Source organism: Bufo gargarizans, chromosome 2, assembly GCF_014858855.1.
Source record: "Bufo gargarizans isolate SCDJY-AF-19 chromosome 2, ASM1485885v1, whole genome shotgun sequence".
Lineage (NCBI taxonomy): Eukaryota > Metazoa > Chordata > Amphibia > Anura > Bufonidae > Bufo > Bufo gargarizans.
The window spans coordinates 369,224,586-369,468,378 of NC_058081.1; the positions used below are offsets into that span (position 1 = coordinate 369,224,586).

At 44.5% G+C, this 243,793-nt stretch overlaps 1 protein-coding gene and 1 long non-coding RNA gene across 3 annotated transcripts; one reads left to right on the top strand and one right to left on the bottom strand.

Annotated features, from left to right (window-relative positions):
• Positions 1 to 59,265: 59,265 nt before the first annotated feature.
• Positions 59,266 to 97,071, bottom strand: LOC122928172. Its single transcript, XR_006387855.1, has 3 exons — positions 96,795 to 97,071; positions 65,870 to 65,980; positions 59,266 to 60,241 (listed from the first exon to the last, which is right to left on the bottom strand). It is a non-coding gene; the product is annotated as an uncharacterized LOC122928172 (long non-coding RNA).
• Positions 79,527 to 219,514, top strand: DPYSL3 (dihydropyrimidinase like 3). 2 transcript variants are annotated; one of them, XM_044280738.1, is made up of 14 exons: positions 79,527 to 79,936; positions 176,282 to 176,370; positions 180,802 to 180,986; positions 181,720 to 181,884; positions 183,673 to 183,734; positions 184,017 to 184,097; positions 186,968 to 187,036; positions 191,523 to 191,643; positions 194,005 to 194,161; positions 196,511 to 196,652; positions 199,740 to 199,910; positions 202,972 to 203,151; positions 216,982 to 217,144; positions 219,006 to 219,514. In XM_044280738.1, the coding sequence occupies exons 1-14, from the start codon at positions 79,616 to 79,618 to the stop codon at positions 219,095 to 219,097; spliced, it is 1,998 nt and encodes a 665-aa protein (XP_044136673.1). In that variant the 5' UTR covers positions 79,527 to 79,615; the 3' UTR covers positions 219,098 to 219,514. The 2 variants fall into 2 exon arrangements, with proteins under 2 accessions (XP_044136673.1, XP_044136674.1); XM_044280739.1 differs by lacking the exon at positions 79,527 to 79,936 and adding an exon at positions 149,442 to 149,638.
• The last annotated feature ends 24,279 nt before the right edge of the window (positions 219,515 to 243,793 follow it).

The following is a 243,793-nucleotide window of genomic DNA, read 5'->3' on the forward strand; positions in this document are numbered from 1 at the left end:
AGTTAGGCCTCTTTCACACGACCGTTTTTTTTTTCCGTTTTGCGGGCCGTTTTTTGCGGTCCGTATACGGTCCGTATACGGAACCATTCATTTCAATGGTTCCGCAAAAAAAACGGAATGTACTCCGTGTGCATTCCGTTTCCGTATTTCCGTTTTTCCGTTCCGTTTAAAGATAGAACATGTCCTATATTTGGCCGCAAATCACGTTCCGTGGCTCCATTAAAGTCTATGGGTCCGCAAAAAAACGGAATGCATACGGAAATGCATCCGTATGTCTTCCATATCCGTTCCGTTTTTTGCGGAACCATCTATTGAAAATGTTATGCCCAGCCCAATTTTTAATATGAAATTACTGTATACTGTATTTGCCATACGGAAAAACGGAACGGAACAACGGAACGGAAACGGAACCACAACGGAAGCAAAAAACGGAACAACGGATCCGTGAAAAACGGACCGCAAAACACTGAAATGGACATACTGTCGTGTGAAAGAGGCCTTATGCTGCTCAATACCAGCAGGCTCACTGATAACAATCAATTATGTTTTACTCTGAATAACTGCAGCATTTCACACACACAAAAAAAAAAGTTTTAAAAGTGGTGGGCTTGGAGAGAATAGTCTGCTGGGGGCCTTCTCCGAGCATGGCTAAGCAGGATTGACAGGTTGTTCCTGTTTCTTTCCTCTTATAGCAATTTTTAATTCCCCTTTATCATGAGTCAGCCTTGCAGGAGGCTGTTTTGCTGTCATTTGCACCAAATTTATCAAATGGTAGGTTTCATATAAGGTGATTACATTTATTTAGAGGATAGGAAGTTGAACAATTTTCTAATATACATCTATAAAAAATTTGTCTTGTAGACTTTTATTATATCCATACAGTAGCCTCTCCCTAAGGCCTCTTTCACACGACCGTTTTTTTTTTCCGTTTTGCGGGCCGTTTTTTGCGGTCCGTATACGGAACCATTCATTTCAATGGTTCCGCAAAAAAAACGGAATGTACTCCGTGTGCATTCCGTTTCCGTATTTCCGTTTTTCCGTTCCGTTTAGGGAGCATTCACACGAACGTGTTTTTCTTCCGTGTCCGTTCCGCGTCCGTTCCGCAATTTTGACGGACAATGCACGGACCCATTCATTTCTATGGGTCCGTGAAAATTGCGGTATGCCTTTTATTCTCATCCGTGTGCTGTCCGTTCCGTGTGTCCGTTCCGTGTGTTTTAGAACATGTCCTATACTTGGCCGCAAATCGCGGTCCGTGGCCCCATAGAAAGTCATTGGGTCCGTGAAAAACGGATAGCACACGGAAATGCATCAGTGTGTCATCCGTTTTTAACAGACCCTTGGACTGAAAACATTCTAGGAAACCCCATTTCATTACCCATCCGTTTTTTTTGCGGACCGTGAATAACGGATGACACACGGAAGCACCACGTCCGTATTATACGGACTTGCGGAACGGAAAAGGAAAGATAACTGAAGACATACGGAACACACGGATCCGTGATTTACGGACCGCAAAACCAACACGGTCGTGTGAATGCTCCCTTAAAGATAGAACATGTCCTATATTTGGCCGCAAATCACGTTCCGTGGCTCCATTAAAGTCTATGGGTCCGCAAAAAAACGGAATGCATACGGAAATGCATCCGTATGTCTTCCGTATCCGTTCCGTTTTTTGCGGAACCATCTATTGAAAATGTTATGTCCAGCCCAATTTTTTATATGAAATTACTGTATACTGTATTTGCCATACGGAAAAACGGAACGGAACAACGGAACGGAAACGGAACCACAACGGAAGCAAAAAATGGAACAACGGATCCGTGAAAAACGGACCGCAAAACACTGAAATGGACATACTGTCGTGTGAAAGAGGCCTAAAGGAAATAAAAATTGCATGGCCCATTTTAGTCCTGTAAAATGTATCCATAGGAGAGGTTAATATGACTAAACATGGTGTCATGTGAGCCACCATGTGACCATCACAAGTATTATTTTACCTGGTTTAACTGTATCTAACAGGTGCATGGTAGTATTAAGGAACAGAACATACACAGTTAGAGATGAGCAAAGTTCTCTAAACTTTGATTTAGCTGCTTTGCAGAAACTCACAAAGAAAATGACAAATTATGAAGCACATTTCATTGTGAGTAGTGGGCTCAATGATGGGAATGGCAATTGCGCTGCGCCCCCCGTAATTGAACCCCTCAGATGCTGCGTTCATTGATGATCGCTGCATCTCAGATGACCATTGAGGTCAGGGGTTAATCTGTTACAAAAAAATAATATTTAAATACTCACCTTATCCATTTGATCGCAAAGCGCCCTCTGCGGCCATTTTGCTTGAAGATCAGGCTCAAAATCTTGCACTGTGAATGATGACGCTGGCTGTCATGGTCACGTGATCAGATTTTGCACGGGATCTTCTATCAAGAGCGCCGTGGAGGACTCTTTGCACGCAAATGGATGAAGTGAGTATAATTTTAGGGAAAATTGATTTGTTACCACAAAGCACAAGGAAATACGGATTTGCGGCAATTCTAATTTTCCCAAAAATTCCGATCCACTTTGCGAAATTTCGATTTGTTCAACACTATTTACAGTATATAAAGTATTACTACCTGTAGCAGCATCTTATCAAGTCTGTCAGTGTATTTGTAGAAGCAGATCAATGAGTTGTGTTTGTTTTTTTATAATAAACTTTATTAACGACACACTATCTATAGACAGGCAGCCATTTTACAATATCACCTAGAGACAGGCAGCCATTTCCAAATCACCTACATACAGGGAGCTATGTAAATACATGCCATAATGTAGTTACAGTAATAATCACAATAAAAAAAATCATGATTCTACCAAAAGTCCCATTTACTTATCACATAAATGTGTCCTGTGTGCTGACCCAGCCCATATGTAATGTAACACTGCTTCTTACTGAATTTCAAGGATTATATGATGTGAAAAGTGTCACATGACTGTCATGTTTCAGGATTGATACATGGGCTATACCATTCTAATGCACATAACGGTCAACCACCTAATATACGAAAGGTATGCATGTAGAAATTTTAAATACATGTATATTAGAAACTTGTATAATTTGAATTTCCAGTTATATAAGAGAATAAATAAAACTATATAAAAACTGGAAAACCTCTGTTTAACACTTCTTTCTTGAGATCTTACTCCACTTTGTACACCAGCTCTTCACTAGAGTAAGACTCCAACAATTTTGCCACTGATTTAAATCTAGCTTAAACCAGCTCAAAAAGTTTACCATGCCTACTTTCTTTGTAAAATGCAAAATGGTACAAACTTTTTAAGCGAGGTAATCCCATAAGTCGCAAAGCCTTATTTAATTTAATTTTTTTACTTTTTCAAGACCATGTTCAAGAGTGCAGGGCTTTGTAAATTCCTCCTATGTTTTCTCTGTTTAAGGTCCATTCACACGTCCATTTTTTCTTTCCTGATCTGTTCCGTTTTTTGCTGAACAGATCTGGACCAGATCTGGACCCATTCATTTTCAATGGGTCCTGAAAAAAAACGGACAGCACAATGTCAGATTTTTTTTCAGGACCCATTGAAAATGAATGGGTCCAGATCTGGTCCAGATCTGTTCAGCAAAAAAGGAACAGATCAGGAAAGAAACAACGGACGCGTGAATGGACCCTAAGGGTCCATTCACACGTCCTGTTTTTTTTATCCTGAAAAACTGTCCGTTTTTTGCGGATCCGTTGTTCCTGAAAATGTTTCCGTATGTCATCCGTTTTTTGCGGATCCGCAAAAAACGGAAACATGTATACATTTCAATAATCAAATAAAGTTGTTTGGATTTCTTTGAAAAAAAATTGAAAAAAAAAATAAAAAATAAATTTGTTATGTGTTTCCAGGAACGGAATCCGCAAAAAACGGATGACATACGGAATGACATCCGAATGTCATCCGTTTTTTGCGGATCCATTGACTTTGTATTGTACCAGGATCCGATTTTTCAGGACAAGAATAGGACATGTTTTATATTTAAACGGACATGCGGAACGGAACAACGGAAACGGACAGCACACATTGTGCTGTCCGATTTTTTCCAGGACCCATTGAAAATGAATGGGTCCAGATCTGGTCCTGATCTGTTCCTGAAAAAACGGAACAGATCAGGAAAGAAAAAACGGACGTGTGAATGGACCCTAAGAGTAAATTGTATTTCACTGTTATCTAGGAACCTGTAGCTATTTCCAGCTTCCCATGTTTAGGGCAGTATGAATCTGCTGAAAGAGTCCCATTAGATATACACCATATCCCATATGTAATAGTCGTAGTTTTTATAGTCCAAATATTATGTTCTAATGAAAGAAAGCACTGCATTTTTACTGCTTCAGTATAAGTACCATAGGCAATGTTTCAGGCTATAAGTTGTGAGGCTCTTTTTCAAAGGCCAAATGTAGAGATGAGCAAATTTCCTAAAATTCAATTTGGGTCCAATTCTAATAAATCAGTTAGCAAATATGATTCAGGTACGAATAAATCATACTTGAATCAAAAGTGTAAGCCCTCTGCTTCTGAGTGAAATGCATCTAACTGTGCAACTGAAAAAGGGAATAATATGGCTGGGAAAAACATTAAGGAAGCCCAAACATAACTGTTCTTTCATAGTTATGATTGTATAAAGAAACACAGCCATTATGTAAACTTTTTCTGAAAACTCAGGTATGTTTTAAGTGTCTTATATCTATATGTGCCAATTTAGGCTACTTTCACATCTGCGTTTTCCTTTTTGGCATATGACATCTGGCAGAGGATCTCAAAGCAGAGGAAAACGCTTCAGTTTTGTCCCTATTCATTGTCGATGGGAACAAAACTAAACAACCAGAACAGAGTGCACCAGAATGCATTCCGTTTTCTTGCATTCTCATGCCGGACACAAAACCACTACAAGCCGCATTTTTGTGTGCGGCATGGGAAGCTGGACATGACGGATCCAATATCAAAAATCATGTAAGTTAATAGTGCCGGATCCTTTTTTATGGACACGAAAAAAATAGCTCTGGTGCCCATTGATTTACAATGGTATTGACCCGGCATGTTAATTTTCACCATAATACAACCGGATCCATTCTGAACAGATGCAGCCGGTTGTATTATTCAAACGGATGTGTTTTCCTGCGGTTGTTTCTACCTGCAGCAGGCATATGCTCGGGAATATTAGCAGTAGGCTGATTGCTCAGCTGCTCTATTACTGTGTGCTAATGTTTCTGACAAATGGAACGCCAAGTCATGGGCCTACCAGGTTCTGATCGAGGGACTTGGCACTCTATTTAAACCCCTTCCTGGCCAGACACCAGTGCCAGTGATAGTCTCTGACTCACTAGCTGTGTTCCTGGTTCCTTGTTCCTGTGCTTACTGGATTGCTCATTCCTCTGACCCCAGCCTGTCTTCTGACCACTCTGTCTCTCGTTTGGTACTGCGTCGTCCATCTGGTTCTGATCTCAGGTTGACTTCTGACCATTCTTTGTCTCTTGTTTGGCTTGTCTGACCCATTTATTTACGACTCTGGTATTGTGTTTGTCTGTCTTTGTTGCTTGTCCGTCTCTGCACTTAATTAGTTTAGGGACCATCAACCAGTTGCGGTCTAGCCATCTAGGGCTTGTAAGCAAGTAAATAGGGAAACCGGGCTAGGTTCTTGTCTTAGGGCTCACTGTCTTTGTCCCTACCTACAGTCGTAACACTATCATAGGCTTGTATAGAGCTTCAATGCAAGTCTGTGGAAATTAATAAGCAGTTTTTCCAGACATAAACAAGTCTTCAGACATAAACAACAGAGCAAATCAGTCAGAAAGTCAGTGGGGGAGATCCATCCACCAGTCTTGAACTCCCTGCGCTGGTGTGAGATGGCCTGATTTGTTAAGAAGCAGAAGCCTCTTAACAAATCAAGTGTATCACTACCCTGCTGTGCATCAGAAACTGAAGTCTATGCCAGCTACAGATATAACTTCTGCCGTTTTCTGGCGAAAGTTATAGTAAATGCAGTGGTGGTGTGAAACCACACACCCTCTCGCAAAGCTATTGCCCCTTTTTTCGGCACTTTAGAAAAGTGCAGAGAAGCTCAAAAAGTCGCACATTGATGCCATGTGCCATAATAGTGATTGATAAATGTCCCCCAGAATGTCTGTTTTTTCCCCTACAAAACTGTAGGTATAAAGTCACATCAGTCTTAACTAGCTGTCTTAGCTGCAGTAAAGCTATAGTCTAATAACAGTGAAAATTAACATGATACATTACAATAAATGTATAAATGCAGTTCAACAGTATGAAGCAGTATAAGTGCACAGAACAGCATAAATCACAATGCAAGTTAACTCTCTAAAGTGCAATACAGTAGGGAGTGGATTACTTTCCATAATAGCAATAAGGAATTTGGCCTATCCACTGTAACAAAATATATTGATCACCATCTGGAACCATAGCCAGTAAATTCAGAAACTTCTGTTGGTGAGAAGCTAAGGCTACCCCTTCTTCACCAGAGCCTGCTGTAAAGCCAGATAGACTTGACTGATAGGGACCCAGTTTACATCTGCAGAGTAAGGTAGCAAAAAACCGGTGCAAGATCATTGAATCAGGTTCCAGCTTCACTGATCGACCAGCCGAGGCTTGACTGGTCAACATGGCAACCCTCCCAGGACAGCAGTGCACAAAATCTTGACTGGGTAAACTCCTGACATCCACATTGAAGTGAATGGGAGCAGCGCTACATTAACCAACACCATGCACTGTGTAGACACAGTTTACATGGAGAGCACCCGACTGGATAAGGAGGGTGATGAGGGACTGGTGGTCCCCTCTTCCCCTCTCCTTATGTTTCCCTTGTTAAGGGGGAGTATAGGCTTGGGTAGGGGTTAGGGAGGTTAGGAAAGGGTTAAGAGAAGTGGGAGGTGGAGTGAGGAATAGTGGGAGAGACGGTGGGAGGAGTAATAGGGGGTTATAAATAGGGGAGTTCAGGGAGGACGACTTCCTCTTGACAGGGTAAGCGAGTTGGTAAGTACTTACCGCTGCTTGACTCTTGAGATGTCCGCAGGTGACGATGCGCTGCGCGCTTCTCTCCTGCCGCGTTTTCAGGCGGAGGGGGAAGGATGGCTGCGTTCTTTTTTGCGCAGCTTCGATCCTTCCTCTGCCTCCGTTCCTCCTGTGTCTGCCCCGTTTCTTCTGCCGGAGACGCCGCTTGGTGAGTGCCCCTCTGATGTGCCCCGGGGGCTGCGGCGCTCTGCTCGGAGTCGCCGCCCCCCGGCTAGGTTGCGGCAGGTGTCTCCCTCCCCTGTAGTGGCGGCGGCTTCCCGCGGCCTCTGTGTTCCTCCGGCGGGGTTGGGACCGGAAGTCCGCCGTATCTTGGCTCCTCCCCTTCCGGTTTCTACCTCGGCGGGCGCGAGTGTCCCGGCGTGGCAGGCGAGTGGTGTGGCCATTATGGGCGCCCGGCAATCTAGTGATGGGGCTGCAGATGACTGCCCCATCACTCCTCCACCCTCACAAGCGGCCCCTTCTGCCCCTCTTTCCCTCCCTTTGGCGGCACTGGTGGCCTCACCCCCCCCCCCCCGGTTGCTGGTGACATGGCTGGAGGTAGGTCTCCTCCTATTGGGGTTTCTCCTTTGGTGAGGGGGTCTTCTGCTGTGGACCCGGCCCCCCCTCCCCCCCTTTCACATATCCCTTTCATTCCTTTCGCAGCGGCTCCTGCGGTGGGAAGAGGCAGACGCAGGGAGAGATCTTTGTCCCCCACTTCCTCCAGAGAGGGCAGGAGGCGGGGGAGGTGCAGCCGCCGGAGGCGGCGTTCCAGTCGGCATTCCAGGTCCTCCCGGTACAGCAGGCGGTCCAGATCTTCCAGGTGGCGTTCCCCGTCCTCCTCAGAGGGGTCCTCGGGCGTATCGGAAGAGTCTGTTCGTACACCGCGTTCCGGGCGTGGACGACTGGCGGATGGTGAGGTGTCCAGGGTTCCGAGCCTGGCTTCGGTGGCAGTACACAGGGAGGCTGTTCCTGTACCTGCGGTGGTTCCAGCGGCGATCCCGGTTCCTGGTGAGTACCAATATGTGGGGGCGTGGGGAGCGGGTGGGGGTGGGGCGTGTTTGGAATCTTTATTGAAGTCTTTGCTGGATAGGTTGCCTGTGGTTTCACCTGTTCCCCTGGCGGTTCCGGTGGATGGAGGGTCTGAGGCGCCAGTGGCGGCCCCGCAGCAGGTGGCGAAGGCCTCTGTGGTGTTAGCAGGGATCCATAAGGATTCGTGTTTTTGTGGGGTTAGCCCTTTGGGGGCTCATTTGGAGGAGTCGGTTAGGGAGCAGATCTGGTCTCACCAATATGTGGACATATGGTCTTTGGTGTCGGTCGATCAACATGGGGTGGATAAGGAGAGGCGTTTTGTGGATAAGCCCTATGATAAGCGGATGAAGGTTGCACGGACGATGAATAATTGGTTGCAGGCGTTTGCGGTATTGGGGTGTGTTATGGGGCAGAAGCATCCGGAGCGTTGTGCGGAATTGTTTATTTACATGGATACTATTTATAGTGCGTATAAGGCGCATGGGGGTAGTGCTTGGTGGAAGTACGATGAAGAATTTCGTAGGCGTTTGGCGCTTCAGCCTGAGCTGGGGTGGGGGGTGAAGGCCACGGATGTCTGGCTCCGCTTGATGACGGCGCCTCGGCCGCCTTCCTTTCCTGGGGCGGCCGCTGGCGCTGGGGCCTCGGCGGCCCAGGGTCCAGTGGCCGTTAGACGCCCGGGTGCATGTTGGTTGTACAATGAGGGGCACTGCAAATACGCTGGATTGTGTCGGTACAAACACGAATGTTCTGCCTGCGGGGGCTCCCATCCCGCGGGTAGGTGTCCCAGATCCCAGGGTCGAGGGGGTAAGCCAGCGGGGGCCTTTGATCAGAAGGACTCCGGTCAGCGTGGAAAGGATGTCCCCTTGGTTAGACCGGTACCCCAATAGGAGGGCGGCAGAAGTTTTGCGGACGGGGTTTTCGGAGGGTTTTTTCATACCTTTTGTCCTTAATAGATCTCCGGTTCTTTCGGACAATCTTAAATCAGCGAGGGAGTTTCCGGAGGCCCTTAGGGAGAAGCTGCAGAAGGAGGTGGCAGCGGGCAGGATTATGGGGCCCTTTGTTCGCCCCCCCTTTTCGAATTTGAGGGTTTCCCCGTGGGGGGTTGTTCCCAAAAAAGAACCGGGCAAATTTCGCCTGATACATCACTTGTCCCACCCGAAGGGCGCATCTGTGAATGATGCTATCCTTCAGGAGGAGGCTTCAGTGTCGTATGTATCTTTTGATCGGGCGGTGGCGCTGGTACGGGATGCGGGGAGGGGGGCCCTGTTAGCTAAGTCGGATGTGGAGTCTGCGTTTAGGCTTTTGCCTATCCATCCGGATTGCTTTCATTTGCTTGGGGGTTGTTTTGAAGGTTTGTTCTATTACGATACCTGTTTGCCCATGGGATGCTCCATTTCGTGCCACTATTTCGAGATGTTTAGTACATTCTTGGAGTGGGTGGTGCGTGTTGAGTCCGGTTTTTCGTCGGTGATTCATTATCTCGATGATTTCTTGTTTGTAGCACCGGGGGGGGATGGAGCTTGTCAGGCTCTCTTGTCTTCCTTTTTGTCCTTGATGGAGCGTTTTGGGGTTCCCATATCGGCTGAGAAGACGGAAGGTCCGGTGACGCGGTTGTCGTTTTTGGGTATCGAGATTGATTCCGTGGCGATGGTTTTTCGTTTGCCTCAGGACAAGTTAGTCGGGCTGAAGGCTTTGATTGATGGATTTCTGGTGGTCCGGAAGGTGACGCTTAGGCAGTTGCAGTCGCTACTGGGTTTGTTGTGTTTTGCGTGTCGGGTTATGCCTATGGGGCGGGTTTTCTCGCGGCGGTTGTCGTTGGCGTCAAGGGGGGTGGTTTCTCCTCGGCATCGCATACGGCTGACAGCGTCTCTCAAGGCGGATTTGAGGGTTTGGCGGGAGTTTTTGTGCTCTTACAACGGCCATACCTGTTATATTTCCCGTGAAGTATCTAGTTGCGAGTTGGAGCTGTGGTCCGATGCGTCTGGTTCCTGTGGATTTGGCACGGTGTTGGGTGCGGAATGGTGCGCTTCCCCGTGGCCGGAGGAGTGGAGAGTTAGGGGTTTGGTGAGTAACCTGACGTTGTTGGAATTGTTCCCCATTGTGGTGGCGGTGGAGATTTGGGGGGGCAAGTTGGAGAATCGTCATGTGTGCTTTTGGTCGGATAACCTGGGGACGGTTCAGTGTATTAACAGGTTGTCGTCCTCGTCGTTGCCGGTCTTAGCATTACTTCGGCAGTTGGTGCTACGATGCTTAGAACGTAACATTTACTTTAGGGCCCGCCACGTGCCAGGGGTGGATAACAGGATTGCTGATGCTCTCTCTCGGTTTCGTTGGCAGGTTTTTCGGGACCTTCATCCGGAGGCGGAGATGGATGGGCTGGCTTGCCCGGATTTCCTGTGGCGGCTGGTTCTCAACAGTTGATGACGCTGGTTAGCTCTTCGGTTACGCCGGCCACTTGGCAGGCGCATGGTAAGGCCTGGGCTGAGTGGTTGGTGGTGAGAGGTAGTAGGGACGTGGCATCCAGGGATGACGTGCGTTTGGAGGTTACGGTGGAGTGGTTGTTGGGGATGCGTGAACTGTGGGGTTTCGGCGCCGGTGGCGCGGCGTAAGTTGGCGGGGGTGGCTTTTTATTTTAAGCTATACGGGTGGCCGGATGTTACGAAGATGTTTTTGATCCGTCAGGCTATGAAGGGGTGGCAGAAGGAATATGTGGGGTACGATAGTAGGCGGCCGATTTCTTTCAGTTTACTGGGCAGGTTGGTGGATGTGTGTCGAGTGGTGTGTTTTTCGGATTTCGAGCGGGCGCTAGTCGCGGCGTGTTTTGGTGTTGCCTTTTTTGCGGCTTTGCGGGTGGGGGAGCTGGTTGCGCCTTCGGCCTCTCGTAAAGGGGGTTTGTTGGTGTCGGATGTGATTCTCAGCAATAATGCGCTGCGTGTGCGGGTTCGTTGTTCCAAGACCGATCAGCTTGGCAAAGGGGTGTGGTTGCCCATTCTTCCGGTGGCAAGTGGGGCGTGTCCGGTGAAGTTGGTGGGGGAGTATCTGTCACTGAGGGTTAGTGGGGGGAATTTTTTCGCGCATGCGGATGGGTCTCCCTTGACTAAATTCCAGTTCGCTTCTGTGTTGCGTAAATGTTTGGCGCAGCTGGGTTTCGATCCAGGCGAGTTCGGTACCCATTCCTTTAGGATAGGCGCGGCGACGGAGGCGGCTAGGGCGGGGTTGTCTGAGTCGGAGGTCATGCGTATTGGGCGTTGGAGGTCTGCCTGTTTTGCGCGGTATGTGCGGCCAGAGTTATTAGTGGATTGATAAATAAATAAGTTTAAAAATAAAAATAAAAATAATAATATATATATTTTTGGGAGGAAAGCGAGTTGGTTGTAGTTGCATGTGTGGTAGGATTGTGGTGTTTTACTAATGTTTTTCTTTTCAGGAATGGCTCGTCCGGTGGTCTGGTTGTTGGGGCATTCGTACATCTTCTGGGCGGCACAGAGGGCCGAATGCAGGCCGGGAGGTCGGAGCCTTGGATTCAGGGAAGTGGAGGTTCATTGGAGGGGGCTTCGGGGGTTAAGATGGTCTCAAGTGTTGCCAGAGGTGGTGGAGATTGGGCGTAGATCGGTGGGGCCGGTGATCCTGGTCCTGCATGCAGGTGGAAATGACCTGTGTTCCCAGAGGATGTTGGAGTTAATGGCCTTGATGAGGTCTGACCTGGAACGTTTCCCTGCCTTTTTTCCGGAGCTAGTTGTGGTATGGTCGGAGGTGGTGCCGAGAGTGGTTTGGCATGGCGCCAGAGATGGGGAGGCTATGGAGCGGTGTAGGAGAACGTTGAATGCCCGAATGTCTCGCTTTGTACGCTCCAAGGGCGGGGTGGTGGTTCGTCATTGGCAGTTGGAGGGCGATAATAGTTCCTTGATGAGACCGGACGGGGTGCACCTCACGGAGATTGGTCTGGATCTTTTTTGTCCGGTTTGCAGGATGGCATCGGACAGGCTTTTAGTTTGCTGGGTGGTGGTCGGAGCCCCGTTTGAGACGGTCCTCCTCCGTGGCGGCATTTGGAAAGCAAGTCGTGGTGAAGAGTGACTGGCGTACGTACGCCCTGGGGATCCAGGGTGGTACACCGCATAGGAGGAATGATCTGTGGAGGAGGTGGTGTTTTGTTACCATTTTGTTGAAAGAAAAATTTGCTGTGGCCGATCATCACCCAGTAAAGGATTGGTTAAAAGAGATAAGGTGTCAGAGTTTTTATTGGGGTGGGGTAAATGGGGGGGATCCGGTGGTCTCCTCTCCTCCCCCTTTCCCCTCAGTCATCTCCATGCCCTATCCTTAGGTTAGTACCAGCAGTCTCAATAGACTTATTAATTCTGGGCCATTGAGCACAATTTTATCAAGATGACCTATTTAATGTACACATCATGCCTGTTAAACATGTGCACAAGTATTTGCACAAATAATATCCAACTTGCCTATTATGAATTATGGGATGACAACTGCAAATTGTTTTGTTCTTTGAGGCATCCTTTTCAAATATGCAGAGCATATGAAAAACAAGGTTAACAAAGGCTTTCAAATAAAAGGAACAGAGAATGTTTTAGTACATTTAGCCACTGTTCTGTACGTTTTGGGTGATACATGTGCCCCATTGGGTCTACAACTAGTTTTATTGGCATTTATGCAGGATAATTCTTACAATTAGTTGTATATGAATGGTTTGCAGAGCTTCACAAGGTTACTAACATGCTGCCTCTGCTGACTCTTGCAAAGAATCTGCGGTTCTCCTTGTTTTGCTTAGCTGTACACATTCCTACAATATGCACATACGAAAAGGATTTGGCTTAATTCTCTTATATGATTATACAAGAAAAGAAATCAGCTGAATGTTACAGATCAGACTCTTCTTCCATTCAAGAAGAAACCACAGCCCTGCTCTGTCTGTACGCCATGAATGCTCATCGTAATCACATTACTCTGTATGCTTCACAGAAGTAATGAGATTGAAGGCTTCTCGAGAAATGAACATGCAAATACAACCATGCAAATAAATGACGGAACCAGTAAAGTAAGATTTATGACGTCTGTGACATTTCTTAATAAAACTATCATTTACATGCATGCTTTAATAATACAGTCTGCAAATGATACAATGCAGGCAGCATACCATATACACTGATGTCAACCACATTGACAAGTACACATGGTAGACTGAAATTGCCTTAATCTTTTTCTTTTCAGGTCATAACCTTCCATTGAACTTTAATCATTTCTGGCTCATTAGTCTGTTCCATTGCATGTGCACCTGCCTCCCAACTTAACATCCATTGTGCAAAAAATGTATGAGGGTTCTTAAGGGATTATATACTGCACAGGATGTATGTGGTAGCTACTAACCTGATATTTGTTTTATGAAGATGTGGATACAGGGGTGGCTGTGGATAAAGTGTTTTTGAAGTTTACAAGTGCATTTGCACTGTCCCTCATAAATGCCTAATGAGTTAATTAAGGTCTTTAGGCTTAGCAAGTATGGTTTGTATCTGGATTGAAAACTGGCTCATGAGCCATATCTAGTGAGTGGTGAACTTCTCCTAACAATGGTCACCAGTTAAATGTGGTGTGCCCCAAGGTTTCTATTGTTGCAGGTGACAACACGCTATGTAGTATAGTGCAGTCTATAAAAATAAATTTATAAATTTATTTTCATACTGGGAAACACTTAATGTTTAGGCATTTACCTGACAAATGAGGTTCCATGGGGATAAATGTTAACTTATGGGTCTGGGTACTAAAAATGTTCATGTACTATATGTCCTAATGGAAGCTGGAAGTGCAACTAAGCTGGTAATGGGCCAGGGGATCTTAGTTCTGAAAAAACATTAAGATAATTAGATTTATTTAGCATTGGGAAGAGCATGATTAATTATTAAAAAGTAAAAAGCTATTTCTATGTAAAATGCCCTCAAAAGACAAGCACTATCTCCATGTAGACAAAAAAAGTTTAATCTTCATAGGTGACAATGTTTCTTTACTGAAAGAGCTCTGAATCTGTGGAATAGTCTACCTCAATACATGGTCACAGAAGGTACAGTAGGGCTGATGGCTTCAAAAAAGGCTTAGATAATGTCTTACATGAAAATAAGAATAGAATTCTTGTTTTGTTGATCCAGTCTGATTGTCACTTGGGATCAGGAGGGAAACGTTTCTTTTTTTAGGACAGATTGGTTTATGCCTTATGGATTTTTTTTTGCCTTCCCCTAGATCGATAGTTACCCATACCTCTTTCCCTTATCCACCACCTCTTCCATCACTTAGTTGAGCTTCATCAACATACTGTACACTATATGGATAACAGCATTGAAACACATACACATTACACCTAAAGAAACTTTTATGACATCCAATTCTAAATCCATGGGAATTAAAATGAGGTTGCCCTTCCTTTTCAGCTTCTACTCCACTAGGAAGGCTTTCTACGAGATTTCAAGATTTTGCAGGGTATCTGTATCTTTTTGTCCATTTGCCCAGTAGAGAATTTGTTAGGTTAGGCATATACTGTGCAAATATTTTATACACCAATCAGCCAGTACAACAGCTGTGACAAATTCTTCCAACCTATATAATACCTTATACAAATGAGGATATGGAAAAACTTAAAACATAACTTTTATTCAAGAATAAAATAAAATAAGACAGCCCTTATTAACTGTACGGATAACATAAAAATGGTGAAACAATCAGTAAAGATAAATAAATGATTGGATCTTACCACCTCTAGTCGTGATGATTTGTTTGTTTATCAGCGAGGTTGGTACCACATACCACAAGGGGTTCTTTCTGTCAGATAAATCCTTATGAGGGGGTGCCTGTTTTTCTTGGCAGGGTCAATCGGGACCAAACTATCTCTCCCTGCGATTGCTCACACTGTAAAGTGTAAGGAGGGGGGCTATTATTCCCAACCTATCATACACAGAGCACCCGCCCCCAGACCCCGTCCAGAACCTAACCCTAACGCGGGCGTGTCCCTACTGAATAACCCTCACTCACGTCAGGCATAGGGTACTTTCACATGGGTTGTGAGGATCCGGCAGGCAGTTCCGTCACCAGAACTGCCTGCCGGATCCGGAAATCCGTATGCAAACGGATATCATTTGTAGACGGATCCAGATGTGGATCCGTCTGACAAATGCATTGAAATTCCGGATCTGTCTCTCCGGTTTCATCCGGAAAAGCTGATACGCGTGCAAAGAACGGGAAACCAGAGCATTCATAGCATTCATACATGTGTTCTGGAATTTTGGCCAGAGAAAATATCGCAGCATGCTGCAGTAATTTCTCCAGTCAAATACCGTAAAGGGACTGAACTGAAAACTTCCTGATGCATACTGAACAGAATGCTTTCTATTCAGAATGCATTAGGATACAACTGAAGCGTTTTTATTTCCGGTATTGAGCCCCTAGGACGGAACTTAATACCGGAAAAGAATAACGCTAGTGTGAAAGTACCCATATACTGTACATTATCCCCCGCCAGAGTAGCTATGCCTAAATCCTCATCAAATGCTGAATATGCAAATAGCCTTATACTGAAGTATGACTATCTACAATATATTTTTCCCTATGAGGTTCAATTATCAAAGTTTAGCACCCATGTATATATATTTTTATGCATTAGGGTGTAGGGAGCAAACTTTGATGTCTCATTATAACATTATGAAGGCGGTCACTTAATTTCGTCATGAGCCAACATCCCACAACTAGGGTTGAGCGAACCTGAACTGTAAATTTTTTGACCCCAGAAAAAAAATCAGTTAAAGGGCCTCTGTCACCCCCAAAACACAATTTTTTTGGGGGGGCTTGTTAAAATCCTTATTTAACGACTATTCCCTATATAGGGCTCTTACCTTTGTCTGTGGCTTTGTTTCCTTATAAATCGATCTTTTAAAATATGCAACTCACTTCACTACCAGCAAGTAGGGCGTCTACTTACTGGTAGCCGCTGCAAAAAACCGCCCCTCCTCCTGTTGATTGACAGGGTCAGCGAGCACTCTCCTCCTCCGGCTGGCCCTGTCAGCATTTCAAATCCCGCGCCTGTCTTCGTTCGGCGCTGGCGCTCTGAGAGAAGGAGGCTCGCCTCCTCAGCACTCCCTCAGTGCGCCTGCGCCGATGACGTCTTCTCTTTCAGTGACGTCATCGGCGCAGGCGCACTGAGGGAGTGCTAAGGAGGCGAGCCTCCTTCTCTCAGAGCGCCTGCGCCGAATGAAGACAGGCACGGGATTTGAAATGCTGACAGGGCCAGCCGGAGGAGGAGAGTGTTCACTGGCCCTGTCAATAAACAGGAGGAGGGGGTAGTTTTTTGCAGCGGCTACCAGCAAGTAGACGCCCTACTTGCTGGTAGTGAAGTGATTTGCATATTTTAAAATATTGATTTTAAAGGAAACAAAGCCACAAAGGTAAGAGCCCTATATAGGGAATAGTCGTTAAATAAGGATTTTAACAAGCCCCCCCAAAAAATTGTGTTTTGTGGGTGACAGAAGCCCTTTTCCATCTGTTTAATTGTGGGTGAAAAAATCATATATTTTTTTCCATAAACTACATTTGCGGCCTTTGCTGCATTTCTGACAGTCCAATACAACCGTTAAATACTGCTGTTATATTGTGGTTTTAAAAAAACACCCTTTTTGTGCTAGATACTACATATGCGGCCTTTGCTGAATTTCTGACTGTCCAATACAAGCGTTAAACACTCCGGCTAAATTTTTTTTGAAAAAAACACCCATTTTGTGCTAGATACTACATTTGCAGCCTTTGCTGCATTTCTGACAGTCCAATACAGCCGTTAAATACTGCTATTATATTGTGGTTTTAAAAAAAACACCCTTTTTGTGCTAGATACTACATATGCAGCCTTTGCTGAATTTGTGACAGCCAATACAAGCGCTAAATACTCCGGCTAAGTTATTTATTTTATTAAAACACCCATTTTGTGCTAGATACTACATTTGCAGCCTTTGCTGCATTTCTGACAGTCCAATACAACTGTTGTGTGACCTCAAGAAACTTTTTCTCTTTATGACACCGGCACAGCCTTACTGTCAGTGAACATAATTGTTGACTATTGGTGGTTACATTGTCGCCTGACATAAACCATCTGTTAATTTGGTGGGTGAACGCAAAGAATGAAGAAAGCGTCAAACAAGGGATGTGGCCCTGGTCGTGGTGCTGCTGCTGTTGTTGCAGGGAGAGGACGTGGTCGATCTGTGCCAGCTACACGCACAAGTGAAACCCCTTCCTCAGGTGCGAGTAGGCGACAGAACCTTCAGCATTATTTGGTAGGGCCCAATGCGGCTCTACAAATGGTGAGGCCAGAACAAGTACAGGCGACAGAAGATTGGGTGGCTGACAGTGCCTCCAGTTCCTTCACATTTTGTCACCACCAGATATCCGAGAAGCTCTGACAGACGTTCTACAGAACCTCCTGCTTGAGATTCCTTTTGTTTTGCTTTCGTTTTCTCATCTCGTTAGCCTCTCTCAGCTGTCATGTAGTTGCACTGATTGCATCCCTTTAAATCCCTTCCCATACTGCATCACTTTGCGGTTTATACAACTTCCTGGAGTGTATGCATGCTGGATGCTACTACTGAGTCTTCTACAGATAAGTTTTGTTCATTCATTTGTGTTTTCCTGTTTGCTGGATCCCAGGTGACCCTGACTCCCTCCGTATCAAGTGTAGGGAGCCGGTGGCCGTGTCCCCTCACTATTATAGGGTGTTCAGGTGTTATACAGTCGAGGTACGAGGATATGCGATCATCTACCATTGAGATTTTTGCATAGGCTGAGCAGTAAGGGAGAGAGCTAGGGCTCTTACAGAGCTTACCCTCCTGTTCCTTAGTTTTGGATCAAGTCAGTCAGATCTTCATTTGTGTCTAGTTTTCTGTAACACCATCCGTGACACATTTTCTCCCACCCAGTCCCTTGCTCAAAAGATCAGAGTTGGCACCTGCAGCCCCCCTTTCAAATCAGCCAAGCAGTCTGAGCCCCAAGTCATGCAGTAGTCTCTTCTGCTTTTTGATGACTCTGCTAGCAAGGTTTCCCAGGGCCATCCACCTAGCCCTGCCCCAGAAGTGGAATTTATTGAGTGTACTGATGCCCAACCACTCATGTTTCAGGATGAGTACATGGGACGATCACCGCAGCACATCTCGGATGATGACGAAACACAGGTGCCAACTGCTGCAACTTTCTGTAGTCTGCAGACCGACAAGGAGGGTAGGGGTAAAGGGTGGGTGGAAGATGATGTGGAGGATGATGAGATACTAGACCCCACATGGAATCAAGGTCATGCGAGTGACGTGTGCAGTTTGGAGGAAGAGGTGGTGGTCGCACAGAGGCACCAGCACAGCAAAAGAGGGATCAGGGTGCAAAAGCGTCTGTTACATTCTTGGGTGACTTTTTACCATTTTTGCCGTGAATAAACCCCTGCTCTGCATAGGTGACAAGGACATAAATTTCTAAAAATCGTCTGTTACATTCTCAGGTTACATTTTAACATTTTTGCCGTATACAAACCCCTGCTTTGCATAGGTGACAGGGACCTAATTTTTGTAAAATCGTCTGTTCAATTGGTGGGTGACATGAACCCAGTTTCGCCGTGAATAAACCCCTGCTCTGCATAGTTGACAAGAACCGAAATTTTTAAAAATCGTCTGTTCCATTGGTGGGTGACATTAACCCATTTTTGCAGTTGGAAAACCACTGCTCTGCATAGGTGACAGGGACTTAAATTTCTAAAATTTGTCTTTAATTGACGGTCGCCACCTCCTTTCTTTTGATTCTTCCGCTTCAATAACGTGTCCCACATTTCCACCCGATCACATTTCAGCTATTGACCTCGCTTGGATGTGGTATCTCTTTCTCACGCTCCCTCTCCGGCATGGAACCCTGATTTCCCGTTACCCGTAATCAGGGTAGGCGCATAAAAGAACAGGGAAGATAGGAATAGGGAAGATATCCAATTGGATCGTGGACATCACGGGGACGTGCGACATGGTTGAGTAGTATGTGTGCACACGCCTGTACGTACTGAATGATGCGTCTGCCCCCTTCAACTTCTGAGTCTCCAAATTGGGCACAAGGCCTCAGCTTGCCCTTTATGCCTTGAAGGTGCTGGCGTTCCATGCAGCCAGTGTATTGTCTGAATGTGTGTTTAGCATGGCAGGGGGAGTTATCACAGACAAGTGCAGCCGCCTGTCCACAGTCAATGTGGACAAGCTCACGTTCATTAAAATGAACCAGGCAGGGATCCCACAGGACTTGTCCGCACCTTGTGCAGAATAGACCTGTATACCAGCCTCACCCAGCCACTCCAGTGCACTTTCTCTTTGTTTTATTTTTTATATTTCCCAATGTTTTGGGGTCTACCCAAATTTAAACAAAAAATAATAATAATAAAATAAAGAACAAAATTAAAATGCAGTGTTGGCTACCTCCTCCACCGCCGCTTCCACTTACACCAGCACATCCACCGCCTCCTCAACCTCCTACTCCATATGGACCTCCTCCTCTTAGATCAAGATTATTATTTTTAATTTTTACATATTTTATGTTATTAGAAGTCATTTCCCTATCCACATTTGTTTGCAGAGCACTTGCCATGCTTTTAACCCCATTTTGCTGCCTTTTGCAGCCCTCTAGCCCTTTCCATGACTTTTATAGCTATTTTAGTGCTCCAAAGCAGGGTTCGGGGTCAAGTTCGGGTCCTGAACTCAAACTTTTTTGTGAAGTTCAGCCGGACCCGTTTAACCCGAACATCCAGGTGTCCGCTCAGCTCTACCCACAACCTTTGCAAAAGAACTGCATTTAGACACATTTCTCCCATTCTTTTTTGGATGAAAAACCTTACACAAATCACTCTTTTTTTTTCTTTTACTCTAAGGTTTTGTGTTCTATGTAGATTTCAATGGGAAATGGTATTGTTTGCTTGTCAATGTCATCATGGCCCTGTAGAGATATGTATATACTCTTCTGTCTCATGTTGTTTTTAATCCGCCATGTAGTTTAAACTTCCTGGCTTTTGAATACAGTTAAAATATCTGTGCAGTGGATGGGCCAATTGTTATGTTTAATTTCATATATAAAATTACTATATAATCCATGGAAATCAAAGAAAAAAATAGAGAATGAGCTTTAATTGAACTACACTAACCCTTCCACAGCACGGGTTCACACTCAGGGTACAACAAGACTAATGGCTGACATGCTCTCCTGTTCTTCCACGTAAAAAACAAAAGCACATTTTGTTTTTCACCTCCATGAAATATGCCTACTATATATACTATGCTATAAAGTACTAAAATAGCAGTTTTCTGAAACATTTTAGAAATTACGTCTATTTGGGAGGGAATCATTAGAATGCAGGAGGTCAAAAATGTACCATTTTCCTCCCACCCTTACTGCTAAGCCTGTTTTTATTTAGCTATTATTTCATGGCCACAGTTACAGGTTTTCCAACATAGTTGCCAGTAGAAGCTAACATCTTGTGTCATGTTTTGAAGACATTTTGCTGAGATGTTCTTCTTACCACTGCAGAATATCTCTTCTTTTGCTTTGAATCAATTTTATTATCTCTGCATTTTATTGGAAAACTGACAAGTGGAAGTGTAGCCATGTTGGTTATCACTTCTCTAAGGCTATTATCACACTAGCATTTGTGCTAGATCCTGCAGGCTTCAGCAAAAATGCTTCCGTTACTGATAATACAACCATCTGCATCCGTTATGAACGGATCCGGTTGTATTATCTGTAACATAGCCAAGACGGATCTGTTTTGACCACCATTGAAAGTCAATGGGGGACGGATACGCTTTCTATTGTGTCAGATTGTGTCCGCATCCCAGGACGGAAAGCAAACCGCAGCATGCTGCGGTTTGCTCTCCGGTATGAGAACGGAACGGAATGCATTTTGGAGCATTCCGTTCGGTTCAGTTACATTTTGTCCCCATTGACAATGAATGGGGACAAGACTGATTTCCCGATATTGAGACCCTATGACGGATCTCAATACTGGAAAATATTAAGGCTAGTGTGAAAGTAGTCTAAATTGATTTTTTACTGAATCATCACTTGTTTAAGAAAAAAAAAAAGCTAACAGTTTATGAAAAGCTAATTCAAAAGTGACAACTTCCTCTTGTCACTCTTGCAAAGGTTTACTGCCAATACTAAGGTGATTATTGTCCTTGCAAGGCAGATTGGATGGCTCTGCATTCTATATCCTGGGTAGATATTATATCCAGAATAAGAAAAAATGACTCTGAGACAAGATAAGTGAGCAATATTATCGGCTTGAAGAGGTGGTTACATCTTTAATGTGTAACTGTCATTTTTTTTTTTTCCTAATGTGTAGGGACAGGGATAAGGAACATTTCTCTAATATACTTTATTTAGGGAAAACATTTATGTATAGTAGAAAACTTGGACTGAAATGCCCCCCAGAAGCATTATTCAGAGCCACCGCTCAGGGACATCCTTCTTCACTGCTGCGCTGACTGGGAACATAAGGATATGGGCTGGGAGCTGCCAGTGAGCTCTTCTCCTGTACTCCCCGGGTGTCGTGTAGTGAACCAGCCGCTGGGAGCGATGCCTGTGTAAGTAGTAAACGCTCACTACAGGCAATGCAGGGGGGCAGGGGGGCAGGGGGAAGCTCCTCTACTGTATAGGGGACAGTTATATACTATAACTGTATAACAGCTTCCCCCTGCCTCCCTGCATGGCCTTTATTGAGCGCTTACCACTTAGACGGGCATCGCTCCCAGCGGCTGGTTCACTACACAACACCCCGGGAGTACAGGAGAAGTGCTCACTGGCAGCTCTGGCCATGCTGATCAGTGAGCAGGAACTAAGAGGATCATTCATCAAACTGGTGTAAAGTAGAACTGGCTTAGTTGCCCAGAGAAACCAATCAGATTCCACCTTTCATTTTGGACAGTTCCTTTGGAAAATGAAAGGAGATTAATGACCCCCTAAATGCATACATTTATTGACATATTAATATATATTTAATCTATTATAACTGTATTAGTCTCACTATATGAGAGAGCAGTGAGGGCAGGCGCCCACCAGCTCCCAGCCCATTTTCCTTGTCAGTGAAGCACTGCGCTGTTAGGGTTTGCACTAACGTTAGGGCATTCCGTAATAGGTTCAGTTTATAACGGAATATAACGAAAATCCCAGACGGAATGCAAAACGGAAGCCTTTAAGAGGCATTCCATTTTGCTCCATTCTAATAGAAGTCCATGGGCAATCATAACGGATCCATCGGGTTTCAGTTATGCAGGACAGAAAAACATGTTGGACCTGTGTGATGTTTCGAGGTTTCTAAGAAAACTATGTCCTATGCAGGCCATTAGATTGAGGAGAAACACATTGATTACATACAAATTTGAGTATTAGATAGAAATTCTGCAGTTCCGACTTGGGTATAGACACAGATCTTTAGGTGAGAGTATGGGTTGACAATAGGCCTATAAGATAGACTTGAGGAACATTCTATCTAACATTCTTCTGCTGCTCACTTTAAATTTAGGATCCAAAATATTTGAATTATACAATTTGGTAAATGCCCATCATGGTCATAGTAGCATATAGACATACACTATAAAACTGATATCATCAGCATCCTAATACACTGCAAAATCATCAAATACACTATAACTTTTTCTTTCATTGCCCAAAACCGCTTATCAAAATGTATTTTTTATCCAATATAGATAAATCACTTTTCATCTGAATGGGAATACTTTGGGAGAGTTTTGAGTATACTTTAACACACGTGGCATTCTTTAAGTTAATTTTAATTTCCCTGTTGTGATTGGGCAGTGATGGGTTTATGACCTCCTGCCCACAGACAAAACACTTTTACCTGATTTTGGGTCATTGTTTGTTATAACGAGAGGTAAACCACCCCCCTCCCCCCCAAAAAAAAAAAAAAAAAAAAAAAAAAAAATATATATATATATATATATATAAATGAGGCAGTATTGGAGGAGCTAGCAGTAGAGGGGGGCTTTCCAGTTAGCGTCAAATATGTGTTAGCTTGTGTAAAATAAGGTGTGTGGTTTTGCAAATATGGACTGTAGTAAGGTTTTGTATCATATTATACTACAATAACTATATAGTGGTAGATACCAGTTGAACACAGGCACTCTGCAAAACATAAAGGTGATTACAGTAGTTAAATACAGTGACTCAATGGTGAGTCTGATATTCTCTTTCCTTTTATTCTCCATTCGGCCCAGACAGCTATGGCAACTTTTACTGATGAATGAAAACTTTACTGCTAAGACATTTTTGGCCATTAACTTTTGCACCCATTTCTAGCCTCTGTAGCATCATATATAAATTCAGACCTCTTTGGTGATCTTGATAGTCACAACACCAGCCATAGACATGACATCCATAGACACCCCCCCCCCCCCCCCCCCATCATGATAACAGGATTAGATCCCCATAAGACTGACAACCATACTACCTTTAAAACAGTGACTTCTATAATTACTCTAATAACAGGCACTGCCATTGAACCCTCCTAACAGTGACAACCATAGACCTTTTATAACAGTAACAGCCATAGACCCTGCATAACAGTAACAGGTAAAGACCTCCCCATAACAGTGACAGCTAAAGACCTCTCATAATATCCTCAAAGTCTCCAATGACATCCACTGCATCTCTATAGAGAGCCTGAAATAGGACCCTGTACGGTATTGGTCACAGTATATTCAGCAGGGTCCCTATAATACAATTCAGCTCTTACTAGATCTGCTTCTCTAACACGTCTTGACAGAAAAGGAAGCAGCTTAGAGCAACAGCGACAATGCTAGAGTTGTGGTCTTGTGACCCTGAAGATTGCAGACTGCGGCCTTGGCACCTAATTGTAGGTGATCATGCACTTTTTCAGGCTACAGGATGGCCACATGTACTGTCATTTCAGAGAGACACTGGCTGCCAAAAATGTCAGTATCTTTCCTAATCCCAACCTGATTAATTTGATTGGTTTGTATTGGTAATTCTGATTTGTTACCATACAGACATGATGTGAAATCTGTAAGCTGAGTGAAACCACACACAGAGAAGATTTCGAGATGTAGCTTCGGCACTTTGGAAAGCTTCCATACTTTGGTCTAAGTAGTGATATCTTAACTCACATAGCTCACAGGAGCAGGGAGTGTTAGAATGAACCCTGCAAATAGCTTTTAGGTGACATAATAACTGGAGCATTATTAATTGGACTGACCTTCATATAGTTACATCAAGTACTGGGGAGGCAGGCAAATCCATCATCCTATCAAATCAATGGACTCTGCAGAGAAATCCTTACTTTCTTTAAAACACTAAATACCAGAACACAACAAATTATAATTGTATATTTCTCTATCCAATGTCACGTTTTATTTCAAAACTTCAAACTGTAGTATGTCCTATGAAACCACAATATCCAAACGTCAAGATAACCAGTAATGATAATAAGTAAATTAAAAAGCTTGTTTATCATACTTTAGGATGTCAATATATGTGCAATAATTACTGTTGATCGAGCACCAAAGTGCTTGGGTGCTCGAGTAGAACACCTCGGGATAAACACAATGGGAGAACCCAAGCATTAAACCAGAAATTGATGGAAACACCACTGAAATGGTTCGGGAACAGCATGGCGAGGATGTCTGGATGCATCTTGGATTCCCAGGTCAGTGCTGGGAACAATGTTGTCAGAGTAGTACGCCAATTTTACATACTGACAATAATACGCACAAAACCAAAGATAAAATAGATTGTAGAAGAGAAATTGTTAGAAAATATTCTTTCCTGTATATTTACTTGTACATAAAGTGCAATTGCTGTCAAAAAGTACAAGGAAGAGGCACTCCGATACAACCTGTATATCACATAAAGGAGGGCCTCATTCACATTGTGGTACAATTGTTCATGTAGTGGAACTCCTACACTCATAAAGCCTATGCACTAAGTGAAAGGGCTGCCAAAAATTACAAGGAATCGGTACTTTAGGGGCGAGGGCCTGCTGCTGATCTGACCATCTAAAACATTAGGGGTGAGTGCCTGCTGCTGATCTGACCATCTAAAACATTATGGGCGAGAGCCTGCTGCTGAGCTGAACATCTAAATCTTTAGGGGTGAGGGTCTATTGCTGAGCTGACCATCGAAAACATTAGGGGCGAGGACCTGCTGCTGATCTGACCATGGAAAAAATTATGGGCGAGGGCCTGCTGCTAAGCTGACCATCAAAAAAATTATGGTATAAGGTCTGCTGCTCAGCTGACCCTCTAAAACATTAGGACCAAGGGCAGCCTAATAAACATGTTGATATAATGGAGGAGGAGGATGAGAAAAGGAAGATTAAACTATATACCCTTTTATGTGGTGGAAGGGGTGCATGGGAATACAGTGTATTCAATACACCATAAAAGCCACATTTAAAGAGCCTTTATGTTCAGCCTTTCCTCTGGTGGAGTAGAGAAGTCAGGGGCAATCCAGGCCTTGTTCATTTTGATAAGAGTAAACCGGTCAGCATTTTCAATTGACAGGCGGATGCACTTATCAGTTATTATTCCCCCAGCAGCACTAAATACCCGCTCTGACAAAACGCTGGCGGCAGGGCAGGCCAGCACCTCCAAGGCGTAGAGCGCCAGTTCGTGCCACGTGTCCAGCTTGGACACCCAGTAGTTGTAAGGCACAGAGGGATCATTGAGGACGTAGACACGGTCTGCTACGTACTCCTTCACCTTCTTCCCAAAAAATTTCTTCCTTGTGACACTAGGCCGTACATCAGGGTGAGGGTGCTGGCGGGGTGTCATAAAACTGTCCCAGGCCTTGGAGAGTGTTGCCCTTCCTCTGTTTGAACTGCTGTGTGTTCCCCTCATCTCCCCTCCTCGGTTGGCCAAGGAACTACGTACTCTGCCGCCAGAATTGTCAGCTGAAAATTTTTGGGGCAATTTTTCCACAAGGACTTTCTGGTATTGCACCATTTTGCTAGTCCTCTCCACCACAGGAATGAGAGATGAGAAGTTGTCTTTGTAGCGGGGGTCGAAAAGGGTGAACAACCAGTTATTGGTGTTGGCCAAAATGCGTATAATGCGAGGGTCACGCGAAAGGCAGCATAACATAAAGTCAGCCATGTGTGCCAGAGTCCCAACAGACAAGACTTTGCTGTCCTCATCAGGAGGATGACTCTCAATCTCCTCATCCTTTTTCTCCTCTACGGCCCATCCATGCTGAACTGATGGAATAAACCTGTTATGAATACTCTCTGTAGCGGAAGCAACCATCTCCTGATCTTCCTCCTCCTCATCATCATCCAATTCGCTCGGAGAAGTCTGGCTATCACCCTGTGTACTGTTTTCCTCCATTTCCACCTCTTCCACATGCAAAGCGAGCGTTTCAGTAGACACAGAAGTGGGATAGTTACGCTGATAATAGCGGCATCGCTGCTCACCATCTGTGTTAATTCCTCAAAGTTGTGTAAAACCTCACAAAGGTCTGACATCAATGCCCACTCGTCGCTAGTGAAGAGTGGACGCTGACTGGAAAGGTGACGACCATGTTGCAGCTGGTATTCCACAACTGTCCTCTGCTGTTCACAAAGCTTGGCCAACATGTTGAATGTAGAGTTCCAGCACCTGCTCATGACGCACAACAGTCGGTGAGCTGGCAATTGCAAGCGCTGCTGCAGCGCTGCCAGACCGGCGGCAGCTGTAGATGACTTTTGGAAATAGGCACACACGTGGCGCACCTTTACCAGTAGCTCAGGCAAATTGGGGTAGGTTTTGAGAAACCGCTAAACCACTACGTTTAACACATGGCCAAGGCATGGTATGTGTGTGAGCTTGCCGAGCTACAAGGCCACCACCAAGTTATGGCCATTATCAGACACAACCATGTCTGGTTGTAGGTTGAGTGGCGAGAGCCACAGCTCAGTCTGGTCCGTTATACCCTGCCACAGCTCTGTGGCAGTGTGCTGTTTGTCACCTAAGCAAATGAGTTTTAGCACGGCCTGTTGCCGCTTCCCCACTGCAGTGCTAAACTGCTTCCAGCTACTGACTGATTGCTGACTGGTGCTGCAAGATAACAATTCAGAGGTGGAAGTGGAGGAGGAGAAGGGGGGATCGCAGCCACTAATGTAGGTGGTGGCAGAAATCCTGATGGAAGTAGGGCCCGCAATCCTTGGCGTCGGTAGCACCTGTGCCATCCCAGGGTACGAATCACTCCCAACCTCCACAACGTTCACCCAGTGTGCCATCAGGAAGATGTAGCGTCCCTGGCCACAAGCCCTTGTCCATGTGTCAGTCGTTAAGTGGAACTTCCCAATAACTGTGTTGGTCAGGGCACGGGTGATGTTACGGGACACATGCTGGTGTAAGGCGGTGACGGCACACAAGGCAAAATAGTGGTGGCTGGGGACTGAGTAACGAGGGACCTTCATCACCATCAGGCTGCGGAAAGCCTCAGTGTTTACAAGTATAAATGCCAACATTTCCAGGGCCAGCAATTTGTAAAGGTGTGCATTTAGTGCTATGGCCTGTGGGTGGGTGGCTGGGTATTTGAGCTTTCGTTCAAAGGTCTGGGGTATGGATATCTGTACGCTGCGATGGGACACAGATAGCTGATGGTGCTTGCGAAATTCCAGGTGCAGGGCGGGAGGCATCCGGGCCTGCGTCTTGTACAGGGCTTGATTGTGGACCCAGGCATTTGGCCCACCTATTAGGGTGCTTTGATGCCATGTGGCGGATCATGCTGGTGATGGTAAGGTTGCTAGTGTTCATGCCCCTGCTCATTTTGGTACGGCACAGGTTGCAAATGACAATTCTTTTATCGTCCGCACTTTCATCAAAAAAGCGCCAGACTGCGGAATACCTACCCCCTGGCAAGGGAGATTTCTGCAAGCGGGTGCTCCGGGGAACAGTTGTGGGCCTGTTAGGTGTGGCCCACCTTCTCCCTTTTGCCACCCCACTGCCTCTTCCAGCCTGTTGCGGTGCTGCGAATCCTTCCCCCTCTGTACTGCTGTCCTTACTCGGCTTGCCACCTTTCCAGGTTGGATCAGTGATTTCATTGTCCACCACCTCCTCTTCCACTTCCTCACTCTGGTCATCCTCCTGACTTGCTGACCTAACAAGAACCTCACTTATTGACAACTGTGTGTCATCCTCATCATCAACCTCTTGAGACACTAATTGCCATTCCCCACCGTCTTCTTCTTCTAACTGTGTATGCTCAAGAGTTTGAGAATTAGGGCACAAGATCTCCTCATGTTCCTTTTCAAGCAGGCTTGGCTTGAGGCCCAAATTAAGGAATGGCGCTGAAAAGAGCTCCTTGGAATATCCGAGTGTGGGATCACTTGTTTGCAAAGACTCTCCATGGTGGGAGGAGTGAGGATCAGTGCAAGGATTCTGTTGACCAGACTCTTGGCTACTGACACTGGACTTTGTGGAAGACAGGGTGGTGCTTAACCGACTGGAAGCATTATCTGCTGCAATCCAACCAACCACCTGCTTACACTGTTCTGACTTCGAGAGTGGTGTCCTACACCGCCCTGCAAACTGGGACATGAAGCTAGGTATTGTGGATGAGTGTGTATCTTGTGCTCTGCCAGCAGGCACAGCTTAAACGCGCCCAGGGCCTCCATCAGCAGCACGGGCACTTCCCCATCCCTTACTGCTCACCTTCATCATATTAAATGGTATATATGCTTGCAAGTATGTCACATGTACAGTAGCGCAGTTTTTAAAGTGTATGCACAAATAAATTACAGTCAATGTCACAGATATTTGGGATGCGGAAACATTATACAGGAGATGTACCACAGGTAATGGCATTGCTGTCACCAGCGGCTAAGAAAAAATTACAGTCAATGTCACAGATATTTGGGATGCGGAAACGTTATACAGGAGAGGTACCACAGGTGATGTCACTGTCCACAGCGCATTCGCCAAACATGCGAACAAATAGCGATGTCCGCTGAAGCCATATTCTTTTGCATTGCACTGAACTGTGACCCATGAGACTTCCATCAGGTGGGAAAGGACAGCCAATTGAGATTTTTAGCACATGGACACACCCCCACGCTACAAAAGAACCTTATCTGGCAGACATTTTACATTCTGTGTTTTGCCAGTGTAGGGAGAGGCTGCTTTGTGGAGCAGGGACAGGCTGTTAGGGACACCAAACGCTGGAAAATAGGGCCACAAAAGTTCTTTTATGGACTGGTATAAATGTGCTATCGATAGGTGTGATATACTGAGGGGTGTGATATACTTATAATATACTTTCTAACATAAAAAGTATATTATAGTGCATTTGTATTTTGCATCAGTTGTGTGCGGTTCTGCTGCGATACCGCATGTATATAGAGGGACAAACGCTATTGGAACAACTAATTGTAACAGGTGTGATATACCTGTTGCCCTCTAAAAAAACTGATTGAGGGGTGTGATATATCTTCTTCCACAAAATACTGATTGAGGTCTGCGATATACATGTTGCCCCAAGTAAATAGGGTGGTGTGATATAACTGTTGTGGCAAAAAATAATAATTGAGGGGTGTGATATACCTGCTTCCACGAAATACTTATTAAGGAGTTCAATATACCTGCTTCCACCAAATATTGGTTAAGGGGTTCGATATACCTGTTTCCACCAAATATTGATTGAGGCCTGCGATATACCTGCTTCCACCAAATACTGATTAAGGGGCTTGATATACCTGCTTTCACAAAATACTGATTGAGGGCTGTGATATACCTGCTTCCACAAAATACTGATTAAGGGGTTCGATATACCTGCTTCCACAAAATACTGATTGAGGGCTGCGATATACCTGCTTCCATAAAATACTGATTAAGGGTTTCGATATACCTGTTTCTACCAAATATTGATTGAGGCCTGCGATATACCTGCTTCTAGAAAATACTGATTAAGGGGTTTGATATAACTGCTTCCACAAAATACTGATTAAAAGTATCAATATACCTGTTTCTATTAAATATTGATTGAGGGCTGCGATATACCGGCTTCCACAAAATACTGATTATGGGGTTCGATATACCTGCTTCCACCAAATATTGATTGAGGGGTGCAATATACCTGCTTCCACAAAATACTGATTAAGGGGTTGGATATACCTGCTTCCACAAAATACTAATTAAGGGGTTCAATATACCTGTTACCACCAAATATTAATTGAGGCCTGCAATATACCTGCTTCCACAAATACTGCTCTTCTCTAGATACTTAGGCACAGGGTCATTTTTAAAATGACAGACAGAGGAAGAAGCATGCCATTCCGCAGGGGTTGTAGGGGTCAGGCAGGTGCACCAGGCCGGAGCCTAAGAGGGAAGTTGGAGTAGGCGCGTGCGATTACTTTAAAGGGCGCACCAGAGTTGGTTGAGTGGCTCACTCAGCCTTCTGCTTATGCACCCTCCTCATCATCTGTATCTGCATCCTCTTCACTCTCTGCTGTGTGCACCCCCAAATACACCACCACCATAGCCCCTCCACTCAAGGGGAATTATTTTCCCATCCATTCCCAGACCTTACCGATGCGCAGTTATTCTTGGCATCGGATGAGGAAGAGGAGGTAGCAACGGCCGCCACCCAGCGATCTGACAACAGTACCCAGATCAGCCCAAGGAGGGAGGTCCCCGCTGTTTCTCCCTACTCTGAGATCTTAAATGTCAGTGGTGGTGAAGATGACGATGATGACGTGTCGATGGACATCACGTGGGTGCCCACAAGAGAGGAAGAGGAGGGGAGTTCAGAGGGAGAGACGGAGCAGCAGAGGGGGAGGAGAAGGAGGAGAAGCAGGCAGAGCTCGCAGGGCACAGTAGGCAAAAAGCAGACTGCAAATGTATCAGGAGCGAGCCATCCACCATGTACGGTCACTTCTGGCGCTCCAAGGACGCCGGCACATGGCTCCGCAGTGTGGGCTTTTTGTAACGTGTCAGCTGCCGACAATAGTGTTGCCATCTGCAGCCTTTGCTTTCAACGCATAAGTCATAGTAAGCCCAACACTCACCTAGGGACGACCGCCTTAAGAAGGCACCTGGCTTCCCATTCCCAGCCCAGTGGGAGGAACGCCGTCAGAACCCACAAAGCCACACTCCCGTCTCTCCACTCCCTGCCTCTTCTCCTTCTCCTCTCTCCTCCCATTTGTCCTCCACTCCACCTTCCACCGTGCCGTTGTCGCGTTCATCTGGCAGAAGGCAGGCTTCCCTGGCCCAAATGTTCAAGCGTAAAAAAGTTGATGACACCAGATAACCCTCTTGCCCAACAGCTGACTTGTCAGAACTGCTGGCCCGCCAAACCGCTGGCTTGTCGGAACTGCTAGCCCGGTAACTACTGCCATATAAACTGGTGGACTCGGAGGCCTTTAGAAAATTTGTGGCCATTGGCACACCACAATGGAAGGAATATTTCTCCCAGAAGGGCATTCCAGAGCTATAAGGCCACTGTCAGTGGTAAGTGAATATATCTCTGGCACACAGTGTCGGTACCAAGATATATCTGACCACAGACACGTGGTCCAGCAAACATGGGCAGGGAAGGTAGATAACTTTTACTGCCCACTGGGTGAACCTTCTGACGGCCGTCAAGCATGTAACCTGTCGCTCTAGTGTGGATTTGGTGTTACCACCACTGATTGCATGCAGGCCTGACTCTTCTTCTCCTCCTCTACTCCATCCTCTGTCTCCTCCTCAGCTGACTCCTCCTTTTCCACTGCTACCGCCTCTTTCGCTGTGCCCCCCAAGCTCCCCAGAACCTATTCAACGTCCCAGGTGAGACATTGCCATGCTGTGCTGTGGCTGTTGTGCCTGGAAGCCAAGAGCCACACCGGACCTGCACTGCTTTCAGCTCTGCAGTCACAGGCCGATTAGTGGCTAACCCCGCTCAATTTGACAGTTGGTAAAGTGGTGTGTCGACAACGGTGCCAATCTGCTAATCGCGCTGGAACAGGGCAAAATGACACACGTGCCATACATGGCACACGTCCTGAACTTAGTCATGCAGCGATTAGTTGCCAAATACCCCGGGGTCCAGGACATCTTGTGGCAGGCCAGGAAAATCTCTGGCCATTTTAGAAGATCTTACACGGCCATGGCTCGCCTTGCTGACGTTCAGCAGCGACACCACTTGCCCTTCAAACGTCTGATTTGTGACAGCCCGACACTCTGTAACTCCACCTTGTATATGCTTGATAGGCTGCTCCAGCAGCATTGTGCCGTTAACGAGTACCTGTACGAACTGTGCGGCAGGACAGGTTCTGGGGAGCTTGGTTTCTTTTCACCGCGCCAGTGGCTGCTCATGCGCGATGCATGCAGACTTCTGTGGCCATTTGATGAGATCACCAAATTGGTCAGTCGCAGCCAGGGCACCATCAATGACATCGTACCTTACGCCTTCTTTCTGGAGCGTGCATTGCATCGTGTCATTGATCTAGCCGTCGAGGAGCAGGAGCTGGAAGATGAGGATAGTCGCAATGCTAAATGAATTCCCAGTGGAGCTACTCCATCTGAGACAAGTCAGCAGGAGTCTGAAGAGGAGTCAGAGGAGGATGGTGGCTTGGGGAAGGAGGAGGAGGAGCAAGAAGAGCGGGGTTTGAGGAGGACTTTTAACTTTTTGGGGATCCCTGGTGTTGTCCGTGGCTGGGGGGAGGAGACCGAGGACGACATTCTCCTGGGTGATGAACAGGAAACAGGGCGCTTCACTGCTTCCAATTTAGTACAAATTGGGGCCTACATGCTCCAGTGTTTAAAGGGCAATGACCAGTACTGGGTGGCAACGTACTTAGACCCCCGGTACAAGCACAAAATGGCACACATGTTACCATCCATGACATCCAGTGTAGTGATGGATGAACATCGGCGGACGGTTCACGAACACGCGTTTGTAAACCGCGCGTTTGCGGCGGTTCGCGACAGGCCCCATTGACTTTAATGGAAGGCGAACCTGAAAAATGTTTAGGTCATATTTGCACACCTTTCCTCTGCCAGCGCCCACAACAGCAAGGCCTGGAAATGCTGCATTCTGCCAGCCCGCTGTCATGCTGGTAACATGGAGACATGTTTTGTGCAAAAGGGGGAATGTGCAAAGAATTGCAAATTATTGGCACCACTATACTGGCTCAGGGGACTTGACAAATTTCCCCCTGTTTAGGCGGTGACATGTATAAATGTCCCCAACATCTAGATCACACTTGTTATGCTTTTCCAAGCCAAAGTCTTGTGTCTGCACTGCCTGTCATTGGATACCTGGCAAAAGTAACTAATTGTTTCTCATTCAAAAGAAAATTAAGCTCAATACTAAAATGTGACATCCACACAGCATGGAAAATACTACCATGGTATATTCAATTGCCAATATTCTGAGATGCAGTGCATATAAAAAGTATTGATCAGTAGCAAACCCACCACCACCGTAGAGGTAGACCATGTGACTGCTATGAGGCCTGGGGGCATGAGGCTGGTACTAAACTGCTTCACCTGTTTATAGATTTCCTGTAGATTACTTACAACCTCCACTGAAGGCAATGGTAATTATATAAAAACTTATAGACTGTGCTCCCCCTAGTGGTAGCTTTAGGCAGACAATTTAATAATAAACTGTGGGAAGAGAAGCAGAGTTATCAGCGTGTTAATGTTGTCTGGTATCAATACACAATGAGCACCATATTTATTAAGCACCTGTTTGACTTTTTCTGACATAGAAGTCGGATAAAATGGAAAGTGTAGGTGGAAAGCAATTTTTTATTACTTTTTTTTATTAAACGGTTCTTCCAAAAAAGTCATAAATTCTTTAAAAAATTTGAAGAGTTGAGCTTTGCATTCTCTGTTGTCAGTGAGTGTTTAACCTACGCTGACTGGGACAAGAAGCTCATATTAAGTTTTGCTATGGGGCCCTATGTTATCAGTTTATGCCCCTGGTATTAATCCTTCTTTTTCTCAGTCAAGAAAGAATGCAAGAGGACATCTTTTCATGGTTACCATTAGCCTTGATTGTATGGTTTGTAGCTTGCACTCAAACCTATAAAATGCTTAAATACACCAACTCAAATGTCTTACCTTGTACTCACTTAGCCCCATATCAGAGGCGTAGCTAGGGGGGGGCAGCCTCCCTGGCCCACTGATGAGGGGGGCCCACCAAGGGCAGATATCTGGCTTTAGGCCTGACTGTCCTTCCAAGTCCTCCATCTGACACTAGGGCTGGATGGATGCTTGGGAGTCCTCCTTTCAAACTCAGACAGCATTATTGCCAGCAAGGATTGTATACACTGCAAGAGCTAAGGGACCTGTGATGATATCACCATCATGTGAAATGTGCAGGAGGTGCAGAAGCTCAGCAGTGGAGGGGAAAGTTCGTGGGGAAGGACCTGTGAAGATGTCATGTGACATTAGGGAGCAGAGCTTTGTGTGCAAGAGAAGAAAGTGGAAAAGGATGGATATAGTATAAGAGTCAGGGAAATGCTGGGAATTGTAGTTCTCGACTGCGGTAATACCTCTTCCCTGTAATGTCCTCTGATATCACATAATATAAGCCTGTACTGTATATGCTGGGAGTTGAAGTTCAGTCCTCTTAATCTCCCTTCCTATAATGTCGAATATCAAACTCTTGAAGGCAGCGAGTTAAATATTGTAGGTGCCAAGTTTAGTGAGTAAAATAATAATTATGTGCAGATTTCTCGTGTAAATTGGCTGATGGAGTTGCATACATTATCGTTTTCCTTTCTGTGTGTTGTAGTATGGTGCCCCACTGTCCTGAGTATGATGTTCTCTTTTTGGGGATGTGAAGTCCTCTTTTTTGGGGTTATGAAGGTGGCCACTCTAAAGGGCACAGATGCTGACTGTGTATGGGGGTCCCGGAGGGGGTACACTTTTAAGAAATGAGCACTTCCATTGTAGAAGTGCTCATTACAGCCTTAGAGGAGGCCCAGGGAGTGGTGAGTATGCAATTTATTCACCACTCTTTGGTCTTCTTCTGCAGGCGCTAGCACTGCCTAGGTCCCAACAGCGTATTGCAGCACTGGTACCAGAACATAGTGCTATCAGTGGTGACCATGGCACCCGGTAAAGGAGAGGTGAGTATGTTTTTTGTCTGGTCTGAGGTCTGGATGTAGGTCTGGGACTGGCCCCGGTTTGTGTGAATTAGAGGTCTGTATAAATCTGGGGTCTGTATGAATTTGAGGGCTGATCAGGGGTCTGCTTAAATTTGGGGGTTGATCTGGGGTCAGTATGAATTTGGGATTCGATCTAAGTATGTATAAATTTGGGGACTGATTTGGAGTGTAATCTGCAGTCTATGAATCTGGGGTTTATAAATGTGTGGGATGATAAAGGGTCTGTATGAACTTAGGTGCTCATTTGGGGTCTGTATGAATTTGGGGTCTGTATGAATTAGGGGCTCATTTGGGGTCTGTATGAATTTGGGGGCTCATTTGGGACCTGTATGAATTTGGGGCTCATTTGGGACCTGTATGAATTTGGGGCTCATTTGGGACCTGTATGAATTTGGGGTCTAATCTGGGGTCTGCATGAATTTGTGGTCTAATCTGGGGTTTGATGCATGGTGGACTAGTTGCAGCAGGCTGCAGAACAGCCCATGCATTCAAAATAAAGATCAGCAGAAGTTAGAACACCCCATCCATTTACATCAGATCTGTATGTAACGTAGCAAGTTGCAGCAGAGGCCTGTGATGAGATACAGACCGTGTTATATACAGATGTAAATGGATGGTGACGTGTTCTGCTGATCTTCATTTTGTTGGATGCATGTTGTTCTACAAAATAGAGATCAGCAGCTGCAGAAGTTAAAATACACTGTCCATTTTCAATCGTATATAGCAGTCTGTATCTGATTGCAGGCCTCTGCCTCAAGTTGATGGACTGCCGTTATGGCCTCCAGGAGCCTATAGGAAGAATTTATCCACCTCAGCCCCCTAGCTTAAACCCCCTTAATGACCAGACCACTTTTTACAATTCTGCACTACACTACTTTCACGGTTTATTGCTCGGTCATACAACTTAACACCCAAATGAATTTTACCTCCTTTTCTTCTCACTAATAGAGCTTTCATTTGGTGGTATTTCATTGCTGCTGACATTTTTACTTTTTTTGATATTAATCAAAATTGACCGAAATATTTGCAAAAAAATTACATTTTCTGTTGTGAAATTTTTCAAATAAAACTCCATTTCTATATAAATTTTTCTCTAAATGTATTGTTCTACATGTCTTTGATGAAAAAAAATGCAATAAGTGCATATTTATTGGTTTGGGTAAAAGTTATAGCGTTTACAAACTATGGTGCAAAAAAATTTATTTACGCACGTTGACTTTCTGAGCACCTGTCATGTTTCCTGAGGTTGTACAATGCCCAGACAGTAGAAAACCCCCTCAAATGACCCCCATTTCGGAAGGTAGACACCCTAAGGTATTCGCTGATGGGCATAGTGAGTTCATGGAAGTTTTTATTTTTTGTCACAAGTTAGCGGAAAATTGTAATTTTTTTATTTTCTTTCTTACAAAGTCTCATATTCCACTAACTTGTGACAAAAAATAAAATTTTACATGAACTCACCATACCCCTCACAGAATACCTTGGGGTGTCTTCTTTCCAAAATGGGGTCACATGTGGGGTATTTATAGGGGGTATAAATCCCTTGGATTTTAGGGGCCCTAAAGCGTGAGAAGTAGTTTGGAATCCAAATGCGTAAAAATGCCCTGTGAAATCCTAAAAGTACTCATTGGAATTTGGGCCCCTTTGCGCACCTAGGCTGCAAAAAAGTGGCACACATGTGGTATCGCCGTACTCAGGAAAAGTAGGGCAATGTGTTTTGGGGTGTATTTTTACATATACCCATGCTGGGTGAGATAAATATCTCTGTAAAAGACAACTTTTCCCATTTTTTTATACAAAGTTGTCATTTTACAGAGATATTTATCTCACCTAGCATGGGTATATATAAAAATACATCCCAAACCACATTGCCCTACTTCTCCGATACCACATGTGTGACACTTTTTTGCAGCCAAGATGCGCAAAGGTGTATTCCGTGAGGGGTATGGTGAGTTCATGTAAGATTTTATTTTTTGTCACAAGTTAGTGGAATATGAGACTTTGTAAGAAAAAAAAAAATCAATTTCCGCTAACTTGTGCCCATGAAAAAAAATCTTCTATGAACTCGCCATGCCCCTCAAAAGTGATCTTTATAGCACCGCAGCGATTTTACTGTATTTTTGCAGTGATCAGAAAAAAATACAATTCTGTCACTGCGGTGGGGCGGACTGAACGCAATTGTACGCACAAGATCAGGCCTGATCGGGCGAACTCTGCGTTTTTTGTAGAGCCTATAGAACATGTCCTATTCTTGATCGCAATTACGGACAAGAAAAGGCATTTTCTATATAGTTCTGGCAATGTGCGGATCCACAAAATGCGGAAAGCACATTGCCGGTGTCCATGTTTTGCGGATCCGCAAAACACATACGGACGTCTGAATGGAGCCTTACAGGGGGGTGATCAATGACAGGGGGGTGATCAGGGAGTCTATATGGGGTGATCAGAGGTTAATAAGGGGTTAATAAGTGACAGGGGGGGTGTAGTGTAGTGTGGTGCTACTTACAGAGCTGTCTGTGTCCTCTGGTGGTCGATCCAAGCAAAAGGGACCACCAGAGGACCAGGTAGCAGGTGTATTAGACGCTGTTAACAAAACAGCGTCTAATATACCTTTTTGGGGTTAAAAAAATCGCATCTACAGCCTGGCAGTGAATGATCGCTGCTGGAAGGCTGTAGATCAACTTCTGAGCGTAGCGTCGCTGTGAATGGGCGCGAATGCGCGCGTCCACGCGAAATCTCGCCTCTCACAAGATGACGCGCCGATGCGTCAAAGAGGAATAACCCGGCCGTCCGCAGGACGCATCCCTGCGTTAGGCGGTCGGGAGATGGTTAAGGGACAGCATACCCAACAACCAGGAAGCATTATTTGATGTTGGGGGGAGCCCTTTTTGAGGTTCACCCTTTTTCTTGACTTTATGAAGCAAAAACCAGGAGTGCAAATGAATAGGAAGAGTAGTAGAACTGTCCCTCAGACAATATTTTCTCCCTGTTTATGATCCACACATGGTTTTGACTTAAAAAGTCAACAAAACACGTGAACAAGACCTGAGTGTGGATACCAGCCTTAGGAAGCGCCTCTGCAGTTGTAAACATACATTGGGGGCCCACTTAGATGTTCTGTGCCCCCCAACACAACTAGCGAACCACTAGCAAACCACCAGCTGCACCTTTGTCCCATCTTGACATTTATAAAGGATACTGGATGTAGCGGATCGATCTCCTGGCACCCCGACTGGGTACCTCCATTGATGGATGCTCCTAGTGCTTCCTGAGGGCTCCAAGCACTCCACTTGACACCGTAATCACTGCCGACCCCACAAACCGCCACAGCTTGGTTGAGGTCTCGCCGTCTTCCACCCACCCTGGGTCCAAGAGCAGGAGCCAACTTCAAGTGGGTAGTACCGTGTTGTAATCCCAGGGGAGTATAATACAGATAGCAATCCCCAGAGTAAATATAGCTGTTCCCCCACACATGAGATGACACTCTATGTTGAGGGTAAAACAGGAACTCCCTTTATTGAAGATCAACTTAGTATATATACAGTTCAAGAAGTCTAACAACATAACTCAATCAACCATGAACAACATGCAAACAGACATCTTCACCCCCTCCATAATAAATGAATAGGGAGAGAGCAGACACATGTGATGGGATTATCTCCTGAGTGTATCATAGGGTGATCTACTCATCTAGGAGTCGGCTGCTCCTAGATTCAGCTATCTTAATCCCATCACTAACACAATCAGTGGGAGTCTCAGTGCAGAGTTAACACTTTTTGTGTTGCTGAATCCACACCATGGTTTTTTAATGGACAATAGTAAATATGTGGCATATAAATTCCACACATAAATCAGGGTTCATAGTTCCTTGTAACCCCAAAAGGTCTGAGGTGTTCTCCATAGTTCTGGGCCCATAGTCTGTAGCAGGGAGGCTGGCCCTCAGGCTTCTCCAGCAGCCCCAGTGACGGTTCAGTCCGTCACACTGGATTATTGCATTGTACAAATTAATTCCAACCATCAGATTTGGGGCAAATTAGTGCTTATATGAATTGTATGTTTCCTTGACTACTGTATACAACTCTGAAATGACATTATTTTGAAAACATGATCATTTAGAACAAAATGAATGCAACTTATCTGCTGAAGGTCATTTCAAAATCACACTCATGATTAGCTGATGATCCTTGAACCAGTGAATGTTTCATTTTGTTGTGGTCATTTATGACATTACAGTGGCTTTGGGTGGTTCTGCAAAATGTTTAAACATTTCTTAATGTCATTTAATAAGACCATGACTGCACATGCACACCCTTATGGCACTAAATCATCCTTCCTCTGCTTCTTCCCATTTTGTTATAGCAAATAAAAAGTGTGACATCTGTTATTAATACACTTACAATACTATTATAAACAGGCCTACACTAGAAGTAAAAAGAATTATGTAACAAAGTATCCCTCATTACTGGAGACAAAGGCATTGATTCTCTACGAATAGAATTTGTTAAGAATTTCTCAAAAATTCAAGTTTTAATCGAATTTAAAAACTTTAGTTATTCATCCTGCATGAATCACTCAAAATGGAGGAGACCATTTTACAGATCAGAAGACAGAAAAGACAGAAGAAAATGGCATCTGCCACCAAAAAGGGATAATTTTTGGTCTTTTTTTAGTTAAAACAAATCAGACAGTGCAGTGTGTTTCCGAATACATTGTATGTCACTGTCACTTTAACATTATTATTGGTGTCCTGGCATTAAAGAGCTTTAAGGGGTTGAATACAGTCCTAGGAGACCTCACAGTTTCATACACAACTTTTTAAGGCAATCATGGAGCTTTCCATTCAGGTCAAATTTATTCAGACTAAGGGTGAATGCACACGGCCGTTGTTCACGGCCGTGAGCGGTCCGTGGAACTGCGGCCTGGATTCCGATTGGTTTCTATGACGCCGTGCGCTCCCTGCTGCCGCCGCAATACAGTAACACACTGGTATGATCTATACCGATTCAACTGATTTAACCCCTTCCAAAAATGCCTAATGAAGTGCCTGTCAGTATTCTTTTGACAGTCTAATACGCTGTACTGCATAAGAAGTACAGTGTATTATGGAAGCAATCAGAGGATTACAAGACAAATAGTTAAAGTGTTATAAAAAAAATCTCCATGTTGTAAAACACACACACATACAGACACACATGGTTTTCCATTGAAGAAATGTTTTTTAATGGAAAAAGTGAAGAAGAAAAAAAATCCCAAACCCAAACGATACAGCTATTATATAATTTATCCTGCACAGTGATGCTGTAAAAAGAAAACACAAAACATTGTCAAAAATGGCATTAAAAGTGCTGTAATCATACTGACCCACAGAGTAAAGTTATTATGTAATTCATGCTGCAAATTGAATGTCATAAAATGTACAATGTTAAAAAATAAATGGTGGTATTAATGTTTTATTTTCCATTCCCAGAAAGCATTAATAAAAGTTAATCAATGAATATATGTACCCCAAAATGGTGCCATTAAACACTATAACTTGTCCTGCAAAAAGCAAGCCCTCATATGACTACATTGACAGAAGAATAAAAAAAGTTCTTTGAATGCCATTATGAAAAAATTCTAAAATATTGCTTGGTCACTAAGGTTCAAAATGCATACAGGGGAAAGGGTTAATACTCCCTACTTTTGTATACTTCCATACAAGTCCAAACTCGTCTAAGTGATATCAAATGAAGACTATTATACTGATTACCAGACAGAGAAGCATTGATGCATAATGTCATCTTTATGACATACAAATGGCTTCTGTCTGTGTTTCTGCAGCACCCATCCCTCTAAATCTTATTTTGGTTCGTTATACATGGTGGCCATCTGGTAACAATGAGTTATTAGTAGAAAATGGTCTCAGAAGTCGTAATCTTGCAGGATATAAAACGTGAATTAAACTAACAGGATTAAATACAGGAAGTACACCAATGTTTCCAACAATACAGCTAATGTGATTTGTTGGGAGAGAAAGAGAACAGGATGAAGATGTGTAGTTTAACTAGGCACAAAGAAGCAGCAATGCCGGAAAACATGTCCATTGTAAATACATCAGAATGTGTGCAGTCTAATGACCACAGTGGAAGATGTAATGACTCCATCTTAGACAGTGATGAAAGAAATTCCAGCTACAGCCCTTCCTCCTTCGTGTAAAAAAAAGCAATAAAGCTTCAAGCCTAGAGAACCTTTCATGGTTGAGGAAGAGGCGTTTAGAGCTAACCTAGCCAAGGTGGAGAGTCAAAAGATCAGGTTCAGAAGACAACTCCTGTACATGTGCCCTATTTTAGAAATATGATGACTCCTCATCAGAGGCGTACATAGGAATCACTGGGCCCCATAGCAAAAATCTGAATTGGGCCCCTTAACCCCGCCCACTACCCACCACGGCCCCTCCCACTTCCTGACTTTGCTCCTCCCATGCCACACCCCCATTAAATAAATTTATACATGACCTACAGAAACTGTTAGGGGTTTCCTGGGGGTGACCTGTCACATGGGATATCTGCTGCAGCCTGCAGGTCTCCTTATTTGGGGTGCCATGTTAGGCTACTTTCACACTTGCGTTCGGGTCTCCGCTTGTGAGTTCTGTTTGAAGGCTCTCACAAGCGGCACCGAACGGATCCGTCCAGCCCTAATGCATTCTGAGTGGATGCGGATCCGCTCAGAATGCATCAGTATGGCTCCGTCTGTCCTCCGCTCAGCAGGCGGACACTTGAACGCTGCTTGCAGCCTGGCCGTGCGGAGGCAAACGGATCCGTCCAGACTTACAATGTAAGTCAATGGGGACGGATCCGTTTGAAGTTGACACAGTATGGCTCAATTTTCAAACGGATCCGTCCCCCATTGACTTTCAATGTAAAGTCAAAACGGATCCGTTTGCACTATCATGAACAAAAAAAAAAATGTTGTTTTTTTTTTTTGTTCATGTTAATGCAAACGGATCCATTCTGAACGGATCTAAGCGTTTGCATTATAGGTGCGGATCCGTCTGTGCAGACACCAGACGGATCCGCTCTGAACGCAAGTGTGAAAGTAGCCTTAAAGGGAATCTGTCACTAGCAATTTACCCCCAATTTTTTTTTCATGAATCCATGTTTAACAGAGTACCTGTTTTCCATCTGTCTTGTTCTTTTGATTGTGAGTCTTGTCATGTCTTCAAAAAATCGATTCTTATGATATGTAAATGAAGCTGTAAGGAGCCCAGAGGGGCGTTATTCTTTCTCCACGGTGCCCAGGAACGCCCCTCTGAAGTGCCGTGCCCGGCTAAGTTTGAAAACTAATAACGCCTCCAAGTTCATCTAAATCGCCTCCCAGAGGCGCGGCTAAGTGCTCAACACCCCCCCTCCTCAGTGCCGCGCTCTGCGGCAAACACCCCGATCCTCCTCTCGCCGGCATCCCAAATCCCGCGCAGGCGCAGTGCCGTCAGTCATCTTATCATAGCGCAGGCAATCGCCGGCACTGCGCCTGCGCGGGATTTGGGATGCCAGCGAGAGGAGGATCGGATTTGGGAGGCGATTTAGATGAACTTGGAGGCGTTATTAGTTTTCAAATTTAGCCGGGCACGGCACTTCAGAGGGGCGTTCCTGGGCACAGTGGAGAAAGAATAACGCCCCTCTGGGCTCCTTACAGCGTCATTTACATATCATAAGAATCGATTTTTTGAAGAAATGACAAGACTCACAATCCAAAGAACAAGACAGATGGAAAAAAGGTACTCATGGATCCATGTTTAATAAAGTACCTTTTTTCCATCTGTGTTCTTCTTTTCCATGTCAGTCTTGTCCTCTCTTCTAAAAATCGATTCTTGCTGTAAGCCGGACTGGAGCCCAGAGGGGCGTTTTTCTTTCTCCACGGTGCCCCTCTGATTAGTGCCGTGCCCGCCTAAATATGAAAACTCTAACGCCTCCATCATTTAGCTGAATCGCCTCCCAGAGGCGCGGCTAAGTCCTAGACACCCGCCCCCCTCCTCAGCGCTGCGCTCTGAAACACCCGATCCTCCTCTCGTCGGCGTCCCAAATCCCGCGCAGGCGCAGTGCCGGCGATTGCCTGCGCTATGATAAGATGACTGACGGCACTGCGCCTGCGCGGGATTTGGGATGCCGGCGAGAGGAGGATCGGGGTGTTTGCCGCAGAGCGCGGCACTGAGGAGGGGGGGTGTTGAGCACTTAGCCGCGCCTCTGGGAGGCGATTTAGATGAACTTGGAGGCGTTATTAGTTTTCAAACTTAGCCGGGCACGGCACTTCAGAGGGGCGTTCCTGGGCACCGTGGAGAAAGAATAACGCCCCTCTGGGCTCCTTACAGCTTCAATCGCCGGCACTGCGCCTGCGCGGGATTTGGGACGCCGACGAGAGGAGGATCGGGTGTTTCAGAGCGCAGCGCTGAGGAGGGGGGCGGGTGTCTAGGACTTAGCCGCGCCTCTGGGAGGCGATTCAGCTAAACATGGGGGGGCCCTGGGGAGAAAAGCAGCCGCATAGCCGGCTGCTGGTCATCAGTGGGCGGGGCCTTATCTGCGCTACGGGCCCCCCAGTGCCGCGGGCCCCATAGCAGTGGCGTGGTCTGCCTCTATGGGCGGTACGCCACTGCTCCTCATCGTATAAGGGTATGAAGATATGGCAAGATTGTAAGGTAAGGGAGTGGTAGAAAGCTTACCCCGCTGAGAATGAAGCAAGGGAAGCAGAAGGTACTTCAGAGAATGAAGGCCAACAAACTTTACTGCAGCTGAGGCCCAATTATTATTATTTATCATTAAGCGCCATTCATTCCATAGCGCTGTACATATGATAAGGGGTGTATAATACAGACAATTGCAAACAGCATGACAAGTTACAAACTGGTACAGAAGGAGAGAGGGGCCTGCCTGCTAGGGCTTGCATCTCCAATCATAAATAGTGAAGGTGGGCACGACGCTTGATGGTTTCAATGAAATCTGGCACTACTCTTGGCAGTTACAAATTTAACTGAGGAAATACTAGAACATGGTCAGTGGTCATTCTTCAAGCATTCAGTGTAGAGAATGTTTGCCCATGAGATAACACTGAATTGGCAACTGACCACTCAACAAACTAACATAGTCTCTTGCAATATATCTACAGTACTTTGTGCCATACCCAGTAATTCACTGCCGGCCTGCCACTCACATCCATCAGCTGCTGCCTGTCTGGCACATTGCCTAGCAATCCACCCTTTCTGAAGCAACTACTTTGCAAGGGCATGCTGCTTTCCTTCTAAGCAAGGTCCTCGTCCGGCTTCTCTTCTCACACACGTATGTCTCCACTGCTCACTAACTGTGTCTCTGCTCTGTGGTACCAAAATTCCTGAATTTATTCAAGAATGAACCCCAGTGCCCACACAGGTAAGAACAATGCAAACCTTAGAGTAACAGTCATCATTATCACTATTAGGGCTCATTCAGACGTCTTAAAGTATTTTGCAGTCCGCAAAGTAAGGATCCGCAAAACACAGATACTGGCCGTGTGCGTTCTGCATTTTGGAGACCGCACATGGCCGGTCCTATGATAGAAATGCCTATTCTTCTCTGCAAAAACAGACAAAAATAGGACATGTTCTATATTTTTTGCAGAGCCGCAGAATGGAACTATGTGCTGTCTGCATCTTTTAAGGCCCCATTGAAATTAAACAGATGCAGACCCATTCATAGTGTCGTCTGAATGAGCCCTTAAAGAGACAGCATTCTGCGAACATAAAGGTGCAACATACACAGAATGGTGAGAAACACAGTGCAGCATAACCAGCATGATACACACCTCCCAGCTCAACACAGAAAACCACAGGCTTTCCAACAATAAATCAGATTAGATGCCATTGCCACTGTCACCACAGGGGCTTGGCGCAGTCTTCTTATAAAGAACGGTAATAAATATGTATACATTGCTCTTAAAGAGACAGGATCATAAATATAGCAACATAAGCAATGGACGCATTCAATTGCACCCAGGCACTCTCTGCATGTGCAGTAGAGAGAATCAGGTATGCCGTTTCAGATTGCCCTTCTCCGAAGCTTTAGGGCTCATGCACATGACCGTATGTATTATGCGGTCTGCAAAACACGGATCTTCAAAAAATACGGATGACGTCTGTGTGCATTCTGTATTGTGCGGAACGGAATAGCTGGCCCCTAACAGAACAGTCCTATCCTTGTCCGTTATACGGACAATAATAGGACATGTAACTGTTCTATTATTTTGTGGAACGGACATGCAGACATACATATTGAAATGAATGGTTTTGCATATGGTCTGAAAAAAAAAAACAGAACAGACACAGAAAAAAAATACGTTTGTGTGCATGAGCCCTTAGTCTGATGGTCCACAAGGTTAAGGCCTCTTTCACACTTCGTTGTCCGGATCCGGCGTGTACTCCACTTGCCGGAATTACACGCCGGATCCGGAAAAACGCAAGTGTACTGAAAGCATTTGAAGACGGATCCGTCTTCAAAATGCTTTCAGTGTTACTATGGCACCCAGGACGCTATTAAAGTCCTGGTTGCCATAGTAGGAGCAGGGGAGCGGTATACTTACAGTCCGCGTCAGAGCACCCCATGCGCATGGATGAGGTGCCATGCGATCACGTCATCCATGTGCGTGGGGAGCCCTGACGTCACTCTGGAGCGCCCTGGGAGCCGCACGGACGGTAAGTATGCTGCTCCCTCGCTCCCCACTACATTTTACCATGGCTGCCAGGACTTTAGCGTCCCGGCAGCCATGGTAACCATTCAGAAAAACCTAAACGTCGGATCCGGCAATGCGCCGAAACGACGTTTAGCTTAAGGCCGGATCCGGATCAATGCCTTTCAATGGGCATTAATTCCGGATCCGGCCTTGCGGCAAGTCTTCAGGATTTTTGGCCGGAGCAAAAAGCGCAGCATGCTGCGGTATTTTCTCCGGCCAAAAAACGTTCCGTTCCGGAACTGAAGACATCCTGATGCATCCTGAACGGATTTCACTCCATTCAGAATGCATTAGGATAAAACTGATCTGGATTCTTCCGGCATAGAGCCCCGACGACGGAACTCTATGCCGGAAGAAAAGAACGCAGGTGTGAAAAAGCCCTAAGACCTATTGTATATGGCAAGAAATAGAAGTGTCACCCACAAAATTCTGTGTACCTGTCTCCTAATTTCAATACTGGTCTATAGATTTTTTATTTAGAATCCAATAATAGAAGAGACGGGTTAGGATTCCTCATTATGTTATAGTTTATATAAATGCCCAGAATAGGCAAGTCTTATCGTGTTGGTCCCATCTGTTGGAAGCCACCTTGTTGCTGGTAGATGGGACAACACAATTTTGATCAAAAATTTGTGCAAAGAGCTTCTAATTTTCATATAGTAAGTGTAGCATTGTTGCAGTTTACATTTATTCATGTTTCTAGTGTTTGCACATGGAGCATTGTGAAGTAGTCCATGTTTGCTTTTACATTGAAGCCATAGTAACGTGCACCTATGCCCTTTTTTAACGTTTTTTGGAGGTGTAGGTCTAATTTTGTGTTTTTGCTATATATTGTGAGGGGTAGCTTTCTTTCCGGGGATCATCCTCACAAATACCTCCGCAAACAACAGGTTTTAATGTCCCAACTCATGCTTTATAGCGACACAAGCACAAACAAACGATACAAAACAAAATGAAAGCCTCAGACTCACCTAAGTCACCGTTCACACACACATGAACCCATGCGGCTTTCCCAGCCTAATTTCCATCAGCCTCCTGACTGGTACCACACCAGTGTCTTTTGGGAGATTGTGGTCTAGTCGTACGCCCTACGCTGACCATGTGATTCTTATCCCTAGGCGTCGCGGGACCCCCCAAACCTCTCTCAGCGCTCCCAGCTCAGACCACACACAGAACCATTCCAGGATTCTGTACAACACAAGTCGCACCCCTCTCACTTCGAGGAAAGCTTTATGCTCCTTTGATTGTGGCACCTGTTGCTGCCTCAGGCCTGACCACTGATGGGAAAGAGATGGATAATCCTGCCATTCCTCTCTCCTAACAGCAATGAGGCCTGTCACTGTCTCACAATATATACATATATATATATATATACACATATATACACACAGTATAGTCTTTCTGTTTTTCTGTTCATGATAACGTAACATGGAATCAGCAAATGGAGATCCACAAGGTACAACTATTCAAAAAATGTTCTCCTTTCACTCATGTGCTCTATATAAGGAGAAGTGTCTTCTTAGAAATGGATATATTACAGCATTATTCATGTGTGCTTTTTACTTCTGGCTTATCTAAATCCCGGTACACAGTTTGCAGCCCTTCTCCCTCTGGCAGAATAAGTGTTGAGATAATAGCGACAGAGAAATATTCCAACAAAAACGAACTTTTGCTGATAGAAACGATTACATGGAATGAAGAACACAATACAGACGGTAATGTTTAGGATTCCTTGAGATATTAGAAGTAAATGTTCGAGGTCAAGTTGAAGAACATGTGGCTTTTCTTAAGAATAGAGTTATTTTTATTTTTCCCTGAGACTCACCTTTACCCCTAGGGGCTGCCAGACATTCCAGGGTAAAAGCGCAGACAAATACAAGAGCCAGTAATGGCATCACATGGGAGTTATGGTTATCTAAGACAGTTACTCAGCTGGACAAGATCCAGACAGCTTTACCTCATTGCTGTATTCCATCCATGGACATTTTATCCTGTCTGCCATAAAAATGAGGTTGTGTTTACAGGTTTGGGCAAATTGTTTGCATGCTACTATAGTTGCTGTGCTAGGGATAAACTTGAATGGCTTCAGTAGCTCCAGTTATTCTCAAAGTCCACACCATGATATTAATAAAACCCCACCATCTTAGGCCTCATGCACACGACCGTTTTTTTAAGGTCCGCAAAAACGGGGTCCGTAGGTCCGTGATCCGTGACCGTTTTTTTCGTTCGTGGGTCTTCCTTGATTTTTGGAGGATCCACGGACATGAAAAATGAAAAAAAAATCTAAGTCAAGTTTGCCATTGAAATTATAGGAAAAAACGGACACGGATCACGGACACGGATCACGGACGCGGATGACAATCTTGTGTGCATCCGTAATTTTTCACGGACCCATTGACTTGAATGGGTCCGTGAACCGTTGGCCGTGAAAAGATTTTTTTCACGGCCAGGAAACACGGATCACGGATGCGACTGCCAAACTGTGCATTTTTCGATTTTTCCACGGACCCATTGAAAGTCAATGGGTCCGTGGATAAAAACTGAAAACGGAACAACGGCTGCGGATGCACACAACGGTCGTGTGCATGAGGCCTTATTATTAAATTCTTCATTATGCTTTGTTGGTAGAAAGCCTTTCTGGTTTCTTTAAATGTGATGGAAATATCTGATGGTAGGGTTAAAATATAATACCTAGCATTGAAATGGGACCCCTAAATTTATATTCAGGCTTTACAAGAATCAACACCCTTGCTCTTTTCTGAGGTCTAACATCTGATGTGCTCTTCTGTATAGGCCTGACATTTCAGGGATGGTTTAAGTACCCTTTCATCTGCAAGTAATTTATAATCAATGCAAAACACATTTTCTTAATAAAACTGTGGCACAACAAGGATGTCATATGTCTATGAATCTACAATGCTGAAGTAGTGATGGTCCCCAAGATCCAAGCTTAAAGACATAAGTCAGTAGGAGTAACTCTATTTAACCAGGCCTGATCTGGTTGATCCTGCTGAGTGAAATGATCCTTGTCTAATGATCCTCCTTTGAGCCTTTCCTGAGAAAATTAATATTTTATTAATATGATAATTAGGTCTACAGAGCACCGAGTGGCACTCCCAACCCCTCAGAGCACCAGAGATCCTGCTTCCTCACTTAAAGATAACCCCCCAGCCCCTTGTTTGACAGAGTCAGGAATCTCGCTTGGCCCTGTACTCTCACACCTGCTTCATAATGTCCACAACTGGCACATCTGCAGTAGACATTTGCGCTGCTGGGGAAACAGAAGCAGAACCGCTGCCTATGCCCCAATCATGAAAACTACAGGACAGGTGCATGGTCAAGGGGACATTGGGAGTATCTGTAAGCTCTTCGGGCTTGGCCCACCCCTTGGTGCTCCAAAGACCTAATAAACATATTAATTGTCACCACCAGTTCTGTGAGAAGGTCTGTTAGACGTTCTTCTCTACCTCTTGCATGACGTTCTTTGTTTTGGTTTCACTTTGTGATCTCCTTTCCTTCTCCCAGCTGTCACCTATTTACACTAATTGTCTCCCTTTATATTCCCTCCCATACTGCCTCACTTTGCGGTTTATACTTCTTCCTGGATGAGTTGTTCACTGCTGGATGCTGCTTCTGCTGATTCCTTTATTTGTGTTTCCTTGCTGGCTTGATTCTAGGTGACCCTGACTCGTCCGTATTAAGTGCAGGGAGCCGGTGGTCGTGTCCCCTCACTATAGGGTTTTCAGGTGTCACATAGTATTAGGTACATGGGCATGCAATCGTCTACCATAAAGACCTTTGCATGGGCATAGCAGTCAGCAAGAGCTCTAGGGGTTTTATAGGGCTCACCCATATGCTCCTTAGTTTGGGATGTTTATTTATAAGTTCCAGGGTTGTCTGTGATTTTGAGGGTCTATCCTTAGGTTAGGTCATCAATATCAGAGTGGCTGGGATCTGACTCCCAGCATCAGCTGTTTGAAGAAGCCATGGTGCTTTGGTGAGTGCCCGGCTTCTTCCTAGGCCAGTGATGTCACATTTATCAGTCAAGTGGCCTAGGCACCGCTCCCTTACATTCAAATAAATAGAGACTGAGCTTCAATACCAGGCACAGCCCCTATCCAGTGGATGGCATTGTGCTTGGTAAGCTGTAAGGAGACTGCATCACTCACCAGAGAACCATGGCAGACAGCTGGGACCCCTGTCAATCTGATATTGATTGCCTTTCCTTGGGATAGGTCATCAATATCAGAATCTCTGAAAACGTCTTTAATTTTCTCAGGAATTATGCCAAGGAGGATAATAAGGCTAGTTTCAGACAAGTGAGTTGACTGCGGTAAGCATGTTCTGTGAAGGAGCATGATTTCCCATCCTGAAATCTGTTCTTTTAACAGGACCACATTATAATGATTTATTATGCTATGTGTCCCTGCCCAACCTCTGCTGTAATGATTTGTACTGATGGCATTATGTCATTATAAGGCCTCATGCATACGACGTGCCGTTTTTTGCGGTACGCAAACTGTGGATCTGCAAAAAACAGAAGTCGCCCGTGTGCCTTCCGCAATTTGCTGAACGGAACGGGCGGCCGTCAATATAATGCCTATTCTTGTCTGCACAGCGCAGACAACAATAGGACAAGTTATATTTTTTTAGCGTGGCCGCGGAACGGAGCCATGGATGCGGACAGCACACGGAGTGCTGTCCGCATCTTTTGCGGCCCCAATGAAGTGAATAGGTCCGCATCCAAGCCGCCAAAACGGCGGCTCGGATGCGGACCTAAACAACGGTCGTGTGCATGAGGCCTTAATCATTACTGTGGAGGTCAGGTAGGAACTAAAAGCATTATTGATACGTAGGTGTAATGCTGTGAGGTCCCGTTACATGAACAAAGTTCAGGACTGGAAACCATGCTCCCACATGGAGTGTGTTTACCTCAGTCAATTCACTCATCTGAGACTGGCCTAAGATAGGCATCATTTTACTCAGCAGGATCAACCCCACCAGGCATTCTGCCTGATTGATCCTGATGATCATCTGTTCTTTAAAGTGTAACTGTCATATATTTTTTTTATTTGCTAGTTTATTAGAGCTAGGCATGTATACCTGAGTTATAGTTATTGATCTAATGAACTCCTAAAAGTGCATTGCTTAATGAATCACTTTCCCATTTAAAAAATTTGACACAAAGTAAATATTTATTCAGGTCTTGAAAGACGGCCATGTTCTAATCTACGTAATATCTTTAATCATGCATTTTTATCCTGTTTCATAGGTTTACATATACAGTAGTTGTATGCCTTTTCTTCAAGGTCATGTAGAAAAATAATTTTTCTCTGTGAGAAAGAGAATCTCGGGCCAACAACGAAGGTTCATTTCAGGGACAATATGTCTGAACAGAGAAGAGAATTCAACTTGCAGCTATCAATATAAAAATAAAAAATAAATTCTGAATGGGTTAAAACTTTATGTATAACATACAATTTAAACACATTCCAGAATCACAGTAAACCATTTAACCCTTTCAGCCCCAAGGGATTTTCAGTTTTTGTGTGTTCATTTTTCCCTCTTCGCCTTCCCGGAGCCATAACTTTATTATTTTTCCGTTCAGGGATTGTTTATTGTGGAAAAATCACAGATATAAGGATAAGGCGGGTGTACACACAAGATAAATATCAAATCAGTGACTAAAGTGACGCAAAAAAAAAAAACTTTATTAGGTATTCAAATTTAAGAAAACGGAGAGGCACCTAATAGATAGGCAAACGCTATATATGATCTCTCCAAGTTATACCACAGCAGAGAACATGTAAGAGTCCACAACTGATGCTTAATAAAGTAGGTCACAGCCCTGTATATTGAGTGGTAATATCAGTGCATCAGTATGACTACTCATCCCCTCCAGCCAGCAGGGTATATACCTTGCACTAGTAAGGAGAGACCAAAGCGATAAAAACATAGAAGCTAGAAGCAGGGATAGGGTGTAGGGCAATACGGGTAGAGCAGCTCTAAAGCCAGCCCATCAGAGCCAGTGACGTCACCGAACACACTGCCGGGCGGAAGCCTCCACCCAGCAGTGTGTAATTGCAAATGAAAAAGCCCTTGCCCTGTGCAATCCTACGCAGGGGAAGGGAGAGCATCAGAGCATGAAATGCTCTGATGCTCTTGTCAGGGGGGCTGCCTGGGTGAAAATATGGATATGCCCGGGTCCAGCTCTGAACCCGGACACCCCTTTAATCTCAGGATAGGTCATCAATATGTGATAAGGGGTGATCCAACTCCCAGCACCCCATCTGTATGAAGGGGCAATGGGTGCTCGGTGAGCACTGTAGCCTCTTTATGGTATGCCAAGCAGAGTTCTGTACACTGTATAGCAGCTGTGCTTAGACCTGCAGCTCAGTCCCATTCACTTGAATGGGACTGAGCAGCACAAAGGCCATGTGACCAATGGATGTGACATTCCATGCCAAGGAAGAGGTCACGGCACCTGCCTAAGTGCCACAATGCATCTAACAACTGATGATAGGGGGATCAGGAGTAGGGCCACCACCAATATCATATTGATTACCTATCCTGAGGATACATTATCAATATTTAAAGGGGTTATCCCATGATTAATGTAAAAATGAAAATCAGACATCAGATAGTACATGACAATCTCTTTCTAACAAAGCTAGAACCAGCCCTGTACCTCACACGGATCCAGAAATCTCCACATTCACTGCTCCAATTGCTCTGCTAGATTTGTATCAGGCTGTCAGCTCAAGGGGAGTGTTGTTTTGGCTGCAGCTCAGGGGGCGTGTCCATTGTGCTACAGCTAATGGTGTGTGTCCTTGCTCTCCCTATCACAGCTCAGGGGGCGTGTCCATTCTGATGCAGCTCTTTCCATATCACAGCTCAGGAGGCAGTTGTAGGATGAACTGAGCATGTGCAGCCATCTTAGTGAGCCGGACAAAGAAATGACAAAAACCCAAAAACAAACAGCAGGTGGCACCATACAAATTTCAGTGAATAACTCGCTATGCTAAATGTTTTATTACATATAATTACAAATGTATTCAGATGCGGGTGCTGGTTTGACTGTAGAATATTTTTTGTGGGACAACCTCTTTAAGTCCTAGAAAACTCTTTTTCATGTGGTCAATTCTAAACTTAGTAAAAATCTAAAACAGACATCATTAAGGCATGGGGCACACATTACATTATACTTCAGTAATGTTACTAGTTTTAAGCCTTTTTGTTACTGTAACCAAGTTGCCATTTTTCATTACTCTTCACTGTGGATCATGTGTGTGTTGTCCTGAAGTGCATACAGAATTTCCATCTGAAGGGTGTATCCAGATGATGTCTTTGGAGCTCTCACTTCCACTAACAGATGATGACTATTAGCTACATAGCATAATTATTACACGAGAGAAAGTGTATAGCTGCAGTGTAACATTCAGCATCTTCCATCCATAAGAGTGATGTCAGCATGGGGGGTTTCCTGGCCGTGGGCCACATCCTATAAAACAATCTGGCTCCTACAGCGATTGTCTGGCTGTGTTTACACCATCAGAAATCTCCATGGCAACAGCAGGGAAGTGTTTCTAATGGATGTCTGAACAGAGCGTTTCATTTGTGACCACTAAAGATTTAATAGTCATGCCTCATCACGAGATACTCACACCGAAGGAGAGAAAGTTCTGCTTCATTTCCAGATTTATTTTAGCAGTGTAAGGCTAGTCGCCCCCAGGTGTAATTACATAATGCAACACATGGTCCTAGGAAATAGAGGACATTTTTATCTAAGTCCATGTCAATTTTCTTACACTGTAAAGCAGCCATGTCTCATGTTTATTAGGTGATATTCTGCATTAAAGGGCTTTTCTGAGACTAAAACATTGCTGATCCATTAATCTTGATGATCGACTGGGATCCCGGTCAATGTCTCACTCCCAGAAAATTATTTTAAGCATTAAAGGAGTTGTCCAACCCTTTTCAAGTGATGGCCTATTCTCAGGATGGGCCATAAATAGATATTCTTTAAAAAGAGGCAAGAAGCTCAAAAAGTTGCAAAGTATGGTACAAATATGGCACCTTTTTTTACTCCTCTATTGTGGCAAGTAGAGATTTTCCCAAGCAGAGAACCACTCAGGTGAGTCAGTCCGTACAAGCAGTAGGTCATCACTTGTAAAGGTTCGGACCACTCTTACTTTAAGGGTCTTTTCAAATCTGTATATTAGGCTTCTATTTCTAACAGAAATGTTTTAATGGGGATGGTCCAGTTTAGAAAATACATATACCCATATATTGAGGGCAGAGGAGATTTTTTTCAATTCCCTATTAGGGGGTTTTGAGTTAGCAGAAGGGGTTCAGAATCCTCATCTCTTGTTCAGAGTGGAGAGCAGTTGTATCTCTCGGCCTATTTGCTTCTCTCACTCTAGAGGTCTGACCTGTCCGGCATACTTACTACTGGGTCACCCCACAGATTACAGTTGATTGCTGGGGGTTCCAGCAGGGGGGACCCTTTGCGGGAGATTTACTAAGACTGGCATTTCCTGAAAAGTGCACTAGAGTAAGATGCAGCAAGTTTATTAAGAGGCACCAGCAAATATTCTGGCTGACATCTATGGTAGTTAAGAGTAGGGGAGCACCTAGCCTTTCTGCTGCCTGTGGAACAAATTGAAACTAATAGTCTCACAAACATAATGTCCACCAAAAATAATTGTGCTAAGCTGATACTGTGCCAGGGTGCCCCCTGCAGTAATAGTGTACCCAAATACCCCACCAATAGCAATACATTTTCTGCCAGAGCACACTTAGTAGTAATAGCACCCCTACAGTGCCAACAGTACTAATGTCCACACTGTGCCCCAGAAGTAATAATGCTCCTATAGTGCCCATACTAGTACTCGTGTTCCCTATAGTCCCCCAGTAGTAATTAAGCACACCCTAATGCCCCCAGTAGTAATAATTCTCCTTATAATGTGTGACAATAGAAAAATGCCCCTTATAATTTGAACCAGTACAAAAAATGCCCACTTATAATGTGCACTAGTACAAAAAATACCTCCGTATAATGTTATCCAGCTAAAAAATGCCCCCTTATAATGTGCGCCGGTACAAAAAATACCCCTTATCGTGTGAGCCAGTACAAAACAAATTCCCCCCTTATAATGTGTGCCAGTGTAAAAAATGCCCCCTTATAATGTGTGTCAGTGCATATAATGCCCCCTTTGTGTGCCAGTACAAAAAATACCTCCTCTTAGTGCCCCCAGTAGAACCAATGTACATTTAGTGCCTCCATAATGTGTGCCAATGCCCCCTACTGTGTGCCAGTACAAAAAAAATACCCCTTCTTAGTGCCCCCATAGAGCCAATGTCCCCATAGTGCCTCTATAATGTGTGCCAGTACAAAAACTGACCTCTTCTGAATGCCAGAACAATAAATACCCCCTCTTACTGCCGTCAGTTGAACTAATGTCCCCATAGTGCCCCATAATTTGTGCCAGTATAAAATATCCATAAATAGTACTCCCAGTAGATTCCCCCATAGAGCCCCCCTCCCCATAGTGCCCCCCATAATGTGTGCCAATATAAAATGCCCCTATATAGTGCCCCTAGTAAACGTCTCCATAGTGCTCCCCTCCTCCTTCCCCATAGTGTCCCCCATAATGTGTGCCAGTATATAGTGCCCCCAGTAAATGCCTCTTATAGTGCTCATGTCCCCCCTTCCCCATATTAGCCAAACAGCATGGTGTTAAATGAAAAAAAAAATATCAAATGCTTACCTCCAAATACTTACCTCCATATCAGCGATGTCCCGGCTTGTTTCCCACGCAGTGCGCTGCCTGGCTTAGGCAGTGCGATGATGATGACATCATTGCGCCTCCTGCGCCCACCTCTGATAGGATGCATTCAACTGTATTGCCATCCTGAGGCAGTTTAATAGAAAATACAAATGTCCAGCTTTTGAATTTTCAGCAGTTTCATTCATACATTTTTGTTGCAACAAATAAACAGGGGTTTCATATAAAATTTCCTTCATCCATTAAAGCAAAGCTATAGGCTAAGGAGTGTGAGTAATCAGACGATGGTGCAGGAATGCAAAACGACTATCTTCTGATCTTCTCACATTACTTAGCCTATTGCTTTGTTTTAAAGGGAACCTGTCACCATGAAAATGTGAAGTAAGCTGCAGGCAGCATATCATAGAGCAGGAGAAGCTGAACAGTTTTCTGGTAGTCAGTATAACTTATATTTCATTCATTGAAATTTCTGCTCATTCTGGGCTTCTGGGCAAGTCAAGGAGGAGGTCCTATCAGTATCTGTGTATACTGTACATACTCATTGAGGGAAGGCTGTCAATCATGGATAGGACCAACTCCTTGACTTCAAAGCCCAGAATGAACAGGTTCCCTTTTGTAGGAATAACCTAAATAAAGGATGTACTGTAAATATATTTGGAGTTGACCAGTACTTTATCTGTTGATTGCCTATACTCGAAGGGGGTGTGGGGTGTTGGACACCTGACAATCAGTTATTGATGGTCTATCCAATTTATGTACTTCCAAATGTAATCAATAGCCATTCATTGCTTTCCATGCAAGCCGAAGACTTTCTAGGTCTGAAAGATAGACTAGTCTTGGCGTTAAACTTTATCTAAGAATCTTAATTGGAAATTTCCCCTGTAATAGCTATGCATTATACAGAAAATATCAAGTAAGTGTCTACAGCAAGCAATACCATAAAACTCACCAAGGGTGAGGTACACGTCATAGTCTCCTGCTTTCTTGGAATTCGTTATATACAGATATAGTAAGATTGTTTATCATCAATAGAGCGGGGGTTCTCGCACTATTAGTACAGGGGGACCCCCTGGCAAAATGTTTCCATTCCGATGGAACCCCCTAATGTTATTCCTTCTTCCAAGAAGACGGGATTAGGGGCAGGTAATGCTTTCTATAATTATTGTCCAGTTCTATAACTTGGGTTACATACTTTTGGGGTCATTTATTAAGACTAGCGTTTTAGATGCCAGTCTTAATACCCCCGGTGCTGGCGCTTGATGTTCCTAAGTTATGTAGAGGTGGCGACCTCTACATAACTTAGGCGCAACCACCTCCGGCCTAAATCTACGCTAGCTTCCTTGATGGCATAGATTTAGATAATTTTCTACGCCTAAAACAGGCATAGAAAATGATAAATAAGACGGGCCAGCCAGCCCGCACCCTTCCCCACCCACACAACATCCCCTTTTTAGACCTGGCGTCCATGGCGTGGATTGGCGTATATCTATTGAGAAATTGCCCCCTTTATGTTTCCTGCTTTACAAAACATCTTCTAGCAGGCTGAACACTGTTTGCATGCTCTATTGTAAAAGTGACAGATCCTGTTGTTGCTGTGTTCTGGAGAACCCCTACCCCAGGTTGGGAGGGATGCACTGACTTACAGAATGAATACAGCTAAACCACTCTCAAGCACCAGAGTTTGTTAGCAGCTCAATCTCTTAATAGATTACTAACTTAACACTTAAATGTAGCTCAAGGAAACAGGAAATAAATGCAATGGAACAATCAAAGATCAAATGAAGCTTCTTCAAAAGCTGCACTGTTCCATAGCGAGAGCAATACAGTAGATCACACCACAAGTCATAGTTAGAATTCCCATTATGTGCTTAGACTAAACATTACAAATGATCAAGAGAAGCTAGAATACAATGGGCAATAGAATATAATACATAATGGAAAGAGTTTTCCTCCAAACCTCATTTGTCTTATGAATTTGGATAATACTTGGTTAGAATAGAAGGACATCAATTTCTTTTTCACAAAAGAAATTCCATAAGCTTTCCAGCAACCAATATGGCCACTATTGTAGATGTCACAGAGGTATTCCTCCAGCTTTCCTAGAGTCTGATTTAATAATTGTGTAATGTGTCACTGTAACAAGGCATAATTTCTGTTCAGCAGTTTAATCGAGATGAACAAGCCATAGTGTTGTCCATGTTTTTTTTATTATCCATCATTGCCAGAAAGAGGAGTAACACAGAAATATCAACTTACAGAAGACTTGAAGTGAAATAATCAGATGTACAGTATGCCCAATAATTTATATGGGTTCATCCAAGTTCAAAATTGATTTGTAAGGTATGTGAGGGTATTAAAATATTAAAAAAAAAGTTTATACTCACCATTCTAAACCGTCTCCATTCTAGAGCTGTAGAGCCGAGATTTTTTTTCATGACTACAGAGGTGGCATGTCCATATACCACACGTGACTTGTCTTATGCTGAGGCGGGTGGACTGCAGTGGTCATGCGCTGTATATGGGACATTAACATGATGTTGTGGTAGGGAGAAGGGGTTTGGAACAGTGATTATAACTTTTTATATTTTAATACCTTCTATCCCATGTTCGTGTAAAAAATGAAAATCATACATAATGAAGTATGTGACAACCTCTTTCTAACAATGCTGGAACCCTGTATCTCACTTGGATCCAAAGATCTCTCCATTCATTGCCCCAATTGTTCTTCTAGATTTATTTGAAGCTGGCAGCTCGGGCAGCATGCCCTCTATCAGAGGGTGTAACCTGTCTTCCTCAGCTGGTGACAGTTGAAGGATGGAACTGAGCATGTGCTTCCACCTCAGCGAGCAGAACAGAGAAGTTAGAAAAGCGGCAAACAGCAGGTGGCGCTATACATATAGAGTTCAGTCAATAACTCAGTAACTATAATATATTTCTAAATACACACAATTACAAAAGTATTCAGATCCCACTGCTGGTATGAAAACTGTCGAATATTTATGGGACAACCCCTTTAACTTGGACAACTCCTTTAATAAAATGAAAATGTTTAATATATTTTACAAAGGAAACATTTCAACTTCCAAGCTCGTTCTTAGACATGAACAGCTCTAGGATACAAATTCCTGGTAATCAATTACAAGATATCTTTTCTGGCCACATTATGCACTTAGGATTTTTGAATAATGGACTGGGTTACTTTATAGGAATAACACTGTGGGAATTATCATCTAGCAGAAAAGCCGCCGTTCATTAAGGCTTGGCGTCCAGATAATTCATTTACTTTGGCAGGAATGTCTGCAACTGTACATGCCTTCTTATATTTGGATTTTTTCTGCTGTCTTATGCACAATATGTTTCAATATTGAGTTCCCTGGAGTCAGGTTTTGGCATTGCATTAACTTCTTTGTATTTAAACGCAAAACGGTATCTGGTTCCAGGCACCGCTTGAACAGAGTATACGAAATAAAGGCAGATAGTCTACATACAGGTAACAGTCTGTTGTTCCAGACACCGGTCATTTGATATGCTCCAAATTAAATAATTAAACTGCTGGTCACTGTAGAAGCATATTTATTACAGTTCAGACGGACATGGCTCTCAAAACCATGCATGGTATACAAAGGTGCTGAAAGAACAGTTCCAAAGGTTGAGACTACCTGAGCTCATGGAAACTCTGGATGACAAGACACCACCTTCTGCATGTCAGGATTCCTTTCTAGAATGATCTTCTAAAAAGAAGAGAGCTTCATTATTACTGGAGCACTATACCAGTATACTATATACTGGCGTACTATAGCAGTATACTATACTGGTGGGGCAACAGTCTTCCCCTCAGCCATGGTTATCAACAGGGTGAAGATAATGTAGGGGTTTAAATGATACAAGGTTGGTCCTGTTAACAAAGTGGCCAGAAGGGCTTGATATAACTGTATTGAGCTACTGTACATCCACTTTTTATGACACAGTTGAATATGTCAGAAAAAGTGAACCAGAATCCCATATTTCAATGTACTGTAGTTACTTTTTGACTAAAAATGGTATAAAATGTGTAACAGTACAGGATTTTTGGCTCTGGGCATTGTCATTGTTCATGCATCCACCACAACTCTTGGCCAAATGACTTTCTTACAATATGTGTCCAGGCTTCAACTTCAGCTCTATTTTATTCATCATCTCCTATATCTTACAATCTACTGACAAAAGTACATAAATCATAACATCATATTAACGTGTGTTTTAAAGATATAGAAAATGTCAAATATCTGCTTCACATAGATGTTACTGACACCCAAGCTCTCAGCTGTGCCAAACACTATTACGCCGATTTCCCCTTGTCTCGCTGTGAGGTCATTATTTTCCCATGCTTCATCCACAGTTCCTGTTTTTGTGATTTCGGTTGTTGATGATCTGCTAGTGACCTTAGCTTGTCTACAATTGAAATTATGAACCCGAATCGTACATTTCATCTTTGGCATGAACTAAACTGGAAATGAAGCAAATGATATTTATATTAGTGCTACAAGAAATTATTTTAGAATGAGGAAGGCTAAACCTACAGCCACTTTACATACTTCCAAGTATAATGTTATTATCCTAATCAAACCACTTCCAACCATATCTGATATTAATCTTACTACAATATAATAAAAAATAAACATTTTCCTGCCTTTTGGCCCAGTGTCAGATGGCACTTTTTTTTCTGCCTACCAGCTATATTGAATATGTACATGTCCACCAGTATCAAACCGGGTAACAGTTAACTTATACTGAGAAAACATGGCCAGCATAAACTGCTTTCAACACTGCGCTCTCATCCCGCACATAGATGAAATCATGAATACATATTTTTTTACTTTTTATTAACATAGGAGAAATAACATCAACATCATACACTCCTGTTACATTTCTTGATACAAATTTAAAAAACAGTTCCATACAACTATTTCTTCAATTACCCACTGCACACAGCCTCTCATGTCATTGAGTGAAGTTAGGGCTCTTTCACACTTGCGTTCCGTCGTCGGGGCTCTATGCCGGAAGAATCCTGATCAGTTTTATCCTAATGCATTCTGAATGGAGTGAAATCCGTTCAGGATGCATCAGGATGTCTTCAGTTCCGGAACGGAACGTTTTTTGGCCGGAGAAAATACCGCAGCATGCTGCGCTTTTTGCTCCGGCCAAAAATCCTGAACACTTGCCGCAAGGCCGGATCCAGAATTAATGCCCATTGAAAGGCATTGATCCGGATCCGGCCTTAAGCTAAACGTCGTTTCGGCGCATTGCCGGATACGACGTTTAGCTTTTTCTGAATGGTTACCATGGCTGCCAAGACGCTAAAGTCCTGGCAGCCATGGTAAAGTGTAGTGGGGAGCGGGGGAGCAGTATACTTTACCGTCCGTGCGGCTCCCGGGGCGCTCCAGAGTGACGTCAGGGCGCCCCACGCGCATGGATGACGTGATCACATGGCACGTCATCCATGCGCATGGGGCGCTCTGACGTCATTCTGGAGCGCCCCGGAAGCCGCACGGACTGTAAGTATACCGCTCCCCTGCCCCCCGCTCCTACTATGGCAACCAGGACTTTAATGGCGTCCTGGGTGCCATAGTAACACTGAAAGCATTTTGAAGACGGATCCGTCTTCAAATGCTTTCAGTACATTTCCGGATCCGGCGTGTAATTCCGGCAAGTGGAGTACACGCCGGATCCGGACAACGCAAGTGTGAAAGAGGCCTTACCTAATGCATTACATTCAGATGATCCCACTAGTCCGTCTGAGCCATGGATCCTCGAGCCGCTGACAAAGCTTGTCACAGTATTAAAGTCGAATACAGAGTGTGTGGTGATTCGAACCACAGACCCCAGACTTTGTTGATTTTTTAGGTTTATTGCGGTGTTTAAACACTATCGCTATATATGGTAGTATTTGATTTATTTACAATTTCCACATGGATAAGTTCGGCGTATTGGGGTCGTACCATCGCAGAGCGATACATTTGCGTGCCATGAAAAGTGATTCCCTCAAGAATATTGTCGTATAATGATCCCATTGATCCTCCTTCATTATGACCAGCAGGCAAACCTCAGGGGTGCAGTCCACCTGAACTGGCAGCAGACCGGAAAGAAATGAAGTCACTTCTCCCCAAAATGCCTCCATATCATGTGCCAGAAATCCGCCTCCAATTCCCCACACCGTGGACATGTTGTGGATATTGCTCTACCCATTTTATATAACCCAGTTGGTGTGAGATATGTCTGATGAATAATGTACAATTGAATTATTGTCACGGCCTTTGGTTTGCGCTGTGAAACTGTTGCCACACTTGCGGTTGCCCGCGGCAACGTGTTGCTGTGAGAGCATGCGGCGGCAGTGTTTCGTCCTTCTGGGTGAATGCCGTGACATGGTTGCTACGCATGCTGTTGCCGGTGGTAACGTGTAGTTTGGTATGCTTGTGTGTGCACTTCCCCTTTAAGTGGCTTCCTTCCTCTGTCTGCTGTTGGAAGGGTTAACTCCCTTCCTAGTGTTTTGTGAACACTGGGTTTATGTGTGTGTGGCTGCTTGGGCTATTTAGCCTCTGCTGGATGCCTGAAGCTGAGGGTTCCTCCAGCCTTGGTGTATGCTGGTGGTTCACTGTTCCTGGCTTTTAACATCTGTCCTGTGAGGGCCACCCCTGTGGTCATTGATGTTATTATGGTGTCTTTTTACCTTCCTATCTTTTAGTTTGCGTGGGTTATGTTCAGGGTGTTGTATGTCTTGTGTGCTGTTACATGGCTGGTGATGTTTGGTGTCCAGCATGTTTGCTAGACATTCCCCTGTCTCATGTATATTGCAGCTATGGGTGTCCTGGGTTTCTGTGTGGTTGTGGTTTGTGTTGTGTCCTATAATGTTGGTGTGGACAGCAGCACTTTCGCACAGGTTCCAGTCTGTGTGTCTGTGGCAGGTAAGTGTGTTATTGGTTTCGCTTACCTGCCAACTCCATATGCTGTATGTGTTCCCCTCTCCTTGCAGCCTGGCCTCAGATAGAGACTCCTGTTCCTCCATGACTGGGATGAACAGGTTGTCTCCTCCCGGCGCCTTGGTGAGGGATTACCAGGGCGACTCAGGGTCTCTAGGAATCCAGAGTATGAGCCGTCCTACCATCGGGGTCCGCTCATACGGTGAGGAGTCAGGGAGAGGATTAGGGACTCTGTAGGAGGTGACCTGCTCCCATATTACTCCTTTTGGCCAGGCTGATCCCCTTTTACCTTTTGACACCTCACGGTGGGGAGTTTCCCCCACTCCCCACCGTGACAATTATGGATTCTTCTGTAAGCGTGGATATTAATCTTTTCCATTTATTAATTATTGTGAGGGGGTTAGTGTTAATCTTCGCTTACAGTAGGTGGGAGTAAATTATTGATACCGGTCCTCTGGGACCTTGGGTTTTGACGACTTCTATAATTGGGTATTAAGAGACCATGGTGCTAGTACTCGAAAATTTACTCTGGATGGCCAATCTAAGCTGTAAATATGAGAAGAAGTGGGTACGTGGGATATTGTATTTCTGTGATAGTGCCTCAAACGTTATTAGCACTCCTTGATTATAGATATTTCCAAGGGTTATAACTCCTGAAAGTTGCCATCTGTCTGCTCCCATAATCACGTGCATATGCGGCAACGATTGATTGCCCCACAGAAGTATATCAGAGACAGCTCATGTAAATTGTGACCGTGATTTAGCCTCTTTGAAGACCATTTTGAGAGACAGTTTGTGCAGCGGTAGTAGTGATTTTTGAAATTTGGGGGGGCATTTGCAGTAATGACCATAATGTGTGGCAGTTCAGGTACTGTTTCAAGAAATACTATGAGGTGGGTAGGTCATCAGTTGTATACCAGGTATAAATAAGCCACCGCTGACTTGCTAGATAATAAATAAAATAGTCTGGTAATGCCATACCTCCCTTTGTTTTGGGGCGTTTTAGTGTATCTAGACTAAGCTTGGCGTGGGATCCTCCCCAGATAAAAGCTCTCGTCTATTTCTTTAAACATTGATTTGGGTATATGTATCTCTGAGTGTTGGAAAGGATAAAGAGCTTTGGGTAGTATAATCATTTTGATTAGGTTAATACAACCTGCCACTGGTTTCGGCAGCGTCTTCCAGTTTAAGAGTTTATGCCGTAAGTGCTCCATTAAGGGGTAAATGTTAAGTGTCAGGGCCTGAGAGTATCTTTTAGTAATATGTACTCCTAGATATTTGAATAAGTCTACCACTTTCAGTTGTTTCACATGGGAGGGGCCAGTCCAATCTGTCCCGCCTAAAGGCATGTTGACAGTTTTTTCCCAATTAGTTCTCAGGCCTGAGAACTCCCTAAATTCATCTATTAACGCTACCACATTATAAAGAGATGTATCAGGTGATGATAGATATAGGATCATATCATCAGCATATAATCCTATACGAACCTCTCTCTCCCATTTTCACTTCGGTTATGTTGTTGCTATTTCTTACTCTAATTGCCAATGTCTCAATTGCCAAGGCAAACAAGAGCGGTGACAGGGGGCAGCCTTGTCTCCTTCCACTAAGAAGGGAGAAGCGCTCAGATAATTCCCCGTTTATGAGCAACCTGCTAACCGGGTTACTGTACAGGATAGTAATCCATCTAATGAAGTGGGGCCGAACCCAAAGCCCCGCGGGCAGCCATGCATCATGAATACATTCTAACTGGTTATTTATGAATCATCTGCATTGGAAGTTCCCCTTGCATCAAGTACTTGGTTACAAATCAGCTCCAAATGATGTCTTCTGCTGGATGTCTAGGGTACATTGCCACTGTCCTTGATTCTCACTTATAATTGTGATCTACAGTATTTATAGCTGGTTGTCTTTATTGTGTCAGAATCTGGCTTGACGAGGGAGGTCCACTGATGGGCCTCACTTTAGGTATTCTAAACAGAGTACAGGTTCCTGGTTACAGCAGTCTGTATGACTGAAGTGGTCCACTAGACTGTTGTGATGACTACCAACACAACCTCTGATTAGTGCATTCAAATTATGCAGTGAAACCTCTCCAAAAGACCACCTTTTTTGAGAAGACCATCCATTTATTCAGACCAGATTTCATGTGACAGATAAGTTGTTGTAAAGGGACAACCCCTCTAATGAACCACTCCTATGCTTTTCATACAGAGAATATTTATACAGTGTAAGGTTATTTTATCTGGATGAACCCTTTAAGTAAATGAAAAAAATATTGGCAGATTCACTAGAGCAAACTTAGACCAGACATTGTATTAATGAGCCAGATTTATTACAGAGGCCGATGCTGAATGATAAATCTGGCACACCGCTTATGTATAAGGGGGGATTTATCAAAACTGGTGAAAAGGAAAGCTGGCTTATTTGCCCGTAGAAGCTCAGATTCCAGCTTTCATTTTTCAGAGCTTCTTTGGAAAATGAAAGGTGGAATTTGATTTGTTTGCTACAAGCAAGTTTTCCTTTAGAACAGTTTTGACAAATCTCCCCCTAGGTTTATACACCTTTTAGTGCCAGAATTAAGCACCTGGCAATTAGAGCCTATCAAGCCATGTCCCCACCACTGATATGCCAAGACCCCTTCTCCTCCCTATGTCAGCTGAGGCAAAATGACTGTCCGCAACACATAAATGTGGCACAATACCTCTGTACCAGAATTCTGGAGCATTTCCAAAAGTAAGTCTACGCCACTGAGTACACTTTTGGAGGAAAAAGGTAACATCTAGTTGATGGCCCAAGGACAACACACTGTTCTTGTTTTTTGACAGTAACGTGTAGCGGAAATCTCTTCTTTTTGCACAGGACAGAAATTTGTACAAAATATATTCTATGGTACCAGCTTAATATAGACAGAGGTTTGATGTGTATGAAATAAATGTAGGGATATGTATAAATGGAGGATCTGAGGATAGCTACGTCAGAGTTATGTTGGTTGTTTGCCAGCTCAGTTTTACTGTTACATGCTCAAGGCCGCATTGCTAGGCATACAGAAGTAACACTGGATTGTGGACACACTGTAACACGTTAACACAATGGAATATCAAAATGTACCGATAACAAAATATAACTTACTGATTCAGACCTTCACAACAATTGCTTACCCCGCATCCATAAACAATATGGTGAAGGTGAATTTCATCCAAATGACATCAGAGCCATAGTGGGTCCAACCACGTGTCCGCTTCATTTTGTGCCCAAGCCTATGACAGTTTCTGTGCATGTAGAGAAGAGACTAGTAGTGAACTGAAGATAAGCAGATGGCATCTGGGGATTTCACCTACAGTCATCATTAAGGAACCAATTGATTTTATAAAGCAACCCTAAGAGGAGCATTAATATTGATAGATATTTGCAATAACTGTGAAATTAATATGTCACTTCCATGAGGCAGATATAAAAAATCCAAGAGGTGAAGTCATAACTGTCCTTTATACTTTCTCTCCTTTAAGGATCCATTTACCCTTAAAGGGGTTGTCTCACTTCAGAAAATGGTATTTATTATGTAGAGAAAGTTAATACAAGGCACTTACTAATGTATTGTGATGGTCCATACTGCCTCCTTTGCTGGCCTCATTCGTTTTCCCATCACATTATGCAGTGCTCATATCTAGGGTTTCCAACCATCCTGTAATCCATCAGTGGTGGTAGTTCTTGCACACTATAGTAAAAAGCGTCAGCCGGGACCACGGAAGTGTGCGAAGACTGGCACTTTTTCCTATAGTGTGCAAGCACGGCCACTGCTGCTGGATTGCAGGGTGGTCGTACCCATGGAAATGAGCATCGTATAATGTGATGGAAAAATGAATGAAGCCAGCAAAGGAGGCAGTATGGACATTCACCATATGGATAAACGCCATTTGCTGAGGTGAGACACTTCCCTAACCCTGGTTTCACACCTAAGCGTTTCTCAAACGCGCGTTTTACGCGCGTTTTTGTCGCACGTTTTTTGTAATAGTAAACGTGCGTTTGACGCGCGTTTGGGTGATTGACAGCAGTGTTGTCCAAAGAGTCTATGGCCCAAACGCGCGTCAAACACCCCAAAAAAAGCTCCTGAACTTGTTTATGCGTCGGGCGTTTTACAGCGCGTTCAAACGCGCTGTAAAACGCTCAAGTGTGAACCAGGGCCATAGGAAAGCATTGGTTTTCACGTGTTGAGCGTTTTACAGCGCGTTTGAACGCGCTGTAAAACGCTCAGGTGTGAACTTAGGGTTAAAGTAATTGTCAGGCTGGACATTAATTGAATGTATAACTTGCAGGACCAATTTAGGGGAAGCCTGTTACTCGGCCTGGCATCCTGCTAAAAAGGACAATATAAAGAAGGTGGCTTGTAATCTCAGCTGCTGATTGATGTGATGGTATGCCAACCACTCCGTCCTCTGCTATTGGCCCTGCTTCTGCTCCTAGCTGTGTCTCTGTAGTTACATGTACCAGTGCCTGTGTAAAGGTATGATTTTTTTTTTTTTGATAGTTTCATACTGCCTCAGACTGGTTTCAGACCGTATTTTCTGATAAGTTCCATGCCCTGACCCATTATTCTGTCCCTGTATTGTATGAATTCTGCCAGGCCTCGCCTTAGATAGGAGCATGCTTCTGCATCCCAATTATGTAGGGCACTTTAGAATACCATCTGCAAGCCATCAGCTGTCCCAATTGGAGACTTCTTTAGGGGCTGTGACATGGGGATTGCCTTTGCAAAGTTCATACCATTGTCAGGGGCATTTAAGGGTGAATACAGAATCATAGGTTTAGCCCCAAGCCAAAACCAATAGAGATACACTGTGTTCACTCACGGCTCAGGGGCCTATGACAGCCGAGAGCCGACACCATCTGACAATGACCTCTATACAGAACTCCACTATATGGGCAGAATAGAGCCCCAGGATTTTAGTTCTTACAGACTACCTGTCATGCTATAGTTATTGGCTGGCTGTACACATCTGGTTTTGTAGACTCCTTTGCTTAATTCAATCCTCCATCTCACATCTTGCTGCATTCATTTTCATTCTGGAATGCCTGTATTTGTATTATGTGTATTTTAGATCTTATCTAAGAGTTTCTGTAGCCCATCAGATTATTGGGAATATTGTATAATTTATTAAATATGGATAAATAAAGCAAAAATCCTACAGTTTGACAAGAAGTATAATTTGCAAAAAAGAACATGTAAATTTAAGGAGTAACTGACCTTTTGGGCAATTTTTCTTAATAATGTTCCAAATACCCTAAATTTTGTAATTTACTTTATAATGTATTTTACAGTTTTACTATAGAACTATTGTGCCTTAGAATCAGCATACTTGTACACCGCTGACATGTCAGCGTTGTATTGGAGCCAGGGGCGGAATGGGAACTTTAAGTGGCCCTGGAAAATAAACGAAAAGTTGCCCCGTGTTGTAGTGGGGTTCAAATTGACAGAAGGAAGGGCAACACAAGTAGACAGGGACAACACATGTAGGCAGGGCCACCAGAAGTAGAAGGGGCAGCAATACCATAATGTACAATAAAGCACAAGATACCGCCCCTGCAGAACCAAATACTATATCCCCAATGATACAGATACCTAATGCTGAGCGCATCAGATTGTTATGTACTTTGCTGGCAGCCGAGAGGAGGGCTCAGGCGGCCCCCTGGACATAGGCCCATCAGGAAATTTCCCTGAAGGGTCTATGGCCAGTCCGCCCCTGATTGGAGCACGGATTCCACTGGAACCGCAGTGCAGCTGTATGGGCAGGAGCACACATCACTGCTCCTGCCTGTGCCCCTCAGCTTAGATAAAACCTATGCAGTGCTTTTAGCTTAGCAGAGCGTGCATGTTCAGGAGCCCACTCAGCTAAATCCTGGCATAACACATCTGTACAGGGTCAGCAATGTACCAGTGTATAGTATATGAATTCTATTATTTACCAATTACTATATGACTAATTTGGTGCATCTTACATCAGTCTTAGTAAGGCTACTTTCACACTAGCGTTCGGGGCTCCGCTCGTGAGTTCCGTTTGAAGGCTCCCACAAGCGGCCCCGAACAGATCCGTCCAGCCCTAATGCATTCTAAATGGATGCGGATCCGCTCAGAATGCATCAGTCTGGCAGCGTCTGTTCTCCGCTCCGCTCAGCAGGCGGACACCCGAACGCTGCTTGCAGCGTTCAGGTGTCCGCCTGGCCGTGCGGAGGCAAACGGATCCGTCCAGACTTACAATGGAAGTAAATGGGGGCGGATCAGTTCGAAGGTGACACAATATGGTGCACTTTTCAAACGGATCCGCCCCCCGTTGACTTTCAATGTAAAGTCTGGACGGATCCGTCTGAATACAAATTGTACTTAGACTTTTTTAGTAAAATATAATGCAGACGGGTCCGTCTGAACGGATACCATCATTTGCATTTTTAGGAGCGGATCCGTCTGTACAAATACCAGACGGATCCGCTCCGAACGCAAGTGTGAAAGTAGCCTAAATCTGCCCATATGTGGATGCGATAAAAGTTATTTTAATACTTTTTTTTCCTGCCACTGCATAGGAAAGAATAGGTTACTGCACTTTCCTACACAATTGTACTGACCTATGGATGAAGTATTCATCCGTATAGTATGGACTGGTCAGGGTTTTATGTTCAGTGCATGCGTCAAAAGCTTTTCCGAATGTAAAGATCAATCAAAGTGTGTGAACACATAGAGATCCATTTTCTTCTCTATCGGTTAAGGTATATATATGTTCAAAATCTATACTGCCAGCACACTGTTCTGCCATGGCACTCTAAGCTATTTAATGTTTAAAATACATCAGTATTTTCCCCTTCTTCTAGGGGGGTATATCTGCATAACACAGCATGCCTGTGCCTCAGCAGTAAGGAGATGCAGGCAGCCCATGTGCCTTATCTCAGGATCATGCATACAGGTCTGCTTGGTCAATCAGGCCATAAAATGAACTTTTATGGACTTCTCAAGATCATACTTTACATAACCCTTCATGCCCAATGTTCTTGGAGAGTAGAAGACCAGATGGTGATTTACATCCATTATCACGCTTGTCAGACAGAATGCAACAATCAGTTCAAGATGATATTAGTGTTTTCTGGCCAAATAAACTGTATATTGTTTTCTTCTGCCAGAATAAAAAGAACAATGTGTAAGAAGGAACAAGGAGCCGTCCTTGACGGAAGATACGTGTGACCGAGGTTCCTGGCCTCGGTGAGGTAAGAACCAGATTTTTTCCTGAAGTGTCAGGTCTGTAGTGTAGTCTGACACTTCAACTGTTAGTATGGCTGTAAAGCCGATCCGGGCCGGTTCTTATTGGGAGCAGCCAAAGAGCAGGGTGGGTGGCTGTTCCCCACGGTTCCATGAAGCAGGCATTGGCTATTCGTTCAGTCCTATAAGCCCAACCATCCCATAACCTCCACCCCACACCCAGCCCCCATATAAATAAAACACACCACACCACTGCTTGGATTTAATCGGCCACAGCAGCCGTTTATTAAATAAATACAACATAAATATAACATGAGTTAACCCCTGACGAGGGAGGTCCTAGAAGCCCCAATAACTTTATAAGCACTGGAACACCTGCGTCTCCATCTTGCCCCCAGCCGTTGAACCAAGCTCGGAGGCAGCAACTGATGGACGCGTACTTAGTTCCTATCAGCTCCTCAATGAGAGTCCAGCCCCTCCCGCGGGGCCCTCCCATCCTCAAGTACCACCATATTTCACCACTTCAAGGACCTCCCCCGCCTCCACGACTGCCGCGACATATAACAACCCCCACCTCACAACCACCTCTTCCAATAGGGCCGGGCGGGTGGGCGATTCCGTCTCCTGGCCAGACTGCACTCACTTCCGCCTCTCTCGTTCTCCTCACCGCTGGCCACGCCCCCCGTCGCCCCAGCAACTCGCGCCTCACCACCGCTCCCGCCCCCACTCCCCACTAACCCTTTCCTTACCAGTCCTGCCCAGCCAAGCCTCTTCATGGACGTCCTCCCCCACCGCTGCGCTCCTCGTCCGGACTGACTTGAAGCAGGCATTGGCTATTCGTTCAGTCCTATAAGCCCAACCATCCCATAACCTCCACCCCACACCCAGCCCCCATATAAATAAAACACACCACACCACTGCTTGGATTTAATCGGCCACAGCAGCCGTTTATTAAATAAATACAACATAAATATAACATGAGTTAACCCCTGACGAGGGAGGTCCTAGAAGCCCCAATAACTTTATAAGCACTGGAACACCTGCGTCTCCATCTTGCCCCCAGCCGTTGAACCAAGCTCGGAGGCAGCAACTGATGGACGCGTACTTAGTTCCTATCAGCTCCTCAATGAGAGTCCAGCCCCTCCCGCGGGGCCCTCCCATCCTCAAGTACCACCATATTTCACCACTTCAAGGACCTCCCCCGCCTCCAAGAACGCGCAGCTTGACTACCTCAACCCTGCGCGTCCCTCCACATCCGCAAAGCTATCTCCACTCCACTCTGGAGCCCCAGAGCCCACAAATCCGTACCCACCGCATTCAGGTGCACCCCATCTGCCCTCCAAAACGCACCCTCACCCTTCTCCAATACCTCATGCCGCACCACCACACCACCATTCCTCGCCATAAAACGGCCCACCGCTCTGTTCACCTTAATCCGAGCCTTATTCAGGCTCTCTACCGACCTCGCCCCCCTCCACACCTTACGCGGCACAATATCAGACCAGACAACGATAACCCCCGGAAACAACGCCCAAATCCTGAGCAAGTCAAACTTGACATCCCGCACCAATTCCCTAAACGGACGCTTCCCTAAATCATTCCCCCCCACGTGCAACGCCAATACATCAGGAGGACGATCTAAACGAACGAAACGATGCACCTCCCTCAACACTCCGCCCCACAACATACCTCTGACGCCTAACCACCGGACCGTAGCCAACTCCGGACTCACCCCCAACTGCCGCCCACTCGGCCTCACATCCGCTCTAATCGCACCCCAGAACACATAGGAGTGCCCCAAAATCCACACCAACGCCGCCGCCATTCGACCTGTGAACACAAAAAAGGGGACAAAATCAACATCACCTCCCACCTCCTTACTCTACAACAATGCAGGCCGCACATACGATCTAAAGCGAACCGACTCCCAACGCCCAATCCGCCTAATCACCTCCTCACTGGCGCCCGCCCTGGCTGCCTCAGTTGCCGCACCAATTCTGAATGAATGCCCAGAATAATCCTTGACCGACACCCCCAAAACCGTCAAACATTTTCTAAAGACCGCCAGAAACTGAAACCGAGACAAAAAGGAACCATCCTCATGCCTCAGAAACGGGACCTCATCCCTCCCCAGCCTCGCGCCATACGATTCCGCACACCTCACCGGGCACATACTACACCCCGGCACCGCAAACAACGTAAAACGCAGCCCCCTGCCCTCCTGATCCGTTTTGGACCTGCGAATCCGAATATGCAACATATCCCCCACCCACTCAACATCCTCGCTCCTAAGGCCCCCCGCTCTCCTAACACTCCCACACACCAACTCCCCCAAGCGAAAAGCCCCAAAGAACGCCAAAGCAAACGCCGCCTTAAAGAGCCCTAGCTCCCACCCCGAACTACAAACACCACTCAACCTGTCCCCCATTCGCACCAACAACTCAAAAGACACCGGCCTCCGACAATCTGGCACCCTGCTCGCACCCCTACGCCAACCCTTCAACACCTGCCGCACCAAAAAACTCTTAGTCAAATCGGCCAGCCCCCGCCACTTAAAACCAAACGCTATACCGGAAACAAGATGATTCACCCTGGACACCGACCACCCCTCACTCTTCAACTGCCCCAACAACATCAACAACCGTACTTCGCCGTCCACTCCGCCAGCTCCCCACGTCCCATTCCACGCCTCCCAGGTCGTCCACGCCTTACCATACTCCCTCCAAGTACCCGGACTCAACGAATCCCTCAACAACCCCATCACTTCTCTTCCAGGATCGCCCACAGCCACGCCGGACACTGCAGGCCCTCCGCCTCCGCTTCTGGCGCAAGAAGCCGGAACCGCTCCCACTGCAAACGAGAAAGAGAATCCGCCACTGAATTAGCCACTCCAGCCACATGTTCCGCCACCAACCACATGTTAAGCGACAAACACCGCAATACCAAAAACTGTAACAGCCTAACCACCGGCGGGGAAGATGCGGACAAACTGTTAATAGCCTGAACCACCCCCAAATTGTCACAATGAAAGCGCACCTTCCTGTTTTTCAATTTCTCGCCCCACAACACCACCGCCATCACAATGGGAAAAAGTTCCAACAAGGCCATGTTTCTTACCCACCCCCGACTTACCCACGACTCTGGCCACGTACCCGCACACCATTGCCCCTGGCAATAGGCACCAAACCCCACCCCCCCGGACGCGTCGGTATATAACTCACAATCCACGCTATCACACAACTCCCCCATCACCAAAGACCTACCATTGTACTGACCCAAAAACTCCGCCCACACCCTCAGATCCCCTTTCAACTCTTTACGTAACCTGATAAAATGATACGGCACCGACACCCCTGCCGTAGCCGCGGCCAACCTTCTACAAAAAATTCTACCCATCGGCATAATTTGACAAGCAAAATTCAATTTACCTAACAATGACTGCAACTCCCGCAACCTAATCTTCTCCCTCCCAATGGCCCTATCAATCTCCTGACGCAAATCCACCAACTTATCCTGGGGAAGCCTACACTCCATACGTTCCGTATCTATCACAATCCCCAAAAAACACAATTCCGTCACTGGACCCACCGTCTTCTCCTGCGCCAACGGAACCCCAAATCGCGCAAAAACCGACTGCACTGTATGCAACAACAAAGAACAAACCCGGGAATTCGCCGGCCCTAAACATAAAAAATCGTCTAAATAATGGATAACGGAGGCACAACCGGAAACTTCCACCACTACCCATTCCAAAAAGGTGCTAAAGGTCTCAAAATATGCACACGAAAGAGAGCAGCCCATCGGCAAGCACCGATCCACAAAATATTCCCCCTCCCAAAAACAACCCAACAACCCCATGCTCTCCACGTGTACTGGAAGCAGGCGAAAAGCCGCCTCCACATCAACCTTAGCCATCAACGCCCCCTGCCCCAACCGCCTCACCCACTTCACAGCCGCATCAAATGAGGTGTAAACCACTGAACAAAGATCAGGATCTATACCATCATTGACCGACGCACCTTTCGGGTAAGACAAGTGATGAATGAGCCGAAACTTGTTCGGCTCTTTCTTCGGCACTACCCCCAGCGGAGACACCCTCAACCCCCCAATCGGCGGCTCTTTAAACGGACCCGCCATCCGCCCCAACTCCACTTCCTTCCCCAACTTCTCCGTCACCACCTCCGCATGAACAAGCGCAGACCTGAGATTCTTAAGAACCACCGGCCCCGCCGTGACAACCGATGGAATCCGAAAACCAAACCTAAAACCATCCCCCAACAACCCAGCCGCAACCTGATCCGGGTACCTATCTAGGAACCCCTGCATCTCTTCCACCCGCACCGGCGTCCGCCCCTTTTCCAGAACCATCCCCCCCCTTATTCCGTCCCCCTTTGAAACAACGGTTAGCGCCATGCGCTCCCCCACACCCTGTGCACTCGTGCTTAAACTTGCACTTGGCACCAAATCTGCAATTTCCTTTGTTGAAAAGGAAACACAACCCTTTAGCCGATGCCGCTGCCAACGCCCCCGGGGAAGATCCCCCGGACTCCCCCCGAAAGGACTGCCCAGCCCTAGGAGCCGCCGTCACCCTCAACCACAACCCAATATCCTTATGATCCCACCGGATATCAGGCCTAACCGCCTTACGCTGCCGGAACTGCTCATCGTACCTGAGCCAGCCCACACCCCCATAAACTCTATACGCCTCCCCAATAGCGTCCTGGTAGCAAAAAAGCGCCGAACAACATTCCGGAGCCCTTTCCCCAATGACACTTGCTAATATGGCAAACGCCTGAAGCCAATTAGCAAAAGTCCGTGGGATCAAACGGTGTCGCCGCTTCTCCTCCTCCTCTTTCTTCCCTTCGTCCTTCTTTCCTCTATCCAAATTAAACCGTTCTAACGGAAGCAGCGAGAATATCTCCACATACTCGCCCTTCCAAATCTTTTCCCTCACCTCCTGCTTCAAATGAGCCCCCAGCGGCCCCTCAAAGCACACATACACCTCACCGCGAGCCCTATCATCCAACCTCTGCCCCTCCCCTTCTCCACCCGCCTGCGTCTCAACCGACACCGACCCCAACCCAGCCGCAACCCCCCGCGCACCAACCCCCGACCCCGGCCCCACTCCCCACCCAGGCGCCGGAGACCCCCCACCAGCTCCCATCCCCGACAACCATCCCGCCAATCCCCCCAACAACTGCCCCAAACCCTTACCAAACTCTCCCATGGTCCCCCCCCCACCCGCCGGGAGACCCTGCCCTAACATGGATCCCCAAGCAATCTCACCAGGCACCACGGGCGCTGTGACTCCCGCTGCCGAAGGTCCTGACTCCTGCCGCACGGACACCGCTCCATCATAGCTCCCGGACGTCGACGGCTGCTCCTCCTGGACCACTTGCACGACCCTCTGCACCACACTGGCCGGACACCGAGCCTCCGCCACTGCAAGGGGACCTTCATCCACGCTGCTCAAATCTTCTCTGGACCTGCGCCGGTATTCGTCCTCCACCAACGCAGTCCGAGGGACCCGATCCTCCTCAAACAGCCGAGTGGACCGCCCGCTAAAGGAGGGACTGGGCCGGTCCACCGTTCCCGGTCCCGAATCCTGCTGCACAGCCGCAGGGAGTGGGGGAAGGAGCGTCCCACTCCTCACAGGGCCCCGCCGCGTATCGGGATTCCTCCCGCGGCGGGAGCGGCTCGCAGAAGCCCTAGCGGCCGCTCCCCGCCGCCAAAAGTCCACAGAGGGGCTCCCTACTCGGTGCCGGGTCCGGGGGGTGACCTCAGGGCTTAGGCGCGCCGGCGGAATACCACGCCGCGGCCGGGCAGCCCGAACATTAGGGGAAGCCACAGGAGCAGGTGAAACTAAGCAGGCACCAACCTGCTCCTGCAGCCAGCCAGGCCCCCTCACCTCCGCTTCCCTCCTCAGCCTCTCCAACATCTCCTCCACTGACAGACCAGGCGCCGACATGCTGCTCCGATTCCGTCTCCTGGCCAGACTGCACTCACTTCCGCCTCTCTCGTTCTCCTCACCGCTGGCCACGCCCCCCGTCGCCCCAGCAACTCGCGCCTCACCACCGCTCCCGCCCCCACTCCCCACTAACCCTTTCCTTACCAGTCCTGCCCAGCCAAGCCTCTTCATGGACGTCCTCCCCCACCGCTGCGCTCCTCGTCCGGACTGACTGGCTGGGTTTTGGGCTGGGAAATAAAAACCAAGCCAGCACTTTCAGCTGTGGTGGATTATCCTCCATGACAGAGGAGCTGAGGAGTCTGTGGTTTGAGACACTGAGGCATCTATTTGTGAGAGCCATAGGCTGGGGAAACAGGCCGCTAAAGCCTGCTGTGGACTGTGGGTGAAAATCATCTGCTGACCAGGTGAAGTCTTTTTGCACTGTGAACTTTGGGTGGTGAACAGGCACCAAAACTGAACACTTACTTTTGGCTTGTTTTCTGGCTATGTGTGAATAAGCACTGAACTTTGCTTTACAACCTTGTTTTTGCCTCTGTACTGCGTCCGCTTACCCTGTCTACCAGAGCGAATCCCCACAAATGTAATACATGTTTATATGTGCAGTTAATCAGACATGGGAAATATTTCTGTACTTTTATTTTTATGACCTGGTATTCTATTCATTTTCCCGGCACAAGATCTCAGCCCAAGTGGGCTCTTATGGTTTGGGCACAGTGGTACAAGCAGGTGTGAAGTGGGCACTGTACATAAAGGGATCAAACCTTTCACAGCGCAGTTGTGCTGAGGGCTCTACATAGTCTATATTCAGCAATTTATTCTGGTAGCCTACTTAATGATCTAACATGATGAAATGCCGATGGCCATCAGCATCTGTCTCATACCAGTTGTTGTGACCACAAAGTAAATAACAGAAGGACAGAAAGTTAAAACATACCATCTTTTATATATAAATTGTCCACCTTAAAACAGAAGCCAGAAGTGGACAAAATAAATGGGTATTCAGATCAGAAAAAGTGAATGTCGACATGTCTACCACTGAATCATCAAATGCAAGAACAAAATCCATGTGGTATATTCTCTGAGATATACTGTACTGTACGAGAGCAATAGTTATATACCAGGACCAGAGATGGTGAATCCAGGACAACCAGATGGATATCGAACACCCCACATTCCCACATACAAGAGAGAAACAAGGATACCTAGAGGCCTATTAGAACTTCCAGTGCACTCCTGACCAGCTCGTCGGCCCCATAGGCTGATTTTAAATAGTGTTAGTATATAGCTTGGCCTGCTCCCCCTCACTCACTGAAGCCACATGGCACCAGGAGAGAGATAGTGTGTGGACTCTCATTGCAGTCCTTGGTGACCATGTGGCGCCGGGGGTGGTGTGGAGTGGGCCCGGCATGCATGCTGGTAACTGCTTTCCGTGGATATAATGGAAGCCATTTTGGCACAAAAAATGACAGAAATTCAGTCGGATCCAGCATGTAAGTGGAACCTGCACTTTCTGAATTATATGATAGCCGTCATGGCACATAACAGGTAAAATTTAGTGTTAGGAACCCGTCTAACTAGAGATCGCCTTGACGTGCAGCAGACGGGCTCAAATAATTTTGTACAAAACGATTTGCCAAGCATCTCTAACTTATTAGTATAGTATTTGCAATTTTGTACTTTATTTGGTTTGCAGTGAGCTGTTGCATTGCACTTTATGTCTAACAGTCTTGTTCTCAGCCATAGCAACGTGCCCCTGCGCTTTGGGATGTGCTGACTGACCCCCTTTTTCTTTGCAGACTGTAACCCCTATAGTTACGCCATTTCCTCTCCTTTTACAGTATAGAACGGACTCAAATTCTGGACTCCATACACCCCATAGAAATTAGATGTATATCAGCCAAACCTGACGAGTGGGATTTGTCGACCATCAAATATCTATGGGGCTTCCACTCTCCTGATGGCAGATGGCAGTTTCTGGCTGTTGAATTCTTGGGATCTGGCTGTGACTAACTTGCCTCTCTCCATTCATAACACACGTATAGTATGCATGTGTATGTGGGGAGTGTGAGATAGCTGTCAGCTGACCATCAGTTATATAATTGTGTATAGGTGACCCTTAAAGGGGTTGTGCAATAATGTGGGGGTTTTGATAAACTCACCCACTTGACTTGACCTGTAAAGGGAAGATTGCTCCTTCTCTTCCAGGCCCGCAATTCTCAGCTGGACTCCCTCACTGTAAACATCCAGTTTTACATCGCCACAGCCAATCACCGGCCGCGGAGGAGATCGGATGCCCTTGTGTCATGTGACCCTTTGTCATGATGTAAGGGAGCTGGCCAGTGATTGGCTGCAGGCGATGACAAACCGTATGTTTACAGCAATGGAGCCCAGCGGAGCATCACAGGCCTGGAGGAGAAGGAGCAGAGAGCAGGCATCAAGAAGTTGATAAGTAATCTCCCGTGTTTACAGGTCTGACCAAGTGGGGAGGTTCCACTTGTGATGCTCCACACATTCATGGTGAATGAGTGAAGAAGGGGTGTATGTCCGGGTTCAGCTCTGAACCCGAAGAACCCCTTTAAATGCCCTCAAAGCTCTCGTATGACCTTATGGGGGTACAAATTGTAAAATGAGAATAAAAAAAGATTAAATTCTAAAAATCGGAAAAGATAATTTTTTTTAAAAAGCCACACTGCAGCTTTTAGCTCCGCTCCTGGCAACCATAACCTATAGATCACTATATAAAAATTACCTTATGGGAAGGAAATATATTCTTAAAAATATTTTCGTTGTACTTTGTATTATTAAAAAAACAGATCATTTCCTCCTCTTTTTATGTTTTTAATGTAAATTTTTTTTAATAAATACTAAAAAATACAAAAATAAAAATGACATAACAAATAAAGCATTGTGTATCACTGAAAAAGGCTCAATTATTATTACTCATGTACTTAAAAACCAGAAAATTACGCCTGGTCAGAAAGGAAGGTAAATGGTCGGTCTTGAACTGGTTAATGAAAAAGTATCTGCCCTTACACTTGGGAGTGAGTTATCAATGCTGTCATCTGTACAATTCACACGCTGGTAAATATTGTGCCAACTGCATCAACGTGGTAGGCATGGCATCGTATGCGTGGTGGCACAACTCACTAGTTATACATGTCTATACCGCAGGAAAGAAATGGCACATTATTTCATAACTCTGCTAATATCAATACTTTTCGAAATTGTTAAGGAAAGCAGTAAAGTGGCAAAACCTATATGGGGGTCATTTATCAAACTGGTGTAAAGAAGAACTGACTTGGTCGCTATGGGCAACTAAGTCAGTCGTACTTTACACCAGTTTGACAAATGACCCCGTGATATACTGGACTCCATGTTGGAATAGTGAAGGTGTGTAGTGGTTTCACCGTGCAGCATCCTGATAAACAAGTGTATTTCTATGAAAAATGAGGAAAAACAGTGGAGGCATGCAGCCGCCCAGCGTGACATGTGCAGCTATTCCTGTCATAGTGTCATGGTCACTCAGCACAGGACCGGCGACCTCCACATCCCGGGACTCTGCCTCCATGCATTCGTGTCACTGAGCGCACTGCAGGCTCACTGGCGCCACCTCTGGACGAGCTCCGCAGCTGTTCTGCTCCTGTCCCTGCCCGCAGCACGGTGCTCGCTCGGCTCCAGCTCCTCGCTCTCCCAGCCATGGCATCAGGCAACAGGGGATGGGACAAGGAAGACGACCTGCCAGCCTACCTAGCTCGCCCGGGCACGGCAGACCAGGTGCCCCGGGTGAAGTACGGGGGCATGTTCTGCAATGTGGAGGGCGCCTATGACAGTAAGACTATAGACTTTGACTCGCTCAGTGTGGGGCAGAGAGGGGGCAGAAAAAGCAGCGCTGCTCGCCCAGGGGCAAATGCCCAGGCTCCGGAGAAGACAACGGGCAGCAAAGAAGCGGAGAACCACGGGGTGGAGATCAAGACGTCTGCGGGGAAGGAGCTGCTGCAGAACCTCAGCGAGGACAAGGTAGGAAGTGCCAGAGAGCCCGCTGTACCATGCACTGTGTGTGAGGTGATAGGGTTCCTGCCAGCTCAGTCCATAGGCACCTGGTAAATGTGGGCATTGTGCCCCCTCTGTACAGTTCTATGGCTCGGGGATGAGAGCAAACTTTCTTCTCCTGAGTCTTCATTCTGTAAGATCTGTGCTAGTCTTTGTTAGTCTTAAAGGGGATCATCACCTAAAATGAAATCTTATGCCACCTGACACTATTATGTCTATTAGCTCAGATCAAGCAAGCCATGGCTCCAGTCTCCTGGAAATGCCAGATAATAGAGATGCCACCATTTACCAGGCACACTGGTCACTTTGAGATCACCATCCACTGCTCCAGATATGCTCTGGTCTTTTTAAAGAGCCCATACACCAAACACAACCATCTGATGGAATATTCCAGACTTAAACGGTCAGTGAAATTTCGGATGAGTGATTGGGGGTGTCTCCTGTCCACCCAGTGTATGAATGAATTGGCTTCTTTGTAACTATCATCTGCCGCCATGAAGTGTCGCTCAGCGCACCTGACGGAAAGGGGCATGCTATTCAAGTGAGCGCCAGATCCCCACTATTCTAGCAATCACTTATATTCAATGATGTCATAACTTGTGGGTTCACTTTAAGGCTAGGTTTACACAACAACATAAGTCGCGTGACAGATAGGGCACAACTACACTGCAACACGTGTCTTGCGACATTTTGTCGCACCAATGTCGCGCAACAATTTTTATGATAGTCTATGGTGTCGAAATGCGACATGCTGCGACTGCGACATGACAGTCGCAGAAAAATCCATCTCGATTTTTTTGTGACTGACGCAGTCGCAGCATGTCGCATGTTGCAGTGCGACACCCCAGACTATCATAAAAATTGGTGCGACAAAATGTCGTGTGACACATGTCTTCGTGTAGACCTAGCCTAAAACTGCCTTTTGTTCAGCATGTCTGTCAGAGGCTCAGTTTCAGGGCGTCCATCCTTGACAAAATGCGGCCAAAAAAGTCCATCATACGGTAAAGTGGCCACCTGACTGGACCCCATTATAATCAGTGGGGTCTGTTTGGTTCCCTTTGTCTCAGTCATGTTCCGAATCCAGCACTTCTGTTATTTTCATTGTCCTACTCCTCTAATGGAGCTGAATGACAGAAGTTTTTATCAACACATTTTACGATATTCTTTCATAGGCTTTGGGGATTTTTTCATCTGGGGCATCTTCCAGGGTTAGTAAAGCATAACTATCTTCTTCAGGATCCAGTGCTGCACCTGTCCATGGGTTGTATCTGGTGTGGTTGCTCAGCTCCTTTGGAGTAAATGGGACTGCAGTACCACACACAGCCATATACAACCTACGGACAGGTGTGACGCTGTTTTGGGGAAAAGATGGACATTTTTCTCTAGTCCCAGACAACCTTTGTATGGGTTCAGTGGCGTACATAGAGAAGTAAGGGCCCCATAGCAAGGATCAAACCAGGCCCCCCACACAGGACAGAAGGGTTTCCACCTAAACCTCTTTTCAATGACCCTGGTCTGCCGCTATGGTAGTTACGCCCCTGTATGGGTTGACAAATCAGTCTGACTTGTAGCCTGGACCACCCCTAACATCATTTTTTCGGTGGGAAGGTCCGCATAGGATGGAAAAATATGGCACAAACCTAACTGCAGATTCCACCTCAAAATCCACGTGTATAACATGCCGGTTTTGCCCCAGTGTAGACATACCCTGTGAGCTGTGAGGGGATGGTCCAGACTACAAAGCAACAGCAAACTGATTTCTTACTTTATCTCAGCAAGTTCAAAACTCATGAAAGAATATTAGACATTTGTCCTTTCTTATGTTATTTTATCTACTGATTAAAAGTTGGGTTAAGAGGGGACCTAGAATTTAAGGCCTCATTCCCATGGCATCGGATGAAATCCATCCCTCAGCACACAGTCATCTGCACTGCTGTACAGGAGTTCACAGAGACCTAGTGTAGAGCTCCACAACCTCCACGGCTCTGACCGTCAATATCAGATCAGTGGGGCTCCAACTTCTGGTAGTGATCAGCTGATTGAATGGAACTGAACAGAAGTGAGCTACAATTCCAGTCTGGTAAACAGTCAATGGAATGTGGTGCTTGCAGTTTGCTAATCGGTGGGTGTTTTGGGAGTCAAACCCTGATGGCCTTTCCTAAGGAAATCCTTTAGCTGATTCTCTGTATGACAAATCATTCATGGTCAATTTTCTCCCATGTTGACCACCTAGCACAGTGCTCTCCAACCTATGGCTCTCCTGGTACTGATACAATGAGCTTGGAAAGCCTCTCGTAGTGATTGCGTGCCTTTGTTCAATATGAAACCCATATGTCTCGATTATTATTATGGTCAGTGTGGTCTATTGATGGAATTATGGTGTTCTGGAGTAACTTCCACTAATGCTGATATTCTCCCTGACTCAAGGGGTTGTCTCAAGAAGATAACCCTATCCATATGCTCTATTAGGTCATATGGATATCATAGAGTAGGGTCCTAGGCTAGGAAGCCCCCTGTATGAGCCATAAAGGAGAATGATCTGTACAATTGGCTCTGGTTCTGGTGGTTTCAAGCCATACTTGTATTACATGAATGACCTTTCATCAACTTCAGATAAAGTCCTATTAAATATGCATATACTATGGAGTTTAACCATCCCTACAATCCATATACATTGTTATTTTATTCTGCGGATAGGAAAAATGAATTCTTAGGGACATGGTTTCTTCAGCCACAAACCTAAATTATAGAGGCAATAAGATTTCCTATACAAGAAGATACTACTGCATGGAAACACTTCAGGCCAGTGCGTAAAGTAGTCCACACGTAGGTACACTGAGATTACAGTGCCATGTGTTAGTTTTATTCAACTGAGAATCGAATTAGTAAAAGATGGTTCTCCATTGTGGTGAGTAGGGTCAATGGTCTAGTAGTCATCTTGTGTTTAAGGTTTGTTGGGTGTTAGGTTGGTGTCACACACTGCCTTTTGTTGCTGTTTTTGATGCAGTTTTTTGAGCCAAAAGTGAGTTGAGAAATATGACCTTAGGGTTAATACTTCTCCTTCCTGCTGGATCCTCTTTTAATTTTAGGTTCTACAGAACCCAACTTACATCACCATAGAAGCCTCAGTGTTTTTCCATACAATCAGGTGCTGTAGGTATGGAGCTACAAAATTGCACCAGGTATTACTTTATATTAATGTGGTTGTCCAGAGATAAAAATCTTTTAAACAAAAAAGGACAGAATGGTGTAACAATAAGCATTACCTCACTGTTCCCCCTGCCTGAGTGGGCATTTTTATCCCTTTCCTGCCGTTGGAGCTGGGGCCAGGAAGTGGAGCAGCATCGGAAAGGCAGCAAATCGCTGAAGTAATTGGAAGTAATGCGATTCCAAGTGAAAAACTAGAGGCAAACTCCGCCATGTGAACATGGCCTAATGGATAATATGCCAGCTCTGTGTTATCATTCTGCATCTGTATTTTCTATGATGAGTGACTGTGTACTATCAGAATCAGTTTATATATATTTGAATTCATTTGAATAATCCCAGAATTAGCTTGGTACGGTTTGCATATATTTGTTACAATCTCTAGATGCAATGTGCATTAACCGGGAAAAGTTATACTTGGTGACTTATTTTGACTACCTGTGGCTTAAAGGGGATGTCCATCTTTTACGTATTGAGGACTTATCCTCCAGATAGGTCATCAATATTGAATCAATGGGTGTCCAGTACCCAACACCTCCACCAACCAGCCACCAGTGCTGGAGACATAACAATGGACGGAACTGGAAGCTGAAGGCCTCATCTGCTGTTTAGCGAGCGTGCAGGGTTACTGCAGTATTCACATTAATGATAGGTAAATGGCAGTAAGCTGGCACTGCCAGTACACAGTAGAAGGAGCTTTTTGCTCTCAGCTCTTTCCACTGTTGGGTCTCCTGTGGTGGTGGCTGCAAACAGCTGATTGTAGAGGTGCAGGGTGTCTGACCCCCACCACTTTGATATTGACGGCGTGTGACGATTGGTCATCAGTATCTAATAGGTGTAAAAGCCCTTAAAAGTATAACTGTATCTTTATATTACCTATTCATATATTTTAATGTACTTTGTGTTTCCATTCTTCTCCATTTTTAATATCTCTACCTGTCATCATTGAATGGACACATCTCTGCAAACTCTGCGCCCCCTTCATTGTTTACCAGACACAGTGCCACACATTTGGTAATGGCTGTGCCTGGTACTGCAGCTCGTATAGGGACTGAGCTGCAGTACTAGATACAGGTGGTGTTTTCTATGACTGTAAGATTGATGGCCTGTCCTAAGGAAAGAACATCAATATATGCCCAGAAAACCTATTTAAGATATTTATTTGGATTTAGCACTAGGATTGAGTGGGCCAAATAAGAATTGGCATTAAAGGGATATTCCTATCTCAGACACTGGGGGCATATCGCTAGGATCGGATAGGTCCACCTCTGGGACCAGCACCTATACATAGAACAGAGAGACGGCAAAATACCGGATGGCGCACTGCGCATGTGTGGTCGTTCTCCATTTATTCCTATGGGAGCGCTGGCTCAGCTATTTCCGTCAGCCCAATATAAGTGAATGGAGCGGTGGCCATGCTTGTGCAGTGCACCTCCTATTGATTGCAATAGGACTTCCGAAAATACCTGAGCATGACGCTCAGCTATTTTCGGCACCTCATAGGAATAAGAAGAGGGCGGCAGCGAATACGCAATGCACCCTCTGAGACTTTGCCGACTCTGTTCTAAGTGTAGGTAAGGGTCCCAGAGTTGGGATCCTCACCTATCAGACATTGGGGGCATATCCTAGCAATATGCCCCCAATGTCTGAGATGGTACACCCCCTTTAATTGTTGACTCCTGTCAGTGAAGGTCAACCTTTTAGCTCACTATTCATGTATAAATTCATCATAGCCTATTAGAATATCATGGAACATTTCAATGGAGTTTGTAGGTCCTGAACTGGGCATATACTGTATAGTGAGGGTCTTATCTTCTCAGTATACTCTACGAGGGCATACGTCACTGATCAGCACATTTGTGTATGTGTATATATTGAACGCATATTTGGCTGAGGAGAATCCCAGTGGTTCTTTTGCCATTTTATTCATACAAGACACAACATGTCTGATATTATAAGATGCTATATGGAAGGTATACAGATTTTTACACTGTAGTATCTACCACACATACTGTGATAATCTGATCAGATGAAGGATTGTGATGTGTGTGATTTGGGGCAGTAGTGTAGTTTCAAGTGGTGTCGTCTAATCCAATGGCTCTGAATACAGAGCACGTGTAGAAGCACCGAAACAATGATGATGGTGATCCAAGATACCCTCTGTTCTTGAAGTAGGTACCAGTGTGTTTCCGTGCTGCCAGTTTTAACCAGCCTGATTTATTCTATCTTCCGTTTCCAAGCTAAGTGAGTAAAGAGTTTGTAATAAAGAGTTGCTTGGTTAGAGATTTGCGAGGAGGATCTAAGTGGCATTTGGCCAGTGTTACAGTAAAATCAGACGTTGTGTCAAATATTTCCTTATTAGGGTTTCCTTTCTCCACTATAAGACTGACGGGTGACACCAGTAATGATTCATGTTAGGCTACTTTCACACTAGCGCTTGATCGGATCCGTTCTGAACGGATCCGATCATATTAATGCAGACGGAGGCTCCGTTCAGTACGGATCCGTCTGCATTAATAACTTAGAAAATTTTCTAAGTGCGCAAGATGCCTGAGCGGATCCGTTCAGACTTTCAATGTAAAGTCAATGGGGGACGGATCCGCTTGAAGATTGAGCCATATGGTGACCTCTTCAAGCGGATCCGTTCCCATTGACTTACATTGCAAGTCTGAACGGATCCGCTCGCCTCCGCACGGCCAGGCGGACAGCTGAACGCTGCAAGCAGCGTTCAGCTGTCCGCCTGTCCGTGCGGAGGCGAGCGGAGCGGAGGCTGAACGCCGCCAGACTGATGCAGTCTGAGCGGATCCGCTCCATTCAGACTGCATCAGGGCTGGACGGAGGCGTTCTGCTCCGCTCGTGAGCCCCTTCAAACGGAGCTCACGAGCGGACCGACGAACGCTAGTGTGAAACTAGCCTTATTCTGTGCAATGAATGAAAGGGAATCTATGCTTTCTAGCCATTTTAAAATCTAATCACGAATTACATATATTTATTGTGTGAATTGGTCCCTTCAAAAGCAAACAGTTAAAGGGAACCTGTTATCAGCTTTATGGTGACCTCACTGAGGGAAGCATAAATTAGTGACAGAAATGCTGATTTCAGCGGTGTGTCACTCATGGGCTAAAAGTAAGTGGTTGCTGAGAACCAGCATCGTTATCATTGCAGCCCAGGCCTTGAAAAGAGTCAAATCTACCTGAGAAGAGTCATGGTTATTCATAATCTCCTGCTCTCCCCGTCTATCTGCTGATGATTGGCAGCTCTCTCCTAGAGAGAAAGGGAGAAAACTAGGTAGAAGACTGCCAGGGAGAGCAGGAGGTTATGAATAACCAGGACTCTTCTCAGGTGGCCGGGACTCTTTTCCAGGCCCAGTCTGCAATGATTGTGATGTTGGTTCTCGGCAACCACTTACTTTTATCTTATAAATGACAGACCGCTGAAATCAACTCACCTGTCTCTACTTTATTCTGCCGTTAGTATGGGCAACATAAAGTTCATGACAGGTTCCCTTTAAAGAGGTTGTCCAAAATTAGAAACCATGGCTGCATTCTTCCAAAAACACATACTGTCGTGTCTGGTATTGCAGGTCTGTTTCAATAAAGTGAATGGAGCTGAGCTACAATAGTGCACAAAACCTGTGTACAGTTGTGGTACTGTGTTTAGAAGAAGGGAGCCATGTATTTCTAACCCTTCACAACCCCTGCTAATAATTTAGGGCAGTCCCGGGGTATTTCGATTTCTTGGCTCATATTTACTAATGTGTTCGCAGATCTAGATCTCATAAAATGCACTAGAAGGTGTCATAATTTAACAGGAAGGGCTGTGGTCTAAGGTGCAATTTTTGTCAAACAAATTTAGTAGAATTCATTGCTTTGGTTGCACTTTTGATTTTATGGTTTGAATATATTTGCAGTGTATGTAGGCAACTGAGTGTGTGTGGGGTGTGTGGGGTGTGTGGGGTGTGTGGGGTGTGTGTGTGGGGGGGGGGGGGGGCTGGGTTAGACAGGGCTAACTGCATGGAACGCCTGGAAGATGCAGCTTTTGGATGGACACATGGGATAGGCTTGGGATGGAAAGATAGATAGCTAGATAGATAGATATAAGATAGATAGACATGAGATAGATAGATATGAGATAGATGTAAGATAGAGAGATAGATAATACAAGAAAGATAGATATGAGATATCTATCTATCTATCTCATATCTATTATCTATCTATCTCATATCTATTATCTATCTATCTCATATCTATTATCTATCTATCTATCTATCTATCTATCTCATATCTATTATCTATCTATCTCCTATCTATCTGTCTCATATCTATCTATCTATCTATCTCATATCTATCAATCTATCTCATATCTATTATCTATCTCATATCTATTATCTATCTATCTGTCTCATAGCTATCTATCTCATATATATCATCTCATATCTATCTATCTCATATATATCATCTCATATCTATCTATCTATCTATCTATCTATCTATCTATCTATCACATATCTATTATCTATCTATCTAAGATAGATAGATAGATAGATATGAGATGATATATATGAGATAGATAGATATGTGATAGATATGAGATAGATAGATAGATATGAGATTATATATATGAGATAGATAGATATGAGACAGATGGATAGATAGATAGATATGAGATAGATAATAGATATGAGATAGATTGATAGATATGAGATAGATAGATGGATAGATAGATAGATAGATAGATAGGAGATAGATAGATAGATAATAGATATGAGATAGCTAGATAGATAGATAATAGATATGAGATAGATAGATAGACTGATAGATAGATAGATATGAGATAGATAGATAATAGATATGAGATATGACATAGATAGATTTCTGAAATCTGAGACATGTTCCTTTAAGACAATATTTTTTGGAGATATTTTTGATTTGTACCTGTGCAGTCAATCCTTTATGATGCCTTACCCTATCTTTTGTGGATGACATGTAATCTGCCTTGGTGTTCTGAGTGGCCAAAAGGCTTCATGCCTAGGACATCTGTCAGAGGATTGTGGCCTTTATCTGGAGACCTGTTAATCTGACCTCTTTCCTACCCTCATACTTGATACCCCCATGCTCCGATCCATGAATTATATCCACCTTAGTATGAACCCTGTCTGCCCTGACCAGCAGCTTTGGTGAACTACAATTCTGCCTGATGATGTCATACTCTGGTTTTGATGCCTCATTGCTCCTCTGGTCAGTTACTAATGTTTTGGGGGAATTGGGGATAAGGATTCCCCCTCACAAAATACACTCCTTTCAAGGAGAAGAATAAATAATGCATGTAACTTGGAGCACTCAGCAAGATCTTGGTCCTGCATTTCAGAGATCTTAGTACGCCTTTCAGCATGTTTCCTTGGGAACAAAGCTACCTAAAGACATTATCAGGATCCAGGCTTGCACATCTTTCCTATGCCTTCTTTAGTAATGTCCAGCGCCAGTCTAAATGTAAGCCAGCTACATAGAAAATGATAAATGAGAGGGGCCTTCCGGCCCGTCCCCGCCCGTACCGCACCCCCTTTTTTACACCTGGCATGTGTGGGGAAAAGTCACAGATTGCAGCGCAAAGGTTATTTCTGCAATGGATATACACTCACCTAAATAATTATTAGGAACACCTGTTCTATTTCTCATTAATGCGATTATCTAGTCAACGAATCACATGGCAGTTGCTTCAATGCATGTAGGGTTGTGGTCCTGGTCAAGACAATCTCCTGAACTCCAAACTGAATGTCAGAATGGGAAAGAAAGGTGATTTAAGCAATTTTGAGCGTGGCATGGTTGTTAGTGCCAGACGGGCCGGTCTGAGTATTTCACAATCTGCTCAGTTACTGGGATTTTCACGCACAACCATTTCTAGGGTTTACAAAGAATGGTGTGAAAGGGGAAAAACATCCAGTATGCGGCAGTCATGTGGGCGAAAATGCCTTGTTGATGCTAGAGGTCAGAGGAGAATGGGCCGACTGATTCAAGCTGATAGAAGAGCAACGTTGACTGAAATAACCAATCGTTCCAACCAAGGTATGCAGCAAAGCATTTGTGAAGCCACAACATGCAGAACCTTGAGGCGGATGGGCTACAACAGCAGAAGACCCCACCGGGTACCACTCATCTCCACTACAAATAGGAAAAACATGCTACAATTTGCACAAGCTCACCAAAATTGGACTGTTGAAGACTGAAAAAATGTTGCCTGGTCTGATGAGTCTCGATTTCTGTTGAGACATTCAAATGGTAGAGTCCGAATTTGGCGTAAACAGAATGAGAACATGTATCCATCATGCCTTGTTACCACTGTGCAGGCTGGTGGTGGTGGTGTAATGGTGTGGGGGATGTTTTCTGGGCACACTTTAGGCCCCTTAGTGCCAATTGGCCATCGTTTAAATGCCACGGGCTACCTGAGCATTGTTTCTGACCATGTCCATCCCTTCATGACCACCATGTACCCATCCTCTGAAGGCTACTTCCAGCAGGATAATGCACCATGTCACAAAGCTCAAATCATTTCAAATTGGTTTCTTGAACATGACAATGAGTTCACTGTACTAAAATGGCCCCCACAGTCACCAGATCTCAACCCAATAGAGCATCTTTGGGATGTGGTGGAACGGGAGCTTTGTGCCCTGGATGTGCATCCCTCAATTCTCCATCAACTGCAAGATGCTATCCTATCAATATGGGCCAACATTTCTAAAGAATGCTATCAGCACCTTGTTGAATCAATGCCACGTAGAATTAAGGCAGTTCTGAAGGCAAAAGGGGGTCCAACACCGTATTAGTATGGTGTTCCTAATAATTATTTAGGTGAGTGTATCTGATGAATGAGTGAATGACCCCCTTTGTTTTTGTTTTTTTACCTCTGTACCGGTTTGGCTACAGAGTGTGGATAATACTGGGATTGATTTTTTCAATTGTTCTAGCTGTTTGTTTTATATTTTATTTTTATTTATTTTTTTTAATTTTCAATATATACATAAAAAATTATTTCTATCATCAGAAAGGTCACAATAATAGTCTCACCTGAGACATGTTTGCTTGACAGTTGAACATCATGGTCTTGGTCCTATCTTCCTAGGTGCCCGCAGTCTTGAGAAATGTGATGTTTTATGATATGCAAATGAGCCCCTAGGAGCAACTAGGGTGGTGCTGTTGCACCTTCTTGCTCCCAGAGGCTCCCCTCACTGCCCTTCATGCGCGCTCTGACTGACAATGTGTGCGCTAACTAAGCTCCTGCAAAACTGAAGAGTATGGCCTCTTTCACACGGGCATCAGTTTTTTTGCCCGGATAAGAGCCGGGTGCGTTGCGGGAAAATGCGCGATTTTCCCGCGCGAGTGCAAAACATTGTCATGCGTTGCACTCGCATGAGAAAAATCGCGCATGTTTGGTACCCAAACCCGAACTTCTTCATAGAAGTTCGGGCTTGGGATTGATGTTCTGAAGATTGTATTATTTTCCCTTATAACATGGTTATAAGGGAAAATAATAGCATTCTGAATACAGAATGCATAGTAAACCAGCGCTAGAGGGGTTAAAAAAAAATAAAAAAAAATTTAACTCACCTTAGTCCACTTGATCGCGAAGCTGGCATCTCCTTGTGTCTCTTCTGCGCTGAGCGGCTGAACAGGACCTGGGGTGAGCTGCTCCATTAAATACAGGTTAAGGACCTTCGATGACATCACTCCGGTCATCACATGGTCTTTTACCATGGTGAATCACCATGGTAAAAGATCATGTGACGTACCATGTGATGACCGGAGTGACGTCATCGAAGGTCCTTAACCTGTATTTAATGGAGCAGCTCACCCCAGGTCCTGTTCAGCCGCTCAGCGCAGAGGAGACACAAGGAGATGCCAGCTTCGCGATCAAGTGGACTAAGGTGAGTTAAATTTTTTTTTATTTTTTTTTAACCCCTCTAGCGCTGGTTTACTATGCATTCTGTATTCAGAATGCTATTATTTTCCCTTATAACCATGTTATAAGGGAAAATAATAATGATCGGGTCTCCATCCCGATCGTCTCCTAGCAACCGTGCGTGCAAATCGCACGGCATCCGTACTTGCTTGCGGATGCCATCCGATTTTCACACACCCCATTCATTTCTATGGGGCCTGCGTCACGTCAAAATTGGACAATATAGAGCATGCTGCGATTTCAACTGAACGCACAAGTGATGCGTTAAAAACAACGCTCATGTGCACAGCCCCATAGAAATGTATGGGTCAGGATTTAGTGCGGGTGCCATACGTTCGCCGCACGGATCGCACCCGCACGGAAAACTCGCCCGTGTGAAAGTGGCCTATGTCCTCACTGACTGACACTGTCAGTTAGAGGTGGGGGCATGGCATGAATGGCAGTGAGTGGAGCCTCTGGGAGCAACAAGGTGCAACAGCACTGCCCTCATTGCTCCTATGGGCTCATTTGCATATTATGCAACATCAATTTTCTCAAGAATGCTGGCACCTACAAAGATTGGACCAAGACCATGATGTTCAAGTGTACATGTCTCAGGTGAGGTTTTATTGCAACTTATCGGAAGACAGAATTTCATAGGTTTTTTGAATACCATTAATGAGCTACTAATTCTGTGATTCATAACGGAAGAACTGTCCAATCCCTTTTTCCCAGGTTTTACGAGACTTCGATATTGATGACCTATCCTCAATATCAAAGCTTGTCCCATGTTGCATAGCTATGTACTGTAACTGTTGCTTCACACACAGTTTAGTTCCTGGTGTTTTTATGGAGCTAAAAAGAGTATAAATCATGTTTTTTAACCTTTTTGAGTCAAGTTTAGGGTGTTTGCCCATATAGTATGTTTTGGCACCTGGCATTTTTCGCATGCCAGACTTTTGTTTTTTATTTTTGAATTAAAGTATGTGCACCTCTTTGATGTCACTGTAGACCTGTGTGGGGGGAAAAAGTTAAAGATAACGGCATTAAAAAACACCAACACATATTGCCCATCAGACAGAGCATGCTGCGATTTGAAAAAAACGCCATTACCAAATAACACCTGTTTGCCCTGCTTTTAAAATTTTCCATAGACTTCCATTAAACATCTGGAACTGTTGTTTTTGCCTTCAAAAAAGCACCAAAAAACGTTAAAAAACACCACAAAACACAAAAAAAAACTGTATGTGAACCCACCCTAAGCTGCCTTCACCACCATGTTGAGATATGTTAACAAACAGAATCGTTGACCTTTAAAGGCTATGGATTGATTTAGGAGAGACCCGGACAATTCCTTGTTATATTCTGCCTTTTCAGTAAAAAAATAAAAAGAATAATAATTTGGGGGGGAAAGCCATGATTTGGCAGCATAGTGGTATGTATGGATTATTTCAGGTCGCTTCTCACACAACCGTGCTTGAGCTTTCTTCCTCATATGGTTTACATTTCATGTATTATGAAATCCATGACTCCATTCGAACCAGTTGTCATCAACATGAAAGAAAATATGCAGTATATAATAATAAAGCAAGTTTCCCGTCTGGATTACATCAGTGTATTAAACCATGGAGCATTCAGATGCAAATGGTCCTCACTGCCATGTAAATGGCTATTTGCATATCCATTGGTTGTATGACCGTCCTGGACTAGAAAACGGTTGCAAATAAAGGTCCAGTCAGGGGATAGCCCTAAATTATTTCTATTCTCTGTGCATTTGGAAGCGGTTAATCTGAATCATGAGCGGAGCGGAGTATGGAAAGCGAAGCTTTGTCTGAGCAACCTCTCATGACCTGCAGTCATTCAGTATCCTTTCTTCATCCTTGACGTCTTACATGATACATTAGGCAATAATTGAGATGTGTAAAGATACCCTTGAAAGGGCAACAGATTGTACATTGTTCCTGCTCCAGATGCACCTTGTCAGTGAGTGACATAGTAGCTGCAGTGGAGCTATCATGATATATTATTATCTGGGTGTTTGGTACATTTACACATGTCGTGGTTTCATGTCAAAAGCTCTATCACCAGGATTTTGTGTCTAGAGCTGAGGACATGGGTTGCTAGATGGCCGCTAGCACATCCGCAATACCCAGTCCCCAGAGCTCTGTGTGCTTTTATTGTGTAAAAAACCCTGATTTGATACATATGCAAATTAACCTGAGAGGAGTCCTGTCCCTGAGAAGAGTCAGGGACAGGACTCATCTCAGGTTAATTTGCATGATCCTAAAGTTTAACAATAAAGGATGTCAAACTTAAATTCTGAAAGAAACCTTGCTTCTTATAACATCTACACATTCTGTGCCAGTCACCATGATCGTGCCAATAATCACAGCAAATTTCAAAAATGCACTTTTATGTACAATAGCAAGTTTGAGAAAGGCGACTGCCCAGGTGGAAATGTTGCACCAGTCTGCCGAGCTTGAAATACAACCCTCCTTACAAACCTAAAATACAAAATACTTCTACAGGATCATACTGACATAAAGCTGTCAGTATGATTTTGAAGCATTAAAGGGGTTGTCCCACTTTGCTGTTTCAATCTTACCAGCAGTAAATGTCCTGATAACTTCCTGCTTCTCAGGCAGTTGAGTGAAGGCCACGCCTCCTCATGACTCACCCTCAGAGCTCAGTCCGTGCTCGTTCATGTGGATGAGTCATCCACATGGAGCCTGCAGAGTATGTAAAGCCCCTCCCCCTGCTGGGGAATCACTCAGTGACCACTGACCAATGCTAGTGAACTAATGGAGTAACTTGTGGCTGTCCTGCATTCTAATACACTTACACATAAAACCTGTGTTACAAACCCATTCTGTGCAGCAAAAACAATAAATCACTACAGCCCAAATGCATGTTAGCTAGTAGCCATATGATCTGTGCTAGATATAGATAGATATATTCACTGACTTATTACCCAGCTTTCCCGATGTCTGATATTATAACTGACTTATTACCCAGCTTTCCCGGTATCAGATATTATCACTGACTTATTACCCAGCTTTCCCGGTATCAGATATTATCACTGACTTATTACCCAGCTTTCCCGGTATCAGATATTATCACTGACTTATTACCCAGCTTTCCCGGTGTACAATATTATCACTGACTTATTACCCAGCTTTCCCGGTGTACAATATTATCACTGACTTATTACCCAGCTTTCCTGGTGTACAATAATATTACAGACTTATTACCCAGCTTTCCCGGTATCAGATATTATCACTGACTTATTACCCAGCTTTCCCGGTGTACAATAATATTACAGACTTATTACCCAGCTTTCCCGGTGTACAATATTATCACTGACTTATTACCCAGCTTTCCCGGTATCAGATATTATCACTGACTTATTACCCAGCTTTCCCGGTGTACAATATTATCACTGACTTATTACCCAGCTTTCCCGGTGTACAATATTATCACTGACTTATTACCCAGCTTTCCCGGTGTACAATAATATTACAGACTTATTACCCAGCTTTCCCGGTATCAGATATTATCACTGACTTATTACCCAGCTTTCCCGGTGTACAATAATATTACAGACTTATTACCCAGCTTTCCCGGTGTACAATATTATCACTGACTTATTACCCAGCTTTCCCGGTGAACAATATTATCACTGACTTATTACCCAGCTTTCCCGGTATCAGATATTATCACTGACTTATTACCCAGCTTTCCCGGTGTACAATATTATCACTGACTTATTACCCAGCTTTCCCGGTGTACAATAATATTACAGACTTATTACCCAGCTTTCCCGGTGTACAATAATATTACAGACTTATTACCCAGCTTTCCCGGTATCAGATATTATCACTGACTTATTACCCAGCTCTCCCGGTATCAGATATTATCACTGACTTATTACCCAGCTTTCCCGGTGAACAATATTATCACTGACTTATTACCCAGCTTTCCCGGTGAACAATATTATCACTGACTTATTACCCAGCTTTCCCGGTGAACAATATTATCACTGACTTATTACCCACCTTTCCCGGTAAAGCTGGGTAATAAGTCAGTGATAATATCTGATACCGGGAAAGCTGGGTAATAAGTCAGTGATAATATCTGATACCGGGAAAGCTGGGTAATAAGTCAGTGATAATATTGTACACCGGGAAAGCTGGGTAATAAGTCAGTGATAATATCTGATACGGGGAAAGCTGGGTAATAAGTCAGTGATAATATCTGATACGGGGAAAGCTGGGTAATAAGTCAGTGATAATATCAGACATCGGGAAAGCTGGGTAATTAGTCAGTGATAATATTGTACACCGGGAAAGCTGGGTAATAAGTCAGTGATAATATCTGATACCGGGAAAGCTGGGTAATAAGTCAGTGATAATATCTGATACCGGGAAAGCTGGGTAATAAGTCAGTGATAATATTGTACACCGGGAAAGCTGGGTAATAAGTCAGTGATAATATCTGATACGGGGAAAGCTGGGTAATAAGTCAGTGATAATATCTGATACGGGGAAAGCTGGGTAATAAGTCAGTGATAATATCAGACATCGGGAAAGCTGGGTAATTAGTCAGTGATAATATTGTACACCGGGAAAGCTGGGTAATAAGTCAGTGATAATATCTGATACCGGGAAAGCTGGGTAATAAGTCAGTGATAATATCTGATACCGGGAAAGCTGGGTAATAAGTCAGTGATAATATTGTACACCGGGAAAGCTGGGTAATAAGTCAGTGATAATATCTGATACGGGGAAAGCTGGGTAATAAGTCAGTGATAATATCTGATACGGGGAAAGCTGGGTAATAAGTCAGTGATAATATCAGACATCGGGAAAGCTGGGTAATTAGTCAGTGATAATATTGTACACCGGGAAAGCTGGGTAATAAGTCAGTGATAATATCTGATACCGGGAAAGCTGGGTAATAAGTCAGTGATAATATCTGATACGGGGAAAGCTGGGTAATAAGTCAGTGATAATATCTGATACGGGGAAAGCTGGGTAATAAGTCAGTGATAATATCTGATACCGGGAAAGCTGGGTAATAAGTCTTATAGACTTATTACCCAGCTTTCCCGGTCTCTGATATTATCACTGACCTATTACCCAGCTTATATGGGGGGGGGGGGCATCTGTGGAGGGCACTTATGGGGTGGGGGCATCTGTGGAGGACACTTATGGGGTGGGGGGGCATCTGTGGAGTGCACTTATGGGGTGGGGGGGGCATCTGTGGAGGGCACTTATGGGGTGGGGGGGGCATCTGTGAAGGGCACTTATGGGGTGGGGGCATCTGTGGAGTGCACTTATGGGGTGGGGGCATCTGTGGAGTGCATTTATGGGGTGGGGGCATCTGTGGATGGCACTTATGGGGTGGGGGGGCATCTGTGGAGGGCACTTATGGGGTGGGGGGGGGGGCATCTGTGGATTACTGCCTGGACTCCTTCTGGGCGTCCTCGGTTGCTATGACGCCGTGCGCTCCCTCATGCTGCCGGAAAACAGTAATACACTGCTATGATCTGTAAGATGTATCACTGTATTCCGGTGGCATGAGGGAGCGCACGGCGTCATAGCAACCGAGGACGCCGTGTGCTCCGCCGCCCAGAAGGAGTCGGCCCGTGACTAATAGGGCCCAGGGGAGCATATCAATCACTAACCTCTGCCACCGTGATCTTCCAGGGCCCTCCTCCCTCCTCTAGAATCTGCAGGACAGCAGCGTAGCAGGCAGACAGTCTCTCTCCCCGGCACTATCTCCAGCATGCAGGACACGCCTCCCCAGCTTGTAAAACAGCCATGCGTGCGCGTTCTCGAGCGGCCGGCTGGGGAGAAGGTAGGACATTGTGCGCAGGCGCGGCACATACAAGCCCCGCAAGTATCCGGCCGTATCCATGGGATACAGGTAGACAACAGAGGCGCAGATGAAGGCATTTTTCAGGAGAACCGTGCAAGTTAGGAAATGGAAGTTATTTAGAAGATTATTCAAGGACACTTGGGGAAACTGATTAACAGCAATTAATGAAATGGGACAACCCCTTTAAGGCCGTGCAGACACATATGGCATTATAATCATTATAATGCCATGCACTCCTTCAAGACGAGCAGTGATCAAGACGGAGCGTGATTTTTGGACTGCACTTAAGGGTCCATTCACACGTCCGCAGTGTGTTGCACCCCATAGAACTTGTCCGCAATTGGGGACAAGAATAGAACATGTTCTATTTTTTTTTCCGGAGCAGCGGACCGAAAGATCGGGGCCGCGCTCCGGAAATGCAGATGCGGAGAGCACATAGTGTGCTCTCCGCATCCATTCCTGCCCCATTGAGAATTAATGGGTTCGCACCCATTCCGGATATTGCGGAATGGATGCGGACCCATTTCACGGACGTGTGAATGGACCCTAAGACTGGAATTAAACATGGCATTTTTTTTTAAACCAAAGCCAGGAGTGAATCCAACACAATGCAGTTTGGTTTGCTGCATTTTTTTCTGGTATTTTCTCCATAGGTTTCTCTTGAAAAACTGCAGCAAAAAATGCATGTACAACATGACAATAAATTAAAATGCACTTAAATGCTATAAAAAATGTGTATTAGGCTACTTTTACATTAGCGTTCTTTGCGGATCCGTCATGGATCTGTAAAAACGCTTCCATTACCATAACACAACCGCATGCATCTGTCATGAGCGGATCCGGTTGTATTATGTCTTCTATAGCCATTATGGATCCGCCATGAACACCATTGAAAATGGGGAACTGATCTGTTTTCTATTGTGCCAGTGAAAACGGATCCGTCCGCATTGGCTTACATTGTGTGTCAGGACGGCTCCGCTTTGTCAGGGGGACAGTAAAGCGCTGCAGGCAGCGTTTTGGTGTCCGCCTCTAGAACTGAATGGAGACTGATTGGAGGCAAACTGATGCATTCTGAGCAGATCCTTTTCCATTCAGAATGAATTAGGGCAAAACTGATCCGTTTTGGACTGCTTGTGAGAGCCCTGAACGGATCTCACAAACGGAAAGCCAAAACGCTAGTGCAAAAGTAGCCTTACATTACAAAAAACAACAGTTTTAAAATGTGCATTTTCATGTGTTAAAGAACACCGGCGCAGATTTAGTAATGTGTCCGCACCAAAACTCTGTTTAAAAAAGTGACTCAATTTAGCAATTCTAGGCTTCTACACTTTTTCAACATTTTCAACAAGGGGAAAGGCTTAGCGGAAATCTGGCAGAGTAACACTAAGGTCTCGTGCACACGACCGTATGTATTTTGCGGTCCGCAAAAAACAGATCCACAAAAAATACTTATAACGTCTGTGTGCATTCAGGATTTTGCGGAATGGTACAGCTGGCCCCTAATATAATAGTACTATCCTTGTCCGTAATGGGGACAATAATAGGACATCTTCTATAAATGCACATATGGAAACAGAATGTTTTTTTTGCGGACCCATTACAATGAATGGTTCCGCATACAGTCCCCCACAAAAAACTGAACGAACACTGAAAGAAAATACGTTCCTGTGCATGAGCTCCAAAGGTGCATTCACATGACTGTATGTATTTTTTGGTCTGCAAAATGCGGATCTGCAAATAAAATGTCATCCGTGTGACGTCCATGTTGCATCTGTTTTTTTTTGTAACAATGTAACAACATTGGAACAATGCCCAAGGGACAAGAATAGGACATGTTCTATCTTTTTTGCATTTTTTAAGGGATGGACATACGGATGTGGACAGCACAAGGTGTGCTGTCTGCATCTTTTGCAAACCCATTGAAATCAATGGGTCCGCATCCAGTCCAAATGAAATGCGGATCAGATGCGGACCAGGGGCAGTGCTAAAGACTGGCCATTTGTGCCGGTGATGTCACCGGGATCACTGCTATGCGGTAGTCTCACCCAGCATACCCAAATGAAGCCCTAGAGCAAGGGGGAGCATCAGGGCTAGAAATGCTCCGAGGCTCTACTCATACATGGTAAATGAGTGAATGGGAGCTTATGTCCGGGTTCAGTTCTGAACCCAGACAACCCCTTTAATTTAGGTCTTATTTGCTTCATGTAAAAATACCTGAGCTATTGAACACATAATATTAACCACTGAATATTAAAAAGACCACATTCTAGAAATGTAGTGATTGTGTAAGGAGAATGATTCATACATTATGCAGATGAAAGAGAATGATGTGGTCAGCTGGCATCTAAGTCTGTCAGATGGTGAATCACACCCTCCTAGACAGTGCTGTGGTTTGGGATAGCTGATTCTTCTCTCTCGGTAGGTTATACATAACTTCAATGGGTAGTACTAGCTATTCACAGGACAGTCATACATGGAAAAGCAAAGAACACAGCTGCTTTATTTTGTAAATGTGTATCAAGAAGTCCATTATGAATTCCTCACACTACAAGTGACTAGTGTTTGTTGCATGAAGTTAAAGGGCTTCTGTTACCCCTCTAAAGTCATTTTTCATTTTTGGGCGACTTAAAATCCTTATACTGTGATTTATCAATATATAGTGCTCTTACCCTTTTTCGTTCAGTAGTTTCGTAAAAAAAACAACTCGTTCAGTAAATTTCATCAAAAACATCCTCTGGCTGGCCCTGTCTGCGCTCTAAATCTTGCGCCTGCGCCGTACCGGTCTTCAGTCGGCGCAGGCGCACCGAGAGGAGGACGCTCGCTTGGCCTCTCCTTCCTCAGTGCGCCTGCCCCGGGTGTAGATGTGACGTCATCGGCGCAGGCGCATTGAGGAAGGAGCGGCCGAGCGAGCGTCCTCCTCCCAGTGCGACTGAAGACCGGTACGGCGCAGGCGTGAGATTTAGAACGCAGACAGGGCCAGCCAGGGGACGAGAGCGGTCGCTGGCCCTGTCAATCAACAGGAGGAGGGGGCGTTTATTTGAAAGGAGGATGCGGCTGCTACAAGCAAGTAGCCCCCCTACTTGCTGCTAGAGAGGTAATTTACATATTATAAAAGTGCGTTTTTTATATATATTGATAAATCGCAGTAAAAGGTTTTTAAGTCGCCCAAAAATGAAAAATGACGTTAGGGGGGTGACAGAAGCCCTTTAAACTCTGTTGTGCCCTACACTGCGTAGCCCTTCAGCATCAGAAGAACTCATATACACTGATCAGGTATAACACCACACGCCCACCCATGTATGGCATCCAATAGCAGAATTGAAGGTAATACGTCCTTAAAGATCCAGCCTGAAATCACAGAGAGAAGTGAGTAACATTAATTATCTCATTGCAGTGATACCAATGAAGAGGTGAGAGATATATTAGGCAGGAAATGCACAGTCAAATCTTGCGGTTCTTTCTTGAAAGCAGGAAAAATGGACAAGTGCAAGCATCTGAGTAAGGCTGAGTTCACACCAGCGTTCAGCCTTTCCGTTCTCCTGCTCAGTTATAGGAGCAGGAGAACGGAAAGGACGGATTGGGCACATAACTGAGGCGAGCGGAGCCTACGGACCCCATAGACTATAATGGGGTCCGTTAGGTTTGCGCTCAGAAAATGATTTTGGAGCGGAGACAAAAGTCCTGCATGCATCTTAAAATAGGCGCATCTTTTGGCAGCTCAGGAGATATCAAGACCAGCGCAGAAAGCACCGGTCTTAATAAATCTCCCCCAAAGTGTCTAGCCTTACACCAAATGTATTTTTCAGCCTGAGCCATTGTAATAAATGCAAGGTTAAATAGCCAGTCTAAGTTGACACCTATCTATTGGGTTAGTATATCTTCCCCATTGTGTGAAAAATTCGGATTCCGATGCCCCACATAGCCGTGATGTTACTTCTATAACTGAGAGTTGCTAAGCTATAAAAGTTTTGTGTTGCTGCAAGTTCTAGGAGTTTTTTTTTTAAATGGCCACTATGTGGCACCGTTCTCTTGCCGTCTAAAAACAAAGTTGAACTAGTAAATGTACGTCTTTACACGTTGTAGCTAATGCGTTTTATCGAGAAACTCATATTAATCAGCAGAAAAGAAACAAATATGAATAATATGATTTTATGGGCAGTGTACAGGACAATGGCACAGAAAGCTCTTTAAAATATAGAGGAATTATCAACCCAGAGGAAAGGGGCATAAAACAAGTTATCCCATGTACACTGGATACGGGTTATGCCTGGGCCCCTCATATACATTGTACTTACCCCACTCCCTGACACCCATTGCTTCCAAGTCTCCCCCAGCCCCCCCTAATCCTCGGATGTTTTGAGTGGCGCCCGTGCGGGGATCAGAAGCGACGCGAGTGTCGGGGAGCGGGATAAGAGTGGGGGGTCATAATAGGGATGGATAACTCCTTTTGGGTAACAGGCAAGCAGGCACAATAGGGACACAGCGTGCTGTATTATTTAATTATTGCTAGCTGATGTTTCATAATCATGTGACTCTTGCTTGTATTTCATTCAGTTAATTAATCCTTTCATACACCAAATAAGTACTAACTCAGAGCACAGGCCGTTGCAGGAATGGCACGGGCACAGCTTCTTAGATAGAAACAATGGCATCTAAGCATTTAGACAGAGGGAGGGGTCTCTCTCTCAGTCCATCAGCCCTTTGGGAGGCAATCACAGGGTTACTATGGCAGCCAGGGGTCTAACAATGTCCTCAGCGTCTGCCAAATACAGTGGTTTATTAGGCTCTGCCAGGGCAGGGTCTCTTAGGCTGCCTGTCAATAACATATTCCCAGGGTGACATAATACATAAAAATATCCATTAGAATGGGACTGTGATCCGTCCGCACCGTAAAAAGGTAGTGCATACACTACTATTTTCCAGTGCGGAGGCATGGACAGAAACCCCACGGACGCAATCCGTTCCGCACTGGACCTTCTGGATTGCGGACCCATTCAAGTGAATGGGTCCACATCCGTGATGCGGGGTGCACACGGCCGGTGCCTGCATATTGCAGACATGCTATTTGCGGGCTTCAATATGGGCACGGCCGTGTGCATGACCCCTAAGAGTGCAGATGGCACACTAATTACATTAGACTGGAATCTTATCATGAATATTGGCATATGTCATAAGCGGTAGGTGGATTGTAGCTTACAGTAGGTTAGGGTTTCCCAGTTTACGTGGTAACATGAATTTAGTATTTGCAGCTATGCTACACTTCACCAGTGACATGCCCCATAAAGAAGGCTTGGGATCTGTCCTTTGTGTCACTCTTTGGAGAAGATTAATGAAAATGACATCTGTCTGCTCTGTAGGGGATCAGTTTAATTCTTTTGTGTCCTATGTAAATGTTCCTAAGTAACTGCTTTTCAGCAGGTTTCTCCAAAGGAAATGCCCATGGCTGCCATTATAAATGTAAGAGTACATTCACTGGGAGGCACAAACTGAGGATAACACCCAAGTGTAGAAGCGTCCTGTTATTATGCACTACATAATTCATCTTCTATGGTGCGTCAGAGCTTACAATGCGCTTCTTGTCATCATAAGGAGATAACGTCACTTGCTTAAGGACACAAGATGTTGTCTGGCGCGCCTACATGAAGATAGGTCCAGTTTCTCCAAGACTTGGGCATTTCTTCCTAGGCCAGCTGTTCTTCTTACGTATTAATCTTTTAATCTGCTAATTCTCCTAAACAACATATGTGTTTGCTGACATCCAGAAGCAAGTGGTATTTGTGCTTTGCCTGGTGAAAAGTAGAAGAAACATTTTTCATGTTAAAGTTTTGCACATTTTATGGAAAACATCCACACTTTAGGTGCTGTTTTGGAGATTTAGAGGTGTTAATGTGGATTTCATCAGATCTGCGGGGTTCCCACTCCTGGCACTCCCACCAATCAGCTGTTTGAAGAGGCCGCAGCGCTCATCTGAGCTCCATTGAGCACTGCAGCCTCCACACAGCTTGACAGCGCTGTCCATTTGATAGTGGCTGTGCTTAGTATTGCAGATCAGGCCCATTCACTTGAATTGGTCTGAGATGCACCTTGGCCACGTCACTGATGTGTGGTGACGTCACTGGCCTAGGGAGAGGCCTAAATGTTCAGGGAGTGCTGAGGACTCTTCAAACAATTGATTATCAGGGGTCCTGGGTGTCGAACCCCCCACCCCCCATTATGATATTGTTGACCTAACCTGAGGATAGGCCATCAATATCAAATTCCTGGATAACCCCTTTAACTAAAGGTAGTCTGTTACCCGTATTTAGTATATATAACTATTGCTAAAGTACTACAATATTGTTAAAAGCATACCTTTCATAGTTTTACCTCCGTTTCTGAAGAACCTTTATGGATATGCAAATGATGCACCAAGTGCCCAGTTTGAAGTTTATAATCCCCCAGTTCCTGCTTGTTGGGCTGTCAAGTCTGTTCCCTCTGTCTGTGACATCACTGATTCCCTTTCCCTCTGCTTGAAACGTCACCAAGCAGCTGCATCCAAATCCCGTGTGAGAGCAGACTGGCAGTCAGCCCGCTTATTACAATACATACTTTGGGCATCACAAGATTTGGATGCAGAGGCTCAGTGTTATCAATGGAGGGTAAGGGGATCAGTGATTTTGTAAATAGAAGGGACAGACTTGGGAGCACAGCGGGGAGGAACTGAGACTGAGGGAGGAGGCAGGGTTGTGCTCTTTGAAAAATTATATAACACCTACAAATACACATTATATATATATATAATCTAATTCTTCTGTGAGGAATATGGATTATTATTTGTCAGCCATGTTCCTACACCGGCCATCAGCTGTCAGATAGCAGAGGTAGTGAACTCCACAGGAGGGCCCTGCTTAAAAAGCCCAGCCATCTGGCAGAGAACTTCTTGCAGGCCACTTTTGTTTACATTTCACACCCTATTCAGACAGCACGGATCCTGCAGGAAAACCTCCCTGCAGGGGGTCTAAGTCAGTCCTTGGAACAAAGGAAATTATCAGACATCATGGAATCGGCAGTTCATAAGGAATTATGAATCACCCGTCCATCACAGACATAAACCAGATACATATTTGTGTCCCTGTGGCCATGATGAACAGGCCCGTGGTCATAGCTTGGTGGTGGGATGCCAGGAAGAAGAGATATAAATATATCTCCAGAGAAATAAAAAAACGGTACCATGCTTGGACTCTACTGGTAGCCGGAACCCAGGCGGATCCGTTGCTCCCATAACCACCTCCCTGCGACATTCTGGTCTGGAGCCGTTAACCCCTATCGGTTTTGTGGCTCATGTGCTGCCAGCCCAGCAGTGGGGGGGTGGACCCTCCCAGAGGCCGGGAGGAGAAGGGCCAGCTACAGGTTAAAAGGCTTGTGCCAGCAAGCGGGCGTGGCTTTTCTCTGAAGGAGGGTCACATCGTGCCATGTGTTTAGAGGGACCTGGAACCTGCTGACATCACTGCCCTCTATGTGACTCATCACAACCCAAAAGGACTCATCTATCTGGTAAACTGACTTTTGCTCTGTTTAATCCAGTTTGTAATAAAAATTATTTAGTTATACCACCCCTACAAGTATGTGTACGTGGTATTTAATTACACCCAAATATGATGGATAAATTTTGTAAACTGGGATTCAATAAAACGTAACCTTTACTAGGTCATTTAAAATAATGTATCGCACTTGGTGAGAGACGACATAGACAACAAACAAATACCTCCACTGTATCAGTTCATATACCATTCACATGAAATGAAAAAAGGGTGGATCTCACCTCGTCTGGGTAGGGTCCACGACCATGGAGGAGGGTCCTGGCAGTGGTAATACCTTTGACCAATGTGACCAGGTGCTGATGTCGTGATTGGCACATTATTATATTATGGCTTTCCTGCCTTTCTAGAGGCCAAGGGGCTGTTCTTGTAGCCTGCCTACCACAATGGAGCACCCGCCCCGACAGGGGCGACCCCACACCGAACCTTTCCCTCAGTATGGGTCTAAAGTTCTATAAAGCCCTAACTACAACGCCCTACATGCCATGTTTCTGTCTTTTTCAGACATCATCAGGGGACTTCACACATGTATTCCAGGGCAACTACAAATAAAAATTACAGACAAACACTAAGTGTAGGTCACAAATATCTGAGTACCGCATGTATAGTAACTTATCAGCAGACTCAGTATACTTACTAGAGATTAAGGTGATTTTAGCCTCGTATCATCAGACAGGATAGTGGGTAACTCTTATCCTCACTGTTACAGGGGAAGTGTCCCATGTCAGTCAGTGTCTCACCACAGTGATTTGCGTGAGCACTGAATAGTTGTTAGCCGCCTCCTAATATACCTCTATTCGCGGTGAGTGTACGCCCCCCATGATTATTTGCCTCACCTGTCCGGATCTCTCAGGGTGCTTGTTATACCATGTGGAACGCACGCCGCTCGCGTGCGTTCCACCGGACCGGAAGCTACAATCACGTGATGCGGGCTGAACCGGAAGTGAGGTCAGGGCCTGAGTCAGAGCGTTGCTAGTTGCATAGCAACCTCTAGGCTCATGACGCATGGCCCGATTGTCAGGCAAATGATATCTTGCCTGCTCTTTATATATACGCACAATCGCATTGCGGATTTAACTTGGCAGGACAGCCGAACACACGCTGTACTCCTCAGAATGCCGGTTAATAATTGGGCCATGGGACCAGATATATATCAGCTGAAGTACATACTTTAGGACATTTCATCCGGTTAGAATTCCAAATGAGTCCACCACCGGATCCCATGCGATCACCATTTACATGAGACCACATGGGATCAAAGGGGGGACCTGGTCAGACTACCGCATATTTTATCTTATCAGGTAGCCCCTGTTACCAATCCAACCGAGTCCATCATCGCATCCCATGCGCCCATAGTACGAGCACATGAGATCCAAGGGGGACACAGTCAGATCTCACCCATCCTAATTCACCTTGCAACCTAGATCACAAAAAACAGCAATAGTTTTGTTGTTCATTTAAGCCGGATGGATGGACCGTTCTGAGATAGAAGATCCATTTAGCCTCGCATTGCAGGATCCTCTTGTCAAAGTCACCCCGTCTTGTGCCAGGCCTAATTTTTTCAATTCCCATGAAGGAAAGACAATCCAGTCTGCCATCATGTTCGGTGTTCACATGTCGTGCCACCGATGTATCTCTACCATTCCTTATGTCGCTCAGGTGCTCTCCTATTCTTCTCCTCTCTACCAGTCTTCCCGAAATATTCCTTTCCACAGTCACATGTGATTTTGTTATCCAATCCCATGCTTTTGCAGTTAACAAAGTCTGTAATTGAGTAGACTTTATCGGTGTTATTGCTCCTGAATGACTTTGCTTTGGCCATAAAGGGGCACGCCACACATCTGCCACCATTGTGGATACCCAGCAGGTGTACTTACACCAGCGTACCAGATGGCCCTGAAAAGGGAGATCCGTTTTATTAGCACATACAATGGCTGTTCTTCTGTAATCAGAGATATTATATCAAAACACTGGCATGTGCTTTTAATGGATCCCGACATCTGCAAGGCCATAAAAGGGCGCCCCAGCATCACATATAGGCGTGGTAGAAGTATCCGTGATATGTTGGTGCATAGCCACTATGCACCAGTGCCCCAGCAAAAGACATGGCTTGAGAGAGGCCTTAGTGGTAATTTCAAATATGGCAGATGTGTGGCGTGCCCCTTTATGGCCAAAGCAAAGTCATTTAGGAGCAATAACACCGATAAAGTCTACTCAATTACGGACTGTATTAACTGCAGAAGCATGGGATAGGTTTACAAAATCACATGTGAATGTGGAAAGGAATATTTCGGGAAGACTGGTAGGGAGGAGAAGAATAGGAGAGCACCTGAGCGACATAAGGAATGGTAGAGATACATCGGTGGCACGACATGTGAACACCGAACATGATGGCAGACTGGATTGTCTTTCCTTCATGGGAATTGAAAAAATTAGGCCTGGCACAAGACGGGGTGATTTTGACAAGAGGATCCTGCAATGCGAGGCTAAATGGATCTTCTATCTCAGAACGGTCCATCCATCCGGCTTAAATGAACAACAAAACTATTGCTGTTTTTTGTGATCTAGGTTGCAAGGTGAATTAGGATGGGTGAGATCTGACTGTGTCCCCCTTGGATCTCATGTGCTCGTACTATGGGCGCATGGGATGCGATATGATGGACTCGGTTGGATTGGTAACAGGGGCTACCTGATAAGATAAAATATGCGGTAGTCTGACCAGGTCCCCCCTTTGATCCCATGTGGTCTCATGTAAATGATCGCATGGGATCCGGTGGTGGACTCATTTGGAATTCTAACCGGATGAAATGTCCTAAAGTATGTACTTCAGCTGATACAGTGGCGGAAATAATTATTTGACCCCTCACTGATTTTGTAAGTTTGTCCAATGACAAAGAAATGAAAAGTCTCAGAACAGTATCATTTCAATGGTAGGTTTATTGTAACAGTGGCAGATAGCACATCAAAAGGAAAATCGAAAAAATAACTTTAAATAAAAGATAGCAACTGATTTGCATTTCATTGAGTGAAATAAGTATTTGAACCCCTACCAACCATTAAGAGTTCTGGCTCCCACAGAGTGGTTAGACACTTCTACTCAATTAGTCACCCTCATTAAGGACACCTGTCCTAACTAGTCACCTGTATAAAAGACACCTGTCCACAGAATCAATCAATCAAGCAGACTCCAAACTCTCCAACATGGGAAAGACCAAAGAGCTGTCCAAGGATGTCAGAGACAAAATTGTAGACCTGCACAAGGCTGGAATGGGCTACAAAACCATTAGCAAGAAGCTGGGAGAGAAGGTGACAACTGTTGGTGCGATTGTTCGAAAATGGAAGGAGCACAAAATGACCATCAATCGACCTCGCTCTGGGGCTCCACGCAAGATCTCACCTCGTGGGGTGTCAATGGTTCTGAGAAAGGTGAAAAAGCATCCTAGAACTACACGGGAGGAGTTAGTTAATGACCTCAAATTAGCAGGGACCACAGTCACCAAGAAAACCATTGGAAACACATTACACCGCAATGGATTAAAATCCTGCAGGGCTCGCAAGGTCCCCCTGCTCAGGAAGGCACATGTGCAGGCCCGTCTGAAGTTTGCCAATGAACACCTGAATGATTCAGAGAGTGACTGGGAGAAGGTGCTGTGGTCTGATGAGACCAAAATAGAGCTCTTTGGCATTAACTCAACTCGCTGTGTTTGGAGGAAGAAAAATGCTGCCTATGACCCCCAAAACACCGTCCCCACCGTCAAGCATGGGGGTGGAAACATTTTGCTTTGGGGGTGTTTTTCTGCTAAGGGCACAGGACAACTTATTCGCATAAACGGGAAAATGGACGGAGCCATGTATCGTGAAATCCTGAGCGACAACCTCCTTCCCTCTGCCAGGAAACTGAAAATGGGTCGTGGATGGGTGTTCCAGCACGACAATGACCCAAAACATACAGCAAAGGCAACAAAGGAGTGGCTCAAGAAGAAGCACATTAAGGTCATGGAGTGGCCTAGTCAGTCTCCGGACCTTAATCCAATCGAAAACCTATGGAGGGAGCTCAAGCTCAGAGTTGCACAGAGACAGCCTCGAAACCTTAGGGATTTAGAGATGATCTGCAAAGAGGAGTGGACCAACATTCCTCCTAAAATGTGCGCAAACTTGGTCATCAATTACAAGAAACGTTTGACCTCTGTGCTTGCAAACAAGGGTTTTTCCACCAAGTATTAAGTCTTTTTTTGTTACAGGGTTCAAATACTTATTTCACTCAATGAAATGCAAATCAGTTGCTATCTTTTATTTAAAGTTATTTTTTCGATTTTCCTTTTGATGTGCTATCTGCCACTGTTACAATAAACCTACCATTGAAATGATACTGTTCTGAGACTTTTCATTTCTTTGTCATTGGACAAACTTACAAAATCAGTGAGGGGTCAAATAATTATTTCCTCCACTGTATATATCTGGTCCCATGGCCCAATTAATTACCGGCATTCTGAGGAGTACAGCGTGCGTTCGGCTGTCCTGCCAAGTTAAATCCGCAATGCGATTGTGCGTATACATAAAGAGCAGGCAAGATATCATTTGCCGTGCGTCATGAGCCTAGAGGTTGCTATGCAACTAGCAACGCTCTGACTCAGGCCCTGACCTCACTTCCGGTTCAGCCCGCATCACGTGATTGTAGCTTCCGGTCCGGTGGAACGCACGCGAGCGGCGTGCGTTCCACATGGTATAACAATTACCCTGAGAGATCCGGACAGGTGAGGCAAATAATCATGGGGGGCGTACACTCACCGCGAGTAGAGGTATATTAGGAGGCGGCTAACAACTATTCAGTGCTCACCAAAATCACTGTGGTGAGACACTGACTGACATGGGACACTTCCCCTGTAACAGTGAGGATAAGAGTTACCCACTATCCTGTCTGATGATACGAGGCTAAAATCACCTTGATCTCTAGTAAGTATACTGAGTCTGCTGATAAGTTACTATACATGCGGTACTCAGATATTTGTGACCTACACTTAGTGTTTGTCTGTAATTTCTATTTGTAGTTGCCCTGGAATACATGTGTGAAGTCCCCTGATGATGTCTGAAAAAGACAGAAACATGGCATGTAGGGCGTTGTAGTTAGGGCTTTATAGAACTTTAGACCCATACTGAGGGAAAGGTTCAGTGTGGGCTCGCCCCTGTCGGGGCGGGTGCTCCATTGTGGTAGGCAGGCTACAAGAACAGCCCCTTGGCCTCTAGAAAGGCAGGAAAGCCATAATATAATAATGTGCCAATCACGACATCAGCACCTGGTCACATCGGTCAAAGGTATTACCACTGCCAGGACCCTCCTCCATGGTCGTGGACCCTACCCAGACGAGGTGAGATCCACCCTTTTTTCATTTCATGTGAATGGTATATGAACTGATACAGTGGAGGTATTTGTTTGTTGTCTATGTCGTCTCTCACCAAGTGTGATACATTATTTTAAATGACCTAGTAAAGGTTACGTTTTATTGAATCCCAGTTTACAAAATTTATCCGTTAATCCTGTTTGTACCATACCACCTGTATTTGTAACCTCAGACCACTGTATATATTGTGTGTATTGTCTAGTGAGCCCTTAAGGCGCTTAAATATATAATTTAATCTTGTGCTGTCTGGTATCTCGATCACGAATCCCCACGTCTGTGTTTCGGCCTAGTAATACGCTACCGCGGGTTGGTTTCTTACCCTATATAATCCCGTTAGCGGACCGAGGAACTGATAGCAGTCTTTCCGAGCTGAGAACGTGCTGTTTCACTGGGGCAGTGAAAAGTCTCTCTCAGTTTGTTGCCTCTCTGTGCCCGTGTGGACAGGAGGTGTCTGTGTAAACTGAACCAAGCTGCCCTTACAAGCTCCGCTAGGAGGGCGTAACGTCACGTCTTGGTAACCAGTGACCATACCGTATCTTTTGAGCTCAACATAGTCGACGTCTGACGTCATTTGGGGCACGAGGGGTGGTATCCCTCACAGCTTCATTAATAAAACAAGAATAAATGAATAAAGTAGAATTGGATACAAAATTATATACAAAAGTGGCACATTCCTAGATTAACAGGGACAGCAAGTAACAAGTATGATGCTGTGTGTAAACTTCATAACCCCAGAGATAATTGTTTACAAGATAGTTCAGCAATAGGAATATCCAACAACATGAAAAGTAACAGCACACAGTAACAAGTAATTAAATGTGTACTGACCACTCAGCTGCTCAAACCCAATGTATGTTTCACCTACAGTTGTGTTACTGTTTACCGTTACGACATCTCAATATTCTCACCAGACCTGGTCTTCCATCATAGACATGTTCGTACTGTACTTCAGCATGCAAGGGGGAATAGACTATATAGCAAATTTGAGAAATATGTTTTTGAAAATACTCTCTTCCTTTCCTGGATTACATAATATTGGATCTAGGCATACAAATGGATACAGAGAAATTGTTCCCATGTTATAGTGGCCATGACCCACTGGCCAATGTGCTATCCAACGTTCTCTGGGCCTTGCAAACTACTACAGGCAGTTCATTTCTCACTTCTCCACTTTAACTGCACTAATCTTAGCTCTAACCTGTAAAGGGGTGGATGCCATGAAATGGACATCTCCATTCTGCCCAACATCTCAACTCTCATCAAGCTTGGTGGTCCTTGTTTTTTGCTTATTTTTATTTCAGGTTGCACCTCCATTCTGCAGATAAGAATGCTAAAGCAGATGCCATGTCATGGTCCTTTGATCCTTGAAATAAAGAAGAAATGATGCAGCACGTTATTGATCCTGCAAATATTGTGATGGTGATGCCTCTCCAGTTAAAAGACATTGCACCTGGTAAAACTTTTATTCCTTTGGACAAGGGGAAGCAGTTTCTGTCTTGGGGACATCGCTCTAAAATTTCCGGGCATCCTAATCAGCGAAAAACAGCTGACCTGATGGCTAGACATTATTGGTGGCTGACTATTTCTCAAGTCATCCGGGATTTTGTTTCCACATGCCCTATCTGTGCCCAGAATAAAGTTCCTAAACAAAAAACAACTGGACCCCTTCTTCCATTGCCTGTACCTGAAGTTCCATGGCAACACATCACCCTCATTGTCATCATGGACCTGTCTTCCTCCTCAGGGTAGATTGGTTTTCAAAATAGGCCCACTTCATGTATCTGCCTGGACTGCCTTCTACTAACCTACTGGTTAAATTGCTTATTGACCATATTTTTCATCTACATGGATTGCGTGCTCATATGGTGTCTGACTGTGGGATACAATTTACCTCATAATTCTTGAGGGCTGTCTAAACTTTTGGATGTGGACCTGGACTTTTCCTCCTTGGCTAATCGGCAGCAAACCAATTGGCAGGCGAAGCGTGTCAACCAGATTCTAATCAAGTACCTGCATCATTTCACGTCAGCACACCATGATGATTGAGCCACTGTGCTTCCTAGGGCAGAATTTTTATACAATAATCATGTTAGTGAATCCTCCAGTAAGACTCCTTTTTTCTTTGTCTTGTCCAACTCTTCCAATACGTGTCTCCCCTGGAGTCGCAGCATCTGACTATGTCAGTAATTTTTCTTCAGATTTGGCAAGAGACTAAGACTGCTTTGCTACTGGTCTGTGCCTTTATGAAGAGAGCTGCAGATTATAGATACAGAGTGCCCCTCAATTTTCTCCTGGAGATGAGGTCTGCCTCTCGTCAAGCAACATCAGGCAGTTCATAAGGAATTATGAATTGCCCCCGTCCATCACATGCAGACATAAACCAGATACATATTTGTGTCCCTATGGCACAGGCCCGTGGTTATAGCTTGGTGGTGGGATGCCAGGGAGAGGAGATATACATATCTCCCCACAGAAACCAAATAACGATACCATGCTTGTCCTCTACTGGTAGCCAGAACCCAGGCAGATCCATTGGTCCCAGAACCACCTCCCTGCGACATTCTGGTCTGGAGCCATGAGCCCTAATCAGTTTTGTGGCCCATGTGCTGCCAGCCCAGGAGTGGGGAGGTGGACCCCTTCCAGAGGCCGGGAGAGGAAGGGCCAGCTACAGGTTAAAATGCTTGTGCCAGCAAGCGGGCGTGTCTTTTCTCTGAAGGAGGGTCACATCATGCCATGTGTTTAGAGGGACCTGCAACCTGCTGACATCACTGCCCTCCATGTGACTACAGCAAAGGACTCATCACAACCCAAAAGGACTCATCCATCTGGTAAACTGACTTTTGCTATGTTTAATCCTGTTTGTACCATACCACCTGTATTTGTAACCTCAGACCACTGTATACAGTCATGTGAAAAAATTAGGACACCCTTTGAAAGCATGTGGTTTTTTGTAACATTTTTAATAAAAGGTTATTTCATCTCCGTTTCAACAATACAGAGAGATTAAAGTAATCCAACTAAACAAAGAAAACTGAAGAAAAGTCTTTTCAAGATCTTCTGTAAATGTCATTCTACAAAAATGCCTATTCTAACTGAGGAAAAAGATAGGACACCCTCACATGTATTCCCTCTTAAATTGGCTCAGATCTCACACAGGTATATCACACCAGGTGCACATAATTAGTAGATCGTTACTCTGCATGTTGAATGAGGCTTGCCCTATTTAAACCTCAGACATTTAGTTTGGTGTGCTCCTGACTGTTGAAGTGAGAGTGAGCACCATGGTGAGAGCAAAAGAGCTGTCAGAGGACTTCAGAAAAAAGATTGTAGCAGCCTATGAGTCTGGGAAGGGATTTAAAAAGATCTCAAAAGATTTTGAAATCAGCCATTCCACTGTCCGGAAGATAGTCTACAAGTGGAGGGCTTTCAAAACAACTGCCAACATGCCCAGGACTGGTCGCCCCAGCAAGTTCACCCCAAGAGCAGACCGCAAGATGCTAAAAGAGGTCTCCAAAAACCCTAAAGTGTCATCTCGAGAACTACAGCAGGCTCTGGCTACTGTTGATGTAGAAGTACATGCCTCTACAATCAGAAAGAGACTGTACAAGTTTAACTTGCATGGGAGGTGTGCAAGGAGGAAACCTTTGCTTTCCAAGAGAAACATCGAGGCCAGACTGACATTTGCCAGAGATAAAGTTGACAAAGACCAGGACTTCTGGAATAATGTTCTTTGGACAGATGAGTCCAAAATTGAATTATTTGGACACAACAGCAGAGGACATGTTTGGCGTAAACCAAACACAGCATTCCAAGAAAAGAACCTCATACCAACTGTGAAGCATGGAGGTGGAAGTGTCATGGTTTGGGGCTGCTTTGCTGCAGCAGGACCTGGTCAGCTCACCATCATAGAATCCACGATGAATTCTACTGTGTATCAGAAGGTGCTTGAAGAACATGTGAGACCATCAGTTAGAAAATTAAAGCTGAAGCGGAACTGGACCATGCAACATGACAATGACCCAAAACATACTAGTAAATCAACCAAAGATTGGCTGAAAAAGAAGAAATGGAGAGTCCTGGAATGGCCAAGTCAAAGTCCAGATTTGAATCCCATTGAGATGCTGTGGGGTGACTTGAAAAGGGCTGTACGTGCAAGAAACCCCTCAAACATCTCACAGCTGAAAAAGTTCTGCATTGAGGAGTGGGGTAAAATTTCCTCAGACCGATGTCGAAGACTGGTAGATGGCTACAAGAACCGTCTCACTGCAGTTATTTCAGCCAAAGGAGGTAACACTCGCTATTAGGGGCAAGGGTGTCCTATCTTTTTCCTCAGTTAGAATAGGCATTTTTGTAGAATGACATTTACAGAAGATCTTGAAAAGACTTTTCTTCAGTTTTCTTTGTTTAGTCGGATTACTTTAATCTCTCTGTATTGTTGAAACGGAGATGAAATAACCTTTTATTAAAAATGTTACAAAAAACCACATGCTTTCAAAGGGTGTCCTAATTTTTTCACATGACTGTATATCCTTGTGTGTATAATGTAATGTCTAGTGAGCCCTTAAGGCGATTAAATATATAATGTAATCTTGTGCTGTCTGGTATCTCTATCATGAATCCCCACGTCCGTGTTTCGGCCTAGTAATACGATACCGCGGGTTGGTTTCTTACCCTATATAATCCCGTTAGCGGACCGGGCTTATATCAAACAAGGAACTGATAGCAGTCTTTCCGAGCTGAGAATGCGCTGTTAACCTGGAGCAGTGAAAAGTCTCTCTTAGCTTGTTGCCTCTCTGTGCCCGTGTCGTCAGATTTATCTAGGTTGCTCGTCCCTGCTTAAGGTGTACTGTCCCGTTTACCAATGCTCAGTCTCTGCTGCCTAACCTCACTACTGCCTGTTTACTGTATTGACCTTTGCTGCTTGCTGTGGCTTCAGACTAGTTTTTTTGAATTCACACATACTCTGCCTGCCCTGACCTCAGCCTGTTTCCTGACTTTGAGCATTGCCTGAACTCTAGGTATTTTTCATCAATGTCTCTGACACCTGTGGGTCAGCTGCCAATCACACTGGGACTATTCCAAGAGATAGAGGCCTGGTGTCTCCCCCTCCTGGTGAAACTCAAGAGACTGCCAGGATTACACCCTCAGGACTAGCCCAAAGACAGACCAGTTGGTTGGCACAGTGGATCCACATCCACTGTCCATAGTATTGTCTGATATCAGGGTGAGAACCTGGCCTAAGTTATGCTGCAGTAAGGTGGTTGTAAGATTTTGTCTACATCAAGTTATGCAGTCCATTTATACTACTATTAATACCTGACAGCATGCTTTTTATACATGGAGAGTGCTTTACCATTTATTTTCATCTGCTTTGCATTTGCTCAGAATGTCTGTGCAAACTTTTGTTCCTTTGGTTTCCTGTTATGTTTCTATTGCCCCTGTAGTTATGTTGCCTTTCAGTTTACATTAGGAAATTACAGTTACCGACTCCAATATCCATTAAAGAAACACTCCAGGTTAATTTTTCTTGCAGTGTTGGCTAGTCCTCTGAACCGTTACATTAGGTCCAATATTTACAAGACTGAAGGGAAAGTTGCCTGGAATCTGTCATGGAACGTTTCTCTGCAGAACCCAAAGATTTACAAAGACAGCATGTCCAATCAAAATCTACCATACACTACTCCATGACAAGATGGCTCCACTCACACCTTCCATCTGGATGAGTTTTTGATTACAGTAGTAGAGCCTAAGGGAGGGGAGCAATAATTCATAGCTTTTGCTTTTTAGAGATGCATTCCAAGTTTTGGATGTAAAAGCTGCATCAAAATGCAAAGTGTGTATGGAGTCTATACTATAATATAGAGAGCAGGAATATAAAGGGAGGACACAGAACTTACATGTTTAACCCACTGATAATAAAGCTATTGGCAGCACATAGGTGGAAAAGCAATAGTTTTCACATTCATCCTACGGGATGCCCTCATCAGAGGGGAGGTAGTCCTTCTAATCATGTAACATGTGCCGTTGTTGCTAGGGGTGCATGTGACAAAACAGAAGCAGAGGAAACAAACACATTACAAGCTGTTTTCCTGGAGACGGACAATATTCAAAATGTAATATGTAATGAAAATCCTGTTTCAGGCTGACAGGGCAAGGACTTCATATCCGGAGTCATTTTCCAGGGCTGATTGAATCCCTTGGGCTGCTAAAAGTGTTCACTCCAGAGAAAGCGCTGTGTTTGCAGTCTGTGGGTTTCATCTAATGCCTTACATCAGGCATGCTCAATCTGCGGCCCTCCAGCTGTTGCAAAACTACAACTCCCATCATTCCTGGACAGCCTACAGCTATCAGCCTACAGCAGGGCTGCAGGTTGAGCATCTCTGCCTTACATGCATAGCAGGCATGACATCCTTGTAACGTTTACGTACTGATAAGTGTAATGACCGGCGTCACGCACAGGGAGGAAAACAGGGAAAGCCCTGCCTAAGGGAGAGGGAAAGGTGGTGACCCCTAAGGCTACTTTCACACTAGCGTTCGATCGGATCCGTTCTGAACGGATCCGATCATATTAATGCAGACGGAGGCTCCGTTCAGTACGGATCCGTCTGCATTAATAACTTAGAAAAGATTCTAAGTGTGAAAGTAGCTTGAGCGGATCCGTTCAGACTTTCAATGTAAAGTCAATGGGGGACGGATCCGCTTGAAGATTGAGCCATATGGTGACATCTTCAAGCGGATCCGTTCCCATTGACTTACATTGTAAGTCTGAGCGGATCCGCTCCATTCAGACTGCATCAGGGCTGGATGGAGGCGTTCGGGTCCGCTCGTGAGCTCCTTCAAACGGAGCTCACGAGCGGACCGACGAACGCTAGTGTGAAAGGAGCCTAACTCACCTTGCGGCTGGCACCTGACTGCCCTGACGTCCCTAGACAGGTTCCTCACCCGTGCGGCGATCACGTGCCTAAATCCTGGCTTTCCCTGAAATTAGCCCTAGATAGTGAACGGGCCGGTGGGATCGCTAGTCCTCACCACTGCACTAAGAGGGAAACACCAGGGAAAGGACAGACAAACACAGACAAACACAAACACCCAGGTGGACGACAACTGTCCACAAAGGTCCAACAGGGATCCGGAGGGTAGCGTTCTGAATCAACAGTCAGAGAACGCAGCAACACAGCTCCAGTGGGTCAGGATAGATGTCCAGGCAGGAAGCTCTATCTCTGGCAACCAGAGAAGTGTGAGAGAGGAATATAAGGAGGTTTGGGAGTGCTGGACAAGGAACAGCTGAGGAGAAGGAGCTACGGATCCCTGAGTGAGCCAAAAGGGTTTGCAAAGCAAACCCAGAAAGCTACCATAAGGAAAACAGCCCCATCTTAAATAGAGCGTGCAGCCAACCGCTGCGACTTCCTGACCCCGGGTATAACGGAGTCAGGCGTGGTTCTCGATACCCTCGTGACAATAAGATGATTTAGTATGAACCCAGCAACAGGCATCTTGTGGCCCTATCAGGGGCCACCCCACTTCCTCTTACAAAAGGCAAAGCATTTTTTTTAAAGTGTTTTCAAATTAAAATTTTTAAAACTATTTATAGGACAAGATAATTGTTATGTGCAATGTCAGTGAAGCAACTGATTCACTAAAATATTCTCTGCCCTTCTTCTTTGCCTTTTGCAGTCACACCTATATTTCCCTACATGAATGCACAGTGTAAGAAAATAAACCCTGCACTACCTAGTGTCACACATTAGTTTAACTCTCATCTATCTGTATGGTCAAGGCCCAGTGCTAGAGGTCCGAATCTTTGCATATGAAAAAAGATTCTGGATACAGCCACACATAATGGGTTAATTCCATTGCGGAGCTGCTGTTATCCTGTTATTGGAAAACAGGAAAAGCATTCTTTGTGGGGTAAAATTGAAAAAAAAAATACAATTCCGTTTTTGGGGTTTTGACATCACGGCGTTCACTGTGCGCTTCGGATCATAGATTTGAAGTCGCTTCATTCAAAACTTCGTTTGAATGCTGTACAGAGATTCGTCTCTGTACAACATTCCAATGTATTGGCTTTGGCGAGGTGAAATTTGTTATTCCCGAAGTCTCTCGTAGAACTTCGGTAAATACCTTCAGGATTTGATTTTTAAACTTTAAAATCATTTTAAAACATGGTTCTGAAGCCATGTTTTTAAAATGTTTTTTAAGTTTAAAAATCAATGGTCGAGACTTCTGGAATAACTCATTTTGCCTTACCGAAGCCCATACATATTAGTGCTGTATGGAGACCCGCCTCTGTACAGCATTTAAAAGAAGTTTGGAGAGAATCGACTTTGGATCTAGGATCTAGGATTTTTTTCCGGGTCCAGTGATATGTTGAGTTTTTATTTTTTATATGTAACACTGGGGGAGGGGGGTGATTTAAACTTAATATTTTAGTGCTTTTTTTTACTTTTTATTTATTAAGCTTTATCCCCCTTAGGGGGCTAGAACCTGGGATCTTTTGATCCCTTGTCCTATTCACCCTAATAGAGACCTATCAGGATGAATAGGATTTTTAAACTGTCCCTGCTGCACTGTGCCTCGTGCACAGAGCAGCAGGGAACTTACCATGGCAGGCCTGAATGGCTTTAGCAGCGTCCAGGATGACATGGTAACCAATCGGAGCCCCGCAATTTCACTGCGGGGGCTCCGATCAGAAGGCAGAGGGAGCCGCATCCCTCTGCCTAACTCCACAGATGCCACAATCAGCGTTCATCACAGCATCTGAAGGGTTAAATGACGGGGTTTGGCAGGATCACTGTTCCCCCTTATTGTGGCCGATTGCCTGCTGCTTATGGAGTGGGCTCACCGGAGCAGCAGGATCAGACACAACCACAACTGTATGTATGTATTAGCAATAAAATGCAAACTTTCTGCTGAAAGGCAGTAGATCTGAGGGGTCACAGTCCCAGTCATTAAATATTTAACTTTAACCCCTTTGAAGGGGGTTATTCCATGATTAATGTAAAAAAAATGAAACTCAGCCATCAAATAGTATACAGCAATCAATCTCTTTCTAATAGAGCTAGATTTAGCTCTTTTCCTCCCATGGATCCAGAGATCTCCCCATTTATTGGTCTAATTGCTCTGGTACATTTATGGCTCTGGAGCGAAGTACACACATGGTGCCTGCTTGCGAGTAGCGGGCGTCATGGCTGGCGGGTCTCCTCTCTTTCAAACAGCTTGTGCTTCTAGTCTTATTACCAGCATCCTCTGTGGCCAATGAGAATGCCCTTAATTGCAGAGACCCAGGGCATTTAATTCTTAATTTTGGCCAGCAGGTGGCAGGCCAACATAATAAATGAGCAATTCTTGATCTAAAAAATCCATGATTGTTCAGAATAAAAAAAAAAAAATATAAGGATTTTGTAGGCTCAAATACGAGCTTCAAACTCGTAGAAAAGTAAAAAAAAAAAAAACTGTTAAAGGATATAGGCATGTATACCTGACTAAGTGTACTTTCACATTAGCGGCAGGGGAGTCCAGCAGGCTGTTCCAGCAGGTGAACAGCCTGTCGGATCCATCCTGCCGCTAGTTCACGTGTGCCCCCGGACTGCCGCTCCGTCCCCATTGACTATAATGGGGGCGGGGACGGAGTTCCAGCGGCAGCACAACATGAAGTACTTTTAGTCTGGCTGCCTCTCGCTGCGCTGCCATACTGCCGCCGGAACTCCGCCGCCGCCCCCATTATAGTCAATGGGGACGGAGCGGCAGTCCGGGGGCACACGTGAACTAGCGGCAGGACGGATCAGACAGGCTGTTCACCTGCCGGACTCCTCTGCCGCTAATGTGAAAGTACCCTTATTCTGTCAATGATTGCCAAAAGATCTCTAATTACTTTATAATAACAGTTTTCATTAATGTCTCCTGTCCCTTTCCACTGCTCCCTTAAAAGACCGTTGCTATGACTCATCTGTCTCCGGCTAGGAAGACAGAGGGGCGGTCCTTCACAGTGAGTGGCGTGTCTCTCAGTAATCCAATCTGATTGGCAGGCAGGAAGCTGCTGGCTACAGCAAGTTTGTATGTGACCTGAAGAAATGCAGTTTTGGCCTCAGAGAACTGGCAGGGGAGCCATCTTGAGAAGATCCTCATAATGTAGGATTCAAAACAGCCGTAACTAAGGGGAGAACTCAAGGAAAACAGTGATTAGTAAAGAAACTAAACAATGCTTTATGCATAATGCTGCTGCAGCAGTAACATATGCAAAAATTATTTTTTTAATGAAAAATGATCCTTTATAAAATATAAAAGTCTAAATCACCCCCCTTTCCATAGAATTAAAAAAAATTACAAAAAATCTAAACATCATGGGTATTGTAACCGAAAATGCCCGTACTATTAAAATTTTAAAATATTTTTTCCAACACGGCAAATGGCGTAACAGAAAAAAAGGTTCAAAATGGCCAATTTGCAATTTTTTCTTCGTTTCTCTTACCTAAATGTTTTTAGTAAAATGTGATCAAAAAGTCACACACACTCCAAAATGGTATCAGTAAAAACTACAGATTGTCCCGCAAAAAATGAGCACACAGCTCTGTAGATATAACTATAATTTTTTTTTATGGGGGTCAGAATATGGTGATGTAAAAAAATGTTTTTCTCAAAGTTTGAATTTATTGTTACACTATTTAGGCATAAAAACCTATACATATGTAGTATTGTTGTAATCCTACTGACTCAGAGAAAGAGGGAGGTGCTCATGCCGCTCTACAGAGCACTAGTGAGACCTCACTTGGAGTATTGTGCTCAGTACTGGAGACCATATCTCCAGAAGGATATTGATACTTTGGAGAGAGTTCAGAGAAGAGCTACTAAACTGGTACATGGATTGCAGGATAAAACTTACCAGGAGAGATTAAAGAACCTTAACATGTATAGCTTGGAAGAAAGACGAGACAGAGGGGATATGATAGAAACTTTTAAATACATAAAGGGAATCAACAAGGTAAAGGAGGAGAGCATATTTAAAAGAAGAAAAACTGCTACAAGAGGACATCGTTTTAAATTAGAGGGGCAAAGGTTTAAAAGTAATATCAGGAAGTATTCCTTTACTGAGAGAGTAGTGGATGCATGGAATAGCCTTCCTGCAGAAGTGGTAGCTGCAAATACAGTGAAGGAGTTTAAGCATGCATGGGATAGGCATAATGCCATCTTTCATATAAGATAGGGCCAGGGGCTATCCATAGTACTTAGTATATTGTAAATGGTTCTTATCTGCCGACACATTCTATGTTTCTATGTAATGAAAGGCACAGGTAGGTTTTGCTGCAAACGGAAAGCCGTGGGAACAGAACCTGCATAACGGTGGAGGAATTGCGTTTTCCAATTTCACCCGATTTGGAATTTTGTTCCCGCTTCCCACTACATTGTATGCCATATTAAATGGTGGCATTAGAAAATACAACTTGTCCCGCAAAAAATAAGTCCTCATACAACTTATGTGAACGGAAAAATAAAAAAGTTATGGCTCAAGGAGGATAGGGAAGAAAAATGAAAATGCAAAAACCTCTGGTATCCTAAGGGTTAAATCTGCCCACCCAGAGAGTATGGGGGTCATTTATGATTAGATATACACCACTTTTTGCCGTATATCTGTCGCAGATTTGGTCGCAAAGCATATTTGTGGTCGATTATGCGACTTCTACCCCTTACACACCACGTACGCAAGTTCTAACAAAGGGAGTGTGATGTGGGCGGGGAAGAGGTGGCGCTGTACGCATACATTTTATTGAATAATGCAGTGGCTCTACTATAATTTGAATTGCATGCAATTACAAAGGTATTCAGACCCGCTGCTGGTTTGTAAATTGTAGAATAGATTTTTATGGGACAACCCCTTTATGGATATGTACATTTGTGTTTATATAAAAACTTAAAAAAAAAGAAGAAATTTTCCACTGTAATTACTCTTTAGGTGGTCATTTAGACCTCCTGATGAATAATTCATGTAAATGATTTTGGGTGGCTATCTAGGTTACATCGCTTTCACCACGGTGGTCACTCCTTAACACTTGGCAGCTCGTAACTGTTTCTCATAACTGAGTTTCATTGTGATTGCAACCTAAAATGATAACTTATCTGTCTGTATTCATAAAAACTGTATTTTTTAAGTGTGAGAAAACGTTTTTTACTTAGTTATGACATGGTGTGAGACCGGCATATCTCAGAGCGTGCTACTGACCAAAGTTCTCTTCCCGTTCCCTTCTAGATATTCAGAAGCTTGTAAGAGGCTTTCACTGGATATTGTCTAAAACTTCTGGTTCCGGGATTAATATTTAAACAGCATCATGTATATATAATGTATTGACCATAAAGCCATTGTCTTCTGATCAGTGGCTGCACTTTGTGCGCGGCTTTAATAGCCGATTAGTATGCGTATCTCTTAATGTGTTTTCTGAAGGGCTGCAAATCTGTAGGTTGAATTTTAAGCAGCACACTGACATAATGCAAGTGCTTTCTTGGCTCCAGGCATTACATCTGTCAGCCCTTCCTATTGTTTTCACAAGCAAAACCCTGGAGTGCATTTCAGAGGAAAAGTATGTGAAGCTTCTAAGGGCAGTCAGTGTTTTTGGCAAACCACCCATGTGTGTCTGGATAGCAGGGTCCTGTTAGAGGCTAAGCATTATGTTATCAGTCTTTGTCCAGATAGATGAGCCACAACCCCAAAGGTTCACTATGGCGTCTTGAAGCATATCTAAATACACAAAACATTACAAATACAACACAACGGAATTATCTACAACCACATGGGCTGAAAGATTGTCACATACAGTATATGAACTGGACAGTGTGTACTGTATATAATATTCCAGAGAAATGTACAGCGATTGTCATCGTCATAGACGTCAGTCCCTGTCCCAGTGGGCCCGAGGCTGAGTTTACATCTCTGTTCTTTTGATCCATCAGAAGATAAAAAAACTGGATCCTGTATTTTGAGCCTCCATTATGCTCAGTAACATTTGGCATTTGGACATTTTCTCCTATATTATTACCATCATATTTGGACATTCTATTCTAATTGTGGATTTTTACTTGTGTATTTTACTGTACATGCATTTTTTAGTATAATAGGCACATTTTATATTATTAGGAGTACGCCATTTTTATATTACTAAGAGTACGCCATTTTTAGACCCAAGGTTTTGTACCATTACAAATCTTTATCTATTATGTATCTATTAAAAATAATAAAACGCTCTTTTTTCCATGCACGACCTATGATTAGAGTGCCGTCCCTATACTTTATCCTATAATCCCTCACATACAAGCGTTGGGTACGCTTTGTTTTGGATAGAGCACCTTACTTCATCTTTTGGGCTATAGTGAGCCGCCCTACATTTAATCCTCTAAACATTTGGCATCAGTTTGAGCCATTTCCGTCTGAGATGCGTTTTTTCAGGTGGGAAAAAAAGTGCTGCATGCAAGACTTTTTTTTCCCCATCTAAAAAAAAAAGGATAATAGATGAAAATGGCTCAAACGGATGCCAAATGTGCAACTGGGCCTGTAAAAAAAGGATCCTGTGCATAAGGCCTCATGCACACGACGTTCCGTTTTTTTTTTTTTTTTTTTGCAGGATCTTTTTTTTATGCTCTTCTGATGGATCAGAACAGAAAATGAAACGGTAATGTGAACGCCTTACCATCATATCCCAATTTCTCAATCACACTCACATACACACTATTTGTAGATGACCACTCCTGATATATCTGTTTTACCAGCTAATTGTATTCCCCATGCAATCCAGATTCTGCAGCAAGAGGCGACAGGTCAGGAAATAAACTCAATGGAACAAACAAATTGAGAGCTATACAGTAGCTGACACCACACTTAAGTATTGAAAAACAGAGTGTAATACATATTATTGTTTAATATGTTAGAAAAACGTAACTATGTTATAATTCTAAGGGGAATCTGTCATAAGAGAAACCTCACTGTAAGGCCTCATGCACACGAACGTGTGCCGGCTGGGCCCGTGCTCTGGACCGCAGTTTGCACAGGCACCGACCGTAGGGCAGCCTATGCAGATGCGGACCCATTCACTTAAATCAGGTCCGTGATCCACATCCGATGGTTCGCACCGCAAAAACGTAGTGCCTACGTTCGGCACAACCTTCCGTGATGCGGGGTACACACAGCCGGTGCTCATGTATTGCGGACCCACTGCTTGCGGGCTGCAATACGGTCACGGCCGGGCAATGGACGTGTGCATGAGGCCTAAGGCATGCAGTGTGCAAGAGAATGGAATGATGGGTAGGCGAAGGGCATTGTTCCTCCATAGGGATTTTAAATAAAGCTATATATAACTAAACAGTCTGATCTAGTGATAAATACCTTAAAGAGAACCTGTCTTCTTGAAAATGCTGTGAAATCTGCACACAGTACTCTATAGAGCAGAGGCGAGCAGATTAATATATAGTTTTAGGGGAAAAGATTCAGTAAAACTTGTGCTTTATTCATTTACATGAAGAGGGCATTGGCTATTTGCTCGGTCCTCCCCAATTGTAGTGTCCCACCAGGTAAAGGTGGGCACTGCACAGGTTAATGTGTTGCATTGCATTAAATGTCACGTGCATGTTTTTCCCTGTATTATCTGGGTGTCAGGCCTGTCAGGGTGTAGTTTACCTCCCAGACGTTAGAGGGAGCTGGAGAGCCCTAGTTACATATAGGAAGGCCCAGACAGGGAAGTGTTAGTTCATTCCAGGGGACTGGAGGAGTCAGCTCGTCCACCTGAAGCTAGGATCAGCTCAGTAGAGATACCCCAGTTGCAGGAACCAACCTCCTGGGAGAAACCTACCGTTTTCCACCTAATAAGAGGAGGCGACCCAGGGTAAGCAAAGTGACCCTGATGGGCAGAGGAACTTAGGAATCATAGCAAGCAGTATAATACCTGAGGAAGAAAGTAACCAAGGATATAAGCCACCCTTTTAGGCATCCGGGCCTTGGGAGATATAAAGCCAAAGCAGGAGTTCTATAAAGGACAGTGTACAGTGATTCTGGGAAAAGTACAGCCTGCTGCTGAGTGCTTGTGGAATTTACCCTCAGTGTAACTTGCATGACTATTGCCTGCCATATTTGTGAATAAGCCCCTTTTGTGGAACTGTAATATCAAGACTGTGCTACACCTGCTGTACAAAGTTGGATTGTTCAGTAAAGTTGTGTTTTGGTTCACTATATACTTGTGTACCTTCATCATTCCAACCACCAACCGGCGTGCCACCGTCCAAAGGCACTGGCGTCACGAATACCACAGGGACCTTGCCCCAGGCACATAAAATACCTGTTACATCCAGGGCACCTCAACCACCATCAGGCCTGGTCGCTATCTACAGAGCGTGCCCCAGAGGAACTGTGTCTACCTCTCCTTCACTGCCACGCGCCTGCCCAGGGTTCCTCCAATATAGTGAGTACCCTCGATTGCCCATAACTGTGACCTCACTTCGTCATCCCCTGCAGGTCTGGCGTGTTGCACAATTACCTAACCCCTTACACCGAGCCCCTCCCCCCAAACCCCAAAGAAATAAACACACCACACCACTGCTTGGATTTAATCGGCCACAGCAGCCGTTTATTTAAATACATACAAATTAAATAACATAAGTTAACCAATGACGAGGGAGGTCCTAGAAGCCCCAATAACTTAATAACACTGGAACACCTACGTCACCATCTTACCCCCAGCCGTTGAACCCAGCTCGGAGGCAGCAACTGATGGACACGTAATTAGTTCCTACCAGCTCCTCAATGAGAGTCCAGCCCCTCCCGCGGGGCCCTCCCATCCTCAGGTACCACCATATTCCTCCACTTCAAGGACTTCCCCCGCCTCCACGACTGCTACGACACAGAAAACAACAAACATCAACACTTCCCCTACCCCCACCTCCAACAGGGCAGGGTGGGTGGGCGTTTCGCTCCCCTGGCCGCACTGAACACCGCTCCGCCCACTTCCTCCTTCCCTGCTCCTGCCGCGCCCCCCGCTGCCTCGGCAACTCGCGCCTCCGCTGGATTCCGCCCCCCGCACATCTTAACCCTTACCTCACCTTCCCTCGCCGCCACACCTCTTCATGCGCGTCCTCCCCCACCGCTGCGCTCCTGTCCGGCCTGACTTGAAGAGGGCATTGGCTATTTGCTCGGTCCTCCCCAATTACCTAACCCCTTACACCGAGCCCCTCCCCCCAAACCCCAAAGAAATAAACACACCACACCACTGCTTGGATTTAATCGGCCACAGCAGCCGTTTATTTAAATACATACAAATTAAATAACATAAGTTAACCAATGACGAGGGAGGTCCTAGAAGCCCCAATAACTTAATAACACTGGAACACCTACGTCACCATCTTACCCCCAGCCGTTGAACCCAGCTCGGAGGCAGCAACTGATGGACACGTAATTAGTTCCTACCAGCTCCTCAATGAGAGTCCAGCCCCTCCCGCGGGGCCCTCCCATCCTCAGGTACCACCATATTCCTCCACTTCAAGGACCTCCCCCGCCTCCAACAACGCGCAGCTTGACCACCTCAACCCTGCGCGTCCCCCCACATACGTAACGCTATTTCCACACCACTCTGGAGCCCCAGAGACCACAGATCCGTCCCCACCGCATTCAGGTGCACGCCATCAGCCCTCCAAAATGCACCCTCCCCTTTCTCCAGCACCTCATGCCGCACTACCACCCCGCCATTTCGCGCCATAAACCGGCCCACCGCCCTATTCACCTTGATCCGCGCCTTATTAAGCCTCTCCACCGACCTCGCATCTCTCCAAACCTTCCGCGGCACAATGTCAGACCAGACCGTGATCACCCCCGGAAACAAAGCCCAAATCCTGAGCAAGTCGAACTTAATATCACGAACCAATTCCCTAAAAGGCCGCTTACCCAAGTCATTCCCCCCCACGTGCAAAACCAACACGTCCGGGGGCCGGTCCAACCGCACAAAATGATGCACCTCCCTCATCACCCCGCCCCACAACATACCTCTCACCCCTAACCACCGGACCGTAGCCAACTCCGGACTGAAACCCAACTGTCGCCCACTCGGCCGCACATCCGCTCTGATCGCACCCCAAAACACATAAGAGTGCCCCAAAATCCACACCAACGCCGCCGCCGTCCGACCTGTAAACACAAAAGAACATAATTAACACCAAACCACCACCCCAACACCATTACAACAAAGCAGGCCGCACATAGGATTTAAAACGCACCGACTCCCACCGCCCAATCCTCCTAATCACTTCTTCACTGGCGCCCAGCCTGGCGGCCTCAGTCGCCGCACCAATCCGGAACGAATGCCCAGAATAATCCTTGACCGGCACCCCCAACGCCCTCAAACATTTCCTAAAGACCGCCAGAAATTGAAACCTAGACAAAAAGGAACCATCCTCATGCCTGAGGAAAGGAACCCCGTCCCCCACCAGGCCCGCCCCATAAGACCGCACACACCGAACTGGGCACATAATACACCCTGGCACCGAAAACAACATGAAACGACGCCCCCTGCCCTCCTGATCCGTTTTCGACCTGCGAATCCGAACGGACAACCTGTCCCCGATCAACTCGACATCCTCACTCCTCAGCCCCCCCGCTCGACGAACACTGTCACACACCAACTCCCCCAAGCGAAAGGCGCCAAAAAACGCCAACGCAAACGCAGCCCTAAACAGCCCCAACTCCCACCCGGAACTGCAAATCCCACTCAACTGGTCACCCATTCGCCCCAACAACTCAAAAGACACCGGCCTCCGACAATCCGGCCCCCTGCACGCGCCCCTCCGCCAACCCTTCAAAACCTGCCGTACCAAAAATTCCTTCGTCAAATCCCGCAGCCCCCGCAGCCGGAAACTGAACGCGACCCCTGCAATAAAATGGTTCACCTTTGACACCGACCACCCCTCGCCCTTCAGCTGTCCCAACAATATCAACAACCTCACATCCCCATCACCGCCCCCAGCCCCCCAAGCCCCGTTCCAAGACTCCCAGATCGGCCCACGCCTTACCATATTCCCTCCACGTACCCGGACTCAACGAATCCCTCAACATCCCCATCACTTCTCCTCCAAGATCCCCCACAGCCACGAAGGACACTCCAGACCCACCGCCTCCGCTTCTGGCGCTAGAAGCCGGAACCGCTCCCACTGTGAACGAGAAAGAGAATCCGCCACTGAATTAGACACACCAGCCACGTGCTCCGCCACCACCCACACATTAATAGACAAGCAGCACAACACAAAAAACTGCAACAGCCGCACCACCGGCGGAGAAGATGCGGACAAACTGTTGATAGCCTGAACCACCCCCAGATTGTCGCAATGAAAGCGCACCTTCCTGTTCCCCAATCTCTCCCCCCACAACACCACCGCCATCACAATGGGAAAAAGCTCTAACAAAGCCACATTCCTCACCCACCCCCGACTGACCCACGACTCCGGCCACACGCCTGCGCACCATTGACCCTGGCAATAAGCCCCAAAACCCACCCCCCCCCCCCCCCCGACGCGTCAGTATATAACTCCAACTCCACACTATCACACAATTCCTCCATCACCAACGACCTACCATTGTACTGACCCAAAAACTCCGCCCACACCCTCAAATCCCCTTTCAACTCCTTACGCAACCTGATAAAATGATGCAGCGCTGACACCCCTGCCGTAGCCGCGGCCAACCGTCTACAAAAAATCCTACCCATTGGCATAATTTGACAAGCAAAGTTCAATTTTCCCAACAATGACTGCAACGCCCGCAACCTAATCTTCTCCCCCCCTATGGCCCTGTCAATCTCCTGACGCAAATCCACCAACTTATCCTGGGGAAGTCTGCACTCCATCCGCTCCGTGTCTATAACAATCCCCAAAAAACACAATTCCGTCACCGGACCAACTGTCTTCTCCCGCGCCAACGGTACCCCAAAACGCGCAAAAACTGACTGAACCGTGTGCAGCAACAAAGAACACACCCGTGAATTCGCCGCCCCCAAACACAAAAAATCATCCAAGTAATGGATAACAGATGAACAACCGGAAACCTCCACCACCACCCATTCCAGAAACGAGCTAAAAGTCTCAAAATATGCACATGAGAGAGAGCACCCCATCGGCAAGCACCTATCCACAAAATACTCCCCATCCCAAAAACAGCCCAACAAACCCATGCTCTCCACGTGCACCGGCAGCAAACGAAATGCCGCCTCCACATCAACCTTAGCCATCAACGTCCCCCGCCCCAACCGCCTTACCCATCTCACAGCCGCATCAAAGGACGTATAGACCACCGAACAAAGTTCAGGAGCTATACCATCATTGACCGACGCCCCTTTCGGGTAAGACAAGTGATGAATGAGCCTGAAACTTATTCGGCTCCTTCGTCGGCACCACTCCCAGCGGAGACACCCTCAACCCCGGGATCGGCGGCTCCTTGAATGGACCCGCCATCCGCCCCAACTCCACCTCCTTCCACAACTTCTCCGTCACCACATCCGCATGAACAAGCGCGGACCTAAGATTCTTATGAACCATAGGCCCCGCCGTAACAACCGACGGAATCCGAAAACCAAAACTAAAACCATCCCCCAACAAAACAGCCGCAACCCGATCCGGGTACCTATCTAGGAACACCTGCATCTCTTCCAACCGCACCGGCGTCCGTCCCCTTTCCAGCACCATCCCCGCCCCTATTCCTGCCCCCTTTGAAGCAACGGTTGGCGCCATGGGCCCCCCCCACACCCCGTGCACTCGTGCTTAAACTTGCACTTGGCCCCAAATCTGCAATTTCCTTCGTTAAATAGGAAACACAACCCCTTTGCCGACGCCGCTGCCAAGGCACCCGGGGATGACCCCCCGGACTCCCCCCGAAAGGACTGCCCAGTCCTGGGAGCCGCCGTCACCCTCAACCACAACCCAATGTCCTTATGATCCCATCGGATATCGGGCCTAACCGCCTTCCGCTGCCGGAACTGCTCATCATACCGGAGCCAACCCATACCCCCATAAACCCTATACGCCTCCCCAATCGCGTCCTGGTAGCAAAACAGCGCCGAACAACAATCCGGCGACCGCTCCCCAATGACACTCGCCAATATGGCAAACGCCTGCAACCAATTAGCAAAAGTACGCGGGATCAATCGATGCCGCCGCTTATCCTCATCCTCCTTCTTCCCCTCATCCTTCTTACCCCTATCCAGGTTAAACCGTTCCAACGGAAGCAGCGAGAATATCTCCACATACTCCCCCTTCCAAATCCTCTCCCTCACCTCCTGCTTCAAATGAGCCCCCAACGGCCCCTCAAAGCAGACGTACACCTCACCGCGCGCCCTATCATCCAACCTCTGCACTTCCTCCTCTCCCCCCGCCTGCGTTTCCACTGACACCGATGCCGCACTCCCCTGGCCGCACTGAACACCGCTCCGCCCACTTCCTCCTTCCCTGCTCCTGCCGCGCCCCCCGCTGCCTCGGCAACTCGCGCCTCCGCTGGATTCCGCCCCCCGCACATCTTAACCCTTACCTCACCTTCCCTCGCCGCCACGCCTCTTCATGCGCGTCCTCCCCCACCGCTGCGCTCCTGTCCGGCCTGACTTCACTACTCCTTCTGAGCGAAGGAGTCATGTAGGTGGTCCTATCAGTGACTGACACCTATCTGTACTGTATACAGTGCTCAGAAATGTCACTTGTACTATAATCAGAATTCTGTGAGATGAATCTAACCAGAACCTGTATAGTACTGAAGAATACAGCAGGTACTGTCGCACATACATAATGTTTAATAAGAGCAGGCCCAGTTTAAGACAATGTGGCCCTGGGCAAAATCAAAAGTTGAGCACTAATGCTGAAATAATACCAGAAACAAGTTCCAATTAAAGGGGTTTTCTCATCTCAGACAATGGGGGCATATCGCTAGGATATGCCCCCATTGTCTTATAGGTGCGGGTCCTACCGCTGCGACCGGCACCTATATCGAGAACGGAGGCCCAAAAGTCTGCCCCATAGAAATGAATGGGAGCATGGGCCGCGCATGCTTGGCACGGTCCTATTCACTTGTATGGGAGAGGCAGGAATTAGCGCTTGGTGGTGGATGGACCCCGGGAAATCTGGGGTCCTCCAGCCACATCGCTCCCCGCTCTGTTCTCGATATAGGTGCGGGTCCTAGCGGTGGGACCCGCACCTGTCACACAGTGGGGGCATATTCTAGCGATATGCCCCCATTGTCTAAGATGGGAATACCCCTTTAATACCGCCACATCTTGACCATTAAACCCTTAACACTCAGTAGTGACTGAATAATAACCATACAAAGACCAATATTACTACCATCCAGCGGTAGATACTGGTTCTACACAGGAGCTCTGCAAACCACATAAGGGATTGCAGTACAGGTAAATCCAATCTCATTTTTTTTATAACCTATAGAAATTCTGCTACTACCTCAAGTTCTGCGCCTGGTACTGCCCAAATTGCCCATACTCCACTTTCTGTGCAGAGCCTTGAAATACTGTACTTCAGATATTTATTGTCTTGTTATGATTACACCCCCCGCAAATATTGTGCTACACACACACACCACACCCCTGAAAACAATAGCTGCACATAGATAGTGCCGCCATAAATAATAGTCAGATAGTGCCCTGTATTTTGCCCCACACAGTAGTGCTACCCGGCTACTACTACTCTTGCACACGAACGTTTCCGCAATACACGGGTCACCAGCCGTGTGTATTCCGTATCATGTATTCAGACCCATTCACTTGAATGGGTCTGCAAATCTGGAGATGCGGTGCGGTACAGAAGCATGGATCAGAACCCCACGGAAGCACTACTGAGTGCTTCTGTGGTGTTCCATCCCGTGCTTCAATTCCGCAGAAAAATAGAACTTGTTCTATCTTTTTGCAGAACATACGGATCACGGACCTCATTCAAGTGACTGGGTCTTCGATCCGCCCTGGCACTGCCCTGCGGTCGGTGCCAGTGCATTGCGGACCGCAATTTGTGGTCCACAGCATGGGCACGGTGCCCTTACGTTCGTGTGAACAAGCCCTAATAGTGATCTTCAGTGCCGCATACAGTAATAGTGCTGTAGGAAAGCGCAAGGGGCCGTCATTGACTGAAGATATGTAAAGAGGTTCCTGGCCTCGCTGAGGTAAGAGCCGGTAATTTTAAGTGTCAGAGGCAGATAGTGCTGACTGACACTATTGGTTATTTAGTGTGGCTGTAAAGCCGATCCTGGCCGGCTCTTGCTGGGAGCACCAAAGTGCAGGGTGGGTGGCTGTTCCCCATGTTCCAGGCCGGGTTTTGGTTAGGGATATAAAACCCAGCCAGCAGTCTCAGCTGGTGGTGGATTATCCTCCATCTGACAGTGGAGCTTTGCCAGTCTGTGTGGTGGGGCCTGAGAGTTTGGGCTGGGATTAAGAACTGCTATCTTGTTTGGATGAAAGCAAGGATTTATGTGTTGCTGCCTGGTGTGAACTAACACCAGACTCAAGGTGACAGTTTTTTCCTTGAAACTGACTTTTTGTTGTCACTTTACTTATGTGTGAATAAAACACTGAACTGTTTAAGTTTTAGATGTTGTCGTTGCCTCTATAGTGCGTCCGCAAGCCTGCCTACCAGAGCAAATCCCCACAGTGCCTAGGTCCTAAACAGTAATAGGGTTACTCCTTGTACAGTAATAATGCCCCCTTTGTGCTCCTGCACAGCAGTAGTACCTTTTTTGTGCTCCATGTACTAATTATGTTCACCTTTGTGCCCCTTACTAAGTTATAATGCCCCTTTTTGTGCTGTATAGAAAGTAGTACTGATTGATTTGAGCCCCCAACACAGTAATATTTAGCCCCTTTAGGCCAAGCACAGTACAAATGAGCCCTCTTTAATAATGCTCCCTATGTCCCTCCTAAAGTAGACCATTGCACCCTTTATGCTCTCTAGAATGTGATAATCTCCCTAAAAAGTTAGAACCCTTCCCCTTTGCACCCCAGAACTGCTTTCTGCTCTACTATAGGTTTAAACTGTATGCATGCCCATGTTTTAGAATGGTTCTTTCCTCTAGCCAAAATATGGCATTCTTAATAGAGGACCCCTTTATTAACTCTGGATTCACCTATAGGAGCATTGGCACTGGAAAGGTAGGGCATGTAACTGGGGAGTATTGGTATTTCTGTTATTTTATCATTAATGGAGGCTGGTGCTGGAGTGACAGTCATCTATCCTGCTATTCGGCTAGTTCCTAAACTCCCAGGAAACTCAGTTAATTGAGATCTATGACTCAGGCCCCCAAAATTAATTCAGCCCCGTGACTCAGACCCCTAGAGTTCATGCAGACTTATGACTCAGACCCTTATAATTAACACAGACCACCAGACTTACACCCACAAAATGAATTTAAACCACAGACTCAAACCCTCAATGTTAATTCAGATCCCTCTAAATTCCTTCAGGCCACAGACTCAGTCCCCTCCCGAAATAAATTTAGACCCCAATGTACACAGGAGTAGACTGTAAAGGTATGCAGCTAGTGTCAGTTCTATAAGGATATTACAGGTATTCTTTAAGAGATAACATAAATGTAAAAAAAAAAAAAAGGCAGAAATTACTGCATCAAATGTGAATGCAGACATAGGGTTGCTTGTCTTAAAACATACACTGGCATAGTTATTAACAGATTCATGCCCCTTGATAATTTTGCTGCATCTCTGGCAAACCTAGGCCCTGCTCTCATCCACCCACCTTTAGTACAGCATAAAAATGGGGAAGTGGCAAATTTTTTGCAAAATCCAGGACAATGTTCATAACTTTTCTATGCCAGAAAACCAGTGCAAAGAGAATAAGTTGCTCGGGTTTGGACAAAATACATGCATGTGCAGTACGCGGCCCTGCAGGGTGAGGTGAATGGTGAGGTCACACGGGTAGTTACTAACCGAGGGTGGTTATAGTACTCAGTCTTTTATGTACCCTGGGCAGACGTACAGCAGCGATGGAGTGGCTGGCACAGGGGTCCTCTGGGGCACTCTCTGTGTATAGGGACCAGGCCTGATGGTAGATGAGGTGCCCTGGATGTTGCAGGTGTTTTTAATGTGCCGGTGGCAAGATCCCTTTAAATTTGTGACGCCAGTGCCGCTAACGGTGGCACACCGATTTATTGACGTAATAGAGGAACACACTTTGCAGTGACCCAAAACTTCTGTTTACTGAAACAGTTAACTATGTACAGTCTACCATATGTCAGAGGTAGTAAACATGCAGACTTTACATCAATTGGCAGACACAATGTTCTTGCAAGATACTCAGAGGGTTAAACACTTACAGATCAGGCTGCACTTTCCTCAGAATCCTGTCTGTCTTTAGCCCAAGGCCCGTATGCCCTATTGCTGGCTGTATCCTTGGTTTGGGAAAACTTCCTTAGGTATATGTCTCCTTGCTTTAAATAGATCCTTCTGCCCTTCAGCTCTCTGGTTCGGCTGGAATCACTTTTGCTCTGCACTGTACTTGGTAGGAACTTAGTTTCTCTCAGGAGGCACACCCTTCTCCTGGTGGCAAGCTAGAAGCCTGCGCTATCTAGCTGCATGTCAGAAGCTCACCTCAGCTGCTGCCTAGCTAAAGTCCTCCCTGAGCTAAGCTTGACTATAAATACTTGGTGTCCCCTAGCTCCCTCTACTGTCTAGGAGGAGGAACTACCCCTAACAAGCCTGATACACAGAGATTACAGGGAAAATACACATGAAAACATTATATAAAACACAATGACCCTGTCCCGCAGGAGGAAGGGGAACAACGTGGCCCAATTGACCCTTGTGTAGTGCCCACATTTACCTAGTGGGACACTACATATGTGCAAGTTTTGGGGGACCGCAAACGCTGTGACCATGTACATTTAAGTGTACCTGTAGTTTTATAAAACTTTTGATATGTAATGGTGTCATATCAAAAGTTTTGCCCGGCGGGGGTCGAAGTGCTAAGACTTCTGTGGATCACTAAAACAAGTAGATAGAAGCTCTGAGGGGGGAGAGCTGTCTCTCATCTTCTGCTGAAGATGGGCTCAGGTCTGAGCCCATGTCAAATGCGTCTTCAGCAGCTAGAAGAGACGGCGTTCTGAGCACTTCTGTCGCCTGTTTTTGTGATCAGTGGGGTTCTCAGCACTCGGATCCTTCCTGTGACATATCAAAAATGTTATACCTACTTATGAAGCATTAGTAGAAATTTGGATTAGATGTATTCACCCAGTATCAGCTCCAGTGATAATTAAGTCTGGCACATTTTTCACTCAATCTTAGTAATGCCGCAGTGTTTTGTTTTTTTGCCATTTTATGATGGTTATGATGTGACAAAGTGCTGCAAACATGTACTTTGACTTTTTTTGCACCACTTTTCTGGATAATAAATCTCTATGGGGCTAAGAGAAGAAAGCAGCCAGTCTAACATATTTGAAGGAACACAAAATAATAAAATAAATGATGCTGGATGGTAGCCGAGGCAGCTACTCTGCAAATATACTTGTGGTACACACGAGGATTGTCTACACCTTGTGATGAAAGAACATTGCCATTCATTGTGCCAGTTACACAAGTATGAAAAACTAGAAGGCGGTACTCTTCAAACTTGGGTTATGTATGTGGCATACACAGTGCTTGTAGGCAGCGGAGTACTCGGGTCATTGTGTAAGCGGACATATTTGTGGCTTAGATGTACTATCTTGTACCTTATTTGTACATGCCATGAATAATTCATGCTATGCTCTTGTGTACACTAAAATGATTTAGACTAAGGGATACATTTCCCATACAAAAGGCCAGTTGGCAGCTCTGTTGATAAGAGGAGCCAAAAGACTTGATTTGTTTTCAACCCTGAACCACATTTAACCACTGATCCATTCAGAAACATTCAGCCAAATTTACCTACTTAATTATTTTAAAAAAGTAATAATTGAAGCCATAAGGCATCTAAAGTACAGGACATAAACTGTGGGAAAAGTTGAAAAACGTCTCATTAAAGTAGAATTAGAGCCATGTATACAAATAGGCAGCATGAGCTTAATCTAGTAATAAGGACTTCATATCACATTGCTTTACTTGGAAAGACTGCAGAAGTCATTGTAACGGTGGGCGTAAACTCCAAGAACTGTAAGCATTTGTTTCAGTGCCTATGTGTGCTGGATACAGAGCTGAAAGATGACCCATTTTCTGTTCTTAAAGGGGTTGTCCAAGTTGTTTTTATTGATGACCTATCGTCAGGTCATCTATATCAGATCGACAGGGGTCCGACACCTGGCACCCCCACCGATCAGCTGGTTGAAGAGAAGGCGCGCGCCGTTCCAGCGCAGCCTTCTCTTCAATTGTTTACTTGCTCTTGCTACAACAGCAGTGAGTAGGTGTAATTCCGGCTCATTCCTATTCAAGAGCTGTCCCATAGAAGTGAATGGGACGGCTTCTTGTAGTTACACCTTCTCTTCAACCTGCTGATCGGTCCTGAGGATAGATGATCAATAAAAATAACTTAGACAACCCCTTTAATCACTTACATTGTATCAGATGGATCCATCTGGAACCTGTAAGGTACGGCACACACATAGGCCCCGATTTATCACGTCTTCACTCCAGAATTCTTGCTTCAAAAAGTCACAAAATTCTAATTACAATATATCAATACAGTGCTGCCACCTACTGGACTGTATTGGCATATTCTAGTAATAGCTACCGAAGCCTGCTTGAGGATTTAGGCTATTGTTACACCATAAGGGCTCATGCACACTACCGTATATATTTTGTGGTTCTCAAAACACAGATCCGCAAAGAAAATGGATGCCATCCGTGTGACGCCTCTGTTGCATCCGTTTTTTTGCGGATCCATTGTAAGAATGCCTGCCTGTCATTGTCCGCAAAACAGACAAGAATGGAACATGTTCTATTTTTTTTTGTGGAACGGACTTGCGGACATTCGGACATGGAATGCACAGAGTAATTTCAGTTCAAGTGAATGGTTTCAAATACGGACTGTAAAAAAAACTGAATGGACACGGAAAGAAATACAGGCTGTAAAAAAAACTGAATGGACACTGAAAGAAAATACGGTCGCGTGCATGAGCCCTAACAGGTTCCTCGATCTCAGCCGAGGAGCGCTGTTACAGGCGTAGTACCACCCAAATCGTGATTTTTCATTTTTTTTCTTTTCATCTACATGTAGCTAAAAAATGCAGCGTAGAAAACGAGCAGCCTGTGGATCTTCAAATGTGCAGAATATTCATGCTGCAGAAATAGTGATTTTTCTCCACATATATAAAACATATGCATTTTGCTGCGTAGTCAGTGTGTGAAAAGATCCTTTTGGCATACATTTGGTCCAGGGGCGGATTAAGTGCATGATAGCCCCGGGGCTGTCTGGCCAACTTGGGCCCCTCCCTCCATTTTAGTTTAGTTTTTTTTTTTTGTATGAAGAGGCTGCGGTGCTTCATGAGCGCCACAGTCTCTTTCTAGGCCATATGACATATTCAGACTAAAAAAAATATCCCAATTTGGGTCTTAAACTGAAACATTTGGTCGCCAAATTTAAATTACATATAATTCTAATAAAAAAGACATGGAGGAGAATACAGCACCACATACCCCTTAGATCCAGTGACATCTCCTGTCATGTAGACTTCTCTTTCCTCTTCTCCTCCATTTGACCCAGACCACCATGGCAAATTCTTTCAGCCACATCTCGTCTCTACAGTTTGTAACACAGACACATTAGATTTCTCAATTTTTCCATCAACCTCCTCATCCTGGTGTCCCCACAATGTCATCCTGCTGCCACTCCCAATACTGTGCCCGTTGTGCTCCCCAATGCCCCAGGTACTATACTGCTAAAAAAAATAGTGACCCTAATAGACATAATTGGAGTCATTTACCAAACTGGTGTAAAGTAGAACTGGATTTCCAAAAGAGCTGTCAAATATGAATGGTGGAACCTGATTGGCTGCTATGGGCAACTAAGCCAGTTCTGCTTTACACCAGTTTGATAAATTACCCCAAATGTTCCTATGTGTCCACAGCAGCTATAATGTCCCTTAGAGTGCCCCGAGTAATAATACCACCCTCTATTGTGCTCCAGGCAATAATCCCTATATAGTGTCCCCAAAAATAATAGAATTGCCCCTACAGTGCCTCCCCAATTGCAAAACCCCCATATAGTAATTTCCACCACACTGCCCCCACATAGCAATTTCCCCCACACAATACTGGTAGTTTCCCCTACACTTCCCCCACACTGCCCTCACATAGCAATTTCCCCCACACTGCCCCCACATAGCAATTTCCCCCACATAGCAATTTCCCCCACACTGTCCCCACATAGCAATTTGCCCCCACATAGTAGTCCCTCCCATAATCATTTGGCCCCACATTTACCCCCCGATGTACTCTATGTTTCTTCACTAACATGTCCTCCTTTGTACCCCCCCCCCACACATATCCCCCAAAGTAGGCACATGAAATAAAAAAATGAAAAGCTAAATACTCACCTATGTCCAGGGCCAGGCGCTTGCTCGCAGAGGAAGGTGGGATTACGCAGGCGTGCACACGTCACAGTGCTGCATCCCGGCACAGGCGCGCAATGACGTCATCACGCCCGCCTGCACCGGGATTTCACTACCGCATAGGCCTCAGGCCTACTAGGCCTGAAGCCTATGGCAATGATCGGCGAAGGGACAGGAAGCTATGTGCTCCCGTGCCCCGCCGCAGTATGTGGGCATTCGGGGCAGCATTGGGCCCCCAGCGGTGCTGGGCCCGGGGCTGCCGACCCAAACGTCCCTATTGTAATCCGCCACTGGTCAGTAAATGTTGGGATCCCGGAGCTCCACCCAGACTGGAGTGTATTTTTCAACAGGCTACATGCACATGACCGTATGTGTTTTGTGGTCTGCTAATTGAGGATCCGCAAAAAAAAACTGATGACATCGTATATGCCATCATTTTTTTTTTTTTTTTTTTGCGGATCCATTGTGACAATGCCCAAAACAGACAAGAATAGGACATGTTCTATTTTTTTTTTATTTTTTTTGCGGGGCTATGGAACGGACATACTGATGCAGACAGTACACGGTGTGCTGTCCACAGTTTTTGTGGACCTGTTGAAACGAATGGGTCTGCATCCTATCCACAAAAAAAACGGAACGGACACGGAAACAAACAACATTTGTGTGAACGAGGCCTTAATGGCAATTTTTTTTTTTTTTTTTTTTTTTTTTTAGCATTTCTACAGAATGTAAAGACCAAATTGGTGTGAACTGAGCCTTAGATCAGAGAGCTGGGCTTCCATATATCCCTGAGTTCCCTCCGTAATGGCACAAAAAGGAGGGAAATTGATGCCAGAACTTATCCCATGGTGTTCTATGGGATTGATTCTCGCATCAGTTTTAACACTGGATGTCTCTGTGCACCAGAACATGCAGTATTTTTCTGTCCAGCCATCTCTGGCTATTGATGCACAGAGCTGTCATCATTTGTGTCCATCCCTGGCATATACAGTTGCCAGCTGTCCCAAATTCGCTGGGACTGTCCTGGATTTTCAGGCTGTTAGCCCATTAGCGGACGTTCCCAGGCAGAAATGGGGCGTTTCTGGGAGCAGAGTTTAGATGCCCCAAAGTATGGGCATAAGACAACTGGCTGGACACAACTGATATGTGAACCTAGCCTCATGGTCATTTTACATGAACCAATGTTACAGGCAATTATCCAGAAGGAAGCCTTTGTCCCTGGTAATTGCCCGCTTGTCAGAGGAGGTGAGAGCATCATTTACATGCAGCAATCATCTCATCTGTATTGGTAACAAGGGAATGCTGCTGTGATCTTTTGTCCCCATAAAGAATCATTGGGGGTCAATTATTAAGAAGCCTGTGGCAATTTTTGGCATATAAAAAAATCTGCAAGACCCCATTTTGCTACTTTTTGTTTTACATCCGTTCGACAATTTTGTTGCATGGGTGTTCTTACGCTGTGCTCACTACGTGGGGTGGCAAGGCAGTGGTGGGGGCCGAGGCAGGCCCGGAATATGAGCCGTGGCAAATTTACTAACCTTTACACCTGGCATACAAAAAGTGAAAACTATTCCAGTCCAGGTCTAGACTAGTTTTCACTCCAGACGCACGGACTGCTGGAGGCGTGGCTAATTTATGATGAAGCCTACACCTTGTCATAAATTAGGCACTTCCTCCAGCACAGCAGGGGCGATCAAAGACTGGTATAAAAAGTTGGCAAGCCTTACCCCTTCTACTGAGTGTGCGCCAAACACAGTGATGATCTCGCTACTGCAAGGCTTCAGGACCAGGCAAGTCTACTCGCCTGTCCCTGTCAGTAAAAGAGTTGAGGGTGTGGCATGTAAAGAGTGAGTAGTGCAATGAGGTGCAAAGGCAAAGCCCTTGTTGCACCTAGGGACTAATTTACATATGATTAAACAGCTGTTGTATCTGCAATAAGGCCACAGAACTACATGGGAGCAAAAACATTAGATTCAGCTGGCAAGGGCTCATCGGCTCATTTTCATAGGATGGATTTGATGACTGATTCCCTTTAGGCTACCTGCACACATTGCGGAATACACACGTTTTTTCCTCAGATTCTTGGCAGAAAAACCACAGCGTAGTACAGTACCATCAAATAGTTTTTTCTGCAAAGAAATTGACTTAGGCTATTTTCACACTTGTGGCAGTTTGATCCGGCGGGCAGTTCCGTCGTCGGAACTGCCTGCAGGATACGCCGATCTGGATGTGACTGAAATCATTTGTGAGATGCATCCGGATGCTGATCCGTCTCACAAATGCATTGCAAGAACGGATCAGTCTCTCCGCTTGTCATGCAGACAGATGGATCTGTCTTGTATCTTTTTTCACATTTTTACCGGTCTGCGCATGCACAGATCGGAAGGACAGATCCGTCATTCCGGTATTTTTAATGCCGGATTACAGCACTAATACATTCCGGCAAGTCTTCAGTTTTTTTCGCCAGAGATAAAACCGGAGCATGCTAATTTTTTTTCTTTTGCCTGATCAGTCAAAATGACTGAACTGAAGACATCCTGATGCATCCTGAACGGATTGCTCTCCATTCAGAATGTATTAGGATAAAACTGATCAGTTATTTTCCAGTATAGAGCCCCTGTGACGGAACTCTATGCCGGAAAAGAAAAACGCTAGTGTGAAAGTACCCTTACCTGCCATGCGGATTTCCAAATCTGACGCATGTCAGTTACATTTGTGGTTTTAGCTGCAGATTTCACCCTTTTCAAATGAAGCGTGAGATCTGCTTCTAACCCTGGGTTCACACCTGAGCGTTCCGAAAGGAGCGCTCTGTATGTGCGATTGTACGGGCGTTTACAATCGCGCATACAGAGACAAGCGAACGCCCATTGTCGCGCGTTCCCGAAAGTCTATGTACGGGAACGCGCGACAAAACGCCCCAAAGAAGCTCAAGAACTTTTTTGAGCGTCGGGCTTTTTACAGCGCGATCGTACGCGCTGTAAAACGCCCAGGTGAGAACCATTCCCATAGGGAAGCATTGGTTTCTCCTTGCTGAGCGTTTTACAGCGCGTAGGAACACGCTGTAAAACGCTCAGGTGTGAACTTAGGGTTAGGCTACATGCACACATGTAAACCACGGATCCGAAAAAAACATGTGCCTTCCGCAATTTACGGAACGGGCGGCCCATTGTAGACATGCCTATTATTGTCCACAAAACGGACAAGAATAGGACATGCTATATTTTATTTTTTGCTGGGCCACAGAACGGTGCAACGGATGCGGACAGCACACGGAGTGCTGTCCGCATCTTTTGCGGCCCTATTGAAGTGAATGGGTCCGCATCCGAGCCGCAAAAACGGCGGCTCCGATGCGGACCCAAACAATGCTGTGTGCATGAAGCCTATCCCGTATGAAAACCACACCAAAAAACACAATTACTTCTATGCGTTCATCGGCACCCATTTACTTTAGAAATTGCCGTTTTGGTGCGGTTTGGGTGCACAAGGGCCTTAGGCTCCTTTCACATGGGCAAGAATTCCACGCGGACTCATTCACTTCAATGGGGCTGTGTACATGTGCGTGAAAATCGCAGCATGCTCTATTATGCGTTTTTCACGCAACGCAGGCCCCATAGAAATAAATGGGTATGCGTGAAAATCGCAAGCATCCGCAAGCAAATGCAGAGGCAGTGCGATTTTCACGCATGGTTGCTAGGAGATGATGGGGATGAAAGCAACCCCGGACCCCATTAAAGTGTATTCCCTGTATTATTTTCCCTTATGGGTATAAGGGAAAATAATAGCATTCTGAATACAGAATGGTAACTAAAATGTAGATTGAGGTGAGTTAATTTTTTTTATTTAACTCACCTCATCCACTTTATTGCGCAGCCGGCATCGTCTTCTTGCTTCTTCTTTCAGGACCTGCAAAAGGACCTTTGACGTTATCATTTCTATCTTCATTCAGCAGGACCTGCGCTGACGTCACCGCGCTCACCACGTGGTGAGCACGATTACGTCATCAAAGGTCCTTTTGCAGGTCCTGAAAGAAGATGATGTCGGCTGCGCGAACAACAGGATGAGGTGAGTAATTTTTTATTTTTGTAACCCCTAAAGCCACATTTTAGTAAGCAATGCGATTAGTTTCCATTATAACCATGTTATAATTGAAAATAAAATATACAGTGAAGAAGTCCGGGTTCAGGTCTGGGTACCACAGTCAGTTTTTTATCACGCGCGTGCAAAACGCATTGCACCCGCGCAATAAAAACTGAACATCGGAACAAAATCTCTGTCAAAACTGACTGCAATTGCGTACCTACTCGCATGATCACAGACGCAACACATCCGGACACTCTCGTCTGCAAGGGGCCTTAGACCCCTTTCACAGGAGTGTGACGGATTAGGTCCGTGTGCATTCACGATGCGTTCAGTGAAATTCACACCATTTTGCAACTAAGTTCAGTCAGTTTTGGCTGCGATTGCGTTCAGTTTTTTCCACGCGGGTGCAATGCGTTTTGATGCGTTTTTCACGCAGTGATAAAAAACTGAAGGTTTACAAACATCTATTAGCAACCATCAGTGAAAAACGCACTACATCCGCACTTGCTTCCGGATGCAATGTGTTTTTCACTGAAGCCCATTTCACTTCTATGGGGCCAGGGCTGCGTGAAAAATGCAGAATATAGAACATGCTGCGATTTTCATGCAACTCAGTACTGATGCATAAAAAAAAACGCTCATGTACACAGACCCATGGAAATGAACGGGTCAGGATTCAGTGCGGGTGCAAGGTGTTCACGTCACGCATTGCACCTGTGTGGAAAACTCACTCGTGTGAAAGGTGCCTTAAAAATTGCAGATCTTTGTGCGGATATGCTGCAGAAATGCACATAAATCGGTACGGATCTTATGTACGTTCACCCACACTCATGTGTAGGTGGCCTAATGCTACCTGCACACGTTGCATCTTTGTATTCAGAAAATCTGCATAAAACACACTCCTATATCTGCACTATTTATTGTATTTTTTTTGTTTTTCATGTGGATCGTGTGCATGAGGCCTTAGGCCACCTGCACATGTGGAATTTGGAAAAAACGCAGTGTAGTACAGTACCAGCAAAGTGCATGAGATTACTCAAATCTCATCTATACTTTGCAGATTTTTTTCTGTGGAGAAATTGACCTGCCGTGCATGTCAGTAATGTTTGTTTTAACTGTGGATTTCATTCTTTTCAATGGAAAGGTAAGATCTGCAGCAAAACAGCATCTAATCCACACCAAAATCCGCAATTAGAAATTGGGAATTTTAATGCGGATATTGTGCAGAAACGCACATAAATCCACACAGGAATTTGTGCAGATCTTATGTGCGTTCTCCCACACTTCTGTGCAGGTGGCCTGACTGTTACATTCTAGTAAAAATACAGTGGGTTATTTACGTACATGCATTTTTGCAACAGTTTCTGGCGTAAAAAAAATAGTTGTAAGACTCCTTTTTGTGACTTTGTAAATGCCTGTGCAGCAATATTTTGACATACAGGTTTGTTTGTACATTTTCTTTGCCACTTGGGAAAGGGGGGGGGGGGGGGTATAGCCCAGGGCTTTGGTCTTGGCTTATTTACCAAGGTTTACACCTAAAAAATAGGAATAAAAGAGGAGTAAAAACTACTCCAGTCAGGAGCGCACAGACTGCTGGAGGTGCGCCTAATTTGTGATGAGGCTCACATCTCGTTGTAAAAGGCTGGTCTTTGTAAATGGCCCCCAGTGTTATTTGGTCCACCACCAAAATCACTGAATCCGATGGACCCCATTATAGTCAATTATGGTCCATTGGTGTCCTGCATGAGCCAGATATGCCGCTTCCATTTTTTTTCTTTTTCGTGTTTCTTTTCCTTCATTGGGGCAGAAAAATAGAAAACGTGCTATATCTGTGAACCTATTCTTAGGCCTCATGCACAGGACTGTGTTTAGTATCCATGTCCCATCCTCATTTTTTGCAGATTGCATGAGGAGAAAAAAAAAAAACTGACAGCATACTATCCTCCGTGTCTCTGTTCCCCAAATGATAGAACATGTCCTATTGTAGTGTCCCACTAGGTAAATGTGGGCACTACATAAGGGTCAATTAGGCGACGTTGTTCCCACCTCCTGCGGGACAGGGTCATTGTATTTTATATAATGTTTGTATGTGTATTTTCCTGTTATCTCTTGTACCAGGCCTGTTAGGGGTGTAGTTCCTCCTCCTAGACAGTAGAGGGAGCTAGGGAACCCCCTTGTGTATATATAGTCAGGTCCAGGTCAGGAGAGGAGTGTGTAGTCAGAAGTCAGTGTGGACTTTAGCCAGAGGAGAGCTGAGGAGCAGCTTCTGACATGCAGCTAGATAGCCCAGGCTCCTAGCTTGCCACCAGGAGAAGGGTTTGCCTCCTGAGAAACCAAGTTTCCTTAAAGGTGCAGTGCAGAGCCAAGTTTATTCCAGCCAAACAGAGAGCTGAAGGGCAGAAGGATATTCTACAGCAAAGAGACATATACCAGAGGAAGATTTTTCCTACCCAAGGATAAAGCCAGCAATAGGGCATACGGGACTTGGAGTAAGCCAGATACAGATCAGGCTGCACGTTTCCTCAGATCCTAAGTGTTATTCCCTCTGAGTATCTTGCAAAGACTTTGCCTGCCATTATTGTAAAGCCTGCCTGTATTCAACCTTTTTACTTGTGGAACTAACCAAAGACTGTAAATAGTTGAACTGTTTCAGTAAAAGGAAGTTCTGGTTCACTGCAACTTGTGTTCCTCAATTATTCCTACAATAAGTCGGTGTGCCACCTTTACCGGCACTGGGGTCATGAACTTAAAGGGATCTTGCCACCCTCACATTAAACCTGTAACACCCAGGGCACCTCACCTACCACCCGGCCTGGTCCCTATACACAGAGTGCCCCAGAGGATCCATGTGCCAGCCTTTCCATCACTGCTCTACGCCTGCCCAGGGTATATAAAAACTGTGAGTACCAAAAACACCCTCGGTTAGTAACTACCCCTGTGACCTCACCATTCGCCTCACCCTGCAGGGCTGTGTACTGCACTATTCTTGTCTGTATTGTGGACATAAATAGTAATTTCTAGTAATGGGAGTGAGGAAAATGTGGGAGATGTCTGGAATTTGTGGATCCGTGGTTTGCAGACCACAATACGGACATGTTCGTGTGCATGAGGCCTTATTGTGATACTCTCCTGTATTTTCCTTAGGTTATAAGTACACTGGGGGTCATTTATCAAACTGGTGTAAAGTAGAACTGGCTTAGTTGCCCATAGCAGCCAATCAATGAAATCTGCATCTTTTGTACGGACATTCAGTGCAGATTTCACCCTTTGTAATGCAAAGGCTGAGATTTAGGCTACTTTCACATTAGCGTTTTTTGCGGATCCGTCATGGATCAGCAAAAAGGCTTCCGTTACAATAATACAACCGCATGTCTTCTATAGCCATGACATCATGAACTCCATTCAAAGTCAATGGGGGACGGATCAGTTTTCTATTGTCTATTGCAGCTTTTTTCTGTCCGCGATGGGGACGCAACCAAACAGAACGGAATGTATTCTGGTGCACTCTGTTTCGTTTAGTTTTGTGGAGTAAAAACTGACTGGATTTGTTTTTACTCTTTTATGTCTGTTTTCAGGAGTAAATCTTAAATTTGCGTAGGCAGAAGTCCTGGCCCAAACTATGTAACACCCCAGAGTGGTGTTACCACTTCTGCCCCTTGTTACTGTCTTTATTGGTCTAACCTCATGTCATCTTATGCATTTATTCCAGGTCCTTCACACTGTGCATTTCCTATGTTATGTAACTGTTCATGTAATGTGCCTGGTTCACCAGCAGGTGGCAGAAAATATTGCTGAGCTATAGTTGGAGAGAATGAAACTTACTATTCCATTCTAACTCCCCTCTGTAGGGGAGTGGGCAAGCCCTACTTCCTGAAGGAAGGGTGGGGACCAGTTAGTCTAGTTTACCCCCTGATAAGGGAAGGGTTTGAAGGGGCACTTCTCTCCTGGACGTGTCCATGCCAGCCAGAGCACCCCAAGCTCTACTGGCCATGGAGGCCAAAGCTTGAAGCCTCAGGAGCCGGGAGGAAAGTTCCCTGGTATAACCTAGAAGAGTCAGACTACAAAGTGAAGTGCAGCATACAAAAGAAGCTGAGTTATACAGCCAGCCTGTCAGTGCAGCAGTGTCAGAGAGAAACGGATATAGCAGAGTGGAGTTTGCCTGCTGGAACCAAGACAAAACCTGTAAACCGTTCTGGAGAAAATGTATGCAAAGTAAAGCTGCCATTGACCTTTATCTCAAGGTCTGGACTCAAGTTATTCTTTTATCCCTCAATGATTCCCTTTATTTATTGCTTTGGAGCCAAAGCCTGGGGTCCAGCAGTATCGAGGTAGGAGAACCGTGACACACAAAGAGACATTAAGCTGCAAGATACCACTGGGCATTTCCTACAACTGGGATGCGCGATATATAGAGGGCCCTAGGGGGAGTCCCCTGTTGCAATCTTGGCGTCACAAATAGGATCTACTTTTGCTCCTGGAAGGCCCCCTTTACCTGTAAATCCCCCTACAAAAGACTTTAAAGCATCTACTTACTACCAAAGAGTGTGAATCTGCATCAGTTGCAGCACTGTGGCAAAACAGAGGGAACCAAACAGCCCGCCTCCACAGAGGACCCATTCTTATAGCAGAAGGAACTAAAGTGTTTAGTACAAGTCCCCAGGTGGACAAAGAAATCAACTGCACCCCTACAGGAAGTGGAAGAGGGGGCGATTTTGGAAAAGGGAAAATGCAGTTCCTTCTTCCGGGGAAAATAACCTTGCTAGAGACTGTTTGTGACCATTATCTGCCTACCAAAGCATCATACTCCCCAAAATTGAGCAGTTGCAGCGACTTTTAAAGGAGCCACGCACCAATTCTGCCGCTGTTGCCCATAGCAACGCACACCTGAATTGCAATCTAGCTTACATTGACCCCTCTAGTCTGGTACAGGGTATCAAAGCCATGTCTGAAAGTGAAGCTAGCACCCACCGGGACCGCAGTGATTCATCAGCAACAGCTGCAGCCACCTGCATCATGCCTCATACTATGCCATACCATTTTGGGGCCCCTTTGCTCCCATGTTATTCAGTGGAAGCCCACCAAGAACATCTGCAGTATGTCAGTGATCTACTCAGAGGAGGATGCCACATGGCAGAATGGCCTTGCCCGGTGGAAGGCATTACAGGACTTGATAAAGAAAGGAAGAAGATTGAGAGGATGCTCAGTGGAGAAGGTGACTTAACAGAAAGAAGAAAAAGGATAAAAACATATTTAAAAAAATTGTGGAGAAAAAAGTGAGCAGAGAAAGGGAATTGCATAAAGCCTACAAAAATGCCAAGACTCCTTTCAGCCCCCTGCTGAAGACGGCACACCTGGTATGACACTGCCAGATCCTCCAACCACTGAAAGTAACCTATCCGCCGGTGAGGAGTCCAGTGATACTGCTCCCTGCAGTCTGGAAACATCACCAAATGAACTCAAGTTATTCTTTTATCCCTCAATTATTCCCTTTATTGCTTTGGAACCAAAGCCTGGGGTCCAGCGAGGAGCACCGTGATACACAGACATTTTAGGCCGCAACATACCGCTCGGCATTTCCTACACCTGGGAAGCGCGATATATAAAGGGCCCTAGGGGGAGGCGCCCGTTGCTTCTGTGCCACTCCAAATTGTGAGAAAAATGATTGTCCCATGGGCATTTAACAAGTCGCAAAAAGGGGTTTTGCATAAATTTTTACTGCAAAAACTGGTGTAAAATATACATAAATGACACCCAGAGATCTGTTTTGGGCCTCATGCACACGACCGTTGTGTGTGTTGTGGTCTGCAAATTGCGGATCTGCAAAACACAGATGGCGTCTGTGTGCATTCCGCAATTTGCAAAACGGCGCAGACAGCCATTAATATAACTGCAAAACGGACAAGAATAGGACAGGTTATATTTTTGGGGCGGATCATGGAACGAAGCAATGGATGCGGACAGCACACGGAGTGAATGGGTCCGCATCCAAGCTGCAAAAACTGCGGCTCAGATGCGGACCAGAACGGTCATGTGCAAGAGTTCTTACTCTAATGCTACATGCACATGACCGTTGTGTATTTTGAGGTTTGCAAAACACGGATGGCGTCCGTGTGCGTTCCGTAATTTGAGGCTCGGATGCGGAGCAAAACAGCCTTTCGTGTGCATGAGGCCTAAGGATCAGTGCACACAATAATCATTAATATTTGTAATCACACCGATCTGATCAGCTTATGATCCCCCGAATCTGAGCATTTCTTCAGACATCGCTCCATTCCTGAAAACAATTAGGGTATTTTCACACTATCGTCGCTGGATTCTGGCAGGCAGTTCCGTCCCCGAAACTGCCTACCGGATCCAGCAATCTGTATGCAAACGGATACCATTTGTAGACGGATCCGGATGCGGATCCGTCTCAAAAATTTATTGAAATAACGGATCCATCTCTCCGGTTGTCATCCGTAGACTGCAAAACTGGATCTGTTTTTCCGAAACATTTAATACATTTCAATGTAAAATAATGGCGGATCAACAAGGATCCAACAAGCGTTCCGAAATTTTGGACAGAAAAAATTCTGCAGCATGATGAGGTATTATCTCCGTCCTGAAAAGTCAAAAAGACTGAACTGAAGACATGAAGACATCCTGAACGGATTGCTCTCCATTCAGAATGCATAAAACTGATCATTTTTTTTTCCGGTATTGAGCCCCTAGGATGGAACTCAGTACCGGAAAAGGAAAATGCTTTCTAGTTTTGCGATTCTCTGCAGTGCCTCCGGCGCCCTCTGCTGTCCAAAGACGGCAGTGCAGGTGCAGAGCTGAGAAGTGGGTGAGGCCACTGCCTAGCAAGTACTAGTGAGGGAGGAGTCCGGATCTGCTCGTTCTCTCTCTTTTCAGAGTCCCAGCTGGCACTGCAAAAAGGGATTTACTATTGTCTAAGGCAGCTGAGAAAAAAATAACAAACTCAAATCCCCTTACCTGATCTGCTGTGAAACAGACACAGAGGGAGCAGGCTGCAGAGGAGAGCATCATGTCTTACCAGGGCAAGAAGAACATTCCTAGGATAACAGTGAGTCCATGCATGTCTTGTGTGTTCTGAGCTGTCATGTCTGGAAGGATCCTGCTGGGCACTGTGGAGGGTTTACTACCATGCATTTGATTTATAGTCTGCATTGTGGAGCAGCTCCTGCCATGGACACTGTCTTGTAATAGTCCCTCTGTGTCCAGGATTATCCTAAGAAGGTGAAATTGACCTGACTATATTAGGATCAGAGCAGAGGCTCCCTGGCAGGTGGATGCTCCTTTATCTGTGCCTGGGTGTCTTAGACATAGCACCCTGGGCATATTGTACAGATCACATTACATAGTTCAGCAGTGATTTCTGATTATTGCTGGGGTTCTTATATCAAAGGGAAAGGATGACCCCCTACTGAGGGGTGGTCCCTGCTGCACCACCCAAATATCCTTTTCCTTATCTATCTCCATTTTCCATCACCAGGCATTATATTATAGAACAGTGCCTGCTATCAGATTTATTAGAAGTGTAATGAATGTCATATTTCAGTCATCTGATCAGGGTTGTCAACCTTGATTTTTATTTATTTTTTATTTTATTTTATTTTTCATTAATTTTCTTTCCCAGCCTATAACTTCCCCCCAAAAATAATTAATACATGAATACACTATTCTAAAAATCCTGCAAATGGCTGGGAGCCCACATGTATGGGTGCGGGTGGGCATCCATGTTCTTGTGCCTTCATCTTCTGAAGATCTTCTTCTCAGCCATTTGTCGCAGGTGCAATGCAATGCTCTGCAGACAATCAGTGGCCTCCTTATGCTCAGTAGCAGGCCTGCCCTTCATTGTCAGATTGTAGATGTGCAGCTGGGCTTTGTCTGTGCTGAATCTAATTAGACCTGTGGTGGGGTGATGGGTGGGGGATGCACTGGGAGTGGAATAGGTAGCAGCTACTCCATCTTTACCAGTCAGACAAAAGGAACATTGGGTGACAGGGATCAGCAACTCTTGTATTTTTATTTTTTGCTGGGCATTACTGATACTGAATCCGATCTAGTTTGTTACAATGGTGTAACATCTTTATAGACATTTTCTAGATAGATGGGCAGGTCCTTCTTCACCCATGAAGCTGAACGTGCCTCTACCGTCTCAGCAATAATGACAAAGGATTTCCATGGAATGCACTTCTGAAGAGATGTGGCATGCAAACCAGTATGACTGCTGGCACTAAGCCTGGGTGGTGTGCTGGGCAAGTGTAGGTCTAGAGGGGGGGCAGGTGCAGTCATCCAGAAGAAGTCTGTCTCTGCAGTTATTTGGACAATGTACTGCATTCTTGTTTCTCTCAATTCACATGCTGCAGATAGGTTGCAGAAATCTGTCCCAACTGCCCCATTCATCTGAAATTTACCGATATGTGCTAGATGTCAAAAAACGACGCCATCGAGGTGGACGGAACTGATTTTCGGTCACAGAGAATTGTGCAACGCATCTGCTGCTCAGTACAAGTGCTGAATAAGTACAAAGCATCTTGGGGGAGTGATCAGGACGTCCATGTTGTCCTATAATGAACACTTAGCCTTAAGGACAATGGCTGCACAGGGGTGGGGGGGTTCACTGCAAAATAACCATACAGTCTTTCTGTACAATATCCTACACTTTGTGGTTCTAAACATCAGGATGGTGTTCATGACCTGCAGCTAGTGAAGCACCTCATGGATTTCCCATCAGTAATGTTTGACAAGCCTTCCTATATCTAAGGAGACCAAACAGGATATGCAGCTTGTCCGTATCCATACAGGTCTGGGAAACAATGCATACAATGGCTAACCGTCTCCTTCCTGCAGATTCCCTGTTGCTAAGCAACAGCTATGTAAGGGTTGTCTGAGCCAGATTTAGAGTATGTAGTCATTTTACCCTCCATTAGATGTGAAGCAAGGGAGGGGATTTAGGAGGTGTGGCAGCCGTGAAGAACATGTCTGATTTTTTTTTTTTTTGTAATGATGGACATGTATACAGTGGATCAGGATTGTGCCATATGTATAATGACGTATACCCCATTATTTAAGACATTGTGGACAATTTTCAGCAGGACATACACAAATGTGGTACAGGCTAAAACCAGTCCTGGAGCAATTACAGCTCTGAAGGCAATCAGGGGCTTCCTAAATAAGACACCATGGGCTTCATCTATTAAAGCTGCCATTTTATACACTATTCTTTGGGATAAAGTCAGTTGGACTGAGAAATGGCAAATTTGGTACATTTTAGGGTGCCCTCACATGTAGGGAATTTTCCGCCAGGAAAATCCGCAGGTGCAGATTTTTTAAAAATTATGGATTTCCTGTACGAGAATCTCTCCATTCAATCCAATGAGAAATTGATTCTACAGTGGAAAACGCTGCAGAAAAATCTGCAACAAAACCCATGCACGTGTGAGGGCACCCTTAGGGCTCTTTCACAGGAGCGAGTCCATTGCGGGAATTGCGCTCCGTGTGCGAGTTTGATCCTCCTCTCTGGACTTGCAGGAGCGCACGGCATTATCATGATTTATAATTCTGTGTGTCTCTGCTTGACCTTACAGAATAATTTTTTTGATGGGAGTGAGAAAAATTCTGAATGCACACAAAGTATTCATATTTTGCGGATCTGCTGTTTGTGGACCAAAATATGCATACGGCTGGGTGCATGAAACCTTTAGCTATCCATATCTGGTTAGGACTACACCTAGGCCTTTTTTAAGGCCCATGCACATGAACGTGTGTGGTCTGTGCCCGTATTGTGGCTCGCAAACAGTGGGTCTGCAAAACACGGGCACCAGCCATGTGCGCTCCGTGTCACAGATGTGGACCCATTCACTTGAATGGGTCTGCAGTCCTCAAGATGCGAAGCGGAAGCCTGTAGAAGCAGTACAGAGCGTTTCCAAGGGATTTCAGTCTGTGCCTCCGCACTGCAAAAAAAAAGAACATGTTCTATGTTTTTGTGGTGTGGACTGAATGTTATGGATTGCGGACCCATACAAGTGAATGGGTCTGCAAACAGCTATTTACCGGTTAACCGGTTAAACCGCTATTTGCCGTCCACAGCACAGGCCGCACACACTCATTTGCATGAGCCCTTAAAGTGGTCATATCCTTGTCCATAATGTGGACAGAACAGACATGCGGACATACAGAAATGGAATGAACACAGAGTCATTTCCCTTTTTTGTGGCCCCAATGGGGCTGCAAAAAAATTGTTGGTGTGAATGAGCCCTAAGGCTTTTTCTTTGTAGAGCACATGAAAACCATTGTGGTTCCTGCAAACAGCTGGTCAGTGGTTCTGAGGACAGGTCATCAGTATTCTGAAGCTGGAAACCCCTTTTCTCAGGATAGGTCTTCAGTATCAGATTGGGGATCCGACTTCTGGTACCACCGCTGATCAGCTGATTGAAGGGATGGCGGCGCTCGTGAGAGTGCTGCTTCCTCTTTACTTGGACACCGTCTAGCTTGGGCATGCTCAACCTGCGGCCCTCCAGCTGTTGCAAAACTATAACTCCCAGCATTCTTGGACAGCCTACAGCTATCAACCTACAGCAGGGCATTGTTGCAACAGCTGGAGGGCCGCAGATTGAGCATCCCAAGTGAAAGGGATGAACGACTGTAATTATGCTGCACTGCCACTGCAAAGGAGATGGAGCGCAGATAATCTTTGAAAAGGAAGCAGCATGAGTCGGGGTGGCAGAAGATCTAATATTGATGATTATCATAATGATTTTATGCCACAGCACAACCTCTTTACGTTGCACTGTGTAAAACAATACCACACCCAGTCCTTTGGGCTGGTCTCCCAGGAGAGGTGACTGTTCCGTTAATTTCAACAAAAAAAAATCTTGATGCTAAGAAGATCCTGCTTTTCCTACAGACCACACCCTAGAAAATACATTTTTGCATGGCTAGGCATCTTTCCACAACCTGTCACCTATGTGCGTATAATGTATACAATCTATCATTACACTGTTTACTGCATTACTACATCTACAGCAAATATTATAAGAGATCTAGATGTGAGCCTTGGAAAACTAGGGGATTTTCAGTGCTAGCGTAATAACAGCACCAGGAAAAGAGCACGTTCTGCATGCATCATACGGTGAGACATTTTGGGGCAGATTTACGAATCCTGTCTAAAATTTGGATAATTATAAACTTTGATAAGAAAATCAGATGAGACAAATTCATCACAGTGGCGCACACTGGGTGATAGATTTGGTGCATCTTGGCACACCTTACCGGAATGTAGACCCTTTTCTTTCCCTTACACCAGCACCAGTCTAGTGAGGAACAAAGTGTCTAAAATACCTAATAAATGTGGTGCACAGTATGTGTTCCAGAATTCTGTCTGATTATTAAATCTGCCACATTGTAGCCTTAAGGTCCCTTTCACACGAGCGAGTTTTCCGCGCGGGTACAATACGTGATGTGAACGCATAGCACCCGCATTGAATCCTGACCCATTCATTTCATTGGGTCTGTGTACATGAGTGTTGTTTTTCACGCATCACTTTTCACACAGCCCTGGCCCCATAGAAGTGAATGAAGCTTTAGTGAAAAACGCAATGCATCTGGAAGCAAGTGCGGATGCAATGCGTTTTTTTCACTGATGGTTGCTAAGAGATGTTTGCAAACCTCCAGTTTTTTTATCATACACGTGAAAAACGCATTGCATGCGCACAGAAAAAACGCGATCGCAGATGAAGCTGAACGCATCCGGACCTAATCTGTCACGCTCGTGTGAAAAGGGGCCTAAAATGAATCGTGCACACAAATGTAATTTTTGTCAATTTCGTTTTTGTGATGGATCAGAATACAATAGTCTAAGTTGGTGAAGTGAAATGAGAAAAATTATATAAACAAATGGAAAGAACAGGACACAACAGCAAACCTGCCGAGAGACGTCAGCCAACCAAAACTCACGGACCAGGCAAGGAGGGCATTAATCAGAGGGGCAGCACAGAGCACCTAAGGTAACCCTGGAGGAGCTGCAGAGTTTCACAGCAGAGACTGGAGTATTTGTACATAGGACGACAATAAGCCGTACGCTCCATATGGTTGGGCTTTATGGCAGAGTGGTCAGAAGAAAGCCATTACATTGTGAGTTTGTGAAAAGGCACGTGGGAGATTCACAAAATGTATGGAGGAAGGTGCTCTGGTCTGACGAGACTAAAATTAACTTTTCGGCCATTAAAGAAAACGTTATGTCTGGAGCAAACCCAACACAACACATCACCCAAAGAACACCATCCCCACAGTGAAACATGGTGGTGGCAGCATCATGCTGTAGGGAGGTTCTTCAGCAGCCTGGACTGGGAAACTGGTCAGAGTTGAGGCAAAGATGGATGGTGCTAAATACAGGGATATTCGTGAGCAAAACCTGTACCACTCTGTGCGTGATTTGAGGCTAGGACGGAGGTTCTCCTTCCAGCAGGACAACGACCCCAAACACACTGCTAAAGCAACACTTGAGTGATTTAAGGGGAAACATGTAAATGTGTTGGAATGGCCTAGTCACAGCCCAGATCTCAATCCAATAGAAAATCTGTGGTCAGAAGATTGCTGTTCACAAGCACAAACCATCCAACTTGGAGCAGTTTTGCAAGGAGGAATGGGGAAAAATCCCAGTGGTAAGATGTGACAAGCTCATAGAGACTTATCCAAAGTGACTTGGAGCTGTGATTGCCGCAAAAGGTGGCTCTAGAAAGTATTGACTTTAGGGGGGTGAATAGTTATGCAGATTTACTTTTTCTGTTATTTTGTCCCATTTGTTGTTTGCTTCACAATAAAAAATAAAATACAAAAATAAATAAAACATCTTTAAAGTTGTGGGCATGTTCTGTAAATTAAATGATGCAAATCCACAAAAAAATCCATGTTTATTCCAGGTTGTGAGGCACTAAAATACGAAAAAAGTCGAGGGTGGTGAATAGTTTTCCTTCCTGAACTCCTGGTTCGGTTCCAAGGTACCATCCCCTGCATAACGGAAACGCAACCATCAGTGGAAAACGCACTGCATCCGGATTACTTCCAGATGCAATGCGTTTTTTACTAAAGCCCCATTCACTTCTATGGAGCCAGGGCTGCGTGAAAAACACAGAAGAGAATAAGGCTAGGGCTGCACAACTATCTTGTCACGACAGCTGTCTCACCACCAAGGAAAGTAATGTAGCAGTGGAGCCATAGAAATGAATGGGGTCCCAATGCAGCTAGCATGTTTGCAGTGACTGCGACCCTAGAATCGCAAGAAATACAGCAGGGTTGGATTTTTGGGGGGGGTCACAGTGTGGCAAACATGTGAGTTGCACTGTGACCCCATTTATTTCTATGGCTGTTCTACTACACTGCGATCCTTGGTCGCATGACAGCTGTCACGCCCAATATCACTGTGTAGCCCTATCCTTAGGCTACGTGCACATGATACGGATGACGTGCAGTTTTTCGGTTGGGACACTCTCTTATATAATACAGTACCAGAAAAGTAAATGAGATCTGACACATTGAGTACTTTGTACTTGCAGAAATTGACAGTGCAGTGGTTTTCTTCCGGCCGTTTCTCAGCATGTTTTTCGGGGTTGCAGCCAGATCTCCACTGGTCCCCATTATAGGGCCGGATGGTGATATTCAAGCTTCAGGCAATGCCGGAATGCAGAGAGCTCCGTCAGGCTATTCCCTGCTGGAACAACCTGCTGGATCCCTAGCACTAGTGTGACCTATGTGAGATACTCATTTGTTCTTAATATTAAGCCTCATTCACACGTCAGTGTTTCACGGACGTTTGCTGTATGTGTTCTCCACGAACAGTACACATCCCCATTCATTTTAATGTGTCTATTCACACATCTGCGTTTTAGCACAGACACATGCTCTATTTTGTCGGTGTTCACGGATTCAACACATCCATTAGCTGCTATGCGTGTTGCATCCGTGTTTCACGGATCATTAAGAGATGCTTTTTAAAATTATTTTTCGGCGGTTCAGTGTCAGTGAAACACAGATGGCACACAGACAGCAAAAAACGGACACACTGACCCAAAACACGGATCCTTCAGACAGCTCCACAGATGCATTCACCTTCTCATGGATATGAGCATGGACGTGTGAATGAGGCTTTAGTAGGATTCAAGCCACCAGACCTCCAGTAATCTGATTAGCATGTCATCAGCTGGTCATGACATCTATTTTCTATTTCTGTAAAGGCCATGTTCACACGTCGTGAGTTTGTAGCACAGTTTTGCCTTGATTTTTACAAAATACTGTTTCATATACCGTAATCATGTCATTTTTGCTGTGATTTTGGAAAAACTGCAGCAAAACCAAAACTAGACAGATTTGTGAACAAATATTATCTACACAAAGAACTGGACATTTTCTATGAATTAATCAATACAGTTCTTTTGTTCCCTTATTCCTCCAGTCCAGTCTCTTACAACAGTATCGGGGGCTGTTGCTAGGCAGGTGTCCAGATTGCCTTTAGGAATAGACCTGCGTGAGAGGCTGGGGGCAGGGCTCATTATCAGTGGGGATGTGGCTCATTACAATAGGGGGGTTGGGTGGTAGCATTATCATGTTAGGTTGACAAGGCGGGTCTTTTATTCCCTATAGAATTCCTAAGCCCCTTCTGTGTGTCACATATGACGTCTACAGTAACAAAGGATGACCAGCAGTTTTTTGGGCCAGTGTTCTTGAATATACTTCTTGGTTTAGAAATATCTAGTGTGGTGGGATAGTTTCTAAACGAATCTAACCATGAGGAGTCATTTAATGACATGTTGGTACCTTGGTTGAAGATGTGTGTGTCATGCCTTTGAGACATCTAATGTCTAGACGACAGTCCATATCTTCTAGCACAAAAATGAATTTGAGAACATGTGGTAGGGTGGGGCCCCAGTATGCTGTTTTTGTTTCATGAGTTAGTAATTAACATTTTGTGACTCGCCCTTTATAAAAAGGTGCTTTATAAGTCTTATAATGAGCTGAAAGTATAATTTGTTAGATGCTGGACCTGTGTTTCTCAAGAGACAACCATATTGCTTCTGTTACTAAACTGAACAAACCACTTGGTCCTCCAGTTATTGACAAAGCAAAGTCATATGGTTTAATGGTAGACATATAGAACTATGGATTATCACTAGGGAAATAACTTTGTTCCTTGTAATATATATAATTTGTATTATATGTGACCATCTGTTACATCTTACATAATAGTTATGTGACATTTGGGCATTTTAATTGTAGAAGAGTTTCAAAATCCTGTGTCCAAATTCCAGATAAGAGACATTATTCAATGAAGGTTCTAAATCGGACTGCTTTGGTCAAATCAAAATTCTTAAAAATGACTGAGCAATGAGTGTACAAAAACTATTGTATGCAAAAAGTGGAGCTGTAATAATATAAAATCGCTTCCTTTATTTGTTTACCTATATTGGGATAAAATAAAAGCTGTATCTGGCTGCTGGGGAAAACTAATTCGCCGGTTGTCTCCTCTACATGAGGGATGTTGAGTTTACAAGAACAATATTAACATTACATTGGTTGAATAGGCAGAGCTTCACATTGACTTCTAAGTATGTCTGCTTGCTCTGTCATGAAGATTTCTGAGGATGCTGGGGTTTTTTTTATGGAGAAATTTCATCAAAACTGGAATAGTGTTTGGATTAGTGAGTGCCAAGAGGTTTCTACAAACTTGGCTTTACTAGAGCTTACTGGTATTTGGAAACTGGTTATTATGACCACTTGTGATTCTTGGGACTTTTCAGGCAGCAGTAGGTCAGATGTAGAGTGCATTTTGTCTTGAGAGCCTTTCACTTTTTTCACATTTGGTTATGTTGTGGCCTAGTTCTAAAATAAAAAAAAGTTAACATTTCTCCCCATCATTCTGCACTCAATACTTCATAATGGGAAAGTGAATATGAATAGAATATTACATTGACATAAGTATTCAGACCCTTTACTTAGTTGAAGCATCTTTGGCAGCGATTACGGCATCCAGTTTTCTTGGGTATAATACCACAAGGTTTGCACACATGGATTTTGAGATTTTCTGCCATTCTTCTCTGCAGATCCTCTTAAAGGGGTTTTGCCATTTCAGACAATGGGGGCATATCGCTAGGATATGCCCCCATTGTCTGATGGGTACAATGAGAACGGAGCGGGAAAATGAGAGGAGGGCGCACTGTGCATGCGCAGCCACCCTCCATTCATTCCTATGGGGCCACCTGCTCCATAGTAAATAATGGGAGCAGGGGCCACGCATACGCGGTGTGCTCCCATTCACTTCTATTGGGGTAGCGCTTGGTGGTGGACGGACTCCGGAAAATCCGGGGTCCTCCAGCCACAGCTCTCCCCACTCTGTTTTCGTTGTAGGTGCGATATGCCCCCATTGTATGTGATGGGAATACCCCTTTAAGTTCTTTCAGGTTGGATAGAGACCGTCAGTAGACAGGCATTTGCACATTGTTCAATTGGGTTTAAGTAATTTCACTGGCTGGGTCACTCAAGACATTTATAGATGTCCATATGCCACTCCTGTGTTGTCTTGGTTGTGTGCTTAGAATCTGGGGGGGAGATTTATCAAACTGGTATAAAGTAGAACTGCCTTAATTGTCCAGAGAAACCAGTCAGATTCCACCTTTCATTTTCCACAGTTACTTTGGAAAATGAAAAGTGGAATCTGATTGGTTTCTCTGTGCAACTAAGCCAGTTCTACTTTGCACCAGTTTGATAAATCTCCCCAGTTGTCTTGTTGGAATGTAAACCTTTAGCCCAGTCTGAGGTCCAGAGCAGACTAGATCAGGTTTTCATTAAGAACATCTCTGTACTTTGCTCCATTCAGCTTTCTCTGAACTCTACCCAGTCTCCCTGTACCAGCTACTGAAAAACGCCTCCACAGAATGATATTCCCACCACCATGCTTGAGTGTAGAGATGGTATTGGGCAGTGCCTTGTTTCCTCCAAACATGGTTCTTAGAATTGAGGCCAAAAAGTTCAGTCTTGGTTTCTTCAGCCAAATAATCTTGTTTCTCACAGTCTAGGAGTCTTTGAGGTGTTTTTGCAAATGTTGAAGTGTCTTTTACTGAGGTGAGGCTTCTTTCTGCCCACTCTGCCATAAAGCCCAGATTGGAGGAGTGCTGTAGTGATCGTTAGAAACTTCCAGAAGACCTTCATCCGCACACAGGATCTTTGGAGCTCTGCCAGAGCGACCGTTGGGTACTTGGTCACCTTTCCTGCCAAGTCTCTTTTCCCCCAATTACTCAGTTTGGAGGGGCAGTCAGCTCTAGGAATAGGTTGTTCCAAACTTAGTCCATTAAAGAATTATGGAGGTCTCTGTGCTCTTGGGAACTTTCAGTGAGGATGAAATGTTTTATACTCTTCTTCAGATCTGTGCCTCCACATAATCATGTGACTGGGATCTTCACGTAGTTCTTTCCCACTCATGGCTTGGTTTGTGTGCTATGATATGCATTGCCAGTTGTGAGAGCTTACATATACAGGGGTTTATCTTTCCAAATCATGTCCACTCAAAGGATTTTGCCAGAGGTGGACTCCAGTCAAGGTGTACAAACCTCTCAAAGATGATCAGGAGAAATGGTAGGCCCTCAGAACTTAATTTGCCATACCAAGGGACTGAATACTTATGTCCATGCAAAATTTTAGTTTTTTCTTTGTAATAATTTCTGTTTTCACTTTCTCATTAAGGAGGATTGAGTGCAGACTGATGGGGGGGAAAGCTTGATTTTATTTTTATTTTAGGCTGCAGCTCAAAATGTGAAACGGTCCAAAGACTTTCTGAATTCACTGTATAATTACTGTTAAAACTGTATCGTACACCTTTTAGTATTACCAAAGTCCTATAATTTTTGCTTTGTCCCCTCATCTCTTGATGCTTATTGGCCATTAATGTGATTACACATGAGTTTTTGGCATCTTGCCTTTTGGACATTGAACATAAAGTTGATATTTGGCACATACACAGTGTATGTGTTGTACTGTGCTATGCGCAGAAGTGACTGGTGAAATTCACCATTAATAAGAACCCCTTTTTTCTAGTTAATTTTGAAGCCTAGATTGTGGAATTTCCAGAACAAACATGAGTCTGTTTTATTTTTAACTAATGAACTAGCTTATACTCGCTTATTAAGATTTATTTTTAGATTGGTATTATATTGCCGCCCTGGTATACAGACATCTGTATTTATAAGCTCACAACATTAAAAATAGATATGGTTTGTGAAATTTATTAACATTTTAACTCTAATCCTAACCTAAAATTCTAATTTTTATTTTATGGGAATTGACTCATCTCCCACTGTCATACTAACAGGGGTTCAGTAGCTTGATCTTGAAAGCTTTGAAGGTAACATCTAGTTGCTCTGAAACATTAAAAGTTAACTCCAGTCATATCTGAAATGTATGTTGCAGGATGTATCATCTTTTGAATATTGTAACTTTGCAAAGCATAAAGTAATCACAGGGGTGCAGCTAGCCTTTATGCTGCCTGAGGCAAAAACTGAAACGGCTCCCCCCCCCCATGCCAATTTCTTAACCTTACCCCTTTGCCACAATAAAAGCGCTCATTGCCCATGACCCTTCTGCTGCCTCCTCTTTCCCCTACCTGGTGCTGCCTGAGGCAATCGTCTCACCTGACCTCATTGGTGGTGCACCCCTGAGTAACCATAATCTTGGTAGCATGGTGAGATGAATTTATTATTCATTTAACTTGGGCTATTTTTGAATTAAATAGGTATTTTAACCATAGACTTTTATGGCATATTCATGTGATCTTCCATAAATGACTTATTGGGGTCCTACCTCTAGGGGTCCTTCCTATGACTTTCATTTTGCATTGTAAGAGCCATGTCCATTTTGTCTCCTTTTTTTGTGGCCAACTGGCTTCTAATACAGAGTGGACCCCTGTTCTCCTGAAAGATGGTGGGGGTTACCTTTGCCATCAGACATTTAGGAGATGTCATATGCCATAAATGGCTTTGGTCGGGATACACTTTTAACGATTTAGATTTTTTTTTTATCTGGATATGAAGCAAGATACTCGGAGGATTTCAAGTTTTATAGTTGTGCCCACTTAAGAAATCAAACAGGCTCTTTAGCCAAGAATGTCCTTCTGATTTATAGTACATATTATACTCTTATTTTGCAGAGTTTGTACTGAGTGAAATTAAAAAAATAATGCTGCCATGTTAGCATTAAAATATTGCCCATAGAAGCCAGTCACTATAGGAAAAATGACAACTAAGATATGATTTTGTGTAATGAGTTATTATACCGTGGTTGTGATTTCCCTATACAATATCTTATTTACACATTTGTAAATTGTTTTACCACATTGTTAAAATCCATCTGATGCCCACTGTCGGCTTTTCATTTACTGTAACAACCAAAGAAATAATGGTAATATATAATTATCTGATGGAAAACATGATTTATTCCTTGATTACTCTCATCTGTCCTAATTAGTTTTTCTTTCATAGCTAGCTAAACTGCTCATGTATCAAGCGCCTGCTTTGTGAGAAAATATAATGCTCACAAGGTCAATATTTTAGTCTGTTCAAGAGGTTCCCCACAACTTTTAAAGGGTTGTTTGATTAAATATTTATTAAGGCTCAGAATGGTGTAAAATAATGCAAACCATACTCATCAGTCAAGCACCTCTCCTGTTCCAACGTTTCCCAGCTGGTCTCTATTTCTTGGTCCCTCTTGACAAACAGGAAATGGTTGCTCAGCCAATCGCTGGCCACAGCGGTGACCCACTTCATCCATTAAGTGGCTGAGAGTTCAATTTCTGTGTGTCAAAAGGGACGAGGAAGAGAGAAGTATTGTTGGAATGAGAACAGTGGAGTTCAGTAAGGTATGACTTTTACTTTACTTTTACACCATTCTAAGCCTTTTTTTTTTATTGTAACCAGTCAGATAACAACACATTCAAGCATTGCTTAGGCCATCACCCTTTGAACGATGGGAATCTGATCTCTAGGACACCCACAGATCAGTACAATGAAGTGCTGTGGTGCCGTGCAGCTCATTGAGTTCAAATGAATGGGACAAGCTACTGTACCAGGCACAGTTGCTGGTGTAAACAATGCTATGGACCTTTAATTGTGCTAAACTGCTGTCCAGAAGGTTGGATCCCCATTGATCAAACATTGATGGCCTGTTCCAAGTATCAGAGAACCCCTTAATTAAACTAAATGCAAAAAAATTGAATGTTTCCATATAATCATATAGTACATTTATTTCGATTGACAAGTCTATTTTTCTAGCTATCGGGGAGAGATAAATGTGAGACAACAATGCATTGCATGTGAGCAAAGTGCAGTGACAATGGACCACAGAATAATTTACTGTACTTTATGAAAAAAAGAAAATGAGGGCGAATTACTGCTGCCAATATTGTTTACTAGTGGACCAGGCTTAAGCCAGGCTTAGGCAAATGGTGCCCCCTTGCCTGGCTCTGTTTACAATGATGTAAAATAGAATTCTTTGTACTGAGGGAGCCTGTTGGTGTTTCATGCTGTCTGTGGTTCCTTTAATAGGTGTGAATGTTCAGTAGGTACAGTATGGCATGTAGGGTACTCGAGGTCTTAATCAACATGACTATTGGCCGCCCCAGAGGCTTGACTCAGAAGAGGGGAGGAGTTCTCTCCTTATATAGCGCGTGTCCTAGCGGCCGCGCACGGCCACTCAGTGCTGACTGTTACGGAGGTTAGCAGCTCATTTTGCTGTTTGTCTCGAACCCACATTTTTATGCTCCTGACGAGCCACACAAGGCGAAACGTGTTGAGCGATGAGTGGGGGCAAACTTATGCTTTTTGCATGTGACTTGTATTGCGCTCACACTGCAGTTGAGGTCGGTGGTACCCCAGCCCTTTGCAGTTTGTGAGCAGCTGCGATCAAGCCTTTCTTTTGCTCTACCCAGCTAAGTCTAGTGTCCCTTGATTCGTGCTCGTAGGGCCGGCACCCAGACATCTGGTTCATACCCGAACAGATGGTTCTTATGCAGGTCGGTCCCTATGGGTAGATGTTTATCAATGGATTAGCTTGTTAAATTTAGTCCAGGGCACACCAAGCTGGTTCCTTTGAGCAGAGCACCTTGTCCGTACCACGGTGCACACTTCTGGCTGTATCAGTTCATCACGGCCGGCTGGCCTGGTGGTGCAGCTTTTAGTAATGCACCAGTAGTGGACTTTCTAGTGACCCTATCCACAACTGAGCGGTACCGCCCATTGCGGTTTCATGTGCCATCTTGATCCGTCTCAGACACTGTGGTTAGGTGATCATCTAGAATTTTATATATAGGTTGTAGTTTTCCCCTCCCCTTTCCCCCCTTGTTTGAAATAATAAAGTATTAGTTTTATCTAATTTTCATAGCGTTCCGTACTACAGTGATATTATTTGATGGTGGAACGTATACCTAACACCAGAAACTCGTCAGTTAATTATTTTTGGATATTTTTTTTATATATTTTTTTAAGAAATCGTCCACCTCCGTTTTCAGTTCCCTTCATAAACTTGAAAACCGCCACATTCAACAATAATTATAGGGAAACCTTTGAATTTCTCAAGCTTGGAAAATAAGGAATACATGACTCAAATTAAAATCAGTTTGTGGTTGCTTCAAGTTAACATAGGCAGTTCTCCAAGCCTGAGAGCTGTGCTTGATATGGTCTGAGGCTGCAGTTAAGGGGGCCAATTAAGGAGCTCCCTCTATCAAATTAACATGCCAACACTTACAAACAAGCAAGATTTCTGGCTCTCACAGACCTGTAACTTCTTCTTTAAGAGGCTCCTGTGTCCTCCACTAGCTACCTGTATTAATGGCACCTGTTTGAACTTATCAGTATAAAAGACACCTGTCCAAACCTCAAACAGTCACACTCCAAACTCCACTGTGGCCAAGACCAAAGAGCTGTCGAAGGACACCAGAAACAAAATTGTAGACCTGCACCAGGCTGGGAAGACTGAATCTGCAATAGGCAAGCAGCATGGTGTGAAGAAATAAACTGTGGGAGCAATTTTTAGAAAATGGAAGACATACAAGACCACTGATAATCTCCCTCGATCTAGGGCTCCACGCAAGACCTCACCCCGTGGGCTCAAAATGATCACAAGAACGGTGAGCAAAAATCCCAGAACCACACGGGGGGACCTAGTTAATGACCTGCAGAGAGCTTGGACCAAAGAAACAAAGGCTACCATTAGTAACGCACTACACTGCCAGGGACTCAAATCCTACAGTGCCAGAAGTTTGCTAGAGAGCATTTGGATGATTCAGAAAAGGATTGGAAGAATGTCATTTGGTCAGATGAAACCAAAGTAGAACTTTTTGGTAAAAACTTAACTCGTCGTGTATGGAGGAGAAAGAATGCTGAGTCGCATCCAAAGAACACCATACCTACTGTGAAGCATGGGGTGGAAACATCATGCTTTGGGGCTGTTTTTCTGAAAAGGGACCTGGACCACTGATCCCTGTAAAGGAAAGAATGAATGGGGCCATGTATCGTGAGATTCTGAGTGAAAACCTCCTTCCATCAGCAAGGGCATTGAAGATGAAACGTGGCTGGGTCTTTCAGCATGACAATGATCCCAAACACACCGCCCGGGCATCGAAGGAGTGGCTTTGTAAGAAGCATGTCAAGGTACTGAAGTGGCTTAGCCAGTCTCCAGATCTCAACCCCATAGAAAACCTTTGGAGGGAGTTGAAAGTCTGTGTTGCCCAGCGACAGCCCCAAAACATCACTGCTCTAGAGGAGATCTACATGGAGGAATGGGCCAAAATACCAGCAACAGTGTGTGAAAACCTTGTGAAGTCTTAAAGAAAACGTTTGACCTCTGTCATTGCCAACAAAGGGTACAGTCATCTAAAGTACTCAATATAACGGACATTTTTCAATAATTTAGTTGCCAAGAGAGCCCAAGTATTGTACAATTTTGTATTAAACAGAGCTAAAAGCATGACTCTGGTACAATTGCAAACAGATGGATCACATATTTGTGAAAATATTCATAGGCAAACCTTACAACAGAAGTCCCCAACTTGTGGTGCTCTTGGCTATGAAAAACTATGACCAGTACAATCACCATTCATATACCGCTCTTCTAAAATGGATGATAGGAGGGTGGTTGAATGTTACACCCTGACAGCCATGCTTGTAATTGGGGTGTCCAAGTAAGACACATATATAGAGTACAACAGATTTCTCAAATTTAGGCAGCTCTCCACAGTGCAATCCTTTACTGGGCTTGGTGATCTGAACCTACAACCTGCAGGTTGTGGTCATATGCCACATCCAATGTGGTATAGTATCTGTCCCTCTAAGCTAGGTTAATACATTGGATTTATTTATTTTTTATTGGATTTGTGATATACAGTCCTGATCAAAAGTTTAAGACCACTTGAAAAATGGCAAAAAATCATATTTAGCATGGCTGGATCTTAACAAGGCTCCAAGTAGAGCTTCAACATGCAACAAGAAGAAATGGGAGTGAGACAAAACATTTTTTGAGCATTCAATTTAATGAAAACAACAAATAAACTGAAACAGGCTGTTTTTCAGATGATCAAAATTTTAGGAACACATGCCTTTTTAAAAGGCCAAATCTGTGCAAAGATGTGGATTCATTGTCATTTTCTGTCAGGTAGTCACACGTTGTGATGGCAAAGGCAAAAAAACTCTCCCTTTTTGAACGTGGTCGGGTTGTTGAACTGCATAAGCAGGGTCTCTCACAGCAAGCCCTCGCTGCTGAGGTGGGACGCAGTAAGACAGTCATTTGGAATTTCTTAAATGATCCTGAGGGTTATGGAACAAAAAAAGTAAAGTGGAAGACCCAAAAAAATGTCCTCAGCACTGAGCCGGAGGATCCAATTGGCTGTCCGTCAAGACACTGGACGATCCTCAACCCAAATTAAGGCCCTTACTGGTGCTGACTGCAGCCCCATAACCATCAGACGGCATCTAAGACTGAAGGGCTTCAAAAACAAAGAACATCTTCAAACACCTTGTCTCCTTGAACACCACAGAACTGCTCGTTTGGCTTTTGCAAGAGAGCACCAAACATGGGACATTCAAAGGTGGAAGAAAGTTTTATTCTCTGAGAAAAAATGTAAACTTGATGGTCCTAATGGTTTCCAACATTACTGGCATGACAAGCAGATCGCACCTGAGATGTTTTCTACGAGCCACAGTGGAAGGGGTGCCATAATGGTCTAGGGTGCTTTTTCCTTAAGTGGAACAACTGTAACGACTGGGTTTTTCAACAGGACAATGCTACAGTACACAATGCCCGCAGGACAAGGGACTTCTTCCAGGAGAATAACATCACTCTTTTGGCCCATCCTGCGTGTTCCCCTGATCTAAATCCAATTGAGAACCTTTGGGGATGGATGGCAAGGCAAGTTTTACAAAAATGGACAACAGTTCCAGACAGTAGATGGCCTTCGTGCGGCCGTCTTCACCACATGGAGAAATGTTCCCACTCATCTCATGGAAATGCTTGCATCAAGCATGCCGAAACAATGACGGCAGTGATAAACAATAGCGGCAGAGCTACTCATTACTGAGTTCATGTTTGGAAGTTGGATTTCTCTTTTGGGGAGGTTTAGTTTTTTTTGGAGGTTTGGTCCTAAACTTTTGATCACCTGAAAAACAGCCTGTTTCAGTTTTTGTTTTCATTAAATTGAATGCTCAAAAAATGTTTTGTCTCACTCACCCATTTCTTCTTGCTGCATGTTGAAGCTCTATTTGGAACCTTGTTAAGATCCAGCCATGCTAAATAGGATTTTTTTTTTTTGGTCTTAAACTTTTTATCAGGACTGTAATATGGTATTCTATAAGTGATCATTGCACATTCATCTTATGTACTGGAAGGAAGAATATATTAAGTAAGACGTCAAGCTGTATATTTCTTTGGCTGTAATCTTTTCTAATCCCTGGCTTCTATCCGCCCACTTGAAATACGGAAATCGCTGGATTTCGAGCACAAAGGTTTGGTTTGTTGCTTGGAGTCAGCTAACTTTTCCAAGTTTTTTTGCAGCATGACCAGCTCTGTATAGTGTCAGAACTTGTGAGGGGGAATCAAAGACGTATTTGTTTATAAGGACAAAGGAAGTGGCATGCATGTTGTTAAATCAGAGACCTGTCTCTTGCCTCCATGCCCACAGACCAATGTCAAAGCACACATGTACTAAGCTAAACCTTTCGATGCCATGACATGGGTGTAAGGATAACCATATGAGGTGATCAAAGAGCCTACATGTCTACAGAACGGCTATTGGGCACTGTGTACAAAAGGAAGGAATGCAGTTAAATGAGTGTCAGTTTAGGTCAATGTACCCACTCCAATATTTAGGTGGAGTAGTCGGCACCACCAGGTATTTCTCACATTTTTCTTCTCATTGTATAGCCTATAAAGTAGCTTATAATTTTTTTTTTAATGATTCAACATATTATATGCCAGTGTTTTTACATATACATATACCTGTTATAGATTTCCGCATACTTGGTGCTGCACTCAAAGGGATTTTAAGCAGTAGGCTTAGAGGGGCTTAAGGTGCTGCACTCACAGGGGTTTCAAGCAGTGGGCTCCGAGGAGCTTAAAAGGTATGAACCCACTGCTTTTCCAGTCCTCGTTGCTCTCCTTGACACACTGGAAATGCCAGCAGAGGTACGCTCAGCCAATCACTGGCTGGAGCAGGGCACTGGCCATTGATTGGGGTGTTGGGGGATCAGTGAGGATGCATATCTGAGCTCATTATATAACTAGTGACGGCAGGTACTCATTATCTGTAACCACCCGGAGACTATGAACATAAAATTATTATATCTACCAATTACACATGTACATAAAAAAACTCTTAAAAGATATAAAATAAAATAAATTCAATGAAAACTAAAAACAATATAGGTTGAATCTTGTCTGCCAAAAATGTGTATACTAGCAGACTCTACGTTGGTTATACACCTCTGTCATCCAGTATATACATGCATTGTATATATTTCCTAATGCTACATCAGAATATGGAACAAATTTATCATAGAAAAAGTTGAATGTTCATCCACATGTCCTAGTTTCCAATAAACATACTGAGAAGGGCCCCAGTGTTGAGGAAACGTAAAAGGAGATATGAGAGAACGTTAGAGGACTTTATAACTATTTATCTCATATCTCCTTTTGCGTTTCCTCAACACTGGGGCCCTTCTCAGTGTGTTTATTGGACACTAGGACATGTGGATGAACATTCAACTTTTTCTATGATAAATTTGTTCCATATTCTGATGTAGCATTAGGAAATACATACAATGCAAATTGCAGTCCCCAATGCATGGAACGGCTGAGCAACAGCTGTGTGCATGACGCCTTAAAGGATCTCACCAGATCTGCTCTTATGCTGCTAAGTTTGGCTTCTCCTAACTTTGAGCCATCATTACTGTCGTGTGTATCATGAGAAAATTTCTGTCAATTGATTACATACAAACCGGATTCCCAAAAAGTTGGGACACTAAACAAATTGTGAATAAAAACTGAATGCAATGATGTGGAGATGGCAAATGTCAATATTTTATTTGTGATAGAACGTAAATGACAGATCAAACGTTTAATCCGAGTAAATGTATCATTTTAAAGGAAAAATACGTTGATTCAAATTTTCACGGTGTCAACAAATCCCCCAAAAGTTGGGACAAGTAGCAATAAGAGGCTGGAAAAAGTAAATTTGAGCATAACGAAGAGCTGGAAGACCAATTAACACTAATTAGGTCAATTGGCAACATGATTGGGTATAAAAAGAGCTTCTCAGAGTGGCAGTGTCTCTCAGAAGCCAAGATGGGTAGAGGATCACCAATTCCCACAATGTTGCGCAGAAAGATAGTGGAGCAATATCAAAAAGGTGTTACCCAGCGAAAAATTGCAAAGACTTTGCATCTATCATCATCAACTGTGCATAACATCATCCGAAGATTCAGAGAGTCTGGAACAATTTCTGTGCGTAAGGGTCAAGGCCGTAAAACCATACTGGATGCCCGTGATCTCCGGGCCCTTAAACGACACTGCACCACAAACAGGAATGCTACTTTAAGGGAAATTACAGAATGGGCTCAGGAATACTTCCAGAAACCGTCATCAGTGAACACAATCCACCGTGCCATCCGCCGTTGCCAGCTGAAACTCTACAGTGCAAAGAAGAAGCCATTTCTAAGCAAGATCCACAAGCTCAGGCGTTTTCACTGGGCCAGGGATCATGTAAAATGGAGTGTGGCAAAATGGAAGACTGTTCTGTGGTCAGATGAGTCACAATTCAAAGTTGTTTTTGGAAATCTGGGACGCCATGTCATCCGGACCAAAGAGGACAAGGACAACCCAAGTTGTTATCAACGCTCAGTTCAGAAGCCTGCATCTCTGATGGTATGGGGTTGCATGAGTGCGTGTGGCATGGGCAGCTTGCATGTCTGGAAAGGCACCATCAATGCAGAAAAATATATTCAGGTTCTAGAACAACATATGCTCCCATCCAGACGTCATCTCTTTCAGGGAAGACCCTGCATTTTTCAACAAGATAATGCCAGACCACATTCTGCATCAATCACAACATCATGGCTGCGTAGGAGAAGGATCCGGGTACTGAAATGGCCAGTCTGCAGTCCAGATCTTTCACCTATAGAGAACATTTGGCGCATTATAAAGAGGAAGGTGCAACAAAGAAGGCCCAAGACGATTGAACAGTTAGAGGCCTGTATTAGACAAGAATGGGAGAGCATTCCTATTTCTAAACTTGATAAACTGGTCTCCTCGGTCCCCAGACATCTGTTGAGATGCCACACAGTGGTGAAAATGGCCTTGTCCCAACTTTTTGAGGATTTGTTGACACCATGAAATTCTGATTCAACATATTTTTCCCTTTTAAATTGGTACATTTTCTCAGTTTAAACTTTTGTTCCGTGATTTATGTTCTATTCTGAATAAAATATTAGAAGTTGGCATCTCCACATCATTGCATTCAGTTTTTATTCACGATTTGTATAGTGTCCCAACTTTTTTGGAATCCGGTTTGTACATCTAGGTTGGAAAAAGCACAGGACGGGAGTCTTTATTTTTTCATAATTGATTTTATTTTTGTTTTTGAAGTCCACAAAATGTCTTCTCTCCAGGCTACCAAAAGTTTGAAATGGGCTTCTGGTGTGGTCTAACCGTATAATTATATTGTTATACGTAAATCTTCATCACAAAGCAAGTACCAGAATTAACAGATCCATAAACATTACACAGGAAGAGAGCGAAGGCAGATAGCATATGAAGATAATTAGCATTGCAAAACCGGCAGGATTCCCAAGGAAATAAATTCCAGAAAAAATGTCCTAAAAATATAAGCTGGTTTCATCATGTCACTGCCTCCTTTCTTCAGTGACAGTTTTCCGACTCTACCTAAAGGCTGCAGTGAAGATGTTTGATTAGTAAGAGGCCTATATTGTCTCCTGGATGTAAAGGAAAGATCAGTCCTGAACTTTTAAGACTGATCGGAAATGCTGAGAAATTTTAATGTGAATTAAATAACATTTCTTAAGGACAATTCAAATAATCCATGTTTTTACCAACTATGAGTTATTGATAAATTGCTCATGCTAGGTTCACACTAGCGTTATGATATCCAGCAGCCTCAGGTAGGCTGTTTCGGGCTGAAAGCCGGCATTTATGCCAGACACCGGCCAGATCGCCGTTGGATCGTATTGTAGTCAATGGGCAGCTGATGGAAATCCAATCCAGTTGGCTCTCTAGAAGGAAACAGCATGCCAGATTTCAGAACTCTTCTGTGAATGAAGCCTTAGAAAACAATTCATATACCTATTTCTAACATCAACTGCCAAACCGACAATATCTTCTATACAGGCAGAAGCCTCCTTTTTAAAGGTAACCTGTCATGATAAACAAGGTTTCTGCAGTCAGCATATCCTGCTCTGTAGTGTGATGCCTGAAGATTAGATACCATTTGTATGGTGACAGGTTAACCACGCATACACCAAGAGAAGTCTGGTTGTGTGCCTGCCCAACTTCATGTCCTGGGGATTGCCTGACTGTTCCTTACACTGTGCAGACTTAGGTTTATTTATCAAAAATAAGAGTCTAACATAAATTCATAATGGAGGAGATAGAGGATGGAGTGAATCACAGATTTCTCAAAGCCACCATTTACCACTCCTGATATGTCTGTTTTAATAGCTTCATGCATTCCCCTTGTAATAACAATTCTAAAGCATCTATTCTTATGGCTCTATGTTGTGCCATTCCTTTATTATTTCTACTAGAAGTTATGAATGAATTGCTTGCAGTCTGCAGTAAGGGTACAGAGGGGTGGTAACCAGTTGGGGGTGTGTACCTGCACAGACTCACTCTATCCAATCAGTGCTGCCATTTTCAGACTGTGCAGGTACACCTCCCAACTGGTTACCTCCCCTCTGTACCCTTACTGCAGACTGCTAGCAAATCATTCATAACTTCTAGTAGAAATAATTAAGGAATGACACAACATAGTCATAAGAATAGATGTTCCAGAATTGTTATTACATGCTGAATGCATGAAGCTATTAAAATATGCATGTCAGGAGCGTTGAAAGGTCCTTTTTAAATGTTATTTTAATATAATTCAGCATGGAAAACTAGTTGCGTTTGTAATTTACAGTTGTGAGGTATTCTATTTACTTTATTATTATGGCACCATCTGCAGTTTAATACCGTCTTTTTCGCCCAATAAGACGCTTTTGAATAGGAAAATAAGAAATCTGTGGATGGCACTGTTATGGGGAGGGGTATCTGTGGATGGCACTATTATTGGGGGGGGGGGGTCTGTGGATGACACTTTAGTTACAGTAGAGCTATCCTATGTACTACTACTTACTATGAAGCTCCTGTACCGTAGCAGGTAGAAGGGACTGCAGCGTAACATCACTCACGTCACGTGCCTGCTTCGCCTGCTTCATTAATGAAGCAGTTGGAGCAGGCACATGACGTGAGTGAGTGACGTTACGTTGCTGGCCGGCCTGCCTGCTACGGGAGGTTGATAGTAAGTAGTAGTACAAGGGGTGGCGCTACTATAACTAAAGTTAAGAAGAGGTTAAGGATTACAGTTTACATATGAATACTGCTGTGAGCGGCGGGGCCCAGTGTAAGACTAGAGTGACTGCAATTGCCGGCCTCCATCCCCCCCGCCCCACTGATACATTGCCGCACTGTCCATGTAAAAATGGCAGCATTCGCCCCATAAGATGCCCTGCCATTTCCCCCCTACTTTTTTTTTTGGAGGGGGGGGGGGGTCTTATGGTGTGAAAAATACGGTATGTAATGTGCACGTCCACCTCCTGATATTGTCGTACATGCTCTGTTCCATCCTTCAACTGCCACCAGACGGATCTACTGTTAGAAGCTGACGGGGAGAGAGCTGCAGCCGAAAAGACATGCCTCCTGAGCTGTGATAGGGAGACAGCTGCAACAGAAAGGACACATGCCTTGAGTTGCTAGCTTGAATAAAATCTAGCAAAGCCACTGGAGCAACGAATAAGGGAGCTCTGGATCCATATGAGGTATAGGACTGGTTTTAGCAGTTAGAAAGAGATTGTCATGTACTACATGATGTCTGATTTTCATTTTTTACATCGATCATGGCATAATCCCTTTAACTATGCTGAAAAAAAAGTTAATGGGCTCTGACTGATTGTTATATGTACTGTATCTCAACACATGAGGTCCTTTAAATACACCAGAGTCGAATATATGCAGTGGAGTGAGACTGATATTCCTCACTTTCCATTGAATAAGCTCTTTTACTTGAGCTGAATTTGAGCTGTCAAGCTCTTTGTTTCCTAACAGAAGTGCTTTTTACTCATTGAATGTTCATTGAATTTTACTCAATGGTCTTAGGACTCGCATATCTATTGCTAGTCTACTGTTGTACACTGTTTGGTCCCATAAAGCATGGCATACCATAGACGCAGACCACGCAACTGCTGTAGAAGTGGGGTGGTGGGCAGTACATAACTTATCTTCCCAACATTCCCTCACTTTTCTGTAGCTACCACTAGGGGGAGCTTAGTGCATAAAGAGCTTTACAGCTTCCATTTATTACTAAATGTTTCCATAAATTACTAATAATAATATTTGGGCTCCAACTCCTCGTTCAGATCTGAGGTCACATAATAGTAACTATCCGTGGTACAAAGATGCTGCATGACTTTCCGTTTACTAATCATGTGACCTCCTTCACTGACTGTCCCGACACCTTAGACAGAGTGTGCCAGGTCAGCAAGCATGCACGTGACCACAAGTTCGGCATTCAAGAAATTGTATCTGCTGATCATGCAACCTCCTCAATTGATTGCCCATTCCCATTGACAGAGCATGTGGTGGTTTAGAGCAAGCACCTGGTTTTGGCGGCACATTCACACAGAATTCCCTGAACTCTGGTCTCAATAAAATTCCCATCACCCTCCATCTAAGGGGGAGGGACAATCAGTAAAGGAAGTTACATGATTGGCAGACAGAACGTCATGCTACGTCATTATACCTTGGATAGTATCAAGCAACACAATTGCTACCCACCCCCACCCCCTTGTCTGCCCGGCGAATAACAACTTTGTCCAGGTTTCTCAATTCCTCAAGAGTCTCTTATTTTTTTCCCCGCGGGATAAATTAGTAGTATAAGTTCTCATATTACTAATTTTACCCATGGGGAAACGGGCTCCTGAGTAACTGAGAAACCTGGACGAAGTTGTCATTCGCCAGGCAGACTTTGGGGTGGCAATTATGATGTTGATTATGATCCTCATACTTCTTTACCTCTTTATATGGATACCACTGCGGTATACAAATGGGATTTACACTTGCTAATAGGGAGAGGTTGTGAAATGGCAGATTTGACAAAAAAACCCCATATATTTTAGTGCATCACCCAGTTATTACCATATTCCATTCTCTGCCCAAAACCCATAAACTGGCTTTTCTCCCCCCGTTTCATCCGATTGTGGCGGGCATCAACTCGCTTATCAAGCATTTGTGAGAGTTGGTTGATAGCCTGCTACAACCCCTTATCCCTAATATACCAGGGTACATTACGTGATACAAAACACATTTTGAACATGCTGCGACAGTTTGAGTGGAAGGAAGATTGTCACTTTACACTTCAGTTCCACACAACTTGGTTATCGAGGCATTAAAGTGGTTCTCAGTCACTTATAGTAAATATACTTTTGAATTGGAGGATTTTATTTACTACCTTCTTTGGCCAACATTTATATGGCCTAGTAGGAGAGATCTACAGTACCCTTTTTTTCTTCAGAAAATCTTTGTTTTTCTGGTATGACCGCTACATTGACGACTTGATTTTTATCTGGTCAGGCAATGTAGCAGCCATACTGGACTGTCATGTTTACCTGATGCATAATGATTTAAATTAATCTTTCACTTTAACTCATCATTCTACCACTACATGCTATTTGGATCTTATGTTACAAGTTAATAATCATAATAGTCATAAATACAAGATCTTTTCATAAAGATACAGCTGGTAATACCATCCTATTTGCTCAGTTCGCTCATTCTCCCTAGGTCATTTTAAATGTCCCGTTGGGTGAAATGATTAGGTCCAGACAACCCTCTTCTGACGACACAACTTTTCTAAATGAAACCGCAGGCAGAAATATCCTATCAAATAGCAGAAGATATACAAGAATTTCTCTTTTGCCACTTCTTTGGAAAATCGTCCCCTTTTCCACGGCATACAGTATGGAATACACTAAAATATGTCCTGATAAATACCTCCTGATATTGCACCATGATGCAGAGTTTTCTAAGGTCTTGCAAAATAGTTGTAAATTTGATGCAGTGTTTGATCAGTGATTTGTGAGCCAAAACCAGAAGTGAAGTCTGCACAGTTCTGTGGTTTTGGCAGACAAATCTGTGTTTGGTCAGTGATTTCCATCAGTGAACTGTGAACGAGGCCTTATCTTCTATTCCACATGTGGCAGAAAGGAATGTTTCTGTGGTATCCTTACACTTCGCCACTGTTCATAGGGCGATTTACTAGCTCATTTCGGGTGCAAGGCATCGAATGATTGGCGTCCCTTTGAGAGGTAGAGCTTTCAGACATAACATGTTGAACAGCGAAACATTTTTAAAGTGCTTTTTTCCTGCCGGTCTTAGCTGCGAGCATGACCTCATTCTCCATTGTTAATTATCTCTAGTCATTATGATCCTTTTTTTTTTAATCTTATATTAATTAATACATGCAATTTTGGTTTTAATTATTTCTATACACCTGCTTGTCTGCATGGAGCCTTTATGGGGTTAATTTTCTTTTGAACTTCATTAATAGTTATCATGTTTGGTTTCACGTGTTACCCCGCCACAAGATGAATTGCACGCATATAAGTATTATATGTAGGGATTCACATTTACAACCATGAGTAATGTAGTGTGTCCAGAACGAGTAGGTTGTGCACAGTCTACCTGTAACGGATGTTTTTTCTTGGATGAAATAAAGACTTTTAAAGAATTTTACTATATGGATGCTGGGATCTTCCTTCCACGTTTCTCAGGCTGCGTCCACAGCAATCCCATGCAGAAGAGCTGTAGTATGGGCCTTTGTAACTGAAACCTTATTTTTTTTATTTTTTAGAGTGATCGTCTTCTGATCAAAGGAGGTCGGATAGTGAATGATGACCAGTCTTTCTATGCAGACATCTACATGGAAGATGGCCTCATCAAGTAAGTTTTATGAAATCATGCTTTTCTCTCGAAAATGCTTAGACATACTGTAGATTATATAGTTTTCTTCTCTCTTGCTATTTCTTCGCTTAGTTATTGGTTTTAAGGAAACTTGTTTTATAATAACATTTGCCTGTATTTTTATTTTTTTTTTTTACAGTTTTGCTATTTTACCATGTAACTCATTGCTACTGAGTAATGGTCCAATTTCAGATAGAGTAGTTTCTCTCTTAAGATTGCCGTACACATAAGGCTACTTTAACACTAGCGTTTTCAATTCCGCTATAGAGATCCATCATAGGATCTCAATAGCGGAAGAAAACGCTTCAGTTTTGTCCCCATTCATTGTCAATAGGGACAAAACTGAACGAAACGGAATGCACCAAAATACATTCCATTCCATTTGGTTGCGCTGCTATCACGACAGAATAACGCTGCAAGCAGCATTTTTCTGTCCGCGATGTGGTGCGAAGCAAGACGGATCCGTCCTGGCACACAATGTAAATCAATGGGGACAGATCCGTTTTCACTAACGCAATAGAAAACGGATCCGTTCCCCATTGACTTTCAATGGTGTTCATGACTGATCCATCTTGGCTATAAAAGACATAATACAACCGGATCCATTCATGACAGATGCATGCGGTTGTATTATGGTAACGGAAGCGTTTTTGCAGATCCATGACGGATCTGCAAAAAACGCTAATGTGAAAGAAGCCTTAGATGTATGTCACTCACTCTTGCTGATTTCTGTGGGATTGACCAACTATATAATGTGTATGTGTATTCATTAGTTAATTTGTACATTATCATCCCTAAAAAATCTCAGATGTTTTAATCACATCTCATGGGACAGAATCTGTCTTGGCAAGTTATCCACAAGCTTAACCTGCGAGGAGTACATGGTATATAAATTATCGGTGGGCTGAGTGTCCATGTAGTGCATGGGCCTGTCTGGTTCTCCAAAGCGAGAGACGTTCCTTGTGGTTGTCTTTAACTCTAACTCTAACAATTACTGGGGTGTTCACACAATATGAATATATCCCATATCCACAGGATAGGGGATAAGTATCTGATAGCTGGGGTCCCACCTATCTCCAGCTGTCCTACAGGAGGAGCAGAGCAGATTGATCGATGACTGACAGGTATCTCTGTATACACTGTCATAGAGGGAAGGCGGTCATCACTGATGGGACCGGCTCCTTGACTTCGAAGCCCAGAATGAGCAGGAATTTAAATCAATGAAATACAGGTTATACTTAATCTTAATCCTATATAGCAATCAGTTCAGCATCTCCTGAACTATAACATACTGCCTGCAGCTCAAACACCACATTCAATGTGACAGGTCAATGCCAGGAACCTGGAATCCACTGTAAAAATCATATGTAATTTACAGTTTCTACAGATCTTATATTGTTCTCCCTGTTAGAATTGGGGAATGTGCCTCTTTTAAAACTCTGCTTAAAAAAAACCTTGCACTTCTAACGAGACCTGTAGGACGTGAGTGGGATCACAGAGGGATCACAAGGTCCTTACAGCCAAAGACAGAAGAACAGCTGCACATCTTTATACTCTCCGAAGCTGGAGCTTCAATCCACATCCGCTGTAGAGAAGCCCCAGGGTGTTGTTTTGTTTCTGAAATGTCTCAAGTTTCAGCATTTTTTTTATATTCATCCAACACAATTAAAATAAATTACCTAGACTATTGGCTAACACTGTATACTAGAAGTCCATTTTCTTAATCCCAGAAGTTTAACCAACCTGTCAGATCTGAGACAAATACCAGGAGATATACAAAAACATCATTGGTACCTGTAGCCTCTCTTACAGGGTTTCTGTCACTAGAATTTTGAGTATTAAACTGTCGGACATTAGCGATGTGCTAATGTCAGCGGCATCTAACTCTGCCATTCTAATGATTATCCGTGCCCCCGTTACTGTAGAATTCTTACTTTTATAATATGTAAATGAGCCTCTAGGAGAAGTGGGGGGGCATTGCTCCTGCTCCTAGAGGCTCCCGTCTCCCTCCTCTAGTCACTCCTTCCAAGTGTTGATTGACAGGGCCAAGCATGGTTCGCATCCTTCTGCCTGCCCTGTGCCCTGGGGAAATCTCGTGCCGTTCGGTATTCTGCGCAGGCGTGGTGAGGGAAGGCCGCTCGCAGGCTGCTAGCTTCCTTACTGTGCCTGTGCAGAATACTGAACGGCGCAAGATTTCCCCAGGGCACAGGGCAGGCAGAAGGATGCGAACCATGCCTGGCCCTGTCAATCAACACTTGGAAGGCGTGACTTGAGGTGGGAGACGGGAGCCTCTAGGAGCAGGAGCAATGCTCCCCATGCAACTAGAGGCTCATTTGCATATCATAAAAGTAAGAATTCTACAGTAACGGGGGCATGGATAGTCATTAGAATAGCAGAGTTAGGTGCAGCTGACATTAGCACATCGCTAATGTCAGCCAGTTTAATACTCAAAATTCTAGTGACAGAAACCCTTTAAAGGAAATTTGCCATCAGAAAATTACCAGTGTTTTATGTTTAACGTTTTTTAAGAATTTTTGCTGTTCTTTTTAATTTTCCATGTCACTATATTTAAACAAACTATAAAATCCTGCAGTTTTCAAATTGGCCACTAAGCCTAATAATAGGTTCCACGTCTGTACAGATCACTTTACTGCAGTTACCTTCTTATCTATAAACAGAGGCGATATCATTACAGGCAGGATTAGAATGATAGATAAAACAGGATCCACCATTCACAATCGGTGATTGGCAGAAAAAAATTTGATGACCAAATTTCCTTTAAGAAATTAAAATACAGTACCATAGACCCCAAAAATGTAATATTGTATATTTGCTCCTTTTACTGCACACATAAATTTAGCTTTAAGGGCTCTTTCACACTTGCGTTCTTTTCTTCCGGCATAGAGTTCCGTCGTTGGGGCTCTATGCCGGAAGAATCCTGATCAGTTTTATCCTAATGCATTCTGAATGGAGTGAAATCCGTTCAGGATGCATCAGGATGTCTTCAGTTCCGGAACGGAACGTTTTTTGGCCGGAGAAAATACTGCAGCATGCTGCGCTTTTTGCTCCAGCCAAAAATCCTGAAGACTTGCCGCAAGGCCGGATCCGGAATGAATGCCCATTGAAAGGCATTGATCCGGATCCGGCCTTAAGCTAAACGTCGTTTCGGCGCATTGCCGGATGCGACGTTTAGCTTTTTCTCAATGGTTACCATGGCTGCCGGGACGCTAAAGTCCTGGCAGCCATGGTAAAGTGTAGTGGGGAACGGGGGAGCAGCATACTTACCATCCGTGCGGCTCCCGGGGCGCTCCAGAGTGACGTCAGGGCGCCCCAAGCGAATGGATCACGTCATCCATGCGCATGGGGCACTCTGACGTCACTCTGGAGTGCCCCGGGAGCCGCGCAGACTGTAAGTATACCGCTCCCCGCTCCTACTATGGCAACCAGGACTTTAATAGCGTCCTGGGTGCCATAGTAACACTGAAAGCATTTTGAAGACGGATCCGTCTTCAAATGCTTTCAGTACACTTGCGTTTTTCCGGATCTGGCGTGTAATTCCGGCAAGTGGAGTACACGCCGGATCCGGACAACGCAAGTGTGAAAGAGGCCTTAAGGATTTAATTTCTTAAATAGTGTCCTCAAGGACAAGCTCGGACTGGCCCATAGGAGAACAGGTGAATCCCACAATGGGCCCCTGAGCTACGGTGGGCCCCCAAGTCCTCCACCCCCAGCCAGTATCCTCTTTACCCAGGGACCTGCCTTCTCAAAGTCGCGGTAGGGACCCCATATTCAATCATCTTGAGCATCTTGCTTTCTGCTGCTATTATTTCAGCAGGTAGTATTTACATATAGCTGGGCATTGGGGACCCAAAATGAATTTTATTGGTGGGTCCCAGGCACCCCAGTCTGACTCTGCTCAAGGAGGTTGAATCACCATCACAACCCCTTTTTTAAATGGCATCAGCCCAACCATCAGCTAGGCAGTAGCTTCTAAAACCCCAGATCTTGGCCACGGGAAACTGACAGTTCTTGAGTTAATTGAAGTGTCTTATTCTAAACCCAAGTCCTTGTGTGGCAATTTGCTTGGAATGTTGCCTCTTTTTCAATAATAGAAATCTCTAAGTAGTGCCAAAGGGGTTAAAACATATATAGAGCCAATCCAGTGGTGGTCTAAAATTAGACTTCACCAATGTGACCTTGTATTTATGGCAAATCCAAAGAGTATTTTCACTTTATAATTAGACATTGAGAAGCCTGCTTGTGGGTTGCTGAGCATGATTTGCATTTTTGAATGGAATAATTTCTTAATTGTGAGGATTGTTTCATCCCACATTGTTTATTTTAAATTGACCATGTCTAAAAATTACACTTTTAGGTTTACTGAAAGTCTCTTATCTCTCTACATTACAGGCAGATTGGAGATAACCTGATTGTGCCAGGAGGTGTAAAAACCATTGAAGCAAATGGAAAGATGGTGATACCTGGAGGGATTGATGTACACACCCACTTACAGATGCCCTACAGAGGAATGACAACAGTAGATGACTTCTTCCAAGGGACCAAAGGTGCTATCGCAGGAGGAACCACCATGATACGTAAGTTTTGTTTTTTTTAGTTTTTTTTTCCCCATATGGCTAAATAAAATCTCCTTCATCATCTTCAGAGGTGGGACCCAAACCTGAGATTGGTTCCATTTCCTAGCGGTTTATCACCAATGTCTCAGATTAGACAACCATTTTAAGCGACATGCCTCCTGATTACTCTAAAATGTGTTTTGAAGCCAAGTGCCAAGCTCAGGAAGAAGTGTCTGTTAGGCGACTCACTTTTGCTTCTTGCCCAACTGGCACAACATGATTGACAGGTCTCTCCCTATTTGTGTATTGGAAGAGATATATACAGTAGTTTAGGGTAAATGGGGGACCTGTTGCTGTATTATGCTGCCTGTGGTAAAAAATAGCATCAACATGGTGATACTCTGGCCATACACATGAGATAAAAGTTGGGCCAGTTTGCCAGATATGGCAGGATAGGCGACCAATTCACGTCTACATGGGCTTCGCAATTCTTTTTGATGACAGCTGGTGGGGTTCGGGAGAGATCAGACATTCTGGATTTCAGCATGCTTGATTATTTGTTCCTGTAGAAGATAAGCTGCTGCCACGGTGGTTGATTTTCCCCCTGCCCTCACTACAGAGCTAAACATGCAAGCTCGGCCCAAGTGAATATGTGTAAAATATGGCTATTTTGTGTATCGCTGTCTTTAAAATATGATAAGTGGTAATGAAGAACACATGCCAAAAGATATTTCTGTTTTTTGCTTCTTTTTAGTTGACCATGTCATCCCAGAACCAGAATCCAGTGTCACTGAAGCTTTTGAGAAGTGGAGAGAGTGGGCTGATGGAAAGGCATGCTGCGACTATTCCCTGCATGTAGATATCACCCACTGGAACGAAAGCGTGAGACAAGAAGTGGAAACCCTTGTGAAGCAAAAAGGTACTGCTATGTAATTTATCTTAGAGTTAAAGTAGCAGATGAGGCGTTTCTTACATTATTAACCTTTTTGGAAGCAAGCTACACACAAATCATGATGTACTCAGAAAAACTAAAACATACAGGCTCACAGACTCAGAAATCCGCAATGTCAGCGTAGTGGTGATATATATTCACTACATTGTGTACACTTGAAGGCAGAGTTTGCCTTCTGCAGCTTCTGTGCTTCACAGTACATAAAAGCTGCAGAAAGCTGTTCTGTGACAAATCCATAAGAGAGCTTATGTGACTGCTCATTCTCCTGCCCTTCTTTGATCCTCTGAACAAATTTTAAAGCTGATATAAGACCAAATCAAATTTGAACCTTAAGTAGCTACATTATTATGTAGCTACTTAAGGTTCACTCTCTTATCCAGTCTTTCAGATGGTAGGCTGTAAATCATTAAGCACCAGGATGTATTGCAATTAGCTCTTGTTAACCTCTTTCTCCCCTGCATAGAAAATAGTCCCTTCTATATGGTATGTAATACCCCCACAATTTACTTCTCCAGTGTCTAGAGAGAGATCCAGCTATGTAGTTCTGTTCTGAGCTTGTTAGTCCACCACTGAATACAAAACAAGGTGGACCAGAAGAATAGACAGCAGGGGGCGCTATCGGAGAGGAAAATGTTGTGTGTGTATAAGAAGGGACAAATATTTTTATTGCATTTATATCGCAATAATACTTAATTTGAGATGCCCGATTTATTACATAGTAATATTTTTCTGGGGTAGCTCTTTTTGCTTTTGCAGCTTCTGCTTGACATTGAGTGCTGCTACTTTGCCCCGTTATTTTCCATTGTACTCCATTTAATTTATAGCTGTACTTTTATTTCAGTGCTTTTATTACAATACAAGTATATTGCCCATGTACCTACCTGCCCAGGCATTCAGTAATATTTCAATCTTGGAGAGTTTAAAGTCTTCTACATAGTTTTGTGCCATTTACAAACACTGACACTGTATTTTATTGTATAACTCGAGCAGAAGATCATGAATAAAAGTATTGGATAGAACTGGCTCCAACACCAACTTTACTCCATTTTGAGCATATACCATTTACAGCCAGTCGTAATACTGGTGCATGTGAGCAAAGAAATACAAGCGTCTCTCAAGAAATTATAGACCGTGTCAATTAACGACATAAACATGTACCGTATCCTCTTTTTTGCATTTTTTTTCTCAGCAACTGATATCGTGTCAGATTAGCTTTTTTTTGTGTGCTCAAGATTAGAGGTCTAGAGATTGCTCCACTCCATCTTTGGTTCTGTCATTATGTAAAAGCTGCTGGTTTCAAGCAGTTGAGAATAGGTTAAAATATACTCTTGCGGTACCAGCCAGCTGTAAGTGAAGGAACCCGTGTTTTCCCTTTGTCAGGGTGCCCAGGTTTCCCATTTCCAAGCTCATAATTCTTGTATCTGAGGAGGTGATAATGGCTTGTATGTTCTGCCAATCTGCCATAAATGTGTTATTTTACGGAAGACATTGCACTTTTGGGTTTATTAGTGTCTTACTGCAGGGACATTTCATCTGGGATCTCTCTCTTAGCTTCTTTGATTCTTTAGCTCTGTTTTTCCGGAGCTAATACTTGGTAGCAATGCCAAGCAAGACCTTCCCTTACATGTTTAACTTCTCCAGCCAGCTCCTTCCATTCCACAGGGGTGTAATAATTATCACATGTCCCTAGCTTTTACATAGGAAAAAATCTGACATTGAGTTTCCATCTTTGCTTTTTCCTTTTTTTATTCCCAGGTGTTAACTCTTTCATGGTTTACATGGCCTATAAGGATTTGTATCAGATGTCCAACACTGAGGTAAATTCTGTCATATTTCCTTCCTTTCTGGGCTAAAATCCAAATAAAATGAACGTTTTTATTTAATCTTGTGTCTGTTGGATAGAAGATTATGATCTGCAGAATTACTACATGTTTACGGGATTTAACCAATAATAAGTGACCTGTGTTGTCTCTGGTATATATTGTTTATTCGTAGAATGGCGTCATAGCTGTCATACAATAGCCAAAAGTTCCGTTTTTTGTAATGAACATGAACATTTTCTGTTTTCCAAGCTAACATTCTCATTGTGTTTGTTTCAGCTTTATGAGATCTTTACTTTCCTTGGATCCCTGGGGGCAATAGCTCAGGTTCACGCTGAGAATGGAGACATCATTGCCCAGGTAAGTGACAGGACGGCATATGTACGGTCATTTTTGAGGAAATGGATACAATAAATGGTTTGAAAGGGTAACAGCTCAAACTTACTAAGTGCATTAAAGGCGTATTCTCATCTGGGACGTTGGTGGCATAGAGCTAAATGTCCAGAGCGGGGCCCCCAATGTGAAGGCGTGCACACCGCAAATGCATGGCTTGCTCTTCATTTACTGCTACAGGAAACGGCAAACGAGTGTGCTCGGCTATTTTCCGAAGTCCCATAGTGCTTAATAGAGAGCAAGTTGTCCAAGTGTGTCCACCTCTCGGTTTACCTCTATCGGACAGATGGAAATAGTCAAGCTGTTTTCAGAACTCCTGTAGCAGTGAACAGAGGGTGACTAAAGTGGGACCCTCATCTATCTTTCAATATGCCATCAATCTCCCAGATTGGGTGAGGGTTTAGTAAGTAGTTTTTAAAAAACAGACCTACTGTAAGATTTTTTTTTTTTATAATTACTCACATACACATATTCACCACTGTTCAGTCTGGTTACATAGAGTAGTTGATAAGGTAGAAAAATGTCACTGTTCCTTTAAGTCCAATCTATAATCCTACCTTGTTGATCCAGAAGAAGGCAAACGGTGCTGTCAGGTAGATGCCATTTGCCTCTTATTGGGGATAGGGGAACGTTCCTGACTCCAGTTATGGAATCAGCATAGGTCCCTAGATCAACAAGCCATCTTTACGTCACACAGTAATGATTTATGACGAGGCTGGCCAGACATTGGTGCTATAACTAATCTTCATATGCATTTCACCAGGCTGGTTTAGCTGTTTCTTTAGGAAAAGAAACTGACAGCATTAAGCAAGGACTAAATGTAAACTAAGCAGAGCTGGATCATAGAGATCAAGTAAAGAAAACCCATGAAATCTGCGTATATCTTGGCATTTAGAGCTACAAATTAAGTAAAATATGTTCAGTTATCTTCCTAAATAAGGAAGCCATCTTAATCCTGCTACATTGGTCCTTTCAAACATATTTACTGTGTTTTCCATAAATAGGCAACGTATAGTTAGGGATTTGACTGTGACCATTTGAACAGTTTTTGTTAAGACTCTCACTTTCATACAATGATGAAAGCAGTCAGTTTTGGCCTGTGTGTCAATACAGTCTTAACCAGAATCCCTCCAACACTCTGGACTGCAGTTGTTGGCTCTCATTCATGTATCCCTTTTAATTGATACAAAATGTTAGCAAGAGGTCAGGAATGCAAAACGGAGAAGATGAAGTCATTGAGTAAAAAATCTGCTGCTCCCTGAAGAAAAGACAGAACATTTGCAAAGATTAGAAGCAGTGCTTTAGACTAAAAACTAGCGGGAATAGTGTCCAGAAAAGGAAAAATAAGAGTATAGAAATGTGCAATGCATAACCCATGTGTTATTGGCTGTGTACTCGTTGCAGTGCAGTACACTTTTATTTCTGTAGGTATGTGGGGGTTTTTTGAGAGGGGAATACTTCAATTGTAATATTTTAATAATGTCCTAATTGATACTTTTCCTGTACCAGATTAATTTACTCTTTTTATATAATTAATCAGAAGTTATGTATTCTTGTTGAAAGATACATTCTTTTGACATTGTGTAACGTCCCAGAAAGTTAATACTCAGATATACACAGCAGAGTCACATTATTATGGCCACTTCCTACTTTCCACGTCAGCAGTGAGTAGCTGATTGAAGGAAGCCACATATTGTGAGCAGGCTTGGTGGGTATATAAGGGGTAAGATCGGCACACATATCCCTCATTGCTGCCATGTCTAAATAGGGACATTTATCAGAGTTTCTAGCTTTCACACCAATGGCACCATTGTGATTAAGTGAGGTGGAAACTGCAGATAACCAGGTCCCATTGATGTTAGAGGTGAACCTCGGCTATGAAGGTGCACCTGGCATTCTTTGGGCCCACTCATCCATGTAGAAGGCACACTCAACCGATTTGGGTGTGAAACCAGAAAATTGCAGATCACGTACATCCACACATGGTTATTATCTTTCCTGGGGCAGATGGGATCTTCCAGCAAGACATGTTATACGGTTAGAAATGTCCAACATTGGTTGGAAGAGCATAACCAAGACTTCAATGTACTACCCTGGACCACTAATTCCCCAGACTACAACCCAATTGAGCATTTGTGGGACTGCCTAAATCGTCAAGTTTGCTTTATGGATCCTCCCCCACACACCCTTCAGCAGCTTTGGGAGGCACTCAACATGGCTCCTGATACCTGTAATAACCTACCAGGATCTTATTGAGTCACTCCCAGCCAGTCTACCAGTCTAGCTGCTGTCCGTGCTGCACATGATGGTTATTCTGGATATTAGAGGGAGTCATAATACTGACTGTAATTATCTAAAGATCCACAATGAGCCTTGTTTTGGAGACTGGTTTACTGTTCCTGGAACCTTCCAGGACATTGCAGTTCTATGTCTGTTGAGGTTGGGTTGAAACCACTCCATAATGCATATAAATGATGTATGTAAAATAATCAGAAAGTCATAAATAATAATTCAAAATGTAATAATGAATTTATTTTTCTATCAGACATAGTTATACAATCATTTTTCCTGTACTGGCGAGTGTCTATGCTCTACTGGGAAGTGTTGCCTTATAAAGAGGAATGTTGCAGTGCTATAGCATGACACCAGATGGCGTTGTGTTGCATTTTTGTTTTTGTCTCCATTTGGCAAACTTTTATAAAACAGCATGATGTTCCCCACCTACATCTTCTCCTGGATGATTCGCGTTTTTTTTATTTTTTTTATTACAATAATACAGACAAATGCAGACTAATAACTGGAAATATACAATATTAAAATGGCTTATTCCTTTATAGGAGCAACAAAGAATGTTAGAAATGGGGATTACTGGACCAGAAGGACATGTTTTGAGTCGGCCAGAAGAGGTAAGTGATTGGACTAAGGTTCAGCATTTAAAAAAAAGCCAACAAAAATGATTCTTATGTTAGACATGACCTTGGTTAGTATCCCCTACCAGCCCTATGGCAAAGGGTTACAGCAGAAACTTTTTAATTTTTTTATTGGTATGCACAGTTAAAAAAAAAAAAAAAAAGTATATATTTTTTTTTATACGATTGGAACGTATTAGCAACATATTCCACTGTATGTTTAGATAGTGTGATACATCACAGCCTTCCATCAGAGATTGTTGGGGAATCTCACCAAAATCTACTGCTGATGTGAAGGCTCTTGAACATGGTGTTTGAGCTGCAGGTAGCATGTTATAGAACAGGAGGAGCTGAGCAGATTCACGTATTGTTTTATAGGAAAAGATTAGGTATATCTGGTCTTTCATTGATTTAAATTCCTGCTCATTCTGAGCTTTGAAGTCAAGGAGGAGGTCCTATTAGTGATAGTGATACAACTATCTCTGTATACACTGTCATAGAGGGAAGGCGGTCATCACTGATAGGAGTATCTCCGTGACTTCAAAGCCCAGAATGAACATGGATATAAATGAGGAAATTACATATTTTACTGAATCTTTTCCCAAAAAACTATATATCAATCTGCTCAGCTCCTCCTGCTCTACAACAAACTGCCCACTGCATTTTCAACGGGACAGGTCCCTTTTAACATGATGTGAACAGAGAATGACGAACTTCTTTCTTCTGAAAGCTCTTCTTCAAACTCCCTACCCCATCAATAGTCTAAAGGGAGTAATGAAAGAAAAAAGTGCAATACATAAAGAAACATAGGGAAGAATGTGAGGGTTCACCCAGACAACAAGGAGTAATATTATTAATGGTGATTAGACACGCCAGCCCTGGCCATGTACACGCATGAACATGAAGGCATGGTTGTAGATGGTAATGTGAAATTATAATAAAATAGCACCTACTACGCCTGGTGTCTTAGTCTAAAGTTCTTGATGATAATGCTCCAAATATGTTAAAAGGCTTATTAAATTTGGCATATCTTTTAAATCAGCAGTGAGGCGGCATAGATTTGAGCTATAATTTACACCAGGTTCTGAACTAAATGATAGTAAATCTGTCATGTCTTTACCCTCCCACTCCCAAACACACATTTTCTTCTCACTTTTGAAAAGTGGTGGGAGTAAAGAGTTGCAAATTATAGAGAGAAGATAGCGTATGCCAATATTTGCTCCTTTTTTACGAAGATTTCCATGGAGGGTCCCCGAATAAATTGGAGTTGGGAACATTTTATCTAAACTGATGCAAAGTTAAAAATTGTGATTTGTTAGACTTAGAGCAAGGGAAAGGTAGCGGAGCTGCCAGGGCTTGGAAGTTTGATGTACAGTTTACATATATAAAGTCTTTGGGGGGTTTGTATATTTAAGAATTTGTGTATTTCTCTGACATGTACTGATGGGATGAAAGCCTTCAGACTGTGTGCAGTGTTTAATTGTTGTGGAGCCATTATTAAACCTAAACAAGGTCTATTCCTGTGCGTCTTCATCCTGTTTGTATCTGGTGCTGATTAACCATTTCCTTGGTCTGAATACTAATGTTGGGGCATTATAAGATACTTAACGTCAACCTTACTGTACATTAACAGCCACATTTCCATGAAGGGCAGAGTAAACAGGCAGCGAAAATATACACAGTAAGGAAATAGTATATACAAGTAACATAAAGGCACTCGCAACCACACAGGTAAAATGCAAACCACTAAAAAAGATAAAAGCAACACTTGGCTCTTAGAATGGAGAATGCTTCATTCCGGTGAAAGTGTTTGAGCATGAGCCAGTTCTTCAGCGCAATTATTATTTTAGTAATGGGAGAGGAAGTCATATGTAATGAGGAAAAGATGTGCACACGTAGCAGTGCAGCCTACCGCCCCGAGTACTGAGAATGCAGGAAGTCGGCCTCCTTCTTACTGAACCATTTGCCAGGGATTTATATAACCCAAGCACGCAGTCTTTACTGACTGTGATGTCATGAAGAAGAGATGCGCTACGTTGACAGGCTTCAGCCATAAAAGCTCACGGTCCGGCAGAACGAATGTGAAGGAAGTACACAGCACTGATTGGAAACAGATCCATACATGATATTATTTATGTAAGGATGAAGCGCCTGCATAGCAGCTGCACTTAATGTGGAAGATCCTATGCAGATGGCTCATGGTCAGGTTTAAAAGAACACCTGCTGAGCTAATTCATGTCCATTAGCATGTCTCAATGTGTAGGTTAAAAACAGGAGCCAAAAAAATGGAATGCTTCTTAAAGATGGGATGATAATGAGGAATTTGTTAAGACTTAAGACTATTGTTTCTTGTTTCCAAAGAAAAGTGTGCTGGAATAAGATGTGCCACGTTTATTAAGAGGCACACACCACTTAAAAGGATTGTGTCATCTCAGACAATGGGGGCATTTCCTAGGTGTTCCACCTCTGGGACCTGCACCTATCTCCTAAACGGAGTTGGGCACACCGTGCGTGTGCGGTTGCCCTCTATTCATTTCTACGGGGCCGTCGGAAATGGCGCTGGGCTATTTTTGGCAGCCCCTTAGAAATGAATGGAGGGCAGCCGCACATGCACGTTGCGTCTGTCGGGTGATAATACTTTGCCACCTCTGGAATCTGCACCTGTCAGACAATGGGGGCATATCCTAGCCATATGCCCCTATTGCCTGCTATTTGAATACCCCTTTTAAAGGAGTTGTCTGGGTTCAGAGCTATACCCGGACAAAAGCTTCCCTTAACTCATTTAGTCTGTATGAGTGGAGCATCAAAGCATTTCTTGCTCCGATGCTCTCCCTTGCCCTGCGCAATGAAGGACTTTTTCTTCACTACCGGTGACATACTGGGCTTCTCTGGGTATGGTAGGCAGAAGCTTCTGTCTAGCAGTGAGCCCGGTGACGTCGGTGGAACAAGTGGGTGGTCTTTAGCACTGCCCTAGGCTGTTTTACAGACTAGGGCAATGCTAAAGACTGCCTATTAGTGCTGGTGACGTCACTGGTCTCACTGCTAGGCAGAAGCCTCTGCCTACCATACCTCTGCCTAGCATACTGAGAAAAAAACGGGTATTACCACTTTGCAGGGCAAGGGGGAGCATCGGATCTAGAAATGCTTCAATGCTCCACTCATACAGACTAAATGAGTGAACGGAAGCTTATGTCCAGGTTCACCTCTGAACCCAGGAAACCCTTTAATAAATTTGTTGCATCTTATGCTGTTCCTGCACCAGAAACTGAAATCTATGCCGGCTATGAACTGGTGTAGATTTCAGTCATAATTTATACCAGTTTTTTGGAGTAAGTTATTATAAATGTTGTGCCCCCTCCCCCTTCTGCTAAGCCTTGCTGCGCATATTAAAAAAGAGACGAGAGCAGCTGTATAAAGTCACACATTTTTGCAACTTTTGTATGAGTACATTGTTTGTAAATGTGCCTCATTGTTTTAAACAGGGAAGCGTAGGAGTGGGTAGTATAAGAATTGGCTTTAACAAAAAAATTTTTTTTTTAAGAAGACCTATATAATCTTCTGACCTGTTCATTTTGGTAACTACTTGTATTCCCTTTGTAATAACAATTTTAGAGCATCTATCCTCATGATACTATGTTGTGCCATTTCTTTATTATACCAACTGGAAGTTTATGAATGAATTGCCAGCAGACTGCAGTAGAGCCCAACTGGGTGTTACCAAAGTGAGGGGGTGCCCCGACACAGTCTGACATCACTGATTGGATACTGTCAGACTGTGACACCCCCCCCCCCCCCCCCAATTGGTAACACCCACCACCAGGAATCCAAGTAGTTAACTCAAAGTTGAAAGTTAAATTCAAGTTAAACTCGATATACTCAATGGGCACAAGCTTATTCAGAATAGGCACAAGCTTAGGGCTCATGCACATGACCGTATGTATTTTGCAGTCTGCAAAAAATACTGATGTCAGCCCCTACAGTACTATCCTTGTCCATTATGCAGACAATAATAGGACATGTTATATTTTTTTGCGTAACGGAAATACAGACATACGGAAAAGGAATGCACACAAAGTAACTTCTGTTTTTATTGCGGACCGATTGGAATGAATCCGCATACAGTCCGCAAAAAAAACGGAACGGACACGGAAAGAAAATACATTTGTGTGCATGAGCCCTTATTCACATGGCTGTTTCAGTATCTTGCATTGATTTCAGAGCAGAGTTACTATGCATGCTGAGCAGCGTATTCACCAGGTATGAGGACTGGGCACCCCAGTTCTTGACAATGCTTAGCTCTCAGTTTTCAGACACAAAAATCAAACAATTATAGTAAATCTAGGCAAAATTCCTTTAAAGTCTATTAGATGTTTATATTGTGTTTGTGTGCCACTGTCCAGTGCTGTTTTTTGCTGTCTGTACATCTTGAGAGCTCTTCTTGTGTTTACGTTCTTCAGTGTCCTGTTTCTCTTTGTTCTTTCAGCTGGAAGCAGAAGCTGTTTTTCGTGCCATAACCATTGCAAGCCAAACAAACTGTCCACTATATGTGACCAAAGTGATGAGCAAAAGCTCAGTAGACCTCATTTCCCAGGCCAGGAAAAAAGGTGAATGACCAGAGAAGTAAACATCTTGTTAAATTTTGATGGTCAATAATGAAATGCAAGGCGCATTTCTCAGATCTGTTTAAAGGGACACTTCCGTCAGAAAGGGATATTTTTGTTTAGACAAGACAAGTTTTTAAAGATTTTTCATTTTGGCAGTACTATGCCATTAAAAATTAGATACAAAATATTTTCCTTCTGTAGCAGTTAGAACAGAGATAAATATCCTGTATAGGTATGTAATCAATTGTTTAGTTTAATGGTGCTGTTATGAAATATGTTATCTGCTAGTAAAATAGTAGACTAGTAGAACTGGGATAATAGTATGACAGTTCTATTGTTCTTTTGATAGACCTAGATAAAAATGCCCACAAACAAGCATTTTTCACTTAGTAAAGTAAGTTACTGAGGTAAAGTGAGCCTGTGTCCTGTGCTAAAATTTCAAATACAGGCAGGATAGGAGGTACTTGTAGAATACATTAAGTGACTAAAAATGTAATGATATTCAGAAAACCAGCCACCTGTTTTTGGAAAACAAAATATTGAATATTCATAAACAGGCTATTAAAGAAGAACTCCTACAATTTTTTTTATTTATTCTCTGGTCAATTTTAAAGATAAATGATGAAAGTGAAGGTAATTTTCTTCCACTTTTCTGTTCCTCAGCTCTGTCATGTGACCGGCGCTCTGACTCTCCAACTGACACAATGTCTTGTGTGGACAGGAAGTCAGCTTCTTTGTTCATTTTTATTAGAGACATGGAGAAACTGACTTCCTGTCCACACATAAGTTGTCAGTTGGAAAGTCGGTGTCAGTCACATGACACTGCCTAGGACCAGAATGAGGCGGATAACTCACAAATACTGTCAAAAGTACAGAAATTTACATAATGAACCTTTCTAACATGACGACTTATAAAAATGTTTGTCAGAATGATTCTTTGATTTGTGATAAAAAAAAATGTTGATGTTAGTGTCCCTATAAAAAGATAGCAACCTGATGATCCAAGTAACAATCCTGTACATTCATCCAAGATCTTACACTAGGGACCAGTCTACATTGGAGTGGTCCTGAGAATTCCTTCAAAATGTCAGCAAAATAGAAGAAGACACTATTTTTCTGCTTGTAACTTATAAAGGCAGATGGAGCCGAGGTGAAACACCCTGCGTCATTTTGCACACCTCTGTAAAGACCAGGCCGCTGGTGCTTCTTTTCGGTGCTAAAATGAATAGATTTTACAATGCAGTCAGATATTCCGACACAATGGGCTCTACAACAAATAGTGCCACATCATAGAAATCATTTAATAACACTACATTCAAAGCCCTGTACAATGGTGCTTAGCCTAGTTCAGGCAAGGGTTAAGCGTGTTATATAAATGTAATATTGAGAGTCTAGATATTAAGTAAATCTGATAACAGTATAGCTAAACTATCTGTTATACTGTAAACTACATTTTATATGTCCTATTTAATCAACGAGTTTACTTTACAGTCGTATAGTGCTGTTTTATTATACTGTACATACATATAGATGTAGTAGAATTGGCTGGTGGAGTCAGCCTTTATGTCAATGCCAGGAGTGACCAACTAACTGCATTTGTGCACAATAGTTGGTAACCGCCATTCTGGAACCTCAATCCTAGAAACCTTTTCAGATTTTATGCCATACTTTACTAGAGTAACTGCTACGCAAAACTGTCCCATACCATTGTGTCAGCCATATTGCATGTTGCTATTTCTTCTTGTGCTAGTCTGTGTACTTAGAAATATGGAGAAGACAGGTTGGAACTGAGATGCATGGAATGCATGTAAAGGCCCTAACTGTGGTCCACCATGATACTATACCCTCTCAGGGCATGATGAGAGACCATACATGGGAACCCCTTGCTAGAATACCTGCCTCTCTTAGGTTTGAAAATGAGAGACGACTATTAAAAGCAATGATGAACATTTACTCTGACTCTCCCAGCAATAGCAGCTGGTGGCAGGGGTTCCCAGCACCAGGTCCCCCATTATTATCTTCTTTCCTGGAATCCCTTTTATTTTATCTTTTTCATTTTGTGCACTGTGATAAAGATGTCCAATATTTTGACTTTCCTCTGTTTTCCATGTAGTGGTGTAATTTTAAAGGGATTTCAATGCAGTAAATACAACATATTGTTGTTGGAGTGACCTGATGTCTAGAACTATGTCACATGACCATGTCACAGGTGACCAGGGACATGAAGGCTAGGGGCAGAAGAAAATAGGTCATTGACATGTTTTGTGTGATATGTTTCTTCATATGGAGAACACCCTTGGACAAGGAGCGGCAAGTACATGTTATTCTATAACCATCACTAACATATCTGTCAATTTTCAGGTAATGTTGTTTTTGGGGAACCAATAACGGCCAGTCTGGGCACTGATGGTACACACTACTGGAGCAAGAACTGGGCTAAAGCTGCAGCTTTTGTGACTTCACCACCCTTGAGTCCTGACCCCACTACCCCTGACTACATCAACTCCCTTTTGGCCAGGTATTCCTTATTTTCTGTCTCATGAATTCACCTATAAAGTATTGTTCACATTACTACCTTTAGCTTGGATGGCAAGATTGAGTACAACAGTCAAGGTCCAAATGCTCAGATTCCATAGTTACATAATAATCCACCATTCACAGTATCTGATAGTCACAGCTCATCTTCTTCCTCCTTGTACAGAGACCTCGGCGTAGGTTTCAGAACATGCCTAGAAAGTTCTCCTATAGACATCAATGAACATATCACTTCTATTGTGTCTGTGGCCCTTGGGACTACTGTGAAGCCTATCTTAGGCAATGTGGCAGCCTTCATTATCATGTTCAGGAAACAGAATTAAAAAAAATTATATTCAGAAAACAAATAAAAATAAAACGTATCACTGCCTGGTTTTAATTAGTTAAAATTGTTAAACATGGGTGACAAAAAGTTTTAAGTGATTCTGGGTAAAGGTATTTAACAAAGGTTTAGACAGAAAAAAAAAATCACTGAAAATGGAAGCAAATGAACAATAAAAAAAATTCTGTGCAAAAGTGTCCATAGCCTTTAAAGCAGCTATAAATATCAGTTTAAATGGTCAGAGAAGGATAAAACTGTTCACTACTGAAACATGACAACAATGACAGAAATATGCCTCTCCAAGAGTACTGAAATAAAGTACGAGAATAAGAATATTTTAGATTTTGCCAAGAGTTTCTAAAAATGGAAACTCTTGCTGTTTGCGGTGTTTTGCAGTTCATCATCTCACCACAGCTGCTCATAAAAAATATGGTGCAGGCGTTTTTTATAACAATATCATATAATATCATTCTGATATGGTTTTCAATACAGTGAGGAAAGTTATACAAATTGCAGGGATAGGATTGTTACAAAATGTGTGACTCTGGGCCAAATCTTTTGAAACCCTGCACAACGCCCATAATATTGCCAAGGCTAGAACACAAGAAAAACCTCAAGTATGAATTAGCCCTATGTTTTTTCATCTGTGAATTTACTGTCCATAGGAACTGCATAGAGTGGATTAAATATCTCTTCAAAAATCACTGCAGTCAAAGGAGTAACCTAGACTTTGTTGGAGCAATATATTTTTTTTATCACAACATGGCAGGATTTTAGGGTTGCTCGCTTCCTCCATAGAGTAAAATAAAAAAATCTCAAGTGAGAGCTGCAGTGAACAAGATTGCATACAGCTCAGTTTTCTGCTTTGGACTGCAACTGTAGCTCAATAATTAAAAGGGTTTTTATTTTCAAGTTAAATAAAAACTCGGGTAGCCCCTGTAAATGTGATAAAATAAGAAAAGAGCTAATTACCCCTTTTCTCCCCTGCCATTTCCAAGGTGGCGCTACAGTCCTCCCCTCTGCTGTTTTTTGTTTTTTTCTGAAAATGAATAAGATACCTCTAGCTTGTTGAGAGCTCTGCTACTATTTGTTTAAAAATTATTATTTTTTGCCCTGACTGCTGGGGTGACATACCATGCACACATGTCTCCTCTGCAGCCAATCACTGCTGCTGAGGCCAGTGGTTGGCTGTACAGTGACCTTTGTGTACAGAACTTTACCACTGCAGCCAGGAAGATGTCATCAGCGGTGTGGAGGATCGGAGCATTTTTAGACCTTTTTTCTTCCACTGAAACAGGCTGACGGACCTGCCAGCCCACCCCCCTTCCCCGCCCACGATTTTAGATCTGACGTGAGCAGGGGAAAGTCGCCAATAGAGGCGCAACTAACTGTTGTGCCGCCATCTGCGACCGAAATTAGGCGTACTTCAAAATGATAAATAACCACCTAGGTGTAGCCCTGACCTGAGGTCGGGTCTACATGCTGTGGCTGCCGCATGTTTCTCAAACCCATCCACCTCGAGAGGCCATTTGCAAAATGGGTTTGTGAGTAGGACAAAGGTATTGTCTTCCAAACGTGCAGGCCTTCAACCGCATGTGGCAGTCACGTTTTGAAGACTCCTGAGTGTTGCATAGAAGAAGACCATGACAGAACACTATCGCCATCAGTTACTGAAAAACACATTAGACACAAACACATTATTAGGTAAATATGTTAAGGGGTCAAATGTAATTACTTAGCTGTGTGCTGTCGAATAAATTACATTATTGCTCAATTCCATTTACTGAAAGAAATGAGGTCAGGCCGCTCCTCTGAGAGCACCCTATGATGTATTGTTCTCAGCAGACATTTGATATGGGTAATCATTTCTTGGGAATTATGTGCATTTGGAGGATTCGTCCAATCTTCTGAAAATCATCACTGCCACCTGATCATGACCTGGTCATATGTAATTGTCAGGCCATGGAAGCAGATGTATTAATAAGCAACCTTTTTGTGCTGTTTTCACAGTGGTGATTTGCAAGTGACTGGCAGTGCTCATACCACATTCAGCACAGCACAGAAGGCCATTGGGAAGGACAACTTTACCCTTATTCCTGAAGGAACAAATGGCATCGAAGAAAGGATGTCTATCATCTGGGACAAGGCAGTGGTAAGAAACAAATGGTGCCAGTGTCTTGCAGGGCAGGCACGTCCAATATTTATTTCTATTATTTCATTCATATCATAAATGGTATTCTGGTGAGTGTTGAGTACTGTGTTCTAGCCAAGATCCTCAGAGTGTACAGCTGAGCTGACAGTAACACTGATGCAGTCCTGCCCACCGCTGCTTGGCTTGTAAGCGGTTTGCTCAACAGCAGTCAGTGTAAGGAAAGTGAATATAGTTTACATCAGATGACTATCAAATTTTTATAGTATTCCATAATAGATTTTTTATATACGTTATGTGCCAAGACAGTTGACAGTTAAAGCCCAGTTGAGTAAGCCTACAGGTAATACCTTGTAGACCTGATCATTACTGTACAAGCTGTATCTCAACCATCACACATTTCACAAAGAGACACGTATTATACAGCTGGCACCAAGCTCTCACCACTGGGATCATAGATAACGCAGATCCTGGCAGTTTAACCCCTCAGATGCCGCAGTCAATAGCTTCTGGAGCATATGAGTGGTTAGACAAAGAGAGGGCTTTTCCTTTGTTCTCTGATCAGCACCCACTACCACAATTGCAGGATGCCAAGTAGTTGGCGTGTCAGCCAGTGCCTTTTCAAGGCCCCCCTGGCTGGCAATGCGCACGCCACTATTACATCCTGTTAGAATGACTATGAACTGTAATACAGAAGTATTACAGTTGTACAGCAATCAAAAGGTCGGAAGTTACAGTACAACAGATTTTTCCCTTGGATAGGGCCCTAGGGATACTTCTAATATTTGGAACAAAATGTTCACACAACCCAAAAGAAAACACTAGGGGTTTTATCCTTATCTTTTTAGCACTAAAACTAAGCTTTTCTTTGAACTCATTAAACAACAAATATATATATATATATATATATATATGCCCAAAACAAAAGGAAATTATTAAAATTATCAGCTGGTTGCAGGGAGTGCCCTTATTGAGTATTGAATATCTAAAAGTTTTTGAAGAGCAGTGATTGTCAGAGATTTGCGTGTGTAAGTAGAATATAGCCTGCAATGATGCTTTGCTTCGATTTATTATCTTGATGTCTTTTTACTCATGTGGCTGTGTCTTACCCCAGGGGTGATTACTTTAAATAAATCCTTTAGGCTACTTTCACATTAGCGTTCGGGTGTCCGCTTGTGAGCTCCGTTTGAAGGGGCTCACAAGCGGCCCCGAACGCTTCCGTCCAGCACTAATGCATTCTGAGTGGATGCGGATCCGCTCAGAATGCATCAGTCTGGCAGCGTTCAGCCTCCGCTCAGCAGGCGGACACTTGACCGCTGCTTGCAGCGTTCGGGTGTCCGCCTGGCCGCGTGGAGGCGTGCGGATCCGTCCAGACTTACAATGTAAGTCAATGGGGACGGATCCGTTTGAAGATGACACACTATGGCTCAATCTTCAAACGGATCCGTCCAGACTTTCAATGTAAAGTCAATGGGGGACGGATCCGTTTGAGGCTATTTTCACACTTAGAAATATTTTAACAATATAATGCAGACGGATCCGTACTGAACGGAGCCACCGTCTGCATTATATGAGCGGATCCGTCTGAGACGGATCCACTCTGAACGCAAGTGTGAAAGTAGCCTTAGCTAAATGGAGGTGTCTTGTCGTTTTATTTTATTTTTTTGCGATCCTTACACCTCAGAGATAGCTACTGTGTTGTGCACTTTGCACAATACACACTAAGTACCACCAATTCACACTGCCTGTATCAGGTAAATATAGCTCTATTTATTGCCTAAATCTGAAGCAGTATTCTTGTATCACACAGCTGCTGACTATAAGACCTGGAAGTGCGATATTTGTTACTTCCTTGATACTATATTCCGATACAATGTTACTGATGATAGAGAATCACTACATGAGTATAGCTTCACCACATACACGCATCTCATCCGTTTGTCACTGCCTTCTACAAACTCTCCCTGTACTTCACTCACGCACACTTTGAAAGATTGGTCCCTGCTCTGCCAGCTTGAACTAAAACAAGCGCTACCCCTCCTGACATGTTTTGCCGCTAGTGCGGCTTCATCAGGGGAGACAGGGATTAAATAACATTGTCATCATAGTGAAGGACATTAAAATGAAACCCTAAAAACAATGAAGGAATTAAATTGTGTTTTCATACTCTGAATTTTTAGTTATACAATTCACCTGATGTTATACAACTCACCTGATTCAGGCTACTTTCACACTTGTGGCAGTGTGATCCGGCGGGCAGTCCGCCGGATCCGCCGATCTGCCGCTGACTGAAAGCATTTGTGAGACGGATCCGGATGCGGATCCGTCTCACAAATGCATTGCAAGGACGGATCCGTCTCTCCGCTTGTCATGCGGACCGACGGATCCGTCTTGTACATTTTTTCTCATTTTTACTGATCTGCGCATGCCGAAACGACGGATCCGGTATTCTGAATGCCAGATCCGGCGCTAATACATTCCTATGGGAAAAAATGCCGGATCCGGCGTTCAGGCAAGTCTTCGGTTTTTTTCGCCGGAGAGAAAACCGTAGCATGCTGCAGTTTTCTCTTTTGCCTGATCAGTCAAAACAACTGAACTGAAGACATCCTGATGCAAACTGAACAGATTACTCTCCATTCAGAATGCATGGGGATAAAACTGATCAGTTATTTTCCGGTATAGAGCCCCTGTGACGGAACTCTATGCCGGAAAAGAAAAACGCAAGTGTGAAAGTACAGTCACCAAAGTTATACAACTCACCTGATGTATCCCAAAATGGTGCCACTAAAATACAACTTGCCCAAGACAAGCTCTCATATAGTTATATCGATGGAAAAATTAAAAGTTATACATTTTGAAGTGCAGAGCTCAAAAAAGCAAACTAAAAAGCATTAAGTACCAAACTAGGCTGCATCCTTTTGGAGTTCAAATAGACCCCTCTTAACGTAATTGGTTGAGTGCAGACTGTGTGGTGCCATGGTTCCTTTCCAAGTTCCTTTGCTGGTGGCAGATTCCCCACAGCAAAAAAAAAAAAATGGCAGATCAAATGTGAACAGAAACATTTAACATATCCTATTGTTTTTTTATTAGGCTTCAGGCAAAATGGATGAAAACCAGTTTGTTTCTGTAACCAGTACCAATGCTGCCAAGATCTTCAACCTGTATCCCAGGAAAGGAAGAATAGCTGTGGGCTCAGACAGTGACTTGGTCATCTGGGATCCAGATGCAGTGAAAATTGTTTCTGCAAAAAATCATCATTCAGTAAGTATCATGGAGCCCATTGTGAGGCGTAGTCATTTCCTAACATGTAGAGTACATAATGACCAGAGGTAATTTACTGTGTCATTGAAATATTGGCTTTTTATATATAAGTGATCTCATTGTATGACATCATGTATTGGAGCTGTAAAGCAGCAGGGGTACTAGGCCAAGAATGACTGAGCCAGATAATAAATAATCCAGCTCCTGTTATCCCACAATATGTCTGGTATAACAGAAATGAATATCTCTTATATTATAAAAATGAGTTTCTGTCTGTCCCGACGTCTGTCTGTCTGTTCTTTATGCGTGACCAAACGACTGGAGCGATCTTCAACAAATTTGTCACACAGGTACATGAGGTGTCCATGAAGGTTTTAGACCGGGTCTCGGCTCTCTAGGACGTACCTGAGATATTCCCCCAAAATGACATGCATTAGCCAATACAAGTCCCCAACTGCCATGCACACGGTCACATGTCCCTTATCAGCCAATAGAACCTCGCAGCTGTAGGTCAGCTTTAGGCTAGGGCTACAGGACGACAATAAGTTGCACGACACATAGAGCACAACAACGCTGCTACATGCATCCATCTTGGATGGATTTTTTGCGACTTTCGTGTCGCAGTTGCAGCATGTCGCAGTGCAACACTATAGCCTATCATTATAAAAGTTGTTGAGACAAAATGTTGCGCGACACATGTCGTCGTGTAGCCCTAGCATTAAAGAGGCAGGACGCTGTAGAGGTCACTGTTAAAAGGGCGGGCCACTGAGAAGGTCGCTGTCAAGGAATTGGGGTGCTGTGAAACTCTCTGTTAAAGGGGCGGGCTGCTGTGAAGGTCAAAGTTAAGGAGATGGGCTGCTGTGGAGGTCCCATTTTAAAGTGGTGGGGCACTGTGGGGGGTCAGTGTTAAGGGGTGGGGGACTGTGGACTTCACTGTTAAAGGGGCAGGGTGCTGTAGAGGTCACTATTATGGGGGATACTGTCGATATCTTTTAACGACACACAGAAACACTAAATGAAATAGATTAAATATACCAGTGCAAAGCCGAGTCCTTCTGCTAGTGATCATAATTAAATTTTTATGGTCAGTGTTAAAACCAATGCATACAGAAAGGATATTATGCTTTGTCAATAGTGAAATTCTTCTGTTAGCTATGGATGGCTTCCATTTGTAATGGGCTGGTTTTCTAACAGAAAATTATTTTAAAGGGCCTATTAGACCACATGATTATCGGGAACAAGCATTCAATTGGTTTGTATAATCAAGCATTTAATCATCCAATGATCATGCTAACGCGCGTTCATTGGCTGCTGTGCATCTTTCATCAGGATAAAAGATGCCCGATTATCGGCAGCACGTCTCCCTGTCTAATCAGGGATGTGCTGCTGATAATGAATAGAACTTAGAGAGAGGAACAAATCACTCCTCCCATATTCTGTCTGGATTGGCCTGTGTAATAAGGCCGGTGCAGACAAGCACCGATGGATCTATCGGCGTTCGCAATGCCCATACATCGGACATTTAGTGGGATTTGTCAGGTTTTCAGTGAGTAGAATAGCAGCTAGTATACATATTACATGTGTCCGTCAGCCTAAAATAACAGGAACATAATTGGGAGGTATAGCCAATTTCCCCTCAGTTATGGTTTCGGAAGGTGATTATTTAAGTATGTAGAAGAGTTGCATCTTTTGTGCACTGTGTTAACCATCTGTTTTAAAGGGGTGTCTTATGACAACAACCCCTATCCACATCCCCTAGGACATATGACATCACAGCGAGAATCCCCCACTTGGGACCCCCTTTAGGAGCTCTGTATGATGGTCTCCGGTCTGGCAGATTCATGTCACTATTACATGGACAGCAGTTTATTTCAATGACCACCATATTTTACTACATTTTCCCTTCAGTGGCTTTGGGAACTGTATGCTGGCTGTGGCTTCCCCCACGAAGATCGTCTGTTTGCTGGTGGTGATGAATGCAGGGTTGGGACACTCAATGGAGGACACATTTTGAAAGGGGTTGTCCCTGACCCTTTAAGATCATGTAGAGAGTTTAGGGCTCTTTCACATCTGCGTTATAGTCTTCCGGCATAGAGTTCCGTCGTCGGGGCTCTATGCCGGAAGAATACTGATCAGGATTTTCCTAATGCATTCTGAATGGACAGTCCGTCCTTCAGGATGCATCAGGATGTCTTCCGTTCCGGAACGGAACGTTTTTTGGCCGCAGCAAATAGCGCAGCATGCTGCGCTTTTTGCTCCGGCCAAAAATCCGGAACACTTGCCGCAAGGCCGGATCCAGAATGAATGCCCATTGAAAGGCATTGATCCGGATCCGGCCTTAAGCTAAACGTCGTTTCGGCGCATTGCCGGATGCGACGTTTAGCTTTTTCTCAATGGTTACCATGGCTGCCGGGACGCTAAAGTCCTAGCAGCCATGGTAAAGTGCAGTGGGGAGCGGGGAGCAGCATACTTACCGTCCATGCAGCTCCCGGGGCGCTCCAGAGTGACGTCAGGGCGCCCCAAGCGCATGGATCACGTGATCGCATGGACACGTCATCCATGCGCATGGGGCGCTCTGACGTCATTCTGGAGCGCCCCGGGAGCCGCGCGGATGGTAAGTATGCTGCTCCCCCGCTCCCCGCTCCTACTATGGCAACCAGGACTTTAATAGCGTCCTGGGTGCCATAGTAACACTGAAAGCATTTTGAAGACGGATCCGTCTTCAAATGCTTTCAGTACACTTGCGTTTTTCCGGATCCGGCGTGTAATTCCGGCAAGTGGAGTACACGCCGGATCCGGACAACGCAAGTGTGAAAGAGGCCTAATTTACATGCCAGTGAATGACAGATATCCCATAGAAAAATGGCAGGGAGTTGTAGCAGAGTGCCATGTTTAAGCTGCTAATCATAACTGTAATAAGCCTTGTACTGAACCCTCTTGAGAACCTGCCATATTAGAGGGCTTTGCCATGGTGGGCAGACTAGAAGGGTTTATAGTGTTCAGTCCTTGGAACTGTTTAATAACAGCAAGATAAAACTTTGTGCTATGTTATGTGTTATAGGCTGCAGAATATAATATCTTTGAAGGCCTGGAGCTACGAGGAGCTCCCCTGGTAGTTATTTGCCAAGGCAAGATCATGATGGAGGATGGTACTTTACATGTGACCCAGGGAACAGGACGTTTTATCTCTTGTAGTCCATTTTCTGACTATGTGTACAAGCGAATCAAAGCCAGGGCTAAGGTAAGATTATTGTATTTCTATAATTTTATGTATTATTATATTAGTATTTTTATTTTGTTTTGTTTATTTGTGCGTTTATTTTGTATAGATAAAAGGTGTAGCTCAATATAATGAAACATTACGTACTTTAAAGGAAAGTGTTATTATGCTTCTGAAATTTCTTATAGTTTCACATTATATTTATTTAATGAGGATATTTTTTATAACCTGGTACTGTTTTTTTTAATGACATTCCTGCCAATTTTTATATAGCTGATATCATCTCAGTGTAAACATGATGTGCCCCAAAATGCGTTTCTTACACATGCTCTTGAACTCTTTATCAGAGACCTAAACTAAATAAAAATATAATAATGACACATTGAAATGTGTGAAACCCAAGCTAATTAACCGTATAATAGACCACAGAGATTAGAAAATTGGGGCTACTTTAGCATGTGTTCTCCATGCTGAATAAACTCTACACACAACAAACCATAACCCTTATGTAGGGAGGTGTTATGAATATTGTGACTGGCTTCTATAGTGTCCCATATTCACGTGGATAGCGTCCCTAATTGATATGGACACTGTCCCAATTTGGGGTTGATAGTGTCCCTAATGAGCATGGATAGGGACACACCAATTAGGCATGTTATCCACCCCCTTTAAGGGCAGTATTCTCACCAGTTACAGATAGGGATGAGCGAACTCGAACTGTATAGTTCGGGTTCGTACCGAATTTTGGGGTGTCCGTGACACGGACCCGAACCCGGACATTTTCGTAAAAGTCCGGGTTCGGGTTCGGTGTTCGTCGCTTTCTTGGCGCTTTTGTGACGCTTTCTTGGCGCTTTTTGAAAGGCTGCAAAGCAGCCAATCAACAAGCGTCATACTACTTGCCCCAAGAGGCCATCACAGCCATGCCTACTATTGGCATGGCTGTGATTGGCCAGAGCACCATGTGACCCAGCCTCTATTTAAGCTGGAGTCACATAGCGCCGCCCGTCACTCTGCTCTGATTAGCGTAGGGAGAGGTTGCGGCTGCGACAGTAGGGCGAGATTAGGCAGATTAACTCCTCCAAAGGACTTGATTAACTGATCGATCTGCAGCTGTGGATCATTGAGCTGCTGATCCTCAATTGCTCACTGTTTTTAGGCTGCACAGACCGTTTGTCAGTCTCATTTTTCTGGGGTGATCGGCGGCCATTTTGTGTCTTGTGGTGCGCCAGCACAAGCTGCGACCAAGTGCATTTAACCCTCAATGGTGTGGTTGTTTTTTGGCTAAAGCCTACATCAGGGTGAAGCTGTCACACCAAGTGCATTTAACCAGCAATAGTCTGTTCATTTTTTGGCCATATACAAAATCAGGGGCAAGCTGCGCCTGTCACCAAGTGCATTTAACCCTCAATGGTGTGGTTGTTTTTTGGCTAAAGCCTACATCAGGGTGAAGCTGTCACACCAAGTGCATTTAACCAGCAATAGTCTGTTCATTTTTTGGCCATATACAAAATCAGGGGCAAGCTGCGCCTGTCACCAAGTGCATTTAACCCTCAATGGTGTGGTTGTTTTTTGGCTAAAGCCTACATCAGGGTGAAGCTGTCACACCAAGTGCATTTAACCAGCAATAGTCTGTTCATTTTTTGGCCATATACAAAATCAGGGGCAAGCTGCGCCTGTCACCAAGTGCATTTAACCCTCAATGGTGTGGTTGTTTTTTGGCTAAAGCCTACATCAGGGTGAAGCTGTCACACCAAGTGCATTTAACCAGCAATAGTCTGTTCATTTTTTGGCCATATCCCAGTCTAATTCTGTCACTAAATCCATACCGGTCACCCAGCGCCTAAATACTAGGCCTCAAATTTATATCCAGCTAAATCTGTCCCTAGTGCTGTAGCTGGGCGAGTTATTTAGTGTCCGTTCAAGCACATTTCTTGTTCTGGGTTGAAATACAATTCTCAATTTAGCAATTTCATAATTTAGTGGTTCCTGCTATATCAGAGCTCTTTGAAATCTATCCCAAAAAGGGTATATAATATTGAAGGTGCACATAGGGTCATTCAGAGTAACTTCACACACACCCGCTACTGTGTATTTCCAAGTCTAATTCTGTCACTAAATCCATACCGGTGACCCAGCGCCTAAATACTAGGCCTCAAATTTAATTCCCTCTAAATCTCTCGTTACCCACCGCTGTACTGTTGTTGCTGGGCAAGATATTTAGTGTCCGTCAAAGCACATTTTTTGTTCTGGGTTGAAGTACAATTCCCAATTTAGCAATTTCATAATTTAGTGGTTTCTGCTATATCAGAGCTATTTGAAATCTATCCCAAAAAGGGTATATAATATTGAAGGTGCACATAGGGTCATTCAGAATAACTTCACACACACCCGCTACTGTGTATTTCCAAGTCTAATTCTGTCACTAAACCCATACCTGTCACCCAGCGCCTAAATACTAGGCCTCAAATTTAAATCCCTCTAAATCTCTCGTTACCGTTGTCCTGTTGTAGCTGGGAAAGTTATTTAGTGCCCGTCAAAGCACATTTTTTGTTCTGGGTTGAAGTACAATTCCCAATTTAGCAATTTCATAATTTAGTGGTTCCTGCTATATCAGAGCTATTTGAAATCTATCCCAAAAAGGGTATATAATATTGAAGGTGCACATAGGGTCATTCAGAATAACTTCACACACACCCGCTACTGTGTATTTCCAAGTCTAATTCTGTCACTAAATCCATACCGGTGACCCAGCGCCTAAATACTAGGCCTCAAATTTAATTCCCTCTAAATCTCTCGTTACCCACCGCTGTACTGTTGTTGCTGGGCAAGATATTTAGTGTCCGTCAAAGCACATTTTTTGTTCTGGGTTGAAGTACAATTCCCAATTTAGCAATTTCATAATTTAGTGGTTTCTGCTATATCAGAGCTATTTGAAATCTATCCCTAAAAGGGTATATAATATTGAAGGTGCACATAGGGTCATTCAGAATAACTTCACACACACCCGCTACTGTGTATTTCCAAGTCTAATTCTGTCACTAAACCCATACCTGTCACCCAGCGCCTAAATACTAGGCCTCAAATTTAAATCCCTCTAAATCTCTCGTTACCGTTGTCCTGTTGTAGCTGGGAAAGTTATTTAGTGCCCGTCAAAGCACATTTTTTGTTCTGGGTTGAAGTACAATTCCCAATTTAGCAATTTCATAATTTAGTGGTTCCTGCTATATCAGAGCTATTTGAAATCTATCCCAAAAAGGGTATATAATATTGAAGGTGCACATAGGGTCATTCAGAATAACTTCACACACACGCTTCTGTGCATTTCCAAGTCTAATTCTGTCACTAAATCCATACCGGTGACCCAGCGCCTAAATACTAGGCCTCAAATTTAATTCCCTCTAAATCTCTCGTTACCCACCGCTGTACTGTTGTTGCTGGGCAAGATATTTAGTGTCCGTCAAAGCACATTTTTTGTTCTGGGTTGAAGTACAATTCCCAATTTAGCAATTTCATAATTTAGTGGTTTCTGCTATATCAGAGCTATTTGAAATCTATCCCTAAAAGGGTATATAATATTGAAGGTGCACATAGGGTCATTCAGAATAACTTCACACACACCCGCTACTGTGTATTTCCAAGTCTAATTCTGTCACTAAATCCATACCGGTGACCCAGCGCCTAAATACTAGGCCTCAAATTTAATTCCCTCTAAATCTCTCGTTACCCACCGGTGTACTGTTGTTGCTGGGCAAGATATTTAGTGTCCGTCAAAGCACATTTTTTGTTCTGGGTTGAAGTACAATTCCCAATTTAGCAATTTCATAATTTAGTGGTTTCTGCTATATCAGAGCTATTTGAAATCTATCCCTAAAAGGGTATATAATATTGAAGGTGCACATAGGGTCATTCAGAATAACTTCACACACACGCTTCTGTGCATTTCCAAGTCTAATTCTGTCACTAAATCCATACCGGTGACCCAGCGCCTAAATACTAGGCCTCAAATTTAAATCCCTCTAAATCTCTCGTTACCCACCACTGTACTGTTGTTGCTGGGCAAGATATTTAGTGTCCGTCAAAGCACATTTTTTGTTCTGGGTTGAAGTACAATTCCCAATTTAGCAATTTCATAATTTAGTGGTTTCTGCTATATCAGAGCTATTTGAAATCTATCCCTAAAAGGGTATATAATATTGAAGGTGCACATAGGGTCATTCAGAATAACTTCACACACACGCTTCTGTGCATTTCCAAGTCTAATTCTGTCACTAAATCCATACCGGTGACCCAGCGCCTAAATACTAGGCCTCAAATTTAAATCCCTCTAAATCTCTCGTTACCCACCGCTGTACTGTTGTTGCTGGGCAAGATATTTAGTGTCCGTCAAAGCACATTTTTTGTTCTGGGTTGAAGTACAATTCCCAATTTAGCAATTTCATAATTTAGTGGTTTCTGCTATATCAGAGCTATTTGAAATCTATCCCTAAAAGGGTATATAATATTGAAGGTGCACATAGGGTCATTCAGAATAACTTCACACACACGCTTCTGTGCATTTCCAAGTCTAATTCTGTCACTAAATCCATACCGGTGACCCAGCGCCTAAATACTAGGCCTCAAATTTAATTCCCTCTAAATCTCTCGTTACCCACCGCTGTACTGTTGTTGCTGGGCAAGATATTTAGTGTCCGTCAAAGCACATTTTTTGTTCTGGGTTGAAGTACAATTCCCAATTTAGCAATTTCATAATTTAGTGGTTTCTGCTATATCAGAGCTATTTGAAATCTATCCCTAAAAGGGTATATAATATTGAAGGTGCACATAGGGTCATTCAGAATAACTTCACACACACCCGCTACTGTGTATTTCCAAGTCTAATTCTGTCACTAAATCCATACCGGTGACCCAGCGCCTAAATACTAGGCCTCAAATTTAATTCCCTCTAAATCTCTCGTTACCCACCGGTGTACTGTTGTTGCTGGGCAAGATATTTAGTGTCCGTCAAAGCACATTTTTTGTTCTGGGTTGAAGTACAATTCCCAATTTAGCAATTTCATAATTTAGTGGTTTCTGCTATATCAGAGCTATTTGAAATCTATCCCTAAAAGGGTATATAATATTGAAGGTGCACATAGGGTCATTCAGAATAACTTCACACACACGCTTCTGTGCATTTCCAAGTCTAATTCTGTCACTAAATCCATACCGGTGACCCAGCGCCTAAATACTAGGCCTCAAATTTAAATCCCTCTAAATCTCTCGTTACCCACCGCTGTACTGTTGTTGCTGGGCAAGATATTTAGTGTCCGTCAAAGCACATTTTTTGTTCTGGGTTGAAGTACAATTCCCAATTTAGCAATTTCATAATTTAGTGGTTTCTGCTATATCAGAGCTATTTGAAATCTATCCCTAAAAGGGTATATAATATTGAAGGTGCACATAGGGTCATTCAGAATAACTTCACACACACGCTTCTGTGCATTTCCAAGTCTAATTCTGTCACTAAATCCATACCGGTCACCCAGCGCCTAAATACTAGGCCTCAAATTTATATCCCGCTGAATTTGAATACAATACATTGGGCCAAATAATATATTTGTTGTTGTGGTGAACCATAACAATGAGAAAAACATCTAGTAAGGGACGCGGACGTGGACATGGTCGTGGTGGTGTTAGTGGACCCTCTGGTGCTGGGAGAGGACGTGGCCGTTCTGCCACATCCACACGTCCTAGTGTACCAACTACCTCAGGTCCCAGTAGCCGCCAGAATTTACAGCGATATATGGTGGGGCCCAATGCCGTTCTAAGGATGGTAAGGCCTGAGCAGGTACAGGCATTAGTCAATTGGGTGGCCGACAGTGGATCCAGCACGTTCACATTATCTCCCACCCAGTCTTCTGCAGAAAGCGCACAGATGGCGCCTGAAAACCAACCCCATCAGTCTGTCACATCACCCCCATGCATACCAGGGAAACTGTCTCAGCCTCAAGTTATGCAGCAGTCTCTTATGCTGTTTGAAGACTCCGCTGGCAGGGTTTCCCAAGGGCATCCACCTAGCCCTTCCCCAGCGGTGAAAGACATAGAATGCACTGACGCACAACCACTTATGTTTCCTGATGATGAGGACATGGGAATACCACCTCAGCATGTCTCTGATGATGACGAAACACAGGTGCCAACTGCTGCGTCTTTCTGCAGTGTGCAGACTGAACAGGAGGTCAGGGATCAAGACTGGGTGGAAGACGATGCAGGGGACGATGAGGTCCTAGACCCCACATGGAATGAAGGTCGTGCCACTGACTTTCACAGTTCGGAGGAAGAGGCAGTGGTGAGACCGAGCCAACAGCGTAGCAAAAGAGGGAGCAGTGGGCAAAAGCAGAACACCCGCCGCCAAGAGACTCCGCCTGCTACTGACCGCCGCCATCTGGGACCGAGCACCCCAAAGGCAGCTTCAAGGAGTTCCCTGGCATGGCACTTCTTCAAACAATGTGCTGACGACAAGACCCGAGTGGTTTGCACGCTGTGCCATCAGAGCCTGAAGCGAGGCATTAACGTTCTGAACCTGAGCACAACCTGCATGACCAGGCACCTGCATGCAAAGCATGAACTGCAGTGGAGTAAACACCTTAAAACCAAGGAAGTCACTCAGGCTCCCCCTGCTACCTCTTCTGCTGCTGCCGCCTCGGCCTATTCTGCTGCTGCCGCCTCGGCCTCTTCCTCCGCCTCTGGAGGAACGTTGGCACCTGCCGCCCAGCAAACAGGGGATGTACCACCAACACCACCACCACCACCTCCGTCACCAAGCGTCTCAACCATGTCACACGCCAGCGTTCAGCTCTCCATCTCACAAACATTTGATAGAAAGCGTAAATTCCCACCTAGCCACCCTCGATCCCTGGCCCTGAATGCCAGCATTTCTAAACTACTGGCCTATGAAATGCTGTCATTTAGGCTGGTGGACACAGACAGCTTCAAACAGCTCATGTCGCTTGCTGTCCCACAGTATGTTGTTCCCAGCCGGCACTACTTCTCCAAGAGAGCCGTGCCTTCCCTGCACAACCAAGTATCCGATAAAATCAAGTGTGCACTGCGCAACGCCATCTGTAGCAAGGTCCACCTAACCACAGATACGTGGACCAGTAAGCACGGCCAGGGACGCTATATCTCCCTAACTGCACACTGGGTAAATGTAGTGGCAGCTGGGCCCCAGGCGGAGAGCTGTTTGGCGCACGTCCTGCCGCCGCCAAGGATCGCAGGGCAACATTCTTTGCCTCCTGTTGCCACCTCCTCCTTCTCGGCTTCCTCCTCCTCTTCTTCCACCTGCTCATCCAGTCAGCCACACACCTTCACCACCAACTTCAGCACAGCCCGGGGTAAACGTCAGCAGGCCATTCTGAAACTCATATGTTTGGGGGACAGGCCCCACACCGCACAGGAGTTGTGGCGGGGTATTGAACAACAGACCGACGAGTGGTTGCTGCCGGTGAGCCTCAAGCCCGGCCTGGTGGTGTGTGATAATGGGCGAAATCTCGTTGCAGCTCTGGGACTAGCCAATTTGACGCACATCCCTTGCTTGGCGCATGTGCTGAATTTGGTGGTGCAGAAGTTCATTCACAACTACCCCGACATGTCAGAGCTGCTGCATAAAGTGCGGGCCGTCTGTTCGCGCTTCCGGCGTTCACATCCTGCCGCTGCTCGCCTGTCTGCGCTACAGCGTAACTTCGGCCTTCCCGCTCACCGCCTCATATGCGACGTGCCCACCAGGTGGAACTCCACCTTGCACATGCTGGACAGACTGTGCGAGCAGCAGCAGGCCATAGTGGAGTTTCAGCTGCAGCACGCACGGGTCAGTCGCACTACAGAACAGCACCACTTCACCACCAATGACTGGGCCTCCATGCGAGACCTGTGTGCCCTGTTGCGCTGTTTCGAGTACTCCACCAACATGGCCAGTGGCGATGACACCGTTATCAGCGTTACAATACCACTTCTATGTCTCCTTGAGAAAACACTTAGGGCGATGATGGAACAGGAGGTGGCCCAGGAGGAGGAGGAGGAGGATGAGGAAGAGGGGTCATTTTTAGCACTTTCAGGCCAGTCTCTTCGAAGTGACTCAGAGGGAGGTTTTTTGCAACAGCAGAGGCCAGGTACAAATGTGGCCAGCCAGGGCCCACTACTGGAGGACGAGGAGGACGAGGATGAGGAGGAGGTGGAGGAGGATGAGGATGAAGCATGGTCACAGCGGGGTGGCACCCAACGCAGCTCGGGTCCATCACTGGTGCGTGGCTGGGGGGAAAGGCAGGACGATGACGATACGCCTCCCACAGAGGACAGCTTGTCCTTACCCCTGGGCAGCCTGGCACACATGAGCGACTACATGCTGCAGTGCCTGCGCAACGACAGCAGAGTTGCCCACATTTTAACCTGTGCGGACTACTGGGTTGCCACCCTGCTGGATCCACGCTACAAAGACAATGTGCCCACCTTACTTCCTGCACTGGAGCGTGATAGGAAGATGCGCGAGTACAAGCGCACGTTGGTAGACGCGCTACTGAGAGCATTCCCAAATGTCACAGGGGAACAAGTGGAAGCCCAAGGCCAAGGCAGAGGAGGAGCAAGAGGTCGCCAAGGCAGCTGTGTCACGGCCAGCTCCTCTGAGGGCAGGGTTAGCATGGCAGAGATGTGGAAAACTTTTGTCAACACGCCACAGCTAACTGCACCACCACCTGATACGCAACGTGTTAGCAGGAGGCAACATTTCACTAACATGGTGGAACAGTACGTGTGCACACCCCTCCACGTACTGACTGATGGTTCGGCCCCATTCAACTTCTGGGTCTCTAAATTGTCCACGTGGCCAGAGCTAGCCTTTTATGCCTTGGAGGTGCTGGCCTGCCCGGCAGCCAGCGTTTTGTCTGAACGTGTATTCAGCACGGCAGGGGGCGTCATTACAGACAAACGCAGCCGCCTGTCTACAGCCAATGTGGACAAGCTGACGTTCATAAAAATGAACCAGGCATGGATCCCACAGGACCTGTCCGTCCCTTGTCCAGATTAGACATTAACTACCTCCCCATAACCATATATTATTGGACTCCAGGGCACTTCCTCATTCAATCCTATTTTTATTTTCATTTTACCATTATATTGCGATGCTACCCAAAGTTGAATGAACCTCTCCTCTGCCTGTGTGCTAGGCCTAAATATATGCCAATGGACTGTTGCAGTGGTGGCTGACATGAAGCCTGATTCTCTGCTATGACATGCAGACTAATTCTCTGCTGACATGAAGCCAGATTGTCTGTTACGGGACCTCTCTCCTCTGCCTGGGTGCTGGGCCTAAATTTATGACCATGGACTGTTGCAGTGGTGGCTGACGTGAAGCCTGATTCTCTGCTATGACATGCAGACTGATTCTCTGCTGACATGAAGCCAGATCGTCTGTTACGGGACCTCTCTGCTCTGCCTGTGTGCTAGGCCTAAATATATGCCAATGGACTGTTGCAGTGGTGGGTGACGTGAAGCCTCATTCTCTGCTATGACATGCAGACTGATTCTCTGCTGACATGAAGCCAGATTGTCTGTTACGGGACCTCTCTGCTCTGCCTGTGTGCTAGGCCTAAATATATGCCAATGGACTGTTGCAGTGGTGGGTGACGTGAAGCCTCATTCTCTGCTATGACATGCAGACTGATTCTCTGCTGTCATGAAGCCAGATTGTCTGTTACGGGACCTCTCTGCTCTGCCTGTGTGCTAGGCCTAAATATATGCCAATGGACTGTTGCAGTGGTGGGTGACGTGAAGCCTCATTCTCTGCTATGACATGCAGACTGATTCTCTGCTGACATGAAGCCAGATTGTCTGTTACGGGACCTCTCTGCTCTGCCTGTGTGCTAGGCCTAAATATATGCCAATGGACTGTTGCAGTGGTGGGTGACGTGAAGCCTCATTCTCTGCTATGACATGCAGACTGATTCTCTGCTGTCATGAAGCCAGATTGTCTGTTACGGGACCTCTCTGCTCTGCCTGTGTGCTAGGCCTAAATATATGCCAATGGACTGTTGCAGTGGTGGGTGACGTGAAGCCTCATTCTCTGCTATGACATGCAGACTGATTCTCTGCTGACATGAAGCCAGATTGTCTGTTACGGGACCTCTCTGCTCTGCCTGTGTGCTAGGCCTAAATATATGCCAATGGACTGTTGCAGTGGTGGGTGACGTGAAGCCTCATTCTCTGCTATGACATGCAGACTGATTCTCTGCTGTCATGAAGCCAGATTGTCTGTTACGGGACCTCTCTGCTCTGCCTGTGTGCTAGGCCTAAATATATGCCAATGGACTGTTGCAGTGGTGGGTGACGTGAAGCCTCATTCTCTGCTATGACATGCAGACTGATTCTCTGCTGACATGAAGCCAGATTGTCTGTTACGGGACCTCTCTGCTCTGCCTGTGTGCTAGGCCTAAATATATGCCAATGGACTGTTGCAGTGGTGGGTGACGTGAAGCCTCATTCTCTGCTATGACATGCAGACTGATTCTCTGCTGACATGAAGCCAGATCCTCTGTTACGGGAGCTCTCTCCTCTGCCTGGGTGCTGGGCCTAAATTTATGACAATTGACTGTTGCAGTGGTGGGTGACGTGAAGCCTGATTCTCTGCTATGATATGAAGACTGATTCTCTGCTGACATGAAGCCAGATTGTCTGTTACGGGACCTTTCTCCTCTGCCTGGGTTCTGGGCCTAAATTTATGAAAATTGACTCTTACAGTGGTGGGTGACGTGAAGCCTGATTCTAGGCTATGATATGAAGACTGATTCTCTGCTGACATGAAGCCAGATTGTCTGTTACGGGACCTTTCTCCTCTGCCTGGGTTCTGGGCCTAAATTTATGAAAATTGACTCTTACAGTGGTGGGTGACGTGAAGCCTGATTCTCTGCTATGATATGAAGACTGATTCTCTGCTGACATGAAGCCAGATTCTCTGTTACGGGACCTCTCTCCTCTGCCTGGGTGCTGGGCCTAAATTTATGACAATGGACTGTTGCAGTGGTGGCTGACGTGAAGCCTGATTCTCTGCTATGACATGCAGACTGATTCTCTGCTGTCATGAAGCCAGATTGTCTGTTACGGGACCTCTCTGCTCTGCCTGTGTGCTAGGCCTAAATATATGCCAATGGACTGTTGCAGTGGTGGCTGACGTGAAGCCTCATTCTCTGCTATGACATGCAGACTAATTCTCTGCTGACATGAAGCCAGATTGTCTGTTACGGGACCTCTCTCCTCTGCCTGGGTGCTGGGCCTAAATTTATGACAATGGACTGTTGCAGTGGTGGCTGACGTGAAGCCTGATTCTCTGCTATGACATGCAGACTAATTCTCTGCTGACATGAAGCCAGATTGTCTGTTACGGGACCTCTCTCCTCTGCCTGGGTGCTGGGCCTAAATATATGCCAATGGACTGTTGCAGTGGTGGCTGACGTGAAGCCTCATTCTCTGCTATGACATGCAGACTAATTCTCTGCTGTCATGAAGCCAGATTGTCTGTTACGGGACCTCTCTGCTCTGCCTGTGTGCTAGGCCTAAATATATGCCAATGGACTGTTGCAGTGGTGGGTGACGTGAAGCCTGATTCTCTGCTATGACATGCAGACTGATTCTCTGCTGACATGAAGCCAGATTGTCTGTTACGGGACCTCTCTGCTCTGCCTGTGTGCTAGGCCTAAATATATGCCAATGGACTGTTGCAGTGGTGGGTGACGTGAAGCCTCATTCTCTGCTATGACATGCAGACTGATTCTCTGCTGACATGAAGCCAGATTCTCTGTTACGGGACCTCTCTCCTCTGCCTGTGTGTGTGCTGGGCCTAAATATATGCCAATGGACTGTTGCAGTGGTGGCTGACGTGAAGCCTCATTCTCTGCTATGACATGCAGACTAATTCTCTGCTGACATGAAGACAGATTCTCTGTTACGGGACCTCCCTCCTCTGCCTGGGTGCTGGGCCTAAATATATGCCAATGGACTGTTGCAGTGGTGGCTGACGTGAAGCCTCATTCTCTGCTATGACATGCAGACTGATTCTCTGCTGACATGAAGCCAGATTCTCTGTTACGGGACCTCTCTCCTCTGCCTGTGTGTGTGCTGGGCCTAAATATATGCCAATGGACTGTTGCAGTGGTGGCTGACGTGAAGCCTCATTCTCTGCTATGACATGCAGACTGATTCTCTGCTGACATGAAGCCAGATTCTCTGTTACGGGACCTCTCTCCTCTGCCTGTGTGTGTGCTGGGCCTAAATATATGCCAATGGACTGTTGCAGTGGTGGCTGACGTGAAGCCTCATTCTCTGCTATGACATGCAGACTAATTCTCTGCTGACATGAAGACAGATTCTCTGTTACGGGACCTCCCTCCTCTGCCTGGGTGCTGGGCCTAAATATATGCCAATGGACTGTTGCAGTGGTGGCTGACGTGAAGCCTCATTCTCTGCTATGACATGCAGACTAATTCTCTGCTGACATGAAGACAGATTCTCTGTTACGGGACCTCTCTCCTCTGCCTGGGTGCCGGGGCCTAAATATCTGAGAATGGACTGTTCCAGTGGTGGGTGACGGGAAGCCAGATTCTCTGCTATGGAACCTCTCTCCAATTGATTTTGGTTAATTTTTATTTATTTAATTTTTATTTTAATTCATTTCCCTATCCACATTTGTTTGCAGGGGATTTACCTACATGTTGCTGCCTTTTGCAGCCCTCTAGCTCTTTCCTGGGCTGTTTTACAGCCTTTTTAGTGCCGAAAAGTTCGGGTCCCCATTGACTTCAATGGGGTTCGGGTTCGGGACGAAGTTCGGATCGGGTTCGGATCCCGAACCCGAACATTTCCGGGATGTTCGGCCGAACTTCTCGAACCCGAACATCCAGGTGTTCGCTCAACTCTAGTTACAGACAGTATCCGCGCCTCTGCACCTTCCACCATAATCAGGAACCTTTGGGTTAGGTTATGTTGTGTGAAGAGTCAAAGTTTATTATGTACAGTTACAGCGCATGATAATGAGTTAGGGTTATAATTGGCCTAAAACGAGAAATGCCTTGTTAGAATAAAATTACCTTATTCCATATTTTGCCTAAATCTTGCTGGGCATTCTGTAGAATATTTTGCCAGTAATATATACACTGAGTTCTGCCTAGTGTAGGGTCTGAAACATTTATTTATTAATTATGAATTAAAACCTCTTCCCACTCTGGCCCGGCATTAGCTTTTAACTGACCTGATCTGATATTTTAAAGTACACGTACCAGAAATTACTAAAGGTTATTTAGGGCGCATCGCATAAAAAAAAGCAAAAAACATTTTTCGATGACTTGCAGCCCCGGAAGCTGCACTGCCATCTTGAAAGCATATCCACGTTTGATTTCTTCCAGGTGCAATGTTGTCTCAGAAACCTTATACGTAGTTTATATATGTGCAGACAGTGATGCATTTGGTGCTTGGGATCCACTCAAAGATCACTGTGGATCTATATGATAGCAGTGCAGTTTCTAAGGGTTTCCCACCAGCACAGATTTTAAGATTGATTGGATACACCAAAGTTCTACCCTAAGCCCTTTTGAATAGTTTACCAGTATAGTATTTTGATGTGAGAAGACATTAGGCGGCCTAGCACCTTGCAGAGGGCCGTAATAGACCCACATAACTGCAACTGTCGATTGTAGTTTACAGCTAAGATGTAGCTTTGGCCATATTGTTGGGATCTACCTGGGTAGACAAGCAGTGTCTTTAGTGTTACTTTCTTATAACCCAGTGCTGTCTTTTAGATTGTATGATCCAAGTACATTGCTTGTTTCTCCACAGATTGCAGATTTACATGCTGTGCCCCGGGGTATGTATGATGGACCAGTCTTTGATTTATCATCAACTCCTAAAGCTGGCACTCCGGCAGGCTCTGCTAAGGGGTCTCCAACCAGGCAGACTGCACCAGTCCGAAACTTGCACCACTCTGCATTTAGTCTAGCTGGTATGTATATAATAAATGCTTGTATATAAAAGCAATGTAATTAAAGTAATTGCATTATCCTATGAAAACTTTTATAGTGTAGAACAGGCATCAGCAACTTTCGGCACTCAGGCTGTTGTGCAGCTACAGTTCCCAGCATGCTCCGTTTATTTCTGTGAGAGTTCTGAGAAGAGTAGAGCAAGTATGCATGCTGAGAGTTGTAGTTCCACAACAGCTGGCGTGCCAGAGGTTGCCTACCCCTGGTGTAGAATATTAATTTTATTGAAGGAATTTTCCAGTATATATTTGAAAATATCTCTTTTCTGGTTGGGTGAAAGCAATGATGGCAGAAAACTGAGTATCCAACTTGACAATAGTTTCTATTAATGAAAACAAGTGCTGGAGAAAATCATTATTGCCTGGTACCACCTTCTTCCAGCCATCCAAAATGACATATGTTTGGGCAATATAAACAGAAGACTGCCTAGTCTAGTCCATGGGTTAGCAATCTGGCACTCCAGCTGTTGTGAAACTTTAACTCCCAGTATCCACGCTTACTCTTTTGTTCTTGGAACTCCTATAGAAGTGGATCAAGTTTCACATCTATGGCCATCCTCCCTGGCAAGCTGTTCTGGCATAGAACATGAACAGCCTGCCGGAGTTCTCCTGATCTGGTATTGCAGAACTCTAACTCTAGTTGGACAGAAACTTTTGCATGCAACTTGTGTCCAGCCGATTCTATGCTAGAACAGCCTGCCAGAGAGGACAGCTGTAGGTGTGAAACTAGCCTTAGGCCACTTGCACACGAACAATATGGATTAGGCCTCCTGCACACAAATGTGCGCTCCCCGTGGCCATGCTGCGGGCCACAATGTACAAACACGAACAGTGGGTCATCTGCAACGGATCGCAGACCCATTCACTTTAATGGGACTGCAATCCGCCCGTTCTGCAAAAAGATAGGACATGTTCTTTCTTTTTGCGGAACGGAAGTACGTGACGAAACCCCACGGGAGCACTCTGTAGTGCTTCCGTTCCGCACCATTCCGCATCTCCGAATTTGCGGACCCATTGAAGTGTATGGGTCCACATCCGTGATGCGGAATGTTCACAGAATGGCGCCTGTGTATTGCGGATCCGCAAATGCGGTAACGGGCAACACACGTTCATGTGCAAGAGGCCTTAGCTCCGGGTGCGTTCAGGAAAACTCGCACCATTTCGCTAGCAAGTTCAGTCAGTTTTAGCTACGATTGCGTTCAGTGGTTGGTTTTTTTGTGCTGGTGAAATGCTCATTGATGCGTTTTCATGCGCGTGATAAAAAAACTGAAGGTTTACAAACAACATCTCTTAGCAACCATCAGTGAAAAACGCATTGCAACCTCACTTGCTTGCAGATGCAATGCGTTTTTCACGCAGCCCCATTCACTTCTATGGGGCCAGGGCTGCGTAAAAAACACAGAATATAAAACATGCTGTGATTTTCATGCAACGCAGAAGTGATATGTGAAAAACACTAAAATGAATGGGTCCGGCTTCAGAGCAGGTGCAATGCATTCACGTCACGCATTGCACCTGTGTGGGAAACTCGCTGAGGGGCCTTAGACAATATTAGCCTGGTGCTCATGCCATCCTGTTCTGTTATCATCAGACGTGTCCTCCTCTTCCTGCAAGTTACAGCTTCTTGCTCAATACTTTTTAATGAAGTAGCTCACTATATACTTAATGTTGGCATAAACATTTTATTAGTGAAACAGGACTCGTTATAAAACGTGAAAGCGTTGGTATTTAATTTACCGATGTTGGCAGTGCTCTTCATCAAAGCTAAGGACAGGATTTCTCACGCTGATTAAACACCTAATATTTCAATATGCTTTCTTTGCAGGACACCCATCAGATGAGAGCGGCGTACGTTCTGCTAGCAGGAGAATTGTAAATCCCCCTGGTGGACGCTCCAATATAACATCTCTCAGTTAAACAACCAAGAGCCATAAGAGTGGGAAACAACCAAATGGTACAATTGGTATTTAAGAGAGAAGAAGCTCCTATAAATTAAAATTAAAGTGACGTTCAAGCTGAAGAATTCTTAACCTTCAGGCCTTATGTTTTACAATTGCTTTTTGCTACCTAGCTTTAAAAGTGTCGCTTGTTTTATTTCTTCATAATTGCATAGCCTTAATTTTCAACCAGTGCATGCAGTTCAGTGGGGTGCAGTTTTCCGAGGGTGTCTGGAAAGGGGTCATTCTCCTGTGTTTATTTTATGATTTTTTTATGAGGCATTGAACACAGATATCTGTTGGTTAAATTCATTAGTTGTGGAAAATTCTGGATCTTCTGTTAACAAGCTTTTCTGTTTTTATACAAGAATTGCAATAAAATGGAGATCCCACCTAATGTTCTATCGTCCTGTATTTTATTCTAAGTTTTACATTTTGCAGTTTACATATTGTAAAGTAAAGTTGTATATCAGGTTTTTGAGGATGAGAATAACCCTTTTTATTAATGGGTGTGACGAGTATCGCACCTCACGAGATACGGTACAGTCACTGGTTACCAAGGCGTGACGTTACGGCCTCCCGGAGGAGCAGGTAAGGTAAGCTTGGTACCGTTTTTACAGTTGCCTCCTGTCCACGCGGGCAGAGGGTTAGAGACCCTCGCTCACAACCCTGACAAGCTGAGAGAGCCTTTTCACTGCCCCAGTGAAACAGCGCTTCCTCAGCCCGGGTATACTGCCACCAGTTTCTCGTTTGATATAAGCCCGGTCCGCTAAACGGATTATATAGGGTGAGAAACCAACCTGCGGTAGCTTATAACTAGGCCGAAACACGGACGCGGGGATTCGTGTTCGAGATACAGGACAGCACAAGAATAAATTCTATATTTAATCGCCTTAAGGGCTCACTAGACAGTACACAATATAACAGAGAATATATACAGTGGTCCGATGTGCAGAATACAGGTGGCATGGTATGGTACAAACAGGATTAAACACAGAAAAAAGTCAGATGGAGGAGTCCTTTGGGTTGATGAATAATGGTTCCTGTAATCCTTGGCTGTCGTCACATGGGAGGCAGTGATGTCAGCAGTTTTAATGGTCCCTCCAATGCTCAGTGGCCCCCCCTTTCAGAGAAAAAACGCTGGACTCTGCCTGCATGGGTCTTTCCACCTATAGTCGGCCACGCCCCTCCCTCCTGGTCCTGGCAGCCAAACGACCACAAAACCCATTAGGGCCCATAGCTCCAGACCAGAAGGTCACAGGGAGATGGTTCTGAGACCAATGGGTCCACCTGGGTGTATGCCTGTGATGGACGGGCGATTCATAATTCCTTATGAATCACCGGTTCCATGATGTCTGATAGTTGCTTTTGTTCTGAGGAATGACTTAGACCCCCTGCAGGGAAGTTTTCCTGCAGGATCTGTGCTGTCTAAATGGAGGTGTGAAATGTAACCAAATGTGGCCTCCTGGAAGCCAGAACCCCTGTGGAGTAAACTACCTCTTCTATCTGACAGCAGATGTCTGGAATGGGATTATGGCTGACATTAAGCAATAATTCTACATTCCTCACAATGGGAGTGTGAAAAAACGCAATGCATATCCGTTCTTCACGGATCCATTTTGTGGACCGATAAGCAGATATGGCCGTGTGCATGAGACATTCTAATATGGCCTTTTTGCAAATCTGTACCTTTTCTGTGATCCGGTTTAGTTCCACGTCACCTTTATCGAACTTCCACCACATTCAACATGCAATTTTACATGGTTAATACAGTTAAAAAAAAGACAAACGTCCATCAAGTTCAACCAAGGGATAGGTGGGGAAGCGAATCCCAGAAGGAAGAATGTATCCCTGCAGTTACTACCCAGAATGTATAAAATATAACACCAAGAACAAAACCAAGGAATTGTGCTAGCAATAAAAGATTGTGGGGGGGGAGATTTATCAAAATTGGTGTAAAGGAAAACTGACTGTCCATAGCAACCAATCAGATTCCACCTTTCTTTTTCCAAAGGAGCTGTGAAAAATGAAAGGTAGAATCTGATTGGTTGAGCAACTAAGTTGATTTTACTTTACACTAGGTTTTATGTATCTTTATTAGAAATGCAAATTAAAACCACTAATAAAAATGATGGGGGAGCCTGCATAACATGACATATCTGCTGTGAGAGAATAACAATATATACATAACGTGCTCACCCACAACACCGGGCGTGCATTTCGCCATTAGCTTTGTTGAGGGCTGTTATGTGTACTTTATACATTCATACATTTGTACTTGTAATCTGTGTCACTGAATGGTATATTGTTTCTCTCACAGCAACATAATGTAATCTTCTCCCTTCTGTGTCTTTTTCCTTGTACTTGGGTCATTTATACTTTCTTTGTGTGGTTTTTAAATTAGAATTCTAGTAAAGATTTTTGATACTTTTGACTTCAGCACCGTTTTATTTAGTCTTGCTCGTGTTGAATTGTATTTTTAGCCTATAGTTATTTTGGGGGATAATTATAAGCTGCCACCTGCAATGTACGTATCATCGGTAAGGTGCACTAGGCTAATTTGATGTCGGGCATCCCAGATACCCACCCCTTAAGAGAAAAAGCAAGTAGTTGTGGGTGCTGTAGTTCAGAGCTCAGCCACTGAACAGTGCAGTCTCATTAGTATAATTACAGACCACTGTGCCCCTTTCAGGTATGGCTGTGCAACAAGTGCTCCATGTGGTTAAAACACGATTGTATGCGCGATTGTACGGGCGTTTGCAATCGCACATACAGAGATAAGCGAACGCCCATTGTCGCGCGTTCCCGCTGAAGTCTATGTACGGGAACGCCCGACAAGACGCCCCAAAGAAGCTCATGTACTTCTTGTGGCATCAGGCGTTTTACAGCGCGATCGTACACGCTGTAAAACGCTCAGGTGAGAACCATTCCCATAGGGAATCATTGGTTCTTGCCTGTTGAGCGTTTTACAGCGCGTAGGAACGCTCAGGTGTGAACCCAGCCTAAAGCTTTTGAACCTATATACTTATTTGATACCTGATAAGAGGCTGCTGTGTCATTTACTCACTGATATATCACTGACCTGTTCTGCAGAGCATTACAGACATTATCATCACACTGTCCCCAATGGGAGAACATACAAACTCCATTCAGATGTTGTCCTTGGTCTGGTTTAAACCTAGGAGACCCAGCGCTGCAAGGCACCAGTGCTAACCACTGAGCTACCGTGCTGCCCATCTATCTGATTTTAGGGAGCCACAATATTTTCGGCATAGAAGCACATGCTACAAATGTTAAATCTCAAGCTCAGACTTAGTTGCCTCAGTAGCATCCTTGATAAAAAAAATCTAATGTTTAAAAGGAATACTAAATGTAGAAAATGCACAAAAACATTTAAAACGTATCTAAGCACTTCCTTCCTCCTCCCCTATTTTGTATATATATATATATATATACACACATACACACACATACACACACACACACTCACACACACACACTAGCTAAAGGACCCGGCTTCGCTCGGGTATATTTAATCTATTTAATTTAATGTTTATGTGTGTCGTTAAAAGATGTCAACACTATCCACTATAACAGTGACATCTACAGCACCTCGTCCCCTTTAGACTCCTTGTCCTCCGTCTGGCGCAGGGCCTGGATGGACACAAGGGTGTCCTTTTGAACAGCTCACTCTCAAACAGCACTGTGCTGTCTAAATGTGTGAGCTGCAGGGAGACAGTCACCCCCACTCCCACCCCTGCAGCTGACAGAAGTAGATTTTTATCTTCCTTTTTTCTATCCCTGTCGGCTGATGAGTGGGAGTGGCCTAACTGTATCGGGGTTGTGTCCTTTTGAACAGCTCACTCTAAGCAGCACTGTGCTGTCTGAGAGTGAGCTGCAGGGAGAAAGTCACCCTCCCTCCCACCTCTGCAGCTGACAGAAGTCGATTTTTAACTTAATTTTTCAAACCCTGTCGGCTGAGGAATTAGAGGGGGCATGGCTTAACCGAATCGGGGGGGGGGGGGTGGCTTACAGGACCTAGAAGTTGATTTTTAACTTCATTTTTTCAATCTGTCAGTTGAGTAGGAAGGGGCGTGGCCTAACCAGATCAGGGGCATGTCCTTTTGAACAGCTCACTCTAAGACAGCAGCACTGTGCTGTTTTTGTGAGCTGCAGGGAGAAAGTTGCCCTCCCTCCCACCTCTTGACAGAAGTTGATTTTTATTTTCATTTTTTCAATCCCGTTGGCTGAGGAGTGGAGGGGCATGGCCTAACTGGATCATGGGCGTGGCTTAGCAGGATCTGGGGCGGGCTTTTAAGTTAGTCTTTTGAGGGTGGACACATTGTGGCAGGGGGCGTGTCTGGGTTCCTTCCTGCAAGAGTGACGCCCCTCTGGGCACCTTACTGGATTTCCAGAGGATAAAAACCTCTATTGCTGGAACAAAGGCCCACCTGGGAATAAGGTACTAAGTGCTATTAGGCCATGGCTTTACTTCAATAGTGATTATCCTGGTGACAGATTTCCTTTAAAACTCCCCTACAGTAGTGAAGATAAATGGCTGGGTTGTTATGGAAACCTGAAGTAAAACTGTATATGTGGAGACTGGAGGACCTGCAAGCTTCTATTGGCTGTTAAGGGTCATGTGACAAAGCTTCTATTGGCTAATGCATTTTTATATATATATTTATCTCAGGAACGATACGTCCTAGAGAGCTGAGACCTGGTCTAAAACCTTCCCGGACATCTAATGTACTTGTGTGCCAAATTTCGTGATTGTAAATGCGACGGTGCAGATTCCTTTAGCGGACATACATACATACACACACACACACATGCACTCGGCTTTATAAAATATATATATATATATATATATATATATATATATATATATATATATATAAAATGAGAGAGCTCTCTGTCTTCCAGGAGATCAGCCATGTCCCCTCTGTAAGACAACTGGCTGAACTAGGAGCCTCCCTGCTGTGCACTGTGTGCAGAAGGACAATGATAGTTAAACCCTGTTGCTTTTGTAAGCCCCACCCTCCCAACCATTCCCTAGCTGAAAATGGAACAGATCGGCAGAAGATTAAGACCTGTGCTTTCTGTAGGATTTGCACAAGGCTTTCTTTCAGGATCATGCAGAGAATCCAACAAAACAACAAAAAATGGAGACAAGATTATCACCTGTTTGGGCCTCATGCACAAAAACATATTTTCTTTCCGTGTCCGTTCCAATTTTTATTTGCAGACAGTATATGAAACCATTAATTTCAATGGGTCCACACAAAAAAACAGAAGTTACACCGTGTGCGTTCCATTTCCGTATGTCCGCTCCGAAAAAATAGAACAGAACTTGTCCTATTATTGTCCGCATTATAGAAAAGGGTAGGACTGTTCTATTAGGGGCCAGTTCTTCAGTTCCACAAAATGTGGAATGCACACGGACGTCATCCGTATTTTTTGCGGACCCCAAAATACATACGATCGTGTGCATGAGCCCTTATGCTGTATTCACATTACAGTTTCACTTTCTGTTCTTTAAATCCATCAGAAGAACAGAAAAAAAAACACAGGACCCTGTGAACCAGGTATTTATGCACACTTGGCATCCGGGTGAGCCACTTCAGATCCATTTTTTTTAGATGGAAAAAAAGTACTGCATGCAGGACGTACTGCATACAATCAGATTCCAGCAGTCTGGGTACAGCAAGTCGACAAAGAGCTCTGTTGCTCCATTATTCCCACTTGGAAACATACCCAAGCTGTCCCATTGCAGGTACAGAGTACGTTTAGCAGTTATAAACATATAGGGGGCATTTATCAAGACATGCAGATTTTTTTCTACTTGTTGATTTCCCTTATGCAGCTGGATGAGGCGCGCACACCTCTGATAGATTTGTTGCATCCTTTCTGCCGAATACCGCATGTGCTCGAGCACAATGCTCGAGTCTTCTCCCTGCACATTTTCTGGCTGCTACACAGCCAATAAACATGGAGGTAAGTGCTGCCCTTCACTGTAATGCCGTAGCCATGTTGGTTACTGCCATTACAGTGATTGGTTGGCCGGAACGCGTCATCGGGTGCTATGTAGCACCGATGACACATGTTCGGCTCAGTGTTAGGCCTCATGCACACGACCGTTGTGTGCATCCGTGGCCGTTGTGCCGTTTTCCTTTTTTTCGCGGACCCATTGACTTTCAATAGGTCCGTGGAAAAATTGGCACAGTGTGCGCCCCCCCTCCCTCCCTCTATTGTAATAAATCGTTGGTGGCACAGTGTGCGCCCCCCATCGCCCCCCCCTCCCTCCCTCTATTGTAATAAATCGTTGGTGGCACAGTGTGCGCCCCCCATCGGCAACCCCTCCCTCTATAGCAGTAACAACATTGGTGGCCAGTGTGCGGCCTCCCATCTCCCCCCCCCCCCGATCATTGGTGGCAGCGGAGTTCCGATCGGAGTCCCAGTTTAATCGCTGGGGCTCCGATCGGTAACCATGGCAACCAGGACGCTACTGCAGTCCTGGTTGCCATGGTTACTTAGCAATAGTACAATAGTAGAAGATTCATAGTAACCTGCTTGCTGCTGCGATGTTCGTGTCCGGCCGGGAGCTCCACCTACTGGTAAGTGACAGGTCTGTGCGGCGCATTGCTAAAGAACTGTCACTTACCAGTAGGAGGAGCTCCCGGCCGGTCACAGACATTGCAGCAGCAAGCAGGTAAGTATGAATCTTCTACTATTGCTAAGTAACCATGGCAACCAGGGCTGCAGTAGCTTCCTGGTTGCCATGGTTACCGATCGGAGCCCCAGCGATTAAACTGGGACTCCGATCGGAACTACGCTGCCACCAATGATCGGGGGGGGGGGGGGGAGATGGGAGGCCGCACACTGCCACCAATGTTGTTACTGCTATAGAGGGAGGGGGGCCGATGGTGGGCGCACACTGTGCCACCAACGATTTATTACAATAGAGGGAGGGAGGGGGGGGGGTGATGGGGGGCGCACACTGTGCCACCAACGATTTATTACAATAGAGGGAGGGGGGGCGATGGTGGGTGTACACTGTGCCACCAATGATTTATTACAATAGCAGGAGGGGGGGGGCCATGGTGGGCGCACACTGTGCCACCAACGATTTATTACAATAGAGGGAGGGAGGGGGGGCGCACACTGTGCCACCAACGATTTATTACAATAGAGGGAGGGAGGGGGAGGGGCCGCACTGGCCACCAATGATATTCAAACTGGGGGGGGGGGGGGGTCTGCCCCCTGCTGCCTGGCAGCCCTGATCTCTTACAGGGGGATATGATAGTACAATTAACCCCTTCAGTTGCGGCACCCGAGGACTTAATTGTGCTGATCACGGCCCCCTGTAAGAGATCGGGTGCTGCCAGGCAGCAGGGGGCAGTCATGTACACAGTTTTTCAGCATATTCTAACCTGAAGCGTCCCCATCACCATGGGAACGCCTCTGTGTTAGAATATACTGTCGGATCTGAGTTTCACAATGTAGCTCATATCCGACAGTATATTCTAACATAGAGGCGTTCCCATGGTGATGGGGACGCTTCAAGTTATGTTCGGGTGTCCGCCTGGCTGTGCGGAGGCAAGCAAATCCGTCCAGACTTACAATGTAAGTCAATGGGGACAGATCCGTTTGAAGATGACACACTGTGGCTCAATTTTCAAACTGATCCGTCCCCCATTGACTTTCAATGTAAAGTCTGGACGGATCCGTCTGAGGCTACTTTCACACTTAGAAATGTTTTAACAATATAATGCAGACGGATCCGCTCTGAACGGAGCCACCATCTGCATTATATGAACGCAAGTGTGAAAGTAAAGGGACTCCTGACTTTACATTGAAAGTCAATGGGGACGGATCCGTTTGCAATTGCACCATATTGTGTCATCCGTCCTTATTGACTTGCATTGTAATTCAGGACGGATCCGTTTGGCTCCGCACGGCCAGGCGGACACCAAAACGACTTTTTTTTCATGTCCGTGGATCCTCCAAAAATCAAGGAAGACCCACGGACGAAAAAACGGTCACGGATCACGGACCCACGGACCCCGTTTTTGCGGACCGTGAAAAAAAACTGTCGTGTGCATGAGGCCTTAGTCAGGGAGAGCTGTGCTGAAGAAGGGAAAGATAGTGTATAGAGTGAAATGTTATTTTTTTTAAGTTTAAAAACTTGTCAGAGACCCAAAAGTCCTTTTAAGGTCTATTGTTGTGTGTGGCAGCAGCAATATATATTTTTAGCACAAACTGCGCTAAATTGCTAAAGCTTTACAGACCCAAAAGTCCTTTTAAGGACTATTGTATGTGGCGGCAATATCTATTCTTAGCGCATCCTGCGCTAAATAGAGTGCAATAGTTAGGCCGCTGCAGGCAGCGACATTAGCTGCTCCACATTTCCAGTGTAACGTGTGCGCATCCCAAAATTATCTGTGTGACATACAGTGTACTTTTTCCGTAGACGGTGTCTGCTGTGGACAGTGACATTATCTGCGCTACATCTCCTGTGTAACGTGTGCACATCCAAAAAATATCAGTGACATCCAGTGTACTTTTTTTGTAGATGGTGTCCTCTGCGGACAGTGACATTACCTGGGGTACATCTCCTTTGTAACATTTCCACATGCCAAATGCCTGTGAAATTCCCTGTCATTTTTTATTAGCCGCTGCTGACATCAGCGACATTATCTGCGGTATTTCTCCATGTTAAGTTTCCACATACCAAATACCTGTGACATTCGCTGTAATTTTATATTAGCCGCTGCTGACATCCGTGACATTATCTGCGGTATTTCTCCTGTGTAACGTTTCCACATCCTAAATACCTGTGACATTCCCTGTAATTTTTTATTAGCCGCTGCTCACATCAGTGACATTGTCTACGGTATATCTCCTGTATGACGCTTCCACATCCCAAATACCTTTTTTAATTTCTTTGCTCATACACTTACAAATCCTACACTACTGTACGAGTGACATACTTTCAAGCATATGAAGAAGGCGAGCAGTAAGGGACGGGGAAGTGGCTGTGATGCTGATGGTGCACGCAGAGGCAGTGGGGTAGCAAGAGTAAGTGGGGTGGCAAAAGCGAGAAGGCAGGCCACACCAAACAGGCCCGCAACTGTTCCCCGGAGCACACCCTTGCGGAAATCTCCCTTGCCAAGTCCACAATCTGTGTCTGCGGGTTACACCACTGCCTCCTCTTCCCCTGTGTTACGTGCTGGCCAATCCCCTGTCGGAGGCGCAAGCCCGGATGTCTCCCGCCCTGCACCCGGACCTTCGCAAGCACCATCAGCAACCACATCCACTTCCGTGTCCCAGCGCAGCGTACAAATGTCCTTACCCCAGGCATTTGAACGCAATCGCAAATACCAAGCCACCCACCCACAGGCCATAGCACTAAATGCGCAACTTTCCAAATTACTGGCCCTGGAAATGTTGCCATTGAGGCCCTCCACAGCCTGATGCTGGCGGCCATCCCTCGTTACACAGTAACCAGCCGCCACTATTTTTCACGGTGTGCTGTGCCCGCCTTACACCAGCATTGTATTGCGGCGGCAGCATGTGGTGACAGATTCCCTTTATATTTTTGGCTATAAGAATACACAACGTATGTGGCCAGATTAGCATTAACTGATCTAATTTTGAAAATGTAGCTCCATGAAGACATGAAGTGTAACACGGTTTGTCATAGATAATGGATTTTGTGTATATCGTGCAAACTGTTACCACCTTGTGGACAAATCCTAACACTGCATGAAAAAACGATAGCATCTTGTGGAGTGTGTTAGTTTATATGGTTTTAGGTCTCTTTAGTCACCGTATTCTGCCATAGAAAGAAGTAATAATTCAAGTGAAGAATATCTCTGTTATGCAGCATGTTTTTGTTTGTTTTTTACATTTTTTCTATATATGAATCCATGAGAAAAACAGAACTGTGTATAAAATTGTAGGTATACAGAAGAATTGTGGGTATTCTTATGGATGCAGACTTCACGTAGCTATAATACACTAATATGCATGACGCCTTTTCTACTCTACATTCTGTGAACCCTGATGAGCGGCCTAGTGTCACAAGGAGCGGCCTGTGGTGGAGAGAATGAGCAAAATGGTGCAATACCAGAAGGCCCCTGTGGAAAAATTGCTGCAAAAGTTTCCAGCTGACAACGCTGTTGGCAGAGTACGTAGTTCCTTGGGCAACCGAGGAGGGAAGACAAGGGGAACAAACAGCAGTTTCAACAGAGGCAGGGCAACATTCTCCAAAGCCTGGGACAGTTTCATGACACCCCGCCAGCACCCTCACCCTGATGAGCGGCCTAGTGTCACAAGGAGGGAAAATTTTTGGAAGATGGCGAAGGAGTACGTAGCAGACTGTGTCAGCGTCCTCAGTGATCCCTCTGTGTCTTACAACTACTGGGTGTCTAAGCTGTACACATGGCACGAACTGGCGCACTGCGCCTTGGAGGCCCTGCCGCCAGCGTTTTGTCAGAGCGGGTATATAGTGCTGCTGGGGGCATAATAACTGATAAGCGCATCCGCCTGTCAACTGAAAATTCTGACAGGTTGACTCCTCCTGCCACTGACTTCTCTACTCCACCAGAGGAAAGCGGCTAAATATAAAGGCACTTTAAATGTGTTTTTTTTATAATGTACTGAATACACTGTCTTCCCATGCACCCCTTCCACCACAAAAAAGGGTATTTGGTTCAATCTTCCTTTCCTTGTCCTCCTCCTATTCCATCATATCAACATGCTTATAAGTCTGCCCTTGCTTCTAATGTTGTAGAGGGTCAGCTCACCTGTAGGCCCTCGCATATAATGTTTTAGAGGGTCAGCTCACCTGCAGGCCCTCATCTACAATCTTTTAGAGGGTCAGCTCACCTGCAGGCCCTCGCATATAATGTTTTAGAGGGTCAGCTCACCAGCAGGCCCTCATCTGCAATCTTTTAGAGGGTCAGCTCGCCTGCAGGCCCTTGCATATAATGTTTTAGAGGGTCAGCTCACCAGCACGCCCTCACCTACAATCTTTTAGAGGGTCAGCTCACCAGCAGGCCCTTGCATATAATGTTTTTGAGGTTAAGCTCAACAGCAGGCCCTCAACCATAATGTTTTACAGGGTCAGCTCACCAGCACACCCTCGCCCATAATTTTTTTAATGGTTAGCTAAGTAGCAGGCACTCGCTCATAATTTTTTCAATGGTCAGCTCAGCAGCAGGCACTCACTCAGAATTTCTTAGAGAGTCAGCTCTGCAGCAGACCCTCACCCCTAGGGTTTTAGATGGTCAGCTCAGCAGCAGGCTCTCTCCCATAATGTTTTAGAGGGTCACCAGCAGGCCCTTGCTCCTAATGTTTTTGAGGGTCACCAGCAGGCCATCAATCATAATTTTTCAAGGGTGTATGATGCCCTCTTATGTGTAATAAAGGGTGTGTTGGAGTGCCGATTCCTTGTAATTTTTGGAAGCCCTTTCACTTAGTGCATAGGCTTCATGAGTGTAGGAGTCCCACTACCTGAACAATTGTACCACAATGTGAATGAGGCCCCTCCATTATGTGATATACAGGTTGTATCGGAGTGCCTCTTCCTTGAAATTTTGGGAAGCACTTGCACTTTATATACAAGTAAATATACAGTAAATAATGTTTCCTAACAATTTTTCCTCTAAAATCAATTTTTATCTTCGGTTTTGTGCGCATTATTGTCAATCGGTAAAAGTGGTCCAAGATGCATCCAGACATCCTCCCCATGCTGTTCCCGAACCATTTTGGTGGTGTTTCCATCAATTTCTGACCTTTTCCTATGAACCAGACACCCTCCTCTCTTCAGAGCAGGGGGTGCCTGGTTTTATGCTTGGGTTCTCCCATTGATTTCCATTTTGCTCTACCGAGCACCCAAGCAGGGCCGTCTTTAATATTGATTGGACCCTGGGCAAAAATTTACTTGGGCCCCCTGGATCCCGCCTTCCCACACCTTAGCAGGCAATCACGCCCTCCACCACAACACACACACAAAAAATCCACACACCTGGTAGAGTACAGTGAATTACTGTAAATACTTCCAGTTCTGAAGACTCCAGCGGCTCATGGTCAGTGCTCTGGGCAGCTGGGCTCAGGCTGGAAGTGGGCACCGCTCTGCAGGAAGGAGACCAGGGCTCGGCTCACCCTAGTGTTACAGTGCACCCCAGCACCCCACAGTATGCAGTATAGCACCCTATAGTATACAACAACCCACAGTATGCAGTATAGCACCCTATAGTATACAGCACCACACAGTATGCAGTTTAGCACCCCACACTATACAGTACCCCACAGCATATAGTAGAGCAGTATAGCAGCCCACAGTATACAGCACCCCACAGTATACAACACCTCACAGTATACAGCACCCCAAACAATACACGATACAGCCCCCCACACTATACAGTACAGCAGTATAGCACTCCACACTATACCGCACCCTCAGTATACATTATACAGACCCCCACAGTATACAGTACAGCAGTATAGCCCCCCCCACTATACAGGCCCCCCCACACTATACAGCCCCCCCCCCACAGTATACAGGCCTCCACACAGTATACAGGCCCCCCACACAGTATACAGGCCCCCCACACAGTATACAGCCCACCACACAGTATACAACCCCCACAGTATACAGCCCACCACAGTATACAGCCCACCACACAGTATACAGGCCCCCACACAGTATACAGGCCCACACAGTATACAGTCCCCCACAGTATACAGCACCCCACTATACAGTAGTTTACAGTATATTAACATAACAGCCCCTGTCACCTTTTTCTGATGTAATCTTCACACAAAAAGCTCCACAGTTAACTTCTGCAACACTCCTGGTAGGACCTGTGATGACTTCATAGCCATGTAACCAGTAATTGCTAGGTTACTGGTCACATGGTGATGATGTCATTAAGGTCCTAAATCACAACTTTAACACAGTACGATCATGATGCCTGGACTCCTGGTAGAGCTGACAGCCTGACACCCGGGGCAGTGGCTAGCAGGGCTCAAGAGGCAGCTGCCTTGGGCCCCCCAGGAGCAACTGGGCCCGGGCAGCTGCCCCTTTTGCCCCTTGGTAAAGACGGCCCTGCACCCAAGTATCCCGAGATGTTCGACCCAAACACCCGAGCACTTTGGTGCTCGATCAACACTAATGAATACCTGTGGTAAGTTCTGATGCATTGACACTAATTATATCTCCTGCTCAATAGTAAGGAGATCTTGAAAACATGACCGGTAGGTGGACCCTGGAAATGGAGTTTAGGAACACTGCCAAAAAATTTATTTCTTATTCTCCATGCACTTCTCTTTGCCCCACTAACTCAAATTTGAACAGTCACTAGATGGTAGTCTATACAGCATAGCCGGAAAATTCCATCAGGCAGAAGCAGTCTATGGTTCCTAAGATTGTGACATCCTGGAGTAATGCGGTTTACTGGGTTTGTGTTATTTTAATTAAACTCAAACGAGTTGTCCTACTTAATTAAAAATCTTGTCCAACCCTACAATTGCTTACTATAAAAAATGTGTCACACCCACCCCTTTCACCATCGCCATTCTATGTGGCTAGTCCGGTATGACCACTGGTTTTTTTTTCCTTTCTTTTTTAATAAACAGCAGCGATTACATGCTGGGATAGCAGCCATAACAGCTCACAGAATCAGTGTAGACCACCGTGTGGCAGCAGTGTTCCTCATACACAGGAAGTTCCAACAGTGCAGAGATATAATATGGGCAAGATTGTTTTAAAGCATAAAAATACAAATTTTATTACTCCCGTCTCCACACGTTTTCTAAGAAATCGGAGCTGGATGGATTTTGTCCAAAAACACATGTTGCTGTAATACCTCTATGTCATACTGAAAGTATATAACCCCAAACCTTCAAAATGTATTGTTGTAATTCACAGAATGTAGAGTAGAAAAGGCGTCATGCATATTAGTGTATTATAGCTACGTGAAGTCTGCATCCATAAGAATACCCACAATTCTTCTGTATACCTACAATTTTATACACAGTTCTGTTTTTCTCATGGATTCATATATAGAAAAAAATGTTTTAAAAAAACATGCTGCATAACAGAGATATTCTTCACTTGAATCATTACTTCTTTCTATGGCAGAATATGGTGACTAAAGAGACCTAAAACCATATAAACTAACACACTCCACAAGATGCTATCGTTTCTTCATGCAGTGTTAGGATTTGTCCACAAGGTGGCAACAGTTTGCACGATATACACGAAGTCCATTATCTATGACAAACCGTGTTACACTTCATGTCTTCATGGAGCTACATTTTCAAAATTAGATCAGTTAATGCTAATCTGGTCACATACGTTGTGTATTCTTATAGCCAAAAATATAAAGGGAATCTGTCACCACATACCTGGAAATAAAACCTTTTCAGCATACAGATGAGCGCTTGTAAGATGAAAGAAACGCGCTGGTCCCTTGTTGATATGTGGCCCCAATTTGGAGTAATAAGCCTGTAGTTTATGCAAATGAGCCCTAATGTGCAACAAGCAGGTTGCTGTTGCATCTGAAGCTCCATTCGGTTTCTGCAAAGGGTGATTTTACTGTATATGATTGGAATCTGGGCAGGCAGCCCTCATCCAGCAATGTGAATGATTAATTTCTGCGCATGTAGAGCCTTCCTACAGTATTTCTGGCCAGGGGAAGGAGAGGTTTGTTCTATAAAGGTAAAAAAAAAAAAAAACACCAGTAAGCAAAAAGGTTAATGTTCAGTTAAAAAAGTTAAAGTTTAGATATTCTGTTCCAAAGTTAATAAAATTATTGCGTTGCGGCCTGTTTTTTTTTTTTTTTACCTTCCAGGTGGACCAACCGATCGATTAGCTGCAGCACTGATGTGCATTCTGACAGAAGCATTGCGCTGCTGTCAGATTACACGCAAGTCGGTGTATGCGGCGCTGCAAGACGAGATTTCTACTCTGCAGTAACAGATACGTTTGCCAAGGCATACGAGCTGAGGAGGAGGCGGCGTTCCTATGCTTTGGCAAACACTTTGTATATATAAAAAAAAAAAAAAAAATCCCGGCAATGATTTATTCATCCACATCGATTGATGTGAAAGGAGAAATCTGGTTTGCCAGGGCATACGAGCTAAGTGGGTATGGATGTAGGGCGGAGCTCCTATGTCCTGGCAGACGCCTTCCCCCTCCATTTTTTTTTTGGGCAGAGATTTTTTTCATCCACATTGAGTGAGCATACAGTATGTTGGACTCTAGGCAGCCTGACCTGCAGAGGCTGGATGCCTACAAGCAAACATTATGCTCCCGGCACAATGCTCCCTCTAAGGTCTGATGCACACGAACGTTTCTTTTTTCCTTTTCTGTTCCGTTGTTTGCGTTCATTTCAATGGGTCCACAAAAAAACAAACAGAATGTAATCGTTTATGTATTTTCGTTTTTCCATTCCGTTCAAAGATAGAACATGTCCTATTATTGTCCGCATAACGGACAAGGATAGTACTGTTCTATTAGGGGCCAGAGGTTCCGTTCTGCAAAAAAAAGGAATGCACATGTATTTTTTACAGATCTCTTTTTTGCGGACCGCAAATCACTGAAAAAGCCATATGGCCATGTGCAATAGGCCTAACTAAGGGCTCATGCACAAAAACGTATTTTATATCCGTGTGCATTCCAGTTTTATTTATTTTTTTGAAGACTGTATGCGGAACCATTTATTTCAATGGGTCCACACAAAAAAATGGAAGTTACTCCGTGTGCATTCCATTTCCATATGTCTGCATGTCCGTTCTGCAAAAAAAAGATGTCCTATTATTGTCCGCATAATGGACAAGGATAGTACTGTTCTATTAGGGGCCAGCTGTACCGTTCCGCAAAATACGATATGCACACAAACGTCATCAGTATTTTTTAAAGATCTGTGTTTTTCGGAATGCAAAATACATACGGTCGTGTGCATGAGTCCAAAAGCCAATGCAACCAGGTTTCGGACCAGCCAACAGCTCCCCTTTAATCTTTTTAGTATACAGTTAAGAATAAAGTACACTTATCTATGAAACCATATAAACCTCTTACCATCATTGGGACAGAGAGTTGTCCTTTACTTTCCATAGTAATTACACAGTGAAGCATGCAGTATTATATCACATAGTACACCATCATGTGGTGTCGTATTATAGCAGAGGCGACGCTCATATTGACTTGACAATGCCTGTGCTAGTGGTGCAAATTACTTGTGCCCAGGAATCCACTTGGAAATAATCTATCATATAGACCCTCTACCAGTGCGCCATATTTTACTTTCAAGCATGTTCTACGTATTAAGTCTGCTAAAGGGAAAGAAAAATTGAAAAATAACTATCCATATATTCTTGGATTACATTATTCTGCCAACCATATATTGTGCATATAGACACTGACATTGATATTATAATACATATGTGGAAATAGGATAAAAAATAGGCTCCATCGTTAATGAGTGTCATAATGTCACTTCTATGTGCAATATTCTGTGCTGGTTGACTTAATTTGTCCTGATAGTAAATGTTTCATTTAAATGTATGTAGGGGACTTGCAGCTTTGTTTAAAGGGGTTGGCAGAGTTATATTAACCCCTTTCTGACCCTGCCATTTTTTTGTCTTCATTTTTTACTAACTGTCTTCCCAGAGCAATAACTTTTTAATTTTTCCATTTATATAGCCATATCAGGGATTATTTTTTGCGAGAAAAGTTGAACTTTGTAATGGACTCATCTAATATTGCATACAATGTAGTGGGAAGCCGAATTTACATTAATTGCATTAAGTGTTAGCTTTTATCCACTATACAGGTGTACTTGGCTGCCATCTAGTGGCCATTGTCGTATTTAGTTATATGTAAGTTATCTATAGTTGCAATTCATATGCTCTTTATACTGTAACTCCTCCTCTGTGATCTCACATCCTGTGTCTTTCAGTTTTTTCTTGTTTGTCAGACATGCATCACAGAGCTGGAGAGAGGATTTTCCTTTGACCTCTATTATCATTTCTCAAGGAACATTCAATAAATTAACTAAAGACATATACATTGTATCTCTACATACAACTGGTGTGCTAAGGGAATGCTTATAGTGAGTTCACTATATACCATTGCTCGTACTAAAGGTTGCCACTTACACTCATCAGAGACTTCTCTCATGTACATTGGTGCCATAGTAGTTTTGCTTTTATTGAGTTCTCTATGCAGTAAAACCAACCTGTTACCTTAATTCTCTGGGTCAGCAGAGTTTCTCTCGTGTTTAATACAAATTAAGGCCGAATGCACACGGCCGTTTTTCACGGCCGTGAGCGGTCCGTGGAACCACGGGCTGGATTCCTGCTGAGAGCAGGAGCGCACGGCGTCATTGGTTGCTATGACGCCATGCGCTCCCTGCTGCTGCCGCAATACAATGATACACTGGTGTGATCTATACCAGTGTATTATTGTACTGTGGCGGCAGCAGGGAGCGCACGGCGTCATAGCAACCAATGACGCCGTGCGCTCCTGCTTTCAGCAGGAATCCAGCCCGTGGTTCCACGGACTGCTCAATGGCTATTCCAACCACCATTAACTTTTTTACAGTTATGTCTAAGGAGGGCTCATTTTTGCAGGACAATCAATTTTTGGGGGGCGGTAAGGCAATGAAAAGAATGGAAAATCAGCTATTTTGCAGATTATTATTATTTTTTTACATAATGCTATTCACCATTTTGAATAAATATTTTCAACCAATGGTTGCTAATGATCTTTACTTTTTATCGTTTATTTATTTTATTGGAGAAATAGGGCGATTTAATTATATATACACACAGTGGGGAAAATTAGTATTTAATACACACGCGATTTTGCAAGTTTTCTCACCTACAAAGAATTTATCATAGGTACACTTCAACTGTGAAAGGCAGAATCTAAAAATAAAATCCAGAAAATCACACTGTATGGTTTTTAAATAATTAATTTACATGTTATTGCATGAAATAAGTATTTGATTCAATAGAAAATCAGAATTTAATATTCGGTACAGAAATCTTTGTTTGCAATTACATAGGTCAGACACTTCCTGTATTAAATAAGGAGAGAAAAGAAGAAATGAATCGCACATCCACTGCTAATGCTATGATCTCATCCCTGCGTTCCTGCAGGAGACAGCACTAAATAGCACAAAATGTACACAAATGCCTCATTTAGCATGTAGCTTGGAGGTGGTACACATGCGCTATTAAATTAGCCCATTATGCTCTCAGTTGGAGTTCCTGTGAGCTTCAGAGCAGGTGAGCTTTGACAACTGTTCACATGGTGCGGTGCTGCGTGGGGGCCACTGTGCTGTTTTTCTGGCTGGTTGGTGGGGCCCAGAGCTAGGTATCGCATGGTCAAGCAGCAGGGGTGCTGTTTGGCCTCTGGGTCCCGCCGCCGGCCGGGATGGCGCCACAGCGCGGGTGGTCGCTGTGTAGCGCTGCGCCAATTTTAGGTTAGGACATACTCATAGAGGCAACCTTGGCCTGGTGAGTGGGCTCATTGCCTTTTGATCAAAATGTACACACATGCCTCATTTAGCATGTAGCTTGGAGGTGGTACACATGCGCTATTTAGTGCTGTCTCCTGCAGGAATGCAGGGATGAGATCATAGCATTAGCAGTGGATGTGCGATTCATTTCTTCTTTTCTCTCCTTATTTAATACATAGAATTCTGTCCCTGGATCAGCACTCCTTCCACTAGCCAGGTGATTTTAATTAGCCTAGTATTCTGTAGTAGGGGTTAAATTAGCCTATCATGCTCTCAGTTGGAGTTCCTGTGAGCTTCAGAGCAGATGAGCTTTGACAACTGTTCACATGGTGTGGTGCTGCATGGGGGCCACTGTGCTGTTTTTCTGGCTGGTTGGTGGGGCCCAGAGCTAGGTATGGCATTGTCAAGCAGCAGAGGTGCTGTTTGGCCACTGGGTCCCGCCGCCGGCCGGGATGGTGCTACAGCGCTGGTGGTCGCCGTGTAGCGACGCGCCAATTTTAGGTTAGGCCCACTCATAGAGGCAACCTTGGCGTGGTGAGTGGGCTTATTGCCTTTTGATCAAAATGTACACAAATGCCTCATTTAGCATGTAGCTTGGATGTGGTACACATGTGCTATTCAGTGCTGTCTCCTGCAGGAACGCAGGGATGAGATCATAGCATTAGCAGTGGATGTGCGATTCATTTCTTCTTTTCTCTCCTTATTTCAGACATTTCCTGTAGTTACTGACCAAGTTTGCACACACTGCAGCAGGGATTTTGGCCCACTCCTCCATACAGATCTTCCCCAGATCTTTCAGGTTTCAGGGCTGTCGCTTGGCTACATTGAGTTTCAGCTCCCTCCAAAGATTTTCGATTGGGTTCAGGTCTGGAGACTCGCTAGTCCACTCCAGGACCTTGAAATGCTTTCTACGGAGCCACTCCTTAGTTGCCCAGCCACGACCCATCTTCAATGCTCTTACTGAAGGGAGGAGGTTGTTGGCCAAAATCTCGCAATACAAGGCCCCATCCATCCTCCCTTCAATACGATGCAGTTGTCTTGTCCCTTTTGCAGAAAAGCAGACCAAAGTATGATTTTTCCACCCCCACGGCTGGGATGCTGTTTTTGGTGTTGTACTCATCCTACTTCTTCTTCTTCCAAACATGACGAGTGGAGTTGATACCAGAAAGTTCTATTTTGGTCTCATCTGACCAAATTACCTCCTCCCATACCTCCTCTGGTTCATCCAGATGGTCATTGGCAAACTTCAAACGGGCCTTGTGTGCCCTTTGGGATTTAAATCCATGACGGCATAGTGTGTTACTAACGGTAATCTTTGAGACCTTGGTCCCAGCTCGCTTCAGGTCATTGACCAGGTCCTCCCATGTAGTTCTGAGCTGATTCCTGACCTTTCTCAAAATCATCCTTACCCCCACAAGGCCAGATCTTGTACGGAGTTCCAGACCGAGGAGGAAGATTGACAGTCATCTTGTGTTTCTTATATTTTCTAATAAATGTGCCAACAGTTGTTGCCTTCTCACCAAGCTGCTGGCCGGACAAATTTACTGGCACCCTCAACTTAATAAATGGTTGCACACCCTTTGGAAGAAGTAACTGAATCAATCGCTTCCTATAACCATCAACAAGATTCTTTCACCTCTCAACTGGAATTTTGAACCACTCCTCTTTTGCAAACTGCTCTAGGTCTCTCATATTTGAAGAGTGCCTTCTCTTAACAGGAATTTTAAGATCTCTCCTCAGATGTTCAATGGGATTTCGATCCGGACTCATTGCTGGCCACTTCCGAACTCTCCAGTGCTTTGTTCCCATCCACTTCTGGGTGCTTCTTGAAGTATGGTTGGGGTCATTGTCCTGCCGGAAGACCCATGACCTAGAACGCAAATCCAGCTTTCTGACACTAGGCCCTACATTTTGACCCATAATACTTTGGTAATATTCAGATTTCATGATGCCTTGCACATAGTCAAGGCAGCAAAAGAACTGCAAAACATCTTTGAACCTTCACCATATTTGACTGTAGGTAACATGTTCTTTTTTTTGTAGGCCTCATTCCATTTTCAGTAAATGGTAGAAATATGTGCTTTACCAAAAAGCTCTATCTTGGTCTCATCTGTCCACAAGACGTTTTACCAAAAGAATTTTGGTTTACTCACGTACATTTTGGCAAACTGCAGTCTAGATTTTTTTTGTCTCTGTGTCACCAGTGGGGTCCTCCTGGGTCTCCTGCAATAGCGTTTCATTTCATTCAAGTGTCGGTGAATAGTTTGCGCTGACACTGATGCACCATGAGCCTGCAGGACAGCTTGAATTTCTTTGATTCGGGCTGCTTATCCATCATCCGGACTATCCTGTGTTGCAACCTTTCATCAATTTTTCTCTTCCGTCCTCGTCCAGGGAGATTAGCTAAAGTGCCATTGGTTGTAAACGTCTTGATTATGTTGCGCACAATGGACAAAGGAACATTAAGATCTCTGGACATGGACTTGTAATGTTGAGATTGTTGATATTTTTCAATAATTTAGGTTCTCAAGTCCTCAGACAGTTCTCTTCTCCTCTTTCTGTTCTCAATGCTTAGTGTGGCATACACAGACACACAAAGCAAAGACTGAGTCAACTCCCCCCCTTTATCTGGTTTCAGGTGTGATTTTTATATTTACCACTCCTGTTACTTGTCATAGGTGAGTTTGAAAGAGCATCATATGCTTGAAACAAACTTGTCTACACAATTTTTAAAAGGTGTCAATCATTTTGTCCTGCTCAATTTTGGAGTTTTGTGTGAAATTATGCCCAATTTGCCTTTTTTTCTCAGTTTTTTTTGTGTTGTTCCAATATACACAAAGGAAGTAAACATGAATTGTGGGTACTCGCTCTTGTAGACAGAATTAATGGACGCAGTATAGAGGCAACAACAAGTTCTTTGGATTAAACAGTTTAGTGTTTTTTTTCACACTTTAGGCAAGTGACGAAACAAGCAGTCATATTCAAAAAAGTCACCTTGCGGTGTTGGTGGTAATTCACAACATGCGGCAATTCTACCTCAAAGAGTCCCTGCTGATAGCAGCACCAACCTGTTTTCATGCCAAACAGGTAGCAAGTCTTCATCCAGACACAAGGCTCCCAGATCCCAACACAGAGACATGGCTTCTGAGCCCAGCTGCCTATTTAAGGACAGTCAGGTGCTGCCAAAACCCAGACCGGCATTCAAAATCCGGTCCGGTATTTGACCTTACCTGGCTGTAAATCAGCCCAGCAGCACATGCAGGGAAGAAAATACCTGTTTTCCCAGACCAAACCTCTCACTGTGAGATATATATATATATATATATATACATATACATACACACAGTTGAAACCAGAAGTTAACATACACTATATAAAAAGACACATATACCAAAGTGCTCAGGTGCTCTAGAACACTTTGGGATGCTCGGGTGCTCTACAGAGGACCAGAGCACAATGGAAGTCAATGGGAGAACCAGAGCATTAAACCAGGCACCTCCTGCTCTGAAGAGGGGAGGGTGTCTGGTTCACATGAAAAGGTCAGAAATTGATGGAAACACCACTGAAATGGTTTGGGATGTCTGGATGTATCTTGGACTCCCAGGTCGCTGCTGGGAACAATGTTGTCTGAGAAGAACGCCACTTTTACAGACTGAAAATAATACGCACAAAACCAAAGATAAAATAGATTTTAGAGGAAACATTTTTATATTTCCTTTTATATAATGTGCAAGTGCTGCCAACAATTACAAGGAAGAGGCACTCCGATACAACCTGTATATCCCATGAAGGAGGGCCTCATTCACATGTGGTACAATTGTTTAGGTAGTGGTACTCCTACACTCATAAAGCCTATGCACTAAGTGAAAGGACTGCCAAAAATTACAAGGAACCTGCACTCCAATACACCCTTTATTACACATAAAGGAGGGCATCATACACACCCTTGAAAAATTATGACTGATGGCCTGCTGGTAACCCTTAAAACCATTAGGAGCAAGGACCTGCTGGTGACCCTCTAAAACATTAGGGGCGAGGGCCTGCTGCTGATCTGACCATCTAAAACATTATGGGCGAGGGCCTGCTGGTGACCCTCTAAAACATTAGGGGTGAGGGTCTGCTGTTGAGCTGACCCTCTAAAACATAAGGAGCAAAGGCAGCCTAATAATCCAGGCCTTGTTCATTTTGATAAGAGTTAAACTGTCAGCATTTTCAGTTGACAGGTGGATGCGCTTATCAGTTATTATGCCCCCAGCAGCACTATATACACGCTCTAACAAAACGCTGGCGGCAGAGCAGGCCAGCACCTCCAAGGCGTAGAGTGCCAGTTCGTTCCATGTGTCCAGCTTGGACACCGAATAGTTGTAAGGCACAGAGGGATCACTGGAGGACACTGACACGGTCTGCTACATACTCCTTCACCATCTTGAAAAAAAATTCCCTCCTTGTGACACTAGGCCGTGCATCAGGGTGAGGGTGCTGGCGGGGTGTCATAAAACTGTCACAGGCCTTGGACAGTGTTGCCCTGCCTCTGTTGGAACTGCTGTGTGTTCCCCTCGTCTCCCCTCCTCGGTTGTCCAAGGAACTACGTATTCTGCCGCCAGCGTTGTCAGCTGGAAATTTTTGGAGCAATTTTTCCACAAGGAACTTCTGGTAATGCACCATTTTGCTAGTCCTCTCCACCACAGGAATGAGAGATGAGAAGTTCTCTTTCTAGCGGGGGTCGAGAAGGGTGAACAACCAGTAATTGGTGTTGGCCAAAATATGTATAACGCGTGGGTCACAGGAAAGGCAGCCTAACATAAAGTCAGCCATGTGTGCCAGAGTCCCAACAGACAAGACTTCACTGTCCTTATCAGGAGGATGGCTCTCAATCTCCTCATCCTCTTACTTCTCTTTGGCCCATCCACGCTGAACAGATGGAATAAACCTGCTATGGGTACTACCCTCTGTTGCGGAGGCAACAGTCTCCTGCTCCTCCTCCTCCTCATCATCCAATTTGCGCTGAGAACACGAACTGAGGGTGGTCTGGCTATCACCCTGTGTAATGTCTTCCCCCATTTCCACCTCTTCCACATGCAAAGCGTCCGCCTTCATTGTGAGCAGTGAGCGCTGCAGTAGAAACAGAAGTGGGATGGTTACGCTGATAATAGCGGCATCACCACTCACCATCTGTGTTTATTTCTCAAAGTTGTGTAAAACCTCAAAGAGGTCAGACATCCATGCCCACTCGTTGCTTGTAAAGAGCGGAAGCTGACTGGAAAGGCGACGACCATGTTGCAGCTGGTATTCCACTACTGCCCTCTGCTGCTCACAAAGCCTGGCCAACATGTCGAACGTGGAGTTCCAGTGCATGCTCACGTCGCACAACAGTCAGTGAGCTGGCAATTGTAAGTGCTGCTGCAGTGTTGCCAGACCGGCAGCAGCTGTAGATGACTTTCGGAAATGGGCACACACGTGCCGCACCTTCACCAGTAGCTATGGCAAATTGTGGTAGGTTTTGAGAAACCGCTGAACCACTAAGTTGAAGATGTGGGCTAAGCATGGTATGTGTAACAGGAAAAATAGTGGTGGCTGGGGACTGAGTAACGAGGGACGGCCGCTGTCATCAGGCCTAAAGCCTAAATGGCAACATTTCCAGGGCCAGCAATTTGGAAAGGGGCACATTTAGTGCTATGGACTGTGGGTGGGTGGCCGGGTATTTGTGCTTCCGTTCAAAGGCTTGAGGTATGGACAACTGTACGCTGCGCTGGGACACAGAAGTGGATGCGTCTTGGACAGGGGATTGGCCAGCACTTAACACAGGGGAAGAGGAGGCAGTGGTGTGACCCGCAGACACAGATTGTGGACCCAGACGTTTGGCCCACCTATGTCCAGTGCACATCTTGAATGATGTATGCAGTCCTGGAACAGCCGTTCGAGGGTGTATATCTTTTTTCAAGATGTGAGCAAATTACCCGTTTGGAATCGCAAATCGAGTTTCTAAATGGGCAAGTTGCAACGCTGAGAGGCATTGACAATTTGCAAAAGAGTTTGCTTCTCACCGAGCAAGCACTCTTTGGGGTAGATGAGTGGGAGGGTGACAGAGAGGAGGCTGAGGAAAGTGAGGTAGCTAGCTGGGTAACAGTTAGAAAGCA

Bases quoted from the DNA above. Each gene is read 5' to 3' on its own strand.
- DPYSL3 (XM_044280738.1), top strand. From the start codon at position 79,616: ATGGCATCAGGCAACAGGGGATGGGACAAGGAAGACGACCTGCCAGCC. The intron at 191,644-194,004 runs GTGAATGACCAG...GTCAATTTTCAG, and splicing joins TTCCCAGGCCAGGAAAAAAG to GTAATGTTGTTTTTGGGGAA. The intron at 203,152-216,981 runs GTAAGATTATTG...GTTTCTCCACAG, and splicing joins GAATCAAAGCCAGGGCTAAG to ATTGCAGATTTACATGCTGT.